General features: G+C 37.2%; 17 protein-coding genes across 27 annotated transcripts; 12 read left to right on the forward strand and 5 right to left on the reverse strand.

The window, feature by feature from the left end:
- Window positions 1-12,612: 12,612 nt before the first annotated feature.
- On the forward strand, window positions 12,613-15,662 carry LOC119778202 (12-(S)-hydroxy-5,8,10,14-eicosatetraenoic acid receptor-like). Its single transcript, XM_038277348.1, has 3 exons — window positions 12,613-12,984; window positions 14,487-15,379; window positions 15,482-15,662. Exons 1-3 carry the CDS (start codon window positions 12,613-12,615, stop codon window positions 15,543-15,545), a joined length of 1,329 nt encoding a protein of 442 aa, XP_038133276.1. The 3' UTR covers window positions 15,546-15,662.
- Window positions 15,663-18,640: 2,978 nt separating this feature from the next.
- On the forward strand, window positions 18,641-19,751 carry LOC119778203 (mu-type opioid receptor-like). Its single transcript, XM_038277349.1, has one exon. It carries the CDS (start codon window positions 18,861-18,863, stop codon window positions 19,749-19,751), a length of 891 nt encoding a protein of 296 aa, XP_038133277.1. The 5' UTR covers window positions 18,641-18,860.
- A 3,022-nt stretch (window positions 19,752-22,773) lies between these two features.
- Window positions 22,774-24,240, forward strand: LOC119778109 (G-protein coupled receptor 183-like). The gene has a single exon (XM_038277198.1). It carries the CDS (start codon window positions 23,104-23,106, stop codon window positions 23,992-23,994), a length of 891 nt encoding a protein of 296 aa, XP_038133126.1. The 5' UTR covers window positions 22,774-23,103; the 3' UTR covers window positions 23,995-24,240.
- A 3,608-nt stretch (window positions 24,241-27,848) lies between these two features.
- On the forward strand, window positions 27,849-28,842 carry LOC119778107 (trace amine-associated receptor 3-like). The gene has a single exon (XM_038277195.1). The coding sequence runs from the start codon at window positions 27,849-27,851 to the stop codon at window positions 28,740-28,742; it is 894 nt and encodes a 297-aa protein (XP_038133123.1). The 3' UTR covers window positions 28,743-28,842.
- A 2,141-nt stretch (window positions 28,843-30,983) lies between these two features.
- Window positions 30,984-32,367, forward strand: LOC119778111 (trace amine-associated receptor 3-like). Its single transcript, XM_038277199.1, has 2 exons — window positions 30,984-31,994; window positions 32,270-32,367. Exons 1-2 carry the CDS (start codon window positions 31,102-31,104, stop codon window positions 32,313-32,315), a joined length of 939 nt encoding a protein of 312 aa, XP_038133127.1. The 5' UTR covers window positions 30,984-31,101; the 3' UTR covers window positions 32,316-32,367.
- Window positions 32,368-40,185: 7,818 nt separating this feature from the next.
- On the reverse strand, window positions 40,186-46,976 carry si:dkey-88e18.2 (interleukin-12 subunit beta). Its single transcript, XM_038277346.1, has 8 exons — window positions 46,722-46,976; window positions 46,421-46,499; window positions 46,063-46,308; window positions 45,836-45,938; window positions 44,660-44,850; window positions 44,048-44,196; window positions 43,848-43,958; window positions 40,186-40,751 (listed from the first exon to the last, which is right to left on the reverse strand). The coding sequence occupies exons 1-8, from the start codon at window positions 46,722-46,724 to the stop codon at window positions 40,620-40,622; spliced, it is 1,014 nt and encodes a 337-aa protein (XP_038133274.1). The 5' UTR covers window positions 46,725-46,976; the 3' UTR covers window positions 40,186-40,619.
- A 4,413-nt stretch (window positions 46,977-51,389) lies between these two features.
- On the reverse strand, window positions 51,390-55,986 carry LOC119778156 (transcription factor BTF3 homolog 4-like). Its single transcript, XM_038277278.1, has 6 exons — window positions 55,847-55,986; window positions 54,158-54,226; window positions 53,964-54,077; window positions 53,200-53,401; window positions 53,065-53,121; window positions 51,390-51,503 (listed from the first exon to the last, which is right to left on the reverse strand). The coding sequence occupies exons 1-6, from the start codon at window positions 55,940-55,942 to the stop codon at window positions 51,457-51,459; spliced, it is 585 nt and encodes a 194-aa protein (XP_038133206.1). The 5' UTR covers window positions 55,943-55,986; the 3' UTR covers window positions 51,390-51,456.
- Window positions 55,987-56,081: 95 nt separating this feature from the next.
- On the forward strand, window positions 56,082-63,425 carry utp15 (UTP15 small subunit processome component). Its single transcript, XM_038277277.1, has 12 exons — window positions 56,082-56,249; window positions 57,151-57,263; window positions 57,355-57,447; window positions 57,667-57,851; window positions 58,857-59,035; window positions 59,252-59,377; window positions 60,376-60,511; window positions 60,753-60,837; window positions 60,986-61,141; window positions 61,239-61,340; window positions 62,066-62,199; window positions 62,323-63,425. The coding sequence occupies exons 2-12, from the start codon at window positions 57,174-57,176 to the stop codon at window positions 62,621-62,623; spliced, it is 1,587 nt and encodes a 528-aa protein (XP_038133205.1). The 5' UTR covers window positions 56,082-56,249; window positions 57,151-57,173; the 3' UTR covers window positions 62,624-63,425.
- Window positions 63,426-65,600: 2,175 nt separating this feature from the next.
- On the forward strand, window positions 65,601-131,015 carry LOC119778157 (rho guanine nucleotide exchange factor 28-like). 9 transcript variants are annotated; one of them, XM_038277287.1, is made up of 40 exons: window positions 65,601-65,618; window positions 65,692-65,730; window positions 72,947-73,088; window positions 75,394-75,503; window positions 76,838-77,024; window positions 79,152-79,335; window positions 80,777-80,978; window positions 81,833-81,908; window positions 84,665-84,708; window positions 85,937-86,030; window positions 99,878-99,999; window positions 100,120-100,493; window positions 101,933-102,107; window positions 102,840-102,951; window positions 103,128-103,208; window positions 105,163-105,205; window positions 106,842-106,931; window positions 107,489-107,612; window positions 108,367-108,511; window positions 108,730-108,785; window positions 112,744-112,801; window positions 113,456-113,600; window positions 113,823-113,950; window positions 114,029-114,169; window positions 117,688-117,938; window positions 118,013-118,138; window positions 118,236-118,353; window positions 119,470-119,724; window positions 119,818-119,894; window positions 119,990-120,168; window positions 120,301-120,398; window positions 120,493-120,690; window positions 121,549-121,680; window positions 121,765-121,898; window positions 122,000-122,047; window positions 122,313-122,417; window positions 122,544-122,702; window positions 123,897-124,148; window positions 128,273-128,630; window positions 128,719-131,015. In XM_038277287.1, the coding sequence occupies exons 1-40, from the start codon at window positions 65,616-65,618 to the stop codon at window positions 128,904-128,906; spliced, it is 5,553 nt and encodes a 1,850-aa protein (XP_038133215.1). In that variant the 5' UTR covers window positions 65,601-65,615; the 3' UTR covers window positions 128,907-131,015. The 9 variants fall into 9 exon arrangements, with proteins under 9 accessions (XP_038133215.1, XP_038133209.1, XP_038133210.1 ...); XM_038277281.1 differs by lacking the exons at window positions 65,601-65,618; window positions 65,692-65,730; window positions 72,947-73,088; ... (5 more) ...; window positions 84,665-84,708; window positions 85,937-86,030 and adding an exon at window positions 91,856-92,142 and having other exon boundaries at window positions 113,820-113,950; window positions 128,722-131,015; XM_038277282.1 differs by lacking the exons at window positions 65,601-65,618; window positions 65,692-65,730; window positions 72,947-73,088; ... (5 more) ...; window positions 84,665-84,708; window positions 85,937-86,030 and adding an exon at window positions 91,856-92,142 and having other exon boundaries at window positions 113,820-113,950; window positions 122,550-122,702.
- A 35-nt stretch (window positions 131,016-131,050) lies between these two features.
- osmr (oncostatin M receptor) lies at window positions 131,051-143,679 on the forward strand. Its single transcript, XM_038277288.1, has 16 exons — window positions 131,051-131,266; window positions 131,347-131,492; window positions 134,121-134,268; window positions 134,607-134,879; window positions 135,138-135,267; window positions 136,590-136,738; window positions 137,829-137,953; window positions 138,039-138,192; window positions 138,338-138,423; window positions 138,534-138,735; window positions 138,992-139,171; window positions 139,252-139,356; window positions 139,638-139,760; window positions 139,895-139,976; window positions 140,062-140,146; window positions 142,442-143,679. The coding sequence occupies exons 1-16, from the start codon at window positions 131,179-131,181 to the stop codon at window positions 142,823-142,825; spliced, it is 2,460 nt and encodes an 819-aa protein (XP_038133216.1). The 5' UTR covers window positions 131,051-131,178; the 3' UTR covers window positions 142,826-143,679.
- A 10,034-nt stretch (window positions 143,680-153,713) lies between these two features.
- sb:cb288 lies at window positions 153,714-158,142 on the reverse strand. Its single transcript, XM_038277291.1, has 5 exons — window positions 157,987-158,142; window positions 157,562-157,604; window positions 155,794-155,865; window positions 154,274-154,358; window positions 153,714-154,040 (listed from the first exon to the last, which is right to left on the reverse strand). Exons 2-5 carry the CDS (start codon window positions 157,602-157,604, stop codon window positions 153,980-153,982), a joined length of 261 nt encoding a protein of 86 aa, XP_038133219.1. The 5' UTR covers window positions 157,987-158,142; the 3' UTR covers window positions 153,714-153,979.
- A 657-nt stretch (window positions 158,143-158,799) lies between these two features.
- Window positions 158,800-165,175, reverse strand: ykt6 (YKT6 v-SNARE homolog (S. cerevisiae)). The gene is made up of 8 exons (XM_038277290.1): window positions 164,966-165,175; window positions 164,543-164,695; window positions 163,061-163,143; window positions 162,098-162,198; window positions 161,910-162,014; window positions 161,695-161,760; window positions 160,400-160,501; window positions 158,800-160,317 (listed from the first exon to the last, which is right to left on the reverse strand). Exons 2-8 carry the CDS (start codon window positions 164,644-164,646, stop codon window positions 160,282-160,284), a joined length of 597 nt encoding a protein of 198 aa, XP_038133218.1. The 5' UTR covers window positions 164,647-164,695; window positions 164,966-165,175; the 3' UTR covers window positions 158,800-160,281.
- Window positions 165,176-173,130: 7,955 nt separating this feature from the next.
- gck (glucokinase (hexokinase 4)) lies at window positions 173,131-178,649 on the forward strand. The gene is made up of 10 exons (XM_038277292.1): window positions 173,131-173,303; window positions 174,545-174,707; window positions 174,842-174,996; window positions 175,131-175,250; window positions 175,330-175,425; window positions 175,524-175,623; window positions 176,054-176,237; window positions 176,795-176,950; window positions 177,618-177,851; window positions 178,009-178,649. Exons 1-10 carry the CDS (start codon window positions 173,223-173,225, stop codon window positions 178,145-178,147), a joined length of 1,428 nt encoding a protein of 475 aa, XP_038133220.1. The 5' UTR covers window positions 173,131-173,222; the 3' UTR covers window positions 178,148-178,649.
- Window positions 178,650-180,505: 1,856 nt separating this feature from the next.
- On the forward strand, window positions 180,506-183,086 carry myl7 (myosin, light chain 7, regulatory). The gene is made up of 7 exons (XM_038277294.1): window positions 180,506-180,636; window positions 180,765-180,866; window positions 181,818-181,893; window positions 182,044-182,148; window positions 182,240-182,318; window positions 182,419-182,467; window positions 182,560-183,086. The coding sequence occupies exons 1-7, from the start codon at window positions 180,634-180,636 to the stop codon at window positions 182,662-182,664; spliced, it is 519 nt and encodes a 172-aa protein (XP_038133222.1). The 5' UTR covers window positions 180,506-180,633; the 3' UTR covers window positions 182,665-183,086.
- Window positions 183,087-187,433: 4,347 nt separating this feature from the next.
- agpat9l (1-acylglycerol-3-phosphate O-acyltransferase 9, like) lies at window positions 187,434-195,907 on the reverse strand. The gene is given in 14 exon segments (XM_038277295.1): window positions 187,434-188,062; window positions 188,190-188,269; window positions 188,463-188,591; window positions 189,063-189,148; window positions 189,346-189,401; window positions 189,696-189,857; window positions 190,092-190,211; window positions 190,309-190,339; window positions 190,342-190,382; window positions 193,283-193,428; window positions 193,539-193,687; window positions 195,152-195,218; window positions 195,296-195,484; window positions 195,819-195,907. Coding segments are annotated over 14 exon segments (1,437 nt in total). The 5' UTR covers window positions 195,891-195,907; the 3' UTR covers window positions 187,434-187,953.
- Window positions 195,908-214,184: 18,277 nt separating this feature from the next.
- adamts12 (ADAM metallopeptidase with thrombospondin type 1 motif, 12) lies at window positions 214,185-248,219 on the forward strand. 3 transcript variants are annotated; one of them, XM_038277296.1, is made up of 24 exons: window positions 214,186-214,480; window positions 214,579-214,940; window positions 228,525-228,702; window positions 228,830-229,032; window positions 229,118-229,201; window positions 230,332-230,456; window positions 230,533-230,682; window positions 233,399-233,542; window positions 234,888-235,032; window positions 235,120-235,212; window positions 235,290-235,435; window positions 235,518-235,687; window positions 236,155-236,285; window positions 236,436-236,556; window positions 237,717-237,961; window positions 238,752-238,893; window positions 238,974-239,100; window positions 240,030-240,240; window positions 240,347-241,468; window positions 243,773-243,925; window positions 244,136-244,312; window positions 245,500-245,646; window positions 245,735-245,888; window positions 247,433-248,219. In XM_038277296.1, exons 1-24 carry the CDS (start codon window positions 214,369-214,371, stop codon window positions 247,561-247,563), a joined length of 4,773 nt encoding a protein of 1,590 aa, XP_038133224.1. In that variant the 5' UTR covers window positions 214,186-214,368; the 3' UTR covers window positions 247,564-248,219. The 3 variants fall into 3 exon arrangements, with proteins under 3 accessions (XP_038133225.1, XP_038133224.1, XP_038133227.1); XM_038277297.1 differs by lacking the exons at window positions 245,500-245,646; window positions 245,735-245,888 and having other exon boundaries at window positions 214,185-214,480; XM_038277299.1 differs by lacking the exons at window positions 214,186-214,480; window positions 214,579-214,940 and having other exon boundaries at window positions 228,618-228,740.
- A 17,025-nt stretch (window positions 248,220-265,244) lies between these two features.
- fgf10b (fibroblast growth factor 10b) lies at window positions 265,245-282,968 on the forward strand. The gene is made up of 3 exons (XM_038277300.1): window positions 265,245-265,804; window positions 277,913-278,016; window positions 282,176-282,968. Exons 1-3 carry the CDS (start codon window positions 265,345-265,347, stop codon window positions 282,365-282,367), a joined length of 756 nt encoding a protein of 251 aa, XP_038133228.1. The 5' UTR covers window positions 265,245-265,344; the 3' UTR covers window positions 282,368-282,968.
- Window positions 282,969-288,358: the final 5,390 nt, after the last annotated feature.

The following is a 288,358-nucleotide window of genomic DNA, read 5'->3' on the forward strand; positions in this document are numbered from 1 at the left end:
TGATCTCCCAACCTTGCAAAATCTCAGAGCTTCCAAGATTCCCACAGTACCTGAACTGACCACTGAACTTCCCTTCTCACTTCCAGCTCCGTGTCACCAGCTCACTGGTTTCCAGATCCAACTCCTGTTAACTCCTTCAATAAACCTGTTAAACCTTTCCTGTACTCTCTGAGTGGTTTCTCTCCATGTGGGTCAGATTTGTTATACCGATTATGACAGAGGTCTTTCTGCATGGAGTTTCCATGTTCTCCCCATGCATGCATGCGTTCTCTCTGGGTACTCTGGCTTCCTCACACAATCCAAAAACAAGACAGTTTGTTAATTGGCTTCTTGTTTTCAGGTGTGAATGTGTGTGCATGGTTGTATGTCTGTGTCTCTGTGTTGCTCTGCAACAGACTTTTATTTTCTAGAGCATGTTAAAGTTTTATTTTAAGAACATTGCATCAATGTCGTTTAGGGCAAGAAATACACACAGAATTTATTTAGAACCAATTTACATTGCTTAATTCACACTGTATTCTATTGACAGCATAATGGTGACAAAGTAACTACTAAAAAGTAAGGGTTTTAGTAATTACGATGATACTAGTTAGTAGGATTGTCACAGCTCAGAATGCATGACCCAGTATTCGAAGCAAAACAGACAGTGGGGTACTCAAAACACATCATTAAAAAACGAAGTGAAGATCTGAAGTCTTGGGCGTCTCAGGCAGTAACCTCTGCAGGAGAGAAACACAGGTTAGTGACCCCCGATAATCTGATGGAAGATGATTATGAACGCGTGAGTCACAAACCTGGTTAACAATTCAGTCCATAGCCAGATGAGGTAGGATCCATCTGGTGAGATGCCAACAAGATGCGGTCAGCTCTGCCCAGAATGTCCCAGATGCTGCAGCCCCAGAGAACAAGCAGGAGTCCGATGCCAGGTCAGGCAACCAGATCAGAAATGGAACAGGCGGCCGGTGGCAATGATTGCTTAAAAACACAGACAACGGGTTGAGCGAATGACGTGGTAGGACGTGTCTGGCTGAGCTCCTGCAACAGCTAGAATTAATTGCTATTTTAGGCACATTTTTGAAAGTTTCTTATCGCTTTTTCGACGTGATTCTTTCCCCGTTACTATCCCCCGTTACTTTCCCCCCTTTTTTCTCGTTTAATATGCCTCCTAAAGTCAAATCGGCTGCACAACAACAGAGGCCTGCTGCTCATGCTACATCCCCGCCTCGTGGTGACTCTCCTTCCAGCCCGGATGATTTCGCTGGAGGCACCCCTTCCTCGGCCTTTAAGACCGAGCTACTATCGGCACTTCGGGTTGAAATGGCACTTATTTTCAAAACCGAACTCCAAGCAGCTCTTACTGAAAATTTGTCGAGTATAAAGGCTGAGCTTCTGGCTGGGAAGTCGGAATTAACTAGCAATATTACAACCATTCAACTGGACGTGCGCAGCTTGAAAGACACCGTGGGCGAATTGGAGACATCATGCTGCACCGACGACATCACTACGCTACAGGCTAAGGTGGAGCAGCTGTCTGCAGATGTGAAAAGGCTGGACAATAAATGTGATGACCTGGAAGCAAGATCCCGCCGCAACAACTTGCGGCTGATAGGAATTCCAGAGGATTTCTCCATCTCATCTACAGCCGTTTAAAATTTGCTTAAAGAGGCTTTTAAGTTGGAAAAGGAGCCCTTGGTGGACCGTGCCCATCGTACTCCCCAACCGAGACCGAAACCTGAAGAGCGACCTCGTCCTATTGTTGTTCGTTTGAACTATCATTCGGACTGTCTGGACATACTGGGTCGGGCTAGGTCCCAGCAGCGGATCATGCTTGGGGACACACGCTTCTCCGTTTTCCCTGACCACACGCCGAAGACGGCCCGGGCCCGCGCCGCCTTCAATGATGTCCGCTGTCAGCTTCGAATGATCCCAGGGATCCGGTTCGGACTGTTATATCCAGCTCGACTCCGGGTTACACATAATAGTACGGGGAAAGTATTTAATTCACCAGAAGAGGCCGGCGCTTTCATCAGCTTGCTCAAGTCACGTGAGAGCATTGCAAAAGCACAGAACTCTGAATAACCTGCTACCTTTACCAACTGTTATTACCCTCTTTACTTTAATGAGGTTAGGTTTTCTTTTTGTCATCAACATTTGTTAGTTCGTTATTTTCTGGACTCAACCAGATGTGTCAAAGTGTTAAATGTTGCTAAGTTTGCGGGAGCTCAAGCTCAAACTGCAGCTTATTTGTCACTACGTTGCTAAAAACCGTAAGCATCCATATTAGGGATTCGACTCCTTGTGGAGTCTGCACTGGGTTCTCCATCGTTTGGGGATGGGGTCGTTGTAAGTGCAGCGGGGAGGGGGGTGGTGGACGGGTGGTTGTTCACTTTGTTAGGATTGTTGTTTTTTCCCACGCTTTTTTTTCCCGTTCTTCCCTTCTGGTGGTGTGGGGCGGTGCTCCCCATTCAGTTCTTTTGTTTCTTCTTTCACGATAGACCAAAATTGTTGGGATCCAGAGGTTTGCCCTCCAGAGGGCGACGAGGATCCCATTCTGTGGGCTTCTGTTTCTGTTGAGATCCAGGGGTTTGCCCTCCAGAGGGCGATGTGGATCTTTTCCCTGGGAGCTGCTGTTCAGCACTCACACCTGATCCCCATCTGCTCTGCTGATTAAGCTCTCCCTATTTAAGCTGAGTGAAAGCTCCCCTCGTCGCCGGATCGTTGTCATTGTCCTGTCCTTGCCATGGAAGCAAACCTGTGAACCTGAAGGTTTGTAAATCTTTGAATCTGTAAACCTGTGAACCTGATCTGCTCTGTCTTCTCTGCCTTCCAGGGCAGAACCCTGTGTGGATCCAAATAAATATTGGACTTTAATCCTGCCTGAGTTTTCTGTGAGTCCGCATCTGGGGCTAGAAATCCTGCTAAATCATGACAGTACGATCCAGCCAACAGACTAGCCCAGCAGACTCCTTCCATGCTCACCTGGTGAGGCCCGCTCAGCGCCGTCCGCCGCCTCCCTGGCAGGTGGCGCTGCTTCGACGCTATGATGAGTTGGGGGCGTCCTTAGCTCCTGAGCCCGCTCTGAGCCGCCTAGAGACCCCTGAGCCCGCTCTGAGCCGCCTAGAGACCCCTGAACCCGCTCTGAGTCTTCCGCCATCATCCTGGTGGGAGAGGTTGCGCCGGCGTTTTGGGGAGTTGGATCGAGAGTTGGAGATGGAGCGGCGTCGACAAGAAGAGGAGTGGAATCGTAAATGGGAGATGAAGCGACGTCGACGTGATGAGGAGTGGAATTGCAGATGTCAGGAGATTTGGGGCCGTTGGGGAACCCCTGAGCCTGCTCTGTGTCATCCAGAGACTCCTGAATCGGCAGCCTCTTCACTTCCTGATTCGGAGCCGCAATCGGCGGTCTCCTGTGTGCCTGTTGAGCCACAGTCGGTGGTTTCCTCTGCTCCTGATGCGAAGCCGCAATGGGCGGCCTCTTCAGTTCCTGATTCGGAACCGCAATCGGCGGCTTCCGGTTCTCCTGGGGTGGAGCCGCAATCGTCGGCCTCTTCTGTTCCTGATCCGGAGCCGCAATCGGCAGCCTCCTGTGTTCCTGTGGAGCCACAATCGGTGGTCTCCTCTGTCCCTGTGGAGCCACAATCGGTGGTTTCCTCTGCTCCTGGTGTGAAGCTACAGTCGGTGGCTTCCGGTCCTCCTGATTCGGAGCCACAGTCGGTGGCTTCCGGAGTTCCTGATGCGGAGCCGCAATCGACGGCCTCCTCAGTTCCTGATTCAGAGCCACAGTGGGTGACCCTGTCTGAGTCAGTTGCTGAGCTGCAGAAACGGCATCCTCCTCGGAGCTTCCTGCAGCAGCAGAGACGGCGTCCTCCTCGGAGCTCCCTGCAGCAGCAGAGATGGCGTCGTCCTCGGAGCTTCCTGCAGCAGCAGAGACGGCGTCTTCCTCGGTGCTTCCTGCAGCAGCAGAGACGGCGTCTTCCTCGGTGCTTCCTGCTGAAGCGGAGTTGGCGTCTTCCTCCAAGGCCCCTGCAGCTTCTGAGACTCCGTCTCCGCGGCCGGCCACCTGAAACTCTGCCCTGCTGCCGGTCCCATGGCCAGCCACCTGAAACTCTGCCCTGCTGCCGGCCCCGCGGCCGGCCACCTGGAACCCTGCCTTGCTGCCGGCCCCACGGCAGGCCACCTGAGACTTTCCCTGTCCTCGCCCACCCTGGGTGGGTTGTTTTGAGTTCTGGACCCTGTTTTTGTTTCTGCGCCTGGCCCTCCTTGCCTGTTTTCCCCTCCACTCGCCCTGGGTGGGTTGTTTTGTTTTCTGGTTTTTTGTTTTTGGGCGTCTGGTATCCGCCCTTGAGGGGGGGGTACTGTTGGGATCCAGAGGTTTGCCCTCCAGAGGGCGACGTGGATCCCATTCTGTGGGCTTCTGTTTCTGTTGAGATCCAGGGGTTTGCCCTCCAGAGGGCGATGTGGATCTTTTCCCCGGGAGCTGCTGTTCAGCACTCACACCTGATCCCCATTTGCTCTGCTGATTAAGCTCTCCCTATTTAAGCTGAGTGAAAGCTCCCCTCGTCGCCGGATCGTTGTCATTGTCCTGTCCTTGCCATGGAAGCAAACCTGTGAACCTGAAGGTTTGTAAATCTTTGAATCTGTAAACCTGTGAACCTGATCTGCTCTGTCTTCTCTGCCTTCCAGGGCAGAACCCTGTGTGGATCCAAATAAATATTGGACTTTAATCCTGCCTGAGTTTTCTGTGAGTCTGCATCTGGGGCTAGAAATCCTGCTAAATCATGACAAAAACATGTCTACTAATGACAATACTGTGAATATCCCACAAATAGGCTCTTCTGTGAAATTTTTGAGCTGGAATATTAAAGGTATGGGCAGCCCAATCAAGAGATCAAGGATTTTTGCACACTTGAAACGTCTTAAACCTGACCTAGTGTTTTTACAGGAAACCCATATGCGCACCAAAGATCAGTTCAGGCTTAAATGTCCCTGGGGCTCTGATGTATTTCATTCACATTTCAACTCTAAAGCCAGGGGAGTTGCCATCTTAGTTGGTAAATCAATTCAGTTTTCAGTTTCTAAAATTATATCAGATAAAAATGGCAGATACTTAATTGTCGCTGGTACCTTATTTCATGTCCCAATTCTCTTAGTGAATATTTATACCCCTAACTTTGATGATCCAAATTTTATGAATAAGCTATTTGAATGTCTTCCCTCTTTAGATAATAATCTCCTTATAGTAGGCGGAGATATGAATTGCATCATCGATCCCAAGTTGGATCGCTCTAACCCGCGCAGCTTGGTCCCCTCATTAATGTCTAGATCACTCTCTGACTTCATGTCAAAAAATGGTTGCATTGATCCCTGGAGATTTTACAATCCCCAAGACAAGAAATGTTCTTTCTTTTCCCACTTGCATCAATCTTTCTCTCGTATAAACTACTTTTTTCTTGACACTAAACTAATTCCAAATGTTCTATCTGTTGATTATCACCCTATTGTCATTTCTGATCATGCCCCTCTTTCATTAGATCTTAAGTTTGCTTGTCAACATCGCTATATCACACCTTGGAGATTCAATCCTCTACTTCTTTTAGATGAAAAGTTTAACACATTTATCGCAGCCCAAATATATGATTATGTTACAATAAATCAGAATGACAGCGATCCAATTTCATATTCTTTACTTTGGGAATCACTAAAAGCATTCTTACGAGGACAAATTATCTCATACTCCGCCCATTTGAATAAGACGCGCAAGGCAAAATTGTTACAACTTAGTGCTAATATTACTATTCTGGATCAGCAAATTGCTGTTTCTCCTTCACCAACTTTACTTAAACAGCGGGTAGATTTACAGACCGAATTTGATCTTATCACCACCAATGATGCAGAGCGACTTCTCCTACGCTCTTGCTCTACTTATTATGAACATGGTGATAAGTCTAGCCGACTTCTAGCTCATCAGCTTCGTCGTCGGACAGCTTCGCATATGATCCCCCAGATAATGGACTCGTCAGGTACTTTGCATCAGGATCCCACTGCTATTAATTCGGTTTTTGAGGCATATTACTCTTTGTTATTTGAATCCCCAACTCATTCAACTGAAATGACTCAGTTTCTTGACAGTCTCGAATTCCCTGAGATAAACCCAAATGTTGCCAAGGAACTTGATTCGCCTTTAACCTTGGAGGAGATTGTGGCTGCCATGAAAAGCATGCAAAGCAACAAAGCTCCCGGTCCAGATGGATTTCCTGTTGAATTTAAAAAAAAATTCCAGGACAAGTTATCTCCATTATTGCATGCGGTATATAAGGAGTCATTACAGCAGGGCAGTCTCCCCAATACTTTAACTCAAGCCTCGATTACTCTCCTCTTGAAGAAAGATCAGGATCCAAACCTTTGCAGCTCATACAGACCTCTCTCCTTAATAAATGTTGATGCTAAGATTCTTGCTAAAGCTCTAGCGCGTCGTCTAGAAAGTGTAGTACCTACTATTGTTTCACATGAGCAAACAGGATTTGTTAAGGGGAGGCAATTATTTTTTAATATCCGTACTCTCTTGAATATTATTTACTCTAAGACCAACACTGAAATTCCTGAGGTCGTGATCTCTGTCGACGCTGAGAAAGCGTTTGACAGAGTTGAATGGGATTACTTATTTGCAGTTTTAAGAATGTTTGGACTGGGTGATGCAATTTATTTCTTGGATACATCTCTTTTATATTTCTCCTCATGCTAGTGTCTCCTCTAATGGCATTCAATCCAGTTTTTTTAAACTTTTCCGCGGCACTAGACAGGGATGCCCATTATCTCCCCTACTGTTTGCACTGGCCATCGAGCCTTTGTCAATCTTTCTTAGGACCTCCGATAATTTTACTAGAATTTCCCGATTAGGCACAGAATTCAAACTATCGCTTTATGCTGACGATTTATTGCTTTATGTCTCAAATCCTTCTCTTTCCATACCGTCAATCCTGTCTGCTTTCCAGAGATTTGGATCTTTTTCCGGTTACAGAGTAAATATCGCTAAAAGCGAATGCTATCCTATTAATGATCTTGCTTTAAAGCTTTCACACTCGGACATTCCGTTCAAGTTGAGCTCTTCTGGTTTCAAGTATCTGGGCATTAATGTAACAAGATCATTTAGCTCTCTTTTCACTGCTAATTTTCTGCCTTTAATTTCTAAAATCAAATTGGACCTCCAAAGATGGAATAGTTTACCACTCTCACTTATAGGTAGAATCAATGCAATTAAAATGAATGTTTTACCAAAATTTCTTTTCTTGTTTAATTGTCTCCCACTTTTTCTCCCAAAGCATTTTTTTAAGACGCTTGACCAAGTTATTACTGGCTTTCTATGGCGTGGAAATCAACCTAGAATCCTCAAATCCACACTTTACAGATGCAAATTTGGTGGTGAATTGTCACTTCCAAATTTCCAGCTGTATTATTGGGCAGCCCACATCCATAAAATTTCATTTTGGTTTCGATCTGTAGACTTCCCATTGTGCAACTTGGAGGCACAATCGTGCTCCCCTTCCTCACTAGTTGCTCTTCTCACTTCCCCTATTACATCCAATCCATCTGGCTTTGTAAATAATGCAGTTGTTCGATCTGTTTTAAAAATTTGGTACCAGTTTAGGAAGCACTTCAAATTTCACTCTGCATCTACACTTGCCCTTTTAATGAAGAATAATTTGTTTCAACCAGCACTCACTGATCCGACCTTTTCATTATGGAGTAATAAAGGGCTGACATGTTTTAACAATTTTTACAAGGAAGGTATTTTTTGCAGGTTCACAAACCTTTCATCAGAATTTCAACTCCCCCCCTCTCATCTATTCCTGTACTTTCAGGTTAGGCATTGCGCCAAAGCTTTATTTCCCAGTTTTCCTTCCAGGCCGCTGAACTTGCACTGGGAGATGTTTCTGAGCTGGGATCCTCTTCAGAGTTCATATATATCTAAAGTCTACCATGAAATTCTGTCTTTTGATTCTTCGTCCATTACCAAGGTCAAAGCGGCTTGGGAGATCGAACTGGGTCTAAATTTGGGAGAGGACTGGTGGAATAATGCTCTTAAGAAAATTCACAAGTTCAATCTGTGCACGACTTTCTCTCATACAATTTAAAGTTCTCTTTAGGGTTCATTTCTCCAAAACTCGTCTGTCTAAATTCTTTCCCTCTGTCTCTGACAATTGTGACAAATGTTATGCATCTTCCTGCAATTTAACTCATATGTTTTATTCCTGTCCATCACTCCACAGTTTTTGGCTAACCTACTTTGATACAATGTCAAAAATACTCTCAGTAGTCATCAAACCTTCTCCCCATGTTGCTATATTTGGGCTTCCGGATGATTACAAACAGTTCACTTCTAACCAGTTGAATATTCTAGCATTTACTTCCTTACTGACAAGACGGCGTCTTCTTTTTCATTGGAAGTTAACAGTTCCACCTTCTAGTGGCCAGTGGTTTAAAGACACCATGTCTTTTCTAAAATTGGAAAAGATAAGATACTCATTGAAAGGCAACCCCGCTAAATTCTATATCTTATGGGGCTCTATCATGAGATTCTTTCATTCTATTCAGTCCCCTTTCCTAGATTAGATTAGGTGATGCACCCTACCCCACACCCACCCTCCATTTTTATTTTGTTTCTTTACTTATTTTTATTTTATTTTATTTATTTTTATTTTTATTTTTTTTATACATTGTATTCTGTTCAGTTTTGTAAGGAAAAAAAACCCCACAGGAGCTAAATTGTATGCCTTTTACTACTTTACTATCCATATATATGTATGTTCGATATGGTATACCCTGTCGTTTACAGTTTAAATTATGTTTGTAATGTCTCTCTTACTCCTAATAAAAATATTAATACAAAAAAAAATGGAACAGGCAGGCTCAGAGGTCCAGGAGTCCGAGCCCAGGTCAGGCAAACAGGAAAGAACAGGAATAGAAAGCTCAGTGGTTGAGACACACAACAGGTCAGGATCACCTTATCAGCAACACCAAGAAGTTCTTAAAAACACTCTTACCACTGGCTAGGGAGAACAAGAATAATCTGTCCCCGATGACTGGATGAAAGCACCTTAAATAGAGAAAGGAGCAGGTGGATCAGATGAACAGGGATGAGTAACCTGGCAGAGTTACACAGGGGAATGGAGTTAGTAAATAAGCCATTCATCAGCACCAAGATCATGACAGAACCTTTCCCATAAGGCCGGATTCCTGACACCCTCCTGGGCTCTTAAAGCCTAAAACAAACAAAAAAAAAAAACCCGAAACAAAATGGTGGGGTTCAGATAGACCGGACAATAGTAACAACAACCCCCAAACAGTTCAGGGGGAAACAGGCGTGGCCTCTGAGTCTCCTAACAGCAAACGGGGAAGCAGCCTGACCAGACAGGCAATACAGATCCTCCTATATACAGTACAGACCAAAAGTTTGGACACACCTTCTCATTCAAAGAGTTTTTTTTATTTTTATAACTATGAAAATTGAAAATTCACACTGAAGGCATCCAAACTATGAATTAGCACATGTGAAATTATACACTCATCAAAAAAGTGTGAAACAACTGAAAATATGTCTCATATTCTAGGTTCTTCAAAGTAGATACCTTTTACTTTGATTACTGCTTCACACACACTTGGCATTCTCATGATGAGCTTCAAGAGGTATTCACATGAAATGTTCTTCCAACAGTCTTGAAGGAGTTCCCAGAAATGCTTAGGACTTGTTGGCCCTTTTGCCTTCACTCTGCGGTCCTGCTCACCCCAAACCATCACGATTGGTTTCAGGTCTGGTGATTGTGGTGGCCAGATAGCTAGAACTTTATGTGGCATTGACCTCTAATCTAAGCTGCTGTTAACCTGTGATTTTCTGAGGCTGGTGACTAGGTTGAACTTATCCTCCACAGCAGAGGCAAGAGCAGGTAGATCAGATGAGCAGTGATCCAGGCAGTGAGGCAGGCCCAGAGGTTGAAAGGCAGAACAGGTCAGGATCAGGAAATTAGAAACACCAAGGCACTCTAAAAATACTCTCACCACTGGCTAGAGAGAACATGAATAATCTGACCCTGATGGCTAGATGAAAGCACCTTAAACAGAGGCAGGAGCAGGTGGAACAGATGAGCAGTGATGAGAAACTGGAAGGAGTTAGACAGGTGAATCGAGTTAGTAGGTAAGCCAGTCATCATCAGCAAGACAGTGATAAGGATCTTTTTTTAAAAGGCCTGTCAATTTTCCAGAATTGGTAGATTTTTTTATTTTGTAGAGTATTGTATCTCTAATTTAGAAACCATTGCATAGTTGTGTTTTAAGAAGAGGGTCAACCCACCATTGATACGGTACCCATTTCCAGTTCTTAAATTACACTATAAACCTTTCACTGGCTTAATAATCGAACATTTACTATGAAAAAGTGAGGCTTTATTTTTGAAAATTTTAGTTGGTTCTGTTGTGAAAACATAGTGATAGTCAATTTTCCAAAATTGGTTGATTTCAAGAACTTAAATTGATCTTTATGCCACGATGGTCTTCGGAGGGAAATATTAAGGCTTTTATTTTGAAAGTAATTTAAAAAAATGTTCTTTTAATCTAACATGGTTGTTTCTCATAATGAGCTTAAACTGGAGGTGACAGAATTTTAGCTTAGATTATCTGAGCTTCCGTGCTTGAAACACCAGTGCCCCAACAACAGGTTATTCTAGTGCTAGCCAAAAAGAAAAAAATTTTTTTTACTACTTTAAAGCTGAAGTCTGTAAGTTTTTAAAAATCACTTAAAACTTAAAACTGTCCCTATGCACAGACAGCAGTACATGTGATATGTAACCTGTGAAAAAAACTGCTTCAATTGGTACCGCATACTGCCTGTATTTCAATCTGGAAAGAATAATTCGGGACGAGTCAAAACAACCAATCACAGCCAGAGGAGCGTCTGATGGAGTGTCAATCACAGCTCACACACGCTGAATCCCGCCCCCCCCCCCACCCCCCCTTCTGGTCGCATGCGGTAGCCGCGCAGATGCTGTGAGAGGGGTGGAGCTTGGAGGTGGGGCATGAGTGAAGCAGAGAGGGTGGGGGAGTGGCGTGAAACCTGTTTTTCTTCAAATTTTCAGTCGAAGTCTGCTCTCTCCTCAATGTTACAGACTGCAGCTTTAAGACTTTTGGAGTTAAAACATTTTCAGCAAAACTGAGCACAAGTCTTGTTGGCTCCAGTTTAAGTCGATTCCATGGTAACAAACTGTGATATAGTTTGGTTCTGTTCTATACAAACAAAACAGCAAGATAATGAATACTTTATTTCACTATTTTGAAACTGTTATACTTCAAAATGGACTGTCTTGGGCTGCTTTTTAATGTCATTGCAAAAATCACATCAGTTGCTGACAGTAACATTCTATGACACTGTTTACCCCATGCATGACAGCATTACAGAACTTGATACTACCTTTATACTACCATCACTGCTCCCAGCAGATCTGCTGTGCTGTTTATCATTGCTATTATTTGCATAGGTCTAAATTAGTGTACCATTATATTTATTCATGATATTTTTTGTGATATCAGAGAGTAAATACTTTGTACAGTTCGTCCATTATCTTACGGGGCACTTCCTTTTATAGATATTATGTTTGTAGATTCTGTCGAGGCTCAGAAAGTAGGACCCAGAATTCAGGCAGACAGAACAGATGTATTCAAAAATGAAACACTATATTGACTGCTCAGGACACTGTGGCTTGTCAGCTGGGACCGGCTTACAAGAATTTCTGTAGAGATAGATACTCAGATTAGTTCCACTAGCAAACAAGGCCAGACAGGATTCCTTCTTCAGCTTGATGCCATCCCTTACTTCTGGGCACCACCACCGGGTTTGGGGATATGCCGACGCGACAGGCACCAGAGACCTAAGGGCCACAGCTACGAATGGCCGCATCGACAATGGTGGAGGAGAACATTGACCACTCTGACTCCATGTCTCCAACCTCCGTCAGGAACTGGGAGAAACTCGTCCAAATGTGGTAGTTAAAGACTGTGAAACAAAGGGATCCACTTGATGTTCCCAACAGTCCCTCAAAACACGCTGACCGGCTTCCTCCCCTGCCAGCAGATCCAGTAACCACCAGGTGGTGATCAGTTGACAGCTCAGCTGAGTGTCCGAGATACGTGACCGCAGATCAGATGACACAACTACAAAGTCGATCATCGACCTCCGGCCTAGGGTGTCCTGGTACCACGTTCACTCGTGGACGCCGTTGTGCTCGAACATGGTGTTCATTATGGACAAAATGTAATTAGCACCGAAGTCCAATTACAGAACACCACTCGGGTTCAGATAGGGGAGGGCGTACCTACCGATCACACCTATTCAGGTCTTACTGTCGCTGCCCATGTGGGTGTTGAAGTCCCCCAGTAGAACAATGGAATCCCCAGTTGGAGCACCATCTAGTAACTTTCCCAAGCACTCCAAGACGGACGGGTACTCTGCACCGATGTTGGGCCCATAGGCCAAGACAACGGTGAGAGAGACCTGTCTCCAATTTGAAGGAGACTCTCTTGTTCACCGGGTTGAATTGCAACACATGACAACTGAGATGGGGGGCAATGAGTAAGGCCACCCCAGCTCGCCGCCTCTCCCCGTGGGCAACGCCAGACAAGTGGAGCGACCAGTCTCTCTCCGGCAGATGGGATCCGGAACCCAACCTATGTGTAGAGGTTAGCCGGACTATATCCAGCCGGTACCTCTCAACCTCCCCCACAAGCTCAGGCTCCTTCCCCCTACAGCCAGAAGCTGTCGAGGAACCCCGCCTCGACCACCACCCAGTCCTCTCAGCACCTGACCCCTACGGATCCCTCTGCGGCTGGTGGGTCCACAGGACGGCGGGCCCACATCGTCAATGCGGGCTGAGCCCTGTGGGCAAAGGCCCGGCCACCAGGCACTCACATGCAAGCCCCAACCCCAGGCCTGGCTCCAGGGTGGGGCCCTGGCCGCACTGTACCGGGCGACGTTGCGGTTCTTGATCTAAGGCTATCCATATTGGTCTTGTGAGCTGTTCTTAGTCTGATCCGTCACCTTGGACCTTTTTGCCATGGGACTCCACCAGATTAAGGTGGCAGCTCGTAGGGTGTATATTCTATTCTATTCTTTTCTATTCTAGAAACATCATATCCATACATATAATGCCTCAACCATTTAAGAACCATTTATTTTCTACAGAAGTTATCAATTAATGGTTAAGATTCTCACAGATTATTGTGGTGTGATTATGTGTACAGGCAACAATGTGATAAGTTGTGTCAGACTCACACAAGTATATTATTGGAAAAGGGAAAGGTTATCTTTGTGTCCAGTCAGCCGAGTTGTAATAATCATTTCTTATATAGGCAGAGAAAGAGCCTTAAAGTTAACAGTTAAATTCCTGTGTTTTTTTGTGTTCAAATTGTATTTTATTACAATTATACTTTATATAATGATAAAAATATATTATAGCTGATGATGATAGAAATAGAAATATTTCGACAATTTTGGGAAAACTTCTCTCTTATTTTTCTCTGAACTTTCTGAGCCCCCTCTAATGCCCCCTGATTGTCCTAAATTTTGAAAACAACTGACTTAAGAGACAGGACAATAAAAGTGGGACTAAATCATAATCTATTTGGGTTTTAGTTAACAGATTAAATAGAACGTTTGAATGAAACTCGATATTGCCAATGGATGTGCTTCACATGTATCCAGGGTCAGCTGGAAAATAATTGTCTTGTGCTCCCTCTTGTGGACGCATGACACATTCATTTCAGTGCCTAAGTACTTGATTTTTATTTGTATTTTATGTGTGTGTCCTCAAGAAATATTCCCTATGAAGCAATGCAAGCTTTATCCGGGCTTTAGGGCAGCAGAGTGACTATAAATTGTAAAAAGATAACATGATTTCATGTTCGTTTTAGTTTACTTAATGTGTAGCTGAAATGTTTGGGATGCAAAATAGTATTATACAACATTTGGTGTCCCTTTTTTGCTGTCGTTAATTTCCTACTCATCATAAACATAGAAATGATATTTTTCAGCACAAAACAGATTCGTCTGACACTGAAAGGCTTAATATCATCGTCTATAACTGCTCCATTGTGGATGTCTTTACTCAGCATTTATGACAGTGCATAAAGAAAGAAAGAAAGAAAGAAAGAAAGAAAGAAAGAAAGAAAGAAAGAAAGAAAGAAAGAAAGAAAGAAAGAAAGAAAGAAAGAAAGAAAGAAAGAAAGAAAGAAAGAAAGAAAGAAAGAAAGAGTGGTTTATTATATGAAATCAGTTGTATTTAGAAAGAAGGGAAAACTGAATTTAGGAAGTTGCACAACATTCTACTCTTATTTACTTGCTTAGTTGTTCCCCATCTATTTCGGTTTACACTCTTCCCATTCCCTTCATCTCTGGGGCTTTGCTTGAGTACAAACCCCTGACACAGTTCAACCTATAAAAAAAGTCAAACGCTGCTCATTTTTGGAGCGTCAGAATGCTCCTCAATACCACCGTCTGTTTGTCGGTGGATTTCGACCGCACAGAAGATTTCCTCGTGTTCATCTTCCACATCTTGTTCGCCACCAGTGCTGTGCTGGTGGCCGGCTCAGTAGTCGTCGGGATCTCAACCAGCCGATCCTTGCGAGGCCAGAACCGGTTCATCTTCATGCTGAACACCAGCATCAGTGACACCCTGACCGGCTTCTCGGTCTACTACCTCGGCCTCTTCGACGTGAAAGAGGGATACCCCTCCAGGAACGGGACCTTCTACATTTTACCATCATTCCTCGGTGTAAATGTCCTTACCTTCCTTTTCGCCCAGTTTGACCGCTACCTTGCAGTGTGTCACCCCTTCTTCTATAACCGCTACATAACAAGGCCTGCTGTCATTTATATGTGTAGCTTCTGCTGGATTTATACTTATCTGATTCTGACTGTGCAGAACTTAGTGCCCATCTCTAGGGCGGCTCAGATACACGCGTTCGGTGTGATGACCCTGCAGGTCATAGTTCTCATTAAGGTGGTCATGACGTTTAAATTATATATCATAGCCAGGGGCCAACTGGTGAGAGAGGCACCCAGCGCAGACAGGGATAGCAAGAAGGAGTCTCTGCGCATCATTGTGTTTGTGGTCATATGCTTCCTGGCTCTTTGGGGTCCTTCTTTTGTGAACATTATTGTCAGGCAGCTGACTGGAAAAGGGCTCAGTTTCAGAAATGAAGCCACTAATCTTTTTGCCACCATGGCCCGGATGAATGCGCTGGTCACTCCAGCTGTGTACATCTGGGGTAGCCCTGCGCTACGGGCGGCCGTGTGGAGAACAGTGTGGCGGAGGGCATGCCCAAGGAGAAGGGGGAGGTAGAGTTTTTTTTTTAAATTCTTTTTATGTAACATTTTGTTTTATGGTTTACATGTATCAAAAATACACATTTAACACGGTGTAATCATGCTGTTTTACAGAGTGGCCTTTAATGTGACTGGAGTGACCTTTAAGGAGACACCTTCACCATCTAAGCTACCATAAAGAAGATAGACGTGGTATAAAGCCAGGTTTCACAAGGAAAAGGCTCAATATCTTGTTTATTTACTGTATTTGAAGGACTGTGGAATTTTAATACCATGTACGAAAATGAAAAATAGATGTGGCAAACGATTGATCTCTCTTTTATTTATTTTTTTTCCAATTTGTTTTTTTGTATGAGGATAATTGCATAACAGGGATGCTGGTTGATCATGCTAAAAGCCGGGAATTGAACCCAGAACCTTGCGTTATGCGTAATGACAGTCATGTGACCAGCTCTGAAATGACGGGAAACTTCAAGCAAAGTCTTTGTGAATTTAAAAATCCCAGCAATGAAGAAAGTTTGCACCAATATATTATAAGCGGATCTTGTGTATTTTAAAGTAAATCACTATTTAAACTTAGTTGGAAAGATTACAATCTGCCATAACCTCGTGTTCATAGCTCCCATTAAAAGTAACTTATTTTTGATTTAACCCACATATGTTTCTATAGCTCTGAATAGACTGGATTGTATTCATATTTAATCATTTACTTAAATTTGAACGAAATGACCAAAACCTTAAAAACTAGTTCAAACTGCTTTGCAAACAACTGCTCTGCATATCGAGAACTGCCCAAACTAGATTTATCGCTCAATCACATAAAAGTAATAGATAGATAGCGACTCGGTCGTTCGGACACAGGCCGCATTTGAACAGATTGAGATGTGTTTTGGATTTAGGATCACATTGCCTTTAAAAAAAATCTAATCTGTTTAGTTCAGACTATAGATCAGATTCGGGTCACATGGCAAAACATCTTATTTGGGTCACTTCAGGCTGCAGCATGAACGTACTAGAAATGTTAAGGTTCAGTACCTCGGAGAGCTCCTCTGTGTCGCGGACACACTTCAAATCTTCCAAAAAAATAAATAATAGGAACACATATAAGCGTGGCGTCCTATAATATTTGATAACACAAACGGAAAACATAGGTCGATATGTAACATTACCTTTTAGCCACATAATTTTTCATGTTGACAAAAATGGTCCTAGGTCCAGCCTGTATGTTATATTCCAGATAGGACCTAATGCTTCTTGACTTTAGTAATTAATGTATTTTCCCACAAGGGCAGGATATTTTAGAGTTCATTAACTCTCATATTAACGTGTTATGTTACCGTACCTGTATCTCACTGAAACTGCTCTTATAAACATCATTCTCTTAGATGATTTTCTGATTAAAGCACTCCTTCTCTGCTATTTTCCTGCTGCATTTAGGCATTTCTTGGTAAGTTTGCAGTTATATTGTGTCAGATAAAAACAGTAATAACAGTGGACTACCCCACAAATGTATCTCAATGTGATCTCTTCCTGATGCTCTTTGGTCACTAATGTTTAATATAAAATGGTGTTGAGTTATTCATGAATGATTCTTTCAACATTTTTTCCAGTGATCAAACTAAAATTGAATCACTTTCATCAACCGATTCATCACCTCCTCATTTCAGTTTTAGTCAGGGTGAGCTGGTCGGGAATTTAAGCTCCATGAAACTCAAATAGACTAATGCATGTGTTACTTGAGATTTGTCAAGCCAGCCTAAACACAGAGAATTGCTTCTGAGGATTGAATCACTAAGTAGTTACCGGAACTAGTGCGGGTTCAATCAATCTTGCTCGGGGTTGTGACTGTAATGATTCACTACCTTGGCTGCACAGATCAGATCATGATTCGAGATCCCACAACACCGATGAGGAGAGATTTGCAGAGCTGATTCACCCTCCTCCTAAGTGTACAAATCAGGCCATTTTTTTCACGCCAAGATTGATAAGCCTGTGTTGCGGTTCGGAGAAATCTCAATGTGAATGAACCACACCTTAGAGGGGTACTGTGTCACTCACTTATATATTGCAGCAATGAACTTAGTTAGGGTGGATATAAGAATAGAATAGATAGTACACTGATTTATGTTTTGAATAATTTCTTAACACGACCCGGAAAGTGTTTATTTCCGTTATTTATTATGTAAAATTCATATAGAGAAGTAGACCTATACTTGTAGCTTTTTTTTGTCACCTGGGCCAAATAAATCCAGTGAGAGTGCGGCCTAGTGGTTAGGGCACAGATCTTGGAATCCTGAGGTTCTGAGTTCGAGCTCCACTACCCCAGAATGCAACTCTGGGTCTCTGAGCAAGGCCCTTTGCTCCCGGGCGCCCCACGAACCCAACCCACTGCTCCCCAAGGGGATGGTTTAAATGAAGAGATACCTTTCTCCGATATAAGTTCAAGTATTATTATGTTACTTTTATAAGGTAAGGTTATACCCTGAAAAGTCCGTCTAATCCTATTTTAACTTTACTGAACACACTAAAATCATTAAAGCCATATTCTAAATGGAAGGGGATACAAAATGCATTTGAAGCTCTATCAAAATGACATTAATGGTGAACAAGTCCATGCTTATTCCTTATTTTTAAAGGAAAGGAAAATGCACCTACTTGAAACTAAACATTAACGAATGAATCATTTGAGTGAATCATTTGAATTAACCAATTATAGTGATTCTCTGAAGAACCAGGCTGAATCACCACTGAGGCTTTAACATAGCAGTTGAATTGATTCAGCGCTTAAATGGGTGGACTCGGTTAAAAATAGGAATATGATACTTCTGTGGGCTTTCTCTGCGTACAGTGGAAAACAATCTACAAATAAGTAAAAAATTCTTAATTAAGTGTATTTAAACTTAATTTGAGTAGTTAAATAAGATAGTTTGCCAATGGATTGAGTATTTTTACTCCTAAAATAAGATCATAAGATAATATACACTTGAAATAAGACAATGCAAATGTGTTTTCTTATTTTAAGTGTAAATTGTCTTGTTCATTTAGGAATTTTTTTCTTTTACCTCCTCAATCCAAGAACAAATGCACTTATTTTAAGAAAAAATTACTTATCAAGATTTCGATTTTTTTTCCCAGTGCAACTATTTTCTTTCCTGATGACGCCCTTATTTGGAACCGTTTTATTATCTTGTGTTATTGTCACGTCATTCATTAGAACTTGCTGCATAATTTAAAACATCAACCCACCCTTTTCAAAAAAATCAAAAGCACAGCATCACTTCTTTTACGTTCAAAATGGGCTATGTTGTTTGCAAGCCTTACGTGCATTTTACCACGACTACACGCTTTTTAGTCTCCTCCCCATGCGGTGTCGGCACCCCATACCCTCCTACATAATAAACACCTTATTGCCCCTCAGTCGACCAAAAGCAATTGGATTTTAAACAGCTTATGCAGTGATCTCCAGTTTGATAGGCCTTAATCTGCTCTCACAATGATCGGAACGAACAGCAGCTTTCTTTCCCTGTCTGTTGACTTCAACTCCCTAGGAGACTATTTCCTCTTCATCTTTCATGTCACTGCTGGGATCAGCACCGTCCTGGTAGCAGGTTCCGTGGTGTGCGGTATCATTGCCAATCGGACACTTTTTACTCAACACCGTTTTATATTTATGTTGAACACCAGCATCTCTGACACACTGACCGGTTGTGGCATTTTCTATCAGTTTCTGTTTGATGTAGAGGTGGGGTTTAACACTCTGAGCTGGGCTTTTTACATCATCCCCACTCTGCTTGGGGTTAATATCCTGACCTTTCTATTCGCGCAGTTTGACCGATATTTTGCTGTGTGCCATCCCTACATATACGGTCGCTTCATCACCACAAAGGTTGTCATCTGTGTGAACGCCTACAGCTGGGTTCACATGTATTGCCAGGGGCTTCTCCAACACCTGTTGCCTAGATCTAAACTCTCACATATGGTCATTTATATCAGAATGAGTATATTTGTCATAATCTTTATCAAAGTATCTTTGACTGTCAAACTGTTCTTCGTGGCCAGATACCAGCTGCTCCGTGAGCCTCCAGGCCCAGAGAGAGACAGTAAGAAAGAGTCTTTGCTGGTCATAATAGTCGTAGTTTTGTTTTTCCTGCTCTTCTGGTGTCCAAGCATGCTCTACACGATTGTTGTCACACTGATAAGAAAACACGTCTTCTTCAGAAACGATGCATATAACCCTATGAAAATCCTATCCAGGACCAACGCTCTGTGCACTCCTTCACTGTACCTGTGGGCGAGCCCCTCACTCAGAGCGGCTGTGTGGAAAACTGTGTGGAGTAAAATCTGCTGCCGCAAAACAAACACACGGTTGGTAACACTTTTGTAAAGACACAAACCTTTAGATAATTACGTTTAATTGCTTAGAAGATAAAGAGATGTTTTTTGCTCCACATACATGGCATGATGGGAACATATCTGTGGGGGATTTGTTTTTTTGTATGCAAAATAACAAATAATCTATTGCTCCAGCAATAGGCCTATTTATTAAACACTAAAGTGGTAATTTTTGTTTTTGTCAGGTCTAGAAAAGTTTTGAAGAAGGATCTCGCCATGAGGTTTGTGAAATTATTTTTTTAAGTGTTTAACTTAGCCACACGCCAAACCTTTCCGTCAATTAGCAGAATCATTTAAATTTGCCTATTTGTATTAACTTTATTGTGTAATTTGGAGTGATTCTAGAAGAATGTTTTCTGTTTAATTGGTATTTAAGAAATGAAAATAGCAAGCAATTGTGTTTCTTTTAGCCTGATGTTTGTTTTGGTTGCTTTTTGTCTTGCAGGATGTGATTTATGATTTATGGATGGAATATTTATAATGAAACACAATCTCCACCACTGAGACATCGCAAAGACTCCAAAATAAACGATATAAAATTACAGGATCTCCTTTTTAATAGCTGGATGCGGAGGCATTTCCCTCCGTCATATGTCAATGTATGCTGTTCTTTAATAACGCATGTCGGTGATTTTTTTTTTCTGGAGCTATCAGTAGATCAGCATTTGTTTTTTTCTAATGTCCTATTTATTGTCACTTTTATTTTGACTGAGAACGGTTCTCGATGCTTTGCAGACCCTGCAACCTCCCCTCGACCCCTCGGTTTGAAGTTGGCGGAAACTTTTAAATCTAACTAAAAACTATTATTTTAACTGCTTCTTTTAATTAACCAGTTCGGTGTATCGATGTGGAATCTTTCAGTTAGTTTCTGTGGCACTTCGTAATCTGCATCATGAACGGTGCTCTAAAAGAAAAAACAAAAACAAAAAAAACATTTACTTTATTACTGTTATTATTATTATTATTTTTTTTTTATTTTTTTTTTTTTTACGAGCAATAATGTAGTGAGCTACCTGTATAATTATGGCTGATCAATAATTTTGGTCCAGAGATGACAAACGTTTCTCTTGTATATTCGAAATATTTAGTTAGTTAAAGCACACAATAGGAGATCAGAATCACTCCTAGCCTCAATTGCTTTTTGAAATAACAGGTTTTGCTTTTTAAAGCTGAAGTCTGTAAGTTTTTAAAAATCACTTTTTTGTCATATTGGCTAAAACTGTCCCTATGCCCAGACAGCAGTACATGTGATATGTAACCTGTGAAAAAAAACTGCTTCAATTGGTCCCGCCTACTGCCTGTATTTCAATCTGGAAAGAAAGACGAGTCAAAACAACCAATCACAGCCAGAGGAGCGTCTGATGGAGTGTCAATCACAGCTCACACACGCTGAATCCCGCCCCCCCCCCCCCCCCCCCCCCCCCCCCCCTTCTGGTCGCATGCGGTAGCCGCGCAGATGCTGTGAGAGGGGTGGAGCTTGGAGGTGGGGCATGAGGGAAGCAGAGAGGGTGGGGGAGTGGAGTGAAACCTGTTTTTCTTCAAATTTTCAGTCGAAGTCTGCTCTCTCCTCAATGTTACAGACTGCAGCTTTAAGACGTAAGACTGAACGTAGACTAAAATGTGTGTAACGAAATGTTAAAGAACAAAAGCGAAAATAAATGGGCATGTCTTCACTCCTCTATTTCATAAAACTGAAATGAAACTACTAGGGAATTGTTGAGATGCTTAAGATTAGAAAGGCCTATTCAGATGGTATTGGCATCAAAACACAAAGGTCTTTGCTATAGTTAGGGCTGGCTTCCTTTAACTTAAATATGAAATATAACTTTAGAGTGGAAAATTTGCACGTGACAGTGAACAGAAGAAAGATAAAGAAACACATGAGAGTGAGGGGAAAAATGGCAGTAGGCCTACTTAAGACCCGCAACTTCAAGTGACAAATGGGGAAATGGAATGTGATAGAATATTAGTTTTCCTTGAAACATATTTAGCTATTTAAACACGACAGACTGCTTTCTGCTTTCTGACTGCTCACTACATGGAAATGGGAACAAAAATAACCTGTAATAGCTTTTGACGCTTTTCTCAAAATACGTTTTACTAGTAGGACTATTTCTTCACCAAAATGATTAATTGCCAGGGAGGCAGCTGATCATTCAGCGTCTTGTAAATAAACGCATGACGCTGTGCATCATTTCCCGCCCATTCAATACACAGAGATCTAATCCTTCTTCCTTTTTGGTTATGTAAAAAAAAAAAAAAAAAAAAAAAAAAAATCGTTTCTTAGCAAACCTGCGGTTTTTTTTTTTTTAAAGGATTCTATATTCTTTACATTTTTATTTGTAAAAATCTTCTCAAAATGCTTGGATCTTATCCAATTTTAGAGATAAAAATTAAGATTACATTCGGTTTTATAATGGTTGTCTTTCAGATCCCAGGTTGCCCAACTGACTCGTATATTGCTTCTGTTTAGTTCGACTTCCCCTTTCTTTATTTCGTAAATGTAAAAAAAAAGAATGATAATATAGCCTACCTAAATCGTGTTTTTTTTGTGTGTGTGTTGAAGCAACGTATTTTCATAAATGGCGGAAATTGTTATAGAGGTTTTCCTGTTTTACACGAAGACTGACTAATTAGATTATATATTATCACTGCAACTTTGTATTAGGTTTTATTTCTAATCAAAACACCATTTGGGCCCTTTGACTTAAATATGTCAGGTCGCAACCCCTGATCAAACTGTTTTAGACACGCCATCATCCAGTGAAATTATTTTTTTCTTGAGCCATCCAGCTTTTCCCAAACCCTATCAGTAGAATGTAAAAAAATAACTAAATTAAAATGTATTTTCTTACTAAATGCGTAAAAGAAACAAACAAAAAACAAGATGCTCGAACTTAATAAAGACCATGTATTGAATTGAATAGCACTTCATTAGTAATTCGCCATTCCCTGAAGCATGGTTAAATGCTGCATAATAACCAAGTCGATGTATATAAATGAAACATTCTTCATCAGCTTAGACTCCCCGTTTTAACTTTACATAAAGTAAATTCTAAAAGCCTTTTCTTTTTAAAGTATCGAAACATTATCAGAACCAACAGAAGGTTATCATTTCAGCGAATTTGTTTCAGCACTGGACAGCGACCTGGCCGCTAATTTGGCGTGTTTTGTTCCCCCCAACATTAAGGTGACTGAACACAATAATTAGTAATGCATACATGTTGACAAGCGAATCTAATCCCTCAACACCAGCAGGATTAGATCTACATCTATAAAACAGACGCGATGTTTTTGCTTTGGTGGCAGATCATTTGGGGCGGCTTTCGCTGTACCTCCCCATTATGACCCTGTCCACCAATGTGACTTTTGTTCCTCTGTGCGTTGACTTTGACTCACCGGGTGACTACTTTCTTTTCATTTTTCACATCCTAGCGGGGATCAGCACCGTGCTTGTTGCGGGCTCCGTGGTCTGCGGCATAATTTCCACTCGGGCTCTTTTAATCCAGAATCGCTTTATATTTATGTTAAACACCAGCATCTCTGACACACTGACTGGATGTGGCATTTTCTACCAGTTTCTGTTTGATGTAAGGGAAGATTATCCTTCTAAAAACGGGAGTTACTATATTTTACCATCTCTTCTCGGGGTTAACATCATTACGTTTTTGTTTGCTCAGTTTGACAGATATTTTGCAGTTTGCCATCCATTCTTTTATGCTCGTTTTATCTCCACAAAGGTTGTTATCTGTGTGAGCGTCTATACCTGGGTGCATGTCTATGGTCAGTTGGTCCTCGAGCGTCTGGTCCCACTGTCTAAAGCTATGGAGATTGCAGTGTACAGCAGAATAAGCATTTTTATAATTATTATACTCAAAGTTTCTATGACTATTAAACTCTTTGTTGTTGTCAGATACCAGCTTCTCCGAGAGCCTCCAGGACCAGAGAAAGACAACAAGAAAGAGTCCCTGTTGATCATAATAGTGGTAGTTGTGTTTTTCCTGCTTTTCTGGGGCCCAAGCTTATTCTTCTCAATTCTGTCATCACTGATAGGGAGACACAGGTTATTTAGAAATGATGCAGTCAATCCTCTGAAAATCCTATCAAGGACCAACGCTCTGTGCACTCCTTCACTATACCTGTGGGCAAGCCCCTCACTCAGAGCAGCTGTGTGGAAAACTGTGTGGGGTAAAATCTGCAAAAGACGGAAAATGTTGTTTGGTATCTTAGTTTAAAACGCTATTAGAAAATTAAATTCTGGTATCGGATGAAATTTATTGGTGCAAAAGAATCCTTATTTCCCCTTTTCACTTTAGGGTCTACTTGAAAAGTCACTGTGATGCTTTTACTTTCAAACTGATTGTAGTTTCTTATGTCAGATAACTCCCTTTCAAATCCAGCTCTGTTTTACTGAAACTTAATGACAGTTTTGCTATAAATGGCTTTTAAACAAAACTAAATTAATTTCAAATGTTAGCAACACTGGAAAAAAATCTAAATCTAGATAAGTAATCTTTTCTTAAAATAATTGCATTTAATCTTGAATTGAGGAGGTAAAGGAGACTTTTGTCAATGGAACAAGACAATTTACACTTAAAATAAGTAAACACAATGGCATTGCTTTATTTCAAGTGCATTTTATCTAAATATGTTGTTTTAAGAGTTAAAAATACCAATTCCATTGGCAGATCATCTTATTAACCTACTCAACGTGAGGGTACCGCTAAATAAACTGAATTTAAGAAATTTTTACTTTTTCTAGATTAATGATTTTCCAGTGTGGTCTAAGTAAATCTTTTTACATTGATTTCATGTGCAAAGAGTAAAAAAGCCACATCTGTACTTGGTATTTGCTGGAGTTAATCCCATCAAAGAAAGGCAACTGCAGTCAGTCTGCTGCTGCCCACAAGAGACTTTTTGGCATGAAATTAGTGTAAGTAAAAAAAATGTGTAGGCATCATGTGTATGACAAGAGAATTTGATAAACACTGGTCTGCTGGGGCTCTTTAATTTTGTTCATTTCTTTTTCTTTATACATGTCCCATTTAACTTTTAGTTGTCTTTAACTTTAAGATGTGTATAAAGAATAAATAATTGTATTTATCTTTTGCTTAAAACTGAAACATGGTCTAAAATTATAATAGAACGAAAAATGTTCACATCAATTTCACATGACCTTTACCTTTTAATTTTAACATTTAACGAGCTCTCAAAGCCGAAATTTTCACTACTGCATTAACCTCACTTTGCAAGTTTATAGCTGCAATTATCTGAACAATATTTAAACAAATGCAATAAAACAGATTTGTTTAGCTTATTTTTGCCAGACAAAGCTGCAGGTTTTTACTTATACCAGTCATCGTCATTAAACCAATGAGCTTGCCAAACACTGCAACTGATAAATCTATAGCAAATATATCAACATGACAGTAGAAATTAAACACCAATTTTTATATGGCCAAAATATGGTCAAAAATGGAAACAAACACGTAGGTAAATAACAGAGGACACACAAACTGGATGTCAACTGACATAGAAGGTTATTATAAAATATTTATATGACTCTATTAACACTATTTATAATGAGGTTGATAAAACATGCTGCCATAGATCACCTGTTCGCCTGGCAGAACTCCTGCACATATTGCGTATCTACTGTTTGTGTCTGAGGTATTATTTTGGCTACAGCTTCTCTGCACCTGGCAAAGCCTCGTTTTTTACTTGCTGAACACTGGAGTCATAAAAGCATAGATTACCACCTGTTCCATCAGCATTAATGGCTTTCTGCCCTCCATAAACTCAGATCCAAATTCCTCTTTCATTTTCTGCAGAAAAATTTCATTGGTGCAGTTTTTGAAGAGGGCATGGTCTTTTACTCCTTCCAGGGTCAATGGGCCATCTTATCTCCACACACCATCACTCACTTCTAACCTGCCCTTAGTTTAATGTCTTTATTTTGACTCCACCATCTCCTTGGATGTTAAACAGACTGTCCACCAAGTCATCCTTTCCTGTGTCCGTGACCACCAAGGAGAAGGAGACCAAGGAGGCAATGCTTTGCCATCATCAGCTGAGGAGGCTCCCCGCCTTCTTTATATCATACTACAGTTGAAATAAATAAATATTGTAACATTATAATATTGTTATAATATTATAACAAATACTATATCATTATTATTTGTTGATATAGGATGTAAATCGCCAGGTTAGTCCAGCACATCAAAGCTTCTCTGATACTTCTATGGGTGATGGGCTGTTTGCTCTTTTGTCTGTATCTTCTCCAAGTCACTCAATGAAGATGAGAACTTTCGCTGCCAGCAGACTCATATATCAGGCTGGATTGTACCCACAGCCACCATTTTAGAACTCCTTACTATTTCTGTTTTAAAATAGGCCTATCCTCTTGCAGATTTCTTGACAGTAAACATTCGTAAATTGGCTCAAACTACATTTCGAGCTTCATATAAGGCAGTTATATATATATATATATATATATATATATATATATATATATATATATATATATATATATATATATATATATATATATATATATATATATATATATATATATATATATATATATATATATATATATATATATATATATATATATATATATATATATATATATAGGCCTAAATATGCTCAAATCAAAAACGATATGGTTCTTAGTGATCATATCGCCCTCTGGTGGAAACTCTGCACTTCTTCTTGTATATATACCCCTTTTCCACAACGTGAAAAACGTGTGTTGCCCCTTCTCAGTTTCAATTGTTCTTATTTTTTCCCATTCAAAACTTGAGGCAGGGGTTTGTTTTTATGATATTGAATATATAGAAATATTTTTTGTTTTGTTAATGTTGTTTATTAATAAATGCGTTCTTGTCATCTTGTGATTGAAGCCCCCATGAAAAAATGCTATATTATGAACCAAATTTCAAGTTCTACAGATTAAATGTTGTTTCATTTAAATGCTTATCACGATTGAATTATGTGTCTTAAGTTAGAAAATAGATGAGAAGAAAGTAGTTGTCTACAAAATAAACAAAAAGTAGTGCACAGACTAAAGACTAAAGTCTACTTCGGTCTGAAGTGGATTCAGAATTGGATTGCAGGAATATGTTTCGATCTGAACTATTCAACTGTACTTTAGTTTGTATGTCCGCAGCCCTACAAGTTGTAATGCAAAACATCTTACCATCACCTCCAGAGCAGCTTCTCAGTGTAATCCATTGATAGCTTTCCACACAACATAAGATTTTTCAAGTATAGTCTGAAACATATTTGATCTATTGGCTCTATTCTATTTGATCAGAACATACTATATTTCATTACTTAATAACCTGTGGAAGCCATAAAGTCAAATTTAAGCCAAAGATGTTCACAAGGTCTTTCAGGCATTGTTGCATCTTGGGATTTTATGCACATCACAATGTTTGATCAAAGGTTCACATGGATTTTTCAATACACAAGGCCTCACTCCCAAATACAGCAGCAAATGATTCACTCTAAGAGAATATGGCTCTAACTTAAATGGACTGCTTCAATTATTAACAAGTAATTGAAAGAGGTTGCATTCTAATCTAATGACCATGTTTCAACTTGTGAATTTATTAACTAGAAAAATTAAGTTGGATCGACATAATTGAGTTACCGGTTACAAAATTGATGCAATAAGGTAGCCAGGGATGGGTTAAATGCAGAGGCAAATTTCTCCAATGGGAGATCAATAAAAAGAAAAGTTTTATTATGCCTCAATGAATTTATCCTAGATACATCTGTCAATGTGATGCTATTAACTTACTTATTCTCCAACAAAACCTTTACAGAATGGCTAAAATGAAGAAAGTTGGTATCTGTAAATTTATGTGTGGCTGAACCAAAAAGGACAGCAAATTCTTTTTTATTTGATTTAAAAAAACAAATATGAATTTAAATGTAGATTAACTATATCTCCCCTTTTACCATCACACAGATATGGAAGAACGAATTGACATAAACCCTGAGGAGTTTATCTCCTGTGGCTTCCCTGAGCGTATATAACACTGTCTGTGTCTGAGCTTCATTAATGATGCTCCTGTCCAACATGACAGACTCTGCAGCAGCTGCAGCAGGAGTTCCTCTGGCTGTGGACTTCAGCAGCCCTGAGCACTACCTCATCTTCATCTTTCAGATCTTATTTGCCACTACAACAGTCCTGGTAGCAGGGACGGTGGTGATCGGGATCTCAGCAACCAGAGCGCTCCGCCTTCAGAATCGCTTCATTTTCATGCTAAACACCAGCATCTGTGACACTTTGGTGGGCTTCTCTGTGTATTATCTGGGCCTGTTTGATGTTCAGGAGGGCTATCCATCCAGAAACGGGACATATAACGCCTTACCATCACTGTTAGGGATCAACATACTGACTTTTCTGTTTGCTCAGTTTGACAGATATTTTGCTGTGTGTTATCCATTTGTCTACAGTCGTTTTATAACAAGGCCTGTTGTGATAGGACTGAATATTTACTGCTGGGTGTACAATGCCGCCCACCTGCTGGCGAGGAACATGCTGCCAATCTCCAAAGCAATGCAGCTTTATGTTTTCAGCATTGTCTTCTTACAGCTCATAGTGGTCACCAAAGTGGTCATGACCATCAAACTTTATGTCATAGCTAAGTATCAGCTGGAGAGGGACCCCCCAGGTCCTGACAGAGAGAGCAAGAAGGAGTCACTGAAGATCATTATTTTCGTTGTAATAAGCTTCTTGGCGCTGTGGTGCCCCTCTTTCGTGAATATTACCATCAAATTTTTCACAGGAGGGGGGCTGGTATTCAGAAACGAGGCCATGAACCTTTTTGCCATCTTGGCCCGTTTGAACGCCGTGTGCACTCCCTCTGTTTACATCTGGGGGAGCCCAGCTTTGCGGAAGGCCTCGGTTAGGACAGTGTGGGGGCGGGTGTGCCCTCGATGCCAGAGGAAAGTGGGTCATGAAAAATAAATGGATCTTTATTTGACTTAATTTCAGGTCATCATTTTTTAGGACAGGTCTTTGCAATAGGAAGCAATTAATAAGCATTGTTGATAAAAATTAATTTGATTAAAAAGGTTTTTCTCATTAAAGCTCTGATTCATTCGTCCAAACGCGGCTCTGACTGAAAGCAAATCCTAAGGTTAACAGAGACTTTGGTAGCCTTAAAAGTATAAAACCAGTTTAATTTTTCTTTAATTAAAATTGGAATCTTTGTCTATTCAGTGCAATGATGGGCCCACATATCAAAAGACATAAGCACGCTCAGAAAAAGTATTGTTTTGCCTAATGCTTACTCATTTTTCTAACTGAGTTGGACAAAATGCATAATTTCAATAACTGAGAGAACATTTTAAAAAGGCTGAGGATGGAATAACCTATGGTTAACTTGATTTCAATTGTGCTTGAAATAATGACAAAAATGTCTATAGGTCTATTTTTAAAATGAGCTCGCATTTTACAAAAAGTTATTATAAGTGTTCAAAAGTCCACACATTCCTTATTCATTATTATTTTATTTTAACTTTGCATTGTTTTAATGACCTCTTCTAATAATGAAGTTTCCATCTTTTTATATGACAACCAAATGTCAGAGCTTTTTAAAAAGTTGTGCCTGATTAAAATCCCTCCAGCTTGATTATACAAAAGTAACCCTGTTAAGCTTTCATTGCAGTCGCATTTGTCTGCTAATATAAAGCATCTCTGGCTGGTTATCTCTCTCATGTAGAGAGAAAATGTAAAAGAAAAAGAAGATTAAAACAATATAAGGAATCAAATTTTTCATTGCAAAAACACTTAACAGAAGATGCAACAAAATAAAAATATTTGTAAACGGTGTATAATATATGCTGGTGAAGATTCTCAGTCATCCAGGTCATAGTCATTCCAAAAAAGTAACAAAACAATCCACCGGAACCTGTTCTAAGTTTTAAGATGTTTTATTTTCCATCCAGAAAGCTTTTTCAATTCAGAATGTGTATAATATAACAGAATGAAGACGTTATAGTAAATAAAACAAAACTTTAAATGTTTAGCCAGTCATTAAGTAAAAAACATTTAAACTGGTTTCATCCCTAATAAAAGAAGCACAATGACACTCGTGTTAGTCTCTCACATTTTTTTTAAATTGTGCTCAAAACCCTTGAACCTTTCTTACACTGAAAAAAATAATGCAACTGCTTTTGGCATTTCCTTAATCACATTTAACAATTGTGTTAAAGTAACTAAATATGATTAAGTGAATGCCAAAAAATGGTTGCATTATTTTTTCAGTGTGTCATTACAGCTACACCATTTTTATCTTAGTGTAAAGACCAGTACAAATGGGTGCCTAATTGTGGAGTAGGTGTTTTACAAACAGAAAAAGGGTGACATGCATCCGTGTTCAGTCGTCATAACGAAATGCTTTGAAAAAAATCACCTTTCCTCCTTTTTAACTATGCACATACAGACTGACATGTCTTTATTATTCTTTGCTAAATCTCTCAGTCTAAAACAGGTTTGAGAAAGAACATCTATTAGCAACTATGCCACTGATTCTCGATTATATAATGTGGTATTTGGTTTGGCTATTCTAACACTGTAATATGCTTTAAAGCAAACCATTCCATTATATATCTGTTTGTATGAATGTTTCTTATCTTTGAATATTAATTTCCATCCCAGCGTCAAGAGTTTTAAGAACTGTAAACTGTTTATTTTCTACTATCTGGTACCTATAACTACATATCTTTCTATAAACTCTGACCAGCATCCAGTCCTTGAAGAGAAGCATCCCCAAAGCATTATGCTGCCACTACAACACCTCTCTCTGGGAATGTGTGTTCAGGGTTATATGCAATCTTATCTCCCCCAACATTTCTCTGTCTTTTAACAACTACTTTGATTTTACATTGTTGTTTGTTCATACATTTTCCACCTACTTTGTGGATCTCTGTTCATAGTTTCTTCAGAGTTACCATAGGCCTCTTGGCTGGTTCTGTGATTATTGTTTTATAAACTGTTTCATATGTCTCCACACTTCTCTCCATAATCCGCTGCATGTCTGAGATGAAATTGCAAATTTAGGCTACTTTCTTGTAAGATGAATTCTGAGATTGTAGCACTGGATTTGTATTTGAGTAAAGGCGGATGAATCCACATGCACACCACACTTTAAATAAAGAATAAAATGCAACTGGTTGTTGCATGATTAAATGTGACAAAGTTCAAGTTCAATGACAACTTTTGCCACTGGGGCTGAAGAGTAACCAACAAAAAACCTCTCTGAGGGTTATCTCCTGTGGCTTCCCTGAGCGTATATAACACCGTCTGTGTCTGAGCTTCATTAATGATGCTCCTGTCCAACATGACAGACTCTGCAGCAGCTGCAGCAGGAGTTCCTCTGGCTGTGGACTTCAGCAGCCCTGAGCACTACCTCATCTTCATCTTTCAGATCTTATTTGCCACTATAACAGTCCTGGTAGCAGGGACGGTGGTGATCGGGATCTCAGGAACCAGAGCGCTCCGCCTTCAGAATCGTTTCATTTTCATGCTGAACACCAGCATCTGTGACACTTTGGTGGGCTTCTCTGTGTATTATCTGGGCCTGTTTGATGTTCAGGAGGGCTATCCATCCAGAAACGGGACATTCGGCATTTTAAGGGATCTCTTAGGGATCAACATACTGATTTTTCTGTTTGCTCAGTTTGACAGGTATTTTGCTGTGTGTTATCCATTTGTCTACAGTCGTTTTATAACAAGGCAGGTTGTGATAGGACTGAATATTTACTGCTGGGTGTACAATGCCGCCCACCTGCTGGCGAGGAACATGCTGCCAATCTCCAAAGCAATGCAGCTTTACGTTTTCAGCATTGTCTTCTTACAGCTCATAGTGGTCACCAAAGTGGTCATGACCATCAAACTTTATGTCATAGCTAAGTATCAGCTGGAGAGGGACCCCCCAGGTCCTGACAGAGAGAGCAAGAAGGAGTCACTGAAGATCATTATTTTCGTTGTAATAAGCTTCTTGGCGCTGTGGTGCCCCTCTTTCGTGAATATTACCATCAAATTTTTCACAGGAGGGGGGCTGGTATTCAGAAATGAGGCCACAAACCTTTTTGCCATCTTGGCCCGTTTGAACTCGGTATGCACCCCCACCGTGTACATCTGGGGGAGCCCAGCTCTGCGGAAGGCCACGATGAGGACAGTGTGGGGGCGGGTGTGCCCTCGATGCAGCAGGAGGTACGGTATGAAGAAAAAAACTAATAAACCATTAGACTACATAGCAAAACTTCTATGAATATGCTGAATAAACCAATTAAAATTGGCATGCACTAATAGCCTTATCCATATTTATGAAACAAAACTGAACAGAAATAACATTCACTCTGTTCTTCAGTGGAGAGAAATAGCTTCAGCCTAAATTTAATATCAAATTAGTTTTGATCATAATTGTTCTTAAACTCTGATTTGTTTTTACTCATATTTTTATTTTATTTTTATTTTGCTTTCTCCAGAGTTGGTTCCTGTCCAAAGGCAGATCCCGGAAAGGTGATGAGATAATCCAAATTTGTTTTTACAATGTGAGGCAACCAGTCGAACACCAACCCAAAGGCAATAACCAAAGAAACTTCTTTTTTTTTTTTTTTTCTTTTTCAGAAACCCAGTTAAACAAACATATAGGTTGATGATTGCTTTTATACAGTCTAATATTCTCAAACCTTTATTTTAGTTTATAGTGTGATTTTTTCCAAACAGCTGAGTGCATCTGTGTTTGATGCATATATTTGTCAAGTTTCATGTCTGGTTCACAGATTATTCTTTTTTTACTCCCAGTCTTATCTGTCTTGTTGAAATACTTGTTAGGATGTTTAATCAAGGTATTTTTGTTGATGAGAAAATCATGATGGTATTGAAAAATATGTATCTCTATTGCTATTATTTACATCTGGCTTTATTTATATTTACGACTAAGGGGATAAGAATAAATCATTTGTTTGGAAATTCTATGTATTTCAGCCAAATTATCTATAGAAAAATAGAAAAACGTAACTTCCTGTAGCAGATTTCTTGAAGATTCTTCTCATAATATAATGAAATAAAAACATCCCTCTTTCAAATTTAGATGAGCTTTTTGCTAAATAATAATGCTACTATAAGAATTAAAATGTTAATCAAAAATATTAATGTATGAGAACCCTTCTGCAAATAATTCTATTTTGTTTGTCTATTTACTTTGTATTTTTCAGTTATAGGCTGCACATCTGATATCTATCATGTCATACCACATCAATTAACATGTTTTGTGGAAAAGGACTTAAATAGTTAATTGTATAAAACGTATTATAAAAGCAAACGTATCTACAAAATACTTTTTCTGATGTTTTCCTTCATTCAAAACCTAAAAAAACTTTCATAGCTATAATCGAAGTGATAAAATGCTTGTCATTAGAGGATAACAAATAACAGCGAAAAGATTTGTTATGACAAAATTATGAGTTATGATTAGGAAAATTGTATATTTGTATTATATATAGAATATAACATGTACAGGTGCTGGTCATAAAATTAGAATATCATGAAAAAGTAGATTGATTTCAGTAATTCCATTTAAAAAGTGAAACTTGTATATTATATTCATACATTACATACAAACTCATATATTTCAGATGTTTATTTTGTTTAATTTTGATGATTACAAATGACAACAAATGAAAATCTCAAATTCATCATATCAGAAAATTAGAATATTACTGAAGACCAATAAAAACAAAGGATTTATAGAAATGTTGGCCAACTGAAAAGTATGAACATGAAAAGTATGAGCATGTACAGCACTCAGTATTTAGTTGGGCCTCCTTTGGCCTGTATTACTGCAGCAATGCGGCGTGGCATGGAGTCGATCAGTCTGTGGCACTGCTCAGGTGTTATGATAGCCCAGGTTGCTCTAATAGTGGCTTTTAGCTCTTCTGAATTGTTGGGTCTGGTGTATTGCATCTTCTTCTTCACAATACCCCATAGATTTTCTATGGGGTTAAGGTCAGGAGAGTTTGCTGGCCAATTAAGAACAGGGATACCATGGTCCTTCAACCAGGTACTGGTAGCTTTGGCACTGTGTGCAGGTGCCAAGTCCTGTTGGAAAATGAAATCTGCATCTCCAAAAAGTTGCTCAGCTGCAGGAAGCATGAAGTGATCTAAAACTTCCTGGTATGTGGCTGCGTTGACCCTGGACCTCAGAAAACACAATGGACCAACACCAGCAGATGACATGGCACCCCAAACCATCACTGACTGTGGAAACTTTACACTGGACTTCAAGCAACGTGGATGAAGTGCCTCTCTTCTTTTCCTCCAGACTCTGGGACCTTGATTTCCAAAGGAAATGCAAAATTTACTTTCATCAGAGAACATGACTTTGGACCACTCACCAGCAGTCCAGTCCTGTTTCTCTTTAGCCCAGGCAAGACGCTTCTGACGCTGTCTGTGGTTCAAGAGTGGCTTGACACAAGGAATGCGACAGCAGAAACCCATGTCTTTCATACGTCTGTGTGTGGTGGTTCTTGAAGCACTCACTCCAGCTGCAGTCCACTCTTTGTGAATCTCCCCCACATTTTTGAATGGGTTTTGTTTCACAATCCTCTCCAGGGTGCGGTTATCTCTCTTGCTTGTACACTTTTTTCGACCACATCTTTTCCTTCCCTTCGCCTCTCTATTAATGTGCTTGGACACTGAGCTCTGTGAACAGCCAGCCTCTTTAGCAATGACCTTTTGTGTCTTGCCCTCCTTGTGCAAGGTGTCGATGGTCGTCTTTTGGACAACTGTCAAGTCAGCAGTCTTCCCCATGATTGTGTAGCCTATAGAACTAGACTGAAAGACCATTTAAAGGCTTTTGCAGGTGGTTTGAGTTAATTAGCTGATTAGAGTGTGGCACCAGGGGCCATCAATTTTGAACCTTTTCACAATATTCTAATTTTCTGATATGATGAATTTGAGATTTTCATTTGTTGTCATTTGTAATCATCAAAATTAAACAAAATAAACATCTGAAATATATGAGTTTGTATGTAATGTATGAATATAATATACAAGTTTCACTTTTTAAATGGAATTACTGAAATCAATCTACTTTTTCATGATATTCTAATTTTATGACCAGCACCTGTATGTATAATGTAAATAATATATACAATTTTATGATTATCCAGTTTTAGAGAAGAAAAACAAGACATTTATGATTGGAATGTTACTTCAGACAATAAAGAAGAAACCCTGTTGAAACAGAACCCTGGGCATAAAGTAAAAAGCATGTTTATGAGGTTTGTTAGTCAGATATAATTAGTTGAAAATGGCTGTAAATAAGCAATACAGACAAGAAAATCTGTTCCAAATGTCTCTCTAAAATGTAGATTAAATCAAATGGCGAGAAAGAAATGACTTCAAGTTTACATTTGTTTTCAATTACATTTCAAAGATTTCATCAAGATGTAACACCAAGAATATTGCTGCTCAGTATTTTGTAGGAGGTTTATCCGGTTTAAACCTCAGACAGTGACTAAAACTATTTAAGTGTCCTGGAAAAACTGTCAGCCAAATGACCTTTATTTGCTCCAATGAATTTAGAATGCAGGACTGCTTATCTGAAATTCCATCACTACAGAAACAAATTACTAATACAAGAGAAAATACAACTCATAATTTCTCTCTAGATTAAGCTGGGTGGTGTCCATGGTGAGAATGATGTAATGCATTTTACATAGACTTCACACAAACTAAACCAAATGTTCAGCTTAACATGTCCAGCTATCAGGCGCCCGCATGTGTGCCCCAACCCCAGACCTGGATCCAGGGTGGGGCCAGGGCGGTGTCATACCGGGCTACATCACGGTCCATGATTTAACTCTCTCCATAAGGGTTTTCTGAGCTGCTCTTATTCTCACCCATCACCTAGAAACTTTTCGCCATGGGAGACCCTACCAGGGGCATAATGCCCTGGGCAACATAGCTCCTAGGATCATTCGGGCACTCAAACAACCCCACCTCGTTAAGGTGGCAGCTCGCAGGGTTATATAAGGATAACATCTATTTGGTATTGTTATATGATCAATGCTTTATGCTCGACATGTTAAAGCTTAGAATACTAGTTGGATTGAAAAAACTAGGACACCTCTTAAATGAATTCATGAATTCTCTTTTCTTTTTAATGTAATATAATTACACTACAACCCAAAACACAATAAACCAATAAATACAGTTTCCAGCAGAGGAAAAATTAAAGACACCTTAATTCCTACTATGTGTTACAAATGTTTCCTCTTTGAATACCTACCGTAAAAGTTAAACCTATGCACCTCTAATTCTGATTTAAAATCGCTGAGCTTTCATATTAACACTAGCAAGGAGCATGCTGTAGTTTACAGGACTGCATTTGGCATCTCAAAGTTTTCTTTTAAGTCAAAATTGCGTAAATGGCCCAGACCTGGGCATGTAGGGAGTCATTTTTAATGTCCTCCGATTGAAGACCTTAAATGTAACAGTATAGTCTCAACCAGTAACACACTTCCACATAACAGTTAGAATCTGTTGCAGGTTTAAGGTGCCTCATTACAAAGATTATTCCAACAGTTATAAATTCTGAGTGTTTTCTTACAACCACAAAAATAAAATTTGAAGTATATCTGAGTTCTTGTTGAAATCATGTTTTTTGCTGCCTGGATGAAATGCAGCCTACTTCCTCTTCAGATTGGTCTTGAAAAGAAATGACATTGGTTTACCAAAAAAATCAAAAGCACTGTGATCTAATAATAGTAATAAAAATAAAAGCAATGCACAATACCAACAACAGTATCAGTAATGTTAGTAATATATTAATATTGATGTTATTGTTATAAATATGGTAGTAGGATTTTTCAACAAAGCTGTTTTATGCCACAACTATAGGGGGAAGTTTTTTGTTTGGATCATTATACTAGAGTTTCCCAGCTTGTCTCAATCCTTCCCTGTTTTCAAAGTCTATACATTTTTCTGGTATTCTGAAAGCAGTTAACATCAATGCAATTCATTGAATCTATGAACTGTTCAGTGGTTTAAAGTAGAAGGTGAAAAACCAAACAGTTTGATTATTCTGTGATTTATAATTGGTCAAATCAATCAGTATTTTTATGTACTAAGTTTGACCTCTGAAACATCCATCCATCCCTTTTCCATCATGCTTATCCCTGTTGGGGTGGTGAGGGGTGCTGGTGCCTATCTCCAACTTTCTACTGGCAAGAGGCGAGATACACCCTGGACAGGTCGCCAGTCCATCACAGGGCAACACAGAGACAAACAGGACACACATCGGTTCACACACACACACTCACACCTAAGGAGAATTTGGAGAAGCCAGTTAACCTAACAGTCATGTTTTTGGACTGTGGGAGGAAGCCAGAGTACCTGGAGAGAACCCACGCATGCTCAGGGAGAACCTCTGAACCTGTATCATTTATTATTGTGCACTACAAAATTTGTTCATCCATTTTCAAAAGCAGTGCGTGTTTTATTGCTTTGCATGATTCTGTAAAAAAAAAAGAGCTTCATTTGGCAGGATTTTGACTTTTCTAGCTTTTTTAGTTCTTCTTTGCCCAATTTTCTCCTTATAGAGGTCCTAGCACTAGGTTGGCAGTTCATATATTGTTTTTCATTTGCATCAGCATGATTTCCTCACCTGTATTGAGGTAACAACAAATTAGGTATTGAAATGATAGAATGAAAACTGAAAATGATACCTGTCTGCTATAATAAAAAATGCATGAGTTTAAATTCCTAGAAACTGATTTTTGAACAGCATGTAATCATTAATGATATGAGTGACTCATAAGAAAATGTTTAGAGTGATTTTTGGACAACATTTGAAGCCATGTTGTACCGTGTTGACAAAGTGGGGGATTTACTAAATGCATATTTGTTATGAATATTTTTCTCAGAATCTATCATACAAAAATTATTTGATGGGTTTCTCTTTAAATGAGAGTAAAGCTGTGAAACAGAATTGTATTTATTGGTGTGTTAATGTTTATCTATATGCATTTTCTGGAAAAATATGGAAATCAAAATTAGGATTTAAGACCTAAAATGAATAAAAAATGATGGTAAGACTTAAAATTCAAATCCCCGGAAAGCTTCCATCCAATCTGTCTAACTACGGACAATGTGGCAACGTTAAAGAAGTGCCAACATCTATATAAGGATCTATATAAATACTTATTAAATTAGTGATGTTTATTTCTGAGTCTCGGACTGTGCTTCTGTTTGAGATATTAACAAAATCTATTTTGTTAGTGTTCGGACATTTTTCCCCACAAGCAGGTCTTTACAGCAAAACCAACATGATTCTAACACGTTATTGACCTTTGAATATATATATAGGGTTTCGCTTAGAATTAGTCAAAAGGGAATTTCTGTGCCTGTCAAGCAGCCCTCTTATGCACGCATGACACAGGCGACACATAAATGAAGAAGGAACATATATGAGGAAGGAAGCAGCCAGCTCTTTTAATAATTATTTGCTTTGAACTGTGCAAAACCACACAAATACACAGAACCACCAACACACATACAGAAATAGCTGGGTCAAGAAACAGACATTGTGACGCCAGACGCTGAGGCAGACTCCTCCAACTGAGATGTATGTTTAGAGTTACCCAGATACTTCTCGTTATTTTGAAGTCACTTAACCCTCACAAAGAAATATCAAATTGCACATTCTGGATGAGCGTTATGCAAAATAAAATAAATATTTTAGTTTATTTACATATTTATGGGGGGAAGGAGCCTGAGCTTGTGAAAGAGGTGGACCAATACTGGCTAGAAACAGTACAGCTGGGCTCCACACATACAGTAGCCTGGGCTCTGGAACCAAAAACAGTGTCACATGCTTGTCAGGAGGCCAAGCAGTCTTGGAGGTGGGACCCAAATCGGTTAAAAGAAAGACATGCACCAAAGAGTTTTCAACTGACAAGTCTTTAACTTTTTTCTGGTGCAGCACATCAACCAAGCCACACTAACCCAGAACAATGGCAGACATGTTTCTTATATTGAGGTGGAACTTAGTTGGAAGAAACCTTTATAAAAAGGGATATACAGCTGCAAAACAACAAGAAAAAAAAAATAATTGTTTTAAATGAACAGCTAATTAAGAAATATATTTACCAATCAATACAAAAAACCTATTTTAATTTAACCAAAACAAATACTCAAAACTTAACATAGAAAACACTATACATGAGACCAAACTACCTCCCTGATCGAGGTGACATTTAAGGTGACAGCGCTCAACAAGGCAAAGCTATACACTTAAACAAGATTGAAGGGAAAAGATTTCAGTGCAGCTTGGTGGAAAACAAAAGGATTAGCAGGGGAGTCATTGGAGAAGTGCCTCTAAAAGTAACTGACAAAGAGATTCTTGAAAATATAAGTGGTGCAAAAGTAAAAGAAGTGAAATGGTTAAAAACAGCACGAAATGGAGAAAGGTGTGACAGCTGATCAGAACTGATCAAATTTGAAGAAGAGCAGCTAACAAGGGAAGTTTTCCTTGTATATATGAGCTATAATGTCAAAATATACAATCCTCCGCCTCTGAGATGTTTTAAATGCCATAAATCTGGTCACATAGCAGCTGTATGTAAGGGCCAGCAACAATGTGGAAGGTGTGCTGGAGAGCACGGACATGGAAAGTGTGCTAAGGAGGTGAAAATGAAATGCTATAACTGTGGAGAACATACTGTTGCAAATCCAGGTTGTGAAGTGAGCAAAACATCTGAAGAGATAAGAAAAGTGAAATCTGAGCTCGGATTAAGTTATGCTGAAGCTACAAAAAGAATCTCATCCCAGTCAGAAAGACCGAAATCAGCAGTGGCACAAATGAAATATGCAAAACCTCTGGAGGAGTGCCCCAAAACTGCAGAAGATTCATTGATTGTTAAAAAGAGGGATTTTGTACTTTTTATGGTAGAAGTGATCAATTGTAGTGCTCAGACGACAAAGAAAACCGAAAACATCAAAAATAATAGCTAAAGCTGCAGAAAAACACCTTGAAGTGAGAGATTTAAACTGGAAAGCGGTTGAAAGTATAATGGGAAAATGAGTAGGACCGTCAGAAACTGGCAGAGTGACATAAGCATAAAGACAAATTAGTAATTATGAGGACAAATTTGATTATGTTTTTCATTATGTTGGGTTAAAACATACAGTTTGGATACCTATTATTTTTTTTCCAATTTTTCTATTTTATTCGAATTTTTCTGGGGAGTCTTGTTTCATGTTTCCTTGCTTAACTCCTTATCAGTTGGAGGCAGTAATGCACTTTAATTAGTTTGCTAACTGCCAACTGAGCAACCCCCCCCCCTTCAATTCTACAATGATGCAGTCCTGTGCCCGCTTGGAGAGAGAATTTAATTAATATGTTTCCGTTTTAGGAAGAGTTAAGCAAAAAAAATATTGAAAAGTTAAATCAATTTAACTTTTTACAAAAAATGAAAACAACATGTGGCCGACCAAAGAAACCACACCCCAAACAAACCCACTGCACACAAAACAACCAAAATAAACTAAAAACAGATGCTTTGTTTATCTGTTATTTTAGCCAATAAACAGGTAAAAATGACTCATTTTTACACAAAGTAAAACAAGAACGCAGCTAATGATTATTACTTGTGAGTAAAATGTGTTTGTTTTTGATCATCATACCATAGTTTCCTGCCTTTATGCAAACCAGAGATGTAATGTAAAAAAAAATTCCCAGTCTTTCCATACCCTTTTTTGCCGTTACAGTGGCTTTACAAAAAAACAGCACAGGTTTTGCTGCTCTGAATAATTCTGTCAAAAAGATCCTCATTTGCCAGGATTTGGACTCTTCTTGGCTTTTTTGCGTCTCCGTTGCCCCTTTTTCTTCTTGCAGTGTTCCAAGCACTGGGATGGCAGTTCAGATTTTGTTTTCTTTTTGCATCGGCATGATTTCCTCACCTGTGATGAGGTAACAACAAATTATGTATTAAAATGATGAAATGAAAACTAAAAATGCTGTAAATTCCTAGAAACTGATTTTTGAACACCATGTGACGATGAGGATTAGGAGTGAGTCATAAAAAATGAGTTATTGTTGGACAACATTTGAAGCCAAGCTGTATCTGGTTGATAAAGTAGGGGATTTACTTATGGCACATTTGTTATGCTTATTTTTCTTAGAATTTTTGCATGACCTATTATCCGTAAAATATTTGATCGATTTCTTTTTAGATGAGAATAAAGCTGGGGAAAAATGGTTTTAGAAAGTCTCTGCAATATCATTTAAAACATTTAAGTTGGCATAATAAATATTTATGGAAATGTTCTCTTTTGAAGTTTAAATTACACCAAAGAGGTAATTTTACCATAGATGCTTTAATTTGAAAATTACAAGAGGCCTATACATGGCCTATACATGGTCTCTGGATTGAACTAAAAGCGCACATCACCCTGACCACACAATCACCACCATGAAAACATTAGAGTGGTCTTTATTTTCATTGACAGGGAAATAAAAATGAGGAAAATTCCAGGGCAGGATGCAAAAAGACCCAAACATATAGCTATTGCTTTAATATATTGTATTCAATTAATGTATTACCAAGTGATCACCAAAAATAGCCCAAAGCACTAAAGATGCAGCTTAGCCATCACTGTAAAAACGACAACTCAAAATTGTTCACCTTACTAAGATTTTTGCATTCACTGACAATAAAATTGCCAGTTGGAACTTGAACTGTCTGTTGTGAGCCAGTTGAACTCACTTTCATAAGTTTCTGATGAAAAGTTCATCTTATTCTATAAATTAAGTTGAGTTTACTTTGAAGTTGTAGTTGACACCCAGTCCGAACGAGGTCAACTTATCTGTGCATGCTCATTTCAAATTTGTCATGGCAACCGGCTGCTACAGGGTTTCCATGGATTTTCCCAGGAGCTCCCTTCTAAAGTTTACATCAGCCATCTGGTCACACTGCTGGCGGTAACTTTCCCCGAGGACTCGTCCAAGAGAAGACTAAGGCACTGGTTTCCTGTCATTTCTGGCAATATTGCATTATTTGTAAGGTTTTAACAGAGTTGGAAAGTAAAAATATATATGCTGAAACCTGATTTGCTTTAAGCATAAGATTACTTGTTTTTTACATTGCGGAATTGTAAACCTGTTTTTGCCAAAGTGGTTCAAATAAACATGCCAAATTTTACTTGTTTACTGTCAGTGGATGATTTAATGGGGGGGGGGGGGGGGGGGGGGTAAAATAACTTTTTACAGATAATCTGAACTTAAAATAATAAGTTTTTTACAGACTTGAAAGTTCCAGTAACTTGAATTAAAAAAACTTAGTTGGCAGAACTTGAAAAACTTAGCTGACACAATTTAAGAAGTGTAGTTCTACAAAACTTAAAAAATTAAGTTGATGCCTTCAACTCAAAAATTCTGTGCAGTACCCTACATTTTGCTAAAATTGTATGGTGTAAGGTAAAAAAAAACTTTGTCCATTACATTAACAGGATTTAAAGTGTCTGGTTGCAATCTGACAATACAGTATGTGGAAAGGTTAAAGAAGTACAAAGATTGTAGCAGGAAACTATATAAATAAGTAGTGGCTTGAAAAGTGTGCTTTCGTTTTACATATAGAAAGTATGATGCTTATCAGTGTTGTCACATTTTTCCCACAACCCTTTCCGTTCAAAAGCAGCATGATTCCAACTCCTTATAAGCATATTTCAGAATATATCTTAAATGCATTTCTAAGAAGTTAGAAATATGTTGCTATATCTAGATAAATAGACAGACAGACAGACAGACAGATAGATGATAGATAGATAGATAGATAGATAGATAGATAGATAGATAGATAGATAGATAGATAGATAGATAGATAGATAGATAGATAGATAGATAGATAGATAGATAGATAGATAGATAGATAGATAGATAGATAGATAGATAGATAGATAGATAGATAGATAGATAGATAGATAGATAGATAGATAGATAGATAGATAGATAGATAGATAGATAGATAGATAGATAGATAGATAGATAGATAGATAGATAGATAGATAGATAGATAGATAGATAGATAGATAGATAGATTAATTAGGGTATCATTTAAAATTTGTCAAAAGAGGATTTTTCAGGCCGTCTTCTTATGCATGCATGACACAAACAACACATAAATGAAGAGGGAGCATGTTTGAGGAAGGAAGCAGCCAGCTCTTTTAATAATTTTTTGCTTTGCACTGTGCAAAACCACAGAAATACAAAGAAACACCAACACACGTACAGAAATAACTGGGACAAGAAACAAACATTGTGATGTCAGTTTCTGAGGCAGACTCCTCCAACTGAGACGTAAGTTTAGAGTTCCCCAGATACCGCTTATTGTTTTGAACTCATTTGACCCTGACAAAGACATATTATGCTCCACATTATGGAGGAGTATTTTTGAAAATAAATAAATAAATATAAAAATAAATAAATAGTTTGAGAACTCGAATAAAGTCAATATTAAATACATAAAACACTGTTATTCTGTGTTGCCTCATGGTTGTAAACTAAATTTTATTAGAGGCCTCTCTTAAAGATCTGATGGGATGCTGGAGAAAAAGGCCAAGTGTAATTAGCTAAGGTTAAAAACAGTTACTGATAATTGGTTATTGTTTTCCAAGATGTATTTGAGAAAAAAAAAAAAAAAAACATCTCTGACATGCAAATAAAGTTTTAAGATGTAGTGTCAAATTGTACGTAACAGTCAATAAGATTATATTTTGGTAAGAAATATTTAAAATCGTTCATCTATTCTAATCAATCCAAGTGAAATAGTATTCCCTTTCTTAGTATAAAAATTTTAGATCTTCGGTCAGTGTTCAGTGTAAGCATTTATAGGAACCCACTGATGGTTTTTAGGGCCATAAGCAGTTTCCTTATGACTCAGACCAGTCTTGTTCGAATCATCCTTATTGATTATCATCAAAATACTTCATAGAAGAAACTGCAAGAGCTTGTAAAGAGCAGAAGCTGAAAGAACTGAGACCAGATAATCAGTGGGTTACATTTTTCCAATGTGTCCACTGACTCCAAGATGAGAACACCAGCGGGTCTCTTGATCGGGCCCTCAGCTTACTGATCTTCTTCGGAATCAGAGAAGACAAAGAGCGTTCAGCCTGAAATCAAAGAGAAACCACAATCAGAGAAGAAAATACAACAGAAACTTCCTGAGAAATCCCTAAAACTCAGAGTCAGAAGTGTTTACCCGGCCGTCATCCCTGTACACGTATTCAATCTCATGCTCCAGACTGAAGAAGCTGTGAGGAGTTGACCAGCTGGAAGGCGGTTTGATGGTGACATTCAATTTCTGCCCCACGACCTGAGAACTGACAATCTCTGGGCTTTCAGGTACAACTGCAGAGATGGGAAACGACAGTAACAAAAATATGAACATGGGAAAATGCGTTTGCTGTTTATCTGAGAGAAACACATGGTGATTATTTTTAATCCAACAGTAATGACATGATTTCCTTCTCTTTGGAATAAGAAATTAATTCAGTGAAGAAAATAAACCACATTTAAACAGCCTAAAATTAAATTATCTCCTTTTACTTAATTAAAACCCTTTAAACAAATGAATAGGCATCTGGCATGGGCCTGGTCACTGGTCCAATGACTTATGAATTTGGACAAGTTATTCTAACCACATTCACACGTAAAGATACATTTTTATGTGGAGAGTTTCTAGTTATACCTTTCAACCACATTTACACAAATGGAAGGTTACGTCCTTTTGTATGTCTCTGTAACAGAGTTTTGCTCAGTGGTCATAGGCTAATTGATGATAAATATTTTCGCTCATTATGATTCAACTCACCAATCTCTCTGAGATAAAACACTTTGGTTCTCCTGAGGAGGAAGGGGTTGTCAATGGCCTCGGCAGTGACTTCCAGCGTAGTGTTTTCCTCAGCGTATGGTGAAATGTTGTGGGACAGCTCAAACGTTAATTTCTCATTCTCAGTCCGTCGATATCTGCTCACCCATTGGCAAGATGTTTGACCTTCACTGCTGCAGAAGCAACCAATATCACAGACGTTATATGGATAAATACCTGAAGTCTAATTTGAGATACATCTTTTTGATTTTTTTTTTTTATATTTAAATAAAGATATTGAATCTATTAATGATGCCATGCAGCTACGACCCTCTCTATGTTTATACAACTTTGAAATAAATCTTTGCCAATAAATTACCCATTTACTGTAGAGCTCTGACAGTCAGCTTTAGAGCTTTCTATTTCCCCTACATGACAAACATTTCCTTGTATGTCACAGCTGCTCTAAAATATTTTCTATGATCTAACCAAAGATAGGTGAAACTAAATGCAAGTTACTTTTTTTTTAATCATTTCCTTCCTCATAAAGTTCTTTACACATTTGCCCATCTTAAAAGGCATGCTTGCCATAGTTATAAATCAATATGAGAGGAGGACATTGATTGATAATTTAAAGTTCCCTGACATGCTGATCAACTTAAAAAGTGAAGTACAAATTATACAGTTACAGCTTTTAAGCTTTTTAATAATTGCTGAATCCAGTAATGCCAAAGTTCATGTAAACAGCCAGTGGTACTTGCCTTGCTTGTCTTTTCTATTTAGAATAGCGGCTAGAAGATATGACTCTGTGTGTCATATCCTATCTATAACACAAGGCAGCAGAAAGTCATGAATCTCTTTTAGTAATATTATCCACATGCTCCTACACATCCTGACTAAATCAAAAAGTACACTTAATAATTTGTTTAATAGAACTTTCTTTATTGCCTCAAGACTTTTAGCACCACTGCTTAAGCCAAACAATCTTATTTTTCAACTTATGTTTCACCTGCTTTACTTCCACGACTACATATGCTCAAATTAAAAGATTAATCATGAGTTTAAAAATATATATATATATATATATATATATATATATATATTCTAGGACTGATAACAATTTTGCCTATGGCTCTTTTAATACAATAAATGGATGTCTTTAACCTCATTAATCTTTACCATTCTGGGCCAACTCCAAGGCGCACCATTTTATATCTGCTGTCAGTCCAGGTGCAGTTGAAGCTACAATCATAGGACACTGCATGGCATGTGAGCAAAGCATCTGTAATAACACACAAGGAGAGTAAATGCAACGGCATCCAAAAACAAAGCACAAAAGACGACATGCCTCATAGTTTCTGTCACCAGTCCAGTCAGGTTCAGTTGTATAAAGAAATGTGACCCACCTATATCCTCTCCCTCCTCAGTTTCCTGTAACAGAAGAGTTGACGACAATTTTGTTTCCCCTCTCCAGCAGCTGTATTCTCCAAGCAGGGGTGTATCAACCTCCTTCACAATTAGATTTTGGTCCTTCTGCTCATAGAAGTAATCAAAATCTAAATCTTCGTCGTTCATCTTCCATGTCACAGGTCCAGCTATGGCTGAATCACAGGGAAGGGTGACAGAGTTTTCATTTCTTCTCACCACAACAACTGCAGAGATTCAGAAAGACGGACCCAGAGATTAGTTAAATTTACCAAATCTGCACCACTTTAATTTAGGTGCAAATGAGTATTGTGAAAAATCTAGTTTTAAAAGACCTACAGTGCTCAGGAAAGTGGGTGAGCTCTTGTGATGCAGTAATGCTGATAAGCAGAAATGCCGCTATCCACGACAATACCATCTGAAAAATTGGGGCATAACGGGAGAGTCAGAGAGCAAATTAAAGAAAAGAAAATGTTCTGGAAATGATTTAATCTCTAACAGTTATACTAATATTAAACAGTTTTGCAATAAAATTGACAACCACACCGAAAATATAATACTTTAATAGTTAATATGTTACATTTAAAATTAGTTTTTATGAAAAACTACAACTGTTCTATTCTAAGTCGTGAAATCTTACCATTTAGATGAAGCGAGTCTGTGGTCAAGATGAGAGATGATTGCACAGATTCAATCAGAGTGATCCTGGTGATGTATGCTCCAACTACTCACAGATCATGTTTTTATAGTGCAGTGTGGAGCATTCATCGTCATCTTCCTCCACACCTCCTTACTACAGCTTTTCTGAGGTGCGAAAGAAACTGACCCCTGGTATATTGATAAAAACCCACAGACAGAAATGGTTGGCATTTCCTCTTTTCTGCTTTGCAAGTTAAATTTACATATATTACTGTTTAGATACTATCTAGTTTCGACTAAGGCATAAAAAAGATAAGAGTAGTGTAATGTAATGTGCTGTTCAAATGAGGTGGGGGTTTGCCACTGACTGCTGTGCTAAAATAGAAAACGTTTCCACCACTGTATTTGAATACCAGGCTTAGTGAGCTACAATTTGGACACAGAAAAAATACATCTGACCCAACATCTTTATAGGATCAAACATTTATTTTACAGGCAAATCCTTTGATTTTCTATATGCCAAATTTAGATTGTTTTGGCTAAAGTCATAACTTAAAGTTTTACAAAAGACATAACCTCCTTTATAAGCTTCCCAATTAAGAATGCAGCACTTTTGATTCAAGCTATTGAACCTTATCTAAAACCAAAAACATTTCATAAACAGCAACATAAAAAAATAATTTGATCGCTCGCAGACCTCTTTACACCGTAGAATTAATAATTACTTGAACAACACTGGTCTCACAACATGAAGTATCCTTAAGAATCTCAAAAAAGAAAAGAAATATCTTGTCTTAATGTACAAAATTCACAATCTTACATTGTTTAAAGGCTTACAAAGCCAGATTGGGGGATTTAGGGCTCCTGTGGAGTGTAAATTATTATTTAATTTACACTCCATTTATTCTTAAAAGGAAGCAAGAACAGGAATGAGTGGCTGGAATGCCAACATTCATCCAAGAGGCTGGGGCAAAAATCCATTTCTTTTTTTTTTTTTTTTTGGGAAAACGGAGAGCTGGAGAAGCAAAGTACCCCCATTTGCTGAAAGTCATAGCTGAATAGTTCCGAAAAGTGAGAGTGTAGATCTGACCCTGTCAACTCAATTCAAATAATTTAAAATCCAAAAATAGTTTTTGATAGGATTATTGTAGTAACTCTTATAGGGGTTCAACAGCTTATTGCAGATATTGATGGCTTTAGACAGGAGGTACTTCCTGTAGAGGTCTGTTGCACAGGGGATCTGAAGAAGCCTCTGATGGAAGATACTCTGTTGTTGTATCTGTTGTTGTTGTATGACATATGTAATGTTCTTTAGTTTCATTAAACATTATACTTTCATCTCCAAATGTTCCAGATGTGTTTCCAGAAAAATACAGCCTTCTTTAATGGCTTTAAGCCATTTGCTCTGGGGCTGTTAACCCAGCAGATGAAGGTAGAAAGACAGACTTATAGAAGGTAAGCAGCTGAAAACTGAAGGAAGATTCCTTAAAAAGTTCAGTCTGCTCTGTCGCTTTCCGTAAATATCTTCACAGCTGTGTCTCCAGTAGAGTCTGTTGTCCAGGTCAAAACTGAAATTATTTTAGGCCGTCATCATATCTTCAACCCTCTCCCTTGTTTCTATTCATATTAAGCAGGGTTCTAGCTAAGCTATTTCAGCATAGTGTTCAAATAGGCTGAACATTTTCACTGCTACACAGTAATCAAACAATTTTCATAAGCAGGTTTTTTCATAAAAGCAGCCTGCACAGAGCATTGTTACGCATCAAGTGCTGAAAATCATTCAACCATGGAGACACCTCAAAATAAGCTTGAACTTGGGTCAAAGGTGGCTTTAAATACACAGCAGAAATCAAGTTTGTGAACCTCCACAGTGTTGTCTGCTTTTTCCAAATGACAGTGGGCTTGTTGAAGCAGCTGTATGATAGCATGTTTTTATTTCTGGACCAAGGCACTTTGCAAAAATAATTGATACTAATTAAAGAAACGTATTTAAAGAATTAAATAATTTTGTTCTAATTAAAATCTGTCCTATATTTTCGGGGGAAATGCTTTTTCAAAACACTGTGTTAGTTTACAAAAAAAAAATCTTCATCTTCAGCAAAAATAATTACCACAACAAATATTCTTCAATATATAATGCAGTCAGAGAACATGCTTTTAGACTGGAAAAAGAAAGAGACTGGCTAAAGGATTTCCCAAACCACAGATGGTTTGGGACCCTTCCCTGTATGCGAAGTATCACCTACCTAAGGCATAAAGAATGAAAACAGAAAGAGAGCGTCATCTATTTATCATTACTCATAACCTTTCCATCATGAGTGAGCAATTCACTGTTACTGTATGAATATTTGGTGTTACAACTTTTTTGTTTTCACCCACCTTCCTATTTCCTGTGTAAATTAGCCTTCTTTAGCTTTGGATGTATGATGTTAAAATCTTGCTTAGCCAAATGGCATGCAGACTATTCGGTCAGTGACACAAAAATAACTGAGTATAATCTTTCAGTTCCTCAAAAACCTGAAAATCTTTAGTCACATCTGAGTGGGGAAAACATGCAAATGTTAGCGTGCAAACGTTCACCCGTTTTAAATAATGTTCAACAGCTTTAGGTGCAAAACACAACATTAAACTGCATTTTTAAATACTCTACAAAAATCTGGTATATTATTTTTTAGGAAAACATCCATATCATAATTAGAAAGGGAGAAACCGTACTTTAATACATAGAAGGTTAAATGTTGGCTCTGGTAATTGCTTCACTGGATATGATATATACCAGTGACTGTTAAGCTTGGAGCTTCACTAATAAATACAGGATTTTGTTCAACAAGCCTTTCTGGAATCACAAGAGTGATAACATTAACAAATTACAGTCACATTTGTTCTAGCCACTAAAATCTCAGTTAAAACAGATAGTTATCCAAGAACAGTATAGGTAATATAACCAGAAAGCTTTTTGATATGGCTTTTCTTACCTCAATTTTATCAGCAAACACAACTCCAGCTATTCTGCAGAAAAAAAATAATTGTAGCCAGCATTGGATCCTTGTACAATAAAATAATGCACCAATTTTATATACAGACTGTCCACACCTACAGAGTGCGTGGACTGCCTTTCCATCCCAGAATCTGTGCTGCAAGGATTCTGAGAAATCACATAACTTTCCAAAGGTTTATCTTATCATTCAGCACTTTTTCTTCTAGATCACTGCATTTTAATGTCAATATAGTATCTCCTTTTCCCTCCATTCCCAAATCTTTTTATACAAAGAAAATACATTACCCACTGTTGGGTAACAATTAGCCAATTACTAGTCTGAATCTGTCTCCTTCAAAAACAATAACTGGTGGCAGTTTATCTTATCAGTAAGCTCAAACCAAAGGGTTCAAGTGCACCCAGGAAGGTTTTATTATGAGCTTTCAGAAATGGCTGAAGAATTATATGAACACTAGTGCAGATTCAAAGAAGCATTTTGAAATTAAGTTTGAGTCACTGTAATCCTAATGCATAACTATTAAATGTTACAGTTTGCGTAAACATATTCGCCCAAAAGCCATTAACTGCAGTTTAAAAGCAAACATTTAAAGATCTTATTTTCCCCTGTTACTTTCATTCAAACTGTGCAGAGAAACACACAGCCATTAAGAGCATATGATGGCAGGCAATGCTTCCTTAACAGATTTAAGTTTTAGGGGAAACAACAGAAATTAGAAAATAAGGGAGTTACTTTCTGTTTTCATTATAAGCCCTAGTTTGGAATTTGGAAAAATCCCGGTTCATCTATTCCTTGAACAGATCCTTAATTCTGCCTTTTTTGTAGATTGTACACTTGGATCATATATTTCAAGTATAGATTTATTTATTTTTTTATTGCCAAACATATAAAACTAAAAGACCCATGCACTTAGGACTAATTTTTTTTTTACTATTCAGTGTCCTTAATTTTCAACACTGCATCAAGATTTAAAAAGACCTATGTAAGAACATCTGGGTTAATTTACCAGTCCACTTACCATCATTTTGTTCCATTTCTGTTTCCCAAGAAAAGCCTATTAAAATTAAGATAACTCGGCAACTAAAAATATGCAGCTTCAGAGGCGAGGAAGTATTCATCAAGGACCTATGTCTTACTCAGATATTCTTCAAATATCAGTGCACTGAAGTTCTAATCAAGTCTTGAGTCTAGATTTAGCTCTAAATCAAAGGTACTTAAAAAAAGACTGTTTTTTCTTATTCACATCTTGAAAATAAAAATGTTTTGGGATGTTAACGCTTATGTTCTTTTCCATGAAAGGAACAAAGTCTTATTGCAACCTTCATTAGTTGTCAGTAATAAATCCATAAAAAGCATAATAAACTTAACTTTTGAAGTATTAATAGCAGGTTTACACAATAAATCAGCAGTCATAATTATGTAAGATTGAAGAGGATAAACTGTTGCAGTGATTTAAAATATGTAAAGACAAAGTCATGTTGCATATGTAAAAGAAACTGAAATTTTATTTTTATAAACACAATCAATTTCACCAGTACATTTTGCAAGGTAGCTATTACAACACAGAGAAGGCAGCATCACACAGAATATTGTGCACTTTCTATGAAATTCAGTTATGATTTTCAGAAAAAAAATGTTCTTGTTAAATCCCAACTGTTACATTTAACACCAGATTTTTTTAAAGGCAGAACAAAAACCGATGACATGACAGCTGCAGTGACAACGTAGAGATGTTCTGTTCTAGTTGGCCTCATTCTTTGAAGCTTCATCAAAGTTTTCAACGAGATCTGAAAGTGCAAAAAAAAGAGGAAGTTGGTGGTAAGAACAAACCAATTCTAGTGATAATGGGAATAACATAAAAAACTATACAAACCTGATCAGACTAAAATAGGGACCATTGTGTGTTAACCAGCTGTCAAAAGCTTGTATTTTAATGCTACAAACAATCTATCCAGGTCAGCAGTGATACAAAACAGAAATGTAAGCATGGATTTTCCCCATCTACTTTTAAGGGTAGGCTTAAAACTTTCCTTTTTGATAAAGCTTATAGTTAGAAGGGCTCGGGTTATCCTGAGCTATCTCTATAGTTATGCCGCTATAGGCTTAGACTTCTGGAGGACACAGGGACCCCTTTTTCATCATTCTGCTTCATTCTATCTCTAATCTCCCACTCTACAGAATCTGTTAGTTCAATCTCTTTTGTTATGCTCTCTCTGCTTTTCCTCATAGGAGCTTCCCCACGTCTGTTCCCGTTTGGCTGTAACACCATCCTGGAGAGAAATATCAGCTGAGCTGCTGCCATCAACACCTTTGTTTATAGATGTTGGAGTATGGCCTGTTTTTCAGTGTAGTCCTGTTTCACTGACTGACTGTGTTTCCTGGATGGGGCTGGTGTAGGTACCAGATCTGCTCGGGTGGTCAGATCTGCTCAGGTTCTGTGCATGCAAGTGACGTTATGCTGCATAATTGGCTGAAGATCACCACTTGACGTAAAATATATTGGTTGACCAGTCAACGGTAAAAACTTCACGCAGCGTCCATGTGCTAAGTCGGGAGCATTTGTAGCCTTAGTGTGTCTAATGACCGATGAAGTTTTACCTGATCGATATAAAACTTAAAAAAAATCTCTTTATGGTGAACAAAGTAACTGTTAAGAGCATGATATAAAGGGAGAGAGCTGGGTAGCGCTGTGGCTAGCTGTGCTCAGTAGCTAACAGGTTAGCCTCTTTTAGCCCGGTCAGTTAGCCATATTAAGCTATACTACTTTTGAATTTGTATCAACAACAACCGTTCATTTCCTAAAAATAGAATAACTGTTTTATTAGTCTAAAAGAAGAGGAAGAAAAAAAGTTGGCATATATTGGCGTCATAAGAAGCGGCGGGGCCCCGGGCAGATCTGACCGCCTGAGCAGGTCTGGTACCTACACCGCCTTTTACAACTGCCTTTTGTATCTCTGCTTCCGTCTCCTTGAACCCCAGTCTGCCTCAGCAAATGGCCGCTCACACTGAGTCTGGTTCTTCTGGAGGTTTTTTCCTGTTAAAAGGGAGTTTTTCCTCCTCACTGTCGCTACAAGCAGGCTTAGTGTGAGGGATTGCCTTCGAGTCATTGAGTCGATGCAATCAACTTTGAATCAATTTGACTGTATAATCTAGTGGACTGTAAAGTGCCTTGAGATGACATGTGTTTTGAATTGACGCTATATAGATAAACTGAATTGAAATGTAAAATCAAACCAAAAAAGATATTTTTAATGTTTTATTTTACATTGAGATAACCGTTTCCAGGGCTTATGCATTGCGGCAAAAACTATTTCCTTATCTAGATTACATGTAAATGAGCTAACTTACCAGGAACTTCATCATCTTCCTCTTCAGCGGCAACTATGGGTGCTTTGTTCTCGCCAACTATAAGGAAAGGAATTAAATAAGAGGACAGCACACGGAAAAACATGTCTAAAAACAGGAAGAGTTTTTGGTGTGTACCTGGTTTGGGTAAGGTCTCTGCTAGTCTCCTGAGGCTAGTAAGACTATCAGCTCCCATCTGGTTGAGGATTCCAGGAAGCATCTCTGTTAGCTGTTTGTTCTCAGCATGCCCTGTGATCGTAAAGGTGTTGGCAGCCAAGGAGGCCTGAACCTTTGGGTTATTGAAGTGGATCACTGTTCCCTGATTAGTGAACATATTCACCTACAGGGAAAACAAAATTTGAGTTAAGAAATTGCAACAAATAAAACAGATCTACAGGAAAATAAAAGACAGCTTTACATGTTGAGTCAATTTCCAAACAGCTTTAAGTCCAGTTACCTTCCTTAAAAATAATTTCTACTGGTTTCAAAAGCTGACTGCTCGATCTTAGACCAATTATGCTGAATTTCATGTGCATATGGATCTCAATATAAACCAATACCAACTACTGAATCAAAGCTTTCTCCAATCTAAGAAATAAGATGGAAAGAGTAACATTGATGTGACCATGAACCAACTGTAGTTGTCTGAATGACAATCAGTGATGCACACAATAACCACAGACGCAGCATATATTGAACAACTATAAATGTGTTATGTCATATCAGCATTATTGAATAAAATGATATGCCAATGTATACCAACACTAAATTATTGTCCAGCCCTACAGCTTATGATTTTCAGACACTCTACCTTGTGCTGATTCATTTCATAACATCCCTATAGATTATATTAATGATTGTTGTTGTAGCATGACAAGATATGAAAACGTTTTTTACTATACCTCCTCAATACCAGAGATACTGTTGACTCCTAGTTTCTTCAGTGAAAACTGCAGCTTCTTGTCATCTGCGGTAGCTGTTCTGTGCACCACCTTCTTCTTTCTTCGAGCTGACCCCTACAACATAGAGTAATTAGGTTAGTTAAATGAGTCAAGAGACTTCATAAATATCACCTGGCAGTATGCAGGCAACTTACCTTGCCACCTATGCGGACCTGTGCCTGCAATTTGGCAAGCTTCTCCTGGTTCATTATCGACTCCTTCATCTGACGAGTAAAAGAACGGACAAGAGTTTAAAAAATATATATATTCAACTGGTATTGCTAAGGCTAGGCTGAATACTAGATTTACCACAATTTAAAAAAATTAGATTGTTGCAGAAAAAAAATAAAAACCTTTAAATTGGCTGTTGTATAGTTACAATTTAAGTATTTTTACTGATTTCCAATAAAAAGCCAAAGCCCAGAGTTAGTTTCTAGGGATGTTCTGATAAAACTTTTCCATTTCTGATACGACACATATCGCACCTTTTATATTTGGCCGATACGAACATTGACCCGATACAATATTAGTAAGATTCATACCACCTTTTATTACTAATTTTGTACTATAGAATTTAGGAAAGGTTTGATCAAGTAATATAACTAAAAAAGGGGACAAAAGTCAAAAAGAAAATATATGAAAACAACTGACCCACGTAAAGCTAACAACCAGTAACAGAAGCAGACCATTTATATCAGAATGAAAAATATCAGAGACTTTAGAAGCAGGACATTAAGATCCCATATTGTTTTTTTGGACAATAAATTAAGCACAAAGTAACACAGCTCTCTCAATAACCCTGTTGCTGAAAGCAACTATACTTTCCCTTTAAGAAAAACAGAATTGGCTGTCTGTAAAAAGGTTTTGGAAACTATAATTGAAGCAGCACCCATTACCTTTATATGGTTAAAAGCATTTAAGTTAACAGACACCTGGAGAATTTTCTGTTAAGCAATTTTTGTTTTAAAAATTCTAGCTGAGCCGATAGCTTCACTAAATAAAAATATGAGATACGTTTCAAAGTCTTTTGATACTCTATAAAGCACAGCATGGCAAATATTTAATATTTTTTAATAGACACTTAATTGCTGTGTAAGAAGTTTATTTTTTATTTTTAAATCTATATTTTTTATTTGCTTTGTATCAAGATAAACAAAGCATACAAATGGGTCTGGGTATTTGGGCCCTTATGCTATTCTATTCCAATAAAACACATTTTTTATTTATTTATTTTTATTTTGGAGACATACGAGGGGCACAAAACACCTAAATTCTAATGAATACAGAAATTACCCCAAGGTATTAATACAGTAGTTCACAGGAATCAGGAGACACACTCAAACTGAAAGCATCAGAGATAAATCCCCCTAAAATATCCCCTCAGTTTTGCCCTTTCCAACTAAATAACAACAAGAATGCACAGCTGTCATACAGCCCTGAAAATAGCCTCTTACTTCAGAGCATGTGTGCAACTCCTGCTTTAGTCATAAGGAAGAGGTGGGCAGCCACTGCTTTAGCCTAAGAAATGCTTATGATTCTGAGGTGAACAAGCTTTATTTAAAGAGAGAAAAAAATAGGGCTAGTGAAAGGCACAGAAAAAAATCTCACAGTTTCACCCCAATTGACTCGTTTAACTGACTAGACATACACTATTTTGCAACATCAGTTAGCAAAGCAGCTAACAACTACATCGGGCCTTCTTAAACTCGCATTCAGGCTGAGCTAACACATATGTTAATCCAACGATAACGCTCACAGTGTGGTACAGGACTAATTTATAAACAACATACTTATGTCAGATTGATATGACACGATTAAATGACGGGAAAAAGCGATAAACAGACCTGGGAGTGTGTACGCACGCGGCTCTCGCAGTGGGCGATGGAGGCTGAAAGGAGAGAAACCCGGAAGTGACGCAAAGTAGTTATCGAGCGAAACATTTAAAAATTATTGAGTTGTGAAAAAAAATAAAAGTTTTGAATCTAGCTGATAATTTTAAAGGCTCTGGTTAAATAATTACGAAAAATATTTAGTAAATAAGACGTATTTAAAATACTAATTACTGTCATTGCGGAAGTAGTTACAGGCAATCATGGCGCCCTCCTGTCCGCCGACAGGCAACGTGATTCCGCGTTAAAATCTGAAATTTTTTCCCACTTAAGGCAAAGAAAGTCTATATATTTCAAAATTAAACCCAATTCTAGGGGAAAGGTATCTACGCTTCGGGACCTTTCTTTCTTTTCTAAGGTGAGGATTTTCTGGAGCCAGTTTCGTGTGAAATTGTAGTCGTTTAAACAGTCTGTATAGCTTTGTTTGGTGATTCGCTTTAAAGAGCACAAAATCCATTTATTTTTCAGTTGTTTTGACCGATCTAAAGATATAGTTAACTTCACCAGCATGACCCTTCGTGGTTCTACTGTCTGAACCACATCATGTTGTTAAAACAGGAGCGGGAGTCAACGTGCTTAATATTCCGACATCTCTTTCATCTGGGAAAAAAAAAACCATATTATAATTCTTCCTGTCTTTAAACTTTTAGACTCAGATTCAGTCAAATGTTGGCTTTTGAAACGACAAAAAAAGTACTTTAAATTCCAGCTCAAAGGGGTTGGATTGTGTAGTTCCCTTTTAAATAGAGTAACAAAGTAATATAGCCTTCCAAGCTAAATATCTAAGGTTTCCCTTAATACAAGGAAATCCTTCAGATATCAGCCCAAGATAAATATCTTTATTACACCAGTTAAGTGAATACAACAACTTTTACAAACCTTTTGCAATATAGAGTGTGAATAATAGATTTTTTTTTTTGTTATTGTAACTATTTAAATGCCAATACTAATGTGGTTGTGCTTTAGCTCCATAATCATAGACCTATTATCCTAATTTTATTAAGAAGTTGGTAAGTCTATTAAAGGTAAACATACATAATTTAAAATAAATTGAATTAATACTTAAGTTTTTTATTCATTTTTATAATTTATATTTACCTCATATATAGACGCATAGAACTAACTCTGGACCTTTGACTCAGCTATTTAAATGAGTTTTAGTCTGTTAATTTAAAAAAAAAAAATTTTTTATCAGCTTAAAATGACAAAAACACACTTTTTAAATCCCAGTATTTCTCATTTGAATATTCTATATGTAGATTATTCTGCAAGCACCATATAGATGGCTTCATTCAAACCCACTAAAATCCCGGTGTATCCAAAACTGGGAGAGAAGGTCACACAGGATACTCTTTACTGGAAAAACTACAAGGTGAGAGGCTGAAATAAAATCTTAAACAGTTTGTGATCCTTTTGAATGAATGCATTTGCTGACATGTTTCCCCTCTTTATCTCTCTCATAGGTTCCTGTCCAGATAAAAGAATTTGGAGCCGTCTCAAACATTGACTTCTCTCCTGTGGCTCCGCATAATTTTGCTGTAACAGCCTTTACAAGAGTGAGTTGACGCTGTTTGGGTTGATTCTAGATAGTTCACATGAAGAAATTGGAAATTTAAATTCTGTATTCATTTAAACTCCATTATATGAATATCTTATTGATGTTGACAGTGACAAATATGAAGAACAATTATTGAAATTTACAAATCGTTTTTCCTTCATTGATTAGTTATAATCATTTCAATAAAATATTTTCTTGTTTTTCTTTTTCTTTTTAGATTCACATCTATGGGCCCTTCTCCCAAGCGCCTGTTAAGACATTTACTCGTTTCAAGGACACTGCTTATTGTGGAAGGTTCAGGTCGGACGGCCAGCTTCTTGTAGCAGGATGCGAAGACTCAGTTGTTCGACTTTTTGATGTCAGTGGCAAGGTGGCACTTAGGATGTTCAAAGGGCACACAAAGTAAGCTTTTTACATAAATTTTTTGTCCTATGCTGAAAATGTAAAGTGCCAGAGAATGAACACCTTTATAAGTTGCTGCAGAGTTTATAGTAATGTTTGGTTAAAGCTTTTGCCTTACTTAGAGAGGTATAATATCTATAAGGTCCTGAGTAAATAAATATTCTTCACCTTAAGTTAAAGGTTATTTCTTTATCACTCAGTTTTATCTATCTTAAATAAACTAGATATTAGCTGGATACTGGTAACAAGGGATACCAGAGGTTTTAAGAGCTACAGTTTCAAAAAGGCTAAAATGATGAGCATTATAGTATGTTTCTGTTATTTAGCTTTCTTATTATGTCATGAAAGAGAAGGTGCTTCAGTTTTGCTACAAACTGTGAGTCACTGGCATAAAGCAGGCTTGAACCCTTTTTTTAACCTTAACTTATGCCTTTAAAAAATAATAATAATAATAATAATTGAATGGAGGAAGCTAAGAGGGCTTTAATCATCCCTTTTAGAGAATCGTTTTTGCTGCACATTGAATAGTATTTTGTTTTTCCTTATGCCCAAAATTTTTAAGATCATGTTAAACATCCATGTTTTATGCTCTCCTCTAAATAAAGTAGGGCAGTCAAGATTTGGCATTTTGAGCCAAGATTATTTTATAGTGAGAATAACATTGGCCTTTGTATAACAGGAGCTTTATATTATTTACTTACCAATAATTAAACCCTCTCCACTGTGATCAGTTAAATCAAATGTGAAGTTTAACACTTTTAAGTCTAAAATTAATGCTTGAGCTGTAATTATGTTAACATTTTTAAATATCACTTGACATCTAATGGATATTTTGTATGGCAAAAATCTTGAATGATGATTTCTTAAGTGATCCATCGACTGAAATTGATGCTGATCCAAAGAATTCTGACAACATGCTACCTGTTGTTCTGTAATCCCACATAAGAAAGGTCAACTAAAATACATTTAATTTGAATATTTTTCTGTTGGTTTTTCTTTACTCAGGGCTGTACATGTCACAGACTTCACATCAGACCGTTACCAGATCATCACCGGGTCTGACGACTACACCTGCCGGCTGTGGGACATCCCGAATGCAGCTGAGCTCACTACTTACCAAGAACACACGGATTACATTCGCTGTGGCGTTGCCAGCAAGCTGAACCGAGATCTCTTCATTACCGGTGAGTTAGAATGTCCTTCTGTAGAAGTGTGGGGAAATGCCAAAGGGGCAACAGGAAGTTAACCTTTTCGCTGATTAACATTAATATCTGTTGCCTTCTAGGTAGTTTCTATCTTGATGCAAAACAAAAATAAAAGCAAAGGGAGTCCAAATGTTTCCTCGTCCAGTTGATTTGAATAACCAATAAACAATTTTTTTTCTTTCTTTTTTGCTCCAGGATCCTATGACCACACTCTGAAGGTGTTTGATGCCAGAACAGATAAGAGTGTGATGACTATGGAGCATGGGCAGCCGGTGGAGAGCCTCCTTCTTTATCCCTCTGAGGGACTTCTTGTCTCAGCAGGTTGTCAGCCTTATTGTTACCACTGATGTTAAAGTTTAGGTTAGATAAAGCTCTAATTTTTATTCTACCAAATATAACCAAAAGCTACTATGAAAATGCACGCGTCTATTGAGAAGTAAACCTGGGGAGCAATTGGGGGTTAACGGTCTTTGCTCAGGGACCCAGAGTGTCTGTGGGAGTGGGGCTCGAACTCAGAACCTCTGGATTCCAAGCTCCATGCCCTAAGCACTCGGCTGCCACTCCCCTACAATAAACATGTCATTACATCATAATTAATATGTCTTTATAGTTTAGTCAGTGAGAAATGTTCAAGGGGTGGACCACCATGTAATGCGACAGATATTTAAGTAGCCAATTTAGACAGAGCATCTATCAAAATCCTTCAGGACCGAACAGAAAGCAGCTGTTTAGTGTTTAAGCTGAGCTCCTTTACAAGATCCGCACTGCTCTGTTTAACTCTATTAGGTTTAGTTGTATTGTTTATTATAAAGCTAGAAATAAATTCAGCTTAGGAGCTAAAGCAGCCATTATTTACTAATGTTAAAAACCAACAACCAGCACTTGCATTGCATTAGCTGCAGCAATATTCCCCAAATATTTAGAGAACCTTTACTGGTACCCTAGGTATAGCCATAAAAAGTTTTTACATATTGTTTCATTGCTTGATCTAATTTAACAATAATAAAAAAACAAAAACATAGTATTGCATAATATACTCACTCAAATTTAAATCTTATTAGTTAAAAAAAGGCTAAAGTAGGTTGTTATGTAACACAAACATCTAAGATACAGTTTAGGTTTTTCAGCTTTTTTTGATCTGTTTTACAAGGTAAACATGATAATGATTGTTTTTTTTTTTTAGCATTTTATTGTTTGTTTAGACATCAAAGAAGCTATAGGTTATAAGTGGTGTATAAACACACTTTATTTTTAAGTTAATTTGCAAATATGTAGAATAAATCCTTAAATTGCACATTTTGGTTGATGTCTTCTCCTAGGTGGGCGCTACGTCAAAGTGTGGGATCTGTTAAAAGGTGGCCAGCCTTTGGTGTCTCTGAAGAACCATCATAAAACTGTCACCTGTTTGGCTCTCGGCAGTAACGGACAGAGGCTGTTGTCTGCGTCTCTGGACAGGTAGAAGAGCTTCAAGATATAGTAAACTGTAGACATAAAATCAATACTATACATTATTTAAATCTGACACGGTCAATTAAAGGTAGTAAATATGTACTTTATTAGTCACTTTCTTTGCAATCGTGTGTATTAAAGGTGTATACACATTAGAGTGGAAGTACTAGACTCGTTGTTGCCACCCTCTGTAAATAAGAGGAATGAATGAAACAGTTTGAATGAAAGGGCTGTGTTTGTCTTTCAGGCATGTGAAAGTCTACAACACAACCAGCTACAAAGTGGTTCACAACTTTGACTATGCCGCTGCAATCCTCAGTCTGGCTTTGGCTGTAAGGAAAACATCATGTTTTTGTGGAAAAATGCATTAAAATAAATGAAACCTTAATAATTATGTTGTAGCAGCTTTCAGATCAGAGTAGATGCGAATCAGACATGCTTCCCTAGAGCTGAAGGTCACAGCTTTCCTTTCTGTTTCAGCCGGATGATGAGTCTATCGTTGTTGGGATGACCAACAGTATTCTGAGCATCAAACACAGGAAACACTCAGAAGAGTCAAAGGAAGGACTGAACCGACAGAGGCAGCGTCCTTCATATCGTGTATTTGTGAAAGGGAAAAATTATGTTCCAAAACAAGTAGGTTTAATGTTACTCTTATCATTAGATTTTCATTTTATGTAAGAACTGTTATGGTGTTGCTATTTATTTCTAATGTTCTTTATACATTTTACAGGATGATTATCTTGTCAGCAAGCCGGTTAAAGAGCATTTGGCCAAATATGACAGGCAGCTCAAGAAATTCAGTGTATCTAAAGCTTTGGATACAGCCATGGAGGTAAGAGTTTCTATCTTATCATTCAAAAAGTGAGGAAGTTGTTAATTGTTTACCAGGATTTTATGTTCACGTGTAAAGCTTTTTTATTTGTCATAAGTCATGAGCTCTTCATGATCTTACTCCATTGAAGTTCTGTGGGGAGAAAAAAAAGAAAATTCTGTATCAGTTCATAAAATGATAATGAACAGTCCAGAGAAATCCTTAGATCAGTCACATTTATCCATAAATCTGATCTTCACTTTCCTCTGTCATCCATCATGTCAATTCAGTAGAGAACAATGCAATTCTTTTCTTTGCAGCTGAAATCTCCTGATATTTAAACCACTGTAGTAAAAACACTTTTGCATAGTTTGTAGATAATTTCTATGAGCCTTAAGTTAAAGGAGACTGAAATCAAATGTAATGTAAAATCATGTTACCCGAAATCTTGTGACAACTTTTTTTTCTGTTCACCAACAGTGAAAGCTAAATATCCTGATCTTAGACTTATTTCTGAGCTTAGCTTAAGTTCTTGTCCTGAATCTGAAACGTTAAATAATGTTTATATATATTTTTTGCTATGATTAAAGTCATTACATTAGTAAAGAATGGCTTAGATAGCCTTTCAACCAGGTGACCATCCATTGCCCTCTGGTGGGCCCCAGAGGCTTCAGGAGCCAATAGGTTTTAGCCGAGGCCGACTGTTAAGGGGCAAATTAAGTTTTTTTAATCTTCTTTTCTGACAGCCCTGGTTAAGAAAGAGGCAGCCAGAGGTCACTGTGGCTGTCATGAAGGAGCTTGACCGTAGAGGAACTCTAAAGAACGCACTCGCAGGAAGAGATGAGGAGCAGCTCTCTCAGTTACTCCACTTTGTCATCGGGTATGGAGCAGATCAGATCTAATGTTTTCAACACAAATCCTTAAAGTTAAGAATTAAAGACAGACGGGGCATGTATCAATTCACTAATTGAAAGTTTAAAAATGTTCTCTGTTTCTTCCTCAGAAACATAGTTGACACTAGGTTCAGCCCCATTCTCGTGACTGCAGCGGAGATGATCCTGGACATCTACAAGTCAGTGGTCGGCCAGTCAGCGCTGATCGACCGGCAGCTGCTGCGCCTTCAGAGCCTGCTTGATTCTGAGATCAACTTGGAGCGGGAGCTCCTGGAGGTCCTAGGAATGCTGGACACCATGTTTGCCACCTCCATTCCTCGTAAGGAGGTGCCTTTCTCCGACAATAGCAGATCTAATGGCTTGGCTCAAGGCGAAGCATGCAGCTCAAGATCAGAGCTTCATGTCACCTGAGATCATCTGAGAGGAAGAACTGATTTTAGCCAGGGTTAAGGTGATTTTTATAAAATCTCAATTGGGGTCAGGAGATCATTCTGTGTATAAACATCACGAAACAACCATATGTGTTTGATATAAAATCTACGGTGAATGCAACATTTTGCATGCTGATGGATGGGAGGTCTACTGGTGGGCATCCATAGACCAAAGTCTTCTATCTCGACTGAACTAACATTTGTTTTTAAACCCGCATCAATACAATTGGAATATAAACAAGCCAATCAGATTTCTCCCTTTATGATGCTCTTTGACAGATAGTTTGATTTGTTATGAATTTAAACCAGCAGCTGTGTTCTGCTGTGAAAGGTCACAAAGCAAAAGACTGGGTCCGTTCAACACTTTACCCAGACTAGCTTCATTTTTTAATACATTTTATGTGTTAAAATCTTTTTGCAAAATAAATATTATACTGATCATTAGCATCTGAAACAATGTAAGATGATAGACGCCTTTGAAAAGATTCGTTTTCTTCTTTCTTTAAACAGCTAAGGAAGCATCAACCAATCATAGCAGCGTATGCCTCCTTCAATCCATCTGATCCAGTTTCAGTGTAAACCCTCTGGTTTTAACATGGGCGCCTAATGAAAACAGGACCATGCATTTATGTGAAGACTCTTTGGAAGCAGATTAAAAGAAAGATTTGCTTTAATATTAATACTTGTAACATTTTCGGTTGTAAATGTGAATATGTATGTGTCTGAAGTATTTTCAGAATATCTGACACTTGTAAGCAAAGAAAAATAAACTTTTTTTTTCATAAGTCATGCTTTTTTTTGTTTAAAGAACAACATGGCATTAGTTGGTCTTTTTGTTATGGTTACAAAAATATTGACGCTCCTGGGATTGTTTAGACTTTTTTTTTTTTTTTTACTTTAATGGATGGTTGAGGATTTATTTTGTGATGACCAACACAAAGAATCACAAAGTAGAAGGAAGATAATATATAGTTTCACTTTTTTATACAGTACAATGTAAGTATTCTGATTAGAAATTGTGCATATTTAATGATCATGCTATTAAAACAGCAATACACTGTTTTCAAAGACTTAAAAAAAAAGGCAAAAAAAGCAACTTATTAAATTCGGTCTTCTAACATTACCCTGTACTTAGCTCCTCTCAATCATCTCTGACCAGATTCTCTCCAAAAGAGGGACAAAAAGATCACGAAATTGCACGTAATTTAGTTTGGTCTAACTGCAGCAAAGCACCTTCCACGTTTCCTGTGTTCGCTGCATGATTTGTGGACTTCTAGCTGTTATAAAACTACACTTTTTTTCTTGCTCTGTTATTAAGGTCAGGTTTGTTGAGTTTAGGTGGATGATCATAGGTTTTATATATAAAATTAATTTCATGATTTCCATTGTTTTTATTATTTTTATTATTACTTCTGTCTTTAATGGACAGGTATATAAACTTTCATGCACAACTGTACACAGGGATGCACGGTTTTGGAATTTTTGCTGAAATCTGATGTGCTGATATTTAACAACTCAACAATCTAATAACACATATTTTTTCCCCCTAGATCTACTTACATACACTATGCTGTCTGCTCCCTTCTGTCCTTTGCACTCATGCAAATAGCAGAGTGACTATCCTGTTTCTGTGACTTTAAAAAACACCAATACCAGCAACATCTCTACTTCAGAATCTCCTTGTCGAACTTTGGCGTGGGCACTGCCTAATTCTCAAGTTATATCACAAAAAACAGAGCCTTATATATTGCTGAATATATTGGTGTATTAGTTATTAAGCTAATATTGTCCGATAACGATAATATTGTACATCTTGAAAAATACATTTTATTTTATGAAAAGGTCATGTAAAATTTCTGGCTTAGAAAACAACTAATGCTTGTCTGGGCTCTGGAAAAATGGCTCGTTGGACTTTTAAAGGTTGCAAACCCCTGGCCTAGACAGTTATTTGTGAAAAACTTTGAAAACCATATCCATACTGAAGAATTTGTCAAAGTTGGAAATTTTTGAAGTGGCTTTAGGTGCCAGGGACTGTAAATTTCCACTGAAAATGTATGCTTAAACATGAATTTGCCTGTTTTATTTTCTTCCACTTGAGGTCACTGTAGCAATAAGGTAAGGTACCTATATGATGTAAGGAGGGATTTTAGCTGAAGACTGAAAAAGCATCAGTGCTGTACCAGAGGAAGGCTGAGCCAGTCTGCATGCAGCAGGGGCCTCAGTCTGATCGCTTATTTACAAGAAGAATATGAATCCCAGTTAAGAGCTTGTTCTGAAGGAAATACAGCTCACCCCCAGGTTCTACTTGCAAGGTAAGGACAAAATAATTGCATTTATGTCAGTTTAGGATATTTTAATTTGTTGCAGAAGTGTTTTTAGGGGTCTTGGAAGCTCTGCTGCTGAATATGCATCTGGTTATAAATTAGAGCCATAGAGAAAAAAAAAAAAAACATTTTCAGTGCAACTATTTAAGCATATTTAATGCTTTTATTAATTATGGAAGACATTTGCTGTGTCATAAACAGCTAGTTCCACACTTATCCCCTGGAGGAAGATTTGCTTTCTTCTTTCTGAGTGTGATTTGAGAAGACTGGAAGTGGACAGGAAGCTGTCTCATTATGAGCAATGACTGTGGCAGTTTAAGATCTCGCTGCTGGGTCTCATTTAGGAAGTGTCCGCTGACACAGAGCAGATCTGAACCCTGCAGCATTGAAATGTAATCGATTTCCTGCTCGTGCACGTCAGCGGACACACTCAGTATCAAACTAACATGTGTGTATCAGATTCGTGGACATTCTGGTCTTCTCTCTTTACACACACCAAAGCAAGAAGGTCATTCATTAAAATCATTGTTCAACTTCTTTTGATAAAATACAAAAAAAAATGTCTCTATAGATGTGACCCTTCTGACTGCTTTGATAACCTCTTCAGGATCAAATGGAAAAACAAAAACCCCATAAGGAAGGAGTCGCATGGTATACTCAATGCATTTCCCCCCATCTTTTTTATTTCTTTAAATTTTTTTGTCATTTTTTTTTCTGCTTGCAGCTGGTGATGGAGCTTAGCAGGAGGAAGGTGCCCCTCTATGTGAGTACATGTCCTGTAAAGTTTAATAGCTTTTCTAGTTAATCTTAAAAATTGGTCTCCCTGTGGAAAATCTCTACCAAATGACTGTAGATAGCTCTGAGAAATCAGTGCCCTCATTAATAAAATTAACATTTTGATGCTTCTCATGCATATTTAGACTGCTTGATTTTGTAAAATAGGAAAATTTGTTACCCATTTTAGTTAATTCAGCCATTCAAATGATCGTTTCAATCCCATTAATGCTTCAAGTCTTTAGTCCCATCTCTACGTTGTGTGAATGTCCACACTTTAAAGGCTTCACCCACGAGCCTCTGCAGAAAAGCTGAACCTAAGTAGAGTTTGATAGAAAACCTATGTTTACATCATCTTTAACGTTTGGCCTCAGAATCTCAAATGTAATTTCAGTCTGGAGTTTTAGCTCTGACTGTATGTTTTCAAATTGTGAAGCTACGGTTTCAAGTAATTTGCAGCCTTGTATTATCTATTGAAGTGCTATGTATTAAGCTTCCTATCAGCTCAGGCTATCCTCCATGTTCCTTCTGAGCAAACTGGGCTTCCCACACCCTGATACTGCCATCACCATGTTTCACTATAGGGATAGTGTGTTCAGGTTCCTTTATAATTTTACTTTAGGGCCCAAACATTTAATATGGGTCTCTTCTGACCAAGTCATCTTCTTCTGTGTTTCCTGTGCCACTTGCTTTTAATAAACTGCAAGCTAGGCTCCTTATGTTTGTGTTTAAACAATAGCTTTATTCTTTCCACGATACCACAAACACCAGATGTGTTGAGTACACAACCAGTAATTTGTTTTCCTGTCAACACATTTCGTAACCTTAGCGGTAAACCTGGGATTCTTCTCTGGGCCTCTTGGCTGCTTCTCTCGCTTTCCCTGCCTGGCTTGTTAGCTGGGGTGGACGGCAATGTCTTGATAGGTTTGGAGTCGGGTCACCCTCTAGAATAAACAGAATGAATGGGTCCAAATGAAAATGCATGGCACACTTTTCTATTTGTAAGAAACCTTTTGAAACCTTTGCCTAGCTTTTAACAATGACATACTTTGTTTTGGTCTGTCCTATAAAGTAAATAGAACTTTTACAGTTGAACCCTGGTAAATTGCTGCTGTCTCTCCATTAGCAACCATATTCAATTACAATTCCTCTTGAAGTTATGCAATTGGATTTTAAATCATTAGTAAGAACATGGTATTATATTAACTGATGCTTACTGACTAATGATCTTTAATTGCTCGGTGAATTTAACGTATCTGTGGTCTGCTACAGAAATGTTTATCTCAACAATTAATCAAAACTTTAGAGCACCAAAAGCGCAAAAGTCTAATCAGTCACTTTGATAGTAACAATGCTTGTCTGACACTTATTTATACAGCTGGTAAATCAGTTACCCTATAATAAAAACTTAAAGAATAATATTTGTATTTGTTCTGTGTTTGGTTTGTGGAGTTCCTATTGGTAAACATTTAAATGGTTCTGTCAAGGGTGCTGTAGCATTGTTCAAACAGAGCGGTCAAATACATATTAGTGCTTTCAGGTATGGGGATCTCAACAGTGGGAGCAAACACTGAGCGACCAAAGTAACTTTGAAGATCAAACAAATAATCAATTCCTCACACAACTTTCAGTTCAAAAAGATCTTTTCAAAGCTGCTATGTATTGAAAATATTTTTTTTATGATTAAAGGTTACCTAAATAATATCAAGCATTAATGGAGGCCCAACTTGACCATTTTCGTAGGTTGAAAGACCTCAGATCTGACCTGACTGCGGTCTGTCTTTAGTTATCCTGTTTTTTTTTTTTTATAAACAAAAATAACATTACAATGCTAAGACACAGCTGGTAAAAGGGAAAATGTTGTAAAAGGCCATATTTACTATATTGAAATTGTATTTCCATTCATTCATCAGCCTTAGTAAACTATTTGAACTTTAACTGGTTTTAAATCTTAATTTAATCAATATTTGTTGAATTTTATTTTAAATAAATACTGTAGATTTTAGCAGAATTTCCAATATTGTTACTTATCGAAAGCAGGTAGCTTCGTGTTTGTTTTATTGTTCTTTTCACTGTGCTTGCAATACTTGAATGTTTCACCTTAGCTTCTAAATTCTTAGTTCAGAGCCTATTGTTCAAAAAACTTTTCCCAAATTAATGGTAGATAATTCGTCAACGTGCAAATGAATGACGGGTGTTTAAATAATTCAGTTTATAAGAGCTTGAATTTTGTAGAATAGGAACCAGGGGACTCAAGTAATGACAATATACAGTAGGTAGAAGACCTCTTAGATATATATATATCACTGAGTCTTTTAGTGCTTGAGAGTTTGATAAGGAGTAGATTTTGTTTTTTTGTTGGGCTGGTTGGTTGTGTAAAGCAGCTGACCAACACAGGAGTCTGCAGCCTAAACAACAGTCTTTTTTTTTCTGTCTTGTGAAATACAGCTCTATAGCGAAGGAATGGCCTTTTAGAAATGTATACTTTTTAATTTGTTTTTTAGATCTCTATTGCTGGAAGTTTGCTTCCATTTCCTGTAATATAGAATGGATAGTTTTTCTTCTATGATACCGCTATGTTTAAAAAAAAGTTAATAATTTTCAATAGTTTTCTATATATCCTTAAAAAATATATAGATTTGTTTAGAGTCATTAAAAAAAATCCCATGTAAATACTCAATGACAAAAAACCGAGAATATGTTAAAATCTGAATTTCTTACTATGTGTTTTTTTTTCAGTTTTTGACCATTGTGACAGTTCTGCAATCTGTGTAATGGCACCTATATGCTGCAGATATGGGTTGTGTCATCATGCAACATGCTGTAATGAGTTTAATGCAGCTGTCTGGCTCTGTAATTCTTGGCATGTTGTTAAAATGTGTTGCTAGTGTTGTTCTCAGAATCAGCTTTCTATCTGTCACCGTGTTTCCAAAAACCACAATATGTAAAAACACTTAGGATGGTTACGATGGAGGATTCTTTTATAATTATTTTGAGCCTTTCATTGCATTCAAACCATTATTTTTGTATAATGGAAAGAAAATGCAATAAACAGGAATCCCTGTCAGTTTTGTCTAATCCGTTTGGGACCAACATTTTACTCAAAACCTCAAATACATAACACCTCTGCTAACTGGTCACTCACTATTTTTTGTTGCCATCCCTAAGCTTCTGATATAAAATCCTGTCCAGTCAAGCATGTTTGACTTGGACATGTAGGGACAAATTACTGAGTAAGAAAGAGGTCTTTGCTGTTAAATACAGTGCCTTGCAAAAGTATTCGACCCCATTGAACTTTTCAACCTTTTGCCATATTTCAGGCTTCAAACTAGAAGATATAGAATTGTAATTGTTTGTGAAGAATCAGCAACAAGTGGGACATAATCATGAGGTGGAATAAAGTTTTAATAAAGTTTATTTTTTAGCAAATAAAAAAAAAAATTTGGGTGTGCAAAATTACTTAGCCCCCTTACGTTGATTCTTTCTAGCGCTCCTGCAATTACAGCTCAAGGTATGTCTCTATCAGTTTTGCACAGAGACTGACGCTTTTTTCTGTTCTTCGTTGCAAAACAGCTCGAGCTGCTCCAGTGAGGTTGGATGGAAAGCGTTTCAGTGACTTTGAGTTTTCCATTCTTTTTTTTTAGCTTTTTTTTTGTTCAAGGGGGGCGAATACTATCACAAGGCACTGTAATTCCCTTTAACCATAACTAAAATGCTAAACACAAATCCCCTCTATGGAGATATATTTGGCCACAATAATACTTGTTGCATGTTAAGATAATATGCGGCTTTCAGAGAGTAATGTTACAGTTTTTAGGCATATTGACAGCAGCGTCTGGCTCATTTAAATCATATGTACCTGTGTATTGCACAAAATGGATCAAATAATTAAGGAGAACATCCTCCCATTTTTTTCTGGTTGGTTAAAACATGGTCTTAATCCATGTTCCAACAGCATATGATACAAAATATTTGTTGAAAAGAGTCTTGGGTGGATAAAATAGAACATTAGGCTTATACTATGGCCTTCTTGAACCTTTGTGAAGGCTTGAAAGCCAGGTATGTTCTTGGATATTAATAAATCTAACAAAACATTCTTTCAAGAAGAAGGTTGAAATATCCGGTAAGGATAATTCAAGAAGCTGTTTATTGGTTATATAAAGTGTGTGATCAAGGTGTAACTTGGTAAGTGACTATTGAGGGTGGGTGCAGGGTCAGGTAAGGGTCAGTTGTTATATATTGAGCCCAATTTGATTCATATAGACTCCTTGGTGATAAAGAAAGTTCTCAATGGATTTAAACAAAAGGGTTTCAATTCTTTTTTTTTTTTTTTATTTGACATTATATTTTGTCTTAATTCTGGCCTGGAATAATGAACAGTTAAATCCTCCATCTTACATAAGATCTACATCATTACACACAACTGTCAATTTTGGTCATAGCATATTTAATTTGTTAGATCAGATGACTTCTTTTTTACATCTGTATCTCCTCAAAGTATTTAAGGTTGATATACTGAGCTGTGCTGTCATTTTTTTTAACTTTACTTTTCCAATGAAATGTACATTTCTTTGTTTCTTTGTCCTGTTCTGCCCATGTGGCACTTAAAACTATAGTCTGTCACTACGACGCCCAAAAGATTTACTTTCACGATTTCTGTCTTAGACCTCCACTTGTTGTATATATGTATTCAATGTAATTAATGAAAATATATGTTGTTGGTTACATTTTTCATTGACACAGGACTATAAAGAAAAACAATAAGAGACAGAAAAAGATGGGGAGATGGTTTTAAAGGGAAGAGAGGATATATAACGAGATTAGCACCCGTCTAGGTTGGTCTCCATGCACGCAAAAAAAAAAGAAAAACAACAACAAACAAAACAAAAAACACACAAAACAGAAAAAAGGACTACATAAGTCTACATAACATAGGCTATATGCAGAAATTGTAATAATGATTATAACATCAATAGGAAGACAGAAATGTAACGTATAAGAGGAAACTGCACCCCTTTTAAAAGTGTTTTTGGCAAACACCTAAAGTGAAGTTAAAAAATGATTATTAGGTCTTTTTGATTGGATGGCAGCCTTACTTTGTGACATTATCTTTGCAAAACTTTTTAAGAGGATGACATGGAAGGCAACTTTTAACTTATATAACTTTAATTTATATAATAGATCCATCTCATTTGATATCACATAGTCCTACGGCTTCTTTCTTTTCCATTCTTTCAAAGATATAAATTTGCTTTCACAATGTTAATTTAGAATATATTGTGAAAGCCTCAAAAATGTACAAACCCAGATCACAGTTCTGTGTGGGTGGGATGAGATTCTTATCAAGTATTACTTTTATTTACAAATGTCTTTTTTATTTCCATCCTATTTCCATAACCTTACAGTGTTTTGCAATGGGGTCAAGGATTTAGTGCTACAGACTGTTTGATCATGCCCAGGGAGAAATAGAGACGTAATTAGCCTCTCTCTACTTGAAATGTTTAAAGAAAAACATCTCAGTTTATTCCATAACAAAATTAGGCTGACGTTTAGCAAGACTGATATGTCTCAAGATAAACGAGCACAACAATCTTCTTATCTATGTTCATTTATATTCAACATATTGGCTGAGCTTTTTTCCTTCATTCCGTCTCCTGCTCTCCAGCCCATGTCAGTTGTTTGATATGTTTCTAAGAATAACTCACATGCCTTGTGGCCTCAATACTTGGGTCTATTTAGGACACTTCAGGTGGAAAAATTGATTTATTTTTCCTTATGACTTGGAAAATTGCAGCATCATTGGTAGAATATGGGTAATTACAGCTATAAGACACAGACAAGAGACACTTAATCTTATAAATGAGAAAAGAAATGTTATTTAGTGTCTTTTAACATGGCATGATTGTTGCACGTCGAGTTGTATTTCACAATAAAACAATCTCTTTTTGTTGAGAAGAATAGAAAGACTGCTTCAAGATGTTTGAATGGGAATAGTAGGTAAAAGAATAACAAGTTAAGATCAGGGTATTCTGAATTTTATCTCTGAATTCACAATACCTCTAACCTTGAAGCCAAAAGGCAGGAGCTGTGGAGGATCAAATTGCCGGTTCTGTCAGGTATGAATGGATCAAAGGCTACTTTGCCACAGGTTAATCAAACTTGGTCAATAACAAAGTAGAAAACTGTTGCCTGGTTGGATATGTGGATGTATTCCATATGCAGCTTTCAGATGGCTTGGTTAGATTTAACATGTGGTTGATTTTTACTTGGCACATTGTTGCCATCGGAATAAAGTTGCTGAACAATTCCATCCCTTTATGGACAAAGTATACCCATCATCTGATCACTACCTCCTGCATGATTATTTACTATATAATAAAACTTGGTACTACTTTATATTAAGGCTCACATTATATATGTCTAATAGTTTAAATGCTTAGATATGTTAATAATTGTTATTTTTAACACTTTGTAACTAATCCATATGTATTAGAAATTGTTATGCAATAATTGAGGGCATGCAAAAGAAAAAACAACCAATTTCTTGCAGCACGGTTAGCCTAAACCATTCAACTACACATTTCATTTAGCATTGCTTATAATCAACATTTTAGACAATCTTACACAAAATAAGCATTTTTAAGCATGCATGTTACGTTAAATGCATACTAAACACTTATGTATCAGTGATAAAGTGCTTAACAATTAATTAACCACATATCAATAAACTAATTATTATTCATGTACAAAGGCAGCCGGAATTTAAAGTGGAACTCAAACCATGAAAATAAATTCCACTTTAATTTGTAAGAAAAATAGCTTCATTGTTATTGAGACACCATAACAGGTACTGACATTGACTTCAATGTTTAAAACATCCTGATATTGGATTTGCATCAACACTCAAGTTCTGCATTTTTTGTAACACTTTATATGAGAAGTTTAATTATTTTTGCCTGTTTGGATCAGACCAGGTCTTTGCACTGGACACACAGAGGCATTCCTGTTTTTATTGAGGGAGGATGCTTTATTGTGCCCTCAGGGAGTGCTGTGGGGGGATTTTCTGTACTTTATAAATCTGCAGAATCCTACATCAGAATAAAGTCAAAGTTTAAAATAAGCCTGCATACTTGGGAAGAAGATCTGTATTTCTCTGTATAACTTTTTTTTTTTCTATTAAGTACTCTCACCTTCCTTTATCTCAGGGTGAGGCAAAAGTATTTGCATTGCTGGAGGGTTTGGATTCAGTGCCAGAAGACGCCGAGGTCTATGTTGTTCTAGAAGGATCCACACTGGTCCATGTAACCCGGGCTCAAAATGATGTCATGCTCTACTTTATTGTGCCAGGTATTTATTTTGCTTAATACTACAAGATTGCTTTTTTAAACTTAAAGTTTTTATTCTATTTCTTTCTTTAGAGGTGGAAATAGTTGGATCAGCTGTTTAGTAAGATCTGTCCCATGCATGAAACTGCTGCTTTTCCAAAGCCCATTTGGATTGAATAGATCCTTTCAAAGCTGTCTCTAAAAAAGGAGGGTATACAAAAAATCTGAATAAAATTATAAATGTTTTCAAAAAACAACTACACATTAAAAAAATTCTTAAACCTTACGTTGATCAATCTTTGACTGAATGTTCAGTGCATTTTATCACAGAACACCCCCTGAATTTAGCAGAACATACACATTGTGCTTTTGATCTTCAAAGATTCCAAATAAGGATTATTAAATGACCTGTTACCAAAAAAAAATAAATAATAATTGTTGTTGGTATCTACAAATATTGTAATTTATTATAATAAAAAAATTAATACTTTGATTCTATCAGCGATAACAATAAAAATAATCCTTCCATCAAACATCTCCCGTTTAATCCGTCAGCATCATGGGGTGGGGGCGGGGCCTATCTCCAGCATTCTATGGGCAAAAGGCAGGGTACACCGTGGAAAAGTCACCAGGCCATCGCACTGTGACAAAGAGACATAAAACCATGCATAGTCACACCTAAGAACAATTTAGAGACGCTAATTAACCTACCAATTATATTTTGTGATGGTGGTAGGAAGCCAAGTACCTGGAGTGAACCCATTTATGTACAGGGAGGACATGCAAACTCCATGCAGAAAGACCCTGGTCCTGCACCATCTTGCAGCCCTCAACAATAATAGCAATAGTAATTTATAATGCACTTTATTTATTTATATCTTAAAATGCTGGGAAACAACAGTAAAAATATTGAAAAAGATGGAAACATCCATCCTTTTCTTTCTGCTTGTCTATCAGGATCACAAGGGACTGGTGCCTATCTACTGCAGTCTTTGGGGAGATCATAACTATTCACATACCCTCAAGGGCAGTTTGGAGATGCCAGCAAACCTGCTAGACGTTTTTTTTATTTATCTGTGGCAGGAAGCTGGAGTACCCAGAGAGTATCCATGCATGTTCAGGGAGAACATGCAATCCCTATTCAAAAAGCCTTTAGGTCAAGGATCGAAATTAGGTGTTTTTTGCTGCAAGGCAATAGCTCTACAAGTTGTACTATGGTAAAGCCCCCACCAAAAATAATACTAAATGATAAAGATTAAATATCACTCATAAAAATGGAAGAGCTGACTTTTTGATTCACCAGCTGACAGACAGCAATGTGCTTTATTACCTAAACTTGCCCTAAAATAATGCAAATAAAGGAAATACCAACGATAGTTTAATGAAACCTAATTGTGCTTCCCCTAGAGCCCATAAAGAAACAATTAAGAATTAGAAATATGTCTCTTGTGTAAAGATAGTGCTCATGGGGAGTGAGTGAGGGAAGTTGTTTTTGTCCCCCCTGCCTTTCAATAACCCTGTACAGACACTGTAATGGTTTGTTACTCTCTGGTTGCTTTGCGTGGTCATTTTTTTAATCTATAAACATGCCACAATGTTTAGTTTCCTAATGAAGTTTTGTTCTTGTTCCACCAAAAAACTTTTTTTTTGCCCTACAAATATTATTCTAATATAATTGTAAATACATTTACATGTGCACAGATTCTATTTTCTACATTGGTCATTGTATCTTTATCTCCTTCTCCCCAAAGTGATTGCAGACATATTTTCATGCACATTCATGGATAGAGAAAAAAAAAAACAGAATTGTAGCAAGTGCTCAAAGTTGTCCCAAAGATCTTCTATAAGATATGTAGAATCTGTAAGATCTATAAAATTTAAGCAGGCAAATTATGCTTCCCCACATGAACATGCACACAGCCATGAAAAAAAGACAGGTATATAACTAAATTCATTAAAAATGGTGGTGTGATCCAAAGCTTTTAGCAATATAATTTATTTCAGTGCAGACTTAGTGTTAGATATATTAACAAACTTTTTTATCTCTCAATCTTTATGCATGTTTACGTGTGTAAAAGTAACACTGCAGCATTGTTTTTATGCTGTGCATTTTTATATATAGCATAGAGATCTAAAGCGTATTTGTAGTGGTGTGATTGGTAAAAGGTATATTTTATTGGGCCAGGTAATCACAAGCAAGACAGGTAATCATAGAGATATACAACTGCTATTACATTAATTACAGCCAACACCACCTGCTACAATGGGGAAAAGAAGAATTAGTAAATGTTTAACCAAATATAAAGTTAATTTTGCTTGTTGTTTAGGACACAATCTGCCTGAGGAGGTCTCTGTGCGGGCCTTTCTGTGCTCTGAAACCCTGCACCTCACCTGGGTAGGTGGGGCTTCTATAGAGTATGTAAATGATGATGCACAGGTGAGTTCATTAAATCCTATTTATATGACCTGAACTGATGTATTAATCTTACAAAAAATGTTCTGAAGACGACATGCATTTCCAGTATAACAGCCATGGGAGAAGTCTAGGAGACATGTTTAAATATATATATATATATATATATATATATATATATATATATATATATATATATATATATATATATATATATATATATATATACTTTTGTCAATTTCATTTATTGACAATGTCTGCTTTTAATGGAAGGGTTGTAATGTAGATGTACAGTCCCTGTTTTATCTTTGGACAATAAGATGATTTAAAAAAGCAAAACAAGAATTGTGTTATTTATTGAAAAAATAAAGTCATGTTTCTAGGTGAAAAAAAAGTTGGAAGACATTGACCCCTCCATAACTCTTAAAGTTGGCCCTAATTGCAAAATCTAGAAATGGCCCAGGGCTTCATATTTTTTGTGTCCTTAAAATCTTTACTCATATTTTTCTTTAAGAGAAAATAGATGTAACATTAAGGACAAATGTATGACAGGGTAATACTGAGCAGTTTACAGAACAAGCCTGAGCATTTGTTAATAACAGTATTTTTTAAATTTGACTACACATTCTTGTTGTAGCCCACCCAATCCCCTAGCCACTCCTCCCACAAGTCTGACCCAGATTTGGGCAAATAGAAAAAAGCATTGGCTTCAAGACCTGTAAATTTGGTCTATAGAGTAGATTTATTTTGAGACATCTTTCCTTATTGGATTAATAAGCTGCTGGCTCCTATCTGTAAGGGCCTCAGAGTCAGAGGCTCACTGACGATATTTATGAGGATTAAAAAGGGCATATTGCCTTTAAATTGCTGTAATAATTCCCATTACGTTCAAACAATGTGATATGCCTTTGTGTATTTTTTAACATTTTATGTGAGAAAAAACTGAATTATGTCCTTAATGATCTCCACCAAAAGATTTTCTTTTAAATAAAATTTTACTGAAAATAATAAACGTCTTCGCTTCAGCTTTTATTGTTAATCTAAATGACTATACTTTTGTTTGTTGAAATATATAGAATATGATATGATGTTAAAATCCATTTGTCAATAAAATTCCTATGTTAGAAAAGCCCCAAGACTTTTATATTTATATAAAATTTATATGTATATTCATATATTTTTTTGACTGAGAATAAACATTTCCTAAGATGTTTGGTGCAGATTGGGACTAATCTTCTCAGTAGTGTTAAAAAAAATCAAGCACCAATTTAGAAAATCCTTTTTTTTTTAGTTTGCATAGCTGTCCTTTTAGCTACAGCACTTCTTTTATCTAGTTGACGACTTATCATTTTTCTCAGGATTTGGCAGAGCATATCATCATCCACGGACATCATCTGAGCGCTGTGGATCACAAGGAACTGAGCAGCCTCTTCAGTTTGCAGCACGAGAGCTCTCGGTGGGCTATGGATCGAAAAGTGGCCCTTGCTATGGCCAATCTGGACATTCCTCCAAAGTGGAATGTACTGGGGAGTCACCATGGAGATGGTGAGAGTAGGACACCCTTTTTTATCATATCATAAAAAAGTGCAGATGATGGCATTCTTAAAATAATATAAAGTGGTCTTTTTTTAGGGAGTATATAAAACCAGGTTCTTTTAAAATCTTCAGATTCAAGTGGACATTTTCTTTATTGTTTCATTGTTCAGGTTTTGCGTTAAAAGCTTTTGTGGAGTAAAATTAAAGCAAACTCTTTGTAGTAGGGGGAACTGTCCAACCCCTCTGTCCTCTAATCCACCCTCTGCCATCATTCCAATTCTCTGTGCTCAAATGGTTGACATCGGAAGTGAACATAGTCACATATGTGCTTCTCTCTGATTCATCAAAGCCAATTAAGCAGTGCGTAATGTGGTTAATAGAGCCTTTCCATCAGGAAGTAACCGCTGGCACAGTTCAGTTAATCTAAAGGTAAGTGAGCATTTGCATGCAAGGTTTCTTCCGACTATTGTTTACTAGCTGCCACCATCTGTTTGTGTGACCTGAGTTCTTGTGTAAGTCCACCTACATAATTTTACTGGTTAATGTTTTTATTGCAGCCTGTTTTACTGCAATGTCTCCCTCTGAGTCTCTTGGACAACAGCAATCATGACATCACCATATTGTCCGCAACTATATGAATCATTGTTATTTTCCCCCCACTGATCACATTCTGTGTAGTCATTGGCCTAAATAATACTTAAGAAAATGAGTAAAAACTAGGGCTTTAAGACATTAGGCAAACATACTATAAAATGGATGAATATTGCAACAATATATTGTAAGAAATAAACAAATAATATAGGATACTATATATTAATATCTCTTTCGGATTTATAAAAACTTGGACCAATGGAAAGTATTCCTGTGTCTGTCTGTGTGTCTCTCTAACATGATTGTTTGTGAAATGCTGCATAATTCAAATATCTGCTTTTTTGGAATTGAAACTGCTTAGTTATAGTGTTGTAAATACTTTAGAACATTGCATTTTTTTTAGTTTCTAAAGACTTTTTGGCATCATTAAATATATTATATACCTAGGGAGTCTGAATGCATGTTTTGAAATTATTTGTTGAAATGTATTGCAATTCAGACGTTTTTTTTTTTTATCTTTGCGTGCAACATAGATTGATACTATGATAAAGATGAACATGCCTTACATTGTGTATCCTCATAAAAACTTCAGGTCTGTCAAGATAATCAATGTCAACTTCACAGATTTTAACTTTCTACAAGAAAACTGGTCAATAGTGCATAAAGACTGTGTTTTCCTCTACAAATATATATTCAGACCTAAAGAAAATGTGCACAAAAACATCCAAATTATGCTTTTGTGATTTCCAAGCCTCAGTTGCCTAACATGAAATGTATACTATTTTATTTTGGCTTGATTACATCCTATCCACTCCTCTGGATAAAGAAATAATGATTCATAACCTAATATTTAGGACTTGGACTCATAAAAAGATGTTCAATCTTTTGACTTTGGAGATAACTGTAGACTTTGCAGTGTTTACATGGAATCGCACATGAAACTTGGGGGAAAGAACTGAGACCTTTCAGTGACTTGCCATCATTTTGGATTCTCCACTTGCATTTGATCACCTTTTTGAAACTAAATCATACATGCCTGCTGCATGTAAAACCAAATCACATAGAAAACAAACTGTACCTGGTAGAGCTTAAGTTTTTAAAAATAAATTTTTTTAATCCAATCATTTCCTTGGTTTTGCATAAGGAAATGTGTTGAATTTCCATCCACAGCCAGCATTTGATGTTTAGGCTTTTAAGTAATGCCAAATAAGCAGGAGTTTTTAGTAATGATATATTTTGGAATAATTTAAAGCGCAAAAGGACCTAAATGAAACTGATTATTTGATTTAGGAAATAATGCCCATTTGCTAAAAAGATAATCTGTCCTCATTTAGCGATCAGTTTTTATAGCCTAAATTGGATTACATTGGTTTAAATTGAATAGAATGGATGCACGTTATCAGTAAAAGATCCTGAAAAGTGTTGTTTTCTCCTTGCATCCTGCCTGAGTCACCATTTCTTTTTAACATTCTTTCATATCTATTTTTTTCTGGACATGTTGATGCAAACATTTTGAAATGATGTACCTCTTCCTCTTGTCTGCAGAATTCCGTCCCAGAGAGTGTCCCCTTCACTTGGCTGTGCGATGGGGTCTGTATCGACTGGCAGAGCTGTTGCTTTGTCAACCAGGGGGTTTAATGGCTGTCAGTCTCCCTAACGAAGAGGGGGTCACGCCACTGCAACTGGCACAGAACACAGGCAACACTGAGCTCCTGGAGCTTCTCACAAAGTAAGTGATTAGGATCCTCCTATGAGCTCTAAGAAAGACACAAAAAAAATTACATTTTACAAACTACACAAAGGGACAGAGGTGTTGATGCCAGTGGCATAGCCAGAACATTTTTATGAGGGTGGCCAGGCAATAACCAATGTACAATGAGGGAAGGACGGAAGTGGATAGATGCAGGAACCTCAGGGTTAATCTACGCTGTTCCAACAGGAAAATTAACAAGCACAACATCCATATTTTCTAAATAAAGACAAACTATACTTTCCAACAGCCTTTGCTAACAAATAGACGCATATATTTAAACATCCGTCTGGATAAGATAGAGTGGATAAAATTCTTTAGGCTTTGATGTCTGGGGTCAACAACTTTTCCATTGTCATTACTTACCTATCTTTATCAATAAACATTCTACATAAAATTGATATTTAAAACTACTAATATCTACATAAAACTTTTATTAAGTTTTTATTAATATAGTTATATATCTATGTTATTTATTGATGTGCATAATTAACCAGTCTTTTTGTTGTCAAGTAATTGTTAATACTGTATATGAAAAATGTAAATGTTTTAAATATTCCACTTGAGAGTATTACTGCTGCTACCTTTTGTATTAGAGGGAAAAAATTGGTAGGGGTGGCCAGTTATTGGCTAAGGGGTCCCCATTTAGCTCAGCCCCTGGTTGGTGCCTCCCGTTTAATGAAAGAAAAACCTGCTGTGCAGTAGAATATGCACAATATGGAGCCCTGATTACTTCTCGCCTATTTTAAATCACTATTTGATTGATATGGGTTCTATGAGTGTTTTTAATGGTAATTTTGACCAATTATTCATTCATCTTTGAAGAGAAGGCCTGGTCGGCTGTATCTGGTTTAACTCCCCCTAAAGGAGTTCAAATGGATTGAGATCAGGACTATGTATTTTCCAGTAAATTCATGGAGTAGTGATAATCACACTGTTTTCACAAAAGAACATGAAGTTGTCCATAATGTCTCAGACTGCTGAAGCATTATGTTCTTTTACTGGAACTACGGGATCAAACTCTAGAACATTTACTGGATTTCCAGACAAGGAGGAAGTATTTATCACTCCAGAAAACACCTCTTTCTTGCTCTCTTTTCAAGTGATGATGGCCTATAGAACACAACATCTAACACTTTACATTGCATTTGGAGATGTTAGGCTTCGATGCTCAACCATGGAAACTAATTCCAGGAAGCTCTCTACAAACTGTTCTAGAGTTATTCTAAAGGTGAAATGAAGTTTTTAGGTAATGACTCTACAGACAGTTGCCAGCCTCCTGAACTATTTGAAGCAGCCAAAATACGCAGACCCCCCTTTCAGATATATATATATTTTTTTTTAGAAATTATGAAAGAATCCTTTTATTCTTATAAACTGTGCAGAATTTTTAAAATTTGGCTATCCATTCTTGTTGTAGCCCACCCAACCCCCTAGCAACTCCTCCTGCAGGTCTGACTCAGATTTGGGTAGATCCATCCCGTCTGCTGAGGTTTTGCCATGACACAGGGAACCTGACTTTGACAGTTCGACAAAACCTTCGGTGGAGTTCAGTAGAGAGCCAGTATGCTGATATCCTCCTGCTCAGAAACAGGCTGAAAGATGAGAACTTCCTTAGGGAGGTAAGTACAAATAAGGTAAAAAAAATACCTGGAATATTTAATCTGCCTTCTTGGTTTTAGATTAATAAAAACATATTTAATAAGTTTAATAAACCAATTTGTTAAGCCTACCAGAAATATTTTTAGGCTTCTACAACTAACAACAAGGAAGAATAAATCTGAAAATTAAATTAAAGTAAGTGCTTTGAGACATTTACAAGTTATTTTTTCAGTCTGATACACACAAGTGTTTGCTCCTTTCAAAAAAAGTGTTAGATGTAGCATTTTTGTTCATCCTATAATGTCTGTCATTAAAAAAAAGTTATGCTCAACAGTGTAGCATTCAACATTTGTTGAATGTACATTAATAAGGAAAACAGGGCAAGAGTATTAACAAACTGTATAAAACATTGCAAGTACATCGAGATGAATGGCACATAATAAAGAAAACACATGGTTTCAAGTTTTTGTCACTAAAAACATTTCTGATTTTCAAATTTCTGCACCAGCGTTCTCCTTTTTTGAATAATTTATTTATTTTTTCTTCCAGCTTGATGATAAGAAAATAGTGTTGACCACCAGGTTAATGTTTTCATTCCTAGTTACTTTTTCTTAATCTACAATATATTTAAGATTAAGCATTGAAGTCAGAGGTTGTATGATTTATTTTATCAAAAAATATACAAAATTTATTTAAAGTTAATTATATTAAGTTAATTTATATTTAAATTTAATATAAATACCATATAAAGATTATTATTGATTCTCACATTTGGAATTAACTAGTGTTTGTAAATGATTATACCGACAAAAAACACTAGCCATTATTATATATTTAGTTGGTTTGCTGCATCTTTTTCCTCAACTTTCTGCAGATCAAAGCCCTTAGAAGGGAGCGGGTGGAAACCATAACAGAGAAGGAAGAACTTGTGGATGATCCTGCAGACTCAGGTACAGCATTAAAAGTGTCTGTATCTACAACAAGGTGCACAAATCTCAAGTCATTCCTCATTACTTCAGGATTACACAAACTATTTCTTTTAACCTTGTCTGTTTTCTTTCTTATTTTTAGTTCAGTGTCACCTATTCACATACATATTGTTAAATTTCCTATTTAGTTACTCAGTTTCCATCAACCAAACACTAAGGTACCCTTTATTCCATTTTGTTAGCTTTATCTATGAAAGGAAAATAAAATTGTAAACAGAGATCAACGAAAATTTCTGCATTCTCAAAGATATTCTTGAATAACATAAATAGTCATCTAAAAAATAAGAAAATATCATGTCCCCTGGCTGGTCTTTCTTAGAACAAAGACAAGGCTGGAATAAAAAACAAAACAAACAAAAAAATACAAATAACGAAAACAGCCAAAGTCCATGGCCAAATTTCAAAGACCAATTTCCCAGGAATATGCTACTTTGTGGAGACTTAAAGGTCCTAATGAGGGTTAGGTCAGGTTAAGGACTAAGGTTTAAGTTCGGTACGTATTGGTTCTTCAATGTACTTCCCCTGCCACCCAATGGCTGCTAAGAATTTTCCAGGAGTCCATTGGTGACACTCTCCTGGTTGTGAGTAAATGCTAAATTCCAAGCCAAGTCTGGGCTGTGCCTGCTATGTGCCGTGTCTAATAAGGTTAGACCTTAAGCTTAGTTATAAGAGCTCAAATAACAATATCTTAAACGTGCTTAAGGTTTAAAGGAATATCCCAGCCCTGTTTTCTTTTTTCAGGGAGGCCAGCAGTTGTGTTAGTTATCTGGTTCCATTGAGTGTCTTGTGTAGATGTTTCTGAACCAATTTAGTTCACTGGTCCATCTTTCCTTCCTGGTCGAGTTGGGGTTGTATTCCACAGATCTTGCTCTGAGGGACTTGAACTTGGAAGTGTTTCCTTCCGATGGGTGTCTTCTGTTTGATTGTGTCTTACGTTGGATTTGTGTGACATTAGGCTGGTGCATCTAAATGGTTATGGTGAAAGCCAAATTAATTTAAATCTCCATGAGACATAAAATGTGTGTGTACTTGTACTTGTTGAAAAGTGAACACAGTTTTGGAGCATTTTGCTATTAAAGTGAGGACCTTTTACTGGTTCTCACTTTGTTAGTTTAGGGTTTAGAATTAAGGTGTGATTTAGGTTTGGGTTATGGATAGGTTGGTGTATGTTGCAGCAATGGGTAACTTGTCATGCCTAGGTTCTAGGCAATTAAACTGGACAAGATAACTTAATATTTGAAAAAAATGATAGAAACATACCACCATCTACTGGGGGGGACTAAGTACTACAAATATCTGGTAGTGTAGTATAGTATAATATATAATAGTATATATAATAAATAATATAGAATTAAAACCACTTGTTTTAGATAATCCTTTCCAATCTGTGTGGTCACAGTACAAACATAGGTCTTCATGCAGCTGTGTTTACAGATCCAGTTGTTTTTAAGTCTTTTATTATTATGCAGCTTCTAGTCAGGGGTCCAGTAGGGTATTTCTGTAGATCAACACTAATCTCCTTTACTGGAAAGCTATATTCTCTTGACCTTTTCCTTTTTAAAGTGCAACTAAGAGCAGTTGGTCTCTGTGCATTGTCATATTTCATCCCCCAGTGTAACAGGAATTTTTGGAATAGTATTTTATAGTTCCTCAACTATCTAGTAGGCATAATATAGTATGTATATATATATATATATATATATATATATATATATATATATATATATATATATATATATATATATATATATATATATATATATATATATATATATATATATATATATATATATATATATATATATATATATATATATATATTCTGCACTTCTATGGAATTCTGAATTAGTATACAGAAATTAAATACTGTCATTATCTACAATTTTCCGAGGGAACTCATACAACTATTCTAAGATATGCTACTTATTAAGATTGTAGCAGATTCCTTCCGGAGGTGCCAAAAACAATAAAATGTGTCAGTTGAGTTTTTGTATATTTATGTTCTTCAAATGCACATGGAACTGTGTGCAACAGAAGTGATAAGATTTGACCTGCAGGAGGGGCTAGAGTAAAGATTTTCACTCAGAGTACATATTTTCATGGGAGATGTTTTGTGCAGTGACCAACAGAAAGACCGAGAGCCACAGTAATGGGATGATGAGTAATATAGTAAAAATGCCATGATTATTTCTAGAGCATTCCTGTTGTCTCTTTCATCCCTTTATTTTATGTTCATTCTAGCATAAAGCAAACAGTAGACATCAGTGCTGTAGATCAGCCTAAAGCAATGTCTGTCCGTGCTTCCTAATGTAAATAATAGGATGCGATACAACATTCAAAGATTTCATGTTTTTCCCTAAAAGAAATCAAATCCTTCAGCTGTTTTCTTCTCATGCTTTTTCATGCTCTGTTGTTTACTTTCCTAACCTTTCCCTCCTTTACATTTTTTATTGAATTCCATGCCACAAATTGAGCTAACTAAACCATGTTTGTTAAAGTTTTTCTTCTGCTAAGAGATCATGCAGCATAGTCTTTGGTTAGAGATGCACATGGTTGTAAAAAAAAGAATGAAACCGAGGTAGCACAGTAAAAATCCCTGAGGTCATGAAACGAAAATAAATGTCAGACTTTACATGCTATCATTAAAAGACTAACATGTGTGCTCTCTGGAGTCTCTTTTTGAAGTTTAACGGCTGCTGTACGGCTTCATCTTTCAGCTCTGTATGCTGACATCAATGGAGAAAACTCTGCTGATGAAAATGTGAGTATTTGATCTAGAACAGATGGGTATTCATAAAAGACCAACATTTTCAGAGTCATGAAGTGTTTGCCCCTTTATTAATTTCTTATATATTATTATTATTATTTTTTTTTGGGGGGGGGGGCTTTTTAGAGAAAGCTAAATGTCATAGATATCAAAGTAAGAGTTATTACAAAAAGCAGTCTGCAAATAATGACTTTTTTTTATTAAGGAAAGAATACTATCCAAACCAACTTGGCCCTATGTGACAAACCTAATCCACTATGTCTGCTATCCCAAGTGATTGTTCCACTCTTGGTATTAGCAACTGACATTGAGTTTTTTTGAATTGGCAGTAGAACCTCACTGTGGATGAATTTTGGCTGTTTTCTTTGCAGAGTTGATTCAGTTCACCCACACTGTAGCACGAATGGCCTGTTTATGGTAATGCCATAGCAAATAAACCTGAAGAATTGTTCTAAGAAAAGTTTATACTTTGACTAGACTATCAAGAAACCTTTATTTGGATTTTTTGAGCCTCTTAAAGAGTTGGTGTGTCGGTGTGCTTGAAGTAAATGTTGTTAACATAACCCAAGTGCACATGACATAGAGGCCATGCACATTTTCCTTTAAGATTTGTTGCAGAAGTGGAGAGGTCATTGTTTAATTTATTAAAGAAAATCATTCAGGTTCAAAAGCAGCCAAATAATCACCACCTTGTTGGTATAATGTTCTTTTTTCAGAAATGTTAATTTTATTCCACAATTAATGTAAAGCTTGCTCCACCAGTAGTTCCACCTTTGCTTTACCAATCAGTGCAATAGAAATAGAAAACTTGAGTAATCTATGAGAAGAGAAATATTCCTTCACAGTGCTGTTGTATATTGGTCATACCAATAAATTCTTCTCTTTTGCAGTAGCTTTGCAGCAAAGTGACTGTGCCTCTACGTTCTTTATTGCTTCTCTTATTGTTGAGGTGTTGGAGTTAACACCATGTTCCCAGTAAAGAAAAACAGGCTTTGTTGAGCAGGTTGAATGTGTGTTTAATGTTTTGACAGGTGTGGCACATGACTCTGGTCATCCAATGGAACTAGGTTTATGTGCTACAGATGGTTAACTAATTGATTTCACTCACACGGCCTGGCAATCGCCAAACACTTGTGTTTTTGTGCTTAGCTCGGCTTGAGTTTTTGGGTATGTTAGAAGCTAGAGGGTTTTCTGTGTAACGCGGTTGTTGTTCTACCAAAAGGATCTCAACTTCTTCGCTGAGGACCTTGAGGAGCCGTTGATTTTTGGCCTGAATGAGGAGGAAGAGGAGGACGATCCTTCCTGCACTGACTTTGGTAAATATGTTAAAATTCTATTCAACACAATTCCTTACAACATACCTATAATATCTCTTGTCTCTGCATGAGATCAGGCTCTGTGTTGAATTAAACAGGTAATTGCTGGTTTATTCATAGGATGTTGTTAAAGTACCTTTTAATCATTAAAGGAGGAAACATTTACTTTTTCTGACCAAAACCTGGAACTCAGCACTAATCCTCAACCACATTTGACTACATTCCCAGCTGACAATGGGATCACATTTCATGACTGCTAACATGTTTTTCCTTCCCTCGTCAAGAGTTTTTGGTGTATTGCTACTCCACTTTGAAAGTTAGTTTGGCATCAACAGAAAGAGATACATTTTATGTGATGCGTAAAACAAAAGTTTAGTCTCTGGGTTTTTGGAGAACAGGAAAAAAATCTGACTGGAATCAATGATTAACAGGGTAAAAGTAACCAAACTGTATGATAAACTGAGCAATATCAGAAGTGAAAATGAGAGTGAAACTGAAAAAAAAAATTTAGATTAAAAATATTTGTCGAATGATGAGTTTAAAATAAAATGAAATTCCAAAAAAAATCCCAATTAGTACCCTTACATTTTGCCAAAAGTCAAATTATATAAACTGCAAAAGAACTTGAAGAAAATTATCTCACAATGTAAAGGAATACTTAAAAAAATATGTTTAAATACAAATAGTGATCCGGAGTACCACTAAAATGTTATGGGTTCCGAGATTGGCTTAGAGACAGACATGTGGTAAAAATTTCAGAGCAATCTGTCCATGACATTTTTCCATAATCTTGCCAACAAACAAACCAACCAACAAACAAACAAAGACACCAACTTTATGGAAAACATTACTTTCTTGAGGGAGGTAAATGCATTGCTAAGATGACTGTTATTGCACAATGTGTATAATGCAAAAATAAATATGTATTTATTTCTCTGTGGTTGGTAAAAGAACAGCCCATTGGGGGCGTTGTTTTTGTGCCTTTCGAGTGGTTTTGGCCTTTGAAAAGAATTTGTTCATCAGTATACTGTTTTTTAATTGATGTTCCTGTAGCGCCTCCTAGGAACGGGTCGAACAGTCAAAGCTAGACTTTGAGCTGTCCTTGGTGACCTTGTGTGCTCTGATGAGGCATTATATGATTGACATAATTAGGATTGACATTTGTTTTGATTCTCTTCAAACAAGAAGGTTCATATAAAGAGGTTTAATAATTTAGTATGTTATTAATATTTTATTTCTTTCTCTAGTCCCCTAAATAGAACACATAATATAGATTAGATGTTTCCCAGTATATCTGTATACTCGCAAATGAAATACAACATTCATTATTTGCACATTGCATACAAAAAGTAATAATGGGAAAAAAATGACTACTAGCTGCTTAAAAGTTGGTAATTTTATCTAAGAAACAACCCTCACCGGAGCAGGTATTCTGCTTTACTGAATAAGGCTTTCTTACCTTGCATTCGAGGTTTAATGGGTCATACTAGAATTTTTACAATCTTCATTTTGGAAAGTAGTTTAATAAAACCTATTTATTATTAGTCCAGAATGCAGTGGAAAACCTTATTTGCAAAAATATCAATGTGTAAATGAACTGTTACAGAAACAGTGGATCAGACACAAGAGCCGGTGAATGTTACATTCTTTCTGTTTATTACCTCCGACAAGGAAGTTATGCCTTTAGGAGAGTTTGTACTGTATGTGTGTTTCTCTGTCTACATGTCTGTTTGTCTTTCTTTGTACAAAATAATTGTAAAATTATCAGTGACTATCGACAGCCTCAGCATTGGACTCAAAAAGTCCTGAAGTATTTTGCTGTAGACAAAAACACAAGTAAAAGGAATATTTTTGGTTTTGTTAGCAGGATCAGTTGAAAACCAATTAACTGTTTTAATGGAAGTTTTAAGTCACAATGTTGGGCAAAATTTGCCGCTTGGCGGTGATCTGTGCTCTCCAAGTGCTTTTCTAGTTTATCTTGAAAATATGAGAAAAGGCCAACTCCCTAGTTAAATCATTGTAACATTCTAACAATGGTTTAGTTTTAATGATGTTTTTTTTAATGAGATAACAGCCATATCCTTTCGCAAATTTCTATTTGTTGATTGTTTGCAAATATTTTTAGAAATTGTAGAGACTGAAATACATATAAAATGTTTTAAATCCTAGTGTTATATTTTGGTTCTGATTCTTATGCAAGTTAGTATTCTAATAAATATTACACATTATGGACTAATCAGAGTAAATATTCAATCAATGCTGGTATACATTATTTGTTGGACCCATGTAATCATGCTTCTCTTACAGTGAAATATGAGGACAATATAATAAACTACTTAAAATTATTGATTGTCAATGTGAAGCCCTCTAATGGTGATTGTGGAATGAACAATGGCTGGTGAAGACTGACAATGAAGACTGTTTGCTTATGTTCCTGAAAAAGTTAGGCACTTAAATAACCAAACTTATAAAGAACTAAATTGGCAAAAATGATTAGGTCAATATATTGTTATATCACAGTTTTTTTTTATTCTGTCAGTGTGGTGGTTATCTCAGAAGCCCTTTTTTTGCAGGGTTAGTAATAAAACTTTCTCAAAATATTTGGACTAGAATAGCCTGTTGCTAGAAGCTTTTGTGTATGGTTTGGCTCTAAGCAGCTTCTGAATTGTAAAAAAAAAAAAAAGGTCTTTAAACTGGGAACATCCTGTGGGTTAATAATTGCCTTGATTGCTGCAGAGAAGACCGATGCCTCAGTTTAAGAATGTTGTGGCTACGTTATTATTACTTGGCAGTGGACCCTGATGCTCTGTAGGTGGGGTTGTTTTCCCTGTTTCTGTAACTTTATGTGTTTTGATTGGCAAAATTAGCATGTATAGTTTTTGAAGGCTGAACTCATTCAGCTCATAAAGATGTCCTTCGTGGCTGAAATAAAACCAGACCTCTGAAATAATTCTTGATAAAAACCAGTCCTATTTGATACAAACCAGTCATATGACCCTTGAAGACTAAATTCTTCATTAGACATTCCAGAGCTGTCTGGCATCAAGAGCGACTGACCTGTAGGCTTTTACATATTTGGCAAACTATCGACACTTGTATTGTGAGTGCATCTGCTTATTGACACATGCAGTATGGTGTTTAGCTAGAGCATATGCGTCATCAGATAGACAGATAGAATCTGTGCTGCCAGGATCTCAGCAAGGGATGTGGTATTTGTAAGGTACTTGTCATGTTCCCCTTGTCTTCCTGATGTCATCCGTCTTCTCACCCACTCAACTTACTGTAACTTCATTAGAAAGGCCGTACTGCAATTGGTTTAAGACATGGTACGCAAGGGCTCTGAGATGAGAAATCAGCTAATTGACAGAATAAGGTCCAGGCAGTTTAGAGCTATATTTTGCCAGTAATCAGATAACTTGCTGGGTTACTAAAGTGACCATAGGAAGATATTCAAGCCACTGATGTTTCAAACACAAAAGCTACTCATCATGCATGGTGGATTCCATTGAAAATCCAGTTTCCACACACTATCACTAAGTGCAAAGAAGGAGGCAAAGGTCTAGAGAGCATCCAAGCCACCATTCAAGGTGAAATATAAAAGATCCATGAATACAGTAGGAAGATGGCCCAACGGAATGAAGCTTAGTGAATGTCGCAGACAATGGTAGATGGAAGAGAAGGAACTGGCGAAACCATCATGAGAGGAAAAAAAAACTTTAATGGGGTTGTACCACCTACAGATAGCTGAAGTGGCTATATGACCAAATTCTACCAATGGCTAGAGAGGGCCAGGCTGAAGCATATCACAGAGGCACTGATCATGGCAGCACAGGAGCCTGGCTTAACTACCAGAGCAGTAGAGGTGCAGATTTACCAGTCAAGATCTCAGATACAGGCTTCGCAAAGAGAAACAATCTACCATCTCACAGCAAGTTGTAAGATACTGGCAGAAAAGGAAAACATGGAGCATCATAACCAAGTGGCTGGTATAGTGTACAGAAACATCTGTGCAGAGTACAAACTGAAGACCCTCCCAGTTCAAACAGTGATTGATGAGTCCATCCCAAATGATGGAAACATCAGGAAATAAGAACACGAGAAATTAGAAGAATAGCAATGGCTCAGGGAAGAACTACAGTAGACAGAGCTTGGAAGGTGAAGGCAACTGTTGTGATCGTGATTATTTAAGCATTGGAGGCAGTAACCATCTATATACATATATGTATGTATATATATATATATATATATATATATATATATATATATATATATATATATATATATATATATATATATATATATATATATATATATATATATATATATATATATATATATATATATATATATATATATACTACGCAGTAACCTATATTGTGTACAATTTGTTAACATTGTAAAGATCAGTCACCTATTAAAATAACCCTTGATATGAGTTTAGCGAACAAACATAAAAACTGAATGAAGAAAAAAGTTTACTGTACGTGGATGTTATTATAATGTGTTTGGGAAAAGGAAACAACTCAGAAGGGAAGAATGCATTTAAAAGGAGGAAAATGCTATAGAAGAATCTGTTTTTGTTTTTTGTTTTTTTAACAAGGATTTTTTTCTTGGCTGAATGGGGGTTGCTATGGATTTTCTGAATGCAGTTTTCCAGTTGCTCATTGAGATCCCCATGGGAAAGCAAAGCAAAGGAGATTTAAATCTGGGGGAACAAGACACAGAGCTATAGTAAAGGGATTTATGATTGGAACAGTTTGATGAGGTGACAAGAAATGATCATTGATACTCCGGGAGCAGCAACAAGATCACCCCTAAACACTCCCCCCTCCCTTTCTCCTTGACCCCAACTGAGAGATCTAATTGGAGACTGGAAAAAAGGATTAAACCTTACACGGACCCACAAATGCCAGCATTAATGTGCGCCAGTACAGTGCCAACATCCTTCAGCAGCCTCCGACATGTGCACACACAACTTTTTTTCTTTTTTATCCACAGTGTGGCTATTTCCCCTTTTTCTCAGCATATATTCCCCCTGTCAAATTGTCCTTGTCGTCCTTCTTTTGTAATTACACCCTTAAATTTATGTACATCTATAAACATGCATTGGTTCCTTTCTCCCGGGCCATTGTCCAAATTCACTCTTAAACCGTCTTTAACCAGCCTGTTGTAGGACTTTACTTGCAGCCATGCTGCTGCACTGTACTCGCCCCTTCAGATTGGTATGAAAGGAGAGCAACAACGTGGATGAAGAAAACAGCAGCAGCTCACACTGCTGTCTCCATGGTGAAGTTGCTGACCTGGCAGCAGCCCCCACCCAGGCTCAGCTTTGAAATGCTCTAATATAGAAAATAAGAAGGTGTACTGAATTAAAGGAACTTCCTTCAGATGTGCCACCAAGGATGTTTGGACTCAGACTTGTCTTTAAAGCAGTCATGAATTCAGTGGGTTGATGGTTTCTCCCATGTCTGGGACTGCTTGTTTTGTTTTTTGCTTTTTTTGCTGCAGCTTCTGCAGTCCCTCATATGTTAAACTTTTTCTCTCTCTCTCTCTCTTTCTTTGTCGCTCTTTCCTTCAGCCACTCTTCAGTGAGTCAGAACCCTCCTCCCCCTACTGCTGTCAGCATATATTGATATATTTCTGCTCACTCATTACTGAGCTAAATGTGTGAGGGACTGAGTTAAAGAACATGGATAAAGATTCAAGGCAAACTGTTAGACAGGCAGAAAAGAGTTATAAAGACTAGGCTAAAAGCAACAGAGTTGTGCCCCAGTTCTGTTGGAGGGGTTGAGAAAGGGGGGAGGCGAGGATTTTAGGGGGCGGGGTAGTTAGAGGAGACAGAGAGGAACATGCTGGCTCACTCTTGAAGTGTCAGAGTCTACTGCAGGGCTCTGGAAAAACAAGAGCCAGAGCCGCTGCTTGTCTGGAGCCTATTCAGCCATGTGGGGAATGGATGTAAAATGAGGCACTGCTCTCGTTTGTCTTAGACTCTCTGAGCTTTTTTTTTCTTCTTTGACATCAAAAATCATGGATTCTGACTCAGACTCTCCATTCAACTACTCCTGGCCTTCATTTCCCAGGATGAAGATATGCCGGAAAATGGGGAAAAAAGGTAAAAGGATGTCAGTTTAGGTCTAAACTCTTACATTTAAACTTAAAGATAAAATGTCATTTCAATAATTTGTTAGTCTCCCAAGCCTACTCTCAGAGTATGTTAACCTTGAGTGAAAATATATTGAGTGCACAATTCCTTTTTGGTCATTTAGAAGCCAAAATGTAAGGTATAATGTAATTGTTTAAATTTCAGGCAGAGAATGATCAGTTCTTCCTAATTCTGTAAAGAAACAATAATTATAACACATTTAACAGTGTTAGCTATAATAAATGTTTTATTATTAATTTAAAATTGACAAAAACAGAAATGTAGAGAGAACACCTGCTAGATTTAGTACAAGGCTCTTTTTTTTCCAGTAAAGCAAGTCTAAAAAGACTTTATTGGCTGGTGGGTCAACCTGTCTGCATAGGTAGCCAGTCAAGTTTGCTGCTCAACAGAGAACATTTCATTTACATTATTAAAAAAAAAAAAAAAAAAAAAAAAAAAAAAAAAAAATATATATATATATATATATATATATATATATATATATATATATATATATATTTTTTTTTTTTTTTTTTTTTTTTTTCATGACTTTAATAAACATGTGTCATACAACCTTAGTTTACTTTCATTGATTGGCTTTTTATTATTTTTTTTTTCTCAGTTGGACCTTATCCAAAATTCCAAATTTGTCTGTTTTTCAGGCAAGGGAAGTGTATGGACCTTCTGTCAGTCAGCTGGTCAGCACTGCAATGTTAAACAACAAATGCAGCAATGCAGGTCTGCCATACCCTCTTTTCCGCATGGGTAGACAAAATGCACCTTCTCTGCAATTAACTTAATGTTTAGAAAGGCTGAGGAAGAAAAGTGTATTGGTTTGGATAAAATGATATTCCTTGAGTAAGGTATTTCAATGGTTAACTTTCAAAACAGGGCCTGATCCAGCAAATAATATATATATATATATATATATATATATATATATATATATATATATATATATATATATATATATATTTTTTTTTTTTTTTTTTTTTTTTTTCTGTATCCTTTTTTTTGGAAAGTATGATTGGGCAGAAGGCAGACCCTTCGGCACACCAGATGAGAAATTGCTTTGTATATGATTTGATATACATGAATATATTTTAGTCATAGGAATATGATTTAACCATTACAAGAGTATTTTTGAACCAATATTTTTCATCAACGAGGATTATAAGTGAAATTGTATGATAGGACTCAGATCAATGAGAATTGAAAGAAATCCAGAAATTCAGCTGCAATGATTTTATTTGGCTTGGTCTCAGTACCACTGAGAACACAAAACTATGTAATTTTCATTAGGAAAAATTGTTATCTTATTGTTTTTTTTTATGAATATTATACATTTACTATTTTCTGGTCTTAAAATGATAATAATCTAACAATAATAAGCTGATTTACCTCGTCAATTAGGATATCTGCCTGAATTGGCAGCCCGCAGTTGATTGTTTAACAGACATGCTGCTCATAGCTTGCTAACTATGTTTTAAAACAATATGAGAATGAATAAGGGAGATCCTCCTATTTTTCACACCAAGAAAATTTTTAAAAAATAACATTTTTATTCTTAAAAGAAAAGTGAAATTTGCAAAAGGTTTCTCTTTATTTGGCAGGGGAAGAAGTTTTAACAACAGTGTTTTAAAAACAAATTATACACATTATACAACTGAATGTGGTCTTTCTTTAAAAGCACTTCTGTTTTACAGTGTTTTGTTCACGGCTGCTAAAGATGGCTGATTAAACAGCTGAGGACCCTCTTTACAGATATAGGCTTTACCATACACTGAGGAACAATAAAGTTAAAATTAGAACTGTTCCGATTACGCATTGTCGCTCTAAGGCCTCCTACACTGCAGTGGAGGCTTGCTCAGAGTTAGATAGCTGCATCGTTTCCAGTGATGTAACCTGATATCTGACAGCATGTTAGGGACTGCAGATGTTCGCTTGAAGGCTGATGAAGCACTTGGCATTTGGCACTCATCCTCTTCGGGCTCCACTGTTTCGTGGAAGCAAACTAAAAGTGGTGCTGTTGTGGTGCAATGTCAGAGAGGAGCTTGAACCTGTGTTTCTCTTTATCTATTTTACTTTTACTGGATGCATTTTCTTTAAGTGTCTGTTAGGATTAAAGTAGCTTAAATTCAGTTGTTTGTTACCAGAAAAAAAGTGTCTTACTCTGGCACTTGGCATGGGAAGCTTAACACAGTTGCCTAAAAAGTCCAAATTTAGACCTAAGTGGTTAAAAAGCTCATGACTTGTGTGTAGATGGTTGTTAAAAGGAGAGATAGACCCAGTGAAAGATCGTGTTACTGCCACAGCAGTGTCATGGCTTACCTCCAGTACTCTGTTCTTCAGCTTTCTTCATAAACTCTGCAGGATTATCTGTGTAGTCATGATGTCTACTGACATTTGTACTGTATATATCCTACAGTCCTTCTTCAGGGGACATTTAAATCTCACCTGGTATTCTACAGGTAGATGCACACTCTTCAGACTTTTTTAGTTGTGAGTTCACATGTGCAAAGCTGCAAGTTTGTTCCTTTACTGTGAGAAGTGATTGCTGCTCTTTCTGGCTCTCTAGCTTGATCTGTTCATGCATTCAAATGTAAACATGACGGGTATGTGATGCTTGGACCTAGAGCTTCGACCACAGGTGTCATAACTCAGATCCATTTCTGTGGATAATGGTGAGCAATGTTTTAATGGTTAAAATATCCCTAATAACAGATTTGAAAATTTATACTTTGACATTTGTTATAAATCATTTTGACTTTGATTGTTATTTTATTCTCACCTGTCAAAGTGGCAGCTAGTTTAGCTGGTGGTTTAAAAAGAAGGTTACATCATCAGAAATGTTTAATCATTGTCTTTCTGATGTCAAAATAAATCACTCCAAATGTTTACAGTGTTTATAATAATATTGTTTATCTGACAGTTCTGGTCTGAGCATACATCTTTTAGTCAGAAACCTAAATTAAACCTTGAGAAAGTGTTTTTGTGTGAGAAAAAGTTCAATATCTTTCTCCCTGGGGTTTGCAGGAGTTGAAGGGTCACTCTCTGAATGTTTAACTGCCTGGTCTAGAAACCTGGCCATGACTGCTGTCTTTGTGTCTGCAGACTTACTATGCTCTATTTTTACTGTGCTGCCACTGCAGAGGATTAGCTCTCACACAGTGACTTACTCTGAATATCACAACAATCTCTGATATACTAATACAGATTTGAGTTGATTTTGATTTTTATAACAATGACTATTTTAGTTCAAACAATTCTTTCTATCATGAGTCATTTGAGCTGTTTATTTTAGGAGCAGATGCCTTAATGTCATTGTAAAATCAGGCTGACTTCTTTTTTTTATTTATAAAGCAGAATTAAATATTAAATAGTTGCAAGTTAAGTAGGAATCCAGTAAATATTTTAAAATGCTAGACAGTACATTAAAAAGACATGTTAAAAGATACTTATGTTGTTTTCTTATTACATGCAAAGGTTTAACATGGGTCTGACATGGGCTTAACCCAGTCTGATTCAAAGTTTGAAACCCAGTTCGATGAGGCAAAGCTTTGTACTTTAAAAACTGTAGTAAAATGTTCACTAAGGATGCTTATATCATAATAACCTTAACCAAATCATTTTTAATTGATCATATTACATGTAGTTACTGATTAATGACTGCCTGCTTTTCCTGTGTGCGTGTAATACGGCACAGGGGCAACTGTCTGCACTCTGTTCTTGGGAAGTGGTGGCCTAGTGGTTATGGCATTGCACTTGATATCCAAAGGGTTATGAGTTCAAGTCCCACTCTCACAGACTCTGGGTCCCTGAGCAAAGACCCTTAGCCCCACACTGCTCCCCGGGTGCGGCACAATGGCAGCCCACTGCTCCCCAAGGGGATGTGTTAAATGCAGAGAGTTGATTTTGTTCCTCTGTACTTTTGACAGTGTAATGACAATAAAAGCTGAAAAAATAAATTAATAAAAAACTTCCTTCTGGCAACTCTTAAAAATGGGAGACAAGAGAACATACTGTTAAAGTAATAGCAATGTATGTTGGTCCTCCTAAATCAGTGGCTTTTTAAGCAATAAAGGCAGCAAGTTGATCTACCTTAAAGGAGAGGATAACAATGTGTAAAGGCAATCTGCAATCCAGTGGGCCCATTCTTCTTAGGTACCCATCTATCCGTCCGTCAGTATTCTTTCACTCCACTTGGGCCAGCACCTCCAGGGGAATCCCAAGGAGTTCCCAGGGGTCTCCTCCTGGTGGGACGTACCTGGAACACCTCACCAGGGAGGCGTCTAGGAAGCCTCCTAACCAGATGCCCACTGGCAACATAACTTTTGGGCTCTGCTAGAACCCCCCCCAAAAAATAGTAAGGTACTGCAAGAAAATGTGTTAAATACCTAAACTTACCCATATCTACTGTAAAAGCAATAATGCAAACTGTGGGACAACTAGAAATGTGACAAAAAGCATTTATGAATTGGATGATAAAGAAATAGAAAGAAATCTGCAAAATCGACTGTTGACGAACTAAACAGAAGTCTTCAGGAAGCAACTGAAAAATACTACAATATAATGCTTTTTACATACCTTAAACTTTGGTGGCGATTGTTGTTAAGAGTTATACCTTCAATGAGAAAGAAATAAACATATGGAAACCTGTGCTTGTCTTGATAATAAAACCAGGTACTATTCAATCTTGCTAAGAGTATGAAGTCTGCTCCGTGTGTTATTTAACCGCTTAACTGATGTTTAACACAGATCTTGGTGCCTGACAATAATGTTCACTGCAGCAGTGTTTATGGGTCAGAGGTATGTGAGTAATTGAGTCCATGGCAGCCAGCTGTGGCTTTGGATCAGGCCCAGAACCTGAAATATTTAGCCCGTCTGTCATGTTCATGACGTGGGTTTATATCAAACGGTATCTACTTTCAAACAGCAGTCTGACCCGTATTCTGGCCCCACCACCCCCTGTGAATTAAACTGTTGGATTCGTGCTAATCCTATGATACGTAATAAAGTGTGTGATGTGCTTTTGTGCAGATATTTCAGATGTGGGCTCACATTTCAAACAGAGCATAAAGTTGTTGTACCCAGAGAGGATTAAAAAACTAGATGTAACAGTTTGTTATCTGTTTGAAAGGTACTTCATGATTTTGGAGAATGAGTAATGATGTCGGGTAATCTCTGTATGCACTCTGCTGGTTCAATTGGAATTAATTCATTTAGATTTAATGTGGATGTGACGGGAATCATCTGGCGTCCTCATCAGTGTCTGCTTGACTCCCTGTTGCTTCTCAGATTTATTGGACCTGCCGCCCACAGGAAGCACAGCCAATTGTGGGTCTGATTTATTCTCCGTTACAGATGCTGAACCTCTCTTTTTCTGCTTGGCAGTGCTAGAAACGATGGATTTGTTTTAAAGAACACCACAGAGTTTTGGTTTTGAACAGTTGAAGAGATGTGGAGAATGGAGAAATGCCAAAAATATGCTTTCAGCACCCCCATCCTCGGTATAATTGGAGGCAAGGCTCAAGCATTATAAAATAAGTCAATCAACATTTACATAAGCCTATGAGCCTTTCTGCTATGAATTGTGTTCTAACTTATGTATAAGCTTCTGGTCTGATCAGGTTTTTTCTTAATGTTTCATAATTAATCAGCGTTTTAGAAAATATTTTGGAGGCCTGAAAATCATTACTGCAGATATTCACCCCCCCAAAAATGTATGATCAGGACCAAAAAAGAATCTAAAAATCAAAAATACTTTTACCTCAACTATTTTTCTTGTTGTTATATTGTTTTTAGTGTGTTTTGAAATGCAGAGGCTTGCTTCTTCCGTTTGGACTGTTTACATTTTTGCCTAAAAAAAAAAATAATAATCGCAGAACGTGTAAAAGATAAGGGCTTAAGCTCTTGGGTCCCTCAAACCTTAGACACAGGGTCAGGGACTTAAGTTTTGTTAGCAGCCTTCATGTCATGCCATGAAACCAACTACAGGAGCTTTTGCATATCCTTTGGTAAAAGGCTTCTTTCAATTAATCAGTCAGACTCTTTATCAGATTCTGGGCATCAATGTCTTATAATAATCTATTCATGTTAACTTTCATGATTTCAGGGATATTTTTCATAATGGAGAAAAATACATTGCATAATTTCAGACAAAAATAAACTTAGCATACCATCATCCTTTTCTCTTGCCAATAGACTGCTTTCACTGCAATTATGAATCTAAAAAGAAAATATTTCATTCAGAAAATAGAGTTTCTGACTCATTCATTAATGATTAATATGAAGGCAAATTCTGGAAAATACAAAATTAGTTTTATATCTATTCGGACATCTTTATTAAGACGTGATAAATCATTACTTAATACTTTTCTTTTGACATGAATGTATACCTATGTTTCTGATATTGTATAGAAAGCTCCTTAGTAACATTCAAATAACTCCCAGCAGTTTATAGTTGTCTTAATATGTTCTATGGTGGTTCTAAGATACCTACATGACAGTGTTAAGTTTTCAGGTTCAACATCATGCCATGTCCTTCATTTTATTACTCAGGTGTCCACTTCTTTTCACTTCACAACTTTGTACACATATGCATTGATGTAGCACAAGAGATTTCAGTAAAATCCACTAAAGTTTGGCAATGCAGTGTGCCACAAAATACTGGTAAAGGGTAAGAGGTATGAAAACATTTGAAAGACAACACATTCTAACTATGATATATTCTACTCAAAAAAGAAAACGTAATTTAAACATAGAAAAATAATCTAATCTGTTGTATCTGATGATGCAAATTTCCAATGTATCATCATTTAAGAATACAGAATATTTCTGTTTACTGCTACAAAAGGTAAAGTTACATGTGGTCATCAACAGAACAAACTTAAATTGATATAATGAGTGGCACTTTAAAGCAGTTGAGCAAAGACTGGGGAAATTATATTGACTAAAATTAGACAGTAAACAATGTAGTTTGTTGTAAAGAAACGTGAAAATTTCCTGGAACTTGACCTAAGTTCAAATTTAATACAGGCCTCGGCTTTGAGATTGAAAATACTTTTTTAATCATTCACATGATTTTTTACCAGCACTTTGAGCCTGACTAAGTCTTTAAAATGGTGATTATCAGTTGTCAAAGTTTGCTCAGCATTTTTATAGACCTTAAAGTGTCTGCTTTGTTCAGATACTTTGCTATCAATGTCCCCTCAGAGGATCATTGCTGAACCTGCTGCCTCTTTACTCAAATGTATATGCTACATTGTTTGCTGAAATGTAAAAAGAAGCTGTGTTGTGGAGAAGGTGTGCTTTGTGTCGAGCAACATGCCCAAGGGAGAGCTGTGTGTGTTTTGCCCCCCCTTCATCAGCACAACCAGGCTGCAGCTCACAGTGCCTCCTCTGTGCTGAAAGGGCTTCTCTCAATGCCACTGTGTGTTTACCAGGGGTTATTTCCACTCAGTCACTGTATCAAAAAGCAGGGCGGGGAAAAAATTTGCCTACAGATTTCCATCCATAGGAACTTCATGGAAGTTCAGACACTCTCACACACACTCAAGAAGAGAGGGAAAGAGAGAGAGTCTGGGTACTGAACAATGACATGCAACTGCCCAGGATGTCGATGTCACTTCCCGTGTTTGTGAGCAGTCATTTGGTGTTGCTCTGGAAACCAAATGTAATATTGAAAAATCCCCTGTCTCGGCAGAGAAAAGCCAGTCCATAAGGGAGAGCCAGGCCTCGTCCCCAACTTGGGCAGCAGCTGCCAGACTCTCAGCAATGATACATGGCAAAGACCAAGTCTACGCCAACGCCATGTTGGTGGACAAGGTGAGCCGGAGTCACTTTTTTGTTTTTTGGTCTTTAATTGAGTTAATGGTTATTTTATCTTTGCAATCCAAACAGGAAAAAATAGTCTCTTTCTGATGCTTTTTCCTTTTTCTGTGTTAGGTTGAAGGAGCTGACATTAAGTATCGGTCTCCAGGGGATGAAGAGCATGTCAGCCCTTCATCCTGCTGGGACTCCCTCTCTCCCACTCTCGTTGAATCGGTAAACTGCTCCCAGAACCGTTCCCAGTCATCATCCCATCGCGGGCTGAGGGGAAGTCAGGGCCCAGGCCAGCACAATGGCAGGGAGGCATACTCTTGTGCTTCTCCCCCTTATCCCTTTGCCTCCTCCTCCCCTTCCTTTCCTTCCTCTCCCTTAGCTTCCGCAATTCGTTTGTTTGAGGGAGCACAGAGACGTCATCCACAGATGGGTCCTTCAGAATCCCCAGCTTCAGAACACAGAGAGTTCAGCTTGACAGATGCAGGCCGAGGCCTGAGGTATGATGCGGTTTCTGATGCAGGTTTCTATAATATGTAATGTGGCTGCTTTAAGTACATGAGGGCACTACGAAGACAGCTAAGTAAAGGTTTTCTGCTTTATCTAAATATTTTTGGTAATTTTCCTGCTGCCTCTGAACTTAGTGGAAAGGAAAGACAAATTTAGACGTTGAGACACATCTCAGGTGTTTTGTGAGTTTTCTTATTGAGTATATGGTATTTTCTGATTTTCATCAACCCTGTGTTATCCTTTGTTTTTATTTTTTCTGTGCATCCAGTCGTATTTTAAAGTGATCTAGCTTAATAATTATCTCCCATTCTTAAGGTCATTTAAGTTTTTAGACTCTGGCTGCCTTTCTACTCTCTTTTTTTTAATCCAGTCCTCAAATCTAACCAAGACTGCACGCTGTTCAGTTAATGCCTGAAAATCTTCAGGACAAATTACCAAGTTGAACAACAAAGTGTCCAGCCAAAAAAACTTTTTCCTATCCCAGAAAAAAAATCTGAATTTCTAAAAGTTGTGTTTAGTTTCATTAGAAGAACAGAAATCAAAATAAAGACTTTGACTTAGAAAGACTTTATTTGTCATATGTAAACACAAGTGTATACTAAAAGAAATTTCGTTCAGTACAGCTCTCAAGACATTTTTGTTTTTTAAAGTGCACCCTTGATAAAGGTAAGCTGCAGTGATAATGTAAAAATACAAGTTAGTTATGGTTCCAACATTCAGGGTTTTATCTTTTTTAACCCTGAGAAATGCATCACCCTTTGAAGATCTAGAAGATTATCTCGAAGATCTAGAAGACAAAAGAAACTAGAGCTGTATCACTCTTAATGTGAAACATTTAGTTCTTTAAAAACATACGTTTTGTGTTTGTACAATAAAAGATGAAAATGATTCTATTTTGTACAAATATGAAAAGAATACTAGGACAATAAAAATTTCTCTGTATATTGTGATGCAACTCTATTATCCTTTTCCTGAATGGCAGTTCTAAACTTTTGTTAAAATCCCCTTGATTGGGCCAGATTATCAATTTATCTTCTTAAAACTATCATTATTATTTTTATAAATTCAGTTCAGGAATTAAGAAAAAAATCAGTATTCTGGATGGGAGATTATTAAAGCATACATTAGAATTAAAAATGTGTTTTAATCATGAAAAAAATGCTCACTGAAAATGTGATGCTAAAGAGAAGTTGGACTTCAGCAGGATAGGCAAACCAAACACGTCCATCTAGACCTAGAAGCACACCTCCAAGCAAGAACGAACTAATTGCTTTAATGCTGTTTAGTTGGAGAACACTGGCATAAAACCTGGTGTTTGTCTGTGAGATGACAGTGGATGTAAAAGCCATAAAAAAAGTTATTTACAATCAGGAGGATAATACCTCTGCCATTTGTGAATGTGCTTTTTTTTCTTTCTCTTTGTAATTAGCCCTGGTCTGGAGTGTGACAGTGAAGAAGATGACATACTTGGACATTCCTACTCTTGTTCATCTTCAAAACAGAGGTCCATCCTGCAGTCCAGCTCTGGAGAGGAAAGGGACTCTTTTGACACTTCACCTGACTTTAGCCGCTCACACTCGGAAACCGCAAAGAAATCCAACACGGTAACTCTCAAGTCATCTGTTGCAGATCAGAGGAAGCGAAAGATTAATAAAAAACAAAAAATAGTTTCTGAATGATAAACACCTTTGAGCAAGAGTCATTATATCCATCCATCCATCTTCTTTTATTCCGTCAGGGTCGAGGTGGGGCCGGTGCCTACCTCCGGCAGTTTATGGGCGAAAGGCGGGGTACACCCTGGACTGGTTGCCAGTCTGTCACAGAGCAACACAGAGACACACAACCATGCACTCACACGCTCACACTTAAGGACAATTTAGAGATACCAATTGACTTAACAGTCATGTTTTTGGACTGTGGGAGAAGGTAACCCGAGAGAACCCATGCATGCACAGGGGCAACATGCAAACTCCATGCAGAAAGACATGGAGTTCGCTGCCCGCTACACCAATGTGCAGCCGTGTCACTAATATTCATGTCAAAGTCATTCAAATGAAAGATGACAGAATAAAAAAAAAAAAAAAGTTTCAGATTTAAATCCCATTCATCCCACAAAAAACCCTCCTTTTCAAGTTTTCCAGCAGACACACCGTAGCTTACATACAGACATCAGTAGATAAGCCCACATTGTCAACAGCTCAATAATAAGGACAAAAGGTCAGAGAAGAGTTGGTTTACTGGGCAGGATTTGCTGTCTTCCAATGTTCCCTGCTCGCAGATTGAACTTGTTAGCTTCTCCCATCTGATATGTTAATCTGGTTTATTCTCTTACCCAGAATTCAGAGGAGGCTGAGGTTCGCCTGCGCTCATACTCATACTCTTCCCCTAAAGCGAGGCCATCACGGCCGCTGCTAAACCGAGACTCAGCTGTCACCGATTTGGAAGAAGGTGGGTGAACTTTGAGCACTTTGTCCTGCGTTCCCTCCTTTTAAGTAATCAGCGAGCTGAACTCACACATGTGCCCAGACATTTTGTGTGTTGGTATAGCACTTCTGATGGTGCAAGATTGTAAATGAATGTGACACCTTAGCAATAAGTTTAATAATAAGCTTTATTCCATGTAGATGGCACTTTCAGCAGTGGAGGTCGCTCACTACTTCAAGCTTTATCTCTCTCTAAATCCCTCTCACGTCTCAACCAAGTTAGTAAGTATAAGGGTTCAGGTTACAGCTTATAGACACGAAGCTGGTTTGTTGGTGAAACTATTTTACTATTTCTTGACAGTTTCATGGGGCTGACTTGTGAAGAGCTGCTCAATTAGAGGGGAAATTGAAGTCTTAAAACTTTTTTTTTAAAAGAATCGGAAAGCTTGAACAAAAATAATCTGCCTGTTTTTTTTCGGTAAATATCATTGCTGTAGTTTCCCATTGTTGCCCTAATTGTGCAGTTCTATATCTGTGGTGAGGTTTAATTCTTGGTGGTAAGCACGAGACCACTGCCTCTCTCTAAATAACAAATTTTCAGATGTCCAGTAATCAAAAGCAGACCTTTTCCCAATCCTCAGTTTTTCTCTTTGATGAATCAAAAAATAATAGTTTTCTAAAAGCTAATTCATGAAAACGTAATGTCTCACAAAAGAAAGGGAATTTGGAATAATACTTAGCTCCTGGTGATCTTCTAATAGATGGAGGAATTGTTTCTGGTCTGAGGCTTCTGTTATCCTTCCCTTTGGTCACATTTTGTTTTCCTCTTGGCTTTTCATTTTTCCATCTTTGCTGTCATCTGGTTTTTCATGGAAAAAAGGTTGTGTTTGTTCTCGCTCTGTTGGGGTTTACTGGATCTTGGCTTTTTCATGCGATTCTTGATTTTGCCTCAAACTGAATAATAATGGTGGCTGTAGGCAGTTTCTAATTCTGTCAGCTAATCTTTCTGTTATCATACAGCATCTAATGCAGTGCAACAAAAAAAGCTGTTGCTTGCTTGCCAATTTCTGCTACTTCTCCTGTTTGTCACTTCTAAATGTTTAAAATCATCAAACAGGTTTTAACATCAGATAAAGATAAACTGAGCTGCTTAAAAAATGACAATTTTCTTTTAATTGGGAAAAGAAATCTCCTAATGTACAACAAATGATGTAAGAGACTGACTGGCTTGTTAAAAAATCATAAACCAGACATTTTTTGGTTCAGTTTGACAATTCACATCTAGGCCTGATTACTCAACAATTTGTAGAATCAGGAAATCAATTGAAGGTAACCCGTCTGACTGCTTGAAGTGGGAGGAAAAAATCTTAAAAAGCAACACATCCTCTCTTGGTCCAAACACGAGAAACAAAATCACCAAAACCTTTAAATAAAGCATTTTTTTTTAAAACTATAGGACTGAAGTGATACCACAGCTATTATCCCAAAATGGAATAAAAAAAAACATCAATGAACCTTTGCTGCACTTATGGGTCTACCAAAATTACTCGATGAGTGTTTTACATTTGCAGGAGGTCTCAAAAAATATCTGCAGGCTTAACTTGCCTCAGTTAGAGGGTATTAATGATTAAACAATAAGAAAATGATTGGGAAACAAAACAGGCGTAGTTGTTAGGACTTCCTGATGATTCCAACAAGTTTTGTGAAAATATGCTATTAATTTTGTCGTGTTAAAGCTGGTATAAAACCCATGATTTTAGTAAACAAACACCATGCCAAAAACCAAAACATAACGATTGCATGGTGCTCTGAGGTTGCTTTGCTGCTTCATGACCTGAACAAGTATTCATTAGTAATGGAAACATAAAATTTTGGTTGGTTTAGTTCTATAATGTTTTAAAAAACAAAATAAATGTTATTGAAAGGTCTTGTTAAAGTCTGGAGTTGCTGTGTGATGCTTGAAACCCTTCTAATAGCAAAATGTGAACATTTTTCAGACTAGTGGGACAATATTTCTCGACTATAAAGGGAAACTTTTAGCCAGTTTTTCACTTCACAAGTAAGATCATCATTTGAAAACATTTTGTTTGATGATATTAAGCATTAAGTGTGACAAATAACAAACAAAAAAACATGATACCTCTCTAGGGGGACAAAACTTCCTCATGGCTCTGCATTATCAAACTCATTAACAATTATTTCCAACCCTTTTTTCTTTTTTTCCTGCTTTTCACAGAACAGAGAGCCTTCAACCTGACTGAAACAGCGAAAGAAAAGAGGTAAAGCCAGCAAGCTACTTCCTGACCTTATATACCAGGTCTCCTGAACGCCTCTCACTCAGACCCATGCCCCTTTTTTTAGTCATCATCAGTGGACAGCAGCTAGTGATTGGTTTACATGGAGCACACATCTATACGTGTGTGGGTGTGTGTGTGTGTGTGTGAGGGGGGGTTTGTCTCTCTTAGGGTATTCTCTGATTGCAACCTCAAAATAACTTGTGTAAACACCAAAACCATGGGCTTTCTTGGATGTCAGACTTCAGAAACATCAGGACCACATCAGTGGTGCTGAATTGATTGTGTGTGCATACTGTAGTGTTTATGTTGGATGTAGATTTAAAAAGAAGAAGAAAGACCTGCTTTCAAATCTTTCCATCCATGTAACACAATTCAGTCATACGTCACTTAACATTTCAATTTTACTGACTTTTTCATCATGTGCTAATATATTTATTTGATAAGAATCATGCATTGCTTTAACACAGATTTTTTTGTAGGACATATTATTGTCAATAAATAAACAATTGGAAACAGAGATATGCTTGAATGAATAGACTAAGTATCTATTTGTGTGAAAATCTTTAGTGTCATTCAGAGTGCAGAACTGGTGAAAGAAAGCAGACCCTCTTTTATGCTCTGATACATCAGGTTGTAGTAAAAATAAAGCTGGTTCTAAGAGGATTTAAAGCTGTTGCTTAAGACCTACAAGCGCAGAACACATTCCTCACAAACATAGGTTATTGAACAAATATGACACAAAAAACCCCCAAAACATTCAGAACAAAACTAGATACACAGTTTATGCTTCTTTTGGCTTTAAAGGGGAATCTGGATATCAGGAGATGATGAAGAACTGCAGTTTATTAACTGATCACCTTCAGTGTGACTGTTTCTGTAAAATTTAAGGTAGGTAACATACAGGTATAATTATTATGATACCACTGCGAAAAGAAATCATCAATGACCTAAGAGAAACAATGCTTTTCACCCATCAGTCTGTACAGGAACAGAAAAAAAGATCTAAGACAAATCCAACCTCCATCTAACCTTGGAAGTTGAAGCATTCTTAAATAATAAATAGATCTGGTAGGCTTCTGTTAGCACACAACAGGTTGAGGTTCAGGACAGAAGGCCTAGTTTCTGTCACATCCCTTTGCAGTTACGCTGTCAATTACAAACTCCTTTCACTTTATAAAGTCTTCAAAATATTAAAACCCAATTAAATATTCTAAAGCCTGGCCAAGGACAGGAATGTTATAATTCACTAAAGAATTGAATCAGGAGTCAGTAAAGATGACTAAGAGTGAGAGGTGCATTGGCATGAATACCAGCAAATATTTGCACATAACTGGATCTTTTCAGAACTTTACAGAATGTTCCAAAGAAGATACAGTTGGATTTATCCAGATCCTAGCTTATGAAAGCATGAATAAAAGAGCCAGCCTCAAGATCGGATGGAGATGGAGAAGTGTTGATTGTGAAAGAAGGCAAATTTTGTGCTGTGTGGTGTCAAAGAAACGCTGGACTAAAATCCTGTCAAGCAAGCAGAAATATTACAAAAGATTCATGTTCCATTTTGATAATCTTCCTAAGAAGATATGAAGCGACCTGTCTGAGGTGTTTTATATCCACACAGGGCTCTGGGTTTCCGTAAGCGGGCCCAGTCAGCAGAGGAAGAGGGCACGACGTCACTCCAACATCTCACCCTTACAGAGTTTCTCAAAGAGTATGTCTCCTTAAAAAATTGGCTGCACAGATGTGCACGTGTGGTGTAGCTCAATCTGTCCCAGCTGGAGCCTCATTCTCCAGCTCATCTTTAGCCACACAGATATTTTGGCTATGCAGGAATGTGCATTAGGTCAGTCTAATATAGATGAAAAAAAAAAATAGTCTTCATTGCATGTTTCTTTTCTTGTCACTCCATTATTGCTTCTTTTAACCTGGGAGGCCTAATGTAACCAGACTCTGCTGATGTAAATCAATGATAAATTAATAATTGTGTTTCGCCAAGGTGGGTCTATAAATAGCAACCTCTGGAGTCCACAGCCACTCGCAAGCATGCCAAGCATGTTATTAAGAGTAATAACCTGTAGATTAGGGCTCCTGGAAGACAGTCTGGACATTCTTTCATTTCAGCATGCTGCTTATCCTCCTGATTAGTCAACTTTTCCAATCTGGTAAACTACTAAAATCCCTCCGATTTTAAAGAAATGCATGTTGTATGTTAGGACTAAAGTCATGCTAAAAAGCACGTGAGAGTGATTTCCTTTTCATCATACTTAGGATCGAGGATGAGGAGTGGGATAAATACATAATTCCTTCTAAGGTTGAGTCGGAGAAGTACAAAGTGAGCCGGACTTTCAGTTTCCTAAAGAGCAGGATGTCCAGCACTCGAAGCAAAACCAAGGTGAGCTGATGGTGAGGGATGATGTACCAAAGGGGGAAAAAATCCTGTTGGCTAAGCCTATGCCTGCTTGTATATAAAATGTGACAAACAAATCCCTCCAGTTGACCTCTGTAATTAAAAAGTCAGAGCTGAAACCCCTCTCGAGTTGTCCATTAAAGGTTTTAACACAGAATTCCTGCACTGGGGGGCCTATTGTCTGTTAGCTGTTCCTTTATTTGGCGAGGGAGAAGTTTCCTCTCTTCAGGACGTAGTGAAAATATCCCCTTATATAACATGTAGAACCCCCCCTCCCCCTCACGTTTTTCTTCAAAAAGCTTGAAAAACCAAAACACATCCTGCTTCACTCTCATAATCCCATGAACACATGTTTGTATGTGCTTGAAGGCATGTTTCCCTCACACAATACACTTGGACGGCAAAAAAAACAAACACACGCTCTCAGACTTCCTTGCAAAGTCTGGGAAGAAAATAAATATGGCCCTATCACACACATACAGAGAGAAATCCTCCTAATGCCCCCCAAGGATAAAGCACTATAACAGCAGCTGTCCCCATAGACCTCAGCAAGGTACACAGAAAAACCCGCTCATGTGCCCCTTTATCTCAAATAGCTTCACTCAGCAGGTGTTTTGCACCAAACTGAGGGTGATTATGTGCTATATCTTTGGTGGTTTACAAAGCAATGTTGCTTTAAGTATAGTAAATGTCAGAAAAACAAGTAAAGTCTAATTATTTATGACCTCTTTTGTTTCAGGTAAAAGGCAAAGAGACGAAGGAGGGGAAAGAGAAGTCAGGAGCATCTAATGGGCACCAGTTCATTTCCGTGTCTACTCCTGCTCCTTCTCTCTGTGTGGCCTGTGATAAGCCTGTTTCTGGGAAAGATTTGTTGCAGTGTTCCAGTGAGTATATAATGTCAGAACTAGTGTTGGAAAATGTCCTGTTGTGGTTGGAACATATGAAGTTTGTTTGAGTTTCTATGTGCACGCTGCCACAGTGTTTTACCTAGAAGACGTACGTTTTGTGAAATGAGAGGAATGTCGCTGTCACCAGTAAAAAGAATTCAGATTATCAGTTAACTTATAAAATGAACATGGATTTTCTCTGCGCTTTTCTCCAGACTGCTCTCTGAATGTCCATAAAACCTGTCGAGAATCAGTTGCAGTTTGTGGAAAGGTAATAACTCATGATTTCTTTGATGTTAAGGCTTTTTTTATGTGATGTTGTATGTTAGAAAAAGCGATTGTCCTGTTTTTCTTTCATTGGTCTGTTAAAGGTATTGTGGAGGATTTTTGCACATTTTTCAAAAGACCCACCCTCTCCACTTAAAAAAAAAATGCTTTGCACAACCCTGTACCCATTCCCGAGAGGGAACGCCTATTAAACGCGTCCGAGAGCATGCACGAGCCCATTTCTCCTTGTACATTCTCTGTTTAAAAGTTGATGTTCTCATAGCTCATATAAGCTTTCTGTGTCCGACTGTTCACCCAAACCCCTAACCCCGCAATCACTATATAGAGCAGGGGACTATATAGTAGCCTGACGTAGTCCTACTCAATTCTAGTCAGAATATGAGTCTGATACTGCTCCATAGAGCTGTGATTATGGGGCGTGTTTTGAACGAACAAGGAAAAAAAATGCCTCTGCACTCAATTGGATAGACCTACAACCAATAAGAGCAACGGAGTGCGTGACGTATGTTAAGCGACGCATAGTTGTTGTCAACAAAAATCAAAGCGTGCAGTTGCACGCCTATAATAAGAAGATGAGCCTTGATCGCGTTTCTCTGTTCCTCTTTTAAAATTAATTTGCTGTCGATATCTTCTAGAACAGACCTAATAGCAGAATCTACTCACCCCAACTCTCCAGCGGCAGCCATTGTTGTTGTCACCCAAGCGCGTTTTGGTCACGTGGTTGATTACGTTCCTGTTGATCATCTGTCCATCATCGTATAAAGCCCGCCCTGACAATTTGATTGGCCCGCCAGATATTGTGCTAGCATACTCGCGCTACTGTTGAGCAATGCCAGACCGAACTTCCCGACCTCAAACGTTGTGGGCGGGACTAAGTTCGGAATGGCACCCAGGCTAATATATAGTGGACTTTATAGCAAACTCAGTTAACTGACCATTTGGACAGATGATCACTGCTTTTTGCTCGCCGTTGGTCACATAACTACATAATCTACTGTGCGGTGCCTGCACCATCTTTATTATCAGTCGCCCGACAGCGGGCCACTATGACAGCAAATCCCATGATGCTTTGTGAGAGCTCTCCACGCAAAGCATTCCACAATATTTCTGCATCTTCTGAGGCCTTCCTTTTCTTCTCATACACTTCGTAGACACTTTTTCTCTCACGAAAGTCGGCCATTCACCATTGTGAAAAGGTGAGCTTAAATGACTGACTCAAACTGTAGCTCACCCATATACGCCTGAAAGTGTTCACGCGCAGAAAAATATAGCTAATGGGACGAGCATGTGAAACGGCCTTACCTAAACATATCACCAGGATGATTTACAATTAAGAGGACCGCTTATTTAGATGATCCTCCTGGAAATAAAAGATCGTCCTCTATACCTTTAATTAAACGATCAAATAGTACAAGAAATAACCTTTTCCCCCCATAATAGAAATATTAGGAGGAGCTTACATTTTTTTATTTTATAAAATCCAAATATATGTGCAGTAATGCATACATAAAGACTCTAAGATTTTCTTAATTATCTTTTGACCCTAAGGTTTTACCTTCATCAAACAACCTGCAGAATAAAAGGAGATTCGAGTGTCATGCCTTCAAAAGCAAAAATTAAGATTGGGCAGCAAACTGCTTTTTTCAACACATCTTTAAGATTACTAGTTTGTTTTTGTTTTTTTACACACAGTGATCTTTGGATGTTATGAGTAGCTTGTTATTTGGAAAATATCTGCTGAAATCTAGATTTTTTTGTCTTTTAATAGTTAATTTAAAACAATGACCCACAGCATCACTGATCTTCCAACGTACTTAATAATGGAGGTGCAGTACTTTCCCCACAAATTAGTTCTTTCATATCAGAGTGCCTGCTTCCCTGCAGCTCAGTCTTAGTTTAATCACAGCACAAGGTTCCAGTTAAATCTCAGCACTGATTATGTTTGTTATGGTAGGAAACAAAGTATGTTTTTTGCAGCCATCAATCCTTAACTGCATGGGGCTCTTGTAAAATTAAGTTTTGTTAAGAAAATGTTGCCTGTGTTTAATGATGAAAACATAAAGTCATGGATAAATTAATAAACCTAACACTCTCTGAAGACATTTAACAATTATATAATCAAATTCAAGATAGTGATGTATATCTCCGAACAGTTCACAAAAAAGACACAAAAAAGTTTTTGCATGATGAAGGAAAAGCATCAACCTTTTTACTATTAAAATCTTTAGTGTTCATCGTACGTCTTGAACACCCTATCATACAGGTCGTGAAGAAATAGAAAGCATACAGCCCAGCTGCAGAGAGAACGCCGCCATTTTTTTTCTGCAATGTTGCTGTCTTTCTGTAGTTTTCTGAGATAAAGAGAACATGCTGGAGTTAGCTGAGTAAATGTGGAAAGATGAGACTAATTGAAGAAAAGAAAACTTAAATCTTATCCCATCTGGGAAATATGGTGATGTTATCTTGGTTTAGGCCTGCTTTTTCTGGGCCAGTATATCTATCATCAGTGATTAAAGATGGACATTTTTTTTTTTTTTTTTTTAGAAATAACTGCCAGTTTAAAAGAAAACTATCATCACTGTTATCTGCACTTTGAATCTTAAGAAAGGCTGATGTCACAACAACTGCATCTGCTCATATCGTTCCATCAAATTGTAATTACAGAAGAATTAAGTTCATGTTTTGGAATATTATCATTTACTTCAGTTCTAAACACATTTGTGCTCCTTTCAGATATCTAGCATAAAAGTTTCCATGCAGTTTCAGTATGAATTTTAGCATTGCATCATTATGGATTTCTTTTTTTTGTTGTTATTTTTGTTTTAGGAACCTGGATGTTGGGGAATGATTTTTATTAGACTTTAAAAACAAATCAAAATAAAGACATAGCTCTACAGTTATATAATATGATTGGAAATAGGTATATTAACAGTTTTATTTCACTTAACTTAGCTAGGGAAATCACTGAGATATATTATAGAACTTAGTTTTCCTGCCAATAGTGGAACTCATAAAAAGCACAATTTCATATTATAGTACTTGAGAAATTTCTAATAATTTTCATCATTTCCAACAACTCCTTATCCTTGTAGGCTCCCTGGATACAATACTATGATTGGTTTGAACTTAAAACAACATATTTTAATGGATAGATTATAAAAAAAACTACCGGTAATAGAATTATGCATATGGCCATTACTGCACGTTTTCATTATAACTTTTTTTTTTAACCTGGAGTTGGTCATTGTTTTGACAAGAAAATTGGTTTTCTCACCTTTTTTGTTAAAAAGAGTTACTGATCACTATTTTTAAACGCTCCATTATATAAAAAAAGAACACCTTATATTTTATGATTGCAAATATTTCCTTTTAATAGTATTTGCATCTAGAAAAGAGGTAAAGGTCACAGTATAACGACCTCCAACAAACAAAGTGCAGCAATGAGCAATCCCTCATACTGAGCATACAGTGGAAAAGAATATGCCCCAACACTTATAAATCTCAGCTGTTGTATCAGATTTCAAAGGAAGAAAACAATGTTTTATTTTATTATTATTATTAACCCAGTTAAAGTTTCTTTGTAACCTTTCAAGAGGTTAATCCTTTCTGAAAGACAATAACAAACGAAAGCGATTAAGTGTTTCACTTACTCTTGATTACAGTCCAATATACAAATTAACACAATAGGTTATTCACAAAAGAGCCGGGAACCTGTCACATCAAACACTATTGAGCCTTTGTAAACAGAGTGCTGTCTTTTACCCCCGTGCTTTACACAAACATAGAGGTGACACACTTAGGAAAACAGAAGTAAAAGGTTGACAGGTGTGTTTTACATCCATTTGGATCTTATGTGGTTGTGTCTAATATTAACTGTACTTACATTTTGTTATATAAAGAAAAGAACGTTTCCTTTGTACTCCTGCATTTTTCTTCTCCAGAAGTTGCCGGAGAGGAATCCAGTGCTGATGAAAAGCAAGACCATGTCTCTCCCACACAGTGAGTATCCCTGCCCCCAACCCACAAATAACCCAATTAAAAGTCCTTCTTTAGTTTGAATTTATTTAGTTTTCATCTGTCCTCCCTCATCTCACAGTTCACCAAGCTCCTCAAGCCCCCCCACCCCCCCCACCCCCACCCCCACACTAACGCGCACAGCCCTGTTAAACTTCAACCCACCTCAGTGGGGGGTGAAGTCTGGATTTTCTTGATGACTTTTCTTTGGTCTCTCAGGTTGCTTCTGACTGTATGATAATAAGGACAGCTAAAGTTTAAGGTTTTATATGATTAAAGAAAACAAGGGTGTTCTAATTTTTTCCCACGACTGTCTGGACATGTTGCCAATCTGCAGCTGATTGCTGAACAGACTTATTGCAAAATGGCTCCAAATTTGTAGAAGTAAAATAGGTCACTTTAGTTGGCCATGTTTTTTTATTTATTTTTTATTTTTTGCAAAAAGTGCTGTAGCTTTGTTTTAGACTAGCTGACCAGCAACGCTTAACAAATCTAATACAGCAGAGGGAAAAATGTTGTTATTTTAAACAATCATTAAAAATTTGAACCTTTTCAAAGTACTGAACAAAAACAGATACAAATCACTTTCTAAGTCCAGCTCCACTTTGATGGTCGTTCATCTCTCTGCTGATATTTTAGGCTTTGCCAAGGAAGTCTCTCCGAGCTCTCTTTTCTCTTCATCTGCTTGCTCTTCACCATCATCTTCAGGTCCAACGATGGCAAAAGAGAAAAGGGAAACTGTGGCTTCTTTCTCCAAGAGCCAATCAATCTCCATTGACATCAGGTAGAGCAGTATTTGAATCTATATGATGTATGCTAAAGCACTTGTTTACTTCATCACTGAATGATAGCAATCATCAAATACTCCCATAAAAAAACATCCAAAATTATTGTTGCCTGATTTTTTTAAAGTCCAGTCAGTGTGGATGAAACCATCTTTCCCAGACAGGTTTGTCTTCAACATGGGTTTTAAGCCTGGACTCTTTTGGCTTTGTTTCTCCAGCAGATGCTGGAATGAAACCAGGGTGGACAGTGAATGCAACACGACAGCGTGCACTAACAGTTCACCGTCTGAAGATGGAACACCTGTCACAGCAACTCCCCCTTTCGCCGACCTCCCAATTAGCACAAAGGGTGAGGCACAGAGACCTATTGCGTTCAGCGTAAACATCAATTACAAAGTTAATCTTTGTCTTATTGCTGTGTTTACAGATACTGTTGACGCTCCACTTCTGAGTGATCTGTCAGCTGACCTGCTGGGGCTCGAAGCTGAGTCTTGGAGTCTCGCCGTCTGTCCAGAGTTTTGTAGAGAACAAGACAGGCGCACCATCAAACGACAAGATGTTATCTATGGTAAGATCTTTTTTTTTTTTTTAAGGATATGGTTGCACTGTTAAGAAATATATAACACAAACTAGCATAAATGGTTTCTGTCCAATCTCATGGCATTTTGCTTGGTCATTAGCTGTACATGATTTTTGTTTTACTTTCCCAATGAAGGCACCTGTTGCTCAGTGCTTCTATGTGTAACGTTGTCTTTCTGATATCAGTGATTAACAACTACTATTCTCAATAGATTTGTATGTTTTTGTTTTTAATTTGCCATCATATACAGATGACTTATTGCTTCTGTGTTTAGCTTAATATCATTTTTCCTGGAGGAAATTATTTATTCTGTATGGAGAGGCAGTTCAATATTTCTTTTAAATATATTTTTACTACACAATATTGATGAAAAATTTACGAGAGAACAGGAGGAAAAAGCATAAAATGCTGTAGTTTCCCGTCCAAAACTTGACAGCTGCGCTACTATTTAGTTTAGTCTGTTATGTGGATCACTGACAAATCTTAGGTTGAAATGTCCCTTTTATACTAATTCTATTTTCCTTTCAATAAAGCGCACAGACTTAAATTGCGGATACATTATTTATAGTATGTGAAATAAGTGCGGTTGATCCACATATTACTATGCAAATATTAGGCCGTGCATACTGTTTTGGTTCTTTTCATTTAAATTAGTAGATTGCGCGTTCTACAGATAGTTGGAGAGTGACTACAAGAGAAAGATGAGCTTTTAAAGCCATAGAGATGGCGATGATAATGTTAATTATAAAAAATAAATAAAAATAACATTAAACAATATTTTTAGTGCCTATTTCACATTGTGAATGAAAATAAAATAAAACATTTCTAACAGTCCAAATATGTTAACATGCAGCCAAAATCTCTCTCCATCCTCTAGGATTGCACCAATGCCTCCTTTGTTGCAACAACTGCAGATTTATTTTTGTACCTGACTTTTATTAGTACTAAAAAAGATGCAAAAACTGTGTCTACAGTTTAATTTCAGATTTGGAAAATTGCTTTGCACATGGTAAATGTTAACATTTGCATATCCTCCACCCATGAACTTAGAATATGTTCTGCATATTGATGAAGCCAAACATGCAAAAAGGTTTGCACGCAGTGGCTGCTGAATTGTCAATGCAAATCATTTTGCACTTTCTTTGAAGATCTACTCTGCTCGTACAAACATGATTGGACCTGTTTTAACACTTGCAAACCTTCTGAAGATCAGGCCCTTAATGTTTCTATGCTACACTGTGTTTGTTTCTGGGTAAAACCATTTATAGAAGTAATGCTATAATTAGCACTTTAATTTTCTTTTTATCAGAAATAGGTGTTGGCTCAGTGCTTCTGTGTTTAGCTGCATCTATTTCCTAGACAGAACCACTGAATGAAATACCTATTAAGAACTTTCTATTCTCTTAATTTTTATGTTACCTAGACAGTATTCTTGGCTCAGTGCTTCTGTGTTTTAATCTGCCTCTTTTAGAGCATTGATGCGGCTAGCAACTGTTGTGCTTCCTGTGTTTGATCGGGTCCAACAGACAGTCAGTAATTGATTCAACGTCAATGAATACATGTAATTCAATTAGCTTCTTCAGAGTTTTTACCAATTTCCATTACTGAACATTTATTTTTGATTTAATGTAAACAACCATGTAGCTGGGTTGAATTGCTATAAATTACCCTGATGTCTGGTTGGGTGAAGGTTTGAGAGGAGGACCTAAATGCAGAGAGTGAAGCTGAAGATGGTTACTTGCAGATTTAATTTAAAAAGGTGACAACAGAAGAGAAAACCCCAAAACATAAACAGACTAAGGGCCGGATCTATCAAAGGATTGCGTGTATAACAACGTGAGCTATTTCACTGCGCACGCTAAAAAATGTACAAACTGATCTATCAACAGCGTGCTAAAAGGATTTGGTCTTTAAAACGTGCTAAATAGCGCCTCTTATCCATTTAGTACTTTTTCTGCAATGAATATGCAATATGGGGCGTTTACACGCAAAAATGCGTCTTGTGGGAGGAGAACATGTAAATATATTAATTTAGCACTCGCAAAGTGATTTATCAAACCTGAAAGCAATTTTGCTAACGGTTTCTGACTCTATATTTAACACGTTTCAAAAGAAGGTGCAAATGGTCTGTATGCGTAATTGCGCACACATGGCAGCGGTTATTGTCGCAAGAAGGAGACATCAAAATGAAGCAAGGAGACGCAGAGAACGCATTTTTCACTCCGTGTGAATATTTTTGGAATGAACGAGGAAACGATCATCAAAACATATCGTTTATCCAGCATTGCCATTTTGGAGCTGTTGGGGGAACTCAGAATGGATTTGGAGCCAGCCACAAGGAGGACCCACGCAATACCAGATATCACAAAACTCCTTGCAACATTGCACTTTTTTGCATCTGGGATCTCCCAATCTGGGGGTGGGGGTGTCACTGTAAGATTAAAATTTCTTAATGCACTAGTTTGCACAAACTACAAACTACTTTGCCGCAAATCACAAAACGCGCAAAACCATAATTTAAATAGGGTGTCTCCAACAGTTTTGCACCTGCCACCAGTTACGCAATCTCTCTTGTTAAATCACCCGCAAACCATGGTTCAGCCCCTCGCGCAAAATTCCAGTTTGCGAGCGCAAATTACTGCACGCAAAATTGGATCTTGATAAATCCAGCCCTAAGTCCACCACAAACTGAGAACCAGGAATACTCACAACAAGGTGCAGAGAAATGATGATGAACCGGCAAACAGTGACTGAGCAGGAGGTGCATAAATGGGAGACAGAAACAAAGACCAGGCTAATCAGCGGATTGGGAGCAGATGTGGACAGAGGAGTCTAGAAGGGTGCTATGAGAAGGAGACTGAAACAAGAGGGCAACAGAGGGCAAACAAGAAATACCTAAGGACTCAGATACAATCGAAAATAACTTGAATAACACAAAATGGAAATAAAACTAATGAAAACTCGAAGACAAAACTTAAAGAGAACCAAAACCATGAAAACTAATAATAATTGAATACTCTTGGTCAAATTATGTTTTATATGAATGTGACCTGTCTAACTTGGAAAGCAGCTTAAGAGGACATTTGTTGTAAATCTGTGCCTCATAAATGGTAGGAATACTGAATGGAATTCAATTAAGCATTGATTTGCAATAGAACCACCAAGCTCAGCTTTTAACATTCAATTTTCTTAAGTGTCATTTTGGGTAAAAAATACTGTAATATTCGAAAAGACAAAATAAATCCCTTCCTTAACGTTGCAACAATCACAAAAGCAGTTAATTTCTCACAGCTGGTTTTTGAATAATTGTGACCATACTAGCATGTGATTATGCTGTATTTGATAAAGCCTGAAAAAATCAGACCCCCAACACATATTGATGCTTTTATCAACTGTGCTTCCAATTGTGTGATTCACAAGTAACTAATTGTTAAATAAAACCCATAAGTTGGATACTGTGAGAAAGTCTGAGTTTGGATGTTCTCCTGTAACCTCTCTCTGTGTAGAGCTGATGCAGACGGAGCTGCACCACATTCAGACACTGACAGTCATGTCGGAGGTTTTTAGGAGAGGCATGCTGGAGGAGCTGCAGCTCGACTCAGATTGCGTGGCCCGGATCTTCCCGTGCTTGGATCCCCTTCTTCTTCTACACAGGAACCTCTTCAGAGCGCTGCAGGAATGCCGGCAAGCTGCAACCCAAAAGGAAAATTCACGAAATTACCTCATCCATCAGATTGGCGATGTGCTGCTGCAGCAGGTTGGTATTGGCAAGTCAGCTGTTTGTGCAAGATCAATGTTAATGTTCGCAATCATCAATTTCTACTTGTTTAGTTCTCGGATGAAAACGCTGAGAAGATGAAGCAGGTGTACGCAGAGTTCTGCAGTCACCATGCGGACGCCGTGAATCTCTTCAAAGAGCTCCAGCAGCAGAACAAAAAATTTCAAAACTTTGTCAGAGTAAGTTTCATTTTCCAGCCTCTCACAAGGTTTATACAGTAAGATATATTTGATAGACTGAATATGTTTTACTCTCACTTTTTTTCTTTTCTCACAGCAACAGAGTAATAACTCTCTGGTCAGACGAAGAGAAGTGCCAGAATTTATCCTGCTTGTCACGCAGCGCATCACTAAGTATCCAGTTCTGGTGGAGAAGATACTACAGTACACTCAGGGTGAGAGAGCTAGACAGATTTAAAAGTCTTCTACTGCATCTACCCAAATACTGTGCAATAAAAAGTATTTTTACCAGTTGAACTTTACTCCATTTTATTATGTTGTGGCAAAACATTTCCGTGTATTTTTAGATTTGATACGGTTAACCAGAATAAAATTGAACATACAGGGACTGTGAAGTCCTTTAAACCTCTGCCTCAGTTAAAATGTTCTCCAGCCTCTAACAATTTTCTTCTCTACACTTGCCGAAAAATAGTATTTATATTGCATCATACTGCCACCATTATGTTTCTCCATGGAGATGGTGTGTTCAAGGTGATGTTATTTTACCCTCAGTTCTTTTTGCATGAAGGCAAAATGTTTGATTTTTGTCTCATTTAACTAGAACACCTTCTTGAGCAGTTTTTCTTTTTCATTTTTATAGCTTGTGGCAAACTTTAACATAGTTTTTTTTCTTTATGTTAGATTTGTAAACTCCAATAGTTGTCAAGTCAACTGATTTACCCAACTTGCCTGAACTAAAGATCTCTGTAGCTCCTCCAGCATTACCATGGGCTGCCTCTCTGTTTGATGCAGTCCTTGCTGATCCTGACACTTTAGAAGTGCAAACATATCTAAATGGGTTTCAGCTATGCAGTTTTCTTTAAGATGTTTAATACTTGGGATATTTTTATAACTAACTGTTTTATACTAATCCTAGACTCAGGTCTGAAGGCACCGTATTCCATTGGATTTAATGCAGAGGTTTGGACTAAATGGGAACATATTAAACTGCAGTCACAAGAAAAAAAAACATAAACATAAATTTATAATTTTCTTTTTCCTTCAAAGTTATACTTTTTTTAGGTCTGTCACATGAAATTGTTTTGAAATACATTCATGGCTTTAGTCTAAAATAGCTAAAAAAGTATGATAAATTTTAGATGGTATACATTCAAATAAATATAGTACATGTATTCATTGTCATCTTAAAGATGTCCTAATTGAAAGATAAGGTCATAAAATGAATTCTTCCTTATTTAATCTGATTAGGACTTATTTTAATGAATCAAATAGAAGCCAAATTGGAATATAAAGTTGTTTGTCTATTCTATTGCCACTGTTTCCACCCACAGAAGGAAGCCGGGAACACTCTGACTTGTCAGATGCTCTGGCTCAGATCCGGGAGATCATCACAGCAGTGGACCTGATGGTTGGTAAATATGAGAGATCTCAGGAGCTGCAGGAAGTGCTGGCCAGGCTCGAAACCAAGAGCATCGCCAAGCTTAAGAACAACAAGATATTTCGCAAACAAGACCTGCACAGCAAACACAGGGCTTTGCAGCACAAAGGCCTTCTCTACTGGAAGACTGCAACCGGGCGTCTAAAAGGTGTGAATGAGATCATCTCTGGTACAGAATTAGATTTGCTTTCGACAGAATGCGAAAATTTTTTATAAATATTTCAACTATTTTTTTTCACAGACACTTTAGCACTTTTGCTAACGGATGTTCTGGTTTTTTTGCAAGAAAAAGACCAACGCTTTGTATTTGCCTCTGTGGTAAGGCATTTACCCAGACTCTGCTTTGAAACTCGATACACCTTTACTCAAGTTTTCCATGTTGTAACCTTTCCCTTCTGGACTCTCTCCTTAAGGACCAAAAGCCTCCAGTTATTCCCCTGCAAAAGCTCATTGTGAGAGAGGTAGCCAATGAGGAACGAGGAATGTTCCTTATCTCTGCATCTTCTGTTGGGCCAGAGATGTATGAAGTTCACACCATCACAAAAGAGGAGAGAAATGCCTGGATGAGACACATCCGACAAGCTGTGGAGAGGTGTGTGTGTGCACATGTGGTTCACATCAAGGTTATGGTGTTTTTCTGTTTCAGCATCGGAGTGTCTGTGTCAAGTTAATAGATGATAATGACTAGATTACTCATTATCTAACCTACTGAACTACACTGCAGTTGTCCAGAGGAAGAAGAGGAGGAGGAGAGAGCTACAGAGGCAGAAGAAGCCAGACAAGCTGCAGAAGTGAGAGTTCAGAAGATCAGCAAATTCCAGGGTAAAAGCAAAGTTTAAATGAATCTATAAATGTAAAATCCTTTGATCTAAAGCATAAACAACAAGCCCTACTCTCTGTGTGGATATTTGTACAGAAACACTGCTTACTCAGGACCAACAGATCTGCCAAAGCTTGGAGGAGAAGTTACAGCTTTACGCTGAACTCACAGAATTAACTCTCTGCGCTCCAGAGTCTATACCACATCCCCATCTGCTGGTCGGGCCTGCACAATATGTCGATATTGAGGCGCCACGTCAGGCATCGTCGCTGCTCACAGCTGCACTAAAAGAAGGTGATGATCAGGATTTGTAGTATGTTTATAAAGACAGCAAACTCGGATATATGCTTTTTAGTACACTAAAAAGCCTATAGCATTAATTTTTCTAAGTGAATATCTGACTAGGCACATCTAGGGGCAGTTTCAATAAACTCATGCCTTCCACCGCCTGGCAGAGTTGAAATGTGACCTTATTAACTTGGTTTTGACTCATTGATTAGTTGTATCATGTCATATTACAACTACAAACCTGCTTCAGAAAAAGGGATTTCCTGTGTTAAAAATGAGCAACACGATACTGTATTAAGGCACAGTGCATAGTAGGGGTAAAGGGTTGAGAAAGAAAAACAGTATTGGACTCGGGCTGTAATATTCTTGATTCTTTTTAATTAACTAATTTATTAAGAACAATGCAATATTTGTGCGTATCAGTTTTCATAAAATATTTGTGAAAAAAAAAAAAAAAAAACAAGAATAGTTTGATGTTTCAAAAGACTAATCTGTCCATTTTTATGGCGGAACTTTGTAAATGCAAACTTTGTCTGCTGATGCAAACAAAACACATCTATCCTGGGGAAAGTCGTGAAGCCTGCAAAGATTCAGGTGTTAATATAAAACAGTGTTTCATATGAATTTGGCTTACACACTCAAGTCTAGAGGGTCTGGTTCTGCTGCAGCTCAGAAACACTCTGGATGGCTAAAATGGTTGCATAGATAAGGAGAGGAATACAGCATTAGAAAAAGAGAACTCTTTCTTTTGATTTTCGTTTTTTGCAATAGCATACGTTTTGTTTATATGTGATTGTATAAGCATTACTTTAAGTTGTTTGTTTCAATTACATCATCAGTATTTACTCATGTTTGCCTTTCTAGCTGAGAACCTGATCAACATTCTTCAGACTCGTGATGTAGGTCCAGTCCACAGTCAGAACTCTCCCGTCCAAGCGCCTGAGTGCTGCAGCTACAACAGCCACGGCAGCAGCATCCAGGAGTCTCCTTCTGAACGTAAATCCTAAACACCAACATCTTATCTCTTTCAAATATTCCAAAACTCTAAATGTGCAACTCTCCTTTTTTTTGTCCAAGCAGCAGATTATCTAAGCACACTCAGTATAAGCTCCAATTCTCTGGGATCGGACTGCGAGCTAGCGGCCATGGACAACACAACATGGAGCTCAGCAGTCGAGCTCAAAAAAGGGGAAACAAAAGGGACATTATTAAAGGTTCAGGCAGTTTTCTTTTGCCCAGTAATTTTCACAAATTAACAAACAGAAGTTTTTTTGTTTGTTTTTTGTTTTTTAATGATAGCAAATTGTTATTTTAGGTGACAGAAAGCGTCCAGAGCCTGACTCAGCTTCTCTACAGTCTACAGGTCTGAAAAGCACACAACTCTTCTAAACAGTCAAAATACTTTTAAAAGATTAGCGAAAGATACAAAACAAGGGAATTTAAATAGCTTGCTTAGCTCTGGTCTTAAAAACATAATATTAGGAATATTTAGTATCTATATTAGGCTTCTTACTGTAAAACTGATATTTATTTAATAATTTATAGCATGATGACAGAATTCTGACAAAAGTCCATATGTTTGTGGTGGCTATATTACACTTTTCTAAGGGTTCCTGCCATGTTTACAGGCAGCAGTAACCCTTCAGGACAGCTTCTATGAAGTCCAAAAACTTCTTCTTCAAGAAGGAGAAAAACCTCAGCTTCGCAGCATCACATCCCTCCAAACCAACCTGGTTTGTTCACAGAAATATTCGTCTCTAATTACTCTCCCAGTCAATAAATGTGTTTCTCTTGTGTGGAGTGTGTGTGTAATGTGAGACTCAGTATCAAAATATCAATTAGCTTTTTTTTTATCCCAGGAACAGGAGAAGCAGAGGAACACAGACAAGGTGAAAGAGGAGAAGAAGAGTTTGGAAAGGAAGAAGGAGGATGCGGATGAGGTGCAGAAGCTTCAAGCTAAGCTCAAACAAGAGCTGCAGCGCTGGGAAAAGGAATGTTTGGCTAGAGAGAAACAGCAGGTGAGACCTAAGCCCTATAGTTATCAAATATTAAAACAAAAAAAAGATTTCCTCCATGGTACTGGAATAGAATAGAAATGGACTTTATGATTCCCTAATGATTTTGTTTTGTTCCCAGCTGACTTCTCAAAATTATTATGCGTTTGAACTTTTTCCCCACATTTTGTCACATAACAAGCATCATTTTATTTTATTGTATGTTATTTAGAGGTGAAAAGTAACATATACATGGTTTACAAAAATATTTTTTAACCAATGAAAGTCTAAATATTGTATAATGCATATAGTATATTTTGTGCTGTTTGAAGAACATGATGGAAAACTAGGACCAAGGCGGACCCTTGAGAGGGCAGAAGAAAGGTTGTGGAGCTGATTTAGGCAGCCATAGTAGCCTACGTTAGCTTCATGTAGAGGACACTCTTTTCTTGGCTAGTCAGACAAGTTTATAAAAAGCCAAAACAAAAGAGCTAAATAGGCACAGCCCTGAAAGAAAGCCTTCAACTTCCAGCAGGGCATCAACCCTAAGCAAAAGGCTAGAGCTGCCAAGGATTGGATTAGATCAAACCTAAATGTAATCTTGATTAATTCAACTATATTGATCTCACATTGGAGAAATTTACCTCTGTATTTAACCCATCCCCTTGGGGAGCATTTGGCTGCCATCTTGTGGCATCAGGGCAGCAGTGTGGGGTTAAGGATCTTGCTCATGAGACGCAGAGTGGCAGCCTGTTGGAGTGGGGCTTGAACTCAGAACCTCACAATTCCAAGTTCTATGCCCTAACCACTAGGCCGCCACTCCCATTCAGGTAAGTAAAGATCTGTGATAAGACTTAATAGTTAAACTCTCCAATGAAATATGATTAAATTGAGTTAGTTTCTCAGCAAAAAATTCTCAGCACACATCTTAGAAAAGCTGGGAAAAAACATGCCACAGGAGAAATGCAGGAGTAATTGCAGGGAAAGGTGGATAAATACAAAAGCACATCCCTCTTTTCAAATATAGATTTGTGAAATATATAAAAAAAGAACTTGTTTCAATTTACCTCAAATTGAAAATTATATCCTACTTTCTACTGGTCTGTATAATACAGTCTTAATGTTGACTTTATGGGTATATGTGACAACATTGACTAAACTTAGTAAGATAGAATTTATCTAAAAATATATGAACATATGTTGTTTCCTTCCTTATAGACCGAGCATGAAAACATGCTAGAGCAGCGAGAGCAGCAGTGTCTCTTTGAGGCCACACGGCTGCGCTGCGAGCGAGAGGAACTTGAAGCCCAGCTGCAGGAGTATCAGCAAAACCTGGACAGGCTGAGGGAGGGCCAGAGGAGTGTGGAGAGGGATAAGGAGAGGATCGAAGCCCAGCAGAGACTGCTCCAGAGCTGGAGGCACAGCCGCCAGAGCAGCCTGCCTGTCACAATACCACTGGATGGATACAAGGTAAGCAGATGAAAAAGATGAGGAGGAGATGCATCAAGGCCGAACATGACTATTCTCATTAATAATCATTTTCCAACTTTGTCCAAGTTCTTTTACTGGTATTAAAATTACTTCATAAATGAATCTGAGGAAAAAATGTTCAAAAGAAGTAATAATAACAGCTATGACCAAACTTTGGTAGTTATGATACTAATAGAGGACATTGTTATGAACATATCCTGACTCTTTGCTTTTACAATATCTCCTTCACTATTTTAGATCTTCAGCATATTAGACATTATAAATGCACATCACAGCAGGATTATTTCCATGCAAAATCAGCGTGTATTTCATTCATAGCAAATCCAATATGCAAGCTGTCCATTTAAAATCAATGTTGGACATATTCAAAATGTGATGACAATCTTAACTCAATATAGTGAGAACTCAAGTGTTTAAGTTTTGAATTTGTAATTTAATTAAATAACAGATCAAAATAAAGAAAGCATTTAACTCCGAGAACATGCATTTTAATCCAGAAAGAAATAAAAAATCACATAATCACATAAAAGTAAAATTTTCTAATTTTCTTAACAAAGAGCTTAATATGTTTTGGGCAGGGATGACTTTACGACATCTTGAGGTTTGGCACTTACATTTCATTCAACAGTAATTACTGACAGGAGAAACCAGAGGACCTGATAAATCCCCCCAGTTTTCTGAAAACCCAGAGTTAGCTACTTAGCTAGGCTGCTTCTGCTCTCCTTCACAGGTATGTGGATGCCTTTACTCTTTAGGCTAAGGTGACCAGATTTCTGAAATCAAATCTGGGGACATTTCTTGCTCGTGGATAAAAATCAATACATCTTATCGAGATGAAATTAGGAAACGGGGACAGTAATGGTTTCATATATTTTTACATATTTATTAATATTTAAACAACAAAAATCAAGTGTAAAAGCCAGGAATGTGCCTTTCCAAACGTTTAGTATATCCTAAGATTAATAACATGAATAGTGTTATTAGTAGAAAACTAGAACTGTGTCTCTGGGTTGGGGCAAAGTGGTGGGGGTGGGAGCGGAGGGGTCAAGGGTCATTAGCAGGGCTTTCCAATTTTGGGGGCCCAATGAGCTCTGCCGCCTCCTAAGGGGAGAGTGACATGAGGAAAAGACATTTAGAAAAGTAAATACAAACATTTATTCTATGCCTGTGGCTGTCTGTTGAGACAGAGTTTCCCCACCTCTTCAAAAAAGTGCAACAAATACTTATTCTGTTTACATCTACTGTACATACCTATAAGAAATATTTTTTTTCTTCATTAACATAAAAAAAACAAGTAGTAGTCAAGCCTGCAGGTAAAGGTTCATATATGTTTCTTACTGTCACCTAGCCAGATCAATTCAATTTAGTTTATTTATATAGCGCCAAATTCACAACACATGTCATCTCAAGGCCCTTTACAGTTCAACCAGATCATACAGTCAAATCGATACAAAGTTTTCTATCTAAGGAAAACCAGTTGATTGCATCGACTCATTGACTCTTCAGCAATCCCTCACACTAAGCATGCTTGTAGCGACAGTGGAGAGGAAAAACTCCCTTTGAACAGGAAGAAACCTCCAGCAGAACCAGGCTCAGTGTGAGCGGCCATCTGCTGAGGCCGACTGGGGTTCAAGGAGACAGAAGCAGAGATACAAAAAGCAGCTGTAAAAGGCGGCCCCGTCCAGGAAACACACAGCCAGACAGACGAGCTCCGAACCAGCTCCCATGCCAGAGGACGAAGAGAGCACATCCAGTTAGTCACAGTCAGAGAAACAGGACTACACTGGAAAACAGGCCGATCTCCAACATCTATAAACAAGAGTGTTGATGGCAGCAGCACAGCTGATGTTTCTTTCCAGGATGGAGTCACAGCCAAACAGGAACAGACGAGGCAAAGCTACTCTGAGGAAAAGCAGAGAGAGCAGAAGGTTAGAGATTGAACTAACAGATTCTGCAGAGTGGGAGAATAGAGAGAGAATGAAGCAGAATGATGAAAAAGGGGTCCCTATGTCCTCCAGCAGTCTAAGCCTATAGCAGCAGAACTATAGAGATAGCTCAGGATAACCTGAGCCACTCTAACTAGAAGCTTTATCAAAAAGGAAAGTTTTAAGCCTAGCCTTAAAAGTAGACAGGGTGTCTGCCTCACGGACTAAAACTGGTAGTTGGTTCCCCATCAGGGGCCTGTGTGTCTCAAAGTAGCAGGTTCATTTTTCCTACTAACCTGAGTATACAGCCACTCTGTGTTCCACAGCATACTTTGCACACTACATCACTCAATATGTTAGTTTATCACTCAAATAATGTCAACGCTTTATCACTTGAACTTTATTAATACATATTATACATTTTAAATGTTTGAAACAGAAATATTAACTGAACAGGGTCTGAGGCAGTGGCCCTGGTAATTTGGGTAAAATAATATAAGAGAAGACATACCAAGTAAAAAGCAAAATAACCTTTTTAAATGTCTTAAACAAGTTTAACCATTGAACAGCAGAATAGGCTTAACATCAACACAATGTATATAATCCAAGAATAGTCCATATTTATAAACAGCAATAACATATACATATATAATTTCCTTCTTTTCACAGCTTCTGTATTGTGCATTAAGGCTTCCTCTTATGTTTCCTGCTCTCTGCTTTACTCCTCAAAGTAAATTTTTCTCCCTTCTTGTCAACCGTTTTTTTTCTATCAGAGTTCCTAGTTTCCTCCTCTCTCATTCAATCTCCTTTCTGTCTTTCTATCTTCTTCCTCACTCCTCCAGCATCAATCTTACATTATTCTAAAACAGAGACATTATATAATCAAAATCACCTCCAAAAAAATTAGGATGTGCAACATGAAAACTTATTATTATTAATATCTCATCTAAATACTAAAAATGCTAATTACCACAATATTAGGAGCTACAAGCAAAAACCACATAATAAATGGACATTAAAGAGGTGGTTATCTCTTCCTCCATCATTCTCAAATCATGTAGATCTTGTCTTATTCAGTTCTCCTGTTACTGACTCCTATTTTTTCACAAGGAACTTTCATATATATCCAAACTGAGCAGTAAAAAAGCACACCAAAAACTGGAAGTCTATGCTCATAAATCACAACCATAAATCATCAAAACAAATTGAAATAACTCTACTTATAATAACTATCTGAAATATAAACTAAAGTTCACCTATCCATTCTAAATCATCTTTATACAAACCCTTGTTGATCCCTGGAGAACCAGCGTACCAGATTAGCGCCTTACAAGGAGTTTTCAATCATTTTGCTACATTTTAACCCAGCGTCTTTTACTCATGCTCAACTCGTGGTCTTGTCTTACTTTTTATTACTGTTTTAACCTGGACACAAACCAAACATTTATCACAAGATCAGGCCGATCAGAATAAAATTAATTGATTAACACACTCACCATCACTCAGCGTAGCTCCCCATCAGTTGCCACAGGTTGTAAAAAACGAACTTCCTCTTCTTCTTCTTCTTCTTCTTCTTCTGTTTTAAAAGTGATGCGCTCTTCTTCGTCTTTGTCTTTTAATGGCAGCTGACATCCAAAAGGATCATTACCGCCCTTATTGTGGTGCGCTCTGTTCCTTATCTTTATGTTATCAGCAGCGCAACCAGCTACCGTAATACCTATTTTTGCGCGCAACAGCTCTACTGTAATAACAGTCTACACGCAACATTTTTCGCCTCGGTAAAATCGGGGACATTTCCGGGGACAGCTTTAGCCGGGGACAGGTGGTCCAAAACGGGGACAGTCCCCGGAAATCGGGGACGTCTGGTCACCCTACTTTAGGCACACTGCAACACTTCCACATACAATCCTCACCTATGCTCACCATACTCTACTGATTTCACTAACTCTCACTTCAGATTGAGAGCTTTGATTTCAGCCTTACTTTGAGTTAAATATTTGCATGTTTCAGATTTGGCATACTAGTGTGTCACCATTTTTTCTGCCCTTTGAGGCAGGTTGTAGCCTTGTCAGCCTCTGAAGAAAGGAGCAGATGGGAGGGAAAATTAAGTCAAACAGCAATGCAAAAACAAAGGTAAAACCAGAGTGTTTGCGTTTTCTTTGTGTTTTCTTTCTCTAGGTCCCCACACACAGCCGCACAGGCAGCTTTGATGGGAACTTCTCGCTATTTAAGAACAAGTCAGGTTTGCTCAGCTGTGTGCAACAGAACCACCTCCAGCAGCCGACCAACTACAGCTACCAACATGCCCTCTCATTGCAAAAGAAGAATAATCCTGACGGCCTACCGCTCAGCTCAAGCTGCGCTGCAGACCGAAGCCTTAGTGCCAGCCTCTGCAACAGCCTCAACACTCTGCTTAGCCAAACACACAGCAAACAACCTCTTTATGGTACCAACCACAGCTGCACCCTACCGTCCACAGACTGCCTCCATCCATTCAGTAGCAGAGTGGCTTCACAACAGCAGAGATCCAGCAACAGTAGGACAAATCTCTGCTTCTAAAACGTTATATAAAATAATTACCTACTTATTCAGACTTCCAAATCATTTTCTTTTTCTCATTGCAGCAGATGCTACCCAGCTTGAGAAAACACAAACTTCAGGTTCCTGGAGGTCAGGGATCACAGGTCATGCAATCAAGGAGCACAACTCCGCATCTCCCTCTCTTACTCCCCTCCTCCCACCACAGGCTTATCTTTCCCTCGAAGGACAGAATGGAGAGGAGGGAGTTGAGGAAAATATAGTTTACCTCTAAGAATCCAGAAAGAAGGAAAGCGAACTGCAAGATCAAAAACTGGAAGAAAGTGTAATATACCTTATTTTATCTCACTGTGCTGTTATGTCATTTATAATGGACAAAAAAAACAGAACTTTTAGACATTCTGACTGTTTATGTGCCTTTATCTACGTTATGTGCCTCCAGTGTAATCAAACCGTTGTGCCTTTTTTATTTTTCGTGAAGAAAATGTTTTATATATTTTTTATTTATGCTTCATTTGTTGCACTTCCTTGAAGACATAGGTACATATAAATTAAATGATCAAAAAGAAAGTAGAAGTATTTCCCCACAAGCGCTTTAAATTATACTATATCTGTAAAGTCAATCAAGATCTGCCCCAGACTACTAGAGAAATATTGTTTGGATGTTTTGAAGCACCATTTTTGTTTATATTTATAGATGGGTTTTGGAGTCTGCAAAGTCAAATGTACTGACAATATTGTATATGTATAAATATAAATGTATATATATTCAGATATATATATGTAATATCTTTATTTTCATGATAGGGTTACCCATGTACTCTGTGTTTTAAAGGGATCTTTCGCATTTTTTAATTGATCTAAAGTGCCAAATTTTATGCTGTAATTGATGTAAAGATAATAGTTTTTCTCATAATTTATTTCACATATTTTGCTTTCTGCACTCCAGATATTTTTAGAAGGTTTGGTTTTTAAATATATTGTATTCCCAATTTTACATGCCATCGTCAGCGGCATGGATGCCACTTTCTTTTTGCAGCCTTTTTTTGTTGCTTTGCAGATTTAAAAACCGAAGAACTAGGTGAACTTTGTGTCATCAACTTGACTTAGAGTGGATTTTATTTTGAATCAACACATTTGTCCAAAGTCTCACCTTAGGACAACTTCGCCCACCTTGCAGAGTTGACGCCTTGAAAGTAGTCCTTGCAATTCCAGGTTCGTCCTGCGACATACTTAGTTGCCCTTTGGCAAGGCACTGACCTCCAAGCTGCCCAATGTGGCTCCGGTGTGAATTTCCTGTTGATATGGTCCTACCTATTTTTCAAAACAACTTCATTAAAATGTTTAAAGCTGGTTTACTGAGATACAAGCTATTAAATAGTTTCCCCCACAACTTTAGCTGCATTAATTAGCATACATATATGGGAGCTGTGCCTGACGCTCATCCAGTCTGAGACATCAAAAAGTTCAACAAGTTGCGCCTTATCACCAGAAGTTTTTTTTCTTCCCATTCTTTCTCTATCCTTTTCCCACAAGCTTCTGCTGTCACTTTAGTTAAGGGAAACTGGTGTGCTGTAAAGCATGTTCATTAGGATAATGGACCTTAAAAAAGATTCAAGTTAGCAGACTTTATGCATTCAAAATCCAGCTATGATGTTTGTATAAAATAATTTCCAAGGTATATTTTCCCTCCTCATGTAACTAACACAATTCCTATAACATAGATCCACATCTTGATTCTGTCATTGTGCCTAAAAGGGCTTAAACTACACCAAATAAGACCTTAGTCTTTGTATGCTCTGCTCTTTGTTAGCTGAAACACTCTCTTTGAATGCTTATGAGAGGCTTTTCATCTTTGACAAGATTTCCCACACAGACCTGGCTTTTTGACATATTCCAAACATTTTCAGTATGGTTAGGAGGTGTTAGGGATGCCACTCTGAAATGTTTATGTTATTCTGCTTTAAACTTCTAAACCAATGTTAATGTATGTGCAAGGTAATTGCTCTGATTGATTAGCGGTGTCCAACTGTCAGATATATTACCCGAGCTGTCACAACCAGAAGAGAGATGATCAGGAATATTATGAACCACCAAGTCATGCTGGAACATCGGTCCCATTACCTATTTTAAAACAACCTTAAGCAAGAGAAAATATTAAGAGTCCACAGTCAAATAAAACTTTCACACCCAGTTCTTGTTTTTAACAATTAATGAAGTCAGTTGTTCATTGATTTCACACTGAAAAAGAATGATTCAAATAAATGATTAAGTAAGTGACCAAAGGAGGACATTCAAGCCCATGATTACTGCATTTAAACCTCTGATGAGAAATATACGTCTCCAAATACTGTGTATATAAAACTATTGTGGCAAACATCTACTTTAGAGTCTTTCACCTTATTTGAGTATCCGTCTGATAGTTACACACCTCTAATATTTCCTGTGCTGTATTACACAATAACCCATGACTCACTGCTGGCAACCTTGACTCAAGTTTCCCCGCAAGTGTTTGCAGTCGCTGAAGACTCAAAACACTGAAGAGGATGAGGAACAACAGGGTGTTCTGCACCCACCTGCTTGGCTTATGTCTTATATTGTACGATGCTCGGTCTGAGGGCTGTGGTGGCTATGGTAAGTTGGCTTTATGGATTTTCTTATTAAAACATCTGTCTTGTAGCTTTTTTGTACCGGTATGTGTAATGTTGGGTCAGGTTCTCCACCACCTCCACCAAACATCAGTCATTCTAGTGACAAGCAGAGCCTGGAGCTCAGCTGGCTGAGGATCCAAGGAACCTCAGAGAGGGATGTTTATGAGATCCAGATCAGCCGCACAGAAAATCACCTTATTATTGACAAAGTGAGTAATTGGGTTGCATTAAATGTATATACACTTTTATTGATCTTCTTTAAGTAACAGTTAAACAGACTTCCTTTCTGACATCTAAAACTGCTTGTTGTGGTAAAACCCTTTCAGTAAAGCATTTCTCTGAGAGGAGCGTGCTGCTGCTCTCAGTACACGCTTTCAGATGAAGCAGATGAATTGTAGTTCATACATAAACAACAACAAAAAAAGTACTCATTTAGCTTAATTTTCTTACCTCTGTTTTTACTGTATTATGCTGCACTGGTTTGATTCCCAGCTTAAATAAGTTACATAGAACAAAGAAAATCTAGATCATCTTTTATTCCAATGGAGAAAAACAATACATACCACACCATAGATATTTATATATAAAGCATTTTAAAATAAGACCGGTCAAAGGACGCGCCATTCCCGAAAAACCTCTTGACACTGCTTAATGCCATCTACTTTAGACTTCACATGTAAATCAGATGGGCTGATGCCCAGAACGCTCTGGTGTGAGCGCACCAGTTTCAGAGGTTCAAAGCAAATAAGCCCCTCTCTAGATTGCAATGAAAGAACAGAGTAGCTCAATAACTGGACTGCTGAGGATCCTGAGCGTCTGAGGGGGTACCAACCATTAAGAGAACAGGGAATATGAGAACTTTAAAAAGGATCCAATAAAGCACAGGGGTGGTCAGATTTTTTTTTTCAAGTTAAAAGTCATGCTAAATCATTTTGCAAAACCTGCAGGCAACTGATGCATCATTAACTACAAAATAGAGAGAGTTAAAGTAATACAGGCAAGATATAACAAAAGCAGTTTTAAAAAGCTGGTACTCAAAGGTAAACCCTGGCTTTCCACTTTAAGACCTACATCAATCTTTAATCACAGAGATCCGAGATGTATGATGGAGATGTGCTACCAAAAACCATCACCTCTTTTATTTGCTCCTCCAAATATAGAAATATTATAAGCCATTTGTGACTTAAAAACAAGGTAAGACAATCAAAAACTTTTCCAGGGAAAAATAACAGAAATTGCAGTAGTCCAGCCAAGAGGTAGAAAGCATGCATCGCAATTTTAAGCCCACTGTAAGAGTAGGTATTGTAAAATTCTAGTAAAATTAAAATAACTTAAAGGACTAACAAAAGTGTTGCATCCTGCAAACAAGTGTTTTCCCAACAACATCATCTCTGTCTTGTTTGAATTCAAATGTTAAAAGTTCCACTCCAATTTAAATTTCTCTACAGTGACATTAAAGTACAGATGCTGTACTGCTGAATGGCTTCCATGTCAATGGGAGGTAAATTTTCTGATCTACTGATTTAGAAATACTAAAAAGGTTTGTTTGAATAAAAACAAATGCAAACTTGGTCAAACTCACAAAGCTGATCTACAAAGCAGGTATAAATCAAATTATGTGCCTAATGTGAGCAAAACAGTGTGAGCTTCATGAATATGCAAGACATATGCTGATGACATAAAACGGAAATCTTATAGGAGGTGAAAATGCGACTGTAATTCCTTAAAGCAGTTTTTGCTGCAGTTTATATTTAGCATGTTGGAAGTCCGGTGCAAACTTACATAGAAAGTGAACGAGAGAAAGGAAGTGAACCTGTGCCAATGTGAACATTACTGGACTCATAAGTGGAAGAGAAAAAAAAATCAGTTGGACTATTGCATCAGGAAGAAAACAATTATTACACAATCAAACCCAAAAACCATGACTAATTTAAATATTTTAAGTTGGTTCTTTTAAACTAATGATTGATATGTAATGTTTTAACTTCAATTGTTTTAATCTCTTCATGTTTTTCCATGTTTTGAAGCACTTTGAGAGATGCCCAATTATAAAGTAGGCTATTGATAATCATTATTACAATTCATATTATTAATGGCATTATCACCTTTGGGTCTGTGGCTTAGAACTTCATCTTCCTTTTACAGCCATCATCCCCTCCAAACTGGCAGCACAAAATACAATTTTCCATATTAAACGGCAATAGGTCAAGAGTTTTGCACGTTATCCATTGCTAATACTATCTTTGGAGATTACCAACAGTATGCACTCTAAATCTGCATATAATTTTATTATTGTTATTATTATTATCGGCATAGGCAATTTAGCAGTTCTTACTTGGGATCTTCCAACAGTAGACTTAGACAGATTTATTTTGTCATTTTGTCTACACGAGTGTATACAACGAGAAATTTCGTTTAAAACAGCTCTAGACAATTTAGTTTTTTTTAAGTGCAGCCTTGAAAACAAGGATCTTTTCTTGGCCGCTGCTTTGGAGCGCCACCATGGCAACGTATACGGTAAACCCTTTATGCTCTAAAACTGGCCCCAAAGGAAGCATATACAATGTAAAATGTGTGGGACCAAACATGCAGCCTTGGGCAACCTAATAATTAAATAAAGGATCCTGAGAGGAGTAAAACTAACCAAACTGAACAGACAGAAACCAATGAAAAACTGTGCAAGTGATTCTTTTGTAATAATGTACAGTGATGCTGTGATCATTTCCTTTTGAACAGCTCTAGTACAGGGATATTTTACTAAATAGTAGTTACAATGTTACACAATAGTTTTGTTGATACTGTGTTGTTGAACTCAGTCATAATTTGTTCTAACACAGATGAGCAAAGCTGCAGCGGACTCAGCTCAGTACAACTTGATGTGGTTTTCTGATTTGCCTCTGGAGTGTGTTGATCACTCAGTCAGGATGCGACTTTTTTGTAATCAAACTTTCCATAGTCCTTGGAGCACCTGGATAACCCACCATGGTGAGTCTTTATTACTAAGATCTGAGGGATCTTAATAAACTATGTATTTTCTTTTTTTAGTAATTGACAGATTCTTTTATTTTTAAAAGCTAGTGAGTGTTTTGACACCAAAAGTGAGTCCTATACTTTAATGTCTCCTAGTTCTTTGCTATAATGTCTCATACACTTCTGTCATTCTACATGTATAATGCACTTTTCCCCAATCTCTGATCATCAAAATACTACATAGGAAAGCTTTAACTTTGCTATTATCTAGTCTGGGGATAAAGTTTAGCAACACATGTGTTTGATAAAGCACAGATCCTTTTTTTTCAGATCCATGTCTTTCTGTGTTCTAGGAATTAAAGCAACGGATAAGTCCCAGATTTTTCCTTCCGGAAAGATACTGAAGGAAGGAAGCAATGCCACGTTCTGCTGTATTCCCAGAGTGAATGCAAACATAGCAAAAATCTCCTTCGAAAGAAAATCGTTCGATCTTCTCAACAACACATATGGGGTTAAAGCTATTTTAGTAACTAATCTGACAATTCCAGACAGACTATTCAAACTTCTGGTACTGGTCTGCAGTGAATCAACAGGAAAGACTGTCGATACATTTAACTACATCAGCTGTAAGTTTATAGCATTAATCTATCTACACATGATCTATACCTTCTTAGGTACATCTAGTTCATCATAACTGTGCACACATATAGTACTTAGACCTAAAAGTAAATTAATAGCTAACAATTTGTTGCATTTATGGACCCTGGTGGGAAGCCACCATCATATTAATGCCGTTCCTAACACCCTGATGTGTAACATTTTTTTTAGATATTAATAAAGACATTCATGACAGACATTTTTTGCTCCGTTTTTGTTTCCCACAGTTCCTCCTCAAAAGCCCAGAAACCTGAGCTGTACAACTTCAGACATGAAAAGCATCAATTGCACCTGGGACCTTGACAGGAAACGGGATGAATATGATCGCAACAAGCAAAATATAACACTCCATATTGAGTAAGCAAAACCAACAGCCATGCATTTATAAACAAATGTGGTTATAGCTGTATTTTAAGGCTTTTATCTTTTTAAACAATTTATTCATTTTATTTACAAATAAATTCGGATATGATGTTTGTAGTTTTAAAAACTTCCAAAGTTTTATCGATTAGATTTGAAACTAAACCTTAGCTTTTAAGGAAACAGGTTTTCTTTCAAATCTTTTAGAAGTGGTTGTCATCATCAGTTCTCAAGACTATCTAAAGATCTATGAAGATTTTCTTTGGACTATAGATTCCTTTAATCTTATTTTGTTATTTTATTTTATTTACAGGAATTTGTTGTTTTTACTTGAGAAAAAAAAAAAAAATGGGTATGGAGGACAAAGAAGTGTCAGGTTTAAGTAAATAAAAAAAATCTAAATAGGAGTATAAATCATCATCTTTATCAAAATAAAAGAAAAAACTACATGTTTAGATGATCATATAATATTTACTTATATCATCATGTCTGTCACAATATGATAAAATATTGATGAAATTCAATTAGCTTGTCTATGATCTGAGGGGATATTGTATGCCTCAGGCATCAAACATTTAAAAGCAGCATTATTTTTATCTAATATTAAAAGATAGATTAGATCAGCTGTTCACATTCTGGATTGGAACAGCTGAACATCCATCCATCCATCCATCCATCCATCCATCCATCCATCCATCCATCCATCCATCCATCCATCCATCCATCCATCCATCCATCCATCCATCCATCCATCCATCCATCCATCCATCATTGCACTATGGGAGGAAGCCATGTATGAATGGGAAGAACTTACAAAATTTTATGCAGAAAAACCATTGGTCAGGAATAAAACCCAAGACCATCTTGCAGCAAGGAGACAGTGCTACAAACTGAGCCACCTTGAAGTCCAAGGTTGATGATGTGGATCAATTATTTTGGATTTTTTTTTCATCTTTATAATCAAATTGTTAATCATGTAAATATCTATATTAAAATGTATTGATATATTGCTGCATAACAAGCTCTATCCAGAAAATATATATATATATATATATTTTTTTTGTTTAAGAAAAAACAAATTGAAAGAAGTTTTGTACAAGAGTAATAAAAAAGGTTAGTCTGGTTAAGTAAAGATGAAGGTCTGGCTTTTTTTTTTTTTTTAGATAATGTATGTGCATAGCTCAAGGCTTGTGCTCAGCACATCTTAATTCTGATTCATATTTTTTTAGATACTAAACTTGATATGAGATTTCAATTCATGCCTCATAAACATTGTTTGGATATTTCAGTCTTTGCATTTATCTTGCTTCAAAATGCAGGAGCACAGACCATCCTCCCATCAGCTGTCAGCCACAGTCTTGTATTTTCCAAGCAGATCAACAGCAGCAGGAATACAAAATCAGAGTGGAGATAAAGGACAAGCTGGGTGAGGAGAATGCAACCTACAGCTTCAACATTGCTGAAAGAGGTGATGCATAATTTTAACATTAAACCAACAGGCTGTTTTATGTTGCTCATAGTTTATGCAATTTGTATATATATTTTGACGTCGTTGACAAATTAATTTTTCTTTTTTTGCAATTGTATAATTTCAACCTGACAAATTTTGCAAAAATCTAAATGTAATTTCGTGTAAGACAAAGTAAAAGGTTAATTGCAGGACCAGCTCCTGAAGTGAGAATCACAGCTCAGCAGAAAAGCTCTGAAGATGAATGCAGAAAAGGCTTAACCCTTTATCTAGGAGAAAGACAGAGTTAACCACTGAAAGACAGAACCAAGTGGGTCATCTATTGCATGTCTGCTTCTAGCTTACAGCCTAAAATATAATGGAACAATGAGGTCTCTAATGTATCAGGAAGATTGTTTATTTAGGGATTTGTATATGAGAAGAAGAATTAAAATTTGATTATCTCCCTACTCAGTTTTTATCAGAACTCTGGCCACAGCAGTTTGAATCGGCTAAAGCCTTCTTACTTCAATATGTGGACTTTCTGATAGTAAAGAATTAAAATTAAAATTCAGTATTCCAGGGGTAAAAAACAAACAAACTGTTTTTCTTTCTATGCAGACAAGAAGAACAAATGGTTTGGTCCCATTGCCACATCTCTCACGACCTTAAACAGTTCCTTTAAAATTTGCCTAATTGACACTATTCTTTGATTTCACACTTTGTAAGTTGAGAGTCTCAAGTAGCCTTCAATTATCAATCCATGCCTTCCTGTTTACCTGGGGTTTGTATTGCCAAACAGATGGGGCATTTCTTCTGAGCTGCTTATAAAAATGGGAAAGGCAAGAGAACAGGCTATTGAAGTAGCATTGAGGTGTGGTAATCTTCATAAGTTATTTAGTGGCATAATGCTTCCTTGAATGTGGCTGTATGAACAGTCTGACCAACAATGACAAGTTTAAAAGAGCCACCATGGCTGTAACAAGCAAAGGCAGGGAGGGTGAGGGCCAAATGTTATGATTCCACAAGCAGGAGAGAGGTTAAAATTAATTTATGTTGCTTTCTTGATTGTCACTGATGCTTAAGATGGTTTCTTTTGGTATATATGCAGTGTCACCTGCCTTGAAGTGGGACAAGGTGATTCCTGGAGTGACCAATGTCAGCCTGTCCTTAAATGTATCTGTACTGAAGAACATGACTTGTCAGGTTTGGCTAGATACAGAAAACACAAAGGAGGTAATTTCCATCTTGTTTAACTTCTGTGTAGATTTCAATTTTACTGCAGATTAACTAATCTTTGATTTATTTTTTTACGTTTCAGTCTTTGCAAAGAATAACCATTGTGAATGAAAAAGGTCTTTGCAATGTCCTATTGGATGGCCTGCATTTCAACACAAGTTACTCTGCTAGGGTCCGCTGTTCTGTCAATGGCATTTTCTGGGGTGAATGGACTCCCACCAAAAAATTCACAACATGTAAGCTTTATTACAGAGTTTCTTACTTGTCTATCTGGCTAGATTAAACTACAAGTAGCCTATTAATCTAGAATGCATTTTTTTCTATTTTTCTTTTTTAACTATGTCTCACTTTTATTTTCTTTGAACTAACAATGCTTCTTAGACCCATTAGTAACCTTGGACCTATGGAGGAAAATACAGTCCAACCCTAGTTCAGACACTCGTAACGTTACTCTCCTTTGGAAACCTGTAAGTTTAAATAGTCTTTTTTTGTGAATTAAGTAAAAGTTTTAAAAATAACAAAAAGAAAAAAAATTCCTCTTCTGAACATGTTTCAACTTTAAGCAATCTATCCCCAGCATGTTTTTAGCAAAGAGATCCAAAGTTACAAAATCAAGTGGTCACGTGGAGGTCAACCTCAGACAGAGGAGAAGGATGGAGGAGAAAGACAGGCAGACATCCTCATTGGTCCTGAATTGAGTAACATAACTGTCCAGGCTGTTCCTAAATTTGGGTCCTCTATTCCTGCTCACATCACTATTCCACCAAAAGATGAGTCTGGTAAGGTTTTTCATTCTTTTACTGAATTTTACTTCAACCACAGCTAAAGGGGATTTTCAAATAAATGATCCACCAGGTTGTTGTTGATGTTTGCATGTGTTATAGCATCGATACGTTATCAGGAGCTAAAATATGAAATGATTTTTTTATGCACACTACTGTATATCCAGTTGATAATTCTGGTCACAGCACAATGTACTGCACTAAGCAGCTCAGATATTTAAATGGTGAATGACTGATGTTTGTGTCCATTCAGAAATCCCTCAGTTAAAGAAGCACCTGAACAATATCTCAGCTGCTGGTTTGCATCTGTGGTGGGAAAAGCAGATCTCTGTCACCTGTGGTTACACTGTTGTGTGGTGCAGAAGAACTGCAGCCAGCAATTTAGATTGGATCAAAGTACCAAAAGAAAACAACACTTTGTTTATACCTACAGGCAGGTTTTTCTATTAATAATATTTCATTTGCTTTTCTCTTAACTTGGTCATTTATTTTAATTTCTATATGTTATTTTAGAAGGAAATTTCAAACGGGGTCACAGGTATTCATTCAATATTTATGGATGCTCAGAAAATGGTGACAAGCTACTAGAGATACAGACTGGATACATGCAAGGGAATGGTGAGTTTTTACTAAAGGAGGGGGTTTTTAAGGGTCAGTTTTTATTTTTGTCAATTTAATAATAGAATATCTAATTAATAAGAAGAGCAAAGGGGACTTAAAGTTACAGAGGGCAAAATTGTCGTCATAATTTTATTTTAGAATAATTGCAATGTAATTTCAGTATTATTTCATTCTAACTACATATATGTATTTGCGTATATACGCATATATATACTGTATATACAAATATATATATTTACTTATTGTCCAGAGATAAACCAAATTTTGTTTCTACCTAGACCCCCGGCAGAAGTCTGTAACTATAGATGGTCTGCAGCCGCACCAGGACTATGTCTGCTGTGCGTGTGAAGTGACTAAAGTTGGGCGTGGATTACCTGACACCTGGATGACTGAAACCAATAGTGAGCCTTATTCGATCCACTGTCCTAAAAATATCGCAACAATCTTACCATAAGAGCACTTGATGAATACGATTCAAAATTTTATTTTAAAGGTTCTTAAACTAGACTGAGCCTTCTCTGCTTCTCCCTTGTAGATGACCTCCTCTTGGTGCAGATTTTGATCCCCATCATACTATTTCTCACCTGCATCATTATTCTGTGGGCACACAGAAAAAAGTGAGCATAGGATTATTTGGATTTACCCCAGAATGTTTTGCACTCTTATAATTCAGAAAATATGTTTTTTGTGTTTTTCAACCAGGCTGTGGAAAGAGTTAAAGAAGATATTTGTTTATCCTGCTGGTATGAACATCAAAGATCTACAGTTTGAGAGTTTCCTGTTTGAGGTATGATTAAACATCTAACTAAGATATAAGTCTTTTATCAGGAGGAAATGATCTATTCTGCATATAAAACAAAAACAAAACAAAAAAAAACCCAAATGGAATATAGGAGGTTGAAAAACAGCAACAAATTGTTCTATCAAGCTGTTTAAAAAAATGTAGATTTCAAATCCACAGTTCTGGTCAGAATTTGGCTCTCACATTTGATTGGCATTGATCTCCAATTAAGATTGGGCTTTTAATTTGAAAAAATATTTGGTAGAACTTTACGATGTCCAAGGTTGCCAAAGTAGTTATTTGAATCAGCTTTTAATTATAGTCCACAAACTCTACATTAAAATTAAATCAGAGCTTAAGAAATGTTTTATTCTAGCCATCGTCATCCATTGCAAAATAAATGTTATCCGTTCTGTAACATTGTTCTGCTGGGAGCCCCAATTGGAGGAAAATTCAACGATCTTTCTATTGGTTTGAGTTTTTAAGTTGCTTCATACTCTTCACACTTGACAGTTGATACAGGTTGTGTTGCATTTGAAACATTTGTTGTGGATAAATAATCCAGCCCTGGCCCGATAAACAGTGTGTTTTTGGATGTTTAATTAATTTAAGGCATTAAAACATACGATTGTGCTTCAAAGTGTACAAACCCTCCCATTAAAGAAAATTATAAATTCACATTAGTAATTCAAATAACACAAAACTAAAAATAGTAATAACAAGTACAAATGTACTCAATGATAATTTATTAATATAAGATATTGATTTCAAATTTTGACTGCAGGGTGGTGCACTGGATAGCGCTGTTACCCTGCAGAAAGAAGGTTTGATTCCCGGCCTGGGGTCTTTCTGCATGGAGTTTGCATGTTCTCCCTGTGCATGTGTGGGTTCTCTCCGGGTACTCTGGTTTATTCCCACAGTCCAAAACCATGACTGTTAGGTTAATTAGATTCTCTACATTGTCCTTAGGTGTTAATGTGTGTGTGAATTGTGATGTGTCTCTGTGTTGCCCTGTGACAGACAGCAACCTGTCCAGGGTGTACCCTGCCTCTCGTCCGTGGACTGCAGGGGATAGGCATTCGGCCCACCACGAAACTGACATGGACTAAGCGAGAGAAAATGAATGAATGGATGGATGGATTTTTAATTTTTCATAAAGATAAAAATTCTAAAAAGCAAACTTTCCAGAAAAAATGAAAGTACCTTGCTCATAAACAGGGTACTAACATGCCTGTTAACAGGTGGAGAGGTCTGATTGAACATTTCCTGAACATTAAAGAAAACACCTGATTTACAGTAGGTGATTGCCTCAAAGTGATGTTCAACAAAAAAATAGTGTTGATGGGGGAAACAAATGTCTAAGTCTTATTTAACAAGAAGTTGAGGTCTGGTGTTCATCATTCAAGCCAGCATCTATTAATCCTTGAAAGGAAGAAAGTCTTTACTAATGTTCCTTTTCTGGTCACACAGGATTTCACTAACTACTTAAAGCCTGCAAAAAGCTGTGAATGTTTTTCACATGCAGGTAATCAAAAACAGGTTACAGACAGTGGAATGAAACAGTAAAATGTTGAATAAACCTTTAGAGAAAGGAGCCTGAACTGTGATGGAAAAAAATCTTCTCTTCCATAATGTTCTATTCTGTTTAAAACAACCCCTTTCACCCAGAAACTGTGTAGCCTTGCAGGCCAAAAACACCCTTGGGTGAATACTTATAGAAAATAAGTAAATGAAAATCAGCACATAAAATGAAATATTATGAGGGGAAAATAGATTTTCCTATTTTTTCTGTCTTTCATGGAAGGGTATGTAAATTTTCAAGCACAACTGTTTCTAGCTATTAAAAATTGTGTTTCAAAAGGAAAAAGAAAAACTCGCTATAATTTCTCTCTGACATCTACGGGTAAGTGGAAAATCCCCCAACCCACAAATTTGAATATCAGAAGATCTTTTAACCTTTTGTGATGTCATAAAGAAGCTATTACGGCATGATCATGAAAAACAAGAGTTCTGTCTTTGCATCATCCCAGTGTCTGACTTAAACCCTTGAGAATGTTTGGACTAAAAATGTTTGACCTTTTGAACGAATCACTTAATCTATGCTTTAAGAAAATTAGTCATCAGGTCTCATTCCATACCTACGGTAATTCTGGCACTGAAGCAAATATTTTGTATTTTTGTGCTTATGTGTTATATGATAGATACAATGAATGAAAAAAAATAGAAATGTTCATTTCATATTTGTGTAAAGAAAATGTTGCTTTCCATAACTTATTTATATATTTACCCCTCTTTACTCAGACTGATAAAAAGTTACACTCTCAGAAAGTGGAGGAGCCCATCAGCAGTGACATTGAAGTCCTGAACATCACATCTTTGAGGCATGAGCACACAACCCTGAGGAATCCCAAACAGACAAGCACAATGTGCTCACTTACTTCTTATTCACCTGTTCCTTCTTCCTGTGTCCAACTCCAGACAGGCTACCGCCCTCAGTGTACCGCCTGGCTCTGTGAGAGACCAGAACCTCAGCAAATGATCTGTGTTTCAAACTACAGCTACTTAAATCCCATCACCGAGCCAAATGAAGTTGAGTTTACTGAAAATGAACCCAGCTTAGAGACTTCTGACAGCATTCAGGGACCATATGCAGTATATTGTTATACCTGTGATAGTCAGTTTTAACAAAACCTGAAAAAAAATATGAATTGATTTTGCTTTAAGAGAACGGCATCCTAAATTTAAAACATACTGGGGGTGTGTTTAACAAGTATCCACATGAAAGGAACTTAATTCATAACAAACATGGAGGGAACTAGATTTCCCGAATTTTATCGACATGTTTTAAAGTCGTTTCATTAAGTTCTTTTCATGTGGATACTTGTTAAACACACCCCCAGTATGAATGAGGTATTCCAGATGCAAGATGGAGATTAGCTGAAATGCTGTCAAAAAGTGGACTGAACTGTTTGGCAACTGAAACAAGTGTAATGCTGAAAGTTGATCTGAATCTCTGGTGTAACCATCTGGTTTTCAGTTCACACATAGTAGTGAAAAATTGACGTGTTTTATGTCCCATTTTTGTAATAGTCCAATACTAAATAATACATGATTACCTAATTTTCTTGGAAATACAAATCTTTGAAGTTTGTCATACATTTGGTTTTAGTTCATTAGAGAAATTACCAAGGCTTTGCTGTAAACAAGACCAAATTTTACGGTCGGGTAAAGTCTGCAGGGGGAGCAGGGTCTGCAAGGTCCGCTTTTGTTTTAAAGCTGAGTGTAACTGCTTTATAGAATTCCACCAGTAATCTAATGTTGCCTACTACGTGAGATATAATACAACCTTAATTAAGTAAAAAAAAGTGAATAAGTTAAGCTCAAAACATATTAGGCTATTTAGACTTGTTAAAGACTTAATTTCACAAGGTCCAAAAGGAATTAAAAAAGTTAATAAAGCTAAGTTAAAAGAAAACATGTTAAGTTCCTGCATCAGTATTAATGTTCTAATGTTGTAACAAAAAAAAAATTCTGTAAGTTTTGTTCACAAATTGGATGGATTCTTTGTATTTTTTAAAACTGTTTTAGAGCAAAGTGACTCTTTTTGGTAATCACATTAATCTTCATTTTTGCCATGAAAATATATATATATATTTTTTTATGTTACAAAGTAATATTATCTTGTTTTGTCCTCCAGTAACATTTGTTTGCATTTCAAAGTATTTTTCTGAGTGTCCTATAAAGTGTTGAATGCCGCTGGAAAAGTCAACTTCCCAAATTCCTGCTAATCATAGTTGCTGATTTGTAATTCCTGTCAGTGACAAAGGAAATACATCCATTTCACTGTAAACAAGTGTGAGTTATTGTGAAAGTATAAAACAGTTGCTCATAAGCTACTGATGTGTTGAAACAAACCACTCAGTTTGATTATTGTGGTTAAAACAAGTCAAGAAGCTATTGCTCTTGTTGCTTTTAACATGAAGGGAATTTTGCGAGAGCAAGAGAGCTCCATTTATATGCGTTTTAATTGTAATATTATAATCATAATATTCTTGTGTACTTATATTGCTAATCACAAGTTTGCATTTACAAAGAACCACAGAAGTTCAACCATGTGCAGAACAAATGAATTTGAGAAGTGTTTTGCTGCCCTCACTTATAACCAAAACAATGTCAGTTAAACTAGAGTTACTATCGCTAGTGTTTTTGTTTTAAGTGGATCAAGGAGGTTGAACAAGTATCAGATGATACATCTGTCAGTTGTGAATTTAACACATTTTCTATTGTGTATCTGCATGTGCAGTTCCCAGGAAGTTGGCTCTCCTGTTGTTGAAAAGGTTTCCCCTCCATGTTAGAGAGTAAAGGGAGATTAAGTTGAACGCTTTCTGCATTGCATTTTTATTGTGCCCCATACTCAGTTTCTTACATGTTGATCTTTAGAGGGCTGCAGAAGGAGGAGCTTACCCAGCGCTTAAGTCATGTGAAAACCACTACTAGTTTCATGTAATGTCAGTGGTTTTCTTACCATGTGGCTGTTTTTCAAAATGATTTTATCTTATGTTCATCTGAGCTGATTCTTATCTTTCGAGTTGTTTATCATTTTGTACATGAGATTGAAACCTGTTACATTCCTGCCATTCTGTTGATTTTATGCTAAATGTATCTTTTGTAAATAAAAATCAGAACAGCAGAAACCAGTAAGTTAGAGCCCCAGGTCACTGAAGCACATTACAAGCTCAATAACAAGTTTGGACTCAGCCACTATGTGATTTCCCAAAATCACAGAACTGGTCCAGAAAGGAAAGAACTGTTAGAACTTGGCAGTCTGTGAGGGGTAATCAAAGGAGACATATTCCCTCCCCACTCATTCAATTTCAAACTCTGCAGTTAGTTGTTTTTGTTGTGTATTGTTGCAAAAAAGGTAAAAATCCCACTTGAATATTTGGATTCAGAATGGACACAGTTTTCTAACATGCTCTTGCTTAATAGTTATTTTCCTTACTGAACATCTGTCAGATTTCAGTAACTTTTGTTGAATTTCTCTCCATTATTGATTTGTTGCTTAGTGTTTAAGTTAAGCCACACCACCTGAGACCAAGGAGTTCTGAGACAAGGCTAAGTCCTTTAGAGGCCGAGATCATTGCCAAGATCAAATCCATATAAGGCCTTATTCTCTAACTCAAAACTTCAATTGAATTCACTTTATTTATATAGCGGACATTCACAACATGTAATCACAAGGAACTTTAGAGAGACAATTCCTAAATGTCTTGGTCTCGGCCTCTAAAGGTCTTGGCCTTGTCTTGGTAATCCTTAGTCTTTGTTGGTGTGGTCTTTGCTACAACACTATTGACCTTCAACTAAAACTAAAAAAACATATCATGCTAAAGATGCCTTTTCTTCCTTCAGCAAATGGTAACCAATACGTTAAAGTGTTTTTCTATGCAGAATGTCAAACCAGAGTCAGAGCATTCCAAACTGATTATGTAGACAAGCTTATCGTGAATGTTCCATTAGTGATAAACCTGCAGGCCTTTTTGTGTGCTACACCATTATTTTGTTTTTAAGAAAATTTGACAGATTTAACCAAATAATGCAAACAGATTACATTGGAATTAATAGATCTAGGTAATGCTAAATGTGTTTTGATTAAGATTTTGCAATGGTGAATAAACCACTAGAAATCCTGAGGTATGTTGGCTCCAGTCCTGGCGTCTTGCAGTTTGACCTTCAAAGCCAGGAGCACTTTAATAATGATAGGACTTCATGATTAAGATTTATTTGTTTTTTACAATGTATGTAGCTGGCAATAAAAATAAAATCAAGCTTTGACTTAAGCATGAAGTCTGTGAGTCCTCCTTTCAATGCTTGAACAAATCCTACAAAAAGGCATGTATATAAAAGTAGGAAAAGAGGCTCCATCAGGTCTAATAACTAAAATGACCAGGCATAACATTATGATACAGTGCCTAATGGTGTTGGATCACCTCTTTCTTCTCAAACAGACCAGATTAAGTAAGGCATAGATTCCACTGAACTTGGGCTATAGCATCTTGCACGATGATGTTAAAAATAGATCCTTTATGCATGTAAGTTGCATGGTGGAACCTCTATAGATCAGATTTAGATTACATTGTAATTTAGAGATGTATCTACAACCAATGAAATGAACTAAGTGGAAAGGTCATGACAGACATGGAGGGAACTAGATTTCCACCATTTTATCTACAGGATGTAAAGTTAGAGTTAGAAAAAGAAAAATGAAAGATGCAAGATGGGGATAAGCAGAAACGCTATCAAAAACTGGACTAAATTGTTTGGCAAATGAAGGAAATGTGACGCCGAAAGTTGATCTGAATCTCTGGTGAAACCATCTGGTTTTTAGGTCACACATAGTAGTAAAACGTTTAATATTCTTATGTCAGATTTATTATAATAGGCCAATATAAAATAATACATGATGAAAGTTTGGCATGCATTTCAATATACCCTCACTGCATTCCTTACTCTAACAAGGGAACATTAGTATGCAAACAGTATCATGAAAGTGAAAACCATAACACAATACATACATCAGGAAAACAGTTAAGAAAGAGTTTAATTAAGACTGGGTTACTGACATCCACAATCTAGGTATCTGTTGACAAAAAAAAAAATTCACCAGCAACATTTTTGATAAAGATATACTTTACAGAAAGCAATCAGCATTACTTGCAGTCTGCAAATAATGCAAATTGAAAAATACATGCCACTTTATGTTGGTCTATGGATTTTTTTTAGATTAGTTCATTGGAGAAGAAAAACAAAGGTTAGACACTGTTGGAAAAGAAAAGTTCACAATTTCCTACTTATCGTAGTTCCTTGTTTGTAATCCCTCAGTTACAAAGAAAAAACACCTATTTCACTATAAACAAGTGAGAGTTATTGCACAAGTATAAAGCAGTTGCTCATAAGCTACCCATGTGTTAAAAAATAAGTTAAAAGTTGTTTAAACTAATCAAGAAGCTGTGGCTATTGACACTTTTGATGCAACTCCAGCAATAAATGCTACTTAGAAAAGAAGCCTGTTCAATTGAGCCCATATTACTTTGTCTTTAAGACACTTAAGCATCAATGGTTTCACACTTTTTAACTTTCAGTGACAACAAATTAGAGGTTGTGGTATTATATTCCTGCAGCTCCTGTGAGCCATCTCCTCTTGGGCCCTTTAGTGTTTTTATCACATTTCACAGCTGGCATAAATAAAGCTGACTCCTTCAAAATGAAATTTTGAAGCAGTAATTCATGCCTTCATGACAACTCAGTTTGATTATTGATATTGTTCTCTACATTGGAAACAACCAGTCGACCCTCAAGCGCTCTAAAGTCCCTAGATTATTGAACAATCGCCCGTTTTATATTAGAATTGTCTTTCCTTGTTCATATTTATAAAACTTGCCTATAGACACATTCTTGTTTCTTAGCTTTAACATATGTTGAGACTGTTGCCGTATTATTATGTTTTATTATTTCCATTATCGTTGTTCTTTTTCATATTCTTTGTTGATTCTTGTGCACTATCAGGCCTAATAACTGAACTGACCGGGCATAACATTATGATACCTAATAATTGAATTCAGATTATATTCCTGAAATAAGCACATTTAAAACTAATAGGTTGCACAAGGGATGGGTGGGTGGGCCAAACTTATCCCTCTACCTTACAAAGTAAAGCTTGGGAGGCAGCTATCTTAATACACAAATCTGTACCCGTTAAGTTTTTCTGCTCTGCTTTTAAGCCTTTCAGACTTCCAGTTTTTAAAATATTATCAGTTGGATGGCAAAGGGAGGAGCTTCCCCAGGTGTATTTCATGTGAAACAATCGCCGGTTTCAATGATGAAATAGTGGTGGTTAACCTACTGTCTGGCTGTTTTTTAAAAGATGAGCGTTATGCATTTCACAGAACTGATGCTTATCTTTTAAACTGTGCGTGAGAGTGAAAGCCATTGCATCCATTTAATGCTCTTTATATAAAAACAAATCTTGTCTAAGAAAAAATTTTTAAAGGAAAGCTCTGTTTACACCTTAAAGCTTTCTCTCTCCAGTTCTTTTTCCTGAAAAGAGATCTCTCAGGAAAAAACTTTTTAAATAACACTTCATAATGTATATGCATTAAATAATAATAAGACATGACATCAGATTCTGATAGAAATTGTAATCTTACTCAGAGAGTAAGATTACATGCATGCAGCTGCCCTCTGTAACTCAGAAGGCAGCTGCTTACCAACCGGGCTCAATTCTCGTGAAGAGGCCCCAATAAACAGTAGGGGAAGCACGTTATACATCTCCAGTATGCCACATCATCACATCATTACATCATACATGTTTGCAGAGGAGGAGACATCCATGGCACCAGCCTTATCAAAATATTACACTTCGTTCTTAGCTGAAGGACACCGCTCTCATTCCATTCCCAAATCTTTGCAATGTACAAAATGAAGATTATAACTGTATATTCGGACAGAGGAACTGTCTTAATTAGATTAACTACTGGGGAAAACATCAATTCTGAAACACAACAGGCAGGTAATATTAGGGTGTAAAAAACTCACACATCATCAATTATAATTATCCTAACAGTTCCCCCTGAAAAGGTCACATTTTTAAAGTCACCTTTAAAACAAAAATTGTATGTCCACAAACCCATTTATGTCTGCTCATGAAAAGGATATTAAAACAGAAGAAAAACTTTAAGCACTGTTTCTTTCATCATATAATCATGGAATAAACAATCAATAGTCCCCCTGATGATGTAGCATTAATCAGGGATCAAAAGTTATCACAATCAAAACTTCACAGACCAAATGTTGTCACTCAAGACCACAGTTTCAGCATTTAACTACAATTTGGGTTTCATCTAATTAAAGGAAGGCTGTTTTAGTTTCCTTTGTGAACATTATTTTAATTTACATTAGACTAGCTCACCTAAGCCTATAACTGTAATAAGGTCAAACTCATCTACTCTCACTCCCACCTGGAGGCCTCCTAAGCGTGACCGCTCATCATGGATAAATCATCCGCCTAAATTTACCAATCATTCAGTCACAGTAGGGGACGTCACAGGAAAGGCCGGGCTGCTCTCCACCGGGAAAGCCTACCTTATCTAGAAGGTAGTAAAAACATGGGTGACCCCAGGGAAATCCCACTCTCAGCCAATCTGAGCAAGAAAAAAACCCGTTTTGAATCTGACAATTATCATTACCAATTAAAGAACCTTTAAGCCAGTCAGGTTCTGAGTCTTTCTTTATCAAAGCAAAGGTGGGTCTGGAGCAAAATGTTTCCATGTTCATCATCGAAACAAATTAAAATGAATCAATCACATAAATCACAATGAGTAAAAATCAAGAATTATCCTAGTCCGAGTTAAAGGCAAGTGACGAAAGCTGTCTATTCCCCAAATTCTTTCAGTGTCTCTATCACTCAACAATCAATCAATCAGAGTCTCATATGGTCTCCTCCACAGCCCCTTTGGTCTCCATGCTGTCCAATGGCAGTGTAGATGCTGAATCCACGTGGTGGTCCTCATGGCTCACATCACAGTACAGCAATCCGTTCCTCCAGGATCCTCCGACACACAAGAAAGTTCAATTACTGTTCTTATCAAGATAAGCACTGTCTTTACTGAGTAATTCATCATTTACTCAATACTTAAGTGCAGTCACAACCAGATATTCTTATCCACAATTACTTTCACTTTATCTCTAAAGTCTTCATTAATATCATTACATTTAAATGATCTGTCATCCGAATGTTTATTCAGCAGATTGTTTCAGGATCTAATCAGAAAACATCAAACATGTCTGACCTTTCAATGGCTGGCAGCTGAAGGTTATCTGTAACAGAATGTATTCAGCCTGAACATCCTATTGATGTCTCAGCTCATTATTTCGTGCATATAAGCTGAAATCACCACAATTAACATGGATTAATCTCCTTTAAGGATGTACATCAAAGCTGTAAATAAATCTACAGATATTTAGAAAGCATTTAACCCTGCTTCACACATTTTAACATTCAATTCAAGTTTAATCTAAGGAAAACTTTGAAACTATTTTTAATCTGAAGCCTACAGCTAATCACAGCATACTTAAAAAAGTTATTCAATCTCTAAGAATAACCAGCTTGGCACTGATCCCCCCTTTAAAATTCCCTCGTCAGACTTAGTAGCTTTGAATGTCAGTGAATGAAAGAACGTAATTCCCACGTGGACCTTTGCAAGTCCTAAATGTCTGAAACTATGAGTGTGTGTCTTAGTGAGTTAATTTATGAATCTATATGAGTGGATCTATATGTGGGGAAACTGGTCAGGAGCCATCCAGCAACTGGTCTTGGAAGAGAAAGTGTCTCTTGAAGCATTGATCCTCTCCAACATGCAAAACAGTTCAATGTTAGGACAAGTCCATTAGGTTACCCTCTGTTACCACAGCAGCTTTGAACCATAATAGTTTTGGGGCCAAGGTGACCCTACACGCCCTGCAGGATAAGCCTTACCTGTATGATCAGCCTCATATCACTGAGGCAGCAGGAATCAGAAGAAGTCGTTCCTTCAAATGAAATGTCATATTTAAATGTTCATCTCTTCAGAACACAGGATTACACTCTGACTTGTTTCTGCCTTCCCAAAACTCAACAGTTCACAGTTCCTGAAACTGCTGTATTCGACTCCATCTCCTCTATGCAAAGTGTCCAGCTATAGTTCATTGAAAATATCTCCATAAAAAGGTGCCCCGATGTAGAATAGTAAAAGAAAACAAAAAAACTCTTCCAGCATCCCCAGAACCCTTCAATAGTCTGTTGTAGACTGTCTGCATATCTGAACCACATGCAAAAATTTGCAGGGAACCTAACATGTTCCCATATGTGTTTTATCTAATAAGTCACCGTATATAGTCTGCAGTTCCATCTAATTCATTGATTGCAGCTACAGGTGAAGTAAATGCAGGTATTCTCATTACCTCATGCATCGAATGAGTGGTTACCCAGTCCAATCATTAAAAATATAGCTTCTGTAAAGCAAATTTTAAATCAGCTTGCAGTTAAAAATTGTAAAGTTTTAGATCCTGGGCCTGATATTGAAGTGCCATATGCACAATTAACTCATTAATAATCAATATTGCTTATATTGGAAGATGTAATAATTTGCTTCATCATTTGCTTTACAGAAGCTACATTTTTAATGATTGGACTGGGTAACCACACATTCGATGCATGAGGTAATGAAAATACCTGCATTTACTTCACCTGTAGCTGCAATCAATGAATTAGATGGAACTGCAGACTATATACAACAGCTTATTAGATAAAACACATATGTGAACATGTTAGGTTTCCTGCAAATTTTTGCATCTAGTCAGGGGTTCAGATATGCAGACAATCTACAACAGACTATTGAAGGGTTCTTGGGATGCTAGAAAAGTTTTTTTGTTTTCTTTTACTGTTCTACATCGGGGCACCTTTTTATGGAGATATTTTCAATGAACTATAGCTGGACACTTTGCATAGAGGAGATGGAGTCGAAATACAGCAGTTTCAGGAACTGTGAAGTGCAGAGTTTTGGGAACGCAATCCTCTCTGAGTAAGATTACAATTTCTATCAGAATCTGATGTCATGTCTCATTATTATTTAATGCATATACATTATGAAGTGTTATTTAAAAAGTTTTTCCTGAGAGATCTCTTTTCAGGAAAAAGAACTGGAGAGAGAAAGCTTTAAGGTGTAAACAGAGCTTTCCTTTAAAAAATGTTCTTACACAAGATTTGTTTTTATTTAAAGAGCATTAAATGAATGCAATGGCTTTCACTCTCATGCACAGTTTAAAAGATAAGCATCAGTTCTGTGAAATGCATAACGCTCATCTTTTAAAAAACAGCCAGACGGTAGGTTAACCACCACTATTTCATCATTGAAACCAGCTATGGTTTCACATGAAAGACACCTGGGGAAGCTCCTCCCTTTGCCATCCAACTGATAATATTTTAAAAACTGGAAGTCTGAAAGGCTTAAAAGCAGTGCAGAAAAACTTAACGGGTAAAGATTTGTGTATTAAGATAGCTGCCTCCCAAGCTTTACTTTGTAAGGTAGAGGGATAAGTTTGGCCCACCCATCCCTTGTGCAACCTATTAGTTTTAAATGTGCTTATTTCAGGAATATAATCTGAATTCAATTATTAGGTATCATAATGTTATGCCCGGTCAGTTCAGTTATTAGGCCTGACAGTGCACAAGAATCAACAAAGAATATGAAAAAGAACAATGATAATGGAATTAATAAAACATAATACGGCAACAGTCTCAACATATGTTAAAGCTAAGAAACAAGAATGTGTCTATAGGCAAGTTTTAAAAACATGAACAATGAAAGACAATGAAAGACAAATTTCTAATATAAAACGGGCGATTGTTCAATAATTTAGGGACTTTAGAGCGCTTGAGGGTCGACTGGTTGATTCCAATGTAGAGAACAATATCAATAATCAAACCGAGTTGTCATGAAGGCATGAATTACTGCTTCAAAATGTAATTTTGAAGGAGTCAGCTTTATTTATGCCAGCTGTGAAATGTGATAAAAACACTAAAGGGCCCAAGAGGAGATGGCTCACAGGAGCTGCAGGAATATAATACCACAACCTCTAATTTGTTGTCACTGAAAGTTAAAAAGTGTGAAACCATTGATGCTTAAGTGTCTTAAAGACAAAGTAATATGGGCCAGATGATGGCCTTAGAAACCCTAGAATACTCTCTTTAAATTATCAGACTTTTTACCTGACAGTATCATGATAGGTCCTTTGCCCTCTGGAGCGCATTCCACGCTCATACATAGGTTGGGACAAGACATCTATGTGATGTCCTCAAGTCGAAAACAATGCTCTGAAGGTAAGAACTGTCACAACTTTTTTGGTCAAAGCAGCCTGGCAGATGTCAGCTCTATAAACAGCATATTATGCAGGATGGATTCTCTGCCTGTAGGTCTACTCAAAAGATGGACATTGAGCCAACTTAGTCAAGTGTTTGTATACAATTAGTCTTTTGTTATCAGACAATTTTAAGTTATGTAAATATTTTTATTGTCCCACAATGGGGAAATTAACTTTGCATTTAACCCATCCCCTTTGGGGTCAGTGGGCTGCCGTTGTGTGGCACCCCGGGGAGCAGTGTGGGGTTAATGGTTTCGCTTAAGAACCCAGAGCGTAGGCTGTGGGGATCCAACCAGACACTTGCAACCTTCTCGGAGCACAAGTGCATTGCTCTAACCCTTATAAGGATGACCCTGATTGGTTTTTGACGGCGGGCTTCCATCTTCGTCACTCATGTTATGTGACAGGGAATAACCAGCTGTTGTTCCCTGAGGCAGGGTCAGTCTCTCATAATGTTAAAAAAGGCTGACACCACCCCCTGCTGGCTTGCTAGAGGATGTTGCTTCAGCTCTAGCTCTAGTTAGCTGGTACACTCTAGGTAGCTGTGTACACTTGCTTTCTAATCTCCAATCTGTGGTTTTCTTTGACTCTTTGGAGATGCTGTCCAAATAGACCATGGCACATTTGCAAAAAAGTTTTATTTGTACAAAAATTACCATAAAAAACAGACAAGTCTTTCATAATACTCATCTCTACACAAGAAAAAAGTTCTTCCTGGGCCTCTGCCTCCCTAGTAAAACATCAAAGGAAAAAAAGAGCACAATCTGACCTGCCACAACTATTTACATCATCATCACCTTTGAGTTAAAAAGGTCGCCAGTAACCACTGCTCAGGCAGACTTGCCAATCCATAACATATGTGCTTCCTGATCTTCATTGACTGGTTTAAAGATGCTGAAGAGAAGACCTCTTCTGTTGTGCCCTTATCCTCCGCTTACTTTTCTTTCTGTAAGAGAAAAAAAAAAGTAATAATACCTACACCAAAATCCTTATGAGCAGTACTTATAAGAAGAGGTGTGTTTTTCTTTTCTTTTTTTTTCCAATGAGCCAATGTTCAAAGTGTAGAAATGTACAAAATCAGGTTTGGGAGCAAATGGGAGCCAATAAGATCGGCAACTCTGAAGGAAACCAAATTGAAGCTCCAAAAAGCCCATGAGTCAACCTGTGTCATAGTTTTACCGAGTTGGTGGTGACATCATGCACTTCCAGAGAGTGGCGTAGAGTGCAAGCAAGAAGGCAATGAAAACTGAGGCTGCAATTGTACCTGAAAAAGATAGTTAGACACTTTAAAAACAGTAGGGTGTTATAACGTTGCAAGTAATTAGCTTCTTTTCAGTCATTTTAAAACAGTAACATGGTTCCTAGAGAGAAGAAGCAGAAAGTTTCTAGAGTAGAGAGCTTCTAAGAAAAAGCTCTATACAACAGTCCACTTCCTTGAAAAAAAATTCAATGGATACAAGCTTTAAATACAGTACCACTAAAGTGAATCTACATGCTTTTAGATGATAATGTAGACAATTATCCCACATCAGTTTTATAAGAATGGGATCCAGTGAATGCCGCAGTGGGATCTCCAGTAATGCCCTAATAACCTTTAATATGAAAATGTGCCAGATCAAAAAACTTGAGACAAAATAACTGTTCAAACATCTTTAACAAATATACTGTAGTACACATTTGCATTATCAGTGAGGATAAGCAGTCTGGGACAAATTAGTTTTTAGCCTTGATTTAAACAAGTAAAGTATCAGTATAATGGATTCCACAGTTTGGGAGCAGAGCAAGAAAAAAGTTGTTATCATGGTGAAGAGGAGGGCCAGTGGTTAAATATGGTGGATGGAAGAGATAAGGGGTAGCAATCTGAAAGAAATCTGTAAGGTATGGGGGAGAGAGATTATAGATGAACTTGAAGGACTTTTGGATTGAATTCTGAATTTGACAGGGAGCCAGTGAGGTTCCTGCAAGACTGGAGGGATGTGATGGAATGAATGGAATCTTAAACAGTAAAAACAAAGTTTTTGCGTTACCTTCATTGGAGCAGATTACACCAGAAAAGTAACAGGATATAGTTTCAGTAATTAATGCCTTATATTGCTCTATGTGAGCTTTGTAGAAATGTGAATTTCCAGACCGCTTTTGTAATAAAGCTATTCAAGTTGATAACATTTAGCTTTCATGGATATGATTTTAGGGTAAACCAGGGGATAGAGTGGGAGAAAGCAACTGATCAAGCTTTCACTGGAACCAGAGAGTCCAGAATATTATTCAAACTGTTGTTATACGGAGATGCGAGCTGGTCAGCGGTGAAAGACAGGTCTGGAAGCAGAGTTCTAAGGCTGTGAGGAGGTCCTTATTGTTTCCAAATTGTATGAGTCTAGGAGAGATTTCAAATGAAAAGAAGTAATGCAGGTGATAGGTCTGAGACCACAGCAAAGATTAAATCCAGAGCATGTCCTTTTATTTGTGTGGGGAAATCAGTGAATTGAAAACCAAAGTTTTCCAGGCAGGATAAAAAGTCTTTAGTGAGATTTCGATTATTTATCTAAAAGAAATACCAAACTCCATTTCATCTGACGTTTTTCATTATTCATTACTCATGACACCATGTTTTTGTTTTTCCTGACAAATGTTTCCTTTGCTGTACCAAATTAAACTAAAGAGAATAAAAAATGTCTACTTTAAAACAAAGTGCTGCTGACCAGGTATGATCCCGCTGCTCCTGGTTAATGAATCCTCTGTTTGAGAAGAATGGGTGGCAACTGCAGTGGTAACTAGCGATAAACAAAGACAGAGAAACATTAAAAGTTAAAACATTGCTACAAAGCCAACTCTAAAACAAAAAAAATCTAAATCAACATAGATGAAATTGTCAAGTCTTATATTGTAATGTAAAACCTAAATGAGATTTTGTGCTATTCGGTTTTTATTCTCTGAAATAAAGAAAATTAGATTTCTTTAAAGGAAAAATCCGGTCATATTCAGAATTCAAACTACATACTGTTCAATAAATGATAAGTGTTTTAATTAAGAGTAATTTCCTTTAAATGTGCTTTACTGGTGACATCCATGTTTGGCAAAGAACACTACTGCCACCTACAAGTTTGTGACGTCACGGTGCGTTATCGGCTGTTGATCAAGTCCCAGAGCTGCATCTGGTGTTTGTTCCAATGCACTATTATCCAAGTCATCTTGAAAGAATTCTTCGAAATGTTGGCTACATATTACATGTTTTTTATCTGACTAGAAGTTTGATGGCTAATCCTCCCTCTTCAAGTTGGCAATCCAACGACCAGGACCGCAGTAACCCATCCATGGAATATCATGAATTGGAAAGGTGAAATAACTAGTTTTTTTTCACTTTTACCTGAAATATTACATCCTACTGCCATGCACATGTAACCTGATAAACCAGACTGAATGTGAAATTAAATGTGTAATTTGCAGTCAAAAATGATTTTGGCTGCTGGCAGGTACGGCTAGTTTACTAGGCTAATGCAATTGGGCATTGTCAATTTAACTATAGCTCGCACGAATTTCAACGGTGAAGTCCTCTCCAAATCTAAAATAATTGTTGTTGATTGCAAGCGTGTCCAGTAGCTCCCATTGAATTTGCTTGTAAAGCAGGGAGAATGGTGCTAGGCTTACCGTGCTGTGACGTCACTGCCAGAAGATGTCAGGAGTGAGGTGTTACTATATTTGGGCAAACACTGGTCCTGGACTCTTTTTCTTTTCTTTTTTTTTCTATAGCAAGCTGCTATATTAGGACTAAATAATAACCATTAAACTTCAAAATTATTAGATGTTAAAGAAACGTTGCATATGGAGTAATGTAACAAAAGTAATTTCCCCCTGGGATTATTAAAGTATTTCTGAATCTGATTCCTGGTTGATGGGACAGGTGTTGTAAATGAAATGGTGCCCAGCTTGAAAGAGATCCTGTGTGTTGCTGAATGTGTGCTTTAATGACTGAAAGACATCTTCTGCCTCCTTTTATCTGTTTACTACAGTGTGTTGAATTCATTGTAAAGTGTATTCAAAGACATTTCAATTAGTGGGAAAAATCGCTGGGGGGAAATATAAAATTAGTCTAATCAACCAAAACTTTCGTTGACCCCCATACAGAACCTCCGTGAACACCCTAGGGGCCACGGGCCCCCTGTTGAAGACCTCTGATTTAAGCTGTTTGCAGTCCTTTCAGCCTGACGCATATTGACTCATGCAATCCACCTGAAGCAGACAGACAGGATCTTCTGTTTGTCTTTGCAAAATCTGACCTAGATGTTGCAATCCCAAAGGAGTTGTCACTGACACTATCTGCTGCAGAACGCACTGTAGTACTCAGCAGTAAATGTATGCTTAAGAAACCACAGATAAAGGAATGAGTAAGATATGGATAAATAAGAAAAAAAAAAGCATATTTTAGTTAAAGGACATTGACTAAGAAAGATGAGCTGATGTGCAGTTTACCATTTAAATTTAAAGGTTCTTCTCTGAGATTTGGGTCAATCATCTAAAAACAAAGGAGAACATTATGATTAGAGTGTGGCAGGGATAAATCACAGAGCACATTAATTCACTGCTGTGGAGGTTTTACTGAACAGCACCTGCTATTTCTATCTAAGCTTTAAGATTGAATAAGACCGAATTGAGAGAAAAATAAAGACAAGCTAAAGAGGAGGTCACGCTGTTCACTGCAACAGAGGAAACTTGTTGTAGGAAGTTAAACACGAGGAGTCATCAGAGCAACAACTAAAAGAATATCGGGCAACTCGATCGCGTTTTTTTCCTGATCATTTGCAGCTTCAAGCAGCTGTACCATAAAACCGTGAACTAATTCAAGCTCTGGATAATCTGGCTGTTCAGAAACACGCGATCTGTTTACTGCTACTCACCTTTAGTGATAGGCTTTTACCAAAGATAGCTCAGTCTTTGTTTTTCTCTTCTGTTCAAAATATGAGGTCCAAGCTGCAGGATTCTCAATCAGTCTTCGCGTGTTTTGTGTTGCATTCATGGACCTACTTTAGTGTCGTATTTCACAACTTTACTTCGTGAAGCGCACGCTGTAGAGACTTTCAATTGTATTTTTAGCTAAAGTTATTTAGTGCAAGTTACGGAGGATGATTATGGCTACTGAAATAAAACAAAAAAAGTTTAATGATTTTTTTTTCAGTATGAGAAAAAAGACATAAATCTGACTTTAATCTCAGAATTCTGACTTTTTTCTCAGAATTCTGAATTTAATCTCAGTTCCCGATAGAGCAAATTTTCCCTTCCAATAAAAGTAAACCACATTTTTGTCTTTCTAACAAATTAAGGCGTGTTTTCTGTTTTGATGTCTGGATAAATATAAAAATAAATATCTAACAATTGCTACAGTTTAAATGGAAAGAGAACACTTAATTACGGCTGATTTTTTTTTCCCAAACAGAAAAAAAAAAAAAAAACTCAATCAGCTGAAATTTTTAAATATAAGGTTCTCTTTCTCTGATGTTTCTTACAATAAAGAATACAACGGGTTCTCTATCAGGAATGTCAGAACGCATACACACATCTAAAGAGATAATTTCATAATCTATTATCATATATAACTTTTATAAATGTAAAAGGCATTTTTAAATCAGAGCAGGACTAAGTGTTTTGTAAAGAATCTGAACCAGTTCATGCTGTAATAACTAGTGTTAAGAGAGACAGAAAATGACAGCTTATTTCAAATGTGAAACTTGTATTTGGAACATAATTTTTAATGCATACTGTTAAATCCATGCTGTTCAACACAGCGGCCACTGAACTGGACCTTACAGTATAAAAACCAATAAACAGTTTTCAGAAGTATAAATCAAAACTCTGGAAGAAAAAAAAATAGACAAGTCTCATGTCAAGGTTGATCCAAATAAAAGCATCTTTATCAGAGTTTAACGAAGTGTTCTTGGTGTGAAACATTTCCAGCTTTTCTTTCCATTTTATAGAGACACACACAACAGTCTGCAGATATTGCACCAAATGTTACACTGTAAAAGCAGAAAAAGCAACATCAGACTGCACAAACAAGCTCCTCAACACACAAATATACAGGCACTCAGAATCGACAGACTGCAGCCAGAAGTTAGATCACAAATGGACTGTATATACACACTTAAGAGAGCAGAAAAAAATATCTAAAATACAGACCTGAAGGCAGATATCAATTTTGGACTAAGTGGAAATTATTTTTTTCTTCTCAGTTTGTTCTAAAACATAAAGCAAACTGTGCATGTTATGATTAAAGGTCAGCAGTGGAGTGACTGAAAGGGGGATGTGTTATTAAATAAGACTGAGCTCCTCATAGTCACTGCAGACCCAGAGGTGTCTGGGTCTGCAGTGACTATGGTGGGTAACATAGGTAATGTGGGTAATCCTTATCTTGAGAAGTTTAGAACCAATGCAGGTAAAAATCTGATAATTTATCATTAGTTTTGGTAATAGAAACAATTAACATGCTCTGGGATTCTCATACATTTTACAATAAATCTACTTCTCTTCAGCTTTAAGTCTCATCACATAACACAATCAGCCAAGTCAGGAATGTTGAAGACTTCATTGAACATGAGAGAGAAAAAAAAAGGCAGTTAAGCAACTAAATGTAGCAAAGATGTTTAGAAAGTTCACGTAAAAGTCTGCAAAGTTGTGATAACACGTTTTAAAATGCCAATAGCTGTTGTGGACCATGAAGAGAGCCCCCTAGTGGATGATTAGTTTGAGAAACAAGAAAACCAATTTTTACATATTGATTTATGAGATTGTCAGTTATTTGAAGCAAAAGCACATTTGTGGTTAATACTCTGTCAATAAGCTTAAGAGAAAAAGATATTAAGTTTGTATTCAACCTGAAAAACATTAAATGGTATGAATACGTTCCAACGACACACCGGCAGTACTTTACGTCAAAGCTAAAATATTCTCAGCCACACAGATGTTTACCTTTAATAAGGTTTTAAGCATGACTCAAAACGGTTACTTCCTCCCAATAAACTTAGACAGTCCTTCAGCCCCCATCACACAGAAGTCCCACTTGAAATTGGCCACCCTTTTGCTGCTTCCTATCTTGGATTAACACGGCACCCTAGTGGTTGGGTAGGGGTGTCCTAGGTGGTGCATGATGGGGGTTGTAGGAGAAGCAGAGAACTATCCACCAGGGTGAGACAGCGGCATCACATGATTTCACAGCAAGAGTTCTGTTTCCGTGCCTAGAATAGAAAACCACAGCATTGATTGTAGCAGTGAAGACACACATGAATCCACTTTTATCATAGAGGCGGACATATTTACAGTCTTATAGAAGGCTTTAGATTGGTTTCCCAGGTGCTCTGACTTTGCCACAAGATCATCCAGTTTCTCTCCTCTTTCCAACAGACTCTCCATGGTGTTGTGCTGCAGACAAAAACATTTTCTTTATGAAAGAGCAGCAGAAAGATTTGGACTCAAAACCAATTTATCAAAAAAAAAAAAAAAAAAAATTATATAAGGAATTAATTTGAGTGAGTTTATTTAGATGTAGTTGTATTAGAAGAAATGGGGTTGTGTATTGAAATTCTTATTTTAAAACTGTCTGATAAGGTTCCCAGTCTAGATAGCGAACAAGCTAGCTGTTAACAGAAGTGCGGCGTGGTAGAGATGTGCCCCCTGCGTAGCCAAAGACATAGTGTCCCGTTTGTGCTTATTGCTTTCCTTTATAATTAGGGGGGAATAAAAAATTGAGAAATAAATTGTAAATCGGATAAAAGAGATTCTTAGGCGATATCGCCCAGCCCTACTTGCTGGTTAATATCTACTCTTTCCCTAAACTGAACCTGAAGCCGAATGAAAGTTTTAGAAGACTTGCATGAAAATTAAAGGAAAATTAAAACCTGTTCCAAAAGTAATCAAATCCGTTTCAGCTACAGATAATAAAACATGATTTAATGTAAACTGTAAAAAATTTGAAATGGTGAGAGAAGTTGCTGCTGGTGATGTAAATATTGTTTCTATGAACGTTATAAAACCAACATTTATGCTCCACAAATGATTTGCTACCTTAATTTACACAGAACCTTCCACGAAAGAGAAAACTCATATTTATAGCAGCAATACTGATTCTGATTGCTTTATTTTGTAAAAAAAATAAATAAATACTTAAAAATGTAATTTTGGTCCAATTAAAACATTAAAAATTGTAGATTAACAATACAAATCAGCATAGATTCTATGATAGAAAGCCAAAGCCTTATACCACCATAAAAAGTCTAATATCACCCACTAAGGAGATGGTTGTTATTGTGCCTTCTGTTACTTTAATTGCTGGCATTCTAATCCAGACTGCAACTTAAACAAATTAGCAAAGACTTCAGGAAGGATTGATCTGATTATACAACTGAGTCATCCTTCTTATTACAGTGCACAAAAATAAGGAAGGAAGTGGCAGTTTTTGCTGTAAACCTAATTATGAAAACCTTTACGTTTCAGCATCTCAGAGCATTCTGTAGGTTTACGTATTCAATACCTTCAAAACTAAAACAACATTAATTCCAATGCCAAAATAAAGTAAGGCATTAATTGTTTCAAATTAATTTGAAAAGTTTGTTTACCAAAATGATCTTTGTCTCGTCCAGCTCGGCCTGCACTTTGGTCATCGCATCAGCTTCCCTGGGGTTCTGAAGAAAACCAAAATGAGTCAATAACCAGCAAAAACTTTAGAGTACCCCCCACACATATAACAGATGTTTTGGGGTTAAGTTATAGTTGAAATGTAATAGAGTTCTTAAACTCATAAAGTAGTGTCCAAACTAGAAGATAAACCTACCTGGTATTTTGAAAGGTGAATGTCCAAACTTTTGTAGTTCACAGTGTCAGGATTACCAGACGGCCAGTCTATACTGTCTACTTGCCTGGAAAACTCCTCTAATACCTAAAAACCAAAATGCATTTTTATAGAAATACAGTGAGGAGCAAAATTATATAAAACTGTTTTTTTTTTTTTTTTAAACCAACCTTGTCAAGCAGAGTGAAACAGACCCTTTGTGGGTATTCATGGTCTGAGATTACCACCGCACTCAAGTTGTCATTTCTCACGTACACATGGCAGAGATACTCTGCAGAAAAATATACAAAACAATCAACTCAGGAGAATTTTAATTCACCTTGAGGGTACTGACTTTGAAGAGCAGTCCTCTTTATGAATGGCTTTAAGACAACTAAAACAGGTCTTAAAGGTAAAAAAACAACAAAAGGAATGTAAACAGGAAATTATGGGGGTGAAAAAGAAGCAAGGGAATGTAAGAGATAGAAATAGATATTTTGAGAATGTTTACCTCTAAAAGAAAACCAAAATAAAATAAACCATAATATGTAAAGGTGAATGTTAAAATAAAATGTTTTATTTGGAAATAATTTGTTTACAGAGACTGTACATTTCAGTTGTTATGGTGCTAATATAAAGCATTTTTAATCATTTAAGAGAGTCGCTGTAACAATCATCTTTAAAAGAGGCTCCAAAAAAATTTAAGTGTTAAGAAATATATATATATATATACACACACACCCGGCTACGCTGCTTCGCTTCTTCTTGTTTACTACTGATGGTTGGCTTTGGTCACAGTACCGCCACCTTCTGCTCTGGAGTGTACACGCTTCACCACAGTAAAAAAGGAGCTGCGCATGAACCTGAACGCAACACACGCGAATCGAACCGAGACAGTCGAACCGAACGGTTCGGACGGTTTTCATAAACTGTTCCATCCCTAATATATATATATATATATATATATATATATATATATATATATACACACCAATCATTGATCACCTTGTTATGTTTTTTCACACAGCAATGTATAAAAAAGATCACGTAACCAGAATGAGACCAGTTAATGCAACTAATGGTAACTAAATTTAGAAAGAGTGAATTAAAACAAGGCAAGATAAATCAAATTAAAAGTACACCCCAAGTCTTACCTTGCTCTTTGACAGAGGCACGGGTTCCCACAGATGTTCGCTCCACAATCAAGGCACTGGTGAAGGTCATAAATTCCTGAACGCTAAAAGTACCAACAATGATTTGATTAATCATAGTAAAGCATTAAATAATTATAGTAGAAAGACAAGGTTGGAATGAATTTAAACTTTATGCTGTGGACCCATTAGTAATCCTAATTGGTGATTATGGTACAAGTAAGACGTTTGGAAAAAAAACAAAACAAAACAAAAAGTTGGTTGAAATTTCAACAATTTCCCAATAAGAATGTTAACATCGCAGGAAAATAATTTTATAATACCGAATCTGCGTTTTACTTAAAGATAAACATAAAGTGGATAAAAATGATCTAAACAGTAGGGATGTCCTGAGCTGATATTGATATCAGAAATCAGCCCGATCATCTGCCAAAAACAAAGCATGTTGATAGAAACAATCGGCATGTATTTAAAGTTTGCCAAACTCTTAGGTTATTAATAAATGGATCAGATTTTCTCCTACCTCTTGGTGTTGACTATTATACTCTTTTGGAGTAACATCACTCAACCAAGCCTTTTCTAACATTCCACATTACAAATTGTTAGAAAATTATTTAAATTTGTGCCAATATCTTATCAGGTCAATACTAAAAGCTGTGATATTCATATTGCATTAAAGAAAGAGACATCCCTACTACATAGCATGTTGTCGATTGTTTTTAAGTACCAATATTGAGATGAAACAGATTTAAAACATGAGACCAACATCTAAAACTATTTTTCATATCTTACAGTATAACAAATATTTTACACTGTAAAAGAAGGGATGCTAAATAGTACTGGAAATAAAGTAGAATATCCTTTTTTAAACTGTGGAAATATATCAATTCATGAAGTTTACTATTTAAAATGGTTAGAAAAATTCTATTGAAAACCCAGAAAATGACATAAACAATTTGTTGAAATCACAGCTACTGAATAAGCCTGTAGAGACATCAGATGGTTGCTTGCTATGTTTCCTTGACTTTCCTGTAATCGCTCATATGAAAATGCTTGTGGCAACAGTAGAGAGGAAAAATCTCTTTTAACGAGAAGATATTTAGGCGGGTTTTAGAAGGAGAATAACTACTCAGTGTGGTCTTTAATAAATCAGCTAGCTGATGTTTACTCTAACCAATAGAAAGGCAGATCATCAATCCAACATCACTTAGAAAATATATATTTTGGGGTGGGTTTGGATTTTTTTTCCCCCTTCTATATGCTTTAAAAGCTACATTCACACTCACAGTCATTTCCAATTAAATTTATTTGGCATTCGTTTGTTCTTACCTGCAACTTTTTATCTAAAATATGCGAACAGAACAAGTATTTTAGTTTTTTTTCTATTGATTTTTATTATATTACATCCCTGTAGTATAGAGCAGGGGGAGGGGGTGAGCTTTCCATAGATGATCGATGGAATAATATGAGATGATTGAGGCTGACCTGGAGCGCTGAAAGAAGCTGAAGGAGGACAGGTCATAGGCCGCCTTGAGCAGGTTGGCTTTAGTGGCTCCTTTATAGAGGACGCTGAGGCTGTATAGCTTCATGACTCCACCGAATCAGGTCCGACTAAGGAGTCACAAGGGACACGGTGGTCTAAAGACACGACACAAGCAGGATCACATGAGATTATTTTAGCTCAGCTCCAGGAAACAAGTTAAATCACAAGCGAAAGTAGCCTCCGTGTTGACAGCTGGAAAGGTGTTTATCAATTCGTGGCTTTACCATTGTCAGCTACAAGCGACTCAGTCAGACTTAATTTAACATTCAGAAAAAAGTCCTTTAAATTCATAAACATTTTTGTTAAAATATCTATGAACTAGCTAGCAATAGATGCTATGTGTTGTGGGGCCCGAGCTACCTTACCAGATAAAAGAGCAGCAAAACCGCTTCAATTTGGGTCAAAACAACCAAAATGACTCAGGTACCATGAACCAAAGGCTTCGCAGAGGTAAATAAAAAAAACAACGTAATTATCTTTATCCTAACAGAAAAAGAAGAAGTTCCGTAGACACAAGTGAGTTGACTCGGTGGAAACAAACGCGTCGCAGTTTCTTCTTCTCCTCCTGGTACGACCAACTACAGAAGAAAGCGCCACCTGCAGGCCGCCTTCTTCTTCTTTTCTATAATGGCGGATCGTAAGCAACTTTAAGGTGCATACCACCACCTACTGTACATGAGTGTGTAGCAACATTGCTTCACATCAAATTGTATTTTTTAATTTGTATTCTGTAGATAAATAAATAATGCTTTCCTTAATCTATGAATATCCTTTATATTTCCTTTATTTCCCAATATTCCTTTAAGATTATTTGCAACCATCCTTCTCAATTTCTCCCTTTCTTGTTTATAAGTTTTTACAGTTCATCAGTACATGTTCTACATTTTCTTTTTCTCCACATCCTTCACATTTATCATTATTTTTCATCCCTATTAAATAGAAATTGTCATTAAAATAGGTATGACCCACTCTTAATCTGATCATTATTACTTCTTCCCTTCTGTTTCTCTCATTAATGATTCTATTTAATACCTGTTGAACCTTATATGATCCGTTTCCTTTCTTATCTTCGTTCCACCTCTTTTGCCATTTTTTCATTTCTTTATTCTTAATAAGTGATTTACCTTCCCCTTTCCCAAAAGGAATTTTAATTGTTATTGTTCCCTCTATCTGCCTTTTCATTGCCTTTTACACCTTCATATGCTGGAACCCAGCATAACCAAATATTAATGCCACCCCTATATAATCTTTTCTATAATTTCCTTCTCCCTGAATACTTTCTAAAACTGCTTTGGAATCTGTACAGACCACCACCCTGTCTGGTCTAACCTCCTCTACCCATTGTAACACCTACAGGCCTGGTGTATGTACAAAAGACAACATACAGATTATATGTAGCAAAATAAAGCAAATAAAATATATTTAAATTGTCTTGACAAGCCTGACAAAATAAAAAATTTCAATTCTAAAATCTACATTGATACGTCAAAGAATAAAATAGTAAATTAATTAAAAATACTAAATAATTACTTAGATTAATTTAATTACTCATTATTAATTAAAGTAATTTATCATTTTTATCAACAAACAAATGTAAATTCAGTTTTTGTTATTAAACACACGCCTCATCCTCTCTTTAGGTGTTGGTATATGTGAACAAGTCCATATTGGGAGGTAGAACATGAAAGATAAAACTTAAAATACACAAAAAATATTACCGGTATAAATAGCTGTCACTAGTCAGCCACTGTTTTTTCATTTTTTTAAAGATTCATTTTATTAACAGAAGCTTTTACAATATATCCATGGTGCATAGCAAACATTTACAGTAATACTGAACGTTTTATTTTATAAAACAAATTTACTGATGTGTAGTCTTATAGACATACCATATAAGGATGATGATTTCAGATTTGTTTAACATCAAAGGAAAAAAAAATGAGGAAAAAGAAAACAAAGCAAAAGAAAAAAAAAGGTGATTTCTTTCATTTCTGTACACATCCATCTGAGCACATTCATATCTATTTAATTCAACACCCCACTCATATCAAGCAGACCAATGAGGAAATTACAGAAGAAGAATCTGCAAAGGGCTAATTTGAAGCTGGTCCAGGAAGGCTCACCATAAACAGCCAAGTCTAGAGAGGGCAGAATGTCAATGAAGGGGCTCCAGATTATTTCAAAGTAAGCTACTGTTTGAAAAGTCTGCATTGTAGGGATACTTCCTTTTTGCCTCTTTATAATAGAAAAGTCAATATTCTTTGGAGAAACAGCTGAAATAGAAACACACTCTAATGGCTCACTTTGAGGAAGAACACCAGTCTCTGCCTCAAAGAGAGTACTGCACTGCCATCTTCTGACATTAGTTGGTTTAACCTGTTTTTTATTTAATTTTTTTTTGTAGTTTTTATTCATTTATTTATTTATTTATTTATTTATTTATTTTTAGCTCACTTTAAGAGTTAAGACTTGGATCTATCATAGATTATTGCAAAAAAAAAAGATTTCCTCATCAAATCCTAAACTATAGACTTTAGTGGAATCTTCAACATATAGAGTGAGTAAAGAACTTCAGTTTCATTGTTTAACAGCAATGTTGAATCACATATCTGATTTTCCTAAGTGATATAATGCCAAGTTTGAAGGAAACTTTTGGTTAAACTTCTTTACAAAAAGTCTTGAGATGATGGAATACTTTTTGGACCTTTACCTTTTCTGTCAGTCTTTTTTATTTTGAAATCATCTAAAATCCTTCTTGAAATCATCTAAAATCTTACTGAATATAATTTTTGAATCTTTAAAAATACCTTTTAATACTTATCTTTGGACTTTAGTTACTTCTTAATTAATTTCCAATTGAGGGCAATGTTTTATCACACTGGCCTTTGATATGATCTACAAATAAGCATTCTGATCTAAATAAGGACAAACATACAGCAGACATAAAAAAATGGAAACAGATATAACAAGCAATTAAAAATGCAAGGTAGGAAAAACAAGAGAATAGGGGGCATTCTGCTACTTTTTAGCAGAGATAGAGCAAGGTTATTGGTTATTGGACATTAGGGGACAGTCTGAAACAGCTTGACTCCAGGATAGGAGGGATCAGCCCCAATCTGTCATACTTTCCTCAGAGTCCTGGAGGCGTACAGCTCGTGAAAAGAAGAAAGATGGAAGCCAATCATTTTCTTTGCAGAGCAAACGATAATCTGCCGACTGCCCTTGTCTCTGGTGGTGGTAGCAATGAACCAAAGGGAGATGGAGGAGAAGGATGGACTTCATGATGTTGGAGTATAAGTACATCAAAAACGTCTTTTGTAGACTGAACTTCTTCACCTTCTGCAGAGGTTCATCCTCTGCTGTGTCATATTAGTGAGGGAGGGGATGTTTGGCTCTTATGTGAGGACCTAAACAATGATGGTGCCCTGGATATGGACAGGTCCTCATGCAAATAATAGTTGCAGAAGATGATGGTGCAGGGGGAACCTGCACTACTACGCTCTATTACTATTGCCAAGTCTGAGCTCCCAGAATGTTCTCCAGGTCACCAGATGATTCAATTCCCATTTGTAGTCAGATTCATCCTCCCAGGATTTCAGCCCAATAAGGGTAGTGTCATCTGAAAATAGCACAAAGGCAAATAAACTATTTTGTAATGGTCTTAATATCTCCCACCACCTCCAAGTACAGAGCTGGCTTTCCCGATAAGTTTATCTACCCCAGCAGATAAGCTGCTACTCTAACATGCTATACCAGAAAAAAATGTCTGATGTCACAGCAGAGTCATAAAATGTTCAGCTAGGAGCATCTCCTCCAAAAAACATCTCACTCTGTTAAGCATTAGAGTCTGCTCTCACCCTTCCTGTTAAAAAGAATCATTTCTGTCACTCCAGTCCATGTTTTGTTCAGGTGAACACCCGGGCACTTTTAAGTGTCCACTGTCTCAGCATCACCTCTCTTAATGTTAACCAGTGTGGTGGAACTGCTCCTGCAGAAGTCCCCCAGTAGTTCCTTTTTTTCCTCACAGTAATCATGAGTGATAAAATAACACATTGATAAACTATACAGTATTTTCATTTACTGTCAGGGATACATCTTTTTTTATTTAATTTATAGTTTTAAATGAATTGTCTTTGTTAGTCAATCAGCCGTTTCTTTAACCAAAACATGGTCCACTCAATTGATGTTGTCTCTGGTAATCTTGCTCCATTTAACAATTCCCCCCTAGCCAATTAACTCAGGGTAAGTAAGTGTTTTCCATGGCACAAGTATGCCTGTCAGAAATTTCCCAGGCAACACAAAGTGGAAACCGCTAAGCCTTTCGGTGCATCTGTTGGATATGCAACACCAGAGGGTAGACAGGATGTGACTTTCCAAGAACTGCAGCTGGTCAAACTAAAGCATTGCACTTAGTGTGGAGTTCAGTTATAAATTGGACGTTTGGGATTTATCTTATTTTTTTTAATTTCTGTATACAGTTATATTTTTAACAAAGACGCATTATCCATGGGAGGTCTGGTTTATATTTCTTTTTTTAACTGATACCTGTAGCCCTTTCATTACGTTGATCCTAACTGAAATGAGGATGAAGAGAGAATTTTTTATCTAATTTATCCTTCTCACCAGAATGATGACACATCCGCATCTGCATTTATTCCTGTAAATATCTTTGGCTTGCACCTACAAGGGGGATTGTTTGCACTCTTGAAGACAAATGCTTGTTTCTTTGTATAAAACTCCTGCAAGAATGGAGAAGAAAACATAAGCCCTTTTTCCTGCTTGTTTTCCAATGGATTTTTTTCAAGTGAGAAAAACAGCAGAGATGTAAATGTTTCACTCACAGACTGGACATATCTGTCTCATAATGGTTGATCCATATCTCATTAGAGGATAAAGATTTTTTTTTCCTTTTTTTTTTACATTTGATGTCCGGACCTTAAGCAAAACATCATTAGAAGACGGAATTTAAGACACTTTAAACAGCAGAGCACTGATGGTTCACAGGACAGTTAACAGGATTTAACCCTTGTTGTGAAGCGATGGATAAGGTAATGGTCAAACTTTGAATCCAGAACAGACATCTAAACAAGTCATAAGTAAAACCAAGCAGCCTAATTCAAGTTGTGCATGAAATTGACAAAAAAGCTGCTTTCAATAAAAGTTGGAAAAAAAAGATTTCTGCAAAATGACAAAAAAAAAAGGTAAGAGCAAAATTTAAATATAGAGATTTGACCTCATATATAACCTTTATTACAGAGCATGACAGGTTACATAAGTAGGAATCATATCAGAGAGGCCAAGCCTTTTGGATATACAGATAGGAGAGGTTGGCTGAGTGTGTGCAAACAATCAAACAGTTCTCAAGGTAATGTCGCAATAAGTTTGGTGGTTTCATCATTCCAACAAATCCAGATGACTTGTTCTTAGAGAGAAGGAGAATAAATACTTTTATTTCACTGCTCAAGAAGTAGTGGTTACAGCTGCAATAAATAGAGAAAACACTAAACAGTGTCCAATTCAAATAAAATAAAAACCACATTTACTGCATGTAAAACGGTAAAAAAGTCATTTTTATTGCAGTACAAGAAGAACATCTTTGGGTAACCAGTTCTTTATAGAACGAATGTTGTTTACTTGTTTTTTTATTACACTGGCTCCTAATGAGTGTGCAGGGTGCTGCATATAAACACATCACCATGCAAGCTTTTATCTGAATTTCCTGATTCAACAATTGAGCAAAACTGTCCTTTGGTTTTATTAGAAATAATCTTATCCTGTTTAAGGATCAATGCGATCTAATGTTTGTTACTGCCATGAATAATTAGACATGGATGCATTCGTGGAAACGAATACTACAATATATAAGGTCCTACAAAAAAACAAGAAAAAAAGAGACAAAAACAAAGTATGCACACAGTAGAAGGATTTACTGAATACATTTGATCAATCCATTCATTTACCATTTATTCCGATCCTTTGCAGAGGACTGGTGCCTGTTTTTAACCATCAGTGTGGGATAGGTGGGTAACCCTCTGAACAGGTCATCACTCTATCACATTGCATCACGGTGAAAGATTAAAGAGCTAGTAATCGATTCGATTTGGTTAAGTTTGATTAAACTCAATTCAATTTAGTGCACTTTGGTTTTAACCTAATGTAGTAAATTAAATTAGATTAATGTAGTAAATTAGATTAGAAGTTAAAACAATGTATATTTTTAAGTGAATAATTCAAAGCAACATTAAACATAATAATTAAACATCATAAGTGGGAAAAATATGAAAATAAACTTAAAGTGAAAATATTTTAAATATGGCAACAGAAACCACAGCTTTTCTGTTACACCTACCTTGGATTGTTAAGTAATTCAGAAGTACGTTAGAAACTATACCAAAGGCCTTATTTCACAAAGGAAAAGCAATCACAGCAGAGTTTTATCTAGAAGGAAGTTTTTCTCAGATTTGCCCTGACTTAGATGACATAGTCCGCGAATGCCAAGGATATAGGTTTAAAATGTGCATAAGAATCATAAATTAAAGTAATGTAACATAACTTTACATAAAGTAATGTTATAGCCGTAATCTTTGCTCTGGTTCTGTTGCTGACTTTGTCAGGGACAGCTGGAGCTCCATCAGGCAGGTCTCTGTTCAAACAGCCAGAGCGGGTTAAATTAGCTGGATAATCAGCTATCGACAAGCTCTTGGTACATGTTCAACTCTTTTCAGTAAAAGGCTACAACACTGACTGGGTACATTTTGTGTCTTATTGTTTTACAGCCTACCTGGGAATTTTTCTAAATTTCCCAGTGCAAATTGGCTTGTTGCTTGCTGTAATTCTAAAATTGACTTTTAGCATTAAATCTGTCTCATATAAATAATGCTTGTTCTTTCTGGTAAAGGTCAAGTAAAACTCAAACCAATTTTGTGATTCTTCCTAAAAATAAATATAAATTTTACAATTAGTCATATGCAGAATCTGCTCTTTATCAAACCTTATGCAAGTACATTCATTCCAGTTTGTGTATTCTATTAAAGTTGAGGTACATGCCTGAACTAAACTGTAAGAAAAAAAAAATCTATCAAAAAATGTCCCCAAAATTAATTTTCCATCCATTTAACAAATAAGACATTTGAAATAAAATCTAATGGTAGTGTAAAGGTCAAAGCTTTGCCTACATTGCAAATTATTATCTCCACCTTTTAACACATCTTTATTTTCAGGACTTCCTTGTGATTTAAACAGGTCAGGTGAAAGATGATGTAAAATACAATCGGAGCATGCATTTATATTCTAATCTATTGTAAAATATAAAAAAAATAATAATCTTATCATAATCTCTAAAAGGTGTCTGAAACCTACCTAAAAGGTAGGTTTTTCTTTAAACAATTTACTATTTTATTATCATCCTTGAAAAAACTAATAAATAGAAATTCTCAGCAGTACTGTAAGACTTAGAGTTATGGCAAATTCCACAGGCTACTTTCCTTATTAGACCCCTATAGTAAGAGTTTCAGGGTGAGAGGTTAAGTTGATTTTACTTTCTTTAGGCCTAACCTCAGTTAGAGTTATAAAAAGCTCTGACCTGTCATCTGTTAAACTACTTGATCGGATAAGAGCATGAGGCCTTCATCCTTATCGCGCTACTGTTAGTTTTAGAGGTCAGTCACTCCTCCCTGTGCCTAATTTTAGTTCTGCTTCTAATTTTAACAAAGCTAACGTGGAACTCTCTGACCCATTGAACAACCCTTTAGTATTACACAATATCATTCTTAGTAAGAAGATGGGGGTTTTATAACAAGATTTCTGATCAGATTTATATAATTTTTATTGTTAGAATGGATTGTATCAAACCCAGGCAAATGTCAAAATGAGAGTAAAAACACAGGCTTTAGAATGAACTGGAATGCTGCCAATACATAAATGATAGTGAGCAATATAAGGGATTGAATCATTATTACAAAAAAATGAATAAAAGACAACAACAATAAGTCTTGCAACATTTACTACAACTGCAGTGCAGACAATAATCTTCAAAATGAAACTTTGAGATTTGAAAGCAATAAAATTGCCAGCCATTCTTAGTTATGTAAGTGACCCATATCAGCATTACAATAAACTAATAATAATGATAATGCCTGTAAATCATAATTATCTGCTTTGACAATATATATATACATATATATTTGTATTTAAAACAGGTACAGGTAACTAATAGCAAAAAAATGGTCATGTGTCAATGTGTCAGCAGTAATTGTAAAACTCTAATCTGATTGTTTGAAAAGTCATTTAAGATTGAATTAGATTTTGTGCACTGACCTTGGACCCAATATTTGAAATCAGGTCACACAGAGGATTTAGGTTTTTTTCTTAGAACTTTACCATCCATCCTTATCTTGAACTAACGTGGGCGTGTGTTTGAAGCTTCATCACCTGATGGAGTGAGGCTGAGAAAAGGGGAGGGCAATTCAGCACATCCAGCCCACCTTACCTGGGCATAAAAACGACCAAGGGTCTTACTGACACTCACACTTTAGTGACTCTAAAACCAACCACACAGGGTGGACACGCACTCCCTATTCTTAGAAAACACACTCGAGCTCATCTTCAACCAAACCTTCCAAGATGCCGTGCATCAGCAGTTATCTCGACCAGATGGTGAAGCTGCCTGGTAGCTACAGTGATGTGCTTGAAAAAATCTACATGGTAAGATTGGCTTTCTATCTACAGCATGGAAAAATATGGATATGTGAAATTAACATTGCTTAGGCATCAAAAGGTCAAAGAGTGCTAGTGTCAGTACCAGAGCCTTGGCAAAGAGGCAAATATTAAAAATGTTTCATCAAACATGATACTGTTTTATGTTACTGAAAACAACTCCTGACTCAGACCCTTTCACCCTTATTCTGCTTTCTTTAACTAGTTTCATTAGAATCTTAACAGGGTTGATTAGCATTTTTAAGTCATTAGATAAGCATTGCCTGAGTGTCTACATTTCTGAATCAGCATTTTGCACCACTCTGTCATGTGAGGTCCCATAGTGCTCAATTCAAAGCCCACTTTTTATGCTATGTACTTACTGCCTCTATATTCCGAACCTAGATTGATTTTCAATCAAAGCACTATATGCATATAGCAAGTTAAATTTCTCTTTCCAGGTGACTTTTTGAAACAGCAAACTTTCCGTCCATCCTGCATAGATTAGTGCAAAGGATTTCATAAGGAGGCCAGTCAGTCCTTGCTCTCTTGTCTACTGCTGGTTGAAAATGCTGCCGTCCATCTTTTGAACGATACTACTGTATCTGCAGGCTGTCTGTGCATTGCAGAGTTTCTTCTAAAGTTATTACTTACTTTTCAAATATTTGAATGATTTTTCTCTATTGAACGTCTACAAATCTCATCCCTATGCAGATACAAAGGTCTAGGAGGAAACTCAGAGGGGGCAGGGTCTTTTCCTATCTGCTGCGCAACAGTAGAATTACCTTCTCCTCCACATTATAGTCTCTTTAACTACCTGGTTTTAAAACATGTCTTCAAAAAAATATTCTTTAGCATTTAAAATGGGCAATAATTGGCTCAACCTAGTTTGTTTTACTAGTTTCATTGTGTTTAATGTATTATCATTATTTTATCTTTTTTTTTTTCTTTTAATGTATGTTTATAGTTTGTAGCTATGTACAGCAGTTTGCTTCAACTTTGGTTTTGAGACACTTATAAATAAAGTTTTTATGGTAGAGTAAACTTTACAGAGGAAAAATCTTTTCTTCTTTTGTCCTCCTTATTTTTCCCAGGATATAAATGTTATCATCGTTTATATTTGCTCCTGGGCTTTATCAAACTCTTATGTAAAAGGCTGACCAACGTCTGTCTGACACATACACAGGGACAGCTGGGACAATTATGTTTTATGTAGTCGCTAATCTACTCTAATTCCTCTGTGACTGCAGGTGGAACATATCCTGTCTGAGTTCAGGTTGAACAAAGGAGAGCTGGAAGAAGTGATGAAAAGGATGCAGCATGAAATGAACCGGGGGTTACGTTTAGAAACCCACGAAACAGCTAGTGTCAAAATGCTTCCTACCTACGTCTGCTCCACTCCAGAAGGATCAGGTAGGAAATAACACTTCACAAAGAGGGAGAAATAATCCTTTGACTAAAAAAAAAGAAAAAAAAAAACTTGACAAAATTGTTCTCCTGTTGAGTCAAAATGTAAAATTCTAATTTATTATTGTTTGGTGAACCAGAAGTTGGAGATTTCTTGGCTCTGGACCTTGGAGGGACAAACTTCCGTGTCATGCTTGTGAAAGTGGGTGAAGATGAAGAGGGGACCTTCAAAGTGGAAACAAAGAACCAAATGTATTCAATTCCTGAAGACGCCATGACAGGGACTGCTGAAATGGTAAGATTCAATTACCGTTTATTTTGCTTTTAAACAACACCAGTCTTTGGTAGTTTTCTGCTCTAAGACTTTCATTCTGTGATTGTTTAAAAACTAGATGTACTCTGATGTCCTTTCTGTTTCTGTCTATACAGCTATTTGACTACATAGCAGAGTGCATGTCTGATTTTTTGGATAAACACCACATTAAACACAAGAAGCTTCCTCTTGGTTTCACCTTCTCCTTCCCTGTACGACATGAGGACCTTGATAAGGTATAAATATTGTTCAATCTATTAGATGGGCAAGAAACATTCCTTATTTTTTATATTAAACTAACTTAAATTCAAACAGGGAATCTTGCTTAACTGGACCAAAGGTTTCAAGGCTTCTGGGGCAGAAGGGAACAATATTGTTGGTTTGCTCCGAGATGCCATCAAGAGACGAGGGGTGAGCAAATTTAGATATTGTTTTTCTTTAAAAACAACATTGTCATCAGCATACAGGGAGAATATTCGAATGTCTTATGATATGATCCTATCATGCAGGAGTTTGAGATGGATGTAGTCGCAATGGTGAACGACACTGTAGCTACCATGGTTTCCTGTTACTATGAGGACCGAAGCTGTGAAGTTGGGATGATTGTTGGTAAGAAACCATAAACTCATGTAGGGGAAGTAGCTTGGAATGAGACAGTAGTGTGGGTTGGTTCATTATTTAAAAAAATAAGTTTATTTATTACAGACAAACATACAATTGTTTTTGTCAAAGATATATTCTCATTAAAAAGGCTGAATAAGCTCCAAAGCCAAGGTTTTATTGTTTACTTTCAGATATTTATGTTATTGTTTGAGTACATCGATATAAGCTCGTCAGCTGCTTAAAGACACATCTACATGTTTTCTTTTTTGAGGGACATTTTTATGGCCAGTTTGAGACAGTGACAAATAGTAAAAAAAAAAAAAAAAAAAAAAAAAAGAGAGTTTAATCCCAAAAATAAGTGTTGGTAACCCTTTGATAATGCAGAAATATGACTGTAACTTACAGGGATATGATGTTTTTGTGCGTTTCTTCAAAGGTACTGGTTGTAATGCTTGTTACATGGAGGAGATGAGAACTGTGGAGTTGGTGGAGGGTGAGGAGGGCCGGATGTGTGTGAACACAGAATGGGGAGCCTTTGGAGACAATGGCGAGCTGGAGGAGTTTAGGCTTGAGTACGACAGAGTGGTGGATGAGGCCTCAATCAACCCAGGACACCAGCTGTGAGTAAAAAATATGCATTAGGTTTAAACATTCAGCACTTTCACACACATATGTGCACGTTTGAACCTAGCTCTCCAATCTTCCTTTATTGATTGGATTTAATCAGGACAAAGGTCAGGGCAAGTCACATTCCAACCACCCTCCACCCCCACACAGACTATCTCGTGGTGTTTTTATGAATTAATCATCCAACTATGGCAATACTCACCTGACTCTAAACTCTAGTCTCTGTGAAGTTGCCAAGATACCAGCTGTTTTCCTCAGGATGTTAGTAAATGGACAGAGCTTTCATACGTCAGTGGTTGGTCAGTCGGCCGGTGGAGATGGCAGATTAATGACCCCTTTCGGCTTTTTGCCATATCATCTGCAAGCCTAATGGCTGTTTACCTTTTATACTGGCTGCTGAGTCCAGCTTTAGCCTTGATGTCTCCTTCCTCCTCCGGTCTCCTCATCCCCCATACTTCAATATACGTATTTAATCTTAGAGCATTTATTTTTCTTCACCGTCTTTATATTAACAACTCCCTCTTTCTTCTCTTGTTTTCTTCTGATGCAGGTACGAGAAGGTGATCAGTGGAAAGTACATGGGGGAGCTTGTGAGGCTCGTCCTGATGAAGCTGGTTAATGAGAACCTGCTGTTTAATGGCGAAGCCTCAGAGCAGCTGATGACCCGTGGCAGCTTTGAGACGTGTTTTGTCTCGCAGGTGGAAAGGTAAGCATCAATAACAAGAAATGGAAAAAAACACTTTACTTTTATCGCTCATAAAACCCAGACATGCAAATAGGTTACTAGGTTACAGATGCTTTAAAGCTGATAAAATGGAAGTAACAAAGTGGTAAAGCTGTATATGGCCATCAAATTACAACTACTATAAAAAAAATAAAAAATAAAAACAACTGGCACATAAAAAAAACATTTGGAATAAATTTCCATCACTCCACACAACATAGGAAGTTGTTTTAATATATATATATATATATTTTAAATTGTATTCTGTTACATACAAAGAAAACAAAGGAGGTAATCATATAGGATCATGTGAGGAAGTTTTAGCTATCGGTTTAAAGATTTAATTATCTTACAGTATAATGAATAAATTGTCTGATTTATTGTATTATTGAATTCATTTTCAAGTTTTACATTGTAAAGCTACCACTAATGTTTGATGTATTAAACAAGCATTTACAATTCTTAATTTCATAATAATCTTCTCTTGGTGGCCTGTTGGTTTAAAGTTGCTTTGATACAGTAGCTGCTGAATTTTCTTTTTTCTTTTTTGCATTGATTGGGTTTTGGGGTTTAGTGTGAATAGAATTTCCAAAAAAAGCAAATTCTGTAGAATTGGGTTGTAAAATGGGACCTTATGCAAATGTTCTAGTGATTCTGGGGACAGAAAGCAGATCTACAACATCCTGTCTTCACTGGGCGTTCTTCCCTCTGAGCTGGACTGTGACATTGTGCGGCTGGTCTGTGAGAGCGTCTCCACTCGCTCTGCTCATATGTGTGGCGCAGGCCTCGCTGGAGTCATCAATCTTATGCGGGAGCGAAGAGGCCAGGATACTCTGAAGATCACTGTTGGGGTTGATGGATCTGTCTACAAGCTGCACCCATAGTAAGAGTCTTATTGTCTGAATATCTACAAAAAGTAGAGAAAGGCATAAACAAATACTGAGTAAAAAAAAAACATTTGTTGTGCTTTTTTAATATATATATATATCTTTTTATCAGATATGTAGCAAGATACTAACAGATGTGCTTCTGTTTTCTAGTTTCCGTGACCGATTCCACCAAGTTGTCAGGGAACTCACTCCTCACTCTGAGATAACCTTTCTGCAGTCGGAGGAGGGCAGCGGGCGTGGAGCGGCTCTTATCTCAGCAGTGGCTTGTAAGATGGCATCATGGATCTAAAGAAGGCGTTGTACTGAAGAACAGCAGAGAAAGCTAGAACTCTGGATGTCAATGAAGCCTTTTCTGAGGTTCTGTCTCTGAGCAAAGGAGAACATAGACATTAAAAGGAGGCCTTTTAATGTCTTGTAAACACAAACTTCATGGTAGCACACCAACCTGTAGTGGTTGTATTTTCTCTGACCTTAAAACACTTGTTTACTGTTGCATTTGAAACTTTAAATGACTCGAAAGCTCATGTGAAACACATGCACTGGTTGTTTGGACTGCATATTTTGAAACTGGAGCAAACAGGTTCATGAACAGCTTAAATGTTTTGTAAAGGCTGTTGTCAAGCAGCACTAAATCAAATCAACTGCTTTCCTGTTATTCTGTTTGTAAGCATATAAATAGTACTTTGTTATTGTTTATTTAATGTTTTGTGTTTAAAATCTATTTACTTTCTCAGCATATACCGTTTACTTTTTTCTTATGTGTAAACTTAAATATATTAAGCCTAAGTGTAAATAAAAATCCTAATTAAACACTTTACACTCAATGGGCTGCTTTAACTTGGACCAAACACCACAGCTGTTCTCTTGAAACGTCTTTCCAGCATCTTTCTACAGGACTGGTTTAAGTTAGGTTCATTTGCAATACTAGTGCTGAACAATTGCAGTGGACTTTAAAAGTAAATGTCCAGTTGGTCAAGAAATGTGAAAATTATCAAAGAAATATGGTTGCCCTATAAAATGGCTTTGAAGCTTCGAAACGTTATAATGATGGAAGAAAAAAACCATAGAGGAACAAAACTTTTACCAGCCTCAAGAAACATACCTTCAATTAGAGACAGTTTATCCATCCATAAATTTTCTGACATGCTTAATCCCAAGTGGGGTCTCGAAGGATGCTGGTGCCTATCTCCAGCTATCTTCGGGCGAGAGGCAGGGTACACCCTGCACAGGTCGCCAGTCCATCACATAGACAAACAACCATTCACAGCAAAGGATAATTTAGAGAAGGCAATCAACCTAACAGTCATGTATTTGGACTGTGGGAGGAAGCCAGAGTACCCAGAGAGAACCCACGCATGCTCAGGGAGAACATGCAAACTCTATGCAGAAAGACCCCAGGCCAGAAATCAAACTCACTACCTTCTTGCTGCAAGGCAGCAGTGCTACCCACTGCGCCACTGAGCAGACAGCTTGTTTTATTTTTATTGAACTTTCATAATTTACAAAGCTCTTTACACATGATCTGTTGCATACCAAGAAAACATTTTCACCCACCCACTGCTACAAGGTATCTTAGAATTAAATATAGATTACGTATACCCCTAAGTCTCAACCTTATTTAGTATTCTCAGTAAAATAAGAGTTTTCAAAGGCAAAAGCATTGGAGTAACCATGACTGTCCTCTGGAAACTGGTAAGCCAGTAAGTATTATATTCCAAATCTATGCAAGAACACGGTTCTTTGCTTATGCAAACTGGTTGTAGCACACCAGCTGGAGCTGATTAAAAGGAAAGGAAATATCTTTTTTCTTTCCCACAATGAGGATTTTTTTTTTCCCTTGTGTCATAAAACAGTCTCTTAGGTTGCAGTGGGCTGCCCCACTGTGTAGAGGCCAGGAGGCACTGTAGCTCAGGGATCGTGAGTAATAGATGTAGTTCTGTACCAGCTATCTTGCTCCCTCTCCAGGACATAAACATCTTGCTCTCTTATTAATATGCCACCATTCCAGGTTAAAAAAAAACAAAGCAAAGCAGTCTTTATTTCTTTAAATATTTGCTTACAAAAGGCCAACAGATGTTCTAACAGAGAACAGCAATACAATTAAACCCAGAGTGCCAGGAAAATAAGGCATTATAAACCCAATGGATGACCCAAGCAAGGGAACAAGGTGGAATGGAGATATGATTAGGAGGACCTTCTCTTTGATTTCATCATAATTTGCAAAGTTTATAATAATTGTAAAAGCATGAGACATAAAAGTTTGTCAGATTTCTTTTCTGCCCACTGGCCTAAATAGGGATCACAACCACAATAAATGGAACCATGGTCTGAATATAACATTTTCAGAAAATACTATGCAACAAAATGACAAATATCTGACCTTTTAAAGTTTTTCTAAGCATTAAAATGAACTTAAATTTTAATTAAGCTAATACTTGAGTGAAACAGTTCCTAAAAAGCAAGGGGTAACGAGCGACGTGAGGTAAGCTGGATAAGTATAATGATATAATTTGTCTGACTGCCTGTCAAATATCAGAGGTCTCTTTCTATTGTCTGTCCACATCTCTCTGCCCATATCTGTGCTCCCCACTAAACCAGCATACTTCACCTCTTATCAAGTAACCTCTGTGACACACAGAGAGCACACATGGCCATGTAAGGGGCTCTGCAGCTAACTGCAAGCTATTATAGGAAGAGGCCCGATAAGATGGACTCTACATAAAACCCTCCCCAGCATCACACCTTGTCTGAGAGTCTACTTTTATTCTAACAGACATGGTGAGTCCCTCAAGGTTTTTATCATTGATATAAATCATTAAGAATATAAAACGGTATTTGTTCTGTATGGAATTATGTTCTGCTTTTATAATAGCAGATTTGATGCATTTTTCTGCTAATCTTCTCAGGCAAGTAAAAAGGCCTCCAATAAAAGGCAGAGAGGGAATCAGAAGTCCTGCTCCAATGTGTTTTCAATGTTTGAGCAGTCACAGATACAGGAGTTCAAAGAGGTAAGGCACTGGATCCATTTCCCTCCAAGATTATATTTGTTTTTTGTTATCATCAACTAATTTGTGTCAAATGTTTAAACTTCTTTTTGTGTTTTCCTTTATTTATTTTTTATTTTGTTTTAGCTGTTTATGTAAGATCACATTTTCTACCTGAAAAACCATCAAATGGCACATTTGATGTATAAAATTCAGTTTAGTTGAATTAAAAGCAATATTAATCTGAAGGAAATTAATCAAGTAATTATTTTTTTTGTTTATTTTCTCTCTAATTTTTCTCTTTGCAAAAAAAAGTGGATAAAATTAGTTACAGCAACACTCAGATTATTTTATTTGAATATTTCTCAAACAAAAATCCTCGTTCAGAGGTTTTACTTTTGATTTTGTATCACTATGCATGGATTTTTAGAAATGGAGCAATAATGATGGAAGTGGAATTTAGGAATTTGAAAAAACAATAAGGCGAAATGGATTTCTAAAATTATTTATCACTATTTCCTTCAGCTGCCCCTTCCACAAGGTTATTTTATTTTTTAGATGTCTGAAAACACAAAGACCAGGTGAGAATTATTAGTTCAGTGTTTGAAGTAGGAAGAGGGACTAATTTTTTTCAGATCTCATTTTTCAGAGATTTTTTTAGAATATTTGTTAAACATAATGTTATCAGAAAATGTAATATGATTTTAAATTCTTCAGCCTTCTGCCGTGTAAAAAGAACAGTAAATTCATTTAAGACAACTAACATTTAACATTTAAGACTAATTAAATATTTGTGAGCCACAAAACTCTAAATGATTCTTAGATTGCACCTATTTAGAAGAAGATATAATATAATATATGTCTGTATTTTATGTCTATTTATATGTCTAATTATAGTGATTAATAATTCCCTTTTAGATATGTTATTGTTTTTTTTTATGTCATATTGGGTCACCATATTGGTTACTTCTACAGGCTTTTGGCTGCATTGACCAGGACAGAGACGGAGTGATCAAGAAGCAGGACCTGAAGGAGACCTATGCTCAGCTGGGTATTTAATTCCTTCCCTCATCTTGTTGCAATCCACGTAGCAGACCATCATGATAGACCCTTGCATCATAAAAAAAACTAATTGTACTCTCCACTTATATTACATACTGTTGCTGCTTATAATCATGCTTACTGGACATCTGTTTACCAGGGAAACTTAACATTAAGGATGAGGAGCTGGAGGAGATGCTGAATGAAGGGAAGGGTCCTATTAACTTTACAGTGTTTCTGACCCTTTTTGGGGAGAAACTTAATGGTGAGGTTTTTTTTTTTTTTGAACTTAAATGATATATTATGAGCTAAAAACTTTCAAAACATAAATGTGGAATTTATTTTCAATCTTGCAGGTACTGATCCTGAAGACACCATTCTTGCTGCTTTCAAACCTTTTGACCCCAATGGGACAGGTTTTGTTAATAAGGATGAGTAAGACTTTTTTCACTTTTACTGTTTGGCTCCAACATTGCTTATATTTCCCATCACTCTATGACATAAAGAATATCTAAATATCTATATCTTTATTAAGGTTTAAACGATTACTGATGAACCAGGCTGACAAATTCACTGCAGAAGAGGTCAGTAGTTTTAATTAATAGATTTCACAGAGTCAGATGTGACAATTTTCTGATAACATTAAGCTTAGAATATGTTTTCATAAACATTATAGGTGGAGCAGGCCTTTACTCTGGCACCGATTGACCCAATTGGCAATATCGACTACAAACAGCTCTGCTACATCATCACACATGGAGATGAGAAGGAAGAATCCTAATGGGACCCAATATTTCTCCACCAAGCAACGTGGCTCCTGCTAAGATGTCTTTTCTTTAAATCTGCTACAACAGATATGTGAAGAATTGTGAATATTTTTCTTCCAGTTTATCAATAAAGTGGATTCTGCTGTTTCACACTGTAAAAATGTAAAAGAACTTTGTTTTGCATTGCAATATATCCAGATCAGTTAAATCATATGGTGAAGAAATTATTTATAGTTTCATGGAATCAAACTTTGTTGCAGTGTCTTCATATATATCTTGTGCATGAGATGGGTTTTAATTGATTTGTCAACACATTCAGGTGGTAAATGGGACACAAATATTCCTTCCCTAGTACTGTAAGCATAATGGTAATTTACAGAAAAAGTTGCATAAAATGCAAGAAAAAAATAAATAATAGCTGGTAAATGAAAAGTTATATCCCAGTTATTGTCCATCTTCTTCACTTTTTCATGGTATATGGTGCTGATATTTTGGAGAAAGGAACCTTGCAGCCTTACTTGTCTTTTCAACTGATACCCCGGCAAATGCATTTGGACATCTATCTAAGCCAGGCTGCCATGCAATGTTTTTAACATTATACAAATTCTTTATCATGGGCTTTAAAACTCAGAGATGCCATACATACTGCATACCTTTCTGCTACAGAGTTGCACAAAACTTACTTCCTATGATTTTTTTGGGTTAGGGCTGAAAATGTTAAACCCTTCATCTCCATGCCCATACATGCAATGGAGTAGCATCATAAACCATATACAAACCCTATGTGATAGGACCTGATGGTTCCTCATGTGTGGAACCATCTGAAATGTATCCTCATATCCTCATGCTAGATTTCCCAGATTTAAGTAATGGAGGCATAGAATTTTCTTTGAAAATTTAAAATAACCAAACTTCATCCTTGCTAATTATATCCAATGTTTTTATTTCTTGCCCCTACTGCCAATGTTACAAATCATCTTAGAAGATTGAAAAATCCTTGAAGAACCTCCAGAAGAAGCTCAAAATCAATAAAATATAGAAAATTGAGAAAAACACAACAGACAAGACCATGATGATGCAAACAACAAACAATATTACATAGGCCATTAATTGGGTCTGGTCATTCAGGAGTGTTAAAGAAAGGTTACTTGATTAAAATAAGTCACTGACATTCAGAAAGTTGACTAGAGTAGCTGAAGATCATCCCAGTTGGAGGCCCCCTAACTGTTTTTTTTTTTTTTTTTTATCCCAGTTCCCTTTGGGGGTTCTGTTGCCATGGATATGACAATAAACAGCTCCAGGAACCTCTCAACCACATTTTCCTGCACATATATTGAAGCCAAACAACCTTGTTTGTGAACATCAAGATCCTCTTCTCACAACATTAGAAACATTCGGTAGGCTTTTCTTTTACATCATAATCTCTTTTTTTTTATCACCATTTCAGTTCTTGCATCTTTGGCTCTGTAGGTAGAAATGTCGATTTCATCTGAAGCATCTGGCAGGGTGGATGTTGGAGTGGATACAAGCGAACAACGGGCACCAGATGGAGTAAATGCCAGAACAGTCATCATTCAGCATGACTCCTATCTGCTAAGGTCAGGATAATTTCAGCAACTGGACAGAAACAGTTACTAAATAGGAAAAAAGACCACAGCTGCAGCCTTTCAAGTGCTCAGTTAACTGACCAACTGCAGTTTCATGGAACAAAACTGGCAATCTGGCTAAAAAACTGTTACATGAAATAATCAGCATCAATATTTAATTTCATAGAGTGTAAATAATTTTAGAATGATTTAAACTCTTAAAGCTTGAAACATGAAACAACACTCCTTTTTTTTGCTTTGAGATTGAATGAGCTAATTTTAAACATTGCCTCAGCTGTTTGTTTGTAACCTGAGCTGTACAGAGTGAGACACTAAATCAGGTTATTCATATTCGTTGTCTTTAAAAAAACAGGGATGGAAAGACTCTTCTGTACATTGTGAACTCTTTTCTATATAAACAGCATGGAATAAGCATTGAACGCATCAATCTGATTTCTAATTGGGCAGTAAACATAAAACCTACCGAGAACAATTCAACTCAACTGTCCCCAAATCCTAAAGAACAAGATTGTTTTCATCTGTGTGTTTGAAACTATTGTTTTTGTTAAAACTCCACAATTTTTTTCCAGCTTTTTTATTGTCATTACACTGTCACAATTACAGAGCAACGAAATTAACAATCTGCATTTAACCCAATACCCTTGCGGAGCAGTGGGCTGCCATTTGTGTGGCGCTGGGGAGCAGTGTGGGGGTTAAGGGTCTTGCTCATGGACCCAGAGTGGCAGTCTGTGGGAGCTAGGCTTGAACTCAGAACCTCTGGATTCCAAGCACAATGCCCAAACCACTAGGCCGCTGCTCTTTTTCTTAACCTTATTTAACTTTTTCTATGCATCTTCCCTTCTGTTATAGTCTACCTGTATGCTAATACCTTTATCTCTCAGTCTGTAAACTTCCCTCTGGGAATAAATTCTTACTGATGTGCAAAACCATTCTTTCTCCAAACAGGTTGTTTTCACTGCGCTGACTTTGGTCTCTTGAGACAAGATTGCATTTTGACAGTATTATATTGTCAACATCTTCTGCATTAAACTTTGATCAACTGTCATCATGCTTTACCCTATACTGTACAGAAGAGCCTTGTGCAGTGATTGTACAAATAGGGCATTGTGGTTTGGTGCACTGTTTTTTAACATGAAAAATCATTTTCTGCTATTCTCAGTTTTTCCAAACCCTCTGTGAGTGCTCCTTAGCTCCTGCGCCACTGTTTGATGTTTTGAAAAAAAAACTAAGGCCAAATTGCTTTGGCTCATGAGTTTAAAAAGTGAAGCTTTAAGCATTAAGTTTAACAACAGTAAGATGCTTTGAAGGTGTTGTTGCTGTTATCATACCTGTCTGTGCCAAACTTTGATGACAAAATCAATTTTTTTCTGGCCAGCTAAAATTGATTTTCTCATAACAGCAAGAATACTTTCTAAAAACTAGAAAATTCAGACTCGGTTTTTTGTGCATTTAATACACTGTCCATGATGAATTCCAACTGTTTACCCATAAAACTTTCTATTTATGAATTATTGGGACTGTGTCCAACATCTGCTGTCAATGTTTCGACAATAGGCTGATTGACAATCATTGGTCTGACTAATGCTTATTTCCCCTGTGTGTGTTTGCCTACAATTTCTACCAAACAGGTATGAGGCGTTTCAGGAATTACAGAAAGAAAAAATAAAAATAGAGGTAAGTAATATCATAATTAGAGAGTCTTTAATTACTGGTGTGCAAGTAGGCGTACAGTATATTAATCCAGTGAATTGAATTACAGACTGTGCAATATGGCAGTGATCCAACTGATTTCAAGAAAGATGGTGAGGAAACTTTCCCTTCAATCACATTTCTAAAGGTTCCATTGATTAGTGATATCTGAATTTCACATCAGTGCACTATGATTTCATAATTCATTTCAACTCCTACCTAATACCCCCCCATGCATTGATCCTATAAAAAAACTCCACATTTCAGAAACAATAATCTAGACCACATTTGGTTTTAGTTTTACCCTTATAGAATTTGGACGAAACAAAAAAAGATAGTTATTCACATTCGCATCATCAAATACACACCTGGAAAAAAAAGTTTGATGCTTTAGCCCAGGAAAGGGGAAGAAAAGCTGATATGCAGTCTCGATATAAGCACATACTTCCTATTAACTCTAACAAGTGACAGATGACAACAAAAGGTTTCTTGTTAACCTCTGGCAGAATATTTCTTGACATATTTGGTTACTTGTTTCTCTGCAACACTCAATTAAAGCATCATCTATACATTTTAGCAGGATTTAGATTGCTGTCATTCCAACAGTTTATTGTTAGTTTTTTTTTTCCCATTCAAAAACCCATGAGGATGTCTGCTTAGAATCATTGTTCTGTTGCAAGATACAGTTCTGTCCAAGTTTCAACCATCTGATGCAGATTGATGCAAAATATTATACGAAATGTCAGAACTTAAAGAAACAACCCTGTAACTATCAAGGCTCAAGCCAATCAATAATTGGAGGATGTTGGAAGGAAAGTCTCTAAGTGAAAGAAGATTAAGATCAGCGTACACCGAGAAAGCAGCAGCACATGCTAGATAATGGTCACCTTCTATTTTGATGGAAAAATGCATTTTGCCCATATTGGCACGGCCATTTATGGTCTAAAATAAAAAGAAAAACAAGTTTGGAGGAGTTGATTTGAGGATTTGGACTCAAGAGAGCAACATACCAGATTGTTGAGCATGGTGGTGGTAGCATCATGTGTTTCATTACTAGTGGATGTGGAGCATACCACAAAGTTAGGGTGCTAATAATGGACTAACTCAGAATTTCTTATATTCTTCCTCAAATCAACACAGAGACAACTGGGTGATAAACCCCAATGACAGATAAACAGGCTAACAATTAGCTCCCTCACCTCAGTCCCTTTCTGCTGGAGCAGTCAAACATCAAGCCCACATTAAACCAAAAGCTTTTTGACAGCTGATTAAACTTTGGGGATTTGGGTGGATTTAAAGCTTTTAAAGTTCCTTTAAGCTTTACTCACTCTTCATGGCCAAATGTAAACTTCTCATCAGTAAAACAATATGCTGTAAAGTATTTTTTTTCTATAATTCGATTTTAGGTGTTGAAGAGGAAGGAAGTCAGAAAAACTGCAGTGAAGACAACGCCTCGAGAAAAGCATCAGGAGGAAGACCGTCCAAAACGAAGCTGTGTGTGATACTGTGAAACAATTTCCCTCTTAAACTCAGTAAACTGGACTGTTACACATGTCAATGGTTACTCAGGTTAAAAACATAATTTCTGGGAACAGATAATGTGCAATAATGTGCTTTGCAGTAAACCAGGACAGAATTATGAGAATAAGTGTTAACATGCAAAGATGATTCCATTCTTGATCAAAATATTAGTTTTAAAACATATGAGCTTATAAAAGGGACACTCAGTCCAAAACCTGAGGTGTTTCAGCAATAGTATTTAATAGCAATAATAGATAAGCAGCTGTAAAACAGAGTATTTCTTTCTCTGCTTTTTAATATTGCACTTATTTGAATCGCTTCGTTTCCATTTAGCTGCTCCTCTTTCAAAGTCCATTTGGGCCGTTCCCTGCCATGTCCAGGCGATGTAAAAAAAAAACAACAACAAAGAGGTAAATGTGTCTGTTTCCATCATCGGTTCTTGTCAGAACAAGTTGGACGATTTGTCCTTTGTGCTGAAAGTTAATCTCAGTCACTGTTTCCGCTGCTGTCATCTCCCACCACCATGCTGCTGTACTTCTTCTGCTGCTGCTCCTTAAACGTATCCTTCACCTTTGCTCTCTTCAGACCTCCGTCCCTGCAGAGTCACCAATCAAATGAACTAATTTAGCAGATTTATTTATCTTTTTTAAAACCCTGCTATAATCTTTTTTTACTCCCACCGTCAAGTTGTTCCATTTATTACAGGCAAATAGAAAAGTAACCACTGTAGATCAATCAGCCCTCCTTGGTGAGCTATAGCTGACTTCACTCTGTTGGCAAAATGGACAGCATCCTCACCCTCCTGGCATCCAAGAACAAAGAATAAACATTTTAGTTTGCCAGGAAATGGCTAAATAAACACGTTTAGAAGGTCAAATCCAGTTTAAAAAAAGAAAGAGTTTACAAAAATTAGTTATAAAACTATACTAAGATAAAAATCTGACCCACAGTCTGCAGATGGTGAGTTCTTAAGGGTTATACGCCTTTAAACTGACCTGTTGGTGCATGGCTGGCAAGTACCAAACGTTGCAGACGAGAGCCCAGCTCGTCATCATTCGCAGCAGGTAGCTCACCATGCTGTACTTGGAGCTGTTCCAGAAAGCATCTCCAAACTTTGGGTCATACTAACAGCGAACAAGAAGCCAGTTAGAGCAACAATGAAATCTACACAATCACTTATTATAGCCATGAATGTCATTCATTTGGGGATTTTGATGCTTTAGTTGCAACATTCTTTTACCAAGGGTATTTATTATTAACACCAACTTGAATCATAAAAAAAATAGAATTGGAAGAAGGAGCTTTTATCTAATCAAGGTTCTAAATATAAATATAGGTTGAACACCAACAAATATGATACTAATATTTAGTTGTACGCATCTAAGCCATTGAAGCAAAAACAGAGAGTTTAGGTTACAATCAAAGTCTATCAACTTAATTATTGAGGGATATAAGAACCAATTTTAGTTGATTTGTTAACCTCAAATCTTAACATCAACAGTATTAATGTGTTTAAATAAAAAAAGAACGTATATGACATTCATGCCAAGGATGACTGTAGGTGCATTCCTTATATATATTTGCAAATAAAGTACCTTGATGGCTACAGGATATATTGTTGCTCCGATTTCGAAACTTCCCTTTTTGAACATCATGACAGATGTGTTGTTAATACAGGTTCCTTCAGAGAGCAGACATACAGGAGATGAAAGGAAGCATGTTGTGTGGACCGTTTCCAACTTCACATACAAGATCAGTTTTTGGTCACAATTCAGAGCTCAGCTCTCAGAAAGGAGCTAGAATAACAGCCTTCAGTGACTCATTTCTATGAAAGTGTTATCATCAAACATGGAATTAAATAACGCAGCAAAAAGTTACCTTCTGGAAATAGTAATATTGGAAGCTTGGTCTTGTCATTCACATGGTCCTTTAACCTGGAAATAAAAGAAAAGGAGATGAAAAAACTCAAATACCTTAATAAATACACACATTGTGCAAAAATATCAGAAAAAAAAGGTAGGAAACACGACCCCGGTTTCCCAACTGTATGAGTCACTTTTTTGAAAAAAGTTCAAATATGTGGTCATGTCTGGAGGTTTTGTGTGTAATTTATCCACATGCCTACAAGCCAGAAAAGTATCAAGAACTTTGAGAAACAGAGGGGAAGAAGAAAGACAACACCACCCAGAAAACAACAGCAGAGGTTCTGTGGGGAACTGAAAGCTAACCTTTTGGTCACTAGATGGCGATCTTTCATCTCTGACCGCTCAAACCAGACATGAGGGCAAGACCTCACCATTGCTCTCTGAAGAATTCCCATTAGACCTCCGTGGACCTGACCCACCTGAATAAGACGGTTTGGCACAGTCAAAAACGCACACTTCAGAGATCTGAATGTAACAAATGCAGAAATATGACAACAATAGAGCAGGGATTCCCAACTCTAGTCCTCTAGATCTACCATAAAGCAACTTTTAGATGCATCATTTTTTCAACAAACCTGAATAAATTACAAAGCCTCTAGAAAGCTAGGTATCTAACTGATTTAGGGGTTTCAGTCATTTAATACAGGAGAAAGGATTAACCTAAATGTTGTAGCATGGTAGCTTTGGGGAATCGCTCACATGGTAGCAGAGCATTTAATGACAGGTTACCTGATGTGGTAGTGAATAGTAGCAGACAGCCCTCGAGCACAGATTCTGTAGCACATAACATGGACCCACTCACTGAGCCAGAACTTTACCCTAAAGATGAACATTCAGATGAAAAAAGAAACTGGAAATAAGAGACAGATTTTCTTTCAGTGGAACAGTCTTTAAACCTGTCAGATTTTGTGGTCACCTGGAATTTGGAAGAAATCCAACGGCAGTTGTCCAATTACCAACCAGGTCAGGCCGATGCAGGCCAGTGTGATCCTGAACAAAGACGAGCACAGACAATGTCAGAAGGAATGAGATTAGAGTGGCAGAAACCCATAGGAGATATAAAGGAGATTCTGTATCAGGAGATCAGAAAAACAATCTAACCTATAGATATTTAAGAAATGTACAAACCCTCCTTGTTGATTCAAATGCATTATTCAATTTTGGCTTTTAATCGTTTCTTTCTTCTTTTTTTTTTTACCTTTATCAAGCTGATATGATGTTAGAAAAAATCCATTTAAAAACAAACTTGGTGCAAAATTTCAAGTTTATTGCAGCCTTCCTTCTATAAAAGGGTCAAAAGTCAAAAAAAAAAAAAAAAAACATTTTTGCATACATCTACATGTAAACTTAATAATAGCTCCAGACTGCACACCTGAGATTACTGAAGAAACTATCTCACATGGTGGAGGTAGAAGCATGCCGTGGGACTGTTTTATTGCGAGTAGAGCATTACACTGTGCAAAGTAAATAAAAGAAAAATCAAACGCAATAAACAAAAGGGACCATGTCCTTATTCTTTGACTTTAACTGAAATCCACAGCTGGAAATGTTCAAAGTTCGATGGTATTTGTATTTGGAGGGGTTCGGGACATTAATCCTACAAACACATCAAAGATGGCTTTAAGAGTTAATATATTAGGCATAAAATACTTGGTATAATTATTCCCAAAGTGAAGAAAATTATGGAAAATATTGAGCATCCTCTTCAGAAAAGGATGGCCTCTCCAGATCCACACATTTAACAACTAGTTTAATAAGAGAGAGAAACAACAATCAAACCTTGAGCTACTGCAACATTTAATTTTGCTTTGGGAAACATGTGAGAAACATTTAGATTTCTTAACTTGAGGAACTTTTCTCTGTAAGAGTTTTTTTTTTTTTTATACCATCCATCTTGTGGAAGATTTAGGACCAACTCTTCTTTAAAATGTATCTAGATTTTAAACATGGTTGCTACATAACCCTTGAAAAAAGGCACTGTAAAAGTTTTTAGTCATGCTCAGGTGTGGACTTTTTGCATTATTTTATAGATATGTTGCTGTTAAATGTTAAATGATCCAGTGTGGGTGAAGGGAATGCTGCTAAACAAACAGTCAAACGTTTAATACCGAATCATCTTGTAAACAAATGATTTAATTTTCACCATGGACAGCAACCCTTTCATCTATATGTCACAGCCTCTTTATTTCCACGCACATCTGTGTGTTTTGGACAAGGAAGCTGCTGGTAAGCTCTTATAAAAGCAGTTACATCCCCATGATGGTAAAAACAGAGTTCTGCCTGCCCCGCTGCTATATAGGAAACAAAACTGTAAATGTGAGGATATTTTTTCCACTAGTAAAGCATATTGATAGGTCTTCTGATCTGAGGGTGTGTTAAACTAGTTCCAGACCTATTTAGGACCAGTTTTTACAATGTTATAAAGCTTTAGAAAAGGTTGGAAACTTAACTCTGATATAAAATGTTAAACTTAATTGATTTTTTTTGTGCAAAAAATTTTAAAACAGTTTCCTTCTGGAAAGAGAACAGTTTTGATGAAGATACAATGATGGTCAAAAGTTTTGAGATTGAAAGGAGTCCCATTTCAATTAAGCTTTATTGCTCCAGCAATGGTGAGAATTTACTTTGACTCTAGGTCACTAGGAAGATGGATCAGATACTATGTCTAAAAACTGCAAATAATTGCAAAGTTATTTGAAATTATCTCAATCAGAAAAGCCTAATTTGCAAAAGCTTTTAGTCCTGCAATCATCATTAAGCGAAAGAGATATAAAGGATAGAACAGGTGTTATGAGATACAGCATTGTCTCAGACTAAATCAAAACTGAAATCATCTTTTTTCGTCAACTAGTAAGAAAACATATGCTGTTAAAATCCTTTTTGGATTAGAAGGGCACAAAAAAAACATTACTTTAAGAAGGAAAGTTCTGTGACTAAAGAAAGAGACAAGCAGGGTAGGGAGGGATGTTCTCCAAAAGAAGATTCAGCTAAGGGATCTGGTTTCTAACTGTACAAAAAAATGATTAGGTATGGCTACAGACAGAATGGATACTTCTGTACAAATAATGAAGCAAATTATTCGGGATGATTTGCTGCTGTAAAAAAAACTCCAAGGACAGACTGGCATTTCACAGGATGTACCCAAACTGGGCTGAAAAAGTTGGAGGTAAAAGCATCTTCTCTGTTTAGACATTCTGCAAAAAGAATGATCCAGAACAGGCAAGATAAATCCTACTATGAATCTTTCAAAGCCTTTTCCACAAGCAATGATTTCACCATGAGGAATCACCCGACCAGTCTTACTATTGATCAGAGATCAAAAGAGTTCAGATCCAAAGCCAAAAGCTTTATCTGATGATTAATAAACAAAAGCAAATGAAACCAATGGAACACTAAGTATTGATCACTTATATACTAAGATATACACTAAGATTTCAAGCAAACATCTCTGATAAGCAACATTTTCATTAGACTTAGCACAGCTGCCAAGACTGTCCAATGTTTCTTTCTCATCAGAACATCCAATATTCACCTGTTTCAGTTTTACAGCTCATTTGGTGACCTTTGACCTTGTTATTTCCTCCTTCTCTACAATAGACTCAATGCTGATGAAGGTTCTCAGTCATCCAGGTCATAGTCATTCCGTAAAAATTCAAAAAATATCCACTGGACTTGGTTTTCAAGATTTGAAGACGTTTCGCCACCTCTCCAGGAAGCTTTCTCAATTCTCCAGGAAGCTTTCTCAATTCGAATTGAGAAAGCTTCCTGGAGAGGTGGCGAAACGTCTTCAAATCTTGAAAACCAAGTCCAGTGGATATTTTTTGAATTTTTACGGAATAGACTCAATGTTTGATTTCACTGTCAGCATGGCATACAAAGTGTTTGTTTACCTAAGCGGGGCGAGGATGCAGTATCGCACAAAGATACCAAGGCCATAAACCAGTGTTAGCTTCAGACTGATGTACTGGAAATCATTGTTGGTGCGCGTCAGTAGATTCCAGGATACCAGTTCTTCTGAGGTGAACCGCTGGGTTACCTTTAATAAAAAAAAAAAAAGAGAGACAATAAGTATTGAAATAAAACCCAAAACCGGAATGAAAAAAAGCTTAATTATCTGGAAATCAAGTGGCTAAAGATGAAGGGTACCTCATCATCTACAATGCTTTCAATTCCCCTTCGAGAGAAATAGAAACAGTCACTCAGCGTGAAGTCCCCTCCTTCTGGCGGTTTGGGTCTACTGCGTATCAGCTCCTCCAGCTCTTTCTCCATAGAGCCGCCTTCCCTTTGAATGAGTCCTGATACAGAAACAAACAGATAAAATAAGAGTCAAAGTCAAACGCAATCAAATGATAGAAATCTGGACCAATCCCTCTTTAAATCTCCTTAGAAAATTCAAATAGGTATAGAAATAAATGCATTAAAGGAAAATAAAATGACAAAACTGCTTATTCAACAATAACTTGAGAGAATGTAAGTTTATTTATAAGGCGTTTCAATGGTGAGACAATTGAAAGTGCCATATATGAAAAAAAGAAGAAATACACTGCAGTGGCAAAAAGGAAATACAAATAATTTAATAAGGAAAACATCTATCCAAAAAGGGTCATACCAGATTGTTATATCTTTATTCAACATTTACAAATCAAAGGATATGCTTCCACTCACAGATGCTTCTGGTGACATCACATCATGCAACTGCCCGGACTCCTTTTTACTACTTTTTTTATTTTTCATGTTTTCTTCATCTAATTTGCTTTTTTTCTCCATTCAGATTCCCCCTTCAAAGGTGTTTAAGGTGCATTCTGCACAACTGCAGTGGTAATTTTGAGCCCTGTGTTTGAACACTGCCTGGGTTTCAGGGGAAAAAAATCACTATATTACTTACACCTTTCTGTTTTTATTCCTCATTGGCTGTGAAAAATACACACCATTTGATAGTATTTTTAAAACAATACAAGCAATTAAACCACTAGATGTGTTCAAGACAACTGCAAATATGTATTATTTTAATGTGCAAGTAGAAATAGTTTGCAATGGAAACACTCAATAATACTTTCCGTGGGAACATAGCTTAAATGTGAACTTTCTATTAGAGGCATTAGCGATTCATCTGAAACAACAGACTATAAACTGCAAAGCAATCTTTGTTTGGATAGTTTTTTCAAGCTTATGCAAAGCAGTAAAAGGGATCTAAGCATAGTTCCCCTACCAATAAAGCTTGAAAGTCCGAAATCTAAGGTCTGTTTGATAAATGCTCCTCATGTTTTCAATGTAACGGTGATTTAGCATTTTTAATTTGCCACTTCTTATCAAAATTTCACCACATATCAGAGCCATACTTTGACCTCTGCAGAGGTCTAAAAAGCGTTTTTTTGCTGACAGATCTATTGTATTTATGTGGTAAAGTAGGGCATATAACCCCATGCAGTATGGTGACAGATAAGGAGTTGAGTAATTGGGTCTTTTAAGATACTGTAATCAAAGTTCCCAGAGCAACTTCCCCATGCTGCATGTTGTGGCGTCTTGTTCATTATATCCCAAAAACACAATATTGTGCAATGCATTACCTGTTTTTGTTAGGATTTTAGAAAAATACTGCCAACCTTTATAGTGAACAAGCCTCCATAACATTGCAACATTCCTGTCTTGACTTGCAATACAGAAATCCAGTATTGCAGCAAAGCCAAAATGAATTTCTGTCTGAATATGCTGCAGTCAAGAAGAGCCACAGTGTTATATATACATGAATATTTACTCACCATTAGATGCAGAAGCATTAACCTTTTCTTCTTCTGCATTTGCTTTCTGTATGTTCAGAGTGGCCCACTGTGGAGGAGTCCATGGTCAGGTTTTAAGAATATAGGATTCAGCTCATCTGGATGATGTGAAGCAGATTATAATACCTCTAAGGTCTTCACCAAGATGGTCATGTAGGTCTCAGAGATGCCCAGAGAAAATCCAAACATGGCTGGGATCATGATGAGACTGATAATGAGGTAGAGCCAAATCCTTAGGGCCCAGAGGACCCCTGCCCAGAAATCCTCCATCTTTCTCCTTATTCCCTGAGGTTCACCTTCCCTGTGGCTTGGATACTGCAAAGAGAGAAAAGAAAACAGCTCTTAATTTATACTTTTGGTCCATCCAATGGTAAGAAAAGCAAAGGGAACATCTATCTACTTGTGCAACACAAGAAAGTGTTATTAGCACTAAAAGCATGTAGTTTAAAGTACCAAAAGGTCAAATTACAATCAATGACACAGATCCAATCAAACCACCCTAGATCAATACATATAATCCTAATCCCTACAGAAAGTTACCAGAAACTACAGAGAGCGCTTTCCAAGTTATATTGTGGCTCATTCGTTGCGTTAGTTTCCTGTGATCACCAACAGCAGAAGGGCTCAGATTACAAAAAGTTTGACTCACGTCCCCTGCTTTACTCCATGTTCTGTCTTTGTGTGGGCAGGATTGCAGTTCACAGAGAACAAACACGCCCATTTACTATTTGAACAAAGTTCATGGGATTCCGGGCCAAACAGCGCCCTCGCGTGTTTAGCTAATGAACTGTGAACCAGGATCAAACTTTATTGTCATTATGTATACACCGTGTGTGTAAAAAAAAACGAAAGTACGTTTAACTGTATAGGGCACTCAGTGAAATACTTTGAAAATCAAAATGTGAAACAAATAGTGTTTTTGGAATCCAGGACAAGAACTTTTTACCTTTGTAACATTCAGAAAATAAGGATATTTTGATGGCAGAAATTAATGTCAATGTAATAACAAGAAACGCCAACTTGCCCGAATATATTGAGAAAAATAACAAGGTGCTTCTATAAGAAATTCATGAAAACACTGAGAGTTAAAGAAAACAATTTTTTTGTCTAACATAACCTTTGAGGCATCAATGCTGATACTGGCAGTTACATTTTTTTATTTTATAAACCTAAATATAATTGTTAACAAGGTTTGTTAACTTATCTAACTTTACTTTTTAACTTTTCGATTGGCTTTTTACTTTTTTTCTTGACTTAACTTTTTTTTTCCAACTTAAGTTACATTAGGAAATAAATCATTCAAGGCCTCATCTAGTTGGTCAAATGCCAAAATAAGATGTGCAGCCATGCAGCAATATTTTTTGGGGGACTCCATTTGTAAGGAGTATGCTAGCGATCAAAAATGGTAACTTGCCCTATAAAGGGTTAAAACCACGGAAAAAATACTGCATATTTGCACCATATATATTAATGCTCTGAACTACCATATAAATGTGTTTCTTGCACCATGTTTTTTTTTTCTCCCACACTGTTTACATTTGATCACTGCTGCACTTTATGAAATGAAAATGAAAATGTCCATTTACTGTGTGAAAAGCTGTACTGAACAAAAATTCTATTTTGTATGTAATCTGTGTATACAAAATGACAATACAATTTGTCTAAGAAATGAACATTACCTTTTAAAGTGCAGCCGTGATCATCATGTATAGGAGAAAAGGAAAACCAGTTTAAAAAAAAACAATGGTGCAAAAGGGCATCAATGTGGAAGGTTTGGCGCAGTGTAAAATAAATATGGTGCAAAATGCAGTGTAATATTGAGTTGTGTCTTATCTAAAAGGATTGTAAAAGTTTCTGCCACGTTGGTGGTGCAAAATAATGCTTCACCACCAAGGCTATGCAGGTCCTCTGTATAACAAGAGCATTTATAAAGGGAAAATTGATAAAACAGGTGAATTTAAGCCAATTACACTGAGATGTTATGAGTATATTCATATATTCATTTTGGTAAATGCTGCTTACAATCGTTCATTGTCTTTTTTTGCATTGTTCTGGTGGAGGGACTGGCTCCTGTTATGTAATGGTCAATAGATGAGAGGTGGGTTCCACCCTGGACAGGTAGCTAATCTAACAGCAGAGTATGACTAACAGTCTTGAAAATCTAGTGCTAAAAACATTTTAAATATTTTTTCCTGCACAAGTATTTGATAGGAAAGTAGAGTCACTGAAAAAAGTGCAGGAGCAAAAGGTGCATAAGGTGAGGTGGTTGTGGATCAAATTCTGTTTAATAGTTTTAGTGAGATTTACAGGCCATGGATAGCAACTACACTGATAGAAGTGACATTTGGTGCAGTAAACTCTATTAGATTATTCGTCATAATTTCTGCTCTGTATTTTTAAGCTTCAGTAAAAACTAGAGTTTCTAAAGTAAAAGTAAACCTTTTTTCAATGTAATACATGAATTTTCGGGAATTAGAAAGTTTTACTCAGATTTCCTATACTATTTTAGTGTTTAATAGCAGTATGTACATAAACCTAAAAATACTACATAAACTACTAAAAATTTAGCGTTTTGAAATTCAAGCACGGCACATGTGCATTGTAGCTCACAGCAAGACAGATTCTGCTCCATTTCCAGACATTACAGGATCACGCACAGAGCAGGAGGTAGTCCCAGTGACCATCATTTTGACAGGGTGCAACAGTACTGCAAAAGCCTGCTCGCTGCTCATGGGACTGATATATGCCCTGAACCTGGCATACCCTCCCAGTTTGCGCTACACTTTGGAAGTCTTCCAATAACTAGAATTGGATGGATTTAAACTGTCCCCAAAAGTAAACACCCTGAAGATGAAGTTGCTTTCCTAAATGCATTCATGACTTTGTCATCTTAGGGTAGAAAAATGTGGCAACAAATGCCAAGAATTAGCAATCGGTTCCAGTTAATCTTAGTGGAATGTTGCCTGTCATTAGTGTTTTTTATTTTTTGCCTATTAAGGTATATTTTATTTCGCAAAAAATAACAGATATCTTTTTTCAGATATCTAGTAGAGATTTTAGTCTTCACTAAGAATGGTTAGACAGTTTAAAATGTTAATTTTTAATTGTGTTGATTTTGTTTTATTGATGATGTAATTGCAATCATTAAAAGTGCACTAGTCTGGATGATTGGTTTAAAGATTGATATTGCTTGGGTCAGTGTGTAGGTTTGTAAGATTTTTATCGTATAATTGAGTAGTAACTATATTACCAGATCTATGTTGGTTGTGGTGTATATGAAATACTGTGTCTTAGTCATACGAACCTTATCTTTTTTACGGTACAAATTCTAATGCAGTACAACATAATGCACTTTTACTGCTATGTTTGTACTTATTTTTTTTTCTTCTTCATTTAAATAGAGCCAAACATAATCTTTACACCACTGCTCAAAGTTTAAGTGGGTGTTTCTGTTCTGACCCTCGCCCAGAAGTTGTTTTGAACATGTTTGTGTAAGTTAAATATTCTGGATCTTATATATGAGTATATTTCTGTAACGAATGTTGAAACTCTCAGTTTCAGAGGCTTGTAAATTTTTTATTGCATATTTATAAAGTGCAATTCCAGTTATAGGAATTAAACTTCCCTTCCCTTTCTTCTGCATTGCAGCATGAAGGTTTTGGGTACGATATCCAGCCTTTCTGCATGGAGTTTGCATGTTCTCCCTTAGCATGCGTGGGTCCTCTCCGGGTACTCCATCTTCCTCCCACAGGCCAAAAACATGACTGTTAAGTTAGTCTCTGTGTTTCCCTGGGATAGACAGGTTGCCCTACTATAGACTGGCGACCTGTCCAGGGTAGACCCCGCCTCTCGCCCATAGACAGCTGGAGCACCAGCACCCCTCATGACCCCAACTGGGATTAAGCGTGACAGAAAATGGATGGATGATTTCCAGTTAGACTGTCATATTTCTGGCTGGCCCATGAAAGATTGGGCAATTTAATCCAATAGGGTATTTACTTCTTTGTTAAACTGTTTAAAATGAAAAATAAACTGTTTAATGTATATTAAGTTTATAGACCATTAATTTAATTTATTTGGTAATATTTATCCAAAGAAACCTGGCAGTGCCTAAAGTTAGTGAGTAATGTAACATAATGCAATGAAGTAAATCAATATGTCAAGCACAAGAAAATAACTAATCTACTTAATTACTCCATAACAGCAAATACTACAGGGCTATAAGATTTACCTAAAATTTTGAGTAAAATGCTGTTTGTGCTTATGAAAAACAAATACACTTTACTTAATTTGTTTAAATAAATCTAACTTACAACTTGGATGTAATTAAGTAAATGTTAATTAATATCTTCACAACTGTTATGTCTTATGGTAAGTAAAATTCACTTGATACTGGCAAGTGAGTGTTACTTGATATTGCAGCATTACATTTTACTTAAATCATTTCTGCAAATACTCACAATATATTTTTTAAGTAAATCTTATGAGCTGTTTTTTTGTGTATAGTCAGTCAAACACAGCCCAAACAGACAAACCAGGTAATGTATTACAACTGTTGCATTTTTGTGTTGGGCCCACTCATTAGAAAACCATCAGAGATGGCTAACGGGGCCCAAGAACTAGAATGTTTCTCAGACATCTAAAATATTCATAGTGGGAGATGCATTACATACTGGAAGAAGAGTGGAGAGGCACAGATTCCCACTTGCTCTCCAGTTTCTGCAGTAACTGATCATTTGAGGAACTATGTCACCTTCTACTCTTGGTCCATTGTGTTGTATCACATTTAAAGCAGGTAAAACCATCTATCTGTGAATTTTAAGGCACTTCATGCTTTCCTTTACTCAAACCTTTTTATTGAAATGCTGATTAGATATTCAAGCAGGATTTGGCACCTGCCCAGTTTCAAAAGCACCACTACCCAGGTCAATGACCATGTTATCACGTTGCACGTTTTTTTGAAAACTGGCCAGATCAATATCCCCAAGATAATCTATAAAGTATTGTCAAAAGGCATTTGAACCGCAGAGTCAATAATGATGACAAGCTCTGAGCTGCTATCAAAGCAATCTCAGCTGGCTTAATACCTCACCAGAGCCAGAGGCTGATTCCTCCATGCCATGCCACTTGATTGAAAAATTACTTTTGCAATTCATACATTAAATTCAGGTTTTCTAAAATTCCTATTTTAGATTTTTCAGCTGTAAACCAAACATTTAAGCGGAAGGGGAAATTTTAAGACTAATAAATGTAGAACAACAAGAAAAAGATTATGTTTATCAATTTGCGGAGTTAAATTGTGGAACAAACTAAATGAGAACCTAAAGCAATGCCCAAACATATTCCTTTTCAAAAAAATGTACAAAGAAATTATTTTCAAAAGGTATAGAGAAGCATTGTAGAAAGTTTTGTTTGTGTTTTTTTATTATGAGGTGCCCCCAGGGACATAAATCAGAATTAACTTGCATATACACATATTAAATTACACTCTTCCATATAATATACTGAAAACCTCACACAAACACTAGTAAAAAGCTCTCACATAAACTAGTGAAAACATTTACCTCTTATATAATCTACTCAAAAGCTCTCATACAAAGTAGTGAGAACTGTTCATATAAACTGGTGAAAAGCTTTACCTTTCATACACGCTACTAGAAAGCTTTCATATACACTATTAAAAAGCTCTCATATACACTACTAGAACGCTCTCATATACACTATCAGAAAGCTCTCATATACACTATTAGAACGCTCTCATATACACTATTAGAACGTTCTCATATACCCTATTAGAACGCTCTCATATACACTATTAGAAAGCTCTCATATACACTATTAGAAAGCTCTCATATACACTATTAGAACGCTCTCATATACACTATTAGAACGCTCTCATATACACTATTAGAAAGCTCTCATATACACTATTAGAACGCTCTCATATACGCTATTAGAACGCTCTCATATACACTATTAGAACGCTCTCATATACACTATTAGAACGCTCTCATATACACTATTAGAAAGCTCTCATATACACTATTAGAACGCTCTCATATACACTATTAGAACGCTCTCATATACACTATTAGAAAGCTCTCATATACACTATTAGAACGCTCTCATATACACTATTAGAACGCTCTCATACACACTATTAGAAAGCTAAAATATATGGTCCCCCTCCTTTAATTTAGGCAAACATTGCTCAAATATCACCGAATCCAGATGGTTTGTTGTTGATGAAGAGAGGAATAAACACAGTTTAAGATTTGCAGCTAAATTTATTTGTTTCCATATTATGGAACTGCTATCAGGCACTTCCCATCATCTTATATCAGTAATAAAAAATTATAAATACAAATTTGGTATTTGGTGACTTGACTTTTATTTCTGTCAGGCTGAAGTGAAAAAACTTGGAAAGAGACTGATTCTCTTGGCGTTTAAAATAACAACACAAAACAGCATAAGAAAACCGCATTTATTTTTTTTATTTTACAATTTTGTAAACAACAGCGGCTGATTAAACTATATGTCTCAACCTTGTATAATTTTACGACTTTTTACCCAAGAAATGATCCGAAAGGCCTGGGAAATGATCAGATCCGCTTATGTGGCTGCAATGCGCGGCGCGCTCCCGACACAGGTGGAACAGATTTTCACATGGGAACAGAATTTCGCACAACACCGGAAAAGGATCTCTGTTGAAGCAAAAACATAAAAAATAAAGTCGAGTAATGCCCATGCTTCTGTGAGTTGTTTAGCGGATAGCTGAGCATGAATCAATAACTTTATTTGATACAATTTCGGCCGGAGATAGCACAAAATGTAAGGAGCTAGCCAGAATGACCTCCGTTTAACACTAGAACTACCAGGATTTTTCTGCCTACCTTGAACTACCAGAGAGGGGTCAATTGACCTGGAAAAATCCACTAAAAACTATACTAAAAGCTTGCCTTAGGGTTCCCTTCCCCACACAGGCTCAAGCGACTCTTTGGCAGCTATGAGCTGCTAACAGCTACATTTCCACAACAAAAGGAGTGTCCGCAGGAGGTCCAAAGGTCAAATGACCCTCTTGTAGTGCTTTTAGGTAAAAAGGACAATTGACCCCTCCGTAGTAGTTCTAGTGTTAAAACAACTTCCGGTGTAATGACGGTCCTTCCTGTTTCACTGAAACACCTTCCGTTTCAACTGAAATCCGCTAATAGCTTTTCAGTAGTGTGTATGAGAGCTTTCTAGTAGTGTGTATGAGAGCTTTCTAGTAGCGTGTATGAAAGCTTTCTAGTAGCGTGTATGAGAGCTTTCTAGTAGCGTGTATGAGAGCTTTCTAGTGGTGTATATGAGAGCGTTCTAATAGTGTATATGAGAGCGTTATAATAGTGTATATGAGAGCGTTCTAGTAGTGTATATGAGAGCGTTCTAGTAGTGTATATGAGAGCGTTCTAATAGTGTATATGAGAGCTTTCTAATAGTGTATATGAGAGCGTTCTAATAGTGTATATGAGAGCGTTCTAATAGTGTATATGAGAGCGTTCTAATAGTGTATATGAGAGCGTTCTAATAGTGTATATGAGAGCGTTCTAATAGTGTATATGAGAGCTTTCTGATAGTGTATATGAGAGCGTTCTAGTAGTGTATATGAGAGCTTTTTAATAGTGTATATGAAAGCTTTCTAGTAGTGTGTATGAAAGGTAAAGCTTTTCACCAGTTTATATGAACAGTTCTCACTACTTTGTATGAGAGCTTTTGAGTAGATTATATAAGAGGTAAATGTTTTCACTAGTTTATGTGAGAGCTTTTTACTAGTGTCTGTGTGAGGTTTTCAGTATATTATATGGAAGAGTGTAATTTAATATGTGTATATGCAAGTTAATTCTGATTTATGTCCCTGGGGGCACCTCATATTTTTTGTTTTGTTAATTTGTATATATGTATGACGGTATATGCGTATACATATTTATGTATGTATATGTGTAGGTAGGTATGTATTTATATGGATATATATAGCAACATAATTATAAATATTGTAAATTAAAGAAATACAAGAATTAAAGGGGTAGGAGTACATAAGTTTTACTTCTTCCTACTCCTTTTCGCACATGTAATAGAGGTATATTAATTTAGGAAAGAAGGGTACCTTGTTTGTTGTTTTTCTCTCCAATGTTTTTAAACATTGTTTTATTGTTTTTTTTTTTGTTTTTCTCTTGCATGTTCGAAATAAAGAACTACAATTACCTGTTTGTAATTTATATATACAAAACATATCCATTTCACTCTCTAAGACGAATTACGGAAATTAGCATGCATAAGAAATGACAAAACTAACAAGAAGTGTCCATGTGTAAATAAGCATAAGTTACTAAAATGTTTAAATGAAGAAATTATACTTTTTATCAAATTTTACTGCTTCAGAAAATTAGATATTTTTTATGAGATTCTTTAATGGCAGGTGAAATATCAATTATCAGCATTTCATTGATTCCAGGAGTTTTTATTGAGAAAAACCTCAAGTTATACAAAACACAGATTGTTGCTCATCGGGGTATGAATTCTGGAAATATTTTTCTAGACACGGAAACACAATGTGACGACTTTGGTCTTTAAGTAAAGTACCTGTTATTTTTCCATAATGCGCTCCCAAACTGCAGCCGTGAGTGACCATCTCTCTGTTGGACAAGGAGCAAAAGTACAATGAAAGATCTCACTTTACTTCCCTGTTGACCAGATACAGTTAGCTTTTCTCTGCAAAGTGCTTTTATTAAATGTTTTCAGATGACCCCAGTCTCCTGAGTTCTAATTCTGGTTCTTCCTGTCTGATGTTATTCTGTTCTGAAGCTCTTCCTGATAGAGATGTGGTTTCTTAACTGCTCTCCTTAACAGCAATTAACCATTTTTTCCAGCTCACTGTGTGAGCAGAAGAAAAAGACATGTGCTGTCATTCATGAGCAAACTGCACCTTTGTGGTTGATTAATAGCCAAGGAATGCCTCCCCTTGACAACAATTTGAAGGACTGATTTCTGACATCAGCAGTACTGTTCCCTGTACTTCCCGTTTGATTCAATGTGACGAGAAAGCATTTATTTCCTCTGTGATAATCAGGATTGGCAAAGTACTAACTATGCTTCTCTAATTTCTTTATTCTGAACAAAATAGGGAAGTCACCTATATTCTCTTAACCTTTAAAATTACCTGCCTGTGGATTGCTATCATAGATTTTATACTTAAATAAATTAAGTAATATGCTACGGTAATTTTGTAGCAGGACTGAAACAATGAAAATAAAAGTTAGCATGACTAGGTAAATTACCTTTACCTTTTCTGAACTTTGTAATAAATATTTTTAGCATCCCAAGATTCAATAAAATAACTTATTGACTTGCTAGTAACCAAGGTTGGCAAATGGACCACCAATGATGCTTCTCTAACTTCAGCATTCTGATTGAATTAAAGATGGCACCTTTTTATATAAGCCTTTCATATTGTCTGCCTTTTTTGTTGTTGACACTGAGCTTATAGTAAAATCAGTTCCTTGGGGTAATTTTGTGTGAATAAAGTTTGCATGATAAGGAAAATTTCTGTTATCTTTTATTAACTATGCAATGCATTAAAGCAATTTATCAACTCAATGTCAATTACTATACTAATCCGAACTGAAACAATAATGTTTGCTGAAAACAAAATGTCTTTGAAAGTTTGGCCACAGCCGTAAGGTTTACATAGACATCCCATTGCAGGGACCTCTATGTTAGCTTTGCATGAGTTAACATGGTCATTTCAGATGTATTCTAGTTGGAAGATTACAATCCAAAACTGAAATATCGTACACAGTAATTTCGGCATGCAAGACTCAACAGAAGCTGCACAAATAGTGGTTCCTCTATGCAATCAACCAAGCTAAACATGAAATAGCCGTGACCTGACAACATTTACCATGACAAAACTGTCATGAGGAAAAGTAGAAAAACAAGTTGCTGGTGCTTGTTTTTGTTGACCAAAAAGTTCTCTCATCAGGGCCATAATAAAAGCCCGATCATTTTACATGTGCTGTAAAGAAAGTTTCAAGAAAAAAAAAAAAAAAAATGGAAAACTATAAAATTTTAGCAACATTAATGTATTTTGAAACACACAAAAAAAATCAGGAAATGCAGCATTATAAAGCTTTAATTTACTTTTAACAAATTAATATTAACCATTTCCTTCTCACTCATAGAGAGAAAATTATCAAAACAATTTAAAATTTCTAGAAATTAGCACAAAAAAAAGAAAAGAAAAGAAAAACAAACTAACAAAAGACCTTGTTTAATTTCCAGGTTTAGAGATTTTACAGTCTGATTAACATTAATGTAACAGGGGGACTTAAAGGCGCTTGTTCCTGTTCGGACTTTGTGAGGGTTATTTATCCTGGGATTGAAGCACAAATACGGAAATTTGTAGAAATGTAAGCTGGAACAGCAAAGATTATTGATACATCTTTATTATTCTTCATCTAAAATACATAATCTATTCAAAGAGTAAAACTTTGGTGGTAAAACTTTATAGTGACAGCTCCTCATGCGATAGGTATTCTTTAATGCTAAGACTTTTAGCTCCAGTTTAGCATCCTGCTTGTAAGTTTAAATAAAGTTGCTTTTATCCCAGATGTCCAAAGGGAGCTCATTTTTTATGATACATGTTTTCTTTTTATGTTTCCTGTTAGAAGAACTTCCAAGTATGGCCCCTTAACATTGATATGATTGTTGTCTTATCCAAAGCAGGAAATTCTTAGAATAGGATGTTATCGCTTGAGAGATAAACTCAGTGTGTGACACTTCATGCTATTAGGTGTGCATGTGAGAAGGTGTTCATACTGAACCTAGAAGTTATCTTCTTTCAGGTCCATAAAGCAAAAAATATTTTCCGCTGTAACACCTTTTATGAGTCGGCACATCTTTCTCTTCTAAGTTCCAAAGCAGAACTAATTTGAATCATCCTTTATTTACATTTGACCCACTGCCAAATTACAACAAGACTGGAGAAAATACTGTAAGCCTGTGGTAGGTCTGTAACCACAAGCTCATATGCAAACTTCTTTGGTAATTTGGAAGAATAAATAAATAATAAGACAGGGTTGCAAAGAAACTGCAGATTTATGAGCTGACTGTATTGTCTGAATCTGTGTTTCCCATGGAGTGAGACACTGCTGCAGTGAATGGGTCATGTCTCGGCAGCTTCTGAGCCACACACAAATCACAAAACTAACCTACAGCAGTATGAGTAGTAAATGGCATGACACGTTTCAGATGATACAACTCAGCAAAGCCTTTAATTTTATTTAATATAGCTAATCTATTTAGCTCTAATGCACAACAAATGTCAGCTCAAGAAACTTAAATCATACACAAAACATGTATATGGAGAATATTGATTCAAAGCAGTCATACAAACAAAATTAAATCTGTTTCAGTTCAATTCAGGTTGTAAAACAATGCAGTCATAATAGTTTTTCATGCCGGGGGTTAAAAAATATCAGTTGAAGAAAACCAAGTCAACTATATATGAAATTACTGACAACCGCTCCAATTAGGCAATAGACAATGGGTTGCATCGTGTTCTTAAATCTACAGTGAATTCTCTAATAGAGAATGCAATTAGCAGCAGCATAAATAGAAACATCCAGGAGAATGTTGTAGGTAGAAATACACACAGAGGCACCTGTCACACAGTACTTTATCTTACAGAGAAAAAGGAAAGGGTCCATGCTAGCAATGGCTCCTTTAGTGCAGTGTTTCGCCACCTTTCTTGACTTGTGTACCTCTTTGGGTATTTTGTCCTACCATGAGTACCCCTCTCAGTCAAAAGTATTTAATGATTGTCCAAAAGTGGAACATAAAATAACTGAAATGAAGACTATTTTACTCAATCTTTTAATTTGAGCATTTAATTTTTTTTAATAATTTTATGTTTTCTATCTCAAGTAAAAAGAAAACAACATAAATATATAGCCTGGAAGTTAGTAATGAATTGAAATAAAAATAAAAAATCATAATATAAACCTGTATTTATGAAACTTGAGCTCATCTGAGTAACTCCCCTATAATCACATTTAAATTAGATGAATTTGGAACAAACTACAGAAAAAAAATTATAGTCAGACTGACTTCATTTACTCTGTTTTCATTGTGACACCTGAACTGAGCTCCGACAGCTCAGTGTGAAAAACAACTGATACTAGGCTGTGAACATCCAGTCTGTTCCACTGCTTGATTGTGATGTGTGAAAGCTGAACATGAACTCAAGCACATAAGAAAAAATTATTAAAAACTTCATTTTTCAATTGGGTGCTAACAAAGCAAAAACAGATCCCAGCCCTATTTTATTTTACTACCTAAGAAATAAAACATTTTCATCTACCCCTTGCAATACACTCGCGGACCATTGAGGGTAAGCATACCCCTGGTTGAGAAACACTGCTTTAGTGGGTTAAACAATCAGACATACAAATGTTTTCTACTGTTCTGATACAGGGGAAAAATCACACAAAGCTGAGTCACATCTATAACTTCTTCAGCTGCTTTGTCTGTTGGAGGAGAAACCTGTGGTTTCATCTACACTGCAAAAACATTATTAAAATGAGTAAATATTTCTTAAAATACATTTTTTACCCTTAATTTTAGTAGGAAAATAAGATGATCAGCCAATGCAATGAGCATTTTTTCCTTAAAATAAGATAATTAGATATTATGCCCTTGAAATAAGAGATTGCTATTGTTTTTTTCTTAATTTAAATGTAAATCATCTTATTCCTTTGGCAATGTGTCTTGCTTACCTCCTCAATTCAAGAAAAAATGCACTTATTTTAAGAAAAACTCACTTAGTTTAGCATTTTTTTTGTAGTGTAACATCTAACAGAGGGCAGCAGGAAAAAGTGAGAGAAAATATTGTCCTGGGTATAGCAAGAATTTCACCTCAGCTATGACATAAAAATTGTAATCTTATTTTTATCTAAAGTTATTAATTTCGCATGTTAATAGCTAATGGTAATAGATAACATTTTCTAAATTTAATTCAGTCTCGTACAATTGCCATGAATCTGCAATTAGCAATGTAGAGATTGTTAGATTTATGTCCCTGCAGACAAGATGAAAACCAGAAAACATATAAAAACTTTGGGCATTTTTCTCATATGGCCTTATAGTTACCCAGACTATGTCAGAAAAACAAAACTGAACGATATTGAAGGAAAACCTTTTTGTTTTTTTTGTTTTTTAGATCAAATCATACTATATAGAGGAAAATCTTCATCTTCATAAATAGTGTGTGTGTCCTTATTTTAAAAGCTAAAAATTCAAATAAACTGCTGTTTTTTTAAGGTGTATTGAATTTATGTAGATATTAGTACTTGTAAATACTATTGATACAAGTAGGTAAGTAATGACAATTGAAAAGATGTTTGCCCCAGAACTCAAATCTGAAAGAATATTACCTATTACAGTATACCTTTTATTTAGAAAGCACGGATGTTTAATTATATGCGTCTATTTGTTAGCAAAAGCTGTAGGAAAGTATAGTTTGTCTTATCTTTGGCTTCACCCTGAGGTTCTGGCACCTAACTGCTTTTGGCCACCTCTCAGTGTACATTGGTCATTGCCTGGCCACCCTTATAAAAATTCTCTGGCTTCGCCTGTGCTTATGAAAGGTTGCAGGAAACTACAAATTTAACTGGAGCACCTGAAACGTAAATATAATCAGTACAAATTCCAATGCAGAGATTTGGCTCTTTTTGTGAGACACTTGGCTGCTGTAGAAAACACATCCAAGTCCTGACTGAAGTCAGTCCTGTGTGGGGGCTTTTCTGAATTTGTTTCCTGTATTTTTTTTTTTTTTATAATTTTTTTTTTTCTCAGTAAGCCTATACCTAAAAGCTGTCTTTGTTTTTTAGAAAATAAAATGACACAATAAAATGGTTTACTGTGTTTTTTTTTTTTATTTAATTTACATATATTTCAAAGAAAAGGTCAACCTATGAGGTGCCCCCAGGGACATAAATCAGAATTAACTTGCATATACACATATTAAATTACACTCTTCCATATAATATACTGAAAACCTCACACAAACACTAGTAAAAAGCTCTCACATAAACTAGTGAAAACATTGACCTCTTATATAATCTACTCAAAAGCTCTCATACAAAGTAGTGAGAACTGTTCATATAAACTGGTGAAAAGCTTTACGTTTCATACACACTACTAGAAAGCTTTCATATACACTATTAGAACGCTCTCATATACACTATTAGAACGCTCTCATATACACTACTAGAACACTCTCATATACACTATTAGAAAGCTCTCATATACACTACTAGAATGCTCTCATATACACTATTAGAACGCTCTCATATACACTATTAGAAAGCTCTCATATACACTATTAGAACGCTCTCATATACACTACTAGAACGCTCTCATATACACTATTAGAACGCTCTCATATACACTATTAGAACGCTCTCATATACACTATTAGAACGTTCTCATATACACTATTAGAAAGCTCTCATATACACTATTAGAAAGCTCTCATATACACTATTAGAAAGCTCTCATATACACTATTAGAACACTCTCATATACACTATTAGAAAGCTCTCATATACATTAGAACGCTCTCATACACACTATTAGAAAGCTAAAATATATGGTCCCCCTCCTTTAATTTAGGCAAACATTGCTCAAATATCACCGAATCCAGATGGTTTGTTGTTGATGAAGAGAGAAATAAACACAGTTTAAGATTTGCAGCTAAATTAATTTGTTTCTATATTATGGAACTGCTATCAGGCACTTCCCATCATCTTATATCAGTAATAAAAAATTATAAATACAAATTTGGTATTTGGTGACTTGACTTTTATTTCTGTCAGGCTGAAGTGAAAAAACTTGGAAAGAGACTGATTCTCTTGGCGTTTAAAATAACAACACAAAACAGCATAAGAAAACCGCATTTATTTTTTTTATTTTACAATTTTGTAAACAACAGTGGCTGATTAAACTAAATGTCTCAACCTTGTATAATTTTACGACTTTTTATTTAACCAAGAAATGATCCGAAAGGCCTGGGAAATGATCAGATCCGCTTATGTGGCTGCAATGCGCGGCGCGCTCCCGACACAGGTGGAACAGATTTTCACATGGGAACAGAATTTCGCACAACACCGGAAAAGGATCTCTGTTGAAGCAAAAACATAAAAAATAAAGTCGAGTAATGCCCATGCTTCTGTGAGTTGTTTAGCGGATAGCTGAGCATGAATCAATAATTTTATTTGATACAATTTTGGCCGGAGATAGCACAAAATGTACGGAGCTAGCCAGAATGACCTCCGTTTAAAACAACTTCCGGTGTAATGACGGTCCTTCCTGTTTCACTGAAACACCTTCTGTTTCAACTGAAACACCTTCCGTTTCAACTGAAATCCGCTAATAGCTTTTCAGTAGTGTGTATGAGAGCTTTCTAATAGTGTTTATGAGAGCGTTCTAATAGTGTATATCAGAGCTTTCTAATAGTGTATATGAGAGCGTTCTAATAGTGTTTATGAGAGCTTTCTAATAGTGTATATGAGAGCGTTCTAATAGTGTATATGAGAGCGTTCTAATAGTGTTTATGAGAGCGTTCTAATAGTGTTTATGAGAGCTTTCTAATAGTGTATATGAGAGCGTTCTAATAGTGTATATGAGAGCGTTCTAATAGTGTTTATGAGAGCGTTCTAGTAGTGTATATGAGAGCGTTCTAGTAGTGTATATGAGAGCGTTCTAATAGTGTATATGAGAGCTTTCTAATAGTGTATATGAGAGCTTTCTAATAGTGTATATGAGAGCGTTCTAGTAGTGTATATGAGAGCTTTTTAATAGTGTATATGAAAGCTTTCTAGTAGTGTGTATGAAAGGTAAAGCTTTTCACCAGTTTATATGAACAGTTCTCACTACTTTGTATGAGAGCTTTTGAGTAGATTATATAAGAGGTAAATGTTTTCACTAGTTTATGTGAGAGCTTTTTACTAGTGTTTGTGTGAGGTTTTCAGTATATTATATGGAAGAGTGTAATTTAATATGTGTATATGCAAGTTAATTCTGATTTATGTCCCTGGGGGCACCTCATATCAACCTTTCCACTCTTGCATAACCTTTTTTTTTTTTTTTGCAACTGATTTAACTTTTTTTTTTTACTTATCTGAGCAGCTTAACCTTAACACTTTTGAAGATTAGTGGGATTTATTTTTTCCATAGTAGCCTAATACAAAAAAAAAGTGATTTTTCTGTGTGCTCATACTTCGGAAATCGATACTTCATTACCAGATTGTGTGTTTTGGTTTTTGCTGGTCACTTGTTTTTAGAGACAACCAATGGCGTAACGACACAAAAATAGGCTCGTAAGTGACATTATCTGGGTGAGCCCCATATGAAGCACAACACCCCATCCCCTACCCGCCCTCCGTCGCTAACACATTGTACAGTACGTAACGGTTATAGTTTTAAAGGGGAACTTCGTTTTTTTTACATTGGTCCCTTGATTTTACGTTATTACATCATGTTCTACTCACCCATATGAGTTTTGTGTCATTTGGAGCTGTTCTGAAGATATTCCATTAGGAGAGAGCTAAGAAAGACACCTTATGTCAAAAATGATTGATGACTTATGACCTTATGTCCTCTATGACCGTATGACCCCCCCCCACCCCCTTCCGGTCCCTTCCCCCCATGAATGATTTATGACCTCACCCCTTCCCCCCTACTGATCCCATCCATCGGGGTAGGCCCCGAAGGCTGAGATGAGGCCAGGTTCCAAAATGTTTTCTACTGTTCGGATGGCTAGGTATGGGTAGAGGTTGGATGAGGCCAGAAGGTGGTCTGCTGGAACATTACAGACAGGACAGGCAGAAACAAACTCATAAACGTCCTTGTTTAGGGACGGCACCAGAAATTCACTGTCATAGTTTGTGGAGTGTTGGCCTGGTGGGTTAGAGCAGTGCACTTGTGCTCTGAGAAGGTTGCAAGTATGTGGTTCGATTCCCCACAGCTTGCAGTCTGGGTCCCTGAGCAAGACCCTAAACCCCGGGTGCCGCACAGTGGCAGCCCACTGCTCCCCAAGGTGATGGGTTAAATGCAGAGAGGGAATTCCTCCAGTTTGGGATTAATAAAGTTAAATTATTATAGGGGAGTGGCAGCCTAGTAGTTAGGGCGTAGAGCTTGGAATCCTGAGGTTCTGAGTTCGAGCCGGGTGACCAGAGAACCTGGATGAATGCCCCAACCGGATTACCTTGGAACAGACTGCTGAAGGGACATAGAGTCGGAGGAGAGATATGATCTCTCTTTTTAATTTTCATCAGAACTCTGGCTGCAGCATTTTGGATCAGTTGAAAGCTTTTAACTATAGTTTGTGAACTTCCTGATAGTAAAGCATTACAATAGTCCAGCCTTAAAGTAACAAATGCATGGACTAGTTTCTCAGCATCACCCCTGGACAGGATATTTCAAATTTTTTGCAATATTCCTCAGATGAAAGAAGGAAATTCTAGAAACCTCTTTGATATGGGATTTAAATGACAGGTCCTGATCAAGAACAACACCAACATTTTTTACTTTATTATCTGAAATCAGTTTAATCCCATCCAAATGAAGTGACTGACTAATCAGCTTATTTCAAAAAAGACTCTGGTCCAAAGACTATAACTTCTGTTTTGTCTGCTCGTGTATGACGTAATCATATACGCGCTGCTTCGTTTTAAAAAGATATAAATATAAAAAATATAACCGCTGATGTCTGGGGGACAGTGATTCGCCTACATGTTATGAATGCTGCTGTAAATCATGAACAGTTTAGTTTGTGCCTTCAAGTCGTTTGCCCATAGGAAGACGTTATGACCTAACTGATTATCTTCAGAACAGCTCCAAATGACACAAAACTCTACTACTATGGTTGAGTAGAACGTGATGTCATAACGTAAAATCAAGGGCCCGATGTAAAAAAAAAAAAAAAAAAAAAAAACGGTGTTCCCCTTTAATCTATGCTCTGGATTACCCATAATTCCTAGCTGTATTTAAAAAAAATATACTCAAATACATCCTTCTTCTAAGATCTTTATTGCGGTTTATTGAAACATATAATACGAGGGTATTTTTCACCAACCGTCTAATGAACTATACACAGTTATTAACATAGTAATTAAAAGTACTTCTGTCTGCTTTGCTATTGGTGTGGTGTTTTAACTGCTCACCATCCTATTGAAATCTGCCACTTATTGGGGTATAAATAAGGTCCGGTCAGACTCCCATGTATCAGGTGGGTTTAAGGAGAAATTTTCCCACCATTACATTCGCAACTGCGTAGGGGGCCAACCAGGTGTCAAAGACCCGGCCCTAAGAGGTCGGGGGCCCCAAGTAACTGCAGTCTTTGCTTACCGATAGTTGTTGACTTTGTCAATATTTTCAAGTTTTCGGTCAGAGCTCGAGTTAAGGATTCCTTTCAGCTTATTTAATTTTGAATCCTTCATGATCCAACTCATTTGTTTTAACGTTGACACGTGTTGCGCAGCTGCATAACCAGCAGGCAAGTTTGGACAGGATGGACAAAGCGGACATGGTCCACACTGCAAAAAATGGAAATCTAAGTAAGTAATTTTTTTCCTAAAATAAGTGCATTTTTTTCTCAAATTGAGGACGAAAGTGAGACACTTTGCCAATGCAACAAGACTATTTACATTTAAAATAAGAAAAAAACTATTGCATTGTCTTATTTCAAGTGCATATTAACTAATTTTCTTATTTTAAGACTAAAGATACTAATTTCATTGGCAAATCATCTTATTTGGGTAAATACACTTAATTAAATTTTTTTTTTTTACTGATTTCTGGATTGTTTTTGCAGTGCAGTCAGATACTGAAGTATTCAAATGAGGGAACCCTTTCCCTGCAACCCCCACGCTACTGCGAGGAAAAGACACTCCTCCGAAAAAGGAGCCTCTCTCTCTCTCTCCCCTAAATCCCCTGATCGGGCTGCCAGCCCCCCTCTGAACATGTCCTCCTTCAGACGCACAATCTGAGCCTGTTCATGTCATGACACGGAGCAGCGCAGGACCGAAGAGGTCGAATCCTGCAAACACCTTGGATCTCTGCAGATGCCTCTTCTCCTGAGTCTACAGCCTGGTTCTTTCTGAAATATGCAATGTTCGCTGGGCTGCTCGGCTCTCTTTCAGCTGCACTTTGTTTTCATGCTGGCAGCGAGCCACGATGAGCCATCCGGCAGATTTCTCTCCTTTTCCTCTGCTCAAGGTCCGTGCGTTTGCAGGAACGGAAAACAAACGTTTATGCGCAAATTTCTGCGGGGTGCATGAATAAAAAGAAATAACTTTCTCTCTACTCCTCTGTAGGTCACTCCTCCCCGTCAGGCTCAGGTCCCTCCATCGTCCACCCTGTGAGAATCAGCGCTGATGGGGAGTTTGTCTCCCACTCCTTGTCTCACCATTTCAGGAGAGTCAGGCGTGAGCTGCGGTCCGTCTCTCCAGAGGAACAGGTCTATTACAAGCTCAGTTACAATGGCCAAACTTTAACATTCAATTTGACCAGAAACAACCACCTACTGTCAACTGAATACATCATTGAGAGGAGAAGGAATGGCATTTCCAACAGGACTGAGCATGATCAGACAGAGGGTAACTCCTGCCACCTCATGGGCACAGTGGAAGCCCCTGGTGTTGAAGGAACGGCTGCCATCAGCACCTGCAAAGGACTGGTAGGAGATATTTTCATTTTATTGACCCTATAGAGTGAGTGGTAAATCTCTGTGTCATTCATTAGATGAGATTATGGTCTGGTTAGTTCTATTCTGAGAAACATCAGTTACCTTTAGCAAAATTATGCAATTGTCTAGAATCAATGACAGTTATACAGAGTTACTGTTGAGGCAATGATGTAGAAAGCCAAATGAAATTGCAGCTTGATCCTTACTGCACAGATATTAGCTTCTATTGTTTTCCTGATCTTGCTGTGATAGCAGGAATTTCCAAAATGCACCTCCAGGACCAATTGTGGCTCTTATAAATGTTTTTTTTTTTTTTTTTTTTTTTTTTTTTTTTTTTTTTTTTTTTTTTTTTTTTTTTTGCTGCCCCAACTGCTGAATGGATAGTCCTTAAAATCAGTTTTGGAAAAAAAAAATATTTCACCCACAAATTTCAATTTCTTTTTTTTTTTTCTTTTTTTTTTTTGTGGGTATAGGTGTGAGCCTTTAAGTTTGGACTTACAACAGTTTTACAGATCAATTTTCTACTTAAAGGAAAAGTCTGGTCATATTCAAAATTCAAACTTCTTAAAGTACATTAAATATGAAAATATTACATACTGTTCAATAAATAAGTGTTTTTAATTAAGAGTAATTTCATTTGAATGTGCTTTACTGGAGGCATCCATTTATGTCAAAGAACATTACTGCCACCTACCGGTTTGTGACGTCACGGTGTGGTATCGGCTGTTGAGCAAGTCCAAGTGCTGCATTTAGCGTTAGCCACAACACGCTATTATCCAAGCTTGAGAAAACATAGTTTAAATGTTGTGCTCTTCTTTACTATAAAAGCTTGGCTTCTCAAAGGACCATGGCGCCCAGTTACAGGTTAAAATTGACATGTTTTCGTATTGTACAGACAGAATCAAACTGCAGAGCTTCTACATATCTTGAAATTTTGTTTCTGGCATCACTATATTAATAAAGAGGTTCATAAATCTTTTTAAACAGAACACAGAGTGAAGCTAACCTGACTCCGCCAGATGGATTTGCTCTGCATATCCATCTGGAAGCCTCCCGTTGAAGTAATTTGGGGAAGGGGCGAAAATACTGGTTAGCTGATTGGCCTATGTTGGTGATAGACGGGCCAAGTAAACCAATCAGATCAACGAAGCATATGACGTTGTAACAGAGCGACAACGAAGAGGAGCCAATTGATAGATCAAACTCTTGCCGAAACCAGTCGGGAGAAGAGCAAAAACATCTTTTCCTCTGAGAAAAGCCTCCAGAGCAGTGTTTTGCTCTTCTTTCAGTGAAGAAATACTCTGTAATTCCGATGAAACTTGCTCGATAGCCACGCTAACGCTAGTTTCATCGGCTGAAGCTGGAATATTCTTTAGACTGAACTGTCGCGCTTCTCGTTGCGTCACACCTCAACCTGCCTCAAAGCCAACGCTGATTGGATGTTCGTTTGGTGAACGGCTCCAAATTTTCTTTAATGGAGAGTAGCCAGACTGATCTGCGAGTGAAACCTTGAAAGCTTGCGAGATCAGGATGGTCTCACGAGGCTAGAGTGAAGCAGGGAGAGCTGCAGATTTAATGGTGAAACAGATTGACTGGGATATGCAACATGCAATAAAACATATCTCCAAATTTGCCAGAAAGTTTACAAGAAAACACTATGGAATGCTGTATTTAAAATGCTGCATATCCATATTTTTCTGGATGGATGGATGGATTTGAAATTGTGCATTCTAGGAATGCATGATTTTTCAACTTTGGCATCGGAATCGGCTGTTCTTCGTTATTTTTTTATATATTAATGTTTTTGGGCCCTGTTCCTCTTCCATGTTTAGCAACTCTAGATCCATCTCCGTGATATCTTGCAGACGTTGTTGTTTTGGGAGATAAACACTCCCACCGGTGCCGCCGAAGTTCTCGTGAGTTCTTGAATAGGCTCCTTTGGCGGGAAACTTCTGTGCGTCCCTAGAAATTCCAGACCGACGGTGCAGAAGCATACCAGCAAAACTGGTTCATGACCAAACCCAAGTGACATTTGATGTGTATAATCTGCCCTTAAGACGCCACTTTTCAAAACCTTGGGATATCTAGCCATAGGTAATCAGGCCATGCCTTCTTTATGTAGATATGTGCCCCAGGTAACCAACAAACTCATCAATCAATATGAAAGTGCAGTGGTAATAGTGTGGGTTTTTAAAGACAACCTGACATTATTTACAGAAGGTCTCCTTTGCTGTCGCCTGTTGCTTATTGGCACCCTGAGGAGTTCATCGTCCCTCCTTGTCTGCACTTGCAGAATGTCTTTATGAATACCCTATGCATGCACCGTCTCTTTACCCTGTGCATGGAGGGGGGACTTCAGTGAAAGCTTCTAGCATATTTTTATTGCATGGGAAACAAGGTGTGACAGATAAAAGGCAATGAAAGAGCGTAATACACTTTTTTTACTGGAGTAAAGTTTCTTCTTCTTTATTGTAGTGTTTCTATTCAGATGGATGAAGCCAACTGGACAGCAGATGTATAAGAATGAAATATAGGAATCATGCAAAATTCTAGAGTTAAATGCATGTTTGAAATTGTTTTATGTATCTGTCAACATTTTGTCAAGTATTTTAAAGGACGCAAAACAGAAAATTACTACAGAAGAAGAGGAACATTTGGTTAGTTGAAATAATGATGTGGAACCTCTTGTCATGGTGTGTTTTGGTCCCTGTACTTGGGTTTATTGTGTTACAGCAGGAACCTCTCGCCTAACTGCCTCTTAGTTGGGCTTTAATAAAATGTCTTACGCCTACCTAACCTGTTTCCTTTAAATCCTTCAAATTGGCGTAATATGATACACGTGACTCATAATGGGACATACATGACTCCAGGGAGAATGTATATCTCTGACCCACTTTTCATCTTTCTCAGTGAAAAAGGTGGCCTTAGGTAACAGTAAGTCTTGCTAATCTAGATCTACTGTGTGTATTGTATTCATACAAAACTGAAAGTCATCTTTAACTTGTTTAAACTGGAGTGGAGGTATGATGTATTACAGTGTGTTGGTCTGTGGATAAAGGTTTATAGCAGCTGAAAGCAAACAGAAACCATCAAACAGCAAGACTCTGCCAGACAGATGTGGGAGTGAAATCACAGCAGCTACAGAGAGGCCATTCAGCCCTGGGAGACAGAAAGAAGAACCATGAGCATATAAATGTGGATTGTTTTTTTTATTTATTTAGTCAAGTGAAAGAACAATTAAACATGTGAGAGCAGCTTACCGATCTTCTGGGAAAATTATATATATGTATTTTTTTTTACACTTAGTGGTGCTTACAGTCCATGTGTCAAGTTCTCAGCTTTTACAGTAAAACATTGAGGTTTAAAGCTCTTTTTTGTTTTAAAGAGAAATCCCTGTGACTCATTCTATGTGCTGTCTAATCTATTGTCTGTAAAAAAAAAAAAAAAAGGGAACAATAAATATGAGAACAGTCACGTTTTATCTTGAGCAGCTCTGATAAGGGATCAGTGAATCAAACAGGAAGTAGTCTAAAAATGACTCATGAAATGCATTAAAAGCGAAAATTTCAATTTTTAGTCTGTAATCAACACTATGGGAAGGAGCTTGAAGCACTTAATTTAATTAGGAAGCTTTTTCAATTTAAAATGTCTGAATTAGCATTGAGTTCCAAGCTTTATAGAGTAGCCCTTGAAGCTTGAAACTCAACGCTAATTCTGACATTTTGAATTGAAAAAGCTTCTTGGATGGGAAGTGAAACGTTTTCAAAGTTGGAAAACAAAGTCCAGTGGTTTGTTTTTTAACATTTTTGGAATGACTATGACCTGGATGACTGAAAATCTTCACCATGTAGTGTAAAGCGCCTTGGTCAAGTCTCCTGAATTGAAAAAGCGCTATATAAGAATAGGCCATTTACCATATACTCTTAAGCTATAGTCCTTAATAGAACAATTTGAACAACAAACTGGAATTTCAAGGGCAAATCTGTGGTTAGAAAAATGCATCAGCCTGCAGTTTATCAGTTTACTTCTAATGAAAGCTGTAAATTCTTTTCATTTTCTGTTCTATCAATCAAAATGTAATGTCTGATTTCATTTACACTTCAATAATTCAAAATCAGCAACAAAAGAGATGCTTTTTACTGTTTTATATCACACTATAATATTTTGCTGTATTTATGGCAAAGATATGATGAAAATCCATCAGGCAATGCCTTACAGTCTGTCATCATGAAACAATCCTGGTATTCGGTCTTGAGATTAAAAAAACTAACAAACAAAACACACAAAACTTATCCAACATAAAACAGGCTGCTAAAAAGCAAATAATGAGGATTGCATCTAGTCCTTTTTTTATTAAGTAAACTTGAGAAAACATTTCTTTATGCTTTTATGAAACTGAGGGAAGAATAATACTGAATAATTGCAAATATCAACAAAATGGTGTAATTCCAAAGAGCAGTGCATTCAAACAACTGTTTAAAATAAAATTGAATTAGGGACAATTCCAATTTCTGTGTACATTGCAAATGCCTTAAATAAAACACATATCAATAGCATAGTAATTCGCTCTAAGTTCTTAATTGGTTAAAGGAAATCGGTTGAGTATTATCTTTACTTTCTCATGTCTAGTTCTTCTGGATAAAACTGAATGTTAGAAAACATATGTGAGGTGAAAAGTTGGTAACAAAGCTCCATCATGCTTCCTAAGTGGTGTAAAGCCACATCATAGCCAAAGCCACTATATCAACACCTTTACATCCTGTCATTTAATGCGTCTGGCTGCAGATTTAATTGCTCTGCAGTTCAAACAAGGAGAGTTTTACTGCTGCAAGTTCAGCCTTATTTGATTCAGAACCATGTGTCTTTGCATCATGCAGGTCTCCTCTTACTGTTGCCGGACACTTGAAATCCCCGTGTTTGACTGAGAATTAACTAATTTGTGTTCTTTTGTTCATGTTAAAAAACTCACTGGAGTATTTTTGCATGCCCTCAGGCTCTGCACATAGCAAGCACATGCAAGCTCAGACATAGTATAGTGCAATTTTTCTCTCTTAAATGAAAGCCTCTAAGTGTTCATGGAGATTATAAATACCAGATAGGTCTCTTACCCCTGAAGAAGAAATTAGCCAGTACATATACTGTATATGGGGGAGTGGGGGCCTAGTGGTTAGGGCATAGAGCTTGGAATCCTGGGGTTCTGAGTTTGAGCCCCACTCCCACAGACTGCTACTCTGGGTCTCTGAGCATGACCCTTAACCCTACACTGCTCCCCAGGCGCCCCTCGATGGCAGCCCATTGCTCCCCAAGGAGATGGGTCAAATACAGAGAGTTATTACACTGTCACTGACAATAAAAAATCTTAAAAAATGTATTTACACCCGTACTCAGTGATTGTATTTTTAAGCTTAAACGCCCCATATTATCAGTGTAACTATTCATTACCACAAATCTCCTTATTCAGCCCTCCTCTGGATGAGCTGTTTTGGCTTTCCACACCACAGTCATCCCAAAATCGCGACCTTGACAACCAGTCAGAGTTTGTAAATATAGCCTTGATGTGCGGAATAATACATCAGATCTAGGATGGAGCTTGACCATTGGGCTGCTATAGACAGCTCTGACAGCTTATTTCCCCTGATGACATCATAAGGGGAATGCTTTTTTAAAGAGAACATTTTTTGCAACACTAGCTAAGAGGTAGAGAAAGGCAATGAAAGAGGGGAAAATTTTTTTTCTTTTTCATTTTTAAAACTCATACACAGTCATCATGGCACATATAACTGTTAGAACATTTTTATAAAGCAAATCTTGCATAATAGCCTATGCAACCTTTAGGGATTACAGAGGCAAATATGCTTTCTTCAACCTTCAATCTAGCTTGAATAAGTTCAAGTTTGTGCTTCATCATGTTACCTCCCCTTGTGTCCCATTTAAACTTTATCGAGGCCACTCATCAGAGTTTAACGGGAGGCACTTTATTTCAGGTCCACTTGGCTGCTTCTTTAAAAACTACAATGTAGGAAACAGGAGTAAAGCTGTTCCACATGGCTGGTGTATTTAGAGCACAGACCCATGTTATGGTAACCTCCTGTGGTTCTGGCAACTCGCACCCAAACAGCAAGCTTCCTCCAGGTCAGAGGAAAGGGATTAATAAATAGAGGTTAGAGAGGGAAAAGTGACATCCTGTCCAAGTTGGCAGGACATTCAAGATTAAGAACTGCATCGAGGAGGTCATTCTCTATATATGGTGTAACAATAAAGAAAGGCTTTGCTAACATGGTTGCAGATTTGAGAAGGATCTGAGTACAGTATGGTAGTTTAAAAATACAACTACCAATAAAACCAAACGGTGCATGCAGAGTGACTCAAGCTGGGTGTTTCATGCATTTCATGCACATCATGCAGAGCAGGGGTTTGAGTCATCAATGGGCCTCTTTGTAGCATGCCTTACTGTTTTTACTGCAGACCACCACCTACCTTTGTCTGCTGGGGCTTAAAGTTTTACAACTCAGGGTAAAGGGTTCAGTGAGTGATTCTTGACAGAGGAAACTACATTTTACTAAGATTAGCTTTACAGTACTTTGCAAAACTCAAACCACTGGAACCTTTGTACATTTCTGCCTATTTACAAACACGCACATCCCTCAGTTGCATTTTATTCAGATTATGTGTCATATAACTACAAAGTAGTACATAATATTGAAGTAAAAGGATAACGGTAAGTGCTTTCAGTTGTTTAAGCAAGTACGGTTCTAAAAAGTGTTGCATGAATTTGCATTTACCACAAACTACTCTTATTCCACTTGTTTTGCTGGAGCTACAATCACAAAAACTGGGTAATATCTATCAAATATCACACTGAAACAAAAGATAATTAAACATTTCACTACACTTGTATTTTGCTTTCTTTTACTATGGTGTTTAATTTACCTATTAGTTGGTTTTGGTATAGAATACATACATTTATAGAATAATATCACACTGCATTCTTTAAAAAGTTAAAGCTACTATCGGTGTATTATTTGATTTCCAAGTTCCATTACCTTATTGGTTTATCAGATTTCTCTCACCAGTCAGCCATGCTATAACCCTTGCTTCACAGGATTAATACCTAAACCTACCTTTTTAAGACTAATACCAAAACTTAATTTTTTAACACAACCATCAAAAAAATCTCTTGAAACATTTCTGTCATCATTGTTTTTGTACTTAGCTACATGATGTAGAGAAACAATTTGATTAGCCCACAGAAAATCACAACTTATTGTTGTAGATTTATATTATATTCAATTCCCATCCAGGTTGGATGTCATATTAATACTGTGAATAACTGTTATATTCAATTCCCAGCCAGCTGGGAATTCATATTTTCTGATACTTTAAGATGTTTATTTCCCTCCCCGGTAGAGGTGGTAAATATCTTTTTTATTAAGATATTATTTGGGCTGTTATAAACTGTTTTTGAACACACGCCCTACTAGCTGTGTGTTAGAACAATAAATGAAAGAGTGATTCGAGCTCAAACAGATAATTCTGCAAATACATGGATTAAATTCACCACAACTTCTGTTCAAAGTATAAGAGTTTATTAACAAAAATCATTCAGCTCAAAGTCAAACATATTTCAGTTTAAAACTCTTAACTAAAACGAGTACGTTTCTCCACTGTGAGATCAATAAAGTCAATCATCAATCAAGTCTCCAGTCTATAGCCATTCAATTTTGTAACAAAGAGGTGGATAATGGGTGGAGCAAGTTAAGGTGGTAATTGGGTCATACTCAAACTTAAAATCATGAGGGGAAAATGCAGTTTGCCCAGGCTATTTTCACTCAGTTTTTGTTTTTATGACCCTTTTTGTGTCTCTGTAGGTATATCAGCAACTGTTTCAGTTGGTTAGAGTACCAAAAAAAATATTACTTAATTAAGTGTAGCCCTACTTTTTAAACTCAATTAAAATAGAATGTAATCCTTAAGTGTAAAAATGTCCTTATTGAGAAGCTGTTGACTCATAACATTTAATTCAATGTTTAAACTCATGTATACAGACAGTTATATAATATTTACAGCAAGTAATGCACGTTAGGAAATAATGAAGATTATGCAGCTGGAATTTCTACTGTTGACTGTATATACCCCTGATCTCCAAACAGCTATTCATGGTGGGTAGAGCAACCAGGAAGTTTACTCAAATAGTCATACTCTCACAAGAATATTACTTAAGTAAAAGCATAAATAAGTAATGCTACTCCTTTTCTTTTTTTTAAATTAGTAAATTAACGTAACTAGTTGCTACCCAGTTCCGTCTGTCTCACTTAATACGCATGTCTAAGTTTGTGTTGTTACTTGCTGGTTATTTTTACTAAAGTTTTCCATTTTGATTTTTGTATGACTCATTCCACTTTATTTTTGTTGGATTAAACAAGAATACTTTTTTGCTTTAACCTGTGCCTGCCTTGCTGCTTGGTCCTTTAAATATAAAATCCAATTCTCCTCAACGTAGCATGAGAAGTGATTTTGAGTGAGTACTTCGGGTTCCAACTGTAACTTCAACTGCTCGGAAAAGGATTCACATGTTTGAAGGGGGTATTAGCGAGCAAATAGCATAATAAAGATCAGGAACCACAGCAGACAGGTCTGAGATAAAGTCATAAAGTTTTAAACAACACTATAAAACAATTTTATATAGTGGTACCTAGATAGTGGAATGTATTGCCTTCTTTGCAATGTCTTGGTATTTTACATTATTTTAAGAAGCAGTGGAAGACCGATCTATTCACTCTGACTTTTAACTTGTTTTATGCTTAATAGTGTTACATGTGTCTTTTTTTTCTTTTATGCTTCTTATCACCTTTGTTTTACGTTTGTATTTATTGTAGAGAGTTTTGCGGGTTGTGACCCATGAAAGGTGCTCTCTTAAGTTTACTTAATTAAAATAACACTATTATGAAATTGAAAAAGTAAAAGCAAAAATATAAATGCCCAATCCAAATGTCTGTTTTCCTAAACTGGGAGGTGTTACCCAAAGAAACAGCCAAGAGACTCATAGCAACTCTGGGTTAACAGTAGGGCTGAAACAATTATTTGGATTGATCGTGATTAATCGATTATTGAAATAATGGTTAACTAATTTAGTTATCGATTAATCCTTAACTTGAGCAAAGAGACGACTAAAACATGCCTTTAGCTGACAGAAAAACCTGCTTTTAGCAGCAAATATACCAAAAATGGTGAAGAAAATATGTAAACACTTTGCATGTAAGATATAAATCGTTTTCTTCTGTCAATATACTCTAAAGTACTCCTAAAGTGGAAAAGATTTTGTTTCACCTGGTTCAATTTCACAAAAAGCCTTTGGCTATCTGATTATTTGAAAAAATTATTGACAGATTAATTGATTTGCAAAACAATCGTTAGTTGCAGCGCTGGTTAACAGGTGTCCACAGGTCTGTTGGTACTCAGCTATTTTAGGACACTGGATGTGGGAAAGGGTTCTCTGCTCTTATGTGGCCAATCTTGAACCGTTTGGCTTAGGGATGTGGCTGCCAAACACTTAACACTATAGATCAGCTTAAACACCATCTCTTTTGGGAGACATAGTGGTTGGAGCATCATGCTGTGGAGAAGCTCATTTAGAAGATGACTTGAGCTAATTTCATGGCCCTAGTGTAGGAAAATACTTGAGATTGGAGTAAAGGTTATTCTTACCACAAGTCAGCGACAATAAAAACCAACTGGAGATATAATGGAGTAGATTAAATCAAAGCATGATAGTGTGTTATATTGGGCTTGTCAAAGTCCAAATCTAAATCTAAATGATAATCTGGTGTCAGCCTTGAAAAATTATGCCCAGGTGATCTCGATCCTATCTGTCTGAGCAAAACGGTAATGTGCAAAATATCACCCCATTTAAAAAGCTGGCGTAGATATAACCCGAAGTACCTACATCTTGAAACTGTAGTAAAAGGCTGTTCTAGAAAGTACTGACTTCTAAACAATTGAAAGGCTGTTAATCCTTGTATTTCCACTTCATTATGTCTTACTCTTTGTAGATGTCTAAGTTTATCACATAAAACCTTAAACTATACATTGAGGTTTCAGGTTGTACCTGGACAAAAATGTGAAAAAAAGTTTGGAAGGTACAGTATGAATCTGATTATAAGGTACTCTACATGACTAACATGCTTTCCAACAATGTTTTGTCTCATGTCCAGCCCATATGGCTATGATAAGATGATGTGTTATTGCTGTCTCACAGTGTTTGGATGAGATATAGAGGAACTGTGCAATCAGCTGAGAGTTCACTGCACAGGGCCCCTGGGAAGCTTCCCATGCTGAGTGTAGACATATAAGCCGGAATGCTTTGGAAATGAGTCCACCAGAACTCTGAGAAGTTTGGCTGAAGGCCCACACTCTGAGTTGCTGCTGGAGAACTAGTTTCATGACTATGCTTGTTCTTAAGAAAATAATAACCAAACCTCAGGCACAGACAAATGCTTCTCATTCAAACTGTTTTGCTCTGGCTGTGGTTTACAGAGTTAAAACAATCCAGAGTAATTCAGTCACATTCAACAAGATATCTGTTTCAGAGAATGTGAAAACCTAATGTTTTAAAACAGATGGAGAAATACGTTCGTTCCAAAGGGAGTGTCCATTTCTAGTTTCTGAACTCCATGAACGGAGCAGTGTGATACAGAATGATTGCTCTGCAGGCTGCTAAAGATTTGGCCTCTGACATTTATTTTTCCATTCCTTCTAAGAAACACATGTGAAACTTGTCAAAATGACCTAAAAACCTGAGTTGTGCAAAAACAGCTGTTTGAAGATATGTACATATATATATATATATATATATATATATATATATATATATATATATATATATATATATATATATATATATATATATATATATATATATATATATATATATATATATATATATATATATATATATATAAGTGGAGGCCACTGACATTTTCTCCCCTCCTCATCTTTTTCACCAGTTTTGCATTTGGCTAGGGTCGCTGTCAATACTGTTAGCATGAGGCGCTACCTGGACCCTACAGAGGTTGCACAGGCAGTCCAACTCCTCCAGGGTGGCACATCAATACGTGCCATTGCCAGAAGGTTTGTTGTGTCTCCCAGCTTATTCTTAAGAGCATGGAGGAGATTCCAGGAGACAGGCAGTTACTCTAGGAGAGGGCCGTAGAAGGTCTACAACCCATCAGCAGGAGCGGTAGCAGGAGGAGCACTGCCAGAGCCCTACAAAATGACCCCCAGCAGCCCACCGGTGTGAATGTCTCTGACCAAACAATCAGAAACAGACTTCATGAGGGTGGCCTGAGGGCCCAATGTCCTCTAGTGGGCCCTGTGCTCACTGCCCGGCACCGTGGAGCTTGATTGGCATTTGCCACAGAACACGGGAATTGGCAAGTCTGCCACTTGCGCCCTGTGCTTTTCACAGATGAGAGCAGGTTCACCCTGAGCACGTGTTACAGACGTGAAAGGGTCTGGAGAAGCTGTGGAGACAATTATGCTGCCTCTAACATCGTTCAGCATGACCGGTTTGGTGGTGGGTCAGAGATGGTCTGGGGAGGCATATTCATGGAGGGAAGCACAGACCTATACAGGCTAGACAACGGCACCCTGACTGCCATTAGGTATCCGGATGAAATCCTTGCACCTATTGTCAGACCCTATGCTGGTGCAGTGGGTCCTGGGTTCCTCCTGGTGCACGATATTGCCCAGCCTCATGTGGCCAGAGTATGCAGGCAGTTCCTGGAGGATGAAGGAATTGATACCATTGATTGGCCCCCACACTCGCCTGACCTAAATCCAATAGAACACCTCTGGGACATTATGTTTCGATCCATCCGATGCCGCCAGGTTGCACCTCAGACTGTCCAGGAGCTCAGTGATGCCCTGGTAAAGATCTGGGAGGAGATACCCAGGGACGACATCCGTCGTCTCATTAGGAGCATGCCCCGACGTTGTCAGGCATGCAGACACGCTTGTGGGGGCCATACAAATTACTGAAAACCATTTTGAGTTGCTGCAATGAAATTTCAGCAAAATGGACTAGCCTGCCTCATCATTTTTTTCAATGTAATTTTTGGGGTGTCTTTGATTTCAGCCCTCTGTAGGTTGATAATTTTCATTTCCATCAAATGATGTGGCATCCTTTTGTTCCTAACACATCACCCAGTCCATATCAGTATAAATAAACAGTGTGATTTTTTGCCCCATTGAGATCTGATGTGTTTTCAAAGTGTTCCTTTAATTTTTTTGAGCTGTGTATATACAGTATAGGTTAAATGCAGAGATGGGAAGTAACGAAGTACAAATACTTTGTTACTGTACTCAAGTAGATTTTTCTGATATTTTTACTTTACTTTACTACTTATTTTAGGGCGACTTTTTACTTCTACTCCTTACATTTTTACACAAATATCTGTACTTTCTACTCCTTACATTTTTAAAAAAATTGTCTCGTTACTTTAGTTTTTAATCATTTCAATGGAGTTACCGTTATTATTTTTCACGTCATCAATACCAAATTCAATCTAATTGGATGGGAATCTACGTTGCATTTGACGCACCACTACAAGATGAATCGACAGATTCAGCGGTATTCATTGGCGGCAAATCATTGCAGCTTGGTGGCGGTGGCGTTAGCATAGTAGCATGGACGACGAGATGATTGAAAATGAACACAACGGAGATCTAGTCCTATTGGCAGACATCCATTTAAAATGTAGGCAACGGCATGAAAAAAGTGGTTTCTACTTTTACTTTTATACTTTAAGTAAATTAACAAGCCTGTACTTTGTTACTTTTACTTGAGTAAAGAAGTTTAATCAGTACTTCCACTTTTACCAGAGTATTTTTTAACACAAGTATCTGTACTTTTACTCAAGTACGGAAAGTGAGTACTTTTGCCATCTCTGGTTAAATGTAGAAATTGAGAGCAAAGTCTAACAGTGGTAAAATTCCTTGACCTACTTACTCTTGACGGTGATCGGAAAAGATAAAGTTGAGTCCTATTTTTTACTCTGATTGTTTTAAATCTTTATGGCTATAGCACCTAAAATTGAATGTTCTCCTGTTATTCCTTAAAATACTTAAAATAATAATTTCTTATACTGTTGCCATTGCAACAAAATACAGTATGACTTTACTTTGAAAGTGTTACTGTGCTAAAAATATATGTAAAACTAAGTACATTTTATACATCATAAAATGGTCCAGAAAAGTCTATTTTGGAGGGATATCTTTATATAATAATTTTTCACAGGAGTATTTAGTGTCTGCATTTAAATAACCTCCACCTGTTCGAACATGCACGCCATTTTTTTCAGTGTTTTGTACTATTGCCTTTAAGGAAAGGAGAATAGTTTGTATTCAGAATTGGTGGTTAATGACATATGTGGGGTGGTTGTTTCTACAAGTTTTAATTTTTTTAAGCTGCAGGGGGTTGTCTCCCCCTATCAGACATGGCTTGCTGTGCATATTGGGATGTCTGAGTCATTTCGACTTGCCACGCTGTCATGTTTTGTTTTGTTTTTCTTTCTGCAGAGAGGATTCTTTTCTCTGCCAGAGGGGCATTTTTTCATTGAACCTGTTCAGAAATCGCTCAGTGATCCTGCAGGGGTTCCAGAGCCGCACGTTGTCTATCCAAGATCCACAAAAGAAAACCAAAGAAGAAAGCGCAGCCTTGAGGCCAAACAGACTCCAGGCTCCTGCGGAGTTCAAGGTGTGTCCTTCACTCAGTTTTAGAACATACAGCTCCAGGTGTGTGGGAAATTATTTTTTTTCTCTGCCTACACCTGATTCAACTATGATTGTATGCTAAAGCTATGTGTTTAAATATTCACGTTTAGATGCTTCAAGTGACTCTCTCCAGGTGGAAAAAGAGAGGGAGGAATGGGAGAGGGAGCAGCAGAGGGAGGGGGCTCAGTCCCGTTCGCAGCGCTCAGTCAGCCGAGAGCGATGGGTGGAGACCATGGTGGTGGCCGACTCCAAACTCATTGAATATCATGGCAGTGAAAATGTTGAGTCCTACATATTTACCATCATGAACATGGTGAGGACCTTTTTTATTTTGATTATATGATTGCTCCACACATGATTGCACATGCTCTTTTTTAACATTATTTTTATGCTGACAGGTTGCTGGAATATTTCATGATGCCAGTATTGGAAATGCTATTCATGTCATCCTAGTGCGCCTCATTCTGCTACAAGGAGATGAGGTAACAGTTATCCAAAGTTTTTAATATCCAAAGGATTTATAGCTCATCTGTGGAAACTTGATAGTAACTGCTGCATACATAGCACTTGAAAGGCGAGAGAATAGATGAAAAGCTGCTGAAATAACCCTTCCATAATAACACAATGGAACAGGCCCATTAAGAGTTTGGTGAATTTTTTTTTCCATCTAACTATCTGCTTTAAGTGCTCCATATTTATACATGTGATATTTGGACAAAATGTTTTTTTCCTAGCATGCCTCGCCTACATGTTCATGCATACAAATTGGTTTGTATGTAAATGGTAGTAATGGAGACATGTTGACTCCAAAATGACATTATTTCACTGCAGGTTATTTTAACTTTATTTTAGACTTTTAAGTACATTATTATTTGTCTCTGGTAGAAAACTGATCTTGAAGCCTCCTATCTATCATGTTCCAGCAAAATAGAAATTTGTTGATCACTTGGTAAAGTTTGTAGATACTCTGATCAGTTACAAAATTAAGGTTGAAAAGACAAAAAATATTAAGTTACCATTAGTTAAACTGAAACTATTAGGGAGGGAAATAATGATGTTTTGCTTTCATGCTTTAAAAACGATCCACCTGCTCATCTTTAATTTGTGTATTACAGCCAACAGATTCATTAATTCACTGTTTCATTATTAGCAATATATATGCCATACTTTACACTGTATAGATTCTAAGGAGGGAAATTGTGTTTCTGTATTTGTAAACGTTATTTTTAGGGCCTATATTATTTTGGATTTTAAATAGCTTAAATAGGCCAATAGAAATTGGACCTTCAGTTTAAGAAAATACTTTTTTTAATTGAAAAAATACCGTTTACACTAAAAGTTTTTTGGGGGGGTGAGTATTTCGGGCAAACAGTCAACATTGTGTAAATTATTACAAAAGTACCAAACTAGCACTTAGGGAGTAAACTAATTAAGTCATTTTTTATGAAATAGGTACTTTTATTTAACTCTACCTCTTTCCACTGAACTATTTTAATAGTATCTGCGAGAAAAAAAAGCTTTGGGGTTTAAAAATTCAAAGGCAGTCCTGTTATTTCTCCAGAAACATACATGAAATGTTAAATATAACAAGACTGCATTCCTCCTGTTGCAGAAAGGATTGAAAATAGTTCACCATGCAGACACAACTCTGTCCAGTTTCTGCGCATGGCAGAAAAACCTGAATCCACAGAGTGACACTCACCCAGCTCACCATGATCTGGCTGTTCTTATCACAAGGCAAGATATTTTTCAAACCCAAATTGCTGTCATGAGATATGCATATCAATTTATTACATTTGTTTTCCCTACAAAGAAAAGATATCTGTGCAGGAATGAACCAGCCCTGTGAGACTCTCGGTCTTTCTCATCTGTCTGGGATGTGTCAACCCCACCGCAGCTGCAACATCAATGAGGATTCAGGACTGCCTGTGGCCTTCACTGTTGCTCATGAAATGGGCCACAGGTAGTGCTTTTTTAATTGCTGTAAATGAACTACCTGCTCATTAGAGGAACTAGGGTCATTATGAACAAAATGCTATTGTTAGTGTTATGAGTGTGCCGGACATCGAGGAAAGTAAATGTACTTGTTGAAAAAAATTAGTTTAGAGAAAAAAAAGCATTTTACTCATTTATCAACTTCATGAAGAAAATGCAATTAGAGTTGAAGAATGATAACAATAGATCAGAGCAAACAAAAATGACATGGAGTTCCTCAGGGAGGTTTTTTCCAGACCACTTTTATTTAACATTCAAATGATTACTGCCTAAGATTGAACAGTACAATATCTCTGTTGATGACCTGCACATTTTATTTCTGTCATAGCTTAACAATAGTCCTCTGGTCTCCTCTGTTCTGAGGTGTGTCTGAGGGGAGCTCATTTAGGTGAGACACAATTCACACCAAGCCCCTCTCCAGGTCATACAGCATCCCAATTCAACCCGTTTAACCATTTTTGTAGTTTTATAGCTGACATACATTTAGCTAGGGGTACAGAAACTAAAAGTTAACATAATGAAGTTGGTGGGATTATACACCCAACAACTAAAAATTTTGACCTATCAATTTGGGACTTTGACAGCCTTGACTTTTGACTACAATATCACTTGAAGAAATATTTCTGAAATTGATAAGCCAAAGTCTATGACTAGGGATGGGAATCGAAAACCGGTTCCTGTTAAGAACCGGTTCCGTATTTTCCGATTCCATGGCATCGTTTGGCAGCTCACTGAACGATTCTTTTTTCGATTCCCGCAGCACCAGAGCCTAGAGCGCCGGCTCTGGGGAGCACGACTTACGTCACGTTTTTTACGTAAGTTACGCAAGTTACGCAAGTTGGAAGAACTATTCGAGGAGGAAGACAACGAGCTGCGGTCACTTTGTGAATCAAAGCCCCGTCTTTCCTTAGCCCAGAGGGTAGATCAGGAAATCCAGCTCTGTAAAAGCTTGCCCTCCATCCCCTGCAGGGATAGCGCCACACTGTGGTGGTGGAACAAGCAAGATGTGCTGCCCTTGCTATCTGACTGGCTGAAAACTACCTCTGTGTGCAGGCTTCCTCCACCCCATCTGAGAGGGTGTTCTCCACGGCTGGAGACACCATAAGCCCTGAAAGATCCCGTATCCTTCCAGAAAAAGCAGATATGCTCATCTTTCTGCAAAATAACTGTTAATTTTCCCTACTACTGTTTTATAATTAGTATTTTTTGTTATTTAAAATAGGTTATTATCACATCATTTGTTATTAGACATTGTTGGTTATTAAGTTTGTTCTTGTATATTGATTTTTCATTTAAACACAGATGTTACTCCAGTTTCACATTTCCTGTGGACATCTTGATCTTGTTGAGTTTGTAAGATTGTGCAATAGTTAAGTAAACAAATTTGATTCTGATAATCAAACTGTTTGTTCTCCTTTTCCCCCCAAATTGGAATCGAAAAAAGAATCGATAAAGAATCGAATCGTTTCATAGAATCGAAAAGGGAATCGGAATCGTGAAAATCTTTTCAATTCCCAACCCTATCTATGACTTTGTCTAGCAGTTCCATGGCAAATGTAGTGAAATTACTGTAGAAAACAAAAACAAACAAAAAATATATAAAGCATAACTTAACAGGAAATAGAGAAAACCAAGTGGATTTTGAAAATGACCCAAAGAGAATAAAATGATAGCTACACAGCACATGGAGAACATTAATTAAATTTTCTGCACTCTTTGAGGCTCCAAGTCCACAAGCAATGTATTTAAGTGTTGAAAAGTGGATTTTAGGTACATGATCTGTACTTATAGATTATTTTCAGGTCAGAAAGTCCTAAAGCACTCTACACTACAATCATTCACCCATAGTTTCAGACCCTTGTGGTAGCAACCTACATTGTTGCAACAACTGCCTTGGGGCACACTCACAGAAGCTAGTTTGCTATACCCAGGTGCCACCAGGCCCACTGGTCATCAGTAGCGATACTGGTGATGAGTCATACTGGTGATGAGTGTTGCCCAAGGGCAACACAAAAGGGATGGACGGAGCTGGGGTTTAAACCACAGCACTTCCGTTTCAGGATGATCTACATCATTGCCACTCTTACCCATTTTGCAAAGACAGAAGTTGTTATTGGAGTCTGAACTTTGAGAAAACTCTGGCTCCCATTTGTTAGAGGGAAAGAATAAAAAAATATGTTAATGCCATTCAAGTACTGTTGCAGTGTTGGCCTAAGTACGTCAAACAGTTCTTAAATTTAAGAGTTACAGAGGTCAGGTTTAAACTATATAGACCCCTCATCTAGGGGGCAGTAGGACGTAAACCAGTACTTTCTTATAATGGTTATGATTATCTGTTCTTTGTAGAAAAAAAAAAATCTTTATTGTCCCAGAATGGAGAAATTCTGGTACTGTTTTAAATGTCATGGCACTTTTGTTTCTTTTTGTTGAATGCTTTTCCAATCATTGAAACGTATTTCTTCTTTTTGAATGCATTTCTCCCCTCATAGTTTTCCTTTAAAAGCCCTTCAAATTAACCTGTGCATGAATGGTTCCATACAAATCAGCTGTCTTGCCTTAATCAACCTTTCTAAGAAAACACACTTTAACCTGTCGGCAATGTTTTTCTTAAGTGAGTTAAAAGTTTAAATCCATCTTAACATAAATACTGTATTTAAGTCATGTTGATTTGTGATTTAATACAGTTTTGGGATTCATCACGACGGCCAAGGGAATGACTGTGAGGTGGGAGGAAAACACCCTTTCATCATGTCAAGGCAACTTTTGTATGACAGTTCACCTCTTACGTGGTCCTCCTGCTCAAAAGAGTACATCACACGCTTCCTCGAGTAAGACTGATTTAGAACATTGTTTTTAAGGTATTGACCATAAAATGATGACTAGATTTCATTCATTTTACTTTCATTTTTCTTCTTCAGGGACATGTGATTTGTCTGAAAAACGTGTTTATGTTTCTTAATCGGTCCAAGGAGCAATCCTAGTAAATAACAACAACCCCCCCTGAAGGTCTAGCACAGATTTGCATTAATAAAGCAACACATACATTCCATATTTTTTGCAGACCTTTATCCCCTCTAGTAAAATTAGACCATTGCTGTGTATGTGTACTGTAGAAAAGGAAAAAAAGCATTGAAGTCAGTGGCTGAAGTCTGAAAGGACACCTCAGTTAGTGTGATGTTATGGTAACCATCAAAATAGGAAATTTAGCCAAGCATACTAACTAGTTATTTTAAAAATATATCTCTCAACATAGCAAAAAAATAAAAAAATAACTGCTGCTTCCTTTGAACCAAAAGGTGCTTAACTAAACAGATAATCAGCAGGTCTGCCAGGAATAAAAAGAATAACATTATTAATTTTTTTTTAAACAAAAAAAGCATCAATACTTCATACTTCTGATAAGATAATAGAACACAATGATTAATGCAGTTATAATAAAAAAATCAAATGATAATAATAAAATGAAAATAAAAAACCTAAGCAACTCAGGGGCTGCTGACGGGCACTGCTTTGCTTTCTTGGATTCTATGAATAGAAGTTATTTTAGAGCATTTATTGATCCTTTGTGCTCTGGAACAAGATGCATTTGCTGTTGAAAACATTGAGTTTATGACTTCAACACAGGGATCAAAACAAAAACATAACGCAACTACAGCGACCGTCAAAAACTGTGTGTTTCCCGCCTCAATCAGCATACCTGCTGAGAAGTTACCTGTGGCTCCTTTTAAACATATGACACCACCAACTGTGACCTTTGGGTAGTACACCAAACACAAAATAACACAATAATGAATAAGGAAGAAATGAAGAAGAGGGGTAGTGGCCATCTTACCACAGGCTGATGTGTAGACCACTGGGGGAGGTTGATGTGATGCAGGCCTCTGTCACTATGCCCTTTTACTTCCATCAATTTCTCTGAAGTTTTCTTAAAAAAACTTCAAACTAAATAAAACTTCTGATGAAAAGATTTTGTGGCATCCAAACCATAATATCAATAAACCTGGATTAACTTGCATTGCCTTTTTTTTCCACTTCAGCCCATTCCTGAGAAAACAGTTGAGCCCAAAAAAAAAAGGAAAACTTTGACTGCCTTGTGGCTATGTCATTAGCCAATATATGGATTATTTTGTTCCCCCCAAAAACTGACCTTGCATCCATTTATATTTGCCTTAGCCGAGGCTGGGGTTTCTGTTTAGATGATCGTCCTTCTAAGAGGGATCTGAGCACCCCTCTGGCTCGTCTTGGTGTCCGCTACACCCCCCTTCACCAGTGCCAGCTCCAGTATGGTCCAAATGCTACTTTCTGTTCTGAGGTTGATGTAAGTGTTGCTCAAATAAAAATTAAAAAAAAGAAATCAGTTAAACTCTTCTGGACTGAGACCTCAGTTGTTGACTTTATGTTACAGAACGTTTGCCAAATTCTTTGGTGTTCAGTGAATGGTACTTGTCGATCAAAGTTGGACTCACCTATAGACGGTACACGCTGTGGACCAGATAAGGTAAACAAGCTTTTCCATATTAAGGCTTTGATTTCAGATGAAAGGGATATATAGTGCTTTTTCTTTCTCACACTTAGTGGTGTATTTCTGGAGAATGTGTAATTGTTGGTAAACTCCCAGAGACAGTGAATGGAGGCTGGGGACCATGGGGTACCTGGTCCCACTGCTCCAGGACCTGTGGAACTGGAGTTCAGTCTGCAGACAGGGAATGCAACAATCCCAAGTAAGAAATTAAAATTGACCTCTTTTTCTTCTCTTTAAACCTTGGTTGGAGGGTTGATTGAAGATGTCCTGTCATCCAACAGGCCAGAGTTTGGAGGCAAGTATTGCACTGGAGAAAGGAAGCGTTATCGGACATGTAACACCAAACCTTGTCAGAATGAGAAACCGTCCTTCAGAGAAATGCTCTGCAGTGAATTTGACACAGTGCCTTACCACAATGAGCTCTACCAGTGGATCCCAGTTTATAACCCACGTAAGTGATGAAACCCTTAAAGATACAATTTATTTATTTTCTGCTACAAAACATAAAGCAATGATGGATGCAGTTTTTTATATTAATCAATAGGGGGCAGCATTACCTCTGGAAAGCCTATGTGCTGAGTTTTTTATGTCAGTTTAGAGATACAAAGCAGTTATTATAGACAGTAAAATTTGATACAACACATCAGAAATTTTAAAACTATCATCATGTGATTTCGATGTCAGCTGTTTACTAACGTGCAGAAAATAAAGCAAGATTATCTTATTCTCAGGTAATCATGTAGTGTTCTAGTAACTCAGTGATAGTGAAAATAAATTTCAACTGGTTCTTGTGGTGGAAAACAGATATAATAAGATATATACATATATATATATATATATATATATACCTAGCAACAATGAAAAAGAAAACTAAAGAACAAGTTATCTTGATTTGTGTTCTTTCTACTCTCTACTCAGTAAATCCCTGTGAACTTCACTGCCGACCAGTTAGTGAGTATTTTTCGGAGAAGATGCTCGATGCGGTGACTGATGGGACCCCGTGCTTCATGAACGAGTCCAGAAACATCTGTGTCAATGGAGTGTGCAAGGTAGTGTGCCTGGGTAAGAGACATGTAGAGACTGGGAGGGTTATAGTGGAGCTGGACAATGACACATTGCAGGGCAACAACATGGAGAAAGAGGGAGAGGATTCCCTGTGGAAAAATCCACTGTTGTTTGATTTGTGTGTTTGTGTTTAGGAGGTCGGCTGCGACTTTGGTATTGACTCAAACGCAGTGGAGGATCGTTGTGGAGTGTGTCTGGGAGACGGCAGCAGCTGTGAGACAGTTTCTAAGACATATGAGGAACAGAGAGGTTTTGGTGAGTGTAGCTGCAGTGACAAATAGCCTTGCAAAATTTCTCATACCTCCTGATTTTTTCCCCACATTTTTTCACTATTTTTATGTGGATTTAAAGTGATAACTGAACTACAGCTGCCCTGTTTCGAAAAGTACACCCACAAAGTCTGGCAGACCCTTAAAATATTCACAGAACTATAGGTGAATAATTCAACATATCCTTGTTTCACTCCTTACAAAGGAGTTTTGAAAACAATGTATGATTTTCTGTCCATTTCATAATTAGTTCCAACCTTTTAGAAATAAAATTCATTAAAGCTTGCGATTGCAACATAGTGAAATGTACTGTGTGAACACTTTTGTTAAGCACTGTGTCCAAACATGAGAGTTCACGGAGCAGGCAGACCCCGAAGAAGGAAAAGCTGTAATAGGCCAACTAAAAGAGTGTGAAAAAGCATCTGGGGTTGTGTATAAAAGATTGTACAGTTTTTCTTTATTGCCATGGCAGCAACCCCTTCCACACTCTCTGCAGCTGTTTATCAAGTTGTGCTCAGATGTGAGCATGCATGCATGTTCATCTACAGGCCCATTTTTGGCTAAAGTTGCACATCTTTGTCTGGTTTTACTGCACTAAGAACAAAATAACTCACCAGCTAAATCAACATACAGTGAAGACAGATTCATAGTGAAAGAGGCCCTAAAACAATAAAAAAAATCTCTCTCCCGCCCGCCTTCTTCTCTGCATTCTCTGTTTCTTTCTGTGTGTGTTTGTTGCACGTTGCATCCCTTCCAGATAACCGGCCCAGATGTGTGAGACTTCAAAAGGCTTACATCTAGGGCTAGTGCCCCCCACCTCCTTTCACAAACACACACCTTCCCACAAACATCATTAAACTGCACAGACCCACTCATTGCTGCTTTCGTCTTCCCTCAAACCACCCACCTCCCATCCCCACACAATAAAAAACAGAGACAGGGCAGTGCACCCCCCGAACCCCACCCCCACCACGCCAAATAAGCACACATTTAGTCACAGATGCCAGCAACCCCTGCAAACTGAGCCCACCCGGGTAAAAAATCTGAGACAAGGTGTCTGAACGTCTGGATGTGAGTGTGGCAGCTGCCATGGTGGGCCATCCCATTACCTCAGTGCCACTCTGATTTCCCTCCTGACTCTCCCAGGGTACGTGGACGTGGGGGTGATACCTGCGGGCGCCCGAGACATTCTGGTGAGGGAAGCCGAGGAGGCCGCTAACTTCCTGGCCCTTAGAAGTGTGGAGAGAGACGAGTATTTCCTCAATGGGAACTTAATCATCCAGTGGAATGGCGAATACAAGGCAGGTGGGACAACATTCTACTACGAGCGCAGTGGAAACATGGAGAACCTCACATCACCTGGCCCAACCAAACAGCCAGTAATGCTTCAGGTAGAGTGGATGGGAGCAACTGTTTTTACAGTCCTTAAGAACTTCTAGTAAAATAGATTTTCCCTATTAAATGAAATCAAAAACATAAACCTTTAAAGATTTTAAGGATGCAAGCTTCAAAGCAGATTTCTTCATGTTTTTTTCTTTTGTTGTTTGTTTTTGTTTTGTGTCAGTTTAATACTCTGGATAATTTTAATGCTATTTAATTTCTTTTATTTTTGCTGGAGAGAAACATTCATGATCTCATCAGTTTAGCTGCTGCCCTCTTAGTAAAATATTTAGTTCGGATAATGTCTCACACTGTAATTTGGCGGAGTCTCGATAATCATTAAAATCATAAAATTACAACCCTTCATGATGGATTCCAGTGATTTTTTTTCTCATCTGTTCTTGAATTTTCTTAAATCAAGACGAGATTGGCATCTTTTTGATTTTAGCTTACTTTATAGTGCACAACAGGTTCTGTTTAGGTTACTTCTGAGTTTCCAGAATAGACATTAAACAGAGCTATGTGCAAATTTAAAGTGATATCTCCATTTAAAAAATATGTCTAATCTATGTTAATCATCATCAATATAAAAAGGGTGGGTTCGGTAAGCGTTTTCCTAATAAATGAGTCATCTTTTGAAAACTTTTTGCTTTTTCATTGGATGACCTTAACATTTAAGCAAAATCAGAAACCTGTAAGGGCCCATATTAGAGCACCAAATGTAAAAAGAAATAATAAGCAAATAAGTATTTGTATGAAGTACAATACATTGTTTTGTGTGTTTTTTGTTTTTCTTTGTAGTTGCTTTTTCAGGAGGAGAATCCAGGTATCACGTTGGAGTACACCATCAAGAAGAGTAAAGTAACAGAAAATGAGGTCCCTGAACCTATTTATATCTGGAGACACGGAGCCTGGACACACTGCAGCACCACCTGTGGCCTCGGTTTGGCTTGAGATGAAACATCTTGCTTTTGTTTTGTTTAACAATAAAACTTAATGAACCAATAATTTGTTTATTCTTAGGAGAGCAGCACCAGCCAGTGCTGTGTTTTGAGGTAGACGTGGGTGTCGTGGATGAGTCGTTGTGTGACCAGGACAGCCGGCCAGAAGACAGACACCGCAGGTGTAAGAATATGGAATGTCCTGCGAGGTTTGTAGTAACCAACATTCTTATTTTTATACTTTTGAAAAACTCAATTCACTTCTTATCTTACAATATACAATTTAGTTGAACAATGTAGATGTACTTTATCCTTACTACTTAGCAATTATAACAGGTAACAGTTTAAAGCTTTACATTGATGTAATTGTTTGAATGTTTTAACTAATGGATTCAAAACTGTTCTGAAATATTAAAAGCTTGTATTGACTTACAAACAATATCTAAGAACATTGTCATTGTGTTTATTAATGAAACACAATAACAAAATATGTATATATATTTATATATTTAGATCAAGTATTTAGATCAAGTATTTAGATTAACCTTGTTGTAGTTTCCACACTGGACCATTTCATTACAGGTGACTTTATGTCTTGTAAATTATAACAACATGTGATAGCGGTGCATTGAAAAACAAGAACAATAAGAAAATAAGAAATCTAGAGTTCTGAGTCTAGAAAAGTTTACAGGGGCCCTATGAAAGTAAACAATAAAACTGCTAATGATAAAATTCACAAGATCTAAGAGTTTCGAGTATCAAAATACATGATTTTATGATAGATGCTATAAATTACTTTTATAAATGCACATTAGTAGTATCCCAATATAAAGTGAAGCTTTAAAATAATACCTAACCTAAATTTAAAGCATAAGTTTCTGTTACTAACATACTAGTGCCAGGTGTTTGAAATTGTCCCTTCATTTTATTTACTAACTTGGTTTGTTTAGCTGTCTTTGCATCCAAAATGGGGCCTAAACATTGTTAACCTGGTGGTCCTTAAATTATGTTTGTTTGTAGCAGGACATTATAAACAGTATTTGTCCATCTTTATTTGCTAAAAAGACCCTTATACCTCTGTATCATTGGCTGAAATATTCTTGCTTACCTTGTTTTTCTGTCCTTCTCTTGCTCTTAGGTGGTGGGTTGGTGGTTGGCAGCAGTGTACAGAAAGCTGTGGATCAGGAGGATTGAGGAAGAGAACTGTTCTTTGTGTACGCAATGTTTCAGGAGAAGAGAGGGTACTCCACCCTGTGGAATGCAAGCATCTGCTGAAACCAAAACCTTCTTTACCATGCAACAGAGATGTTCCATGTGGGCAGGAATGGGCTTTTGGCAACTGGGAGGAGGTAAACCTTTTTTTAAGGGTAGCTTGTTTCCTGCTGATAAAACAGTTTTGTTGCAAGTATTTTACCCCCTAGCCCGATGTTGTTCATTGTATCCTCTGCCTTTTAGTGCCCTGTCACATGTGGAGGAGCTGTTCGATCACGCACCGTGACATGCACATTAGCGCCTAAGATGACCTGTGACCCTTCAACCAAACCCAGGTCCAAATCACTGTGTGCTTTGCAGAGCTGCCCAAACTCAAGTCTTCACAGACGATACGGGATTCCTCCTGCGCACCGTCGTATTTACCCAAATAAAACGTATCCAACTATACATCCTAGTTCACCTTCATTAACATACATAAGCTCTACAGCTGTGCCTACATCAACCACCGAAGAAACTACAATAGCTACCACAAAATCCACTTTTAGTTCTCAAGCTACAGTTTCTGAAATTATAGACCCCAATGATCGTGAGTTTAGTGCTTTGGTGAGGAAAAATAAAGATGCAAAAAAGAAGGTTTATCCCAAAAAGTCAAGTTCAACTGATAAGAAAAGAAAAGCAAGTGTTAGAGCCAAGGAAAATATAGACCTAGAAGAGGGAAGTGCTGAGGATGGGGGGCTGTACTCCCCAGGATATGATTATATTGTGGAGGACAACACGAAAGAAGAAGAGAAGATTATTGACCTGGATTTTTTCACCACGGTGACGTCTCTAACAAGTCTTCTTCAGACAACCACACCAAAACCACAAGCACGTCCACTTACCAAACATATAACTAGAGTGCCACCCACAACTGCTTCACCATTCTTTTTTACCAGTACTGACACATGTTCAAGGACAACCCAGCACTTACCCAACATCAACACCACCTCAAATGTCAAACCATACCGCCCATGGACACAACGGGTTCCTCAAACAACTCCCATGTATAGGTATGGCTCAGTCCTCTCAAAAACTGGCTTCAAAATAAAGCAGGTTCCTAAACCAACCATGAAAAAAACATCCACCACTGCAACTGTACCTCATGTGCCATTAACTCACATGAAGAAGACCTCTGCAACAACCAAGAAAAACATTCCAACTGCTCGTGATATGAAAACCTCTTCCAGGTCCAAAGGAAGCCACTTTAAAAGCCAAAACCAGCAGCCAAGAAGTCTGCAAAGCAGTTCCATCAGTGACCGAGGCAACCTGATAACTAGAGAACCTGTTAAAATGGATACATATTGGATTGTTGGTAACTGGAGTGAGGTGTGTAGAGACATTCTCCAAACATTTTGTTTAAAATATAATAGAATGGAAAATCCCTTTATTGTCCCACAATGGGGCAATTCTAGTGTTTACAGCAGCAAAAAGGTTATAGAAAAAATGGTCCCACAAATTTGGACCTTAGAAAGATCCATCCATCCATGTTCTAACACGCTTATCCCAAGTGGGGTCACGAGGGGTGCTGGTGCCTATCTCCAACAGTAATTGGACAAGAGTCGGGGTACACCCTGGACAGGTCGCCAGTCCATTGCAGGGCAAAAAGTGACAAACCATTCACACCTAAGGGGACTGCAGAGAAGCCAATTAACCTAACAGTCATGTTTTTGGACTGTGGGAGGAAGCTGAAGTACCCAGAGAGAACCCACACATGCTCAGGGAGAACATGCAAACTCTATGCAGAAAGACCCTGGGCTGGGAATCAAACCCAGAACCTTCTTGCTGCTAGGCAGCAGTGCTACCCACTGCGCCACTGAGCAGCCACCTTAGAAGAATAACAAAGTAGTGAATAATTAAAAGATAAACAATAAAATACTGTACTGTAAAGTATTTTAACAATATAAAACTGCACCTGGAGAATAAATATACAGTATACAGCTATGGCCATACATTACTGGCCATATCTACAGTAATGGATATTTGAAAATAGCAGCAACATCAGAGATGTGCAAAATGACAGCAGCAGGTTATTTGCCCAACTGTGCAAAATCAGCATAAATGTAACAACTTATTGAAGTTCTTGGGAAAAATGGTTGTTAAGGGTCTTACACCTGCTGGGAGGAAGGATGTGTGATTACCCTCACTGGTGTATTTAAGGTGCAGCAGTCTGTCACTGATGGAGCTCTCCAGTTCTGCAACAGCTTCATGCATGGGGTGGGAGACATTATCCAACAGAGATTTTAATTTACTTAGGATCCTTTTGTTTCCCACCTCTAGCACTGAGTCCAGAGGGCATCCAATCACAGAGCTGGCGTCTCTGATCAGCTTATCCAACCGCTTTCTCTCAGCTAAAGATAAGCCACTGCTCCACCAGACAGCTCCATAGAAAATGGATGATGCCACAAAAGAGTAAAGAAAGAGAAATGCCACAAAAGAGTAAAGAGAAAGAGTAAGTTAGCCTATTTATATCAGAGAAGTTTCACTCCAGTTACACTGGAGCATAAATTAGTCTAAAATCTAAATCGTTGGAATATTTAGTTACTCCCCTTGTCTCCCCAGATAGTTGAAAATATACTGTGAATATTCAGTTTAAATTAACCAAAAAATTGAAATGTGGATATTTTAAATCTGGGATTATTAAAGATAATGTTGTCGTTAGGGGAGAGGCAAGATACAACCAGAATATGTTGAAAATCTATTGTAGAGACGCACATGACAAACAACCAAGCCATAAAATCCCATTATAATCACACTAGGGCTGCAACTAACGATTATTTTGCAAATTGATTAATCTGTAGATTTTTTCATTTAATCAATTAATGATCATCTCTTTAAAGAAGATTTTTTAATTAAATCTAACCAAGTGAAACTTAAACTTAAAGTTTTTTTTATGTTAAATGCAAAATGTTTATATATTTCTTAACAATTTTTTTCAATAATTACTTCTTAACAATAATTACTGCTCTAAGTGGGTCTCCAGTTAACAATTAATTGATTACTAAATTAGTTGACAAATATTTCAATAATCGATTCATCATGATTAATCCGATTAATTATTTCAGCGCTAAATCACACTTATGATGTCTTTGAATGAGAATATGCAGATTCTACTGAAAAGGACCATTGGTCAAGATTAGAACTTAGGACCTTCTTGCTGCTGCAAACAACTGTGCCACAATTCATCCCAGTGATGCATGGTGCCTATGATGCTTATGATAGAAAAAGAAAATATCAGTCATCAATATATAGTCCTGTGTTAAATGAAAATCAGAGCAGAAATTGATTCAATAATAAATTGTGAAAGCACAAGCATAAGACCCAAAATATATATGTAATTGTAAAGCAAAACTGATATGGAACCAATCCTATAGTAATAAATTTCAGACTAAACATTTGTTAGTAGCCCACATCAAGCGTCAAGCATCTTGGTTACATTTACTGTTATTTAGTTTGTTTTTTTGTCTTTCACAAGCTAAAAAATAAAAAGAAGCCTGTCCTAAGATTTAATGTGGCCCACAGACATGTTTTATGACTGTTTTACTTCCCTGAAACACAGACCTAAAGTGTAATGCTGTTATGTTACTTTAAGCAACAAAATTTAATTTTAAACTTACATTAATTTATGGTCAGTGTTCAACAACGTGTGGACTTGGAGCTGTATGGAGAACAGTGGTGTGTAGTTCAGAGAAGGACGAGGACTGCACCAACATGAAGAGACCGGAGCCTGCACGAACATGCCGCCTGCAACCATGCGCTACCTGGAAAACTGGCAGCTGGAGCAAGGTCAGCAACTTAAAATGTCCAACAAATTTAAGGCATACAGAGTATGTATTTTAAGGCATACAGAGTATGTATTACTTGCCCTTAATAGTAAATTACAATAATCAGTGATTAGATATTATGTGTCACTGAAGTAGAATAAAAAGATAAATTCTTGGTTCTCTGTTATATCATTTGTTTGGGACATTTATTGGATTGACATGTTCCTTACAGTGTCCAGAAAACTGTGGGTTGGTTAGAAGGAGGCATCGTGATGTCCAGTGTGTGGATTCTCAGAGCAAGCGTCCACTCAGACCTTTCCACTGTCAGACTGTGTCCAGCAGACCTTTAAGCTCCCTGGTTTGCCCCCACAAGCCGTGTATGAACTGGACCGTGTCACCTTGGGGGCTGGTAGGACAACCATACATTAAAATCCTCAATTTACTTGTTAAACTTAAGGCACATTTTCTAATCCACAGATCCTAGAAGACTGAAAATATTTTGGTGTTAAATGTCCATCCCAAATTCATTTTCTTCTTCATTAATTCTTAGTTAATGCATAAAGTCACTCTATTTATTTATTTATTTTTTACTTTAATACTCCTTGAACTGTTTGGCACTTATGATTTATAATTTGTCTTTTATAATGATTAACTATTAGGTTAGAATAATTATAAAATATAATCAGAGTTACTCTCTGAGGGCTTCAAACTTTGTTAGAGAACATAGGAGAAGAACAAGCAGCATCATTAAAACCACGGAGAAAAGCAGATAAGTCAGGAAAGGTTTTAATTCTTGTAAATATATTTTAATGAAAAAGTTATAAAGCAATAAATCCCAATCCTTGGACATCTGTCAGATGATTGTTTAATTTGTCATCTGATAATGGAGAAATAATGGACTAGTTTACAGACGTACTAAAACATGACCTCCTGCCTAACTGGACTGATTTATCAAGGAGAGCGTAACTTCAAGAAGCAACCAAGAGGCAGTTTGTTTTCCATAACTCAGGTGGAAGAATCTATCAATAAATAGCATTTACAGAAGAGAAAGCCTTAAGAAGTCCCATTAGGACTCAGAAAACAACATTTTGGGAGCCTGTCTGTGAAAATGTCCACAGCTGTATATTGATTATTTATTCTCCAGATGCATAGTATTTATATTTTAAAGAGCTTTGTATAGTACAGTATTTCATTTATTTAACTCTGTCACTTGTTCTGTTATTTTTAAGGTCCACATTTGAGTGACCCCTTTTGCTATAATATTTTGTTGCTGTAACACCACAATTTCCACAGTCTGGGACAATAAAAGATTTTATAATTTTCTATTCTATTTTATTCAGCAGAGACAGACAGGCTGAGCAGAGCTAATGGGAAGATAGAAAGAGCTATAATATAAACAAGAAAACCTGAGGCAGCAAAAACTGGAGTTTGGGGCTGAGTTCAACATCTCAGCAGTACAACCCAAAGAATAGATAGTCAAGGCTACAAAACAAATGATTAGATAGAAGCACATCCATTGTGTCAAAACGGTGTTCTGGTAAACCTGAAATATTAAATAAAGCAGATGTAACTTAAGAAAAGCTTTGTTACTAACAGTGCTCTGGTAGCTGTGGTGAAGGCATCAGAGAGCGACTGGTGTCCTGCCCAGAACCTCATCGCTGCAGCTCCACTTTAAGGCCGAACAGTACAGAACAGTGCAGTTTAAAGCCCTGCGCACGTTGGAAAACTGAGGACTGGGAGGAGGTCGGTTTTACTCTACCTACCTTTATGTATATATAGGTCATATATTATAGATATTTAAATGTTTCCAATTTGTCACTCTTATTTCTAGTGTTCTGTGAGCTGTGGTGAGGGTCAACAGCAGCGTGCTGTCAGTTGTGTGGGAGAAAAGGATTCGGCTGTTGTGCCAAACCGCCTCTGTGCGAAGATTTCAAAACCAGAAACACTCAGGAAATGCAACGTACAGGAATGCAAGAAAAGCTCAGGTCTGTAGGCAGCAGTCTGTGTTTGTGCTTCTCTGGTGGGAAAAGTAGTTAATCTGAAAAGCAGACTCTGTGCCAACACACGTGCATGCAAACATACACATCCTGACCTTCCAATGTGAACCTCACACACATCAAATTTAGTTTATTTTGGCAGGCTTTGTTTTTAACGTTAAGCTTCACTTCTAACATTTTCTGTACCAGTGTATGTTCAGTCAGCCATGCCGTTTACTAATAAAGCAAGATGAGTTAAAATTAAAGTTTGTTTTCAGGTGAAGACAAGGAAAAGATATGATAACAAATAATATACATATAAATAATATATTCTGTCAGTAAATCAGTAAAATTATTACATACTGTATTTTTAAAAATACAGTCTTATACAAATATATATGCATTTATTCAAATTAGTTTACCAGTTAGAGAGACTTTGGCAGGTGCAGTTTATTGCAGTTTCTCACCGTTTCATACTGTAACAATTTTGGGGTTTTTCTTTTATCATGAATGGACTATTACAAGGATTTAATTACCATTCAGAGATCGGGTTGCTTGTTTGCTTCGGATATCCTTGCTACTTTTTAGCTCAAAGTCTGATAGTCAGTCCCAAGGCAACCCTGAACCCCCAGCATACCTATAAAAAAGGTTTCAGTTTTTTTCTCATCAAGTCACAGAATATTTTCCAAAAAAGATTTATTTAGCAATGGGACATGTATTCAGGCTATCATTGCTTGATATTCAAATTCGTTTGCTCTGACAAACTGCAGTATGACAGAAAATGTAACCCTTTAAAGCCGTATCCAAGAATAAAACAAAACAGAAAATTACCTTTTTTTTGGTTTGAAGTCCTTATTTGCCCTTTTAACAAAATATGTAAAAAGAAAAAACAGAAATACATTTTTGATATTAATAATTTATTACTTACAATTATTTATTACTATTGTGTAGTCTTCTACTGGCTGTTATCAGGTATATCTGATTGTGTACAATAGGATTTTGAGCAAAGTTTTTACCATTAAATTATGCAAAAGGTGTCAGACGCAATACATTTCAGAAACCGTATGTATCAAATACGATACATTTGGCATTATAGGGTTAAATGAGGAGAAATCTGTAAGGTGGAAAATGCAACAAAGCAATTTTAATTGTAACTTAATTAAACAACATTTTTTTCTGTTTTGCTATGTAAAACTTTGCTACTAAAATAAAAATCCTCAGCACCCAATGTCATGGGCCAAAAGGTTTAAAACTTAAAAAAAAGTTGTTGAGGACAGAGATTTTGGACAACTATGTTTCTTATCAATAAGAAACATAGTTGGCTGTTCAAAATACATTTTCAGTTGACTCTCTAAATTGTATTAAAATAATTTATGCATGCATTTAAATGGTTAATAATGATTTCCAAAATCAGTTTTGAAATGAATTGGAAACACCTAACAGCTAAATCTTATTGATCTAACGATTTTGCAGTTCTATTTTTAATTTTGTATCTAGATAAATGTGTAAATGCATTGGATTTCAAGTTGTGTTTTGGTCTCTTATCTGTTCAGTTTGCAGAAAAAACACCATGTCCTCCCGCTTCTGTGACAAGCTGAAGCTGTTGGGTCGCTGTGTGCTAAGGTCGGTCCAAAAACAGTGCTGCTTTACCTGCAGAGTGACACCAAGACTGGAATCATCATGACTGATAATAGTCCAACCCAACAGCCATCCACAGACTCAGAAACCAAAGTTCTAATAAAATCTTTAGCAAGTCAAACTAAATCATTGCAAACAGGGATGCTTCAGTGATGTTTCAGAGGTCAACTGCATTTCTCTTGTTGCTTCCTTCATGTGTTTGGTATTTGTTCATCTGCTTTAGTATATTGTTGGATCATAACTAGATAATATAAAAGGTCAAAACACTCACAGAGTATAATAGATATACCTGACCATGACAGACATTTTAGTATCAAGGCAATTTATGATAAAAAGCTAAATAAACACTATTGGAAAAGTACACAGCAGTGGCATGAAGGTAATTAGATAACTAATAAACACAACAAAAAAATAGCAAAAATGAATACATAAAAAAAGATATAAAAAATTATAAAATGAATAATTATAAAAAAATTAAAAGTTGGTTTGCAAACATAAATGCCTCTTCAGTCTGCCAACAACACTTCCTCATGCTGTTTTCACCTTAGTTGAACAACTGCTATCCACTACATTTTCACTTAAAGGTATAGTGGAGGATTTTTGCAAATTTTTGAAAAAATATGCACATGCACAACCCTGTACCTGCTCCTGAAAGGGAACACCTATTAGACGCGTGTGAGAGCATGCATGAGCCCATTTATCCTCGGTTATAAAGTTGCTGTTTGCATCGCTCATACAAGCTTACTTTCCAAAAGAAGATTTGCAATTTTTCCACTCTGTCAGACTCACCGCCGGTAAATGGGGATGAGCACGTAGGACGGCCTTACGTAAAAATATCACCAGAATGATTGACAATTAGGCAAACCACTTATTTTGATAATTCACCCGGAAAAAGGACATCCTCCACTAAACCTTTATCCTGCTGGATTATACCCTACATAAGTAGAAATCAAAAAGAAAACCAGAACTGAATGGAAAAAACAAAGAGATATCTTAACACAGTAGTAATGCCATTTTGAGTGTCTGTTAACCCTGAGATGTAAAACATCAATGCTCAAAAATCAGCAGCTTTCTAATTACTGTATTTCCTTGTGCTTCTTCTTCTCCTCATGATCAGGCTCTGATTTTCTACATCACCGTCTAACATAAATTATATCACAGTGTGGTCAAGCACACAGTAGAGGGGGTATGAGGTATTAATCAGGGCCTGGTTTTCACGCCATGGCTTTCTAGAATTTTGACAACAGGCATAATTTCTACACAGTTACATTTACTTTTGTTGTATTCCTGGGAAAAGGGGGGCTTGCTTTTAGCAGCCAGCTGAGCAGCTGAAACCTACATTACTTTATTCTCAACAGAGACGGAAACAAAATGTGGTTACTCTAGCCTTTAAAAAAGGACTTTAAACAGCAGGAACAACATTTTGAGTGATAAACCGTACATTTTCATAACCTTCTAAGCCAGCCATGCCTGATTATGTCCCACCAGATGTAATTTCTGGGTCAAAAGTCCTTTCCAGTTTAAAAAGGTGCTCAGATTATGCTGCTCATAAATCAAGGCTAAGCATTTATACTTGTCAAAATGAACTGCGGAGAGACTATGCATACAGATTTTCTGTTATTTAAAGCATTTTGGATGGACTGTTTCAATATTTTTCTAAAACTTGCTGAGTAGTTTTTTTTTGTTTTTTTTTTCAGAGTGAGCACTGTTTACTTACAGTTTGATGTAGAGCTTTCTTTTTTTACTGTTTAAAATTGTTCAATTAGCTGCAGAATGTTGTGCTTTTTTAAAAATAAGGAAGAGGTGTTGCAGGTCATCCCTCCTCAGGTCACTTTTAAAACCCACTTGTATTTGAAGTTGTCTACCATTTCGTACATCTTTGATCTTTTCCCTGACTCCTCATGGTATTTTCCACTATAACTCTAAAGTGGAGGAGGCTTGGATAAACATGAGGAGTAGGCAGTGGAGATGACTAGTTAAAGAGGGAGATGGAAATGAGGAAATGGATGTCAAGGTATGTCATCTTTGGTGATATGCTGAAATGCCAAAAGTATTTGCTTCTCTGCTTTCACAGAAAAATAAACACATTTGAGTAGCATCCCATGCTAAGTCAATTATGCCAGCGACAACAGCTTCAACATCTCTGGAAAAGCTTTCAGTGATGTCAGGGTGCATGTTTTGGGGAGTTTTTGACCATACTCTCATTATCAAGGCCAGGCTGCTTTAACCCAAAGTAATGAGGTGGAACTCTCCTGCAGGTAGTACTATACAGTCTTTTTTTATGTTTTGTCTGGTTAAGATCTGTTTGATTTGTAGGTCATCCCTTTAGACTTAGACTAGACTTAGACAACTTTTATTGTCATTTTGTATACACAGAGTATATACAAAACAAAATTTTGTTTTGTACAGCTTGCAGACAGTAAATTAGCAGCAGATTAGCAGTGAAATTAAGATTTCCATTTCATATATTGTAGCAGCGATTGAATGTAAACAGCTTGGGAGAAAAACATGGTGCGAAACGCATTGATATGGAAGTCCAGAGCAGTGCAAAGACAAATATATATGGTGCAAAAATGTTGTGGTGCAAAAATGCAAAAAAACATTTTTTGAGTTGAGTTCCATTTGGTTTGGTGTTATCAGTGTGATGAAGAGTCCATTTGTTACTTGCTTTAGAGTTTTTTTCAACCGTGCAGCAGTCTGATGGCAATGGGGCAAAAGCTTTTGCAGAATCTGCTGGACCTTCAGCAGATGCTGCGAAGGCTCTTCCCAGAGAGCAGCAAGGAGAACAGTCCATTGGTGGTTTGAAGGGTCACTGATGATGTTACTGGCTCGGGATCCTTATTGTCCCAAAATCAGGAAATTTGTCTTCTGTGTTCAACCTTCCCTTTAGGGAACAGTTTGCTTCCACCCTGAGTAGCTTTTGGTGGAGCGATCTTGCTCAGTGATCCAGACTGACAGTTATAGTTTTGAATCAGCAATCTTACTGCCTCTACAGGCTGCAAACACACTGCTGTCCAGCCACAAGGCCATTACTTCTCATATTTACTGTAGTTGGTGGGAAATTTCACAACTGTTCCAATTGCACAGGTAGAATCTGTTCACTATACTAAAGGAATTCATCAAACGGCCTAGAACGACAGATTCTTTCGCAAATATTTGTAGGTTGAATAAGTGCTGGATTTTATACACCTGGAACATTAACGATTTGGATCGATAGGCAAATACTTTTGGCAATAGGGTGTGTGTGTTTTGACTTCATCGTTGTAAATGTGATCAAAATAAGGTTTGATGTTCAACTCTTTTGGAAAAGATACATCAAATAAACTTTTGTTGAAGAATTTTGATTGTGCCTTTGTTGATTTCAGTTTGTTCAGCCAAAGATTTTTATTTAATATGCTATTAAATTTAAGTTTTACATATTCATACAAGTATCCATCTGCAAAATTTTCATCTGAGATGTTTACTCTGTGATTTTATTATTTAGCATATATTTTTATTTGTAAAGCTGCTAATACCTGAGGGTGCTGGCATGCCGCTGCTGCATGAGTAACACCTGAATCAGCAGCTCTGTTTCAGGGATCGTGTTCTGCTGGCCCAGATTCTCCAGGCTTCGTCTGAGCCAGATTATTTGACACAAAAGGACCTTGCTCCACTCCACGCTCTGTGCTTCTGTCATTCAAACCAGAGACCAAGAGTTAGTCAGCACTAATGGAAGGAGTAACATGATACTGGGTCAAAGGGGAGCCACTGGTGTGTGTGCAGGATGTGTCTGCATGATGTCATGATGAAGCAGCCACCGTCCAGCTGAATTACCCTTACCTACATCTTTAATTGTGTTTCATTAAGCAAGGACACTGAATGACAATGTTTTCCTAAATGAAAAGGTTTTGTTTTTTTAAACTTAGATTGTACATTTCACTCAAATTAATGTATTTGTCTGGCTGAGTCTGAGCCTTTTTATAAGAAACAACTGTTAGCTTGTTCTCTACAAGCCCCTAAATGGTCATAAAAATACTCTTTAAAGCTGGGGCAGAGCAAGTTCGGCACTCTGAAGCGAAGACTGTTTTGGTTTTTGAAATATACTTCACTAATGTGTATCTTATTAAATGTGGAGTTTTCGGAACCAGTCCCTGCATGTTGCCCTTTTAAAGCTTTAAACATTAAACAGGAAAACAAACTGCACAATTATTCTAGATGCAGAGTTTCCTACTGGAGCTGTTAAGGCAATTCAATTTAACTATAATTTGCTGTGATGGGTAATAAGAAAAATTCAACAATGCAGGGATTTTGTTTTTGTTTTCTGGCTGATACCGTAACCCAGGACTGCAACCAATTAAGGAAAAAATGCCCAGGTTTATTTCTATAGATTTTATCCTACCATTAGATAAAACTGAATACCACTGTTGCTATTCCTTTTTGTCTTTCATCAACCATGCTTAGCTCCAAGAAATTCTATGTACTTTACAATTTCTATGTTCTCTGCTTGGCTTTAGGGGCTTTGCAGGCAAGGATAAAGCTATTAAGAAAAGAGGTTCTTTTGCGATGTGAAGGCTCAAACTTTCCTCTGAGAGTCTGACAAATGCCTTGGTCATCTCCAAAGGTTTACAAGAAAGGAGTTTTGCACCGTAGAGAGGTAGCATTACTGTTTTAAAAGTGAGGCAAAGATCATTAGATGATGTTGTGGTGTAAACTAAAGAAGCTACTTATCTCCAATAATAACATTATGGACAGATGTCTTTACCATGTGTTATTTGGACAGTAAAATGCTGGAGAGTTGTTTTATTCTCGGAAAAAGCCCCCCTCTGTCTGTTTTGGTTGTCTGGTAAAAGCAAAGTTGGCAAAAAAAAAAAAAAAAAAGATTCTACAACAGGTTTGTCATATCAAAATCAAATTATCCCAAGTCTATATCCTTCAGCCTACAATGACAACTTTGCTTAACATTCCTGAAATATTCTGGTGATTTTTTCATGGATTTCATGGATTTTTTCTTACTGCTTTTAAGTCCCTTCTTAAGACTCATCTTTTTTCCTTGGCTTTTGACACAATTTGAGACGTTTTACTTTGTTTTATTCTTTTTGTATACTAATATGTATTTTACACTCGTTTTTTTTTCTTTCTCTATTTTATAATTTTATTGTATTTTATGATTGTGTACAGCACTTTGGTCCTGTTCGGTGTATAAAGTGCTTCATAAATAAAGTTGGTATGGTATGGTATGGATAGTAAAGCACTGTGTCACAAGACAGAAGTCATCTCAGCATTTGGCCCTGAAACGATTTTCTTAAGCGTCAATGCATACTGCAGATCTATTGAGGAGCAGGATTAAAATCATAACTGTTTAATTAAAGTTGATGTATGTCTCAAGAAAATGTTTGTAAAGTAATTGAAATTTTCTTTTAAAGAATAAGTTAGACATGTATTCAACCAAAGTTAGACTTAGAGTTGCTAAGTTTTTGATTTTTGAAGTAATGCATAAAAATGCATCTTCTGGCTATTAATGAAGCATGTTTTAATTGACATAATTGTCAAGGTTTTGCATTTTTTTGTTCTCCTTAAGTTTTCTTTTGGAGTCTTCATTGGTTTCCTTTCTATTTTGTGTTGTTTTCTGGCTGTATTTGAGTTTGTATATATTTCTTGTTTACCCTCTGTTGCCCTCTTGTGTCAGTCTCCTTTCCTTTCCCCTAGCTCCCTTCTATGTTCTTCTGTCCACACCTGCTCTCAATCATCTGATCACCCCAGTATTTGTTCTGTTTGGCATATATGCTCCTGTTAAGTTTTTGGTTTTCTGTATACTTTTGCTTCAGTTTTCACCTTTTGGTCATTAAATTTGCAAGAAATCACTTCAACTTCCTTCTTTGCATTTGGGTCCTCTTCAAACCTCCACACAACCTGACAATAATATTTTATTATATGCAGTCTATGCAAAATAACAAAGAACATTTCTGTTCAAATTATTTTAGGGATAATTATTTATTTATCTTTACATTTCCTGCCTACTTTCAGTTAATTCGGGGAGTAAAATATTTGTTTTCTTTTTGGTTTTCTAATTTTTCATTTTGCACAAGCTCTACACTAGCAAATACCAAATGTTTTGCTGCTGTATGGATTCTAACACCTTAGTGATAACTCAGGCAACATCAGTTATTTTAAAGCATTGCAGGATTTCTGTCCATGCTCACAGATTAGGGGAAGAAAGTAATTGCAAAATCTCCTACATACTCATCTCAATATTGTGCCGAGCATGACTGTTGATCCAGTGTTTGATCTGTAAGTAAATTCTTCAGCTGTTCTGAAACTGACACTCTGCAATGAGGGGTGATTCAAGTTCCTTTTCAGGTTGGGAAAGATAACATGACTAAGGGTCGAGTGATCCTCGTAAAGCAGGATGCAGCAACCTCATCTTTTACGGTTACCAGACACCAACAATGCAACAGCCAAGAACACATGAAATATTTATGAATGATGTGCAGGAGAAAAACAAGGCTTCAGGTTTAACTGAAGCCTATATTATTCCCTGAACATATGTAGTAATAGTTTTTTTAGATATCCATTAAATGTCCATGATTTTTTTTGTTTTCTCTTTTTTTACGATGCAGATCCCAGCATAAAAGCAGATTTGTTCAAGGAAGATAGCGGTGAAAGCTCATCCCTGAATCAACTGGCAGTGTTTTGGAGCAACATGTCAGGTCTGGTGGCTCTCATCTGGACTCCATCAGGTTTTGTGTCCCCAGGCGGGCAGACTGGCATCCCTGTACCAGGGATTTTTCGTTATTAGTGACCCAGCACACACAGATCGGGCCCCAGGGAACTCACAGAGACACACACATGGTTCCCATAGGTCAGTTCGGTTGTTTGTCTGGTTTTGCGTTTGATTCGCTCATAGACCACATATGGATTTAAGTTTAAGTGTCCTAGAGTGAGGTGCTTTTCTCTCTGTACAACATCTGCTTAATGATAGTGTACCAAAAGAGAGGGGCCAATAAACTCACAATGATGGTAAGTAAAATCAGAGACACGTGAGAAAGCTTAATAAACATATGCAGTTAAATTGATAATGTGGTATGGCAAATAAGGCAGAGAGAAATGAGATTTTTTGCTGAAACTGACCATTTTAGCTCATACAAAGAAATCCTCCTTTCTGTCCTCCTTATAATAGATAGAAAACTGAACCAATGTGACTGTTTGATCTGATCGAATTGTCTCTGTAAAGTGCCTTGAGATGACATTTGGCTTGAACTGGTGTTATATAAATAAACTGAATTGTAATTAAATATTTTGCTCACCCAAAAAAGTAAAAAAAAACCAATCCACTTGACTTTGTTAAAGTTTGAAGATGTTTCACATCCAATCTAGGAAGCTTTTTCAATTCAAAATGTCAGAAAAAGCATTGAGATCAAGGCTTTGTAGAGCCTTGTTTTGGCTTAGAAAACATGCAAATTGAACCGGTTCAATCAGCAAAATATTTCTACTGGAGTCCATTGGAGTGTTCAGACTGATGTGAAGTATTTGATTTCCTGATATTTATAATTTTGCATTTAGGTCTTAATGTCATATTTTGGTCTCATGTAACCAGGACACTTCTAGCACGTTTCCTGTATCCTCTAGGCAGCTTCAGGAAACATGCAGATCCTGCTACTTAGAGCATTACTTTACAAGAAATGCTCTCTTGCTGCTGCTCTTCCATGAAAGCCAAATTTGTGTACATGTAAAACTACCAGATTCTCCCACCTAACCTGTGCATCCCTGCAGCTCTTTCAGAGTTGCTGAGGGCCTCTGGGCTGAATGTCACTTTAGGTGAAAAGCCATGTCCTGGTGAAATTGCATATGTATCACATGCTAAGAAGTGTTGGAGGAAGAATTTTATATCCAAGCAATGTTTAACAACAGGATCTTGTTTTAGAATCTTTTAGAATCTTTTCTAGTCTTTTTTAACTGTAATATGCAATTACCTTCCACTGCACTTTAATTTAGATAGCTTCTGCCCAAACTTTATTTATTCATTTTATAGAAAAATCCACCTGTATATTATAATATTGTACATAACTGTAAATGTAGTAATATCCACCTGTATAGTATATTCAGTACATATCCAGCTGTAAATTTAGTTCATAACACTAGTTATCTATATATTATATTCATAGAACAAATCTATTAGTAAGATTCCATTATAATGGTATTCATCTCTATATTTATTTAGTAGAAACCCATGTCCTGTATTTATGGAACCATTATTTATCCTGCACTTGCTGCTAATGCACTTCTGGTTAAACCTAAACTGCATTTTGTTGCCTTGTACCTGTACCTGTGTAATGACAATAAAGTTGAATCTAATCTAATCAATGTCTCCACAACTTTCTCCCTGACCTGCCCATTGTGTTCTTTGATCCTCGTGATATTGTTTTTTTTACACTAATGTTCTATAAATACTCCTGAGATCCTCATAGGGTAGCTGTAATAAATTACACACTTGTGGACTCTGTCTGCTTATTATGGGACTGTGGAAGTCAGGGAGTTGCACTGGACCATTTAAGGGTAATAGTACTTTGGAATGGGCTACAGGTTGGAGCAGTTTGTGGCACTCTTGCCTTGCAGAAAGAAGGTCCTGGGTTGGATTCCTGACCTACATTTTTTCTCCATCAAGTTTGCATGTACCTCCTATGCTTGTTGGATTTATAAAGGTTTGTTGGTGATAAAATTGCTCATGGTGTGTGCATGGTTGTATGTCTTCCTCTTGGATAGACTGGCAGGGCGTACCCCACCTTTTACCCATTGAAAGCCAAAGATGGGCACCAGCCACCAGTGACCCTGAACAACAAGCACCTGGAGATCGATGGTGTTTTGGTGTATGAGTAAAAGGGGATGAACAAAAGTGCACTACACATTTTGGGGATTTTATTTGTAGAAAATATTTAAAAGCACATATATGAACCACTATTTGGGTTTTGCAGATATGATAAATGCACTACTTTGGGACAGTAAGATAACAAAAGTTGGAAAGCAAAACATTTGATGTAAAAACACTGTTAATCCCACTCTATTGTGAGAGCTTCTTACATTTGTCAGTAGTTTCCAGTGGCAATTTGGTTACGGGATCAATTGTCCCTTTAATCAGAAGCCTGTGGCAGCTTCTTATGCTTAAGTTACATTTATTTTTGTTTTCCTTAAAAACAGTAGTACATCTCATTACTGCCTATTATGTTATTCAGTGTGTCATACATAGTCTAATAATCACATTGATATTCAGTTAAAACAAGTATTTTGATATGCCTTAATCAAACAGGGAATGTTTTGATAAACTAAACTGACTTAGGAACAAAAGGTATATAAAACCAGTTAGTTCATGGAAAATGCTTTACATATTGTTTTCCTTGTTGCAGCTATAACTGTGAACATTTCTTCTATTAGCCTTTCACAGACATTTTTGTTACCATGTTTTTGTTTTCTGGAATCGTGCAAAATCGCTTCCACAGCTACAGCCTGTAGGGAAGGATCAGTGGAACATTTGTTATGCTCTTTTGTTTCTTCTCTTGAACTTTGAAAATCAAATCCAGGGGATAGATGTATGAAGATATGCTAAATGCTAAAGCTGAGAGCAAGGATGGAGATGAGTTCGACACCGGTCCCTGCAAATCTCACTTATATTGCATTTGGGCAAAGAAAAAGAAGATAAGAGTGCTCAGGTTTGCAAAGAATTTGCTCCTTGGCCTCTGAAGAAATCCTGCAAATCTTGTGCGTCTGTCAGCATCATTTCAAACCTCCATTCCTCTGAGGACCATGTTGCCTCAGAGGGAAGAAAACTTAAAAGACGTAGAGATGTATCTGGACAGTTTTAAACCAATCTGTCTCTCTAACCAGTTAAGAATATTTGTGCTTCCCTACTAGCAGAAAGCAAATAGATTAATTTGACTTTAGAGCCAAAAAATTCATATATGTATTTCCAAAGACATCCATATAATCAATATTATTATACAATTAATAAGAAAAACATAATTTATATGCAAAACATATTCACAATGTTGCAGTTTAAAAGACAAAAAAACAAAAGCTGCAGATTTATAAATTTAAAGACTAGCTTACTTTTGGATGAAATTATTTACACAATCATTCAAAACATTGCCACTGATGAATTCAAATGAAACTATTTCTAAATGAATGCTTTCAGTAGGTTATCACAGAAAGAACTGACACTGCAAAGGGAGGGCTGATAAGATTTGTTATGTTTGCATCCCCAGATAAAGTCAGGCCAAGACCGGCGTTAGGAAGTCCTGTGCTCTGGCCTGTGAAAAGAAGAAGATGGGCATATACTTGTTCTTTTTTTTTCTTTTAGAAATAAAGACAAATACATAAAACCTCCAGTGGCGTGTTTTGTTTGTCATGCTGGATTTTTCTAAACACCAGTAACGTCTTTCACATTTCCCAAACATATTTGACATTGTTGTTTAGTCCGCAAGGAAATTGTCCATCATGTGCCTCCCTTGCCTTTCGGACTAAATTTTTTAGGGGTTCTCACTGGCTAAAGGCAACTCAGACACCCGAGTCACAGAGGAAGGCAGAGGTCTGGTGATTGAAACTGGATAACCTCATTGAATTACAGCATTTCAAGCGAGATAGCGCACAACAATAACGCCTTAGGAGGAAAAAAGAGAGGCCTCTGCAAGATGGTAAAGATAAAGCAGTGTTTCAGAGTGGAAGCAACAATGGTAACTTAATATGATTTTTATCAACAGAGATAAAGGATGGACACTTGTCGAGAGGATCACGTATTAATGTGTCCATTTCAATTTGTAAAACTTATCTCCTTCACACTCAACCTTACACCGCAGATGTGCCAGATAGTGAAAAGAAAACTTTCAACTTTATGATAAAAGTAAATCTTTCAAAGAAATAAAAAATCCCCGAATTTAGAAAGAAACAAAATATTTAATAAAACTATTTTCTAAAGCAGAGTGAGCAACTGAAAACTCTCACTAGTGTTGGCCCTTGGATCAACATAATCTTGCGAATACATTAGAGCCAGTGTTTCATCATCTGGATTGCAGAATTTAAAGATAGATTCAAAAACACAAACAAGGACATCTTCTTTACAGGTGTACATGTATGTATAATTGATACTGTAAAGATGCCCTCTTGTTATCCAGGACATGAACATAAGCAGGATAAAATGCAGTAGTGGTAAAGTTGTGTTATGCTGTTAGCTTCATTCCCCTTGTTAAGTGGCTGCCTGTTAAGCTGTTAGTCATTAAACTCCTACTTGACACCAACACATTTATAACCATCAAAAGCAAAATATGAACATTTTAAATCTTTGAGCCTATTCAACTGATGAGCAATAGGCCTAATTATTTATCATGTTGGTTTGTGGTTTTTGACCCACATGCAGAATCATATGGAGAACAAGTGAATTTTACAGTTTTATTTACAAAAGAAACACAAATCAGGAAGAGGAGAACTACAGGAAGTCAGTTGAACTTTCAACTGACTTCTGGTTGAACTTTCTGGCTTTCTGGTTGGTCTGCTGGGAGAAAGCAGACTGATCAGGAAGGAGTTCAGGTGTGCAGAAACACCTGCTTCCCAGCCACTGGCAAAGATCCTATCTGTGGTAGGAAGCTCACTCATATCAGAAAAAAAGCAAAAACACAAAAATTACCCAACCCTTCAAGGACTGCACCCTGGTGGTCCAGAGGAGGAAGGACCAATTCTGAACAAGGTCTGAGTCCAAAATAAAAGAGCGAGGGATCCAAGACTGTTTCTCAGGTCCATAACACTACTTATCGACCAGATAATGAAAACCACTTCGTTGGCAACAAGCATACAAAATCCTTCGCACAGTGAAGGCCGGGTGCAAACCAATGTCTCTGGCGGGTGAAGGGGGACTGGCAGGGTGTAAAAAGGACTAGACAGGACAGGCTGGATATGAGATACATGAAAAACGGGATGAATCTTTATGTGATCCAGCAGGGGAAGCACTGCTGCTTTGCAGCCAGAAGGCTCTGGGTTCCATTCCCGGCCAGTGGTCTTTCTGCATGGTGTTTGCATGTTCTCTCCGGGTACTCCGGCTTTCTACCACAGTCCAAAAGCATGACTTACTTCTCTAAATTTTCCTTAGTTGTGAGTGTGTGTGTGAATGGTTGTTTGTCCTGTTTGTCTCTGTGTTGCCCTGCAATGGACTGGTGACCTGTCCAGGGTGTACCCTGCTTCTTACCCATAGACAGGTGGAGATAGGTACAAGCAACCCTCGTGACCCCGCTTGGGGTAAGCATGGCAGAAAATGGATGGGAGGGATGGATGGATGATCCGTCAGCTTGAAGTAAACGGGTGGTTATAGCCAAACCTTGTCCAGGGGTACTGGGGAGCGGGAATCCTTCTCCAATTGGTCAGATTTTGATTTGTTTCCACTGACCAGTTCAAAACAGAAACCATCATGATTCAAACCGGTCTGAGGTGTTTGACTGATGTAACCTTAATGTCCTGTTAATCAGATGGAAACAGGGAAGGTTTTTTATCCTAGAGAGGACTCAAATGGATACAGACCAGCAGACAGTTTGAAAGGCACTGTGTACTCCCTGACTGCACTATTGTCTCTCAAGTTCAGGTAAGGATTATGAAGGGTGAGGGAAGAGTAAAACAATAGGAGATTGGGGTTAAAGAAAACAGGAAAAAAAATATTTCTTCAGTATGATTGCCTGACACCAGAAGTAATATTGGTTTGGTTCACTGCATGATTACAGGTAGAGGACTTGCATCTAGAGCCGAGACATGAACCAGTTCAGGTACAGTAGGCATACAACAGGAAGTGGTAATTGTTCAGCTAAATTGTTATCCATAAGGCTTCGCTCACAACCACAATCGATTAAAGAGCGAAATGGTTAATTCTATGGGAGAAAGCAGAGTAATGTCATGCGGAAGAATCTGTTCTTAAAACTGTCCACTGGCCCCTTCCTTACCAGTGGGCCCTCCCTTTTAGCTACTTAAAACAGGAAGACATCAATTGACCACTCGGTTTTCATCTAACATTGTCATTCCTCTGGGTGTAACCAATCTGCATCGGTTCTTTTAGATCTGACCTGGAAGAGTCAGATATTTGTGAGAGATCTGCAAGATGAGATTGGGAAAGAAGTAAATTATTCTGTTGGTTTGCCTGGGTCCTTTCTCGAATTCTGCCTTCAATGCAGATAGCCAGGGAAATTGGTTAGAGTTTTAGACTCCTCTCTGCACGCTAGTTCATCCTTAATTCTTTCATCAAAGGCGTGAAGAAAAGCTACCTTTAATGCCTCAGAGCTCCAGGCTGAAGAGGATGCTAGAGTTTGAAACTCAATGGCAAAATCTGATACTGGCTGGTTAATCTCTTTTATATTCCACATGTTATGAGAAATGTTGGAAACTGAATCAGTACATGTGAATATCTATTTGAACTCAGAGATAAACAGGTCAAAGGAAATTTAGTATTGAAATTAACCCCCAAATCTTGCTTGAGTCCACTACTGGGATTGACCTCTCAATGATGAAAATAAGGTTTTATCCATAACAAATAAGACCTGGAGGACCGACTGAAAACTAGCTAACATTGTAACAGGAATCCACAACACCTTCCAATTTCACCCCCATAAGGCAGGGGTGTGGGGAAATTGGCTAAATGAAAATGAGAAGTAGTGGGAGGAGTTAGATCAAGAATGGCAGTTGTAGATGGGGAGGTCCCATGGGAGCGGTTCTGTTAAGAAGCTACTGAAACATTTCTGTAAACTGCTCCATCTGCTGATCTGAACATCTTTGCTGTGCAGCCAAAGAGTGGATTAACTGATTGTGGAGATAAAGTAATTCACAATTAGCGCAAAGCCCCATGGGAGATTCTGCTGGGTCAGGCTGACCGAATGATTCTCTCATGTTGGTTTTTAGACTGGAGACAAAGTGATGTTCACTGGTTGTCTGGAACGATGATGGAGTCTACATTAAAGAAACTCACAATAACACAAATTTCAACAGGAAAGCTAGACCTGGTTTAGGCCTTTGGCTGGAACACCATCAGCAGTAATCAGCTGGCCAAAAGAGATAATCCATTGCCTCGTTATGTACACACTAGTCATCTTGATTGAGAAATGTTCTAAGGTGTGCAGCAACAGGGGTCGGTCCAGCCACCACAAAGATCCTCTCTGTGACAGGAAACTCATTCACACCAGAGACAGGATACATGGAGTCCTCTAAAAACTTCCCTAGCCCCATAACCCTCTTTAAACCAAGTCTAGTCAAGTATTAAAATAACCAATGCCAAAAACTTGTACAAAATGCTTTACTAGAACTTTAAGACTACTTTGCACATCACTAAACTGGCGCATTTATAAAATTAAGGTGAAGGCTTAAAATGTTTTAAATTTCTGACATTATGTGCTAAAGTGGTAAGCTAATTCTTTTCTTCTTTTCAGTTGGAACACATGACACCGATATTGGTTGCAAATCTGAAGTGACCCCTTTGCATCTATCTGCCCGAGCTCTAGACAGTGACCTGATGAGTCGACTCGAGTCACAGGGTTGTAAACTTTAAACAAGACTTCTTTAAAAGAAAATTGAGTTTGTACTAATACTTATCAGCAGTGCTTAATTTTCTTACATTTTTTTATTTTCAGGGATGGCTTATTATAACCTTTTCATGGCTTAAAATATTGGACTTGGGCTTGACTTGTTTGTCTTGAATTGAACCATGATTTTGAGAACTTGAGACTTACTGCGGTTTAGAATGTAATGAATGATCACCTAGCAGGTCAGTCAACTTCTTATTCAGTCTAAACAGCAACTTTTTGGATGAAATGGGACCAAACAGACTGAAAGTAGAACCATTGTTGATGATTTTTATACATAATCACTTACTGAGTTCATAGTAAATAATCTGCCCCGTCATATGCGCACAAAAATGAAGCTTAAGCATAAATTCAATCTGGAAGACTATGATGAGCCTCACCTGAATCACCTGCTGGAGCCCTACCTCCAAACCTCAGCCAATTAGCTTCGGGACCACACACCTCCCGGAGGTAATCGATTTGCAATATCTCTGTCTTCAAGCATCATTCCTGACATCCTTCCTGCTCACCATCGATATCTCTACCCACCTCCAACCCTTCTGCTCCCCAAGAAGTGAATCTCGGGCACAGGCTCCATCCCATTCATCCTGGGCTTATTCCACCATCGATCTCCAGACACCTGGGGAAGTCTTATCCTCTCTCTCCTAAATTCACCGATTTGATCATCCATCAGCTTTTAACACAAAGTCTTCATCCAATGTCCGAGTGCTGAAGAACTTATATATTATTCATGTCAATAAATGCTTCTAATTACAACTTTTGTCTCTGTGAGTCTTTCAGAAGATGCAAATATACACATCTTCATATGCCTAGTGTTTAAAAAGATCTTCAGCTGTTAACTGAATTTGCTTTTGTATTTTTTTCTAGAAGGCTGTAGTCCTAATTTAACAAGCATCATTCTGTATGTGAGTCATTAAATGACGTCTCTAAGGTTGAAGGACTTTGGATACAGTACAGCAGTCTGAGGTTACTTTCCTACCCTGGATAGCATTCTTACTGTTGACACTGCAAAATATGAAGGAGGAGCTAGGAACAGGAAGTAGGAAAATAGGGATATATTCAGAATTGGCCAATAAATCTTGCCTTCAGGAAGTTGAGCTCAAAAAGAGAGAGGTTAGTGGTCTTCAAAATAAAAGCAAAAAAAAAAAGAAGCAAACTTCCGGTTACTCAGCCTTAACATGTGATATAACTTAGTGACAGAGATGCTTTACAGAACCCAAACAGAACTGGATACAGTTGGTGGCACGGTCACAGAAAAGTTGGCATGTGCCTTTCTGCTTATTTTACACATGGAAATAAATGTCCACCTGGCTTGAAGACCAGCTTTGCATTATTCAGTTTGCATTTTGTTTTACAAAAGTAAACCTTTGGAAGATCAGGCCATAATTGGGATGATGTGAAATGTTTATTAAAACCCTTCCCATTATAGGAAGCATTTATCTACAAAATGTAATAAAATACTTATCTACAATAAAGAAATAAACCAGTATGTTATGACTTAAGTTCAACAGTACAAAGTTATCTTTCAATAGTCACGTCACGGAAGAAAGAGTAGATAACATGGCAATTAATGGATACAATGTCTGGTGGAATAAGGACATGTTTTATAGATTTTCGAAAGGGCAAATGACATGGGATTTAAATAAGAACTGATAAACTGAACAAATATGACCACCTTGTCTACTTTTTACATGTCATATATGAAAGTAAGTCAAGAATGGTTTTATAATTTTGAGTATACCAATGGTGCAATCAACAAAACTAGGCAAAACAAACAACACTCCAGCAAGTAATACAGTAAATACTGTAATTAGTCTTTCAGCATCTTTTTGTCTGAAATATTAAAATGCTGCATGATAGAATAACCATGAACCATGAACCACGATAAAGAAATTATGAAAATTACACTGACATATTAAGATATGTGCAGACTATTGCATATCATATTTACAATTTATTTACAATGTAATGGCAAAGCAAGATAGATAAGACAGATAGCATAAGTAAATAATGTTATTTTCTATAGACTAAAGTAAATTACATAATACAGGGCATGGTGGGATTTAGGCTGAAACGGGGAGAAAAATATGGCTTGGGGTGAATTTTTTGCTGTAATACAATATAAAGCATTAATTAGATTAACCAATAAAGCAATCAACATGACAATCAGTAGCTGCAAAAACAGTTCCTGTGCTATCTAAAACTTCTTCCTGCCCAGGATTATCTACAAAGATAAACCTTTTGCTTGTATGGAGGGATGCACAGGAACACACACGTGGGAAGCTAGACACACACACACACACACACACACACACACACACACACACACACACACACACACACACACACACCCACACACACACACACACATCTACTCTCACACATACAGTGCAATAGTTGTTCCCATATGTTAGAGGGAGGTTGAAGGAAGAGAGGGTTGGATCGAGTGACTTGTAGCCTTACCAGACCCCGTCACACGGCACACAATTTTTTTTTTTAGGATCACTCTGAAGGTGAAGAATTTCTCAAATCAAGTAAAGGGTAAGAACCACACGGATCAACCCTAGGACCTCCCCAGACATCTTTTGCATGAAGGTGGAGTCATTAGAAAGAGGAGAGGAAGCGAGATGGGGAAAAAAAACAAAAGGAGCTGGACAACTGAAGAGAACAGATGGATTGTCTGTCATACATCTGGATATTTAGGTCCTGAATCCTTTGCTTCGCATTGTAATATCTGAACAAAGGTCCAGAGGGAACATCAAGTTTAGTCTTTTTCAAAAGTGAGGTGAACTATTTTCCTCTTTTTTAAGTTTTGGTAAACTTTTTTTATATGGATTGGAATTTTTTTCTTTCATCTTTTTCAACCTTGAATTGCCTGGAAGTATGTGGATTTCTCTAATGCAACTAAGACTATTGATTGGAAAATCATAAAAAAATCCAGAGAGAACTGGCAAACACAAGGAAAACTCTGGGTTGTAAGAGAAATCTTTGACTTTGCTTTATCATATAAAAGGTTTCTAATAATCAGTCTTTCATTTTCAATTTGGAAACATCCTCCTCAAAGAAAGGCTCAATGTGTTTTTTCAGATTTGCATTATTAAATTAATATTTCATCCAGATATAATAAAACTTCATGCAGGTGGTGAAAAGTTGTGGATTGTGGAGGGCTCTCTCCCTGCCCTCGTAGTTTATCCTCGCCCCCAGCAGCATGTCCCAGGCTCTGAGGCTGCCTCTAGTCCTCCTCACAGCACACTACCATGATCAGATGGGCTGCTGGAGGGAGTAAGGCTGCTTTTGCCTCGTTCTGCTCCTGGGCTGTCTTGGTGGCTTGCTCTGTCTTCAGGACCAGCTTCCGACGAAGGTCATCCGGACTGCTTTCTTCCCTGGCTTTCTCAGTGCTGGTTGCTCTGCTGGTATTCTCCCTGTTCTTACCTGAGGCCTCTTGTCGTCAGCTCCACAGAGACAGACCAAGGTCAAAAGTTTCGGAAAAATCTGGGGTACCACTGAACATTTCAGAGAGTGAACTAATCTCTAGACCAAGAGCAAACAGTGGCCCACTGCGTCGGGCTGGAGGACCGCAGGGGAGGCATGTGCGCAGCTACAGTCACTTACAAGGAGACATTCGTAGGAGAAAGTTGTTCTCTTTCCAGAAGTTTTTCCTAAGGATCGACAGGAATGGACAAGTCAATGGCACCAAGAGCAAAGATGACCCATTCAGTGAGTAAAATATTTTAACGTGTAAAAATAGATGGAAAGATTGTAAACAAATTTTACATATGGGGTTCTCATCATCTACAATCTATAAACTCAGCATTATTTCTTTTTATTAAAAAACTATTAAATGCCTGTCTTCTAGTGGTAGAATTTTCTTAAACAAAGAAAGTATTCTCTCAATGGAAAAATCTCTAGAAATATTAAATACCTGGGAATGATATATGATTTTTTTTTTCCCAGGATACCTACTGGGTTCTGGCTTGGAGGAAGAATTTCAGATTTGAGTTGTCCTTTTGTTTTAAACCAGACATCTCAGTGATATCTCTCCTGTCCAAACACTCAGCACAATGATGGTAGCTCTCAGTCGGTTTAAAAAGGAGCAGGGGCAGATAACTGGTCCATTATCAGGCAGTCTTCACAGCCCAGGGTAAACAGAGTTGATAAGAGCCGCAGAGGATCAGGGCTGGTGCAGAGTGGGGGAGTTTATGATTGTCAGTCTCATTGATGCTTTTAGGCCCATTTTTTCTACTTCTCTTTCTCTAATCTCCAAATCACACTGACCTTAAACCAGCCAAGGTTGGAGCAAATTGCACACCCTCAGTCACATTTCAAACGTTTGTTTGACTTTTTCCACTCGGGGAAACGTGTCCTTAGAGGTGATTACATGTTGTTTGTTTCACCGGATCTGTCAGTAAAGCGGCATTCTCATTTGTAACCCAGCGTCCTCATCGATCTTTGTGTTTGGGCGCCCATCAAGCACCCACATGTTCCCTGTGGGTGTGTGATCATGCAGTAGAAGACACTGATATTAGCTCACACAAGTTGTTCAATTGTTTATTCAGGAAGTCTCATTCACGGAAGGACCCTGGCCAAGTTCATAAGAAATTAAAATATACACATTAAAGACATTAGGAAATATTAGGATATCAAAGAAAAATAAATCACAAAGTAAAATCTAACCTTGTGTGCCAAGCACTGTTAACAATATTATTCAAAACATTACCTGGCACTGACATTGTCCAATGCATTTTTTCGCTGACTCCTTCATACACAAGTTTGCTATTCACCTTTGCAGCTTACTGTATTTGTTGTATTTTTAGGTCTTATTAAGAGCTGGTACACTGTACAAATTTCATGAGTCCTTGTGCTTTTTGTTTGCAAAACAACAACATTCAAATATGAAATATAGAAAAGAGGTAAATGTCAGAATATGACATTTCAACGCTACATTATAGAAATATTAAAGTATTTAAGCGCTCAAGAAATTATGTAAATTATGTTGTCATAGTCAAGCAAGGACAAATTCAGATTTTGCAGATATAAATCTTTTTGTATACATCTGTCACACTATTGCATATCTTGTTTGCAGTTCAATGGCAAACAAGATATGTTGCATTCTGTCAATAATGCTTTGGCATGGTCTTTCTACATATTTAAACCTGTAGCATATATAACAGGTAAGCCAGACTGTTTCGGATCCTTTAAAACATGATAAAAGTTTTACAACTTGAGCATCAATGCTGTCTCATGTCATATACCACAAATATTTAACAGAGTGATGGCATTTACACAACTGCAACCAAAATATATTAGCCATAAGTAAATTCAAACATCACTTATTCTATTGTTAGACAATGCAAATGCTCTCTGTGGTAGCAGATGTTTTGGGGTGCCAATTGAAAGAGAAACTGATCTTCTTTCAGAATTGTTGGGCTAATATTTACAAGAGTACATAAATGTACGTAGATACTGTATTTGTCACTGATATTTCATTCACTGATAGTCAGAAGATCCTTTAATACCGGAAAACAAATGCAGGACAATCACATTGCAGGAAAGTATACAGCTTTGTCTTTACTGGTGGATGTAATGGTTTCACAAAATGCCCTTTATTGGAAAGATAAAATGTAAATTTTATTAACACCGTTGTTATTTATCAAAATCTTTATTTAAAGTTACAGAGAATGAAAATAATATAATATATAAACATTGATGACAGCTATTAGGAGTTGTAACAGAAAATATAGGTATATATTTTAGGAATAGTTTTTAAATGAGAGCTTTTTCTTTATTTTTTGGCGTATTTTAGGCGTTGATTCGACACGTTACATTACCATGTCATTAGAAAAAAGCTTTATATGACACATGGATACGCCAGGTCTCCCTCGAAAAAGAGATTTTATCTCAAGGGACTTCCTGGTAAAATAAAGGTTAAATAAAATTAAAATGGATACATTTAAACATGTTCTTTATTTTCCCGGTCTAATGATCCCACAGTGAGTAGATATAAAACACTTTGCTTTTCCTCTTGGGAGAGCCTGACCACACATTCAATCAAAGTGACTAAAGGGAAATAGCACAGCGGAAGCAAAATGTCAGGCAAGATGTTTGTTTGGACAAGGTCATGACAGAAGAAACTTTATTGAAGCGATGCCTTTACTGCTACCTTTGTTAGTGGTTTCTTTTAAGTTGTAAAACTGGGCTGCAGCAATGAAGTCTGACTCTGGTTTTTTTTTTTTTTTTTTTTTTTTTGTTTGTTTTGAATTTAGCAAAAACCTTTGTTTAAAGATTTATTACATTTTTTGTCTTTGTTTCTGCTGAGTGAGTTTTTTTTGTTTTTTTTTTAAATCATTTAGACTTCACAGTGGATTGAACCCCAGTGCAGAAGGTGAAAGGGAGATCCTCTAGTGGTACAAGTTCATGAATGAGCTGACTGAACGTCATTGTAGCCACATCAAAGGTGTGCATCTTCAGTATCAATGGTGGTGCCATGAACAAGCTGTGTCCTAAGGGGGTCTGGGGGCACTGTGTGTGGATTATGTGCCCTCCTATCAGGTTCACATGGTAAAGAATACTATACAACAGCAGCTTCAGTATTTTTTCTGGCCCCTAGGGCTAGACATGATCCTAAAACTGATGTCTTTTGTAGAGGAAATGTTAAACAGGGTTTTCCTACCTTTTCTGACTGCAAAAAAAAGATACATTGGTTATATTTAATCCACTTTAAAGGATGTATTGGATGTGCAGATTTTTGGTTTCAAGCGTTGCAGTTGATTCTGCAGAGACGAGTCTCACTCTGTGTTACCGAGCCAGTATCCAACCTCCCACAGATTTATGGGGATGCCAGTGTAAAACTGTCCCACATGGCTTTCCAGCCCGCCAGGGGCATGTGCTGAGGTTACAGAGGCGGTGAGAAGGGGAGGGAGATCACCCTAAAGTCAGCAAAGTAGCTATCTTTATGGTCTAAGTGTTTAATTAAAATATCTATCATTCACAATGACTTCTTTGATATTTATAGTCAACAAGTAAATCTAAGTGAAATATTTCTGAATAAGACTGAGTCTTAATGCCTGGTGGTGAACTGGTTTTGCTCCTCATCCATGATGGTGTGAGAGGCAGAGGCTGTCAAGATGGGTGTTAGTGTGTTGGTGGGCTTTAGGCCATGTGTTTAACGCACTTTGCAACATGGCTCACAAGGTCTTTGTGTGTGTTTTTTTGTGCAGCTTCAAGCTGAATGTGCACATCAGCATCCCAGTGGATATTAAACTTTTTCAATCAAAGGAAATACAGACAATGGTCTCCTGGGTGTCTAAAGAGTGGAATATGAGGCTTTTCATACTAGGCTTTTCATACAACAGACGTTGTTCTTTTCAACTTTTTCTTTTGTCTGTACACATTTTTTTCTGTATTTTCTCATCTGTAGAATTCATGAAAAAACCCAAAGTTGATGATTTTACTCTTGAAATAATAATAATAATAAAAGATTAATAGAAGTTTAAATTAGGCTAGATCTTTCTTGTGTTTAAAATAAGAACATAAGAAACACAAGAAAGTCACTTTTTATTTATTATGGACAGGAACACTATTCTCTAACTATCATATGCTGTAGCTTTAGTAGGGAAAGTTTTTGATGTATATTTTTTTCAACAATATAACAAATATAAATAAACAAAATAAGGTAAAAGCTGTCAAAAAAATGAGTGGCATGACTACCACAACTAGAGATACTATAATGACTTTTCATATGGAGTGCTACGACGGAATCTGATAAAGATTCACTTTACTCAATATGCTGAACTCCATCTGATGGGACCCTGACTTACTTTATTATTAATTCATCAATCCATTTTCTGTCATGCTTATCCCAACTGGGGTCGCTGGTGCCTATCTCCAGCTGTCTACGGGCAAGAGGCAGGGTTCACCCTGGACAGGTCGCCAGTCCATCCCAGGGCAACACAGAGACAAACCATTCACACCTAAGGAGAATTTTAGAGAAGCAAATTAACCTAACAGTCATGTTTTTGGACTGTGGGAGAAAGCCGGAGTACCCGGAAAGAACCCACGCATGCACGGGGAGAACATGCAAACTCCATGCAGACCCCTGGCCAGGAATCAAACCTGGAACCTTTTTGCTGCAAGGCAGCAGTGCTACCTACTGTTCCACTGAGCAGCCCTTATTAATTCAACTAATATTATGTGACCACTGCATACTGTTCATATAGTATAGAAGCCTCTTTCAGAGATGACGAAATTATAATAAAGTAAAAAGAAGAAAAAAAAACAAGTTGATGCAACATAGCAAAAGCAATTTACTAAGCCCCATTGATTTTGTTTCGACATGTTAGAAACAGCATTGCAAGAAATGTTGCAACTTAGACGCAGAATATTGCAGGATTTATGCAACACAGCCTCTGTTTTTACATAAATGTTGTTCATATTATGTCATAAGATTGATATAATATTGACTATAGACTGTGTATAACTGCCCTCTCTTGTATCAAATTGGCTAAACTACCCTAATAGCATACAGTCAAGCTATGCAGAGCTCTGTTAATGATTCGGTATTTGAGTCTAGTGTGTTGAAGCGGAGACGTATCTAAAAGTGGCAGAGTAGCAGCCCATGAGAACAGGGGTTTGAGACTTCTGTTCTAAACATTAGTCCTTGTTTATGCTGTGGAGCTGGAAACAGAAATGGTTGGAACTAATCTCTTTACAGGCCTTTTACTTTTTCTAAACATGGATAACCAACTTCTGGTGACATTTTGGCAGCGTAATCTGTCCAGAAAAAGACACAAACACTATTTACCCTAAAACTGATATATGCTGCTGATAACTGAATACCTGTAACAAGGTTTAAGTTAAAATAAAAAAAGAACAGTAAAAGCTGCACAGTTCAATACCAATTTCCTCTAGCATTACATTTGTTTGTTGGCTTTAACCAAACAGGAAATGCATCAGGTATCCAAAAGAAAAAAGCCACAACATATAAATGTACTCTTAGCCTGTGAAGAATAGTTATTACAATTTTCCTCCAAGATTTGTGGAAAACCACATTCACCTGTTACATGTATTTTATGGGTGCATGTTTAGTCTGTGTGCATGCATGTGTGCACATAAGCACGCGTGCATGTGTGTATATACAACCTGTCTCGCCCCTGCCTCCGGTGGCTGACTTTGATCAGTGATCATTACAGCCTTTCTAATCCTCACTCCACCCCCAGTCTCACTGTCATGGCTCCTCTGTCCTCCTCTGTTCTCCTTCCTTTCATCCCTCCCATGTTTACAGAGCGGCCAGAGACTGCCATAGATTGTCTTACATCCTCACTCCATACCTGACATCCGATCCCTTACAGAAAACCAGCTCCACTCAGAACTTCAATGACCGTTGTGTCACAGTCCCCACCACCGCCTTGTGGCCTCAGACCTCACAGCCCTCAGGTGCCATCGTTTGAACTAGAAACTGATACAGTCTAGATATCTTGGACAAGGAGGGAAGCTGCTGTATATTTATGAGGGGCATATGCTCTTTGGTGTTGGTGCTAGGGAGGGGGGTGCACACCTGGATTCTCCTCTGTCCACTCACATGAGGCTTCTGACAAATGAGAGTGGGAGTGACAGTGGACCAGAGAGCCACACAAACAGTCATCAGACACAGACGAGGCTGCAGATTTGATCAAAGGATGTCGTTGACTCTCCGGAGTTCACGCCCCCACGATGGACTCTGTCTGTGTGTGCATGTCTGTGTTAGTGTGTGTGTGTGCCTACACATGCGTGCTCATCTAGATAAAATAACGACAGCTCACAGGAAGTGGGGAAAGGAAGTCAGGGAGGGCGGCAAGAAATCAAACATGTCATGGGAACCAACGGGACTCACTCCCAAACACACATCAGTAGCAAAACATGAGACAAGTGGGTTCTGTGGTCAGAGGACACATTAGGAAGTTATATCTCTCTGACCTCTGATACCGAGACCACACAAATAATCGGAGCTGTCTGCAGGAAAAACACACGCTTGTTACTCCAGGTATAAATTAACCCCTCTGCCAGCCAATGAGAAACCCAAATTATTTGTGTAGCCTAAATACCAAACAGAGCATAAACAGCCCAAGAATCTCGGTGGAATCCACCTATTAATTTTCCAACAAAATGACCTGTGCAGCTGGAATCTGTTACGCAGGTGTAGGCTGTAAAGTAACTTTATAATATCACCAAAATGATAAATGTGCTCAGGAATAATTGTAACCTTAAAAAAAAACTCCCACACATTCCCACATGTAAATGTCCTGCTCTTTGAATGTTGCTAGTCATTATATTCTTACAGATCCAAGGTTCTTAATCTGTGGCACAACTAACACTTCTGGTATCTGGGTTTCCTTTAGTGGTACTCTAAAATGTAAATAGCATTTGCTCACAATAAAGAGCAATTAAATTAACTGTGGTGCAGAGCATAGAATGGCAAAAGTGCTAGAACCAATAACAACTGTAGTTGTACTCATAGAATCCAATCAGACAAAGCTGTCATGATGGGTATACTGAGAGGCCCAAGATGCAGAACACAACAGACTCAGAGGAAAAGTTAACAAGTTTATTTTTACACAAGCACGTAGTAAAATGTACAGTTTGCTGGTTCAGGCCTGGGGACTGGTTCACTGGAGTCTGTGAGGGAGACAGTTCAGTTAGCGTTGGCTTGGTAGGAATTGATCTTGAGGGTTTCTGGTCTGTACCTTGAGAAGCGTAGAAGAGACTTTGGGAGAGGAACTGTTGGGTCCGGAGATGGTTTGGTTCAGCAGAGTCCGATAACCGTTTCAGCGTCTTACTTCTAGTGAGGGTGTTGACCTTGGTTTGAGTTCCCAGCTCTAAATCCTGAGCTGCTTGGAAATCCAGAGGAGAGTCTTCAGGTTTGGGCTCAGAGGGCAGGCTCGGCAGGTTAAGCTCTTCCAGAGCTTCACAGGAGAAAAACAGGTAACCTGGAAGCAGAGACAAAAGGTTAGAATCCAAACTGGACTCAGAGATAACAAAGTTCTCAGGAGGTTCTAGGCTTAGGTGCTAACCAAACTAATTAAACACTGCGGCCTTGAGGCAAGGTCTGAAGACAGCTTAAGTACTGTGGTCCTCCTGATGAGATGATCAGTCACAGGTGTGCAGGCAGCTCAGCTCAGGAGGATCCATGGCGGACTCTGCTGGAGGAAGGTGGAACTTCTCCAGCTCCCAACAAAAGCTGGGTTTAAGTGCATACGACAAACTTCTTGGTCGGTTAGTGTTCCCATCACAAGAAAGCAACTGTGTAACCTACAACATTTGAAAGCAGCTCTAATAGTGAATAACACTGAAGCCACCTCCAGTAGTTTCTGCCACGATACTTCCAAATGTCCAAAACCGGCTGCAAAGTTGTGTGTTTGCACATGCTTGATAACACAGCCCTTAACACACACATGCCAACACAAACAATGACATTATGGTTGTATTTCAGAACCAGTCGATGGTCCACATAAGGTGCATTTCCATCAGCTTCTTCTAATATACATTTTGAATTATCACATCAGAAAGATTTGATGGTATCAGCAAAATTTAAACAAACTCACAAAAATTTGGGAAAAATGTTTTTATGCTCAATTGAGTATGTTTTTCACACTTGTAAAAAGGGTCAATGCACAAAATGGGAGATGGAAACACTTTTTCGAATCAGCTCTGACAGCCAACTTTAACTCACATGACTGATCAGCTGTCCCTGATGTCGGCAGCTGCCACATGTTCCTATGTGTGTAAACATGGCTGGAAGCAACATTGCCATTACTAACTGAACTTTACAACTTTCCCAATTAAAACACATTAGTTAAAAACTTCTTCTGTTATACCCCTTTCACACTGGCTGAAAAACCCGTTTTAATCCGGAAAAAATCGGGTTTTAGTGACAGTGGGAACAGCTCACTGATGTGTGTCTACCCAGGTCAAACGACTCGGCAAGCACCCATGATAAAATTGCCTCGGCTGTAGGAACCCCAGACCCGGGTTTATGCGCTAAATTATGTGATGCCAATTGAATGCAATGTATGGACGTTAACACACCGCACCAGTCACTTCTGATCTAATTTAAAAGATGGCATACTGCTGGTGAAAGGGATTCAGACAGATATAAGACCGAAAATATAAAGAATACTGACTACGCGCTGGATCCCATCAATGTGGCTTTCCATTATTTACTTCCCTGATTTCCATTGCAATGTCGACATTATAAACAATCACCTGACATGATGCCATCATTAAACACACAGTGGGGGGTGGGGTGGGCAGAGGCCACACAGCTTACCAGCAAGGGCTCAGACTCTGCTTTTTGGCCAAATGGGAAAAGAGCCGACAGCCGGTTTTTAGCGGGTCAACCCTGTTTTGAAAAACCCAGTTTTTTAGTGGGAAAGTGGCTTTATTGATCTGTGGTCAGTGCTAGATTCAAGCCGCAACATGTGACGACGTAATTTTTTCTTTGCACATCTTGTCCAAAAACAGAATGGACAATGGCGCAAACCCCACAAAATCCATTAGCGAGGTAGTGTACTTATTTTATAGTGAGGTCCTGAAATGTTATTGTCATTAACGGGTCCCTTATGAATAGTAGACAGATGCCACATCGCTTCTCTTCCCCTTAAAATTGTTTACATTCTTCTTCTTAAGGCTTAAGTATTACAAAATCTGTTACAGCTTTGATGACCTCTGTCAGTTTCATATTTTCACTTAAGCTTTTTCTCTGCAGATACCTTATTCAAACATAATTAGATGTAGACTTGGAAATAATAGTTCATTGGACTCAAGCATCACACTCTTAACCTTATCTCGACAACCCCGATCATTTATTGTCTGCGATAGCATTGCTCAAGCAGGCCGCCCTTTTCAGCAGGTCCCATTTAGCTTTCAGTTTTTGATTTTAAATCAGTTGTTTAAGATGTCCTGTGTGTTTCTGTTTTTGATTTTCTTTCCCCCATCCTGCTTGTACACACAACGCAAATTACCAATTTGTGACCAACCATACTCCTGCTATTTACACAAGAGATGAGCTGTTAACTTTCAGCAGCTCTGTTGTAACACTTCCCATCCAGCTATTCCTTGCAAGTAGAGAGGTAGGATACAGGAGTCCTGCTATAGCATTGACAGGAGAAGGTGTAGACCATTCATCCCATCCATCATCATGACAAACAAAGTGAATGAAATGGCGGCACTAACACTACATCAAAAAGGCTACAGAGAGATCAGCTCAAAGTCCCTCAGACTGAAGAAGCACTGAGGGACCGTTTCAGCTCCACTCAGGGACTGCATCATGGGCTACGATACTTTTTGTGTGGCCTCATCAGTGCTGAGGACATAACAAAAGTACAGATGTTGAACTCGAGACTGCACATAAATACCAACCAAAAGTCTCCTGATCAACTTGAGGAAAACCCGTGGATTGTGGATTTATGCAGGCACAGCCCAATGGAAGTTTAGTGGGGCTGAACTCACATTGGTGATCATTCAGGGAACTGAAATAGAGAAAATGGACTCTCATAAGTAGGTGTTCACCTGAACAATAAACCAAATTGGAGACACAACACTGATTCTTTTAACAGGAAAGGTCAGAACTGGTTTCTACTAGTTATGAATTCTTGGGCCTCTCCAGGCTGAGTAGTTTATAACCCTTGACAAGTAAGTTGAAATAGAATAATTTTAAGAAACCGATTGCATTAAACCATTTAAGCTCATTAACTAAGACTACTAAGATAACAGAAACCCCACTTCTGTACATTTAATTACATTTTGTTTTTTAAGATAACATGAAAATAAACATTTTATTGTGCCGTTTTATTCAGCAAACCGGACTTAAAAGAAGTATAGGTATGTGTTTTTGCTTAAAAATAATCTAAAATATGTTGATTGTAATCATCATTTGCAATCATTACAAATGTCCAGTTGTTGCTTGACTTCTAGACAGCAGCACACATATATTAATCTTAGTATGACCTAACTATCTCATCAGTTTATTTTTCTCATGTTTTAAGTTTTCTATTACTGTATGGTCTAATTCTTATTTTTGCTTTATTTTGATTTTGTTATGTGTGGGTATCTAGACAACAAAATAAAAAAAATGCCCTTTACTTTGAACACCTGAATTTCTCAAATTTTAAAGAGCCAAATATACTATTATAAAATATACTATTATAAAAATATACTTTTATTTATATTTTATTTGAGAACTTTCTTCTTACAGCTATTCTGATTCAAATACTTCTTGTAAGATGTATTATTGTACTAATGTTTAATCTTTTATTGATTATGTAATTAGCTTTATAAAGAATGTGTTACCTTTTTCACACTTTTATTTAGCTATTTATTTAAAAACAAATTGTAAAATCACTAACATGAAGATGAGGAAACAATGCAGCTTAAGAAAGTCTTTGTCATCTTACTAATTTATCCAGCTGCAAGTCTGAAAATGTAGTGAACTATTGGGATCTTTGAATTAAATAATAGTTAAAATAATAATAATGTGCTCGAGCACAAGACAGAGGCAAGGCAGTTGTGCACAGGTACCACTATCATTAGGGAATGTTGGTAAAGGACACAACTAATGAGAAAGATGATGCTGAAGCTTAAAATCAACATGCCTCTGTAGGCAGAACAAACCTCTGCACCCTACACCACAACTCAGAGTCTGCTATTGTTGAATGCAAGTACTGCACCGGGGGAATGTACATGCTACCTTGGCTGTGTATGTAAAAGGGTCTGTTGCGTTTTTGCAAGAATAAGATGTGAGATCTACTTAGCTCACCCGGCTCAAAGAGCTTGTCCAACTTCTAGCAGTTTATCAAAGGGGAAACATGAGCTTAAACCTGTCCCAACCCAACCTTTCTTAGCTTAGCTTAGCATTTTGCCGTGTAAAGCCGAAAACATCACTCAACAAAATATTTAATCTGCTGCTGTCAGATGCACATTTTAAAGTCAGAATAATATCAACCGAGCTCTGAAACAAAAAAAACATAATTTCACATTGTTTATAGACATAAGTAATCAGAATAAAAGGGCCAATTAGACTGAAAATATGTCATGCAAGTGTGCCATTCAGAGTATTTTGACTAACCTCTAGCCATTCAAATTGAGAAGACCCTGTGTTCGTGTGGGGTGCACATGCATATTCTGGTCAGCTTAAAATAACTTGATCCAAACAAGCGTTTGAATGCATGCAGATGATATTGTGAACAGGAATAAGCCATTTTAGTCTGAAAACAGTTTTATTCAAATCCTGCCTAATCTGTTTAGAATATTCAAACATGACATGTTTACATAACACATTTTTAGTCCAGTCTGCCGTTTATTGTGGCAACTTATGTTGACATGAACATAACAAGAGTTGCTTTAATTGTACTTCCTGGCTCAACACCAACTCTCTGGTGAAACTAATGCTGGCATAGTTGAATTAGACTAAACACACTTAAATTAACACTGCGCTGTCAAAATACAGCACCAACACTGGAAATCTAGCATTTGATTTTTCTGTGTAGAGATGGAAATGACTTCTGCTGAATAAAAATGTATCAAGATATTAACATGTCTGCTTGTGGATATATTTTAAAACTTTGCATCTTAAAACACTACCAACCCTCTTATGGTACTGACCAAAAGAAAATTAAGCATCACTGTCACAGATATTGGAATAAGATGTATCGGTGTGGATTTGAATTTTATCTAATATTTAAATGGTTTAGGGAATGAAATATTCTTCATTTAGTTTTTCTGCATACAGGGGGATCTTTTGTTCATTCATATAGTCAACATATTGTGATGTAACCTTGTTTTTCTAACTCCTAGGTATTTTTGAAATCACATCAGTGGAAGTGGGAGTGGTGGCCATTAAAGGGCTGCACAGCAACTATTATCTGGCCATCAGCAGGGATGGAAAGCTGTATGGAGCGGTACGTATCCAAGTCAAGGTTAATCTGAATGCCTCCCAAATTAAGATAGTGTTAGATTGCTAGTATTTTATTGCAGGCAAATTTATATTTATTTCCCAGCCAGTTTGTTCATATTCACAACTAGGCTTGTGAACACATGCAAACCTCCAGGAGACATATGCACTTCTTTGCACATCAGGCTGTGGAAATTCTCAATCGTCTGGGTCATGACAACTACAAAACAGGCTTAAATTGGAAAGAACTTGCTCTTTTTTCTGAAGATGTTTCCACAGCTATCCAAGAGTCTTGTTTTAAATGTGGTGGTGAGCAATCACTTAAGTGCCGGTGTATTAATGCAGCACAGAGGTCCTTCCCCCTAAGCATATTTCAAGTCAAATGCAAATTAAGGATCAACCTGTTGGGTATTTGGTTGTACATGCACAACTGAATGATTATTGGAGTGCTTAAGAAATTTCTTTGGAATACGTTCCATGACTGAATTGTAAATGCCTGGAAGCTGAAACCACAATCTTTCCCCTCTGTTCAGTGATGGTGTTTCCCTTTTCACAAAAATGGGTTTCTTCAGCCTTCTTTCAAACCATCTGTGCTCTCTGTCCAATATCTGAATATCTTGGATGTCAAAATTGTTAACTTTGTTTATGAGGTAAAGAGGTACAGATAATTCTTACCCAGAGCTACTGACTCTCTTATGCTGTGCCAGGCATCTGCTGTTTGGTTTCTCCGGTATCGGAGTCTGAACACTCCTCAGTGCGCTGGATTGCATAAACAACGACACTCAGCTTTGGGTTGGGTGTTCTGTCTTTAGACAGCTTTTGCCTGAGTGAATGGTTGGGTTTTAAATCCATCTGTATGTTGTGTTTCTCAGAAATCCCTGACATATATGTAATTACCAATTTTTCTGCATTTTTTTCGTTTTCTCCTCTTTGTAACATACCATGTTTTTCTTCCAGCTAGTTTTCTTTTTTGCTTACTTAACAAATCCCCACCTGTTCAAGGAATTTCCTGTGTTTTTTGCATTTTTTTTTTAACTGAGGAAATAGTTTCCGCTTGGTAATAAAGAGTTATGGTAACAGAAAATTTATGTTCCAGTGAGTGATGTGAGTCGAACTGCAGATATTGGTCTGTGGAACTGAGTTTTCAGTAAACCTCAGTATTAAGACCCTTTTTGTTCTCAGTGTACCCAGCACAGTCAAGAATGGGTCAACATGTTATTCTTGACATCCTCTCTAGTAAACTTGATGTTTCTGTCCACTGAGTTGATGTACCACAACTTCCGGGGTTTGGATTTGGACTGAAGTGTCATCCACATATCGGAACCAGTGAGCAAGCTTTGTTCCATTCAATATCTCTCCATATAGATATTGGAAGCTTCTGTCTATAAATGTTGTCACTTTATTTGAAATATGTAGTCCATAGGCAGAGATCCCACAGGTAGCAAGTCTGGTTAGGTGTTAAAGTGGTCCTGTCTTTCAGGTTTTCATCATGTTCCACTTGTGTCCTGACTTTGTTCAGTACCTCTGATGTGGGAATGCAGGTGAAGAGAAAGGTTACATTAAAAGAAACAATGGTTTCAAATTGAGCTCAAAAGCCTGACTTTGGAAATAAAGCCTGTGGAGTTTTGTATGTGGTGTGGAGTGTTTCCAATCAATGGAGCCAAAATTGTTGCAAGATGTTTTGCAATGCTGTGTGTAACTGAGTTAATGCTACTGACAACAGCGCTGTGTAGAATCCTTTTCTTGTGTATTTTTTGAAGCCCATATATAGATGATACAGCCTCCCTTGGATAATTCATAGTAGCAAAAGACCGAATTACTACAATCTAGTAAATCTGGTTTACTCTTTTTTTGTGGTTATTTGCACAACTTGTCAAAAAATGGCCCAAACCCCACAAAGTCCATTAACGAGGTAGTGTTGTTATTTTAAAGTGAGGTCTTGAATGGTTATCGCCATTAATGGGTCCCTTATGAATAGTAGAAAGATGTCACGTTGATGAGTTTATAGAAAGTAAAAAAAAAAATCACTAGGCACTTGTCAAAAGTTGGTGAACTGAAATTTCATTTCAGCTGATTTTTGCAGTGGAAAACAAATTGAGCATGTTTGATTACTAGAATCAGCACACTCAATAAAGCTGTTAAAATAATTTCTGTTTTCTAAGCAGAGCTATGTTCCTAAGAAAAAGCTCAAGCAATTGGTTAGGATTAATCAATCAGAGATTTTATACACAATTTCTGATGGCTAGTTTTGTGAAGCTTCAACCCATAGACACCTATTTCATTGGTTTCTCTTCCTCTGATGAAGCCCAGGTTAACTGGCATTCTTAAATACTGGTAAATCTTCTGATTTATCTTAGGTAACCAATAGCCTTAAGCAGGCTGGTCATAAATAACCTATTGAGAACTGCCTATTTTTGGACAAAAGGAAATTATTGGGACTAACTGGTGATAGAGAGGATATAGCATGTAATGGTAGCAGTTTTAGCATTACTAACAGAATTTCTTGTATATCTACCCTCAACTAGTGAGAACCAGAGTTAAGAAGGTTGTCTAAATTCCTTGGGAGAACAAAATAATGAATCCTCTGTAATAAGTTTAGCTTGATGTGTAACTCCCGGATGTAACTTGAATTAAAAGCCAACTTGCAGAAACTTTACAATATGCTATTCCCTTTATATAAGCTTCGAATGTCCTTTAATTTTTCGGCTTGAAGTCTTTCTCCCACAGCAATTACTTCTATACAGAAAAGAGTCCTATGTTACTGCAGGTTGTTGTTTTTTTTTTTACTTTGGTGTTGCCATCTTTAAAAAAAAAATCTCCAAAGATGTTTACAGCAATTAATCTGGATTTTATTTCTGGTGTTATAGGAGACTTTTAGAGATGACATGAAAGTGTGTATTATTGTTACTGGTCCTCATGAGCAGTTGGTCGTGCTACTGGCTGAACCAGACAACTGTCCTTGTGCAGCAATCTCTCCTAGCTGAAATCAGAATGGAGTTTCTCCTCTTTCTGTCCAGACTGCAAATTACTTTTGAACTCAGGAACTTAAAGGTATAGTGGAGGATTTCACGAATTTTTGAAAATACCCACCCTCTCCACTTTAAAAAAAATTAAATGTGCATGCACAACCCTGTACCCGTCCCGGAGAGAAAAAGTGTATTAATCATGTGTGAGCTCTGTTTAAAAGTTGCTGTTTGCATCGCTCATACGAGCTTACTTTTTTAAAAGATTTGCAATTTTTCACTATGTCAGACTCCACCGGTAAGTGGAAATGGGGACGAGCACGTAGGACGACCTTACGTAAACATATCACCAGAATGATTGAAAATTAGGAGGACCACCAGTTTTGATGATCCACCTGGAAAAAGAACATCCTCCATTTTACCTTTAAGTCAGGATCCTGATTTGGCCACTGAGAAAGAACCAGTGAGAAGAAGCATGTTGGAAATTGAAATATAACTTTACATCTAAATGTTATACACACTATTTCCGCAAATTAAATAATAACACCATTTAGAAACATAAGTTTTAAGCCAACATGTAGTTATTTGTAATACTGATTTTCTGTAGTACTATTGATGTTTGGCTGAGAAAACAACAAAAACATCAGACATAACAGTCCCTTGTAAAGGTGTAGATCAGTGTTTTCTAAAACCTGGTTCCCTTAAGAGACACTGCCCTCTGTGTCTTGGATGTTTCCCATCTTTCACACACCTGACATCAATTGATAGCACATTAACAGGCTTTGCTAAACTGCAATGATCTGATTTGGGACTGTTAAAGCAGAGCCACATCTAAAATAGGCAGGGCAGTGCACCTTGAGGACCAGGGTTGACAAACGCAGGTTTAGACTGTCATTATCTATTGTATGTTAAGTATCCCATGGATAGGAGCATCTTCTGTTGTCCTTATCGATCAAATGAGCTAAAATATGCAGTCTTTTAGTTTTTAGTCTTTGACAGCTATTTGTATACTGATTGAAATGTGACATTTTCCTTCAGAATGTAAATACCACTAATACATAAAATACAGAACTTCACTTAGAAAACACACCCGCTAAGGAGAATTCTATTACATAAGAAAAAAAATACATTACACAAGCTGATACTCACTGCAAAATAAGCGCACATGTTTCATACAAAAATATGTTTGTTGTTTTTTCACAGAGAGTGTTTAGTGTTGACTGCAAGCTGAAGGAGCGCATCGAGGAGAACGGCTACAACACGTACGCTTCGGCTAAGTGGAAGAACAAGAAGCGGCAAATGTTCGTGGGGCTGAATGTTCAAGGGAAGCCGCTGAAGGGGATGAAAACCCGCAGGAAGAAAACGGCAACCCACTTCCTCCCAATTATGGTGTGAATCAAGAAGCCCAACTGGATTGGAAGCAGCTATCTAGAGCACTGGACACAGGAGGTTTTCAATACCTGGCAGCCATGACATTAAGACATGCATTGAAAAATCTCACATTTGGGAAAGAAAAAGGCACTAACACTGTTACATGAAATGAACTCTGAATTGGTTGAGCTTATTTCCTTTTGATGAAAGGTGCTGAGTTTTGCGCGGCACCAAAAGCAGAGGTAATCTATATTTTTTTACTGTGCCAAACAGTTTGAAGCTGGAGTACAGGTATAATGTGGACAATACAGAAGATGCTACCCAAGCTAGATGTATCTAAATGTGTTATCTATCATCTAAATTTTCAAAAGAAGCAGAGACATTTGACTGGCAGAAAATGGGAAAGGTTTAGGTAATATCGTGACTATCCTGATTATCCTGACAGCATGACATATTATGAAAGCACATATAAAGTAATTGTTTGTTAGTTAACCACTGCGTTTTGGCTGAATTTTGATGACTTATTTATTTTTGTGAGATATTTAACTGGAAAAAAACACCAGCAATCTTCTGCATTCTACTTTTTTTAGGATCTCTATCATTAAATAAAACTACCATTCTCCTTCGTTCCGTCATGTGTGGAGCTTTATTCCTTCTCAAACAAAGGGCACAGGAAAAACAGCAAAGTATCAGCACATGTCCTGAGAAATCCTGGCAAGCATTCAGGTCATGGTAGGTCTCAATCTTATCTGGCTTACTCTGAGGTTGGGAGGGACAAATAGCTGCCATTAATGCTTGGCCAGATCCTCCATGTGGGAACCATTCTGCTAATGATTTATTCCCAAACAAACAGGGGAAAAAACCACAACAAAATCTCAGGGAGGCAGCTTCTCTGGTGGGACTGGCAGATACTGACATCATTTCCTAATATCATGCTATTGCTATGGGAGCGGCAACAATTTCTGATTGCAGGATTGATAGATATCAGCTACAGGAAAGCACCTTCTTAAAATAAACAAAGTAAATATAAAATCAGCTTTGTCATGATTATCTGGAGTCCCACTGCAAATAGGTTTGTGCATGAGGGTCTGAGCATGTTTAAGGGAAGAAGGAGATATATGGCCTGCATCTGACTGCCCCTTCCTTCAGCAATCATTTACAAATGCACTAATCAATGACAGCTGTCTTGATGGCAGATGAAAAGACTGTGCAGGGAACATTAACACCACAGGCTTCCGGGCCTCATGTTCTCTTATCCTGCCTTTTAGAGCATCTATCTCTGGACAGGCAGTAAAAAAAGGATTAGGAGAGGAAGTGGGGGAAAGAGACATGGAAGGATAGACACACAACTTCATTCTGAAATTCCTCCACACCAGCCTGTGACCAGAACAATGGACATCAAAGAACGTTTTTAGTATATTTCTCTTAATCTTTGAAGAATACAAATATGTGTCTGATATCAACTTACTTTTTAATTCGTTTTACCAGAGCCAGACCAAGATTGTAACACTCCCTAGGTTGAGGGTGCCACTCGAGAGAAAAGTAGTTAAGGTGGGTTCACACTCTGTCAGGCAAAACTCATTATCCATGCTCATAAATATACCATTTCAAACTCCAATAACTCTTGTGTTTTTGTTGTGTATTTTTGTTTTGTTATTTTTCTGTCTAGTGCCTGATATTTCTTGTTTGGATTGTAAAATTCAGAAACATTATACAGATACAACTTCAGTATCCAACCAAACTTCCCTCGTGCTGAATCCCTCCATTGATCCACTTGGCCCACATCAGGCACAATGCACCTGCACTGCAATAGTTAAAAGTTAACTAGCGTTATATTTAAAAGTTGAAAAAAATTTAAAACACCAAAATGCCTAATATAAGCAATATTAGTTGTATGTATATAATTATAATAATAAAAAAAATTTAACTTAATTCATCTCACACTGGAGAAATTTACCTCTCTATTTAACTCATCCCATTGGGGAGCAGTGGGCTCTCACTATGTGGGGCAGTGTGGGGTTAAGGGTCTTGCTCAGAGACCCAGAGTGGAGGCTGTGGGGATCGAACCGGGTAATAGCAACCCTATCAGAGCACAAGTGCACTGCTCCAACTAAGAGGCCTACGTGCCCCTCAATATTTGTATGTATATTTTATTCTCAGCATTATTTGCTCTTTAGATAATTTCCTTTATTATCTACTGTAATTTACAGAATAAATAAAGGAATTATTATTAAAACCATTTAGGCATTTAACAGAACCACAATAAAATATAATAATTCCTACCATATATTTCTCAGGAGACAGTCAGGGTATGAAGGACTGATGTTTGAGGTTATGCGTTCTTATGGGTTCGTGTGTGTTTCTATCCGGCTGAATCCTGAGCCACAAATGGTCAATCACTGTAAACACTCACTGAGAGCCCGACATCTTTTGTAATTTTCCTCGTCTTCATCCCCACTGACAGTCAGAGGTTTGCTTCTTCCCACTCATGTCTAGGTTTTTGAAAGCGTTTCCTTCTGAGGAAGTAGGTGTAAACATGGATGACAGAGAGCAGTGTAGGTTAGAGGAGTCAGTATCAGCAGTTGATGCAATTCTGAGGAGTATGGAAGATGTCCTACATAGTACCTGCCAGGACAACTTAGCTGCCTTAAGCAGTTACAGAAATGTATTTATTTATTTATTTTTATTTTTCATAGATTTAGTGTAGATGTGAGTTTGACACATACATGTGTATGGGACATACACATGTAGGGGATCTCCTCAAACCGGCTGACACACCTTCCCTGGAGGAAGCATAGACTGGGTTCTCACAGTTTGACTTGTTAATCACCTTTGCTGGTTCACCGAGGCAGTCAACAAACTCCATGGTATAAAGCAGGCATCCCCAAAGGCGGTCCTTGAGGGACGCTGTCCTGCAAGTTTTAGAGGTTTCCCTGCTTTAGTACAGCTGATTATGATGAAAACAGTTGAGCAAAAGCCTGTTAATGAGTTTTCCATTAAAATCAGCTGTGCTGGAGCAAGGAAACCTCTAAAACCTGTAGGACAGCGGCCCTCGAGGACCGACTTTGGGGATGCCTGGTATAAAGGCTCCAGGGATGAATGAGATCTGTCCTCCTGAGTACCTTAGATCCTTGGATGATGTTAGGCTGGTATGGTTGACATTCCTCTTCAACATTACTTGGCAATCAGGGACGATTTTCCTGGACAAGGAAATGAAGTGGTCCGTCTCCACAACAACTGGACTGGAGAGTGTGTTCCAACTACAAGGGATCACACTTCTTAGCCCTCCTGGGAAGGCCAATGCTAGGGTGCTGGAGATGAGAGTCCAGCTGATTGTCCAACCTTCACCCTAGCTAAGATTAGACAATTAGCTGGCTCTAATGCTACCTTCAGGCAGAACAATGTGTTTTTTATCCTGGTAGTGGAACAGTGAACCAGCTCTAAACCATCTATAGGGTACTCAAGGCCTCATTGGAGTTTACCAACCACTGCACATGTGTTTCTTGGACCTGGAGAAGACATTTGACCATGTCTTTTGTGGTGTCCAGTGGGGGACACTCCAAGGGCCTGTTCTTAAGTAATTTTGTTTTCCTTACAATAGGTGCAAAAATGTTTTTACTCTCAGAGCAGATCCTCAACGAAGGTGCAAAGTGATCTATGTTTGTAATTTTGCAGCCAGCGTATGCAAACATTGTGCATGTGTGTCTCCATCAATATGCTGATTTTATTCAAATGACGAAACTACACAAATTAACGATTAGAAGTTATGCATGTGCAAAGCAATTTTCTAAATCTGACCACAATGGAGGCAGCAGTTTTATCCTGTTTCTTTATACTCCTGAGAGTCAGATGCAGAGTTACATGCAAAAATGGTACAATCCCAGAAAGTGGAGAGATATTCTGTGTGCATGCAAATATGCTTGGATCTTCAAAAATCACATGAATGGAATAATATTATTAAAGAAAAAAATCTACACAGGTGTGCACGAAGTAAAGGCAAAGGCAGATAATCTGTATATCATTAAATTACAGAAATTACAATACTTGAAAAAATTATTGTGGACTTGCTTGGGTTGTATTGCTGATGTCTCTTAATGGTTGATATAATTAGGAATTGGATATTGCATTTCCTGTAAGTCATTCTTGAGATACATCACAGTTTGCCTAATAATCGGAAACATCTAAGTGTGGAACAAACTGAAGAAATCGGCAAGAGGGCAAGTTACTACTTTTTTCACAAATAGAATTTCCCCCAGAAATTTCCTCTGCTCAAGTTTGTTTATTTACAAATCAGAAATTCATGAAAAGTTCAGATAGTATATTGGATTTGTTCTCTTTTCCCTCAGCGTCTTATGTTTTGCATTTATTTTTTATATATTGTATTTATTGTTTTATGACCTTCATTTTCTTGTTCTATGTTTTTCATAAAATGTTAAAACAGCTTATTGTTGCTGGGGAACATCTAAAATAGGAGCAGTTAATGATGAAGTGAATTAGCAGCCAAGGAGAACCTCATCAATACACATGCACACACAGAAACCTTACTCGTTCCTCATCTTCACATTCCAAAATAAATGTCTGAACTCCATCCAAGATGCTAGGAAAAACAGCAATAATACAAAATAGGTGGAGTAATCTTTTATCAGAACAGGTCTCTGAATTTCTAGCTCAGGAATTTTCTGTGGCATAATGCGATCCAGCTTTTGGGAAACAAGTGGAAAATGCCTGGAGGCCAAAAACAACTAATGAATGCTTACGCTAAGATGTCTGGTGTAACACATGTTTGGAGAAGACTGCTACTAAAAGAGTTGTGGCATGAGGTGTTTTTATTTGAAAAGTATTTATTATGTGATGGAAAAAACTTTTTTTGTTCTGAAAATATTTTAGAATTTCCTGTTGAGACAACAAAAACACAAATGTTACAGAGTAAAAGAAATACTGTAGCAGAAATACTGTATATATATATATATATATATATATATATATATATATATATATATATATATATATATATATATATATACAGTATATATATATATATATATACAGTATGTATATATATATATATATATATATATATATATATATATATATATATATATATATATATATATATATATAAACAGGGTCTGGCTCAAGTTGTAATTTATCAGTCGCCCGTCCTTCAATCAAAAAGCCTGGGTTTGTATCCCAGCTGTGGGGAATGAGCTGCCAGTGTGTGTCCTTAGGCAAGACCCTCCACGCCAATGGCTGCTTTGAGATGTGGTGGCCTAGTGGTTAGGGCATAGAGCTTGGAATCCTGAGGTTTTGAGGCTCTCTGAGCAAGATGCTTAACCCCACAGTGCTACCGCACAATGGCAGCCCACTGCTCCCCAAGGGGATGGGATAAATGCACAGAGTTCATTGCTCTGTTCTTGTGTCAGTGTAATGACAAAAAAAAAAAATGCTGGAAAATATATATGGTGCAACAAATTCACAGATTCACAAATGCTTGAAAGTAATTTCCTAAATTCTAAATTAAACTTAAAAAAAGTTGCATATATTGAAAAAAGTGTAACTTCTTTTGTTGAAGAAAACATAGAATAAAAAAAACATTTATGTAAAACACAAGCGGTTTATGGCAGCTATATCCTTTTTTTCTTTTTGCAGATACACCACACACTAGTTTTTAAGATTATTGGGCTTAGAAGGATTTAGACATATCAACTGCTATGCTGTGGCAAGAACATTCAATTCATATTAGTTTATAAATAATTAGTAAGGTACAGATATATATTGTAATTTGTTCTTTTAAAATCTTAGCTTTAAAAATGTGTTAGTTTATAAAATAACTCAAATAAAATCAACACAGGTTAAGATGTATCTTTTAATGTAGAAATTAATGAAAACCTTTAGTTACTGTGTGTTGTTGTAACATGTATGGCAGATTAACCCATCATATAGTAATTAAACAACATACTCCAATGAGATTAATTTGAAATAATTAATTCTAATCAAACGGAACATTCACTCGAT

Source organism: Cyprinodon tularosa, unplaced genomic scaffold, assembly GCF_016077235.1.
Source record: "Cyprinodon tularosa strain WSP-4 unplaced genomic scaffold, ASM1607723v1 ctg130, whole genome shotgun sequence".
Classification (NCBI taxonomy): Eukaryota; Metazoa; Chordata; class Actinopteri; order Cyprinodontiformes; family Cyprinodontidae; genus Cyprinodon; species Cyprinodon tularosa.

Coding starts and splice junctions, on each gene's coding strand:
- LOC119778202 (XM_038277348.1), top strand. CDS start 12,613: ATGAGTAAGGCCACCCCAGCTCGCCGCCTCTCCCCGTGGGCAACGCCA. Junction 12,985..14,486: donor ACCCCAGGCCTGGCTCCAGG/GTGGGGCCCTGG, acceptor CTATAAAAAAAG/TCAAACGCTGCTCATTTTTG. Junction 15,380..15,481: donor TGCCCAAGGAGAAGGGGGAG/GTAGAGTTTTTT, acceptor GCTGTTTTACAG/AGTGGCCTTTAATGTGACTG.
- ykt6 (XM_038277290.1), bottom strand. CDS start 164,646: ATGAAGCTATACAGCCTCAGCGTCCTCTATAAAGGAGCCACTAAAGCC. Junction 163,144..164,542: donor AGCTTCTTTCAGCGCTCCAG/GTCAGCCTCAAT, acceptor TGGTACTTTTAG/CGTTCAGGAATTTATGACCT. Junction 160,318..160,399: donor CTAAAGCCTTCTATAAGACT/GTAAATATGTCC, acceptor TTTCTATTCTAG/GCACGGAAACAGAACTCTTG.
- gck (XM_038277292.1), top strand. CDS start 173,223: ATGCCGTGCATCAGCAGTTATCTCGACCAGATGGTGAAGCTGCCTGGT. Junction 174,708..174,841: donor CTCCACTCCAGAAGGATCAG/GTAGGAAATAAC, acceptor TTGGTGAACCAG/AAGTTGGAGATTTCTTGGCT. Junction 176,951..177,617: donor TTTGTCTCGCAGGTGGAAAG/GTAAGCATCAAT, acceptor CAAATGTTCTAG/TGATTCTGGGGACAGAAAGC.
- utp15 (XM_038277277.1), top strand. CDS start 57,174: ATGGCTTCATTCAAACCCACTAAAATCCCGGTGTATCCAAAACTGGGA. Junction 57,264..57,354: donor TTTACTGGAAAAACTACAAG/GTGAGAGGCTGA, acceptor TCTCTCTCATAG/GTTCCTGTCCAGATAAAAGA. Junction 62,200..62,322: donor TTACTCCACTTTGTCATCGG/GTATGGAGCAGA, acceptor TTTCTTCCTCAG/AAACATAGTTGACACTAGGT.
- LOC119778107 (XM_038277195.1), top strand. CDS start 27,849: ATGACAGACTCTGCAGCAGCTGCAGCAGGAGTTCCTCTGGCTGTGGAC.
- si:dkey-88e18.2 (XM_038277346.1), bottom strand. Junction 45,939..46,062: donor TGAGGAGGGAGAGGATATAG/GTGGGTCACATT, acceptor GTGTTATTACAG/ATGCTTTGCTCACATGCCAT. Junction 44,197..44,659: donor GTTTTATCTCAGAGAGATTG/GTGAGTTGAATC, acceptor CCATCTCTGCAG/TTGTACCTGAAAGCCCAGAG.
- fgf10b (XM_038277300.1), top strand. CDS start 265,345: ATGATCAGATGGGCTGCTGGAGGGAGTAAGGCTGCTTTTGCCTCGTTC. Junction 265,805..277,912: donor GAGCAAAGATGACCCATTCA/GTGAGTAAAATA, acceptor TCTAACTCCTAG/GTATTTTTGAAATCACATCA. Junction 278,017..282,175: donor ATGGAAAGCTGTATGGAGCG/GTACGTATCCAA, acceptor GTTTTTTCACAG/AGAGTGTTTAGTGTTGACTG.
- osmr (XM_038277288.1), top strand. CDS start 131,179: ATGAGGAACAACAGGGTGTTCTGCACCCACCTGCTTGGCTTATGTCTT. Junction 134,269..134,606: donor CACCTGGATAACCCACCATG/GTGAGTCTTTAT, acceptor TCTGTGTTCTAG/GAATTAAAGCAACGGATAAG. Junction 138,736..138,991: donor TCCACCAAAAGATGAGTCTG/GTAAGGTTTTTC, acceptor GTGTCCATTCAG/AAATCCCTCAGTTAAAGAAG.
- LOC119778156 (XM_038277278.1), bottom strand. CDS start 55,942: ATGTTTCGCTCGATAACTACTTTGCGTCACTTCCGGGTTTCTCTCCTT. Junction 54,227..55,846: donor GCGTGCGTACACACTCCCAG/GTCTGTTTATCG, acceptor TTTACTCGTCAG/ATGAAGGAGTCGATAATGAA. Junction 54,078..54,157: donor AGGTCCGCATAGGTGGCAAG/GTAAGTTGCCTG, acceptor TCTATGTTGTAG/GGGTCAGCTCGAAGAAAGAA.
- LOC119778111 (XM_038277199.1), top strand. CDS start 31,102: ATGATGCTCCTGTCCAACATGACAGACTCTGCAGCAGCTGCAGCAGGA. Junction 31,995..32,269: donor TGCCCTCGATGCAGCAGGAG/GTACGGTATGAA, acceptor TGCTTTCTCCAG/AGTTGGTTCCTGTCCAAAGG.
- myl7 (XM_038277294.1), top strand. Junction 181,894..182,043: donor GGAGACCTATGCTCAGCTGG/GTATTTAATTCC, acceptor TCTGTTTACCAG/GGAAACTTAACATTAAGGAT. Junction 182,319..182,418: donor GGTTTTGTTAATAAGGATGA/GTAAGACTTTTT, acceptor ATCTTTATTAAG/GTTTAAACGATTACTGATGA.
- LOC119778157 (XM_038277287.1), top strand. Junction 120,691..121,548: donor CACAGCTGCACTAAAAGAAG/GTGATGATCAGG, acceptor TTGCCTTTCTAG/CTGAGAACCTGATCAACATT. Junction 122,418..122,543: donor CATCCCTCCAAACCAACCTG/GTTTGTTCACAG, acceptor TTTTTATCCCAG/GAACAGGAGAAGCAGAGGAA.
- LOC119778109 (XM_038277198.1), top strand. CDS start 23,104: ATGACCCTGTCCACCAATGTGACTTTTGTTCCTCTGTGCGTTGACTTT.
- LOC119778203 (XM_038277349.1), top strand. CDS start 18,861: ATGATCGGAACGAACAGCAGCTTTCTTTCCCTGTCTGTTGACTTCAAC.
- adamts12 (XM_038277296.1), top strand. CDS start 214,369: ATGCAATGTTCGCTGGGCTGCTCGGCTCTCTTTCAGCTGCACTTTGTT. Junction 236,557..237,716: donor TGAGGAACAGAGAGGTTTTG/GTGAGTGTAGCT, acceptor TGACTCTCCCAG/GGTACGTGGACGTGGGGGTG. Junction 241,469..243,772: donor TTGTTGGTAACTGGAGTGAG/GTGTGTAGAGAC, acceptor ATTTATGGTCAG/TGTTCAACAACGTGTGGACT.
- sb:cb288 (XM_038277291.1), bottom strand. CDS start 157,604: ATGATTGACCCAAATCTCAGAGAAGAACCTTTAAATTTAAATG. Junction 155,866..157,561: donor AGAACCTTTAAATTTAAATG/GTAAACTGCACA, acceptor GTTTATCGCTAG/TTACCACTGCAGTTGCCACC. Junction 154,359..155,793: donor GAGCAGCGGGATCATACCTG/GTCAGCAGCACT, acceptor TATCTTTTTCAG/GTACAATTGCAGCCTCAGTT.